This window comes from Schistocerca gregaria, chromosome 8, assembly GCF_023897955.1.
Source record: "Schistocerca gregaria isolate iqSchGreg1 chromosome 8, iqSchGreg1.2, whole genome shotgun sequence".
Lineage (NCBI taxonomy): Eukaryota > Metazoa > Arthropoda > Insecta > Orthoptera > Acrididae > Schistocerca > Schistocerca gregaria.
Genome location: NC_064927.1, coordinates 71,667,356 through 71,955,713, shown reverse-complemented (window position 1 = coordinate 71,955,713; position 288,358 = coordinate 71,667,356). Strand labels below are relative to the sequence as shown.

At 40.3% G+C, this 288,358-nt stretch overlaps 2 protein-coding genes across 2 annotated transcripts; one reads left to right on the top strand and one right to left on the bottom strand.

Moving 5' to 3' along the window:
* Window positions 1–60,264: 60,264 nt before the first annotated feature.
* On the bottom strand, window positions 60,265–263,401 carry LOC126284103 (ubiquitin carboxyl-terminal hydrolase 32). Its single transcript, XM_049982761.1, has 31 exons — window positions 262,642–263,401; window positions 262,420–262,547; window positions 253,671–253,776; window positions 247,040–247,161; window positions 235,181–235,340; window positions 232,653–232,892; window positions 232,213–232,353; window positions 229,070–229,197; window positions 215,223–215,390; window positions 206,404–206,594; window positions 199,723–199,855; window positions 193,275–193,418; window positions 192,850–192,994; window positions 180,586–180,755; window positions 177,824–177,980; window positions 176,861–177,002; window positions 168,516–168,621; window positions 168,249–168,422; window positions 167,998–168,172; window positions 163,210–163,361; window positions 162,934–163,129; window positions 141,038–141,159; window positions 132,514–132,714; window positions 123,802–123,992; window positions 99,038–99,245; window positions 90,844–91,035; window positions 86,953–87,119; window positions 86,496–86,865; window positions 75,430–75,522; window positions 65,282–65,448; window positions 60,265–63,954 (listed from the first exon to the last, which is right to left on the bottom strand). Exons 1-31 carry the CDS (start codon window positions 262,697–262,699, stop codon window positions 63,942–63,944), a joined length of 4,860 nt encoding a protein of 1,619 aa, XP_049838718.1. The 5' UTR covers window positions 262,700–263,401; the 3' UTR covers window positions 60,265–63,941.
* LOC126284104 (cytochrome b-c1 complex subunit 9) lies at window positions 263,402–263,922 on the top strand. The gene is made up of 2 exons (XM_049982762.1): window positions 263,402–263,692; window positions 263,774–263,922. The coding sequence occupies exons 1-2, from the start codon at window positions 263,417–263,419 to the stop codon at window positions 263,822–263,824; spliced, it is 327 nt and encodes a 108-aa protein (XP_049838719.1). The 5' UTR covers window positions 263,402–263,416; the 3' UTR covers window positions 263,825–263,922.
* The last annotated feature ends 24,436 nt before the right edge of the window (window positions 263,923–288,358 follow it).

Sequence of the window (288,358 nt, the reverse complement as noted above, 5' to 3'; positions counted from 1 at the left end):
ACATGCTCTGGATCACTTCACACTGTGACTAGATGTACAGATGGTTGTACACCAGGGTGTGCAAGAGTATGGATTGAATCAAAAATGAGTTTACAGAAACGTTCCAGTGTGACATGTCAGACCTGATTATTGAAAACGTCACAAGAAACTAGTTTGGTGGAGCCAGGCAAAATACACTCCTGGAAATTGAAATAAGAACACCGTGAATTCATTGTCCCAGGAAGGGGAAACTTTATTGACACATTCCTGGGGTCAGATACATCACATGATCACACTGACAGAACCACAGGCACATAGACACAGGCAACAGAGCATGCACAATGTCGGCACTAGTACAGTGTATATCCACCTTTCGCAGCAATGCAGGCTGCTATTCTCCCATGGAGACGATCGTAGAGATGCTGGATGTAGTCCTGTGGAACGGCTTGCCATGCCATTTCCACCTGGAGCCTCAGTTGTACCAGCGTTCGTGCTGGACGTGCAGACCGCGTGATACGACGCTTCATCCAGTCCCAAACATGCTCAATGGGGGACAGATCCGGAGATCTTGCTGGCCAGGGTAGTTGACTTACACCTTCTAGAGCACGTTGGGTGGCACGGGATACATGCGGACATGCATTGTCCTGTTGGAACAGCAAGTTCCCTGGCCGGTCTAGGAATGGTAGAACGATGGGTTCGATGACGGTTTGGATGTACCGTGCACTATTCAGTGTCCCCTCGACGATCACCAGAGGTGTACGGCCAGTGTAGGAGATCTCTCCCCACACCATGATGCCGGGTGTTGGCCCTGTGTGCCTCGGTCGTATGCAGTCCTAAATGTGGCGCTCACCTGCACGGCGCCAAACACGCATACGACCATCATTGGCACCAAGGCAGAAGCGACTCTCATCGCTGAAGACGACACGTCTCCATTCGTCCCTCCACTCACTCCTGTCGCGACACCACTGGAGGCGGGCTGTACGATGTTGGGGAGTGACCGGAAGACGGCCTAACGGTGTGCGGGACCGTAGCCCAGCTTCATGGAGACGGTTGCGAATGGTCCTCGCCGATACCCCAGGAGCAACAGTGTCCCTAATTTGCTGGGAAGTGGCGGTGCGGTCCCCTACGGCACTGCGTAGGATCCTACGGTCTTGGCGTGCATCCGTGCGTCGCTGCGGTCCGGTCGCAGGTCGACTGGCACGTGCACCTTCCGCCGACCACTGGCGACAACATCGATGTACTGTGGAGACCTCACGCCCCAGGTGTTGAGCAAATTTGGCGGTACGTCCACCCGGCCTCCCGCATGCCCACTATACGCCCTCGCTCAAAGTCCGTCAACTGCACATACGGTTCACGTCCACGCTGTCGCGGCATGCTACCAGTGTTAAAGACTGCGATGGAGCTCCGTATGCCACGGCAAACTGGCTGACACTGACGGCGGCGGTGCACAAATGCTGCGCAGCTAGCGCCATTCGACGGCCAACACCGCGGTTCCTGGTGTGTCCGCTGTGCCGTGCGTGTGATCATTGCTTGTACAGCCCTCTCGCAGTGTCCGGAGCAAGTATGGTGGGTCGGACACACCGGTGTCAATGTGTTCTTTTTTCCATTTCCAGGAGTGTATTTCTACATAAACCACTATATCGATGTAAATTGGTTTACATAAAATATGTACACGTTAGAATACAGTATTTTCATCTTCAAAGAATTCATCAGTGGTGTAAAACGGATTGTTCGCCAGTAGCTTGTATAATTTAGCTTTAAAGATATTTACAGGGTCAGCACTTAGTCTATTAAACATCCTTAGTCCAAGAACTAGGTAAGAGTTACGAGATTTTCGATAATCCATGATACGGTACGTCTACAGATGTTCTGTTTCGAGTATTATGGCAATGAATATCACTTCTCAATACAAAATTAGACACATTGTTACTAATGTACATTAAAACATTGTAGATGAATAAGTTTACTACTGTAAGACACTGCAATTTAATAAACAGAGGTTTACAATGTTCTGTTTTATCAGAATCCATTATTATTCTTATTACTTTCTTCTGTCAAAGTTAAATGTCATTTACATGACAGCTACTACCGCACAGCAAAATTCCATAAGAGATGATGCTTTGGAAGAAGGCAAAATATGCTGATCTCACGTAGTCATTGGGAACATGTCTTTTTAAATTTCTAATTAGATAAATAACTCTAGCCAATATATTTTTAATGTGTGGTTCCCACGTCAATTTATTGTCAATAGTAACACCTAAAATTTAACAGTTTCTAGTTCTTGGTAGTTAGGAATCTCTTTGAGGCTAAGGTAAAGCCGTCCGCGGTGGTCTCGCGGTTCTAGGCGCGCAGTCCGGAATCGTGCGACTGCTACGGTCGCAGGTTCGAATCCTGCCTCGGGCATGGATGTGTGTGATGTCCTTAGGTTAGTTAGGTTTAAGTAGTTCTAAGTTCTAGGGGACTAATGACCACAGCAGTTGAGTCCCATAGTGCTCAGAGCCATTTGAACCATTTGCTAAGGTAAAGTGTCTGGGTTTTGTTTTCATTTAGCAAGAAGCCATTAGCTTTGAACCATAATGACGACTGAGCAAGGGTATTTTCGGTCAGTGTGTTCAGTGTACCTAGATCAGAGCTTTTACGTACAAAAGTTGTCATCAGCATACAATACTATGAGAATTTATGAATAAGGGCAGGTCATTAATCATTACTATAAACAGTAAAGGTCCAAGCACCGACCCTTGAGGCACTCTGTACCTAACATTAACCAAATTTGATTTCTCCCTACCAATGCACACAACTTGCTGACGGTTCTCTAGAAAAGACGTGAACATATTTATACTGTTGTCATCAAAACCATAGTAAACTAGCTTATTCAGCACCGTGTCATGCTCTACACAGTCAAAGGCTCTGCTCAGGTCACAAAATGTAGCCTGGGCATAGTCCCTACCCTCGAACACATCTAGGACTAATTTTACGAGGGAGTCCATTGCATCTGTTGTGGATTTACCTTTCCTAAATCCAAACTGTTTATCACTAATTATATTTAGTTTACCCAAGTAGGCACTAACTTGCTCATACATAATTGTTTCTGAAATTTTTGAAAAAACCGTGGTTATGGATATAGGTCTGTAACTAGTGGGACAGTTCCTTTCCCCTTTCTTAAGCTGTATTTGTGGATGATGAAGATGGACCGTAGGCGTGCGGTTCGATTGTCGCCCGGGGACAAGAATTTACATTCTTATTTTAGATTCAAAGACCTAGCAGCTAGTAAGAAAAACCGATAAATAACATTTCATTTTACTTAACAATCCGATTATGTGTTGGGTTCGTACCTCCGTCACAGAACTTCACATCATGCGCTTCGTCTTAAAGTCGTACACACTTTGTTACTTCTGAATGGAGGTATACCAGACATCTTTTGTGGTTAGTCAACAGGGACGAAAGGGTCTTGATAGGAGTCCCAGTTTATTACAAAAACTGTCGTCTTTTATTTTCAAGCTTAGATTTCGTTACTGATATTGGCGAAAATTACAGTAATTCCTGACTCTTCATGACTAGTCAGCAATATGATATGATTAAATTAGATTAGATTTGATCAGATTCATACTTGTTCCACAGATCATGAATACAACATTTCGTAATGATGTCGAACATGTCAGTTTAATGAAAGGTTTCTTTACATACCATGATTCAGTTTCTTTACAACAATTTTTTACTCTCTCTCTCTCACTCTTTTATATATTTATCTCTCTCTCGCTCGCTCTCGCTCTCTCGCTCGCTCTCGCTCTCTCGCTCGCTCTCGCTCTCTCGCTCGCTCTCGCTCGCTCTCGCTCGCTCTCGCTCGCTCTCGCTCTCTCGCTCGCTCTCGCTCACTCTCACTCTCTCGCTCGCTCTCGCTCTCTCGCTCGCTCTCGCTCACTCTCACTCTCTCGCTCGCTCTCGCTCGCTCTCGCTCTCTCGCTCGCTCTCGCTCTCTCGCTCGCTCTGGCTCTCTCGCTCGCTCTGGCTCTCTCGCTCGCTCTGGCTCTCTCGCTCGCTCTCGCTCTCTCGCTCGCTCTCGCTCTCTCGCTCGCTCTCGCTCTCTCGCTCGCTCTCGCTCTCTCGCTCTCTCGCTCGCTCCCGCTCGCTCTCGCTCGCTCTCGCTCGCTCTCGCTCACTCCCGCTCGCTCTCGCTCGCTCTCGCTCTCTCTCGCTCGCTCTCGCTCTCTCTCGCTCGCTCTCGCTCTCTCGCTCGCTCTCGCTCTCTCGCTCGCTCCCGCTCGCTCTCGCTCGCTCTCGCTCGCTCTCGCTCTCTCGCTCGCTCCCGCTCGCTCTCGCTCGCTCTCGCTCTCTCGCTCGCTCTCGCTCGCTCTCGCTCTCTCGCTCGCTCTCGCTCTCTCGCTCGCTCCAGCTCGTTCTAGCTCGCTCTCGCTCGCTCTCGCTCGCGCTCGCTCGCTCTCGCTCGCTCTCGCTCTCTCGCTCGCTCTCGCTCTCTCGCTCGCTCTCGCTCTCTCGCTCGCTCCCGCTCGCTCTCGCTCGCTCTCGCTCTCTCGCTCGCTCTCGCTCTCTCGCTCGCTCTCGCTCTCTCGCTCGCTCTCGCTCTCTCGCTCGCTCTCGCTCTCTCGCTCGCTCTCGCTCGCTCTCGCTCTCTCGCTCGCTCCCGCTCGCTCTCGTACGCTCTCGCTCGCTCTCGCTCTCTCGCTCTCGCTCGCTCTTCTCACACACACACACACATTCTTTTTCATTTTTATTTGTTTGTTGTGCTCGACTATCGGCCAGGCACGACAACGTACGTGAATGAGTATCTTAATTTTGAGTACACTTGCGAGAGGAATATAAAAACAACTATGAGAGTTACTGATTTATGACGCTTATTTTGCAGTCAGTTCTGAGTATTATTAGTAACTACACTCCAGTCCCTAAATCTATTTGCAGAAATGCGAATCAGACGCATTACGTATTCCAGGCCGTGGCAGCTGCGTCTTTGAGATGCCAACTACGGTCACTTCCCAGCCGGCTGTAGGAACACATCGATTCGTCTTCTTCCTGCTGATAGTGTAACTAAGATTTGGCAAAAAGGCAAGGTATGTTTGTCAACTCTATGATCTACGAGTTACTTCCTGGTGTGCAGGGAATTATGCCTCAAATTTCACTTGATTTTTCCTGTCATTTCCATTGAATAATATGAGTTAATATTGCTTGAGGTGTAACAAAAGACTGTAAATTTACGGTTTTCAGTCCACGAAAGTCGTTGCACTCTGAAATCGCAACTAATCTCGTCCTTTAAATAGCGGTTTACGAGTTCTAGCTATTATTGGCCTCCTAAGAGGAAGCTAAGACAGGTAACTCTGTGCTAACATAGTGAGCTAGCCGGCACAGTAGTTCAGCGTGTTCGGCCAGAGGGTTAACTGCCCTCTGTAATAAATAAACTGAGTGAACAGCTAAACGAACAACCTGAACGGGTGTCAAGGGACGTCCGCCCCGAACATACACAACAAACAATATAGGACAACAGGAGGTAAAAAAAATAAAGAAAACAGTGAGGAACCATTTGTTATGGTTTGCGGTTCACACTGACTGTAACATTTTTATCCCTTCTGTGAAAGAGCTACAAGCAGTCAGATCAAACATCGATAAGGAAATCCTAAGAAAATATTTTCTGCTCATAGTGCAATGGTGAAAAACTTACAATGCTGCACAGCAGGTAACGCCTCTTTCCGCTGCTGACAAGCAAATTTTGGGTTTCTAGGATTACATAACTTTGTGTATGAAATGCCACAGTGCACAGTTTTCGTAAGGTTTCTTTTAGTGTTGTTGAGAACATAATCGCTAATGATATACGCGAATTCTCTGATGTTATCTATAACAGTCTGACAATACAGGTGCAGTTTGTTGATTACACGCATGTAGAAAACTTGTTCTGAGTTAAAGCTGTCAAACAAGGTTTGGAGAAGAATAAACTGCCACTACCACGTGACAGCTAATGGATGAAATAGTTTTCTGACGTATTTTGGCACAATGCGCTATCCCCATACGTAATACAAAAATTTCGAGATGCATCTGCAGCCTAGCCATCTATTAAACCGGATAAGAACAAAATGTCGCAGAAGTTAGCCCTTTATCCACATGCGGCTATTTTGGGTGGAGAAGTGAAGGAAATTGTTCAAATTTTCATTATATTGATAACTTCAGCAGACAGCAGGATTGCGTTTCAAAAAAATGAAGCAGTGAATGCACTCAAACTTACTATACCGAACCTATGGTGCACAGTGCTTACCGTTATGCTACTAGCTGACACATAGCTACAGCACCTCCAGAAGTCCACAACAATTCTTCCAGAACTTCCACATTCCACAGATAATGCATACCGCCAGATCTAGACTTCTGAGAGACAGGCAGTTACAGCTTTTCTTTTGCACTGCACGACGTTTTCAACAAACAGATAGCGCAATAGAGTAGTTAAAATGCAAAGGATCACTTCCTATTTATACATCTGCATCCTACAATATTGGCAGTTATGTGTAGATGGCGGTTACGTGATTATATTTCGGCGATTACAAGATAGTCGAATGTATGCAGTGGGTAGCCGAGGCAGCTAGTTCATGGCGATTCGGTCAGCCAAGTAAATGAATGTACTGAACATGCTACAAACCACTACAGGGAGCCTGTGTGTCAGAATCCTCATCGAGTGTGCCGCATTCGTGTTATGATAGAAAAATGAATCACAGAGAAGAGGATTTGGTGGTCTGTTGGATCGATGACAGGTTTATATACTGACGGTCTAGGTTCGATTCCAGCTGCTGCCGAAGCTTTTTGATAGGGAGAAACAGATTCTATTCGCTTCTGGCTACACCAAGTGAAGAAGGTATAATATCATTGTGATCTGAAATTCACATTAAACATGATATTCCTTCTCTACCAAGTAGTCGTTAGGTTGAAGCACAAGAAAGTCAGGAGTGGTGACATGTTGAAACTCCTTCACCAGTTACCTTTCTTATACTAGTTATTTATTCTAGTGACGACACAAACGCTATGTAGGGTCACAGGACACTTATTCCTTGTTTTATTTGAGCTTCAGTATGTCGATAAAATTGGTTCTGAACTTGGAATGCATCTCAGACCGCCCTTAAAGCAGAATTTGATCCCTTCATGACAATACATCTCGACTACAATTTGTTATTTGTTCAAAACTGTAGATTCCTCATCTCCACATATAGTGCGTGACTGGGTTAGAATTCTGGCCCGGCACTAAAGTATTCATTATGAATTATCAAGCTCTAAAATGAGAACACCTATCTGCTGGTGGACAATAATTTTGATTTTCAATGTATTTTCATTCGTTGTCAACACTAACGATATCTGACGTTTTTGACTCCCCAGTGAGAAATTGAACTGTTTACGAGATCACTGTAAGTTCAAGGATGTTATTCCAAGCTGGTGGTGGAGAAAAATTCGGTAGCTGACGTTTCTTTGTGTGCAGTCAACAACGATATGTGTGGGGTTCGATTCACAGTCAGCACTGAACTCTTCGTCATATTATTTCTAGTCCAAACATGCTCACATGTCGCTGCTGGTGTAACAAACCCATATTTAACGTTCGTTTTCTCTAGAATACAACAGCGATAGGTTTCCGGTTGGAGTCCTGGGAAGGAAAAAAATTAACCCTTAACTTCCCGAATTTTTCAAAATTGGATATTTAAATTTATTTTCAATTTTTTGACTTCTTGTGCATCTAAGTAGTGCATATAAGCTATTATTTGACTCTTCTGTTTTAGTTTGCCTGTAACATAACGTGTCCATATGGACACGCTGGGCACTCAGATGCATTTTGAAATATTTTCTGTGATATTGAAATACATTTGAAGATATGTTTTATTAATCAGATTTTTAATATACGTAAGGCAAAATTTGATCAAAATAATTCTTACAAACCAATTTATAACACCACACACAAAGTAATTCACAATCATTTGTTTTAGTGACTTTCATGGTACACTTCAAAGCATTCTAGACACAGTCCTACATCACATTTCCCACACATCCGAACAGCTGATGATTTCTTCTTCTCAGTTTTATTGATATAGTGCTTTATACCATCATATCTGATATCACTTGGAACACGCGATTTGTATCCAAACATAGGATTGATAGACTGCCTGCCTGCTCCTTTTGCGAGATTCATATATCTTTTTAGGTAAACTTGTACAATTTCTCTTCTGAATTCAAGTTGAGTAGTCCTAGCTCCCATTGCTTTCTTCAGCTGCCACGCATTATGTACATATCAGCCAATAAAGTAAAGCCCAGTATCACTTCTTGTTTCGAATGTCTATTCTGCAAATGGCAATGCTCTCATCCATCCTATCCACTCCTCCCACGTGTTGATTACAGGCTGTGATAATTTGAGGACATTGTACTTGAACTGTCTTCTTCTCCTTTGTGGAATACCTTTTTACAAATGATACAGGTTCAACTCCTTCACAGGTAGAAGCTACAGTAACCACTGAATTGCCCACCCATTTTGTGACTATAACACCATCATCCTCGCAAAGTGAGGATTCAAAATACCCCCTTTTCTTTTTAACTAGCGCTTTCTTTGAGGAAATAGTGCACGATTTGGGAACTCTGTTTTCTCTGATAGTGCCTGTTGCTCCAAGGCCCTTTTCTCTCAGGTATGACAGAACAGAAAATCCTGTAAATAGGTTGTCAAAGTAAAAGTGGAATGGGAGTAGCTTTACATGCAGTGTCAAATCACCTATCATCTAAACGAGTGGGGCAGTAGCATTACCAAACTGTGTTTCCTATGCTGTATTTGAATTGGGTGAGTTTCCTTGATAAAAGGAAAAATTTACCAGATATCCAGAAGTAGTGCATAAACACCATGCTTTATATCCTAATTGTATCGGTTTCCCCCTAATAAATTGCTTGCAAGAGTGTCTCCCAAAATATTTTATCATTGATTCATCGTAAGACAGATGTTGCTGAGGAAAAAAAAGTTTATTACATTTGTCTCTTACTATTTCAATAAAGGGTCTAATTTTCCACATCTTCTCCTTTCATCAAATTTGTTATTGTCATTACAGTGCAGAAAGCTAAGGATTTGTTCAAAACGATTTCTCATCATGGCATTCGATACAAAATCGTTTCGTGTGTCTAAATTGGGATCCCAGTATAACCTCTTATTAGGAGAGTGTTATAACTACTTAGAATGAGGATCCCCAAAAAACACCTCATTTCTTCACAAGTTATATAAGGATTTGGAAAGTTCTTGAAAAGTGAGTAGTTTTTTGACTCATCAGATCGTCATCAAAGAGTAATTCGAAAATTTCTACTGCAGACTTATCAACATACTTGTCAAAGCATGGATCAGGAAAATACTTCAAATTTGAAATTAGTGCACCAAGAACCCAGGTCTATATTTCTGAAATCTGTTTCTGTGTGTGTGTGTCTGTTAATCTTATTTCAACTTTAGCTTCGAGTTGTCTAGGATTGAGATTATCTGCTATTCCTCCTTCATTCTCATCACCCGAATCATCATCTGTGAGGACTGCTGGATCAGGGGGTGGAGAGGGGGGGGGGGTGTAAATTCCATCAGCCTGAGGAGCATATGAATCCTCAAACAGGATGTCTAAAACATCCTGCACAGTCAAACCAGGCTCTAAAGATTCTGCCAGACCTCTGTTATGATATGAAATGAGAAAAAGAAACGAAATCATTTTTGACCCTGCAACTGCCTAGCGTGTCCATATGGACACGGCTGAAATAATCGCTTCATAAACAGAAAGTGAATCGATGGATAACAAATTTTCTCAAATGAAAATCTCTAGGAACATATTTAGATATACTGCAAACAGTTTCACATGCCAGAATGAAGAAGTTCTTTACGAAACATTACTTACTTTACATCAACATGCTCCATTGCGGACGTCAAAGCACTCCCTGAAATACAGGCTGTCACAGTCACAGTGTAAATTGTAAGAATGAAGTGTTAACACAATGTACGTAAAATTCAAACCCTCCCTGAAAACAATATGTGACCGCCAACGCTAAAGATAATTGTAAGCCAACAATGAAGTAAAAACAAAACTAGTCAACAATTTTGTCCATATGGACACGCTGGGAAGTTATGGGTTAATGTTTCATATCGTCATTTCAGTTACATCTAGCTACTGCCGAGAAAATACAATATGTCACAGTTGATTGTGCTTCGATAACAATCCGAATATGTTCTGGGTTCGAATCCCTGTCCAACACAAAGCCTTACCTCACGGCATTTCAAGTAAGTCACCTGTGAAGAAGCAATATTTAACATCTATCGTAATTCGTTAACAGGGACAATTGATGCTGGGTAGGAATTCGCGTACGTTAAAAATGTATACGTTATCTAATTTAAAGTTGATATTTGGTAACTGATACTGCCTAAAATCGAGGTATATCACTCTCTGTGTGCCCAGTCAGGAATAACTGTTAGTTTCCGTCAGTCACGAAATCTTTGCTTAGTTTGCATGACCTGGCTTTGAATCCATACGCAGAACGAGACGGGTCGTGGTGTCATATGAAGATCATACTTAATCTCAATTATCTCCTCGTGAATAACTTATATTTTTAATGTCGTTTTGTGTTAAATAGTAAGTATTGTATGTTACTTTGAAGAGGAAATCATGAATACGACGAACTTAACTACGTGCATTACGTATCTGACGTAATAGTGAGAGTGGTAACATTTCAGGTATGTTATTTATTGTAGTAAATGTGAGCTTACAAGCCTTAAGGACAGCTTTAGCTGTGATAATGTGTTCCCTGATATTTGTAGTATCGTGGTATTACGTAACATCTTGAGCTATTGCGACACAGAGCAGTGTTTACTAGTGGTAAATTGTTGAAATCATTTTCAATAGTCCAACGACTGTACCTTGGAGCGATTAGAGGACCTGCAAGACAGCTGCGTTATGTGGGTTGCATGCGAATCAGGCGAAATGCAATTCAGGTCGTTTGGATACTTTTGAACACGACTGTACATGTCGTGTCAAGTGGACAGAATCTATGTGAACCGCCTTTGATAAGATCAAGGATGATTTACTGAATGCAACTACACTAACTCATCCATCTCCTCATGCAGATTTTACTATAACATCAGATGCTAGGAGCCATGCTGTCTATGCTGTATCACAGCAAGAGATAGCTGGTGTCCCTCAGCCTCTGTTGGTTTTCTGACATAAATTGTCAAACATGCAGCATAAATGGTGAACCGCCGAATGAGAACTAACTGTCTACTAATCTGTGTGTTATTTCCAAGATGATATAGAGGACAAACCTGTTACGATTTACACGGACCACCATCCTTTGGTCGACACGATATGCAACCCCCAGGTAGTTTTGACACTTTTACTTCCTCTCGCAGTTCATGTCTGGCATGCACAACATGAAGGGTGCAGATAATGTGGTCATGGACTATCTGTCACACATCGCCTCTTTTTGCCCAGCTTGATTACGACCACATCACCAAAATGCAAGATTCAGATCAAGACTTGCGAAACCTGCTTCATGACCTAGAACCAGGCCTTAAAGTGGAACATACACTCCTGGAAATGGAAAAAAGAACACATTGACACCGGTGTGTCAAACCCACTATACTTGCTCCGGACACTGCGAGAGGGCTGTACAAGCAATGATCACACGCACGGCACAGCGGACACACCAGGAACCGCGGTGTTGGCCGTCGAATGGCGCTAGCTGCGCAGCATTTGTGCACCGCCGCCGTCAGTGTCAGCCAGTTTGCCGTAGCATACGGAGCTCCATCGCAGTCTTTAACACTGGTAGCATACCGCGACAGCGTGGACGTGAACCGTATCTGCAGTTGACGGACTTTGAGCGAGGGCGTATAGTGGGCATGCGGGAGGCCGGGTGGACGTACCGCCGAATTGCTCAACACGTGGGGCGTGAGGTCTCCACAGTATATCGATGTTGTCGCCAGTGGTCGGCGGAAGGTGCACGTGCCCGTCGACCTGGGACCGGACAGCAGCGACGCACGGATGCACGCCAAGACCGTAGGATCCTACGCAGTGCCGTAGGGGACCGCACCGCCACTTCCCAGCAAGTTAGGGACACTGTTGCTCCTGGGGTATCGGCGAGGACCATTCGCAACCGTCTCCATGAAGCTGGGCTACGGTCCCGCACACCGTTAGGCCGTCTTCCGCTCACGCCCCAACATCGTGCAGCCCGCCTCCAGTGGTGTCGCGACAGGCGTGAATGGAGGGACGAATGGAGACGTGACGTCTTCAGCGATGAGAGTCGCTTCTGCCTTGGTGCCAATGATGGTCGTATGCGTGTTTGGCGCCGTGCAGGTGAACGCCACAATCAGGAGTGCATACGACCGAGGCACACAGGGCTAACACCCGGCATCATGGTGTGGGGAGATATCTCCTACACTGGCCGTACACCTCTGGTGATCGTCGAGGGTACACTGAATAGTGCACGGTACATCCAAAGCGTCATCGAACCCATCGTTCTACCATTCCTAGACCGGCAAGGGAACTTGCTGTTCCAACAGGACAATGCACGTCCGCATGTATCCCGTGCCACCCAACGTGCTCTAGAAGGTGTAAGTCAACTACCCTGGCCAGCAAGATCTCCGGATCTGTCCCCCATTGAGCATGTTTGGGACTGGATGAAGCGTCGTCTCACGCGGTCTGCACGTCCAGCACGAACGCTGGTCCTACTGAGGCGCCAGGTGGAAATGGCATGGCAAGCCGTTCCACAGGACTACATCCAGCATCTCTACGATCGTCTCCATGGGAGAATAGCAGCCTGCATTGCTGCGAAAGGTGGATATACACTGTACTAGTGCCGACATTGTGCATGCTCTGTTGCCTGTGTCTATGTGCCTGTGGTTCTGTCAGTGTGATCATGTGATGTATCTGACCCCAGGAATGTGTCAATAAAGTTTCCCCTTCCTGGGACAATGAATTCACGGTGTTCTTATTTCAATTTCCAGGAGTGTATTTTGCCTGGCTCCACCAAACTAGTTTCTTGTGACGTTTTCAATAATCAGGTCTGACATGTCACACTGGAACGTTTCTGTAAACTCATTTTTGATTCAATCCATACTCTTGCACACCCTGGTGTACAACCATCTGTACATCTAGTCACAGTGTGAAGTGATCCAGAGCATGTGTCCCCTCCCAGGCTGGCACCCACAGGCCCCCTTGGAGAATTCCTAAGGGGGCGCTCCAATACTGACATAACTGGAACCCATCCCAGCTCAGGGCAATGTCGTTACATTATCTCAACGATTGGTCGAGTCATGCTGTTGGCTGAGCCAACACCTACTATCAGCATCTCTGCCGAGACTGGCCAAAGTTCTGCATCGCTCACCTCTGATCAGGCCAGACTATTTCAATTCTCATTATTTAGTAATCTGAGCCGTTTTTGCGGCTGCCACCATTTCCACACCACCACATATTGAATGTGTGTGAAATCTCATGGGACTTTTAACTGCTAAGGTCATCAGTTCCTAAGCTTACACACTACTTAACCTAAATTATCGTAAGGACAAACACACACAAACTCATGCCCAAGGGAGGACTCGAACCTCTGCCGGCACCAGCCGCACCAGCGCCTTAGACCACTCGGCTAATCCCGCGTGGCACCACATATTGTCCACAGTCAAATTGACTAGTAGAAAGACGGCAAAAGCATTTCAGAATAATGGGCAGAGGTCCTTCCTTGGATCATGCTTGGCATATGAACTGCCTATGAGGAAAAACTCGGCACCTATTTAGTAGATATCCTCTACAAAGAGACACTGTCAATATTGTCACGCTGGTCACGCCTCCCGCTGATTGCAACCTGCCAGATCTTGTCATCTGCACTGGACGACACATACAAAACTTGCATATGCCCCTTCCATCCCACAATTCAATGCCTCACATCTTCGTACATATATAGACCTTTCCAGCTGCTCGCACATAATGCTGTGCATCGATGCAGTAAAACTCACATTACTTTTTCCATACACTGGCCCTCATAAAGTGGTAGCATGTGCCACAAACACATTTGTGTTATAATCACAAAGGACATATCAGTGACACTTGCTATGACAATCTTGTCGCCATGAAGGCACAATGCTCTGCCTGTTTTTAAAATCAGTTTTATAGGTGATGCCCAAGCGCTGTCCAATGGTTGAATGATACCCACTTTTAATAGTTTATCCACAATGGCCTTTGCCATTCTCTGTTTGTGTGTGTGTTTGGGGGGAGTTGGGGGGGGGGGGGGGGGAGGGGGTAGAAGCGTCAATTCCTGCATCGGATGGATGAGCCCAATGCAGTGGTGATGCGATAGACATATGTTGCCAATGATGCAAAGGTGTGTGGCCTGTCAGTGGGGAGTACATCAGGTGTTCAGAGCACAGCACATTGTAGACAGGAGTTACCATGTGGGATGATCAGTGCACTGCCAAAATCGTACACTACAGTCAGACATAGAACTTCGCAGACCTGCTCAGAGACCTTGTGGACAGGACCTGGTAGTGTGATGGTGTCCTGTGAGGTGGCGGATGAATGGTGTTGCAGGCATTGTAAGACTGCAAAATGTTGCTTGGCTGCATGTAGTGTGGCAACAGTGTTGACCATGCACTGCTTGAGTTCAACAATGTCTCATCTCATGATATCATTTTTGGTGAATAGTGCGGAGTAGACCGACATAAGAGAACGAAGTTCGTTGAAGAGTGCAGAACACTTATGGAGAAGATCTAGTGGTGTATCTCCCGGTGATGACATTGGGATGCCAACCTTCATGGCGTAGTAACAAAGCATGGGTGAGCTCACTAAGCAGCTGATAATGACATAGAAAGTCCACTCTCAGGGCCAGCTCATATTTGGTAAGCACAGGATTTCTGGAAAGCATTTGACATGGTGCCCCACTAAAAGCTGTTAACAAATGTACAAGCATATGGAATAAGTTCAGACATGTGAGTGGCTTGAAGACTTCTTAGGTAATAGAACCCAGTATGTTGTCATTGATGCAGTGTTCATCAGAGACAATGGTATCATCGGGAGTGCTCCACCTAAGTGATATGACTGCTGTTGTTCTCTGTACACATAAATGATCTGGTGGACAGGGCGGGCAGAAATCTGCAATTGTTTTCTGTTCTTGCTGTGATGTACAGTAAGGTATTGAAGATGGGTGACTATAGGAAGATACAAGATGACTTAGACAAAATTTCTAGTTGGTGTGATGAATCGCAGCTAGCTCTGAATCTGTAAAAATGTAAGTCAATGTGGATGAGTAGGACAAACAAACCAGTAATGCTCAGATACATCATTAGCAGTGTCCTGCTTGACACAGCCAAGTCATTTAAATGTCTGTGCATAACATTGCAAAAGGGTATGAAATGGAGCAAGCATGTGAGGATTGCAGTAGGGAAGGCAAATGATCAGCTTTGGTTTTTTTTTGGGCGAATTTTGTGAAAGTGTGGTTCATCTGTAAATCAGACAGCATATAGGATATTAGTGTGCCTATTTGTGAGTACTGCTCAAGTGCCTAGGAAGTGCACCAGGTTGGTTTGAAGGAGGACACTGAAGCAATTCAGAGGCCATCTGCTAGATTTGTTACCGGTAGACAAGTGTTAGTGAGATGCTTTGAGAACTCAAATGGGAATCCTTGTAGGGAAGGCAATGTTCTTTTTGAGAAATACAATTGAGAAAATTTAGAGAACTGGCATTTGAAGTTGACTGCCAAATGATTTTACTGCCACCAACATACATTGCAGGTAAGGACCATGAAGATAAGATATGAGAAATTAGGGCTCGTATAGATAGTCGTTTTCCCCTCGGTCCATTTACGAGGAAGGAAGTGACTAACAGTGGTACAGCATACCCTCTGCCACACACTGTACTGTGACTTGCAGAGTATCTATGTAGATGTAGATGTAGATGAGTTGGACTGTTCACACTGTTTTGTGTGCAAAAGTATAGAACAAGCATGTAATGTTGATGGAGACTATATGATTCCAGTTAGCATAGATAACTTCGGCAAATGTAAAGTTAATCTGTCAAAATAGTTATAGCCAATCTGGAAGTGTTAGAGGGAGAAAACATTGATAGGCTGAGTCACGACAGAAGCCATAAGCAAATCATCAACATGTCGGTGTTATGCAAGAAGCTGGACCACTTGAAGAGCAGTGATCACACAGTTGTGGGAAAAGTGTTATTGAAGTGTTGCAACTTGATTTTTACAGAAGGGGGATTACCAGGAACTGTGGTAACTCAGCACCTTATACCAACAGGGGATAGCACACTGATTTATAGAAAACTGATCATATAGTGAGACATTTACAGCCATTAACAGAGGAGTTCACTGCACCACAACTCATTGAACTTAGTGACAATCCCTGGAGCACAAACATCATAATTTTCTCTAACAAATCATTGGATGGAATGAAGGAATATAGGTTTTGAAGTGATTAGAGGTTTCTGAATTCATCTGAATTCATAGACTGTTCAGATGCTTATACAGTCCCTAATATCATGGAAACCTCTGATAATTTGGGACAGTGTAATTACTGTACTACAATGGACTCCGAAAGTAGTTATCAGTTAGAAGTTGTGGCACTTGTGGATAGGCCAAAGACAGCATTTCCGCACCATGCAGACATTATCACTATAAGCAGATGCCATTTGATTTCAAAAATGCTCCTACTGCTTTTCAGCTGTTATTAGGTGGAGGTTTGAAAGCATTGAAGCCTAAAACCTGTATGGTCTATTTATATTACATAACTGTCTGTTCAAAGGATATACCAGAACATGTGAGATGATTAGGGGATGTCCTTAATAGGGTACAGTGAGCACGTTTGATGCTATTTTTCGTGAACTTGATGTAACTATCAATAGTATGAAAAAGACAGTTGCTACTCACCATATAGCAAAGATATTGAGTCGCAGATAAGCACAGCAAAAAGACTGCCACAATGTTGTATTATGACAGTCTTTTTGTTATGCCTATCCATGACTCAACATCTCCACTATATGGTGAGTAGCAACTTTCCTTTTTATAATATTGTTACATTACATCTTGGATTTTTCATTGTTTGATGTAACTATCTGGGACACACAATTAGTGAGCATGGAGTGCAGACTGATCCTCATCTTACAGAGGCAATTTAAAATTTTCCTGCACTTTGGATGACCAAACAGATACAGTTGTACATTGGTTTGTGCAACTACCACTGTAAATTCATAAAGAACTTCGCAAAAATAATCAAATCTTCAAAAAATATTAAATCAACAGGTAGCCATGTTGAGTACAATGGCCAATAACGTTTTGGAATGGCAAAAAACACAACCAGAGGATAAAGATTATCAGACTTTTATGTTGCACCTGTACTTTATCAAACAAGAGGATCTGTTGTAGTGTCATGAAATGTGGACCGTGTGTCGTGGTCCCACCTGTTTTTCAAAAGAAAGTGTTGCAACAGGTTACTGACCATGTGTTGCCACGTATGTAGTGGAACAGTTTTGGTGAAGGAGTAGGAAGCAGACATGGAGCAGTATGTCTGAGACTGTGTACCATAGACACAGAGAGCTCATATTTTACATCAAAAAATCCTTTTGCAGAGGGTTCCAGAGGCATCAAAGCCATTTCAAATGCTTGGACTCAACATTTGTAAACCTATATCAGAACACCTGCAGGAAATATCTGTGACACATGACACTACAACAGATCCTCTTGTTTGATAAAGTTGGATACTGAAGTTTGCAGTGACTGATATCTTAGTCACAGGTCAGGCTACCATCTTCATTTCAGAACTTATGAAAGAGATATGTTATATGTTGTGGAAGTTACAAATAAGCCATTTCCACCCTCAAACCAACAGTAGGACAGAGTGTGTCCATAAGACCATTTCGAAAATGCTAAACTCCTATGTGAATGCCAGACACGATGACTGGGATACCTGTCTGCCATATGTGGTTTCAAAGGTACATAGTGGAACAGGCTTGATACAATTTGAGGTCATATGTGGACCAATATGCCATCTACCTTTGACATTTTAAGTCCTTAATTAGGACTGAAATGTCAATAAATGGAGAAGTTTGTGAGGAGCATGAGGGAGGTATGGAGAAAAATGGAAAAAGCAAACACAAAGACTCTAGAATGTCAGGAACAGCTGAAGAGGTGCATGGGCAGACTCTACAGTATCATATAGGGCTGTGGGTATTGGTCATTAATCACTATACAATGAAGGGAAAGATGAGCAAATTCTCCACCAAATATCATGGACCGTATCAGGGCATGGACATGACGTTGGGAAATGTTGTTGATGTGCTCACCATTTTTCATAGTTTCTGTTCATGTAGAACATTTTTAAGTGTCTTACAGAACATTACATTGAGAGGCATGCAGATCTGCTATGTTTCTAGTATGGGTGGTCGATGAGTATGCATGCATTTTCTCCTTCTTATTCAATTTATTCTTTAATTCAATAACATCCTTTCTGATCCTTAAGACAGTTGTAATTCAGTAGTAGTAAAGAGAATATAAAATGTAGACTGGCAATGGCAAGGAAAGTGTTTCTGAAGAAAACAAATTTGCTAATATTGAGTATAGATGTGTCAGGAAGTGTAGTTGAATTAAGTTGGGTGATGCTCAGGGAATTAGATTAGGAAATGAGTAGTAAAGGAGTTCTGCTATTTGAGGAGCAAAATAACTGATGATGGTTGAAGTAGAGACGATATAAAATGTAGACTGGCAATGGCAAGGAAAGCGTTTCTGAAGAAGAGAAATTTGCTAATATCGAGTATAGATTTAAGTGTCAGGAAGTCGTTTCTGAAAGTATTTGTATGGAGTGTAGCCACGTATGGAAGTGAAACATGGATGACAAATAGTTTGGACAAGAAGAGAATAGAAGCTTTCGAAATGTGGTGCTACAGAAGAATGCTGAAGATTAGATGGGTAGATCACATAACTAATGAGGTGGTATTAAATAGAATTGGGGAGAAGAGGAGTGTGTGGCACAACTTGACAAGAAGGAGGGACTGGTTGGTAGGACATGTTCTGAGGCATCAAGGGATCACAAATTTAGCATTGGAGGGCAATGTGGAGGGTAAAAATCGTAGAGGGAGACCAAGAGATGAATACACTAAGCAGATTCAGAAGGATGTAGGTTGCAGTAAGTACTGGGAGATGAAGAAGCTTGCACAGGATAGAGTAGCATGGAGAGTTGCATCAAACCAGTCTCAGGACTGAAGACCACAACAACAACAACAATTCAGCTTTGTCTCATAGCAAAGCTGACGATGTCAGGGCTGAGTGAGAAGGCAGGTTTCACACAGAGCAGCCACTGGTGGCAAGCCCTTGGCTTCCAGATAAGTCCCTTTACAATGGTTGGCAATGCAAGAGCACCACAAGGACAGTAGCACTCACTGCAACAGATACTACAGTTTTGCAGAGGGCCATCTCTGTGCACAGCTACATATAGTAATTAGTTTATGCCTCTGAACTATATAATAGGCTTCAGGCCCAGCAAAAACTCAGAACAAGCTTTCTAGTTGCCGTATTACTGCACTGAAGCATGGAAAGAGAATTCCTCACCCCACGCTACGAAGGCAGCTCTCTTCGAAGCCAGAATTTTGGCAGAGGGACAGTGGAAACACCCCCCCCCCCCCCTCGACCATAGCTGTTCAGTTATGCTTTTCTTAGAGAAATTCCAAACTGAGCATGAGAATGCTGTGAGTTTAACTATGTGTAGAAAGAGAAATGTTGATTGATTTAAGTGCCATGCTGTCAGAAAGGTGGTAAGAGACACTTCCCTGTCTATCATAAAAAGTAACAACACACAAACTTTGACAGATATTTTTTTCTTCATTTCACTTCATAACACACTTTTTATACTGTGCTCTGGCAAGGGACTGACAGAGGAGTGCAAGAAATGATAGTAAGAGGGGGAATGTGAAGCTTTGTTATTTCAAATGTGAAAATCTGGCATCACTTCTAGCTTCTGATTTAATGGGTCACCACAAGAACTGATTGATTTACGAGATTAATAGGCATCCCTATGTCTGGCTGCCCTGATAGCTGACTGGAGGTACTTCTGCTTGGTAATTAGCAAGTGCATACTGGCCATCTGCCTTAGCACACAGCCAGATAGTCAATTTCCTGTTTAATCTTCAAGACTCAGAAAAATTTTCATTTTCTTACTGATGATAGGAGAGCTTTGGCTCTAAGTGGGGTTTTATTCAGGAGCTTCACTCAGGATCATATGTTTTACCCTCCTGTTAGAACTTTTTCTTCCCTTTTTTGGTTTATGTGCAAGTCTAAAGATAGGTTTTGGTCTTGCCTTAGAGACGTACTATCAACCTCTTCAGTTTTAATTTGGGTAGGATTTTTTGGAAATTTCTTTCAGCAAAGTGCAGATTTAATTGTGATTCAACCACGTACAGGTGAGTCTGTAAACACAGACCCCATATGTAGAACGTACACTGACAACTGCTTGTTTTCATAGACACAGCACCACAGTACAAGTACTGGTCAGTCCTGATATGATGGGGAAGTCAGCTGGCAAGACTCAGGATAATTTCTTTCTGCTCAATTGTTTTTATTTTCTCTTTAATGCATGCACAATTTTTCATTAACATCTGCAGTGCATTTTCATTATGTTTCATTGTATTGTTTGGAAAGAACAATTTATCTGATGAACAAGCAGGAATCTGTTGGTTTTCTATTTCCCCTTTTTCCATATCCCTCCAGATGTCAAATAATTTAATTAAATTTGTTGTTGTTTTTCTGATCAAGCTTATGGTTCATATTTAATGAAATCCATAGTTATTGTGTTCAGTGATCCTAGTCCAATACCTACATGCTGCTCACACTCAAGTGAGCAAGCACTGATAGATCTTCCTCTTCCTGTACAGGTAACCATATCCACAGAAGATGTTTTCATAACTCTGTCACATGTCTGTCAAGTCGCTCTCCCAACACACCTGTAAGCTACAGCTTCCAATTGTATGACAGTAGTTAGAATGATTTATAGATGCTTATGAACAGCAACTAACTCATCCTATCCTCAAGAACAGAAATCACTGAGGTACTGGATTGTGGTGGGTGCAGTGGTGGTTGATGGAGATTTTCCTATGGTGTTCACTGGAAGGTAGACTAGAAGTTCTGTGCAATTAGCATAAAAAAGCTAAAAATGAATAACAAAATATTTGCTTTTATGACTCTTACCTGACAATGAATATTTGTATGAAAAGTCCATTCACTTTTCCTTAAGAGCAAAGGATCTGTCAATGATGCATTCATTGAAGTCAACAATGCTGTATATGAAGTCCATCTTCAATGTGGAGTGCTGCTGCTGCTGCTGCTGTTACACACTCTTGACTCATAATACTTCACCAAAAAGTGCTTATTCTCTTTAGGGTAAGGAAAGATAGCTCTCCCTCAGGTGTTGTCACTGGTATGATAGCAGCCATATTGAGGAGTTTCATTGTTTCATTAAAAGGTTCCTGCTAATATTTTTTGGGCAGGAAATGGAGAAGTGGAACAGCACCTGTGAGAGTTTAAAAACATTCCTCATGTATAGTATTCATAGCTCCATTCTCAGCTTATTGCATTCAAGGAAGAGATATATGTCACAACAGCTCTGCAGCAATGTTTACAGATACTGACTTGCATATGAAATAAACTTTACAGAATTTAATAAAATTCAGTGATGAGATGTCCTGTGAACTCATAACATTCCACAACCTTAGTGACAAATGGGGTACACTTCTTTTTCAGCAACAGTTTTTGGAATTCCATTTTCTTGTCTATGTTTCTTTTCAAGATGCAGCAGATCTGTGCAAATGCGAATCGTATCAATGATATTAGCTCAGATATGCCATTTGGCTCCTTTGAAATGTTTTATTCCTTGTACAGTCAACTTGTCAAATGCCTGTTTTCCTAATTAACTGCACAATATGTTAACCTCTGGCATAATATCACTGAACACAGGCAACTAAAACTGTAATGTTGGGTGCTCTTCTGTCAGGAAGAATCCTCTTGCTTAAGTAATTGTAATAGTTTACTGAAACATAAGCTCAGTTTGCTCCAGGAATTCTGAAAGTGGCTGCTTTCATACACAACTTGCACGGTTCTTGATTTCAAATTACATATCGTGCTGGAAACATGTGAGACTTTTCTATTCACTATGTCTATTAGAGTCATTGTTCGCTATAAAGAACTGTGATAAAAAATCTCACCTAATTCAGCAAAAAAAAAATTTCTAATGTCCATGTATTGCATTGTTGCATGGGCTGAAATCAGCTTCAGTTTATGAGCATAAGAATGAACATAATAGGTATGTTCAAATTGCTTTTTCAGAAGAGTCTGTACATCTGAATGCGATTATTCATGACAGCTGCACCATTGTAGCTCTGATAAATAGCTTTACTGAATGTTATAGAAAATTAAAATAAAAATTTCTTCAATCAATTCTGCTAATGTTTTCGCATCATGTTCATGAGGAATGAGAAAAGTCCAATCCTTCCTGCAGGCTTACAACTGGACAAAACATATCTGATAACCATGAAAGACTGTGAAACTGTTGAAATATCAATCGTCTCTCCATGATAACTGACACAAAATCAGTGGCAGCAATGTCCTTTCTTACTCTGTCATGATAAACCTCCAGCATGTAAGAAAGTAAATCATTTTTTATATATTCAGAAGCAGCTTTGAACACAGTACCCTCTGGAAGGTAATCACTGCAACATCACATTCAGCAGGGAAATTTATATGACTGCAGAAAATTCCTGGATTCCATGAATCACCGTGTTCATTATGGCTACAAAGTGTGAGCTCAAAAGCACCACAAAATGTAATACAATCCATAATTTTATAGAGCACTGGATGATTTTTGTGAATCTCATCATTGTGTCTTTTAATTGATTGCCTATAAGTACAGTCCAGTTGTTGTCTAATATCATGTTTCACTAAGAGAGTGTCATATGTACAGTCATATGTGATTTAGAACACTCATGTTCCCTCATACTGATAAATTTCTAAGGTTGTCAATGCCTGTTGGTGTCCAAGCCTTTCCTTTTCCAAACTGCAAACATAAAAAACAGTACAGTTTGTTTGAGATGTATCAACCACACACCCAGTCTACTTTCCCATACATGATGGGTCTGAAGATTCTTCCACATTTTTTACTTTAACTTTTAATTTACTTGACTAACTTGATTTCTGGCATTGGTCTCCCTAGGTCCTTGATAGGGAGCTTATCAAGCTCACAAGTTCATATTGAATCCTCCCATCTGAAACATACAGAATTGGTAACTTACCTGTAACTAATAAGAGTAAACTTCTGCCTGTCACAGCTTGTTACATCAGTTTTAGAAATACAATAGCTCACAGGGATAAATGAAACAACATAAATTATAAGTTACAGGATAGTGTATATATGAATTATATTCAAAATCTGCTATTTATATGTCATGTTGGCAGAATGACTGGGGAGGACACTTTGGTGAGGTCCAGCAGTAGCAGGGGAAGTAGAAGTTCTGAATGGTACACACTGCTCAGGATAGGAGACAGCCCATGCCCCTACTCCCTTTTCCACTCTACATTGATGAACTTTGTGGCTGGAATGCTGCCTTTGGGGATGCACAACTGGATTTTGCCTACAGGTCAAGCCAAGTATGTAATACCAGCCTGCCAGTTTCAAATTTCAGTGTAGATGTCACTGGGGAGGTGTCACAGAGGCAAATTTTTTTGTACTGTAAAACTCTCTCAGGCATAAACCTTTCTATGGCAGTTCAGTGTTCTGTTGTGCTGCAGAATGAGCTGCCACAGGATGGATGTAGTGATGATTCTCTTTCAATTCATAATTCTGTTATACTAAAACCACTACAAGCAACCCATTGAAAATGAAGGGATTAGCAATCATCACAGAAGTGTCTACTACAATAACAGAAAAACCACTACTCGTTCCCTAAAAGTACTTGCAATTTTTTTCCTTGAGGCTATGATCATTAGCAAACTCAAATAACAAACTTGCCAGTTTCAAATTTCAGTGTAGATGTCACTGGGGACGTGTCACAGAGGCAAATTTTTTTGTACTGTAAAACTCTCTCAGGCATAAACCTTTCTATGGCAGTTCAGTGTTCTGTTGTGCTGCAAAATGAGCTGCCACAGGATGGATGTAGTGCTGATTCTCTTTCAGTTCATAATTCTGTTATACTATAAGCACTACAAGCCACCCATTGAAAATGAAGGGATTAGCAATCATCACAGAAGTGTCTACTACAAAAACAGAAAAACCGCTACTCTTTCCCTAAAAGTACTTGCAATTTTTTTCCTTGAGGTTATGATCATTAGCAAACTCAAATAACAAACTTGAAAATAACACATATTCCAAATAAATAATATGAGTGATGAGGCACTCTGAGAAGTATTTGACAAAACACTGAAGGGCTGAGATAGAAATAAGACACCTAGTGTACACGACTTCGATTAATCATTATTCATATCCTTGGGTGAAACAACTGCCAAAACTGCTGCTTAAGAAATGCAGGATGTATCAGACATGCAAAATAGCCTCATACTTCTAGAAAAAATATAATAAGTCCAACACTAAGGATGACAGGTACTAAAAGGTGTGAGTTTAGTAAGCCATGGCCAAAAAATAAAACTAATGTTTTTTTAATAAGTCAGGGGCAAACAATCGCCAACCTCCCCACCCCCGCACCCTGCCCCCTATGAACCATGGGTGTTGCCATTGGTAGCGTGGCTTGTGTGTGCCTCAGCAATATGCATAGCTACATCATAAGTGCAGCCACAATGGAGGGATGAGGGATATCTATTGAGACGCCAGACAAACGTGCGGTTCCTGAAGAGGGACATGAACCTCTGAAGTAGTTACAGGAGCAACAGCCTGAATGACTGATCTGGCCTTGTAATATCAACCAAAACAGCCATTCTGTGCTGATATGGATGGCTGAAAGCAAGGAGAAACTAAAGCCATCATTTTCCTTGAGGGGTATCAAGCTCTACAGTATGGTTGAATAATGATGACATCCTCTTGGGTAAAATATTTCAGAGGTGAAATAGTCCCCCATTTGGATCTCCAGATGGGAACTACTCAGGAGGATGTCATCATCAGGAGAAACAAAACTGGCATTCTGTGTATTGGAGAGTGGAATATTACATCCCTCTGTAGGGGAGGTAGGTTAGAAAACTTAAAAATGGAAATGAACAAGTGGAAATTAGTGAAATTCTGTGGCAGGAGGAACTGGACATCTGTTCAGGTGAATACAGAGTTATGAATACAAAATCAAATAGGAGTAATGCAGGAGTAGGTTTAATAATGAATAAAAAAATTAGAATGCGGGAAGCTATTATGAACAGAATAGTGAATGCATCATCATACCCAAAACAGACATGAATCCCACACCCCTCAGAGTAGTACAAGTTTATATGCCAACTGGTTACACAGATGATGAAGAGATTGAAAAAATGTATGATGAGTAAGGGAGACAAAACTTTAATTGTGATGTTAGATTGGAATTCCATAGTAGAGAAAGGTAGAAAATAGAAAATAGTACATATGTACAGGCTGGGGGAAAGGAATGTAAGAGATAACTGCTGGGTATAATTTTGCACAGAGTGTAATTTAATCATTGCTAATGATTAAGAATCATGAAAGTAGGTTGTGTACAAGGAAGAGACCTGGTGACACCAGATGTTTCAGATTGACTATATAATGGTAAGACAGAGATTCTGGAACCAGATTTTAAATGGTAAGATATTTCCAGGGGCAGATGTCAACACTGACTACAATTTATTGGGTATGAAATGTAGCTTAAAACTAGAGAAATTGCAAAAAGATAGGAAATTAAGCAGATGGTATCTAGATAAGTTGAAAAAACCAGAGGTTTTGAGAGTTTGAGAGGGATTATTAGACAACAATTGACTAGAATAGGGCAAAGGAATAAAGCAGATGATGAACGGGTAGCTTTGGGTGATGAAACAGTGAAGGTGCCAGAAGAGCAGATAGGTGAAAAGGCAAGACCCAACAGAAATCCTTGGATAACAAAGCAGATATTGAATATAACGGAGGAAAGGAACAAATATAAAAAGGAAGCAGGCAAAAGGGAGTACAATTGTCTAAAAAATGAGTGACAGAAAGCACAAAATGGCTGAAAAAGGAATGGCTGGAGGACAACTGTAAGGATTTAAAGGCATATATCACTAGCAGGAACATAGACACCATCTACAGGAAAATTAAAGAGGACTTTGGAGAAAAAAGAAGTAGCTGTATGGGCATCAAGAGCTCAGAAGGAAAATCGGTGTTAAACAAAGAAGGGAAAGTTGAAGAGTGGAAGGAATATACAGTGGGGTCAGAGAGAGATGAACTTGAAGGCATTACTGTAGAACTGGCACAGGCCATAGATGAGCATGAGATGGGAGGTATGATACTGTGAGAGGAATTTCACAGAGCATTGGAAGAGTCAAAATAAGGGCCCGGGAGTATATGACATTCTATGTATAGCTTTGGGAGAGTCAGCCATGACAAAACTTTTTCATTTGATGAGCAAGATATATGAGACAGGCAAAATATCCTCAGACCTCAGGAAGGATATAACAAGTCCAATTCCAAAGAAGGCAGGTGCTGAAAGGTGTGTATATTACCGAACTATCTGTTTAATAAGTCCTGGTTGCAAAATACTAACAAGAATTCCATATAGAGGAATGGAAAAACTGATAGAAACTGACTTTTGGAAAAGTCAGTGTGGATTCTGGAGAAATTTGTCCCACGACCTGGCTCAAAGAAGGGATCAGTCCATAGCAGACATTCTCAGAAATCAATGGACCACCAATTTAGTATTGGAGGGAATTGTGTGGGGGAAGAGGGGGGGGGGTGATGAATGAGTCATGGGATTTCTCCCCTCCCCCCATCTAACAAAGGCCAACTGCTCTATGTACAACATGGCAGAAAATTTGAATTTTGGCAGGAAATTAAAAAAATAGCCCAATTGCACTAGTGTGTCCTCCCACACCTGTGGAAGTAGGAAAATTGTTCTAAGTGTAAATTGGTGGAAATTCAAAAAATGCAAGACGTCCACCAAGACATACTAGAACAAGTTCTATGATGTAGGACTCCAAGTTCTGGAATAGTGGCTCTGGCTCTATGACATCAGAGAGAGAGGATGTTTGTGCAGGTCCAGGACTGTCTGCTGGACGAAGGATGTCCTGCTTGATATGTTTCCCCAAGCTACCATTCATTGAGGGTCATACGGTCACTGTTTCTCTAAGTTTTGATCTCTCCACCATCATCTTCAGTTAAACAAACACTGGAGGGGAAAGGGCATTCCAGTTCTGCTATCCCCACTTATTTAATTATTTATTTATTTTTTCATCCTAAAAATCTTTCCAGATTGTGAGCCACAGAACAGACACAAAACAAAATAGTAACACAATACAGTAAAAATAAAGTATTATTTCAGCAGGTACATAAATTTCAGCTTTATCCACAAAAGAGCTTGCAGTTTCAGGTCTGTTTTAGCTCAAATATTCTAAAAATACTGCTGCTGAATAGAAGCAATGATCTAATAAGAATGCCCTTAGGGTTTAACAAAAGAGGGTGAATGATGAACCGGCCACGAAAACTGACAATGGCCAAGAGAGTGGTGTGCTGATCACGTGCCCCTCAGTATCCACATCCAGTGATGCCCCCACACTGCTGAGAGGATGGCACTGCAGCCGGTCAGTACCGTTGGACATTCTGAGGCCTGTTCGAATGGAGTTGTTTTTTTTTTTTTTTTTTTTTTTTTTTTTTTTTTAAAAAAAAGCGGATAGTGATATAATTTTTACCTTATGTGGAAGACTACTGTAAATTTGTATGTTGTTGTTGTGGTCTTCAGTCCTGAGACTTGTTTGATGCAGCTCTCCATGCTAATCTATCCTGTGCTTCTTCATCTCCCAGGACCTACTGCAACCTACATCCTTCTGAATCTGCTTAGTGTATTCATCTCTTAGTCTTTCTCTACGATTTTTACCCTTCACGGTCCCCTCCAATGCTAAATTTGTGATCCCTTGATGCCTCAGAACATGTCCTACCAGCCGGTCCCTTCTTCTTGTCATGTTGTGCCACAAACTTCTCTTCTCTCCAATCCTGAGTTAAAATGATGAGAAACATGAAAAATGCAGGAAGCACAAAAATAACCAGTAACCCAAATTGTACAAAATCAAGAGATACGTATCCACCCCCTGATGGTGGTTCTGATGTTGAAAAAAAGTATAGTGAGGCACTGTGCTTGCAGAATTATCTTGAAAATTGGTGTGTGGGATAGACTGTGGCCATTTCATCGACAGTAACACAGTCAACACCCCAGAGCCATCAAACTTATGACAGGAAAGGAAGAAATTTTTTATGAGAATTATGGTTGATTCCATAACTGTATACCATGCTTCAAGGCGAAAATTTGAACTATAGTCACCAGCAGAGTCCTGCACCATCTAATGAATGTGAGATGCAGTCAATAGCTTCCAGCAAGCTCTTCCAGTATGATACAGTTATATGAATCTCACATGGTTCAGCATGCAAGGGGTCAACAGCCGGTGGCTGCTGCTAACAGCATTTACCCCACAGCTACAGTAGGCTGCAATAGCATATTGTATGCCATTCCTTTGGGACACAACAGTGGCCCATCTAAACAATTCTAAAATCACTGAATATAGAATCAAAACTGAGGAAAATTTGTGTAAAGCTGCTCTCCAGAAGTCTTTTGCACTTTTAAAACAAAAGAAATATTCTGCTGACAGCACTGAATTTTGCATAGCAAATTGTGGATATAGTACCAAAATCAATGAAACTTGTACCCAATTAGGAATAAACTCACTCCTCAGGTGTGATTTTATGCTTGCTACAATGAATATTATACTGACAGGCACTAACTCACTATGTATTTTACAGTGCATATTCAACACCAGATACTACAGGATTTCTAAATGACAGCAGGTGTGGTATACTTGAAGCAAGTCATTGAATATTCATGTCATGTGGCAAAATCAACATATAAAGTACCAAAATTAATGAAATTTGCATCTAAATAAGTGCTAACCCCCTTTCTAGGTGTAGTCTTATCGTTTTAAACTGAATATTGTACCAACAACATTGAATTTTGCAGTGCTGGTCCACTTCTTTTTGCACTCGATGCAATGCCACAATTCTGTGTTACATGGATTGGAAAGCCACTTGATGGGGCTAAACGGGATGGAATACATATTGTTGTTATTCTGTATCCAGAAAGGGCAAAAGATGTTTTTAAAAACTGAACAGGCAGCTAACACTAGCAATATAGAACTTTGGCTGTGTGCATCTGCTCGATGATACTTTGCTGAGTACATTTTACATTTCTATGATTGTGAACTCACAGAACAGATGTAGTTCTAACATAGGGTCATAATATTCATTCAATTATCACATTAAGGTGCTCTTGTTTCTGCTGCAGGTCCGCTGCTCAACTTGCTGCAGCTTGCACCGTTGACCGTTACTGTTAACGCCACTAGCCCATCGCCTTGTCCGGATGCGGAAAGGGAGGCAAAGTCAAGGGCAAGTCAAAGTCCCACTCAAGCAGGGCTGGGCTCCAGTTCCCAGTCGGCAGAATCCACCACCTCCTGCGCAAGGCAAACTACGCCGAGCGCGTCGGCTCCGGGGCGCCCGTCTACCTCGCTGCCGTCATGGAGTACCTCGCGGCTGAGGTGCTCGAGCTGGCCGGAAACGCGGCCCGCGAAAACAAGAAGGCACGCATCATCCCGCGCCACCTGCACCTCACCATCCGCAATGATGAGGAGCTCAACAAGGTCTTGTCGGCGTCACCATCGCACAGGGTGGTGTCCTGCCCAACATCCAGGCTGTCCTGCTGCCAAAGAAGACAGAGAAGAAGGCCTAAAAGAGCGCAATCGGCACACACGCAACCGCTGCATGCTCCCTTGCATGCAGCACGCTTTGCTGGCTCGGCTCAAAACAACTAGGAAATAGAGTTCCACACACATTTTGATGAATAGTGGTGAGAGTGAATAACCACTAGTTAATGTTTCCAAGAAATCTGTCTTCCATCCACTTCTCCTGTACTTTACAAAGTCAAAGAATGACTCAACTCTAACCACTCTATGGATTGGAAAGTCTCGGTATTTGTTTCCTCATCAGTCAGACTTAGGATTTGTAAGTGTCACTTACCATTACTTAAGCCTCTTCAATGATAAAAACCAGTACATTTGTAAAAAGAAAGTTATTTATAAAAAGGAAAGCACAACCCAATTACAGAACCTGTAATCCATCTTCAGGTACAGCTGCAAAATTTACATCAATAATAGCACCTATCCATGCCATTACATCCCCCAGGGGAGCCTCTAAACCCTAGAGGGCACATCCTCAGATGGCGGATAGGGGAATGCCTTCCAGATATGGGTGGTAGGAGGGAGATCAAATACCTCTTGTGGACCAACAGGCTCAGCAGCATCTGATCCACAGTGGGCATCTGCTAACAGCATCTGTCTCCACATTAGGAGAAGCTGACATTCTAGGGAAGGCAACAGAATACCACCCCGACAGAATTCCTAGAGAACCACATGGATGGATACATTAATTTCTAAATGTTCCAGAGTTTTAAATACTTCCCCAGTCAGATCTCTGGGGGGAACAGTTCTGAATGGATCCGTGTTACAGATGAACACAAGGAAGAAAATTAATATTGGAACCTGGAATGTTCGAAGTATATATTGTATGAAGCAGGAAAATTAGCAAATGTTATCCAAGAAATGATACAACTAAGTATTGATATACTTGGTATAGCAGAAACTTGGTGGCCTGATGGTGGAATGTGTTCTACAGCTGGATGTGCACTGTTTTATTCTGGGAATCAGGACCGAAATCATAGAAGAGGAGTGGGCATTATTGTCACATAGTGCTATTCCTATAGCATTACAGATTTTTTGGCACTTTCCAATAGAGTTGCCTTGTTACAACTCAGTGCCAAACCAGTTAACTTCAATATTATTTAAGTATAAGCAACAACTGCAGATGCAGATGAAGTGGGCTCTTTCTATGACCAGGTCATGAAGTGTTTGCCCTTACAAAACATCATGGAATTAACTGGGAAATTGCAGGTATGAGGACCTCGTAGGTCTTTTTGGTTTAGGAACACAAAACAAGAGAGGTGATCATCTGCTATAATTCTGCCAAGAAGAAAACATGAAAGTCACTGATACATAGTTCAAATTACCACTAACATGACTTTATACATGGAAATCTTCAGCTGACAACAAAGACAACATAGTCCGCAACCAAATAGACTATATAATTAATAAGCATTTTGGAACTTCGGTTAAAAGAGCATCCACTTATCCTGTAGCAGATGTACTAGTAGCTTCTCCAAAAACAAAACTTGTAAAACACAAAAAATCCAACTCAACAAAGGAAGATAGCTTATGAAAAACTCAAACAGCCTGAACTAAGAAGTGAAGTTAGTAAGGACATCAACAATAAAGTAGTGACAATGAAACCGCTCATTGACTGAGAAAACAGTACCAGAGTATGAGAAGAGATGAAAAACATTATGCCAATCACTGCTCAAGAAAAAATAGGATATAAAACAAGAGATCGAAAACAGAAATGGATGACTGATGAAATTATTTCATTGATGGATGAACAGGAGAGGTATAAAGCTCAGTTAGATCAAACGAAGTACAATAGTATACAGAAACTCATAAGATCAAAGATTACAGCAGCAAAAAATGAATGGCTACAACATGAATGTGAAGAAATTGAAAGCTTGCAAGCTTCACATGATGATTTTAACTTACATAAAAAGTTAAAAGAAACTACTGCAATATATAGAAGAAAAAACATCTTATTGACCAACAAAAATAATGAAATAGTTCTAGGTACTATTGAGAAGAAAGATATATGGGAAGACTACATTAAGAACCTCTTTTCAGATGATAGACAAAATGTTGAGATTTTTAGGAACAACAATTTAACAGGACCTCCAATCATGAAAAAATAAATTGAGAAAACCATCAAAAACTCAAAAACCAATAACGCCACAGGGCCTAATGAAATTCCAATTGAAATTATTAAGCTCCATGACAAAGAATGTATCAAAGTCTTACACAAACTGTTTAATAAAATTTACAACACTGGTCATTACCGTGCCGAATGGCTATTATCAACTTTCATTCCCTAACCAAAGAAGAGGAATGTGAGAAGATGTGAAGATCACAGACTCATTAGTCTTAAAAGTCATTCTATGAAATTATATCTGAGGATCATCCATCAAAGGCTATATGAAAAATGTGAAATTCATTAGTGAGACACAGTTTGGATTTAGGAAAAGTTTAGGTGCAAGAGAAGCAATAGTCACATACAAGTTCTAGTACAAAATGGCTATTATCAGGGTAAAAATGCAGGCCTCTGTTCTATTGACTACGAAAAAGCATTCAATAGGGTACTCATGGAAATTCTCAAAAGAATTGATATAGATGAGAATGATATTAGCTGTACAGGGAATTTATATTTGAATGAAACAGTGCAGTGAGGCCACAGATTTGGTCAATATGTGTAGAGGAGTTCGACAAGGATGCATACTGTCACCCCTGTTATTTAACTTATACTCTGAGAGTATTTTTCAGGAGGCACTTGATGATGTAGAAAAAGGCATAAAGGTTAATGGAGTGTATATCAACAACATTCGTTATCCTGATGACACGGTATTGATAGCTGATAATTTAGATGACCTTCAACAACTTGTCAACATAGTAGGAGATTAGAGCAGTACTCTAGATCTGAATATTAACATCAAAAAGACTAATTTTATGATTGTCACACGACAGTCTGACTCATTTAAAGACGCAAATCTATGATTTCAAGGGTCTGTATTACAAAGTTTAAATACCTCAGAACCTGGGTTTGTGAAGACTAGTGAACAGAGTTGGAAGTAAAATGTCACATAGAGAATGCCTGAAACGCCTTCATAAAATTTTAATGATATTCTCACAAACACAGACCTAGGCCTAAAATGCTACATCTAGTCTATGCTTCTAAATCGCTCTGAAGGATGGACACAAAATATGACAACAAAAAAGTTAGAGGCCTTTGAAATGTGGATTTATCACAGAATGCTTAAAATACCATGGACTGCAAGAGTAACCAACATCAAAGTACTGGAATAAATGAACAACCAGTGAGAAATGTTGATAGTACTTAAAAGAAGAAAAACTGCATACCTAGGAGATGTAGTACGGCACACCAAATATATGCTTCTGCAGTTAATAATAGAAGAGAAGATTGAAGGAAAAAGAAGACAAGGATGAAGGTGAACATCCTGGTAGGACACTATAAAGCAGTGGACAGGACTACGAAGTGTAGACCAGCTATTACATACTGCAGTTCACAGAAGAAAGATGCAGTATGTGGTCACCAACATCCATTAATGGATAAGCAGCAGAAGAAGGTGCCATTACATAAGGAAAACTAAACAGAACCAATAGGAATTCATTAGAAAACAAAACCTATATGCACATATAAGTGTGAGTCCATAAAAGATACATAACTGAGGTTAAAATAGGATAAAATATATTAACATAGTGCATCCCTGGTACACAGCATGAAACAGCATATCCTCTATGATCCCAGACCTGCCACAAAGCCTCTCACAGAGGAAAACCTACATAAAAGGACAAAGGTCCCCAATTAAAAGAGCGGAAACTACAGCTGAGCCAAATATAAAATATTAATGGCTTGGCATACCGAATCCCCATTACAAAACTTACAACAGTCCATGATTAAGGTCGTGCCACTCATGTATCCACATGAAGAAAAATAGGGAGTCTTTCGAACACTGAAACACAGGAAAGGAGTTATGTAGACTGTGCATCTGCAGGCATGTGTGATAACACAATGTAACTGTTCTGATTGAAGTTTGTGACTCACCAGTGTTGCACACACACCCATCAGACCCATATAAAACGCAACCCAAAGTTGAAATGCTAGCAGAAGCAGCCAACTACCCATAATGTAAGTGAATGGACTGCTCACACTGTCTGATGGTCAAAACAGTAATGAATGTAACCACCAACAAAAGGTCTAAAAAACCACAAATTAGCATCTGCTGCAGTGACAGCTAACTTCTCTCATGTTCCAGTGAGGCACTAATTATAGATTACTCCATCTGCATGTGAATACATTGCAAACCAATCATTTATTTATTTACTTGATCAACATTTACAAGGCAAAATATTAAACTAGGACATTACAGCATTAAAATGATACATTCAGCATTACTTATTCACATAATACAAAATTTTATACAATATGCCTTATTTTTTAAGCCATTCAATGGCATTGTCAGTGAGGTTGTGTATATCCTCCAGTTCACCATTGAAACCATGCACAGTACACTCAATCAAGTGGGCCATTGATTGTTTGAGTCCACAATCACACTGAGGATCATTTGCGAGGACCCATGTTGTCATCATCTCCCTGCATCTTCCAACACCCATCCTCACAGGGTTCAGCATAATCCACACTCTTCTAGGAAGCTTAAAGCCCTCTATTGGTATGCTTTGGTCAGTAGCCAGTTTTCTGTTCTTTACTGTGCTTCTACTCCATAAACTTTTCCATTCATTTTCTGGGTCAAAGGGAAACGTATCTTCACCTGTTTGCCATAGAGGTGACCTTGATATCAGGCACTTTTTTGGTATTAGGTCCTAATGTGTGGGAAGGTCTGGGTTTGCCAGTGTCTGATTTCAGGTGGTGCTATGTTAGACAGTATGGGCAGCCAATCTATAGGTAAGGTCCAAGTGCTCCCAATATTATTCTCATTGTTTCTCTTAGCTGGATATCAATTTTTGATACATGCACACTTCTGGCCCATACAGGTGGACAATACTCGGCCACGTTGTATACCAGTGCGAAGGCTGAAGTTCTCAAGGTATTTGCATCACATCCCCAGGTGGTTCTGGTCCGAGTTTGGCAATAATGGCATTTCTAGATTTTTAGTTTTCATTTGTATCCTCTAGATGGACTCTGTACATTAGGGACCGGTTGAGCTTTACTCCAAGGTACTGAGGATTATCTTCATGTTCAATAGTCTGGTTATTCATGCAGATGTTCAGCTTTCTCTTGGATTCTCTGTTATTAAGATGCATGTTTACACTTGCTGTCTTGTCTGGATTCAGTTGCAGATGCCATTTGGTGTAGTATAGGTTCAACATATTTAGGTCTTCATTCTGTTTCTGCTCTATTTTTTCAAAAGATTTGTTTCGATGAGCTATTGCCATATCAGGATATTGTTTCTGGGATATCCATAGTGTACAAGTAAAACGATAAGGGGGCCAGTACCAAGCCCTGTGGCAGACCACTGTTGAGCACTATGCATCTGCTAGTTTTGCCACTAAGAGTTACTCTAATTTTTCTTCCAGTTAAAATGTTCTTCATAAATTTACAGGTCTGGCTGCTCTGAGTTTTTTCTATCAGTTTATAAAGTAGGCCAAACCTCCACATTGTATCATAAGCTGAGGTTAGATCCAACAGGACGATGCCAGTTTTCTTCTTATCCTGATAGCCCTTTTCAATAAAGGTTGTGAGGGCAAGGACTTGATCACAGAAATTTCTTTTAGGCCTAAACCCTGCTTGAACCATTGGTAGGGAGGGTTCTATACATGGGGAGAGTCTGGTCATCAGAATTCTCACAAATAATTTATACACAATTAATAAAAGAGAAATTGGCCTAAAATGTTTGGGGTTATCCCCATCTTTGCTGGTTTCAGTGCAGCAACTACCTTGGCTTCTTTCCATATAGTAGGTATTTTTTCTGCTTGATGCACTCAGAGAAGAGTTTTGCTAGCCAATTTTTTCCTGCTGGGCCTGGTTTTAATTCTGGTAGGATTTCATCTATTCCTGCTGCTTTGCTGATCTTCACTCGTGTCAGTGTATTATTAATTAATATCTTGAATCTCTACATCTTTTATCAGACCTGTGTTATCTTGTTTGTTCTTCATTACCTGTTTTATCATATGATCGAAGTCTTTCTTTTCAGATGTTCTTAGATGGATTTTCGAGGTTTGTTTTATGTGCAACACTATCTGGATGGATGCCATTCTCATCTGTGGCCTGTGTAGCAGACTCCAGCTCTTTCAGCTAGAATGGGTGAAATCCATGCTTGCTCTCCATCATTTCCACCCATCTACACCTGCGTTCTCTGTTCATTGTTTGAACCAATTGTTCTCTCATACTTTCTGTCACCTGGTATTCTTCTCTCATACAGCAATGAGTATATTCTTTCCTTGCACTATGTGGAATGCTTTTCAGTGCAGATTTATATATCAGAATAGTGCTCTGGTAGTCGAGACATAAGGTTCACTGTACTCTCTGTGCAAGTCCAAAATGTCTCCCAGTCAGGCTGTTTTAGATTCCATTGTGGGACTGGAGGGCTTTGTATAACAGGAATTGACAGTCCCACTTCGATGATCACAGGTCTGTGTTGGCTTCTAGAGAACTTTGGTAATACCGTTCTACCCGCTAGGAGCACATCTGCTGTTGCTCCCCTTGTAACGAAGGTCAAGTCAGTTGTTGCTCAAACAGTCCACAGGTGTACTGCTGGTCCATAGTGTCCAATAGGGACAATATTTTGGCAATCAGACATGTTTCCATCATCAGGTGCACTGACGAACTGAGTTCCTGAGGGCAGGTGTCCATCTTAAATCCTCTCCACCTGCGAGGCTTTCTCTACAGAGTCTATGCCCATGGCCATGCATCGGCAGTCACTGAGATGCTGGCATCAGCATCTGCGGTGGCATTGATGTAATTGGCTCATCCACCCTGGTCGCCTGTTCGTTTTCTTTGCTGAGAAGAGTTTTAATTAGACTCAATGCTGGTTCCCATGCCATGATATAGCCACAATCTTGGTTGAGGAGTCCATCCCTGGTACAAATTTTGATAGCCTCTCTAACAACGCTGTCTCAGTATTTAGATGTCTCTGTCAAGACCCTGGTATGTTGGTAGTCCATTTTGTAATTTTTGGACAACCGACTTTTTGGGGTACCTAAATCAAGTGTGCCTCTGATGCTGTTGGCAATGATTTACAGTGGTGTGCACTGTCTGTCCAATATAAGTCTTCCCACACTGACACAGGATCTGGTATATGCCAGCCTTATACAAACCAAGATCATCTCTCACACTCCCAATAATGCTCGTGTTTTATTGGGTGGGCAAAAGGCAGTTTCTACTCAGTGTTTCTTCAATATTCATCCTATTTTCCTCAATAGTCCACCAGTATACAGTATATAGCCAGTGACTATCTCTTCCTCCATGACTTCTTCCATCTCCACACGCTGTGCTGTAGAGGTGGAGTGGTGAGCTCATCTGATCTGCTATTCCGAGTACCCACTTTTCCGGAATACTGTTTTCAAGTGTTCCAGCTCATGGGGCAGACTCTCTGCACCAGAGATGGTGTGTGCCCTGTGCACCAGTGTTTTTAGCAACCAATTCATCTGCGAAGGGTGGTGGCAGCTATCTGCATGCAAATACAGGTTGGTGTGCATTTTCTTCCTGTGTACCCCATGGCCTAGGGTGCCATCCACTCTTCTTTTGACCATGACATCCGGGAATGGTAATCTTCCTTCTGCTTCAGTCTCCATAGTGAATTTGATTGCATAAGGCCAGCATATACCAGATCCTGTGTCAGTGTGGGAAGACTTATATCGGACAGACAGTGCGCACCATCAAAGATTGTTGCGAGAACATCAGAAGCACACTCAACTTAGGCACCACAACAAGTCAGTGGTAACAGAGCACTGTTTGTCCAAAAATCACGAAATGGACTACCAACATACAAGGGTCTTGGTACAGACATCTAAATACTGCAACAGCATCATTTGAGAGGCTATCAAAACTCGTACCAGGGACGGACTTATAAACTGAGATTGTGGCTATAACCTCAGCAGGGAATGGGAACCAGCACTGAGTCTTAATTAAAAAGATGATCAGCAAAGAAAATTAATGGTGGATGAGGCAATTACACCAACACCACCACAGACACCGACGCCAGCATCACAGCGACCGCCGATGTGTGACCACAGGTGGAGAGCACAGAGAGAACGCCTTGCAGGGGGAGAGGATTTAATATGGCTGCCCACCCTCAGGAGCTCAGTTCATCAGTGCACCTGACGATGGCGACATGTCTGATGGCCAAAATATTGTGCCCTTTGGACACTATGGACCAGCAGTACACCCATGGACTATTCAAGCAAGAAATACACTGGGAGAAACTGAAGAATCAAGTCAGGTGTTATTTGTGATTCCCATCCTCATGATGAAAAGGTCGCTCAGTCTTTTGGATCATACAGGAGGTGGAGATCTCTCCCCACATCACAGTTACTCAGTCTTTCACCTTCTTTTTTGCATTCTGAATAGCCGAATTTAGTATGATGTGAATTGAAATGGCCAGTGTACACAGCTGGGTGTTTGACTTTGGGCAGTATCTCCAGTGGCCAAAGTTCAGATGGAGGTTTGTACTCATTATAAAGAGTTAGTTCTTTCACTTTGATTCCTATGGCATGTTCCAGGTGTTCTAGGTCTGTATTCACATTTCCTGTAAGATTTTGTTGGACCAGGGTTGCTAGACCATGTTTGTCATGTCCCTTATATTCAACCAAAGTAAAATCCAGGATTTTATGTTACAAACTCGTTTCCTTTGTCAGATGGGTTTCTTGTAAAAACACTACATTTACTTCTTCCCTTACTAAGATTTTTTTCAGGATTTCTCCTTTCATCTTCAAATATCCTTCTATATTGAGATGGCAGATACACAATCTCTTAATGTCCCACTTTTTTCCATCAGAACAGGCTCTCCTACTTCTTGTTAACCTTTGCTTGGACCAGGGGCCACCAGTGCATTTGGTCACCATTTTTGTGTAGATTCTTCGCCGCTGAGTCATGATGCTGCACTGTGCAGGGTGCACTATTGGGGCGGTGATCTACACTTCGTACCCCAACCAATCATTAGTGTCCACTACATGTAAAGTGACATAATTTCTGAGCTGCCACTGAAGAATTCATATACATAGTTACAAACTGTCATTAATTTGTGCATACACACAGCTGTAGAGCAACTAACACAAATGGAAAGGAATCTATAACACATAGCCTACCAGCAATTATAACAGAAAAAATTGATTAGAGCAAAATTTAAGCCATTAAGAATAGCCAATTACAATAAAAAGCACAAGAAAAATCTTTGAGGAACACTGCTCACAGCAGTGCTGACCACATCAATAAAATCTAAATAAAACAAAAATAATAAAAATCAGTTAGTAAAAGCAATAAAAAATATAGTAACCGCCAATAAGGAAGTCTGTAAATGAGCTGCAGTCCAAAGGTTCTAATTTCAAAGCTGTATAACACAAGGTAACCATAAAGTTAGCATTAGACAAGAATAAACTCTTGTCGTCCCAGCATCGAGCCATAGCATAATGAATCCCAACACAAACTTAAGGGAAGAAAGAACTTGACATAAGAAAACAAAGGAATACAGAATGTAACTGTAAATGTAAGATATAAAGGCCTCCAATATTTGGAACATGCATATCAGTTTTTTCAGGCTGTAATACCCTGAAAGCAATGGATGTAGTTATTAAGTATGCCTCTATTCTTTGACTCTGCTTGTTCATTTGTTTTATGTTGGATTTTATTGATGTGGTCAGTGCTACTGTGAGCAGTGCTCCTTAAAAAATTTTCATTGTTCTTTTTATTATAATAGCTATTCTTAATGTGATCAGTTTTGCTCTGACTTAGCTGTTTCTATTATAAATTGCTATACTGTTGTATAGGTTTCTTTCCATTTTCATTATTTGCTCCACAGCTTTGTATATGCAAGAATAGTGGTAGTTTGTGATTACGGCCTCTAAGTGTGCAGTATGAATTCCTCAGTGGCATTACAAGAATTATGTCAATTGATTTGGTTGGATCCTACTGTATTCAAATGCAGACATAGCACTCTGTAATTAATGCCTCAGTGATATATGGGAGAAGATAGCTGTCACTGCAGCGAATGATAATTTGTGGTTTCTCAGACCTGCTTTTAATGGTTACATTCATTCTAATTTGACCATCAGGAAGCATGAGCACTCCATTCACTTACATTAAGGGTACATGGTTGTTTCTGTTGGAATTTCAGCTTTGGATTACGTTTGATACAAGTCTGCTAGGTGCATATGCAGCACTAATAAGTAACAAACCTCAGTAAGGGGTTTTTATTGTGATTCCATATGTGCCTGCAGTTTCACAGTATATATAAGCCCTTTCTTGGATGTTTCAGTGTTTGAAAGACCATCTATCTTTTCTTATTCAGATACATGAGTGGCACAACCTTAATCCCAGAGTTTTGTAATGGGAATTTGGGATAGTGGGCTGTTTATATATTATATTTGATTCAATGGCAGTTTCCACTCTTTTAATTGGGGACCTTCGTCCTTTTATGTATGTTCTCCACTGCGAAAGGCTTTGTGGCATGTCTAGGATTGAAGAGGATATTCTTTTGCATGCCATGTGCTGGGGATGCACTATTTTAACCTCAGTTATGCATTGTTTATGGACTCACATTTTAACGTCCGCCTGCTTAGCTGAGTGGTAATGTGTTTGCCTACCAAGCAGTGGATCCAGGTTCGATTCCCAGCTCGGTTGGGGATTTTAACCAGTCATGGACTGGGTGTTGTATTGTCCTCTTCATTCTTCATCATCGTCACTGTCACACAAGTCACCAAATGTGGTGTCAACTGAAATAAGACTTGCAACTTGGCAGCCAAACTTCCCCAAATGGGGCCTGCAGGCCAAAATTGCCACACAACCATTTCATTTTTTCACATTTTAATGTACCTATAGGGCTTTTTTCTAATGAATTCCTGTTTGTTCTGTTGAGCTTTCCTTATCTTAACAGAGTGTTGTTATCGATATAAATTATGCAGACCCACCCGAAGTTGGGTTACAGGTTCTGAACCCAGTTGTGCTTTCCTTTTTAGAAATAAATAATTTTTACAACTGTATCAGATTTTACCATTGGTTATGAATAACAGTTGTGGATATCCAACCATGAAAAATATGAGTGTAGAGGCAAACACTGTAGTTATATGGTTCAAATGCTCTGAGTACTATGGGACTTAACTTCTGAGGTTATCAGTGCCCCAGAGCTTAGAACTACTTAAACCTAACTAACCTAAGGACAACACACACATCCATGGTCAAGGCAGGATACTGTAGTTATAAATCATACCCAAATGCCATCGCCTTTTTTAGACAGGTACTTTATAAATCTGGTAAGTTGACTGTAGATTCAGATATATTGTTGGAGTCTGTGTAGTTAAGTTCCACCTAGTCTACATATAATTTAACCACTACAGCAAACAGACTGTTGATAAATGCAGTTATTCCACGAGTTTTGAAAACTCAGGAAACTGTTTCCCAGCCGCTCGGTGTCCAATGTGGTCTTCTTATAACCCACTGGATATGTCACAGAGCACTGTTACAAAGTCTGCGCCAAAGAGATGCAAATGACATAGGATTCATTACAAATACTGGTTCTCAGTGCGACAAGTGCCTAGCAGCGCTGTGGAGTTGCAAATAGCTGCTTAACAATTGGTTCTTTTACTCATGGAACTTTATGAAATCATCTATAAAGTGCCACCATCTAGTGTGAAGTCAGGTCACAACACAGATATAGAACTGGATACTGGTCCTCTAGTAATAGTAGTAATAGTAGTAGGAGCAGCAGAAGATACAATATATTCAAACAGTTGGTCTTGTGGTGAATTCAGACCTCAATAGCTTCCCAGCTAGCTGTAGCAATCCCAGCCAGCTGTACTGCTGCAATCCACACACCTTTTTGGTGGATGACAGTATCATTTTTTACCTAACCACAGTTTTCACTGTAGGTATGCCTCAAGTGGTGGAAATTTGATGCTGATGTAGATGAAATGTTCAACTCCAATTGTCCTTCCTATAAACAGAATGTGATCTATGTCCGAACTAGCACTTCAGTTTTAAGTGATCCCTCCCACAAATTGTAAATGTTTTACATTGCACACAGGACATCAAAAATTTCTATTGTAGGAAAGGAGCCTACTCACGCCATATAGAATTCATTTGCTTTCCATTGTGCGCCAGCCTAGTCTGCTGTAACTAGCTATGACATCACAGATGTTGTGCCATACCTTAAAAGTAAAGTAAATAACCTGAAAAGTCAGGAATGATGCTAAAATGATAATGTGTTAAGTTTCAGTTTAGTAACAGTTTTCGAAATTTGGATGTTTTACGTAAAAATCATCGGCACAACAAGAAGGAGCTAGAAACGTCAAAATTTGTATTCGGATTCCTTTTTCATTGTAATTTAACGGAAACAGTATGCTGGAACTCACAAAGTAATATTTTGGTTGAAATTCATGATTTTCTGTTTTTGTGTCTTAAAAAGTATGGAAGCAAGATAGATTAAGTAAATGATTAGATAAAGCTAGCATGTTTAGATTTAGGTAGAATGGAGATATGCTATAATAACAAAGATGTGAGAAGTTTCCAAAATGTAGCTATAGAACTATAGCTGTAGTGTCTCTCCAAAGGGCAAGTTCAGAGCTCATCTATTGCGTGCAGTGCATCCAAAATAATTCTCTCGCCAAAAGTATTTAACCTAGCCACATCATAATTTTATTATAGATACTTACCTGTGTGATGATAGCATAATTAAATTGTGAGCTTCATTGGCATTCAGTGAATGAAGTAATTAATTATTCAGTAACTTGAAGTGGTGCTTTACTAGCCCAGTGGTTACTCAGGAAAGCAAATGTTGTCGGCTGCGCCTTCAGCGGTCCACACTGCGACTATATAAATAAGAGCGTGTGAGCTAGATAAGGCCCCAGTTCTCTTCTAGATTCATATCAGTGCGCACTCTGTGTCGGAAGCCACGTTGCATCTGTGCACTTGTAAGGAAAAGCCTTGGATTCTGTATTAGGTAACTTTGTATGCATGTAACAATGAGTTCGCATTGCTTGATTGATTTATTGATCAATTTCTACTACAGCTGCACTATGTGCAAGAGTTATTTGGATTTTTTTGTTAATATTAACAGTTTTACATATAATATACCTGTGTATATAATAACACACATTAATATATCAATTAATGATGAATACTTAAATAAATGTTGTTATACTATGTACAGAGAGATAAAATACAAATGTTCTTCTGAATCAGACTACATTGGGTAAACACACAAAAATTTAGTTTTGTAGGTATTCATTTACTGTGTATAAGCAGTGATCAACCAATTACAACTTCAGTTTAGATTTGAAGTGACCAACGTTTTGTATGTGTTTAATGGTATCTGGTAAGGCATTGTATAGTTTGATACTAAGATGGATAAGGCTATTTTGAAATAACTTTGTGTTCGCGCTTTGAACATGTACATCCAATTTTTGTCTCGTATCATAGCTGTTTATTGTGTAATTTTGAGTGATGAGTGGTCTTTTTGTATGTAAGTTTTGCTTTAAATACATTATATTTTCAAGTATATATATGCAAGGAAGTGGCAGGAGCATCTTTTTTTGAAACAATGATCTACATGATTTGTGATTATTTTTTTATGGCATCTCCAGAATTTCCCCAGAACATAATCCCGTACCGGAGGTGAGAGTGTACAACTGCATAATATACACACTGAAGGGTGTTGTAACTGGTACAGTTTTTTAATGTACGCAGAACAAAACAAGAAGTACTTAATTTTTTGTTCATTAGCTCAATATGTGCTTTTCCATTTCAAGTTGTCTTGTAGATGAAGTCCAATAAATTTGGTACAGGCTGTTTTGGCAATTGTCTGTCTGTATAGCTCTAGATTGGGTGTTATCAGATTTTTTGTTTGTGCTGTGTGTATATCCATAACTACAGTTTTTTCAATGTTTATTATTAAGTCATTGTCATCAAAGTAACATGTTAGCCTGTCAGTGGTTTCTTTTATGTTTTTTACAAGAGTTTCTTCTGAGTTTCTTGTAATTAGAACACTTGTATCATCAGCAAATTGAAATATTTTATTGTTGTCATTGCTTATGTTTAGGTCATAGTAAGAGCAGACCAGGACCCATTACTGATCCTTGTGGCACTCCATATTTAACAGTCAGTAGCTTGGAATCATATTTCCTAATGACATTGTCCCTTTCTTGATCTATTTCCACATATTGTTCCCTGTTTTTAAGATAAGAGCTGAACCAGTTGTTAGCTGTTCCCCTAATGCCAAGATTTTCTAGTTTGTGTAGCAATTTGTCATGATTTATGGTGTCAAATGCCTTTGACAAATCTAAAAATATGCCCATGGTAAGTTTTTTGTTGTCTAAAGCTATCAGTGCTGGAATTTCTATGCCTGATATTTCAAAATCTTTCTCAGTGTTTAAGGATTCAGCATTGTCTAAGTTATTGAATTCGATATCTTTCTTTATGAATATGCAGTTCCCTCCACATGTAAACTTATTTCTACAAGTTTGTGCTGCTAACACATAATCCATTATTTTCACTGTCTTTAACTCATTTTCTTTCAGCCAGTGTTCAGTCAAGCACGGTATATGAACATATCGGAGTTCACTTGATAGCAAGATTTCGAGCTCTCTTACTTCTAAGTGACTGTATATTCTGATGAAGAAGAGTGACTTGGTGAGATTTTAGGTTTGTTCTGATTGTACTTGGTTGACCACTTACCTTTATTCCTGAATTTAAATTGTGTGAGAAATCTTCGTTCTCATCTAGAAGTGTGAGTTGGTTTTTTCCATTGGTTATAAGAAAATGTCCTGATGGTGAATAGGGTCAGTTCTCCATCTCCCTGATCATTTTAATTGTGTGGTTGATGCTGAGGTGGTTTCTGTTTTTGCTGCAAAGACTGCTACTGGAGGTGGTGTCGATAGGTGCACTAGTTATCCTAATTTGGTCTAGAGGCCTTTTGGGAATAAAAAATCTTGTGGATGACATGGTTGCCTTACATTTCTTCTCACATAACTTCCTCCTGTTGCTGGGGTGGTAGTAGTAAAGTGTTAATTACGAAACAACTCCAGTGATTTATTCTCAGTTTGCATATGTCGTATCTTCATGTGTCCACACAGGACAGACCCTCTATCATTTCTAGCGTGGTGTTTGATGAGTATTAACGTCAAATTTTGGCGAGCATTCACTTTGAACATTTACATTGATAATGGTTATTAAACAGTTTCATTACCTAGGGATAATAGGAACCACACAATTGACTCTGAACAGCTCTGATAGTACAATAGCTGATAGTAGCATTGGTTAAACATGTATTGGTTAAACATGTATTTCTTCTGAAGTAAGTGCATGCCAGACATTTCCAAAAAATCCATATACATATGGACACCAATTGCCATGCTCACACTTTGCTCTCTGGTGGCTCTCGCACACATCAAATTTCTGAATGTAGATTCCTGAAAGTGAATACACTGTGTACTATTTTCGTTGTTGTATATTTTCACTGTTCATGGATAGTCTCCCACACATACTGTATGATGATTTAGTAACACTACAAGCATTTAGGTGTCAAATGTAGCAGTTATTTGCAATTAATTCTGATATAATTGGTGCTATTGACACATCACTAAATCGTGGATTTTCCAAAATTACTGCTATGTTTAGCTCATGATCTAAGGAGACGCCTATAACTACGCTTTTACTGTCACTCGCGTACAATTTGTATATTGCAGCGAATGATACCACTTTCATAACTGCATTAAACCATGATAGTGGCTTGATGAGAGGTTCAAATGATGTGATGTATCAGAATGCAATGCTGGTTACTCAACAACTGGTGTACTAGGTGTACCAGTGTGAAACCGGAATTTGGTTGCAATAACTACACATCTGTTGTTTGAAACTGCAAACAATATTTTATCCAAAATAGTTTCAATTGCTATTTATACATTTCTTCCACTTCTCTGACAGGCTACAAATGCCACACCAAAGAAACAGTTCTTCTTTTGAAGCGAACCAGTCAGTGAGCCAGTTTCATACATTTTCATATGAACTGAAGCATTGTTCAGGAAGAGCATGTCTCAGTGATGCAAATAGATGATAATTGGATGGAGCCAAGTCTGAAGAATAAGCCACATACCCTCATATTTCCCAACTGAATGCCTTGATTGTTTCCCTGACCTGTTTTGCTGCATGTGACAGGGTGGTGTCACGGAGCAATATGACTTTTTGTGTTGCCTTTTTTCATATTTTTATCATTTTTCGTGTAATGCTCAATTTTAATCAATCTTTTGTTGGTAGCGATCAGTGTTAATGGTTTCACCAGGTTTTAGCAGCTCATAATAGATGACAACATTCTGATCCCGCCAGACACAGAGCATTGTCTTCTTTCCAAAGCGATTTGATATTTCAGTGGATGTCGATCATTTGCCTGGATTCACCAATGATTTATAATGCTTAGGATTCTCAAAATATCTCCATTTTTCATCACTTGTCACTATTCGATGGAGAAATGCTTATCTTTTGTATCTGGTGAGCAGCATTTCACAAGTGGTCTTTTGATTTGCCTGTTGTCTTTTATTCAGTTAATGTGGAACACATTTTCCCACTTCCTGCATCTTTCCCATAGATTTCAACCCAAGAGAAATGGCTTTATGTGTCACATTCAATTGTTCACTGAGTTCCTGTTGACTTTGAGTATCATCATCATCATCCAATAACAGCCTGTAAATTTATTGTCTTTGAACTTTTCTGGTGGCTTCCCATGCTCATCGTTTCTCACATCAAAAGCACCACTTTTTAATTTTTTGAACTACTCAAAACACTGTTTTCCCAAGAGTCTGTTTGCCAAAAGCTTCAACAAGCATTTGATGCAATTCTGCAGCAGTTTTCTTCAAATGATAACAGAAAACCAATGCTGTCCACAATCATAGTTCTTAGGCAGAAAACTTGTCATTTTTATGGGTTTCAAACAGATACCAATGTACGAAACTTGGGTTACTGTGTATTGACATTTGTCATCAGCCATTACAGGAAGCAGATGGTGCTGCAAATGGGCCCTACACTGACGGCTAGCACCATCTATAGGGAAATTCCAGTTTCATACTTATACACCTTGAATATGTTGGGTGCACTGGAAACTCTTAGTCTGAGAACATTTGTGTGTCCTGCTCCAATATATCAGGGACTGCATCATGGAGAAGGTCTGCATTTTGGCTTAGTGGTGCCGGTGATGGATATAGTTCTGCATGCTGACTTGATTATCACTCCAACATGTCAGGAGCTGCATCAGGGAATGTGTTTGCATGGTGGCTTTATATCTGCTGCTGCTGCTCAAATGTATCAACTACTGCACTGTCTACATAATGGAACTGTTGAACTGAGGGAGAAATAAAAGAACATTATGAAAAACACAGACAATGCATAATGAATAATAAACACTGAGAGAGAAAAATATTTTGCTACTGACAATAGAGTGTGTGAGGAAATTTCTTCTGCTGGAGTGGCACTTCATGATGACCATCAACCTTTCATTATGGAATACGGTGTGCAGGTGGAAGGTTCTCCTGGCGATTAGTAAATCTGAAAGCTGAAGATGAGAATGGTGGGAGTACATGACTGAATCCTACAGGAATTAGAACAACTAATTTGGACTGCACCCATATCACCAGATGAGCCATCCTGGATTCTGACATTGTGGATTCTAAACTCAAAACCATGCAGGTTAGTACCTGTAAAGCACTGTTGTAGAAATATTGTTACATTGCTCAGTGATTTATTGTGTTGGAATGTCATGTTTGAGTAACATGCTAGAAATTCATAGCAGAGACTTCTTCTTAGGAAGTGTTTTGATAAATATTAAATATTTCAGATGAAGTTTGGGCTCTGAGAAATTTATATGAAGTAGGAAACTGATCAGTGGAGAATACAAAACACTTCACCCCATACATGTTACTGCAAAAAATATTGTATCAAAATGTCTCCACCTGTGCCAAAATGTTCAAGGAAATACTCTACAACTGTAGCAAAATGCTTTCCAAACTACAGCTTTATCACCACCATGAACAATCTCAGAACTCTCATCACCATTTGAGCATTCTATCCTTTACAGTGCTAGTTGGCAGTCTGTACGTTCCATCAGTGAAATGGAATCTTATATCAGGGTGGTCAAGTTGGCCAATATATTCTTGATGACTAGTAAGCCTGGACACCACAGGTGAGCATGGATGGAAAAGTGGTGGTAATGTTTGATGGCCTATGTGCAACATAAAGCACTTACAGTTTTTTGAGAAGAATCTCTTAAAACTGCAGTACTAGCACTGACATTAGAACACATTCTGTTTATAGGAAGGATGGTTGGAGTTTAACGATTTGCCTACATCAATACAAATTTCCACAACAACAAAGGCATACCTACGGCAAGAATCGGTATTAGTTAAAAAATAATATTGTCAACCCTCAAAAACATGTGTTGATTGGAGCAGTACGGCTGGCTGGGAATGCTACAGCTACCTCTGAAGCTACTGCAATCTGAATTCACTAAGAGACCTACTGTTTCAATCTATTGGATCTTCTATTACTAGTACTCAATCTATGGTGGACATATCTTAAACTGGTCTTTGATTATGTTCACAGGTATGTGTTGGAACATAAACTTAGTGTTCCTGATGTCAGGTCTGTGTGACATACAGTGTGCACTGTGGTCTCACACTGGTACAATTTTTCATGCTGAAATATTTGGAACATGAAGAGTACTGACTGTTACTCTCATTAGATTTCACTGTTTCATTCGTGCACTGTAAATAGTGTTAGTCAGAGGTGCACTGCTGGAAATACCTACCACAACTATTACATCTTATTCCATCCAGCACAGAGTACCAGTATCCACTTCTATGTCTGTGTTGTCACCTGTCTTCATCCTAGCCAGTAGCAGGTCACAGATGACTTTATAAAGTACCATGACAAAAGGAACATTTTATTTGTCACACTAAGAACCAGTGTTTGTACTGATCCTAAGTTGTATGCTTCTTTGTGACACAGCCTATGTAACAGAGTTCTGTGACATGTCAACTGGGTCACAAGAAGACCACATTGTGCATCTAGAAGCTGAGAATCAGTTTGCTGAGTTTTTAAAAGTGGTGGAAAAGTGCATTAATGACAATTTGTTTCCTATACAGGTTAACATACATGCAGACTACATGCAACTCCATTACACAGATTATTTATGACCATGTAGTCAACTTAACAAATTTACAAAGTGCCTGATCGATAGGTAGATTTACTCATCTTACAATATACAATATACCTCCCCCCCATGACCATATACCTTGCCGCTGGTGGGGAGGCTTGCATGCCTCAGCAATACAGATAGCCGTACCGTAGGTGCAACCAAAATGGAGAGATATCTGTTGAGAGGCCAGACAAACGTGTGGTTCCTGAAGAGGGGCAGCAGTCTTTTCAGTAGTTGCAGGGGGAACAGTCTGGATGATTGACTCATCTGGCCTTGTAACATTAGCCAAAACGGCCTTGCTGTGCTGGTACTGCGAACGGCTGAAAGCAAGGGGAAACTATGGCCGTAATTTTTCCCGAGGGCATGCAGCTTTACAAGAAAGCTGCATCAAACCAGTCTCAGGACTGAAGACCACAACAACAACAACAACAACAACAACAACAACAACAACATTATACAAGTTCAAATCATTGTTGATCCAATGTATTGGAGACACATCAGGATTTTTACATCATTTTGTACATGTTTCTGAGATACTGCTACATAATTACATACTACACTTTCCAGTATACAAAATTAAATCTATAATTTCTTTGTACAAATTGAAAAACTGTCCTCAAAGAATTTTTCAGTAGCATAATAACACTTTTCCACCAGGTGGGTACAGAGTAATCTTTTCAGTAATTACCCTAACTCCATGTTAAACACACCGTGTATCAAAAAGAATCATCTGATTTGGCACATCTATATTTCTGAAACTAGTAAACATGTACTATGAATTTTGTTTTTTGATGAACGGGAAACTAAAAACAGTTTTTCATAGTTGTTCAATATGCTCCCATCAAGATGCACGGCATATGTTAAAGTGTTACTCAAATTGTTTCCACATAGTAGTGAAAATGTCTTGAGTTACATCTTCCACAATTGCTGTTATGTAACGTCTCAGTTCATTCATTATTGCTTGTAACAAATGCACATAAACAGAGTCTTTTATTAACCCTCACTAGAAATAATCACATACAGTCAGGTTTGATGACCTTGGAGGCCAGTTATGTAAGGTTGAATCATTTGGTCCAGTACAATTGATCCATCGTTCAGTAATCCTTTGATATAAAAATTCCCATACATCCAGATGCCAGTGTGGTGGTGTCCCATCCTGTTGGTAAATGAAGTTGTTTGAATCAGTCTCCAGCTGTAGTAAAAGAAAGTTCTGAAGCATATCAAGATATGTGCATCCTGTAACAGTGTTCTCAGTAATGAAAAATGGACCATACACATTTTCCCATGAAACTGCACAAAACACATTAAATTTTGGAGTCCCCCTTTCATGTAGTACAACTTCATGTGGTTGTTCTCTACCCCATATTCTCACATTTTGATGGTTCATCTTTCCATTTAAATGGAATGTTGTCTCATAACTAAATACTAAGCATGGAAGAAAACTGTCATCCTCCATCTTGCCAAGAATGAAATTACAGAACTTCACACATTGTTGTTTGTCATATTCATGAAGAGCTTACGGTAGCTGAATTTTGTATGGTTTCATGAGTAAACACGGAGGCATGTTGAGGCATGTTGAGCTGTCAACCTGCAAGGCAAATGGATTTCTGCAGACTCCTTGTGAAACTATGGCAGATGTGTTTGTAATCTGTGTCAGACACTTGATGACGGCTTTGCAATTTGTCTTTACACAAACAACCTGTTTCTTGGAATTGTTCATGCCATTGTCTAATGATCTGCACTGTAGGAGGATCAACACCTTACCTAGTATGAAAGTCATACTGAACAGTTGTTACTGACCCACACTGCACAAGACACAGAACACAGAATGCTTTTGTGTTGTCTTGACATCTTTTTTACTAGAACTGAAGTGGGTACACACTGCTGCTACCTAGTGGGAACCATGTAAAACTTCAGAGTTTTTCTTTTCAACAGTATGTTGTTCACACACATGCCTCAAATAACATAATAGTTATGAGTTTTTAAATCAGATGATTATCATAAAATTTTAACTCCATACACTCTGGTGTGTGGGGAGAGAGTTTTAAATGCCGTGTGGGAAGTTTAAGATTCTCCCTGTGGCATGTGTTATCATTGTGGTCTTAACAGAAACAGTTAAGTGTATGTTGATTTTTTATATGAGAACAATAATACCTCATATATGAAAGGGAAGCAAAAGCTAGTATTTTTAGATTTTTTAGCAATGATCAATATGATGCCCATTGTTTGGCAACACACATTCCCATTTTTGTTTTGTTTTTTAGTACTAGGAGTCCCATGGCTTTTACTGAATTTCCTCAGAAGATTATGCCATAATGAATAACTGACTCAAAGCAAGAGTGATACACTAATTTTGTGATGTCAATGCTCTTGCCACCTTACAAAATATACATTGCAAAAGCTAAGCTGTTAAGTTTGTTTGCAAAGCAGTTGTACCTTCCAGGTTAAATTTGTGTCAAGATTTAGGCCTAAGAACTTCACATGGTTTGCTTCTGTGATATCCTGATCATTGCAAATTACCTTTATTTCACTTCATTCTAACGATTTAGCTGCAAACTCCATCATTTTGATTTTTGTTGCATTTAGTTTCAGTCCATTTTGATAGAACCAAGATTCAAGTTTCTGTAAAGTATTTATGTCACTTTCAAGAAATCTTTCAGGCAACTCATTTCCAATTAGAACTGATGTACTGTCAGCAAATAAAACTGAATGAGCATCAGTAGCAAGTGGTAAGACATTTATGTAGAAAATGAACAAGTAAGGACTCAATATCTAACACTGCAATGCTCCTCGGCCAATTGTTTTCTAGTTTGAGGAGTAATTTCTTGAATTTGAAGTTGTAATAACTCTTTATTTCCTATCTGTTAAGTAAGAGGTGAAACACTGGAAAGTGGTATCTTTGATTATGTACCGTATATAAGTAATCTTCATACAAGTAAGGAATGGTTCACTGAATCGAAAGCTTTTGTCAGATCACAGTATACTCCTGCGACGTTCCTATCCGTCCTCTGTATAAGCTCATTGATCTCATTTAGAAATCTTCGAATTTGTTTTGCTGCAGTCTTTTCAAACACTTTAGAAAGTACCAGCAGATGAGAGATAGTGTAGTAATTCCCCATATCTTCTGTAGAACCCTTTATGAACAGTGGTTTTATTCCAGCATATTTTAATATATTTGGAAAACATACCAGCTCAAAATATTGGTTTATGATAACTGATGGTGGTTGTTAAGTGATATTATAATATTTCTTGCTTACCGATGTGGGTAGTTCACCCCACCCACATGAAATTTTGTTTTTTAAACAAAAAATTTCATTTTTCACATCCCTTTAGGTGATGCTTTCAAATTGTTTGAAAGATGTGTTTGCATTGATTTCCAAGCTTATGAAATTTACAATTGTCTCAGTAGCCTACTATATTTACATCCAACGTAATTACAGTTAAGAAAAATCCATTGAAACAATTTGAAATCTGAACCTAACAATACAGACTAAATGGCCTTTAACTGCATGTGTCTGTATAAGAAGTTGGTTTACTCAAGCTGATCAATCATAAAATGGCTGACTATCAGACAACCATTATCTAACTTTCATTTGATCAGTGACTGAACTCATTACATCTCTCACAGTGTTGTGCCAGAACAGGACACTTGCTCATTGGTGTGTGGGAACAAATTAGCACAGAGGTGCATCACTTTACCATGATCTGCTGCCTACAAGATGCTTCTGCTGGTGCAGATCTGGAACTGGTTCATCTCTGCCAATGGAGTGCTGCCAAACCCTGTGAGAGATGGTTCATTGCACTGGACTCTCTCTCACCACAAACTTGTGTGCCTACTTTCAAATAAGAATTCACAATCGTACCCCAGCACTCTGTATTCCTATTTTGTGTGTGCACAGTATGGCACACCACCTCTGGCTTTCACTCCCACTGTCAATTATACATAGGCCTACAATGTACATATTTGTGGTATTCCCACACAAATCAAACCACTGGTAACAAAATAAAATTGCCTTCTAAAGTCATGCACGGAAGCATTTGTGTGAAACGTGCCACCTCCAGTACTCACAACCACAACTCTGGCACACACAGGCTTTACAGCTGCTGCTCCTTACATTGACCTCCTGACTACTGCTGTCCTAAAAGTCTCTGTCTTCTCTTGTTTTGATATTTTTGTATCATCTTGGTTCATGATTCAATAGTTGGATCAGCCATTTGCTCTAACCAATGAGGAGATTTCCTACCAAAAAGGGTGCGTTTTTCTCCAAATCCAAATGTATCAAATATCACCTCCCACTAACAAAATTAAGGCCACCACCCAGGCCTGACTTACAGAGGTCAATGTACTGGGCCTAGGACTATGTGGCCATTTGCCGCCACCTATGTGCTTTTTTTCCCCAAGTGAGTTTAGCTGCTCAGCTTCCTAACACCACCCCTCTTGCATTACTTCACCCTGGTGCTGTGAAGTCACCTACCTCCACACACAGCAGATCAGAACAGTGCATTGCATTTCAGGACACAGGATCGTCTGGCTCCTCTTTGACACAGCTCTATGGTACCTGCTTCAGACTCTTCACAAAGTGGCTGCCAGCAAGATTTCTGTTTTCTTCCACAGCAAGCATCATCAGCCTAGCCTCCATCTATTCAACTCACATGCGAGGAAATTCAGACTTCTGCCACTACCAGTTAGTATAAGAAACATGTAATTGCCGATTCAATACACTCACCACTACAATTGCAGACAAATGATGAATGAATTAATAAAAATGCTACATGAGCAATATAATAAAACAATATTACATAAATATGAAAGTTGGTTGGCAAAAAGCCTGATGTCTTTCAACATTACCAAGCTATTATTATCACCAGTACCACTATTCATAAAATCTGTGAGCAACAGTTTAGTTCCCTAGTTGTAGTGGTTTTGGATGTATAGTAGAAATCAGATCACCTAAATGTGATAATTCAATGGATAGTACTACCATAGGTCAGAACTACATGCATTCTCTGAGTTCAAAATTATAATAGAGATGTCAAATGTATTGAGCAAAGTACCATTGAGCAGATGCACACAACCAAAGTTCTATATCGCAGGTGCTAGTTGGCTGTTGAGTTTTTAAAAACAACTTTTGCCCTTTCTGGAGACAGAACAACAACAACACGTATTCCATCCTGTTCAGCCTATCCAGAGCTTGTCCAATCCATATAACACTGAATCATGACATTGCATAAAGTGCAAAAAGAGGTGGACCAACAAGGCAAAATTCAGTGTTGTTGGTACAATACTCATTTTAAAAGCATAAGACTACACCTGGAAGGACCGTTAACACTTATTTAGGTGGAGATTTAATTGATTTTGAAGTGTTATTCATTAATTTCACCATAAAATTTAATTGAAAATTCAATGACTTGCTGTTGTATGCCATGTGGTGCCATTTAGAAATCCTATGGGGAAGTCTTATGTTAAGTGTGAGTTACTGACTGTCAGTACAAGATTCCCTGTAGGAAGCATAACATCACTCTTGAACAGTACGTTTACACTTCTTTAGGTATAAATCTCATAAATTTTGGTACTACATTCTCTATTTCCAATGCAAAATTCAGTGTTGTCAGCACAATATTTGTTTAAAAAGAACAATACCACATCTGAAAAGGAGGCTTTACACAAAATTTCATTGAGCTCAGTACAATGCTCAGCACGTCAAAATTGTTTGGATGGGGAGCTGTTGTGTACTGTAAAGGGAATAGCATAGATATTGCTACTGCAGCCTACTGCGGCTAGTGGGGGTGGGTAATGTCAGCAGCAGCCACCAGCTGCCGATTGCCTGTGGGCCGAACTGTATGTAATTCATATAACTATAGATATCAATGATATGTGCGAATACCACTCACGATGAAATAGCTGGGGCATGCATATGAATAATTGGGGTCATAGGAATAGAAAGGAAATGGGACGGGACGGGACGGGATGGGAAAGGAATAGGAAGGAAATAACGACTTCCAGCCCCAGAGATCATTGTGGCAATGCACCAGTGAGAGTTGAAAATTTGTGCTGAATTGAACTTGATCCCAAATGCTCTGCTTCAGCAGAATGTTTACCTTAAGTGCCTCAGCTATCCAGACAAGCTTTCCTTCAGATTCGGATTTCCAATTTCCGGCACAAAGCACCACAATGATCCCCTCCCATTAACCCCAGATACCTCTGACAAAACAGACACCACTCATATCTATAGTTGTATGGACGCAATGGCTGTTTGATGACGAAGTTTCAGTGCAGATGCACAACCAATGCCTGATCTCCTATGGGAATTGGAAATCAGCGAGTAGGAGGTTAATGTGTGGGGGTCATTGTGGTGCAGTGAGCAGGAATATGAATCTGATAGAAAGTGTGTCAGAATAGCTGAAGCAGTTAAGGCAGCCGTTCTAGAGAAATGATGCATCTGGACTCTAGTCCCAGCCTGGCACAAATGTTCAGCTCTCACCATTCCAAGGCTCTGGGTGGATAGAAGTCATTATTTACTTCCCATCTCTTTCCCATCCCAACCGTTTCACCCCAATTATTCATTCATATAACTGTACTGAACTTGTGGTAATGTGAAACTCTAACTCAAACTGAGAGAGTGTGCTTGAGCCTGCTGACTATGTCTTAGATCCACTAGATGGCACTGGTGATTGTAATTCAGATTTTCATCTTGAAATGTGGTGTACAATTTTGGTATTGGGCACTAGTTTATTAGCAGCTGTAATACTTCCCCACTGTACGTATTTGCCACATTTTGGTTACTAGAATTAGACTTGTAAATAAGTATAAGCATCTTTAATTCTCAAATGCTGTTGCTACATGCCTGTTACATACAAGTTTACATGTTTAACAGGTCTGTGATGTTGGTTAAGTCACTGATGATGAAATAGCCACCGTCTATTCCACACACAAATTTTGTGGTGAATTGTACCAGCATAGCACCTCATCCTATATTTTTTGGGTTCAGTGCCACCATCAGGATGACATGTGCATATCTTGATTTTTTCCAGTTTGGGTTATAGGTTATTTTCACACTTTCTGCATTTTTCGTGTTTTATACAGGTCATGTAGACTGTGGTTGCAGTATTGCTATACTCCTTTTTGCATTAGTTTATAAAATTGTAAGTATGCATCAGGTGTCTCTCTGCATAGAGATGAGCTGAGCATCGGCTCCTGGAGCCTCTACATCTTACAAAACACCTTCTGCAAGAGGTGGGGGTGGGGGTGTTGTGCAGTGACTCAACCACTGATGGGGAGCTCTCCCTGAAAAGGTATTTCTTCAAATAAAGATGCAAGTATTCCTAATACACACCATAAAACAGTTTAGACTTTAACTTAGGAGAACATGTTGGGGCAGTGTCATAGGAGAACATCAGGAATGCCCTTTGCCTCCCAGTGTTTGTTTAAATAAAGTTGCTAGTGGGTAGCCCCAACTAAGTTGGAAGAAGCAGTGACCATACAGCCCTGAGTGAATAGCAGCTCAGGGAAAAATGCCATGTAGGGCATCCTTTGTCCAGCAGACAAGCCAGGACCTGCACAAACAACCTCTGTCTCTGATGCCATAGAGCCAGGGCAGTATTCCTGAATTTGAGTTCTGACATCATAGAGCAAGTGCTAGTATTCCAGTTCTTTGATTCTGATGTCATAAAGCCAGGGCCTATATTCCAGATCAAACATCTCATGAAGCCATCTTTGAGTGACTGTAGGAAGATGAAGGACGACATGGACATAATTTCTATTTGGTGAAATGAATGGTAGCTTGCTCTAATTGCTAAACCATGTAAATTAATGCATACGAAAAGAATTCTATATTGTTTATATGCATTATTAGTACTGTGCTGCATGACGAAGTCACATCAAATGAATACCCAGGTGTAACGTTGCAAAGTGGCACAAAACAGAACGAACACATAAGTGTAGAGAAGGAGACTGCTCAAGTTTGGATTATTGGGAGAATTTTGGAAAAAATTAGCTCATCTCTAAAGAAGGCCACATACAGAACTCTTTTGCAACCCATTCTAGAGTAATGCTAGAGTGTTTTGGATCTCACGAGATTGGATTAGAGGGAGGATATCAAACCAGTTGAGGGTTTGCTGCTAAGTAGGTTCGATCAACATGCAAATAACCATTTCAAAGTTTCTGAAGCCAGTGCATATTCTTCATCAACAATGCATATTTATTTTTAGTTTAAATTTTATTTTCTTTGCTTTTGCGATAAATCAGATTTGTTTATGAAATTATTTGGAATAATGCACTAGACAGTGCACAGACCTCATCACATGATTCAGTAAAGGTGATACTTGAATGTGTTTAGTGGCTTGCACTGATGTGCACAGCAAACATGTTGAGTGTACTCTTTCCAGTTCCTAGTAGCACCACCTTCTGCAGCCAAGCAATAAGGATTACCACCACCACCACCACCACCACCACCACCACCAGTGCAGAGAAAACCAGATTCATCACTAACATAAAAATGCAGACATTGATCAAATAGAAAGCATCTGTAAGTTCATGTACCTAGGAGAGAAAATACAAGGAGACCGTTAAGAAAAATATGTCATGAATGAAAGATAATACAAAATGTAAAGGGCATATCAAATAACAAAAAAAATTACAGCTAGCTGAGGAAACAGGCACTGCATGGGTGTTTGTTTATTAAAATCTTCTGTTAATCCATGTTCTCCTCCCTCCTCTGTCTGTCCATCTAGTTCTCCCCTTCTGTCAACCCATGACCACTCTCCCTAACCACTTCTCCTCCCTCCTCCCTCCATCCCCCCCTTTCCCTGTATCTCCTCCCTCCCCCCCCCTCTCTTTGTCACTCCTTGTTCATCTCCTCCACTTTATTTTCTGTGTCCATCTTCTCCTCTTCGCTATCTCTCTCTGTCCATTTCTCTTTCCCTATCTCTGTCCAACTCTTCCTCTCATCTGTCTCTGTCCATTTCCCCGCCCCTATCTCTGTCCAACTCCTCGTCCTCCCTTCTCTCCATGTTTTCCCACTCATCCCAATAGGAGGCTGGTGATTCTTACCCTTACAGTATTTCTTTAGAGATGCCCTAATATGTGAACCAAATTTGACTGGAATCATTGCAGGGGTTTAGGTTTAACTTTTTAACAGTGTCTGCTCACATAGACACATGCCAATACTTTCACACATATTTAACATTTTTCACGTTATTTTTGTACACAAACATCACCTGCATGGCTACTGAATTTCACACTGCAGTTTCGTTTCCACACAGCTTAATGTTTATTTTGATGTATTTCCTGAACAATGTGCTGTACAATGATATAATTTTGCAGGTATGTTCAGTGGCACATATTCTTACTGTCTGAAGAGTGTTGTGAATAGAATTAGTAGCAAAGATGTAATAAATTAAAACATGCATGATGTGGTAGTTTGTCACACGTCTCAGTATTTGACATATTATTTCCTGAACTGCGTGTCATACAATGACGTAATTTTTCTGGTACATTCAGTGGTATATGTGAATACTGTTAGCAAAATGTCATGAATACAGTAAGTAGAAAAGGAATAATAAATTAAAATGTCATGATTCATGTGGCAGTTCTACTGTATGAACAGCAACATAGTAATCAACACATATTTTCTTTTCATTTTTTATGGGATCGTCAGCGAGAAAAAGTTTTGTATAGGTTCAAAATTATGTAAGTTTGTTGCAAATCTCTAAGTGCTCTCATTCTCCAGTACTTGTTTGTGTGCCTTTTGACAATGCAGCACTTCTGCCTTTCAGTGAGTCATCTCCTTTATTCCTCAACTTTGTTAATAGCAGTCCACACGTGAATGGGGAACGCTCCAAATGCATATGCTTTTGCTACTAGGATTAATAACGGAATGTAAGGGGTTCAACTGCGAGAAGACGACCTCAGCTGTTTCTTCAAGCAGGAAAGACATCTCTCCGTTTTGGGTGCTGCATGCACATGCATTTAACAAACGTGCATGCAATGTACTAGTTCCTGGGAAATGAATAGAATCTTTGTACGTGCCAGTCTTTACGTATAGATATAAGTAAGCGAAGATGGCTTAATCCTGCCACGTAGATTGCTTTCCACAAGACACACTTGCCAGTCTCATGGGCCGGTGGCCCGACATGCAGTTTGTCCTGTTGCATGGCTTACTTTCAGAGACTCGCAAGTTTATCGTAGTGCATGGTTGTCGCGAAAGTGAAAAGTTGGTATTTGTTATGTGAATCAACTTCAGTCTTGTACTGCTTCATAGTAAAATAAGTGGCTGTTGTATGTATGTTATTGTATAGCTTATTGGATGATTTAATAAAGAGCTTAGCCTCAAAACGTGTCATCAAGTAATAAAGGAAATTAGTATTGCAACTTTTGACAGTTCACTGCAATTTACTGCATAATTTGATAAACCCAGAATAGTTCATAATGCCTTCCAGAATGATGGAAGTTAGTGAATAATAATAATAATAATAATAATAATAATAATAATAATAGACAAGACAAAATCAGACGAAGCAGTAGTAAAACATTTTGACAAGGAATGTGTTAAATTTAGAAGGACTTGAAGGCAAAGGCATCAAGTAAGCAGGTTTCACATAATCTGAAGATCCATATAAAAAGAATATCGGAAGAAATGAAAATATCAAATGAGAACCTCATAGTTCCTCAGTAAGTAAGTAGATAGATATATGAAAAATAGTCTATTATTCCCTTCATAAATTATGTAAAATGTAGTGCCACTTGTAAGTTCTGATAAGGTACTGAAAAAAATATATATGGCACACACAGTTATGAGGGAGCTGCTACTCACCATGCAGCAGAGAGCAGAGATGCTGAGTTGCAAATTGGCAAAACAAAAAGACTGTCAAACAAACAAACAAGTAAAATGTCGGTCAGAAAAGCCAAGTAAAATGTCGGTCAGAAAATCCTCACACACACACACACACACACACACACACACACACACACACACACACACACACACACACACACGAGATAGCCAAGCTAGGAGGATGGCATTTCAGAAATTAGTCCAGATTCAATTTTATTTCATCTTTTATTAACTGAATATTTTCAGGAATACTGTAATGAAAGGGAGGTGCATAGCTACTCCTCCCTGACAATGGCACAAATCATTTCCTGTTTACTATGCATTCTATTCAATCAACAGGTATACATAAATCTGATAACAAGTAACACAGGAAGTAATATAGTATATACAGGTATGACCATTTCCATTTCTGGATTATCATTCTTTGACTGCAGTAGATTTAACAATTTCAAAATGATATAATCTTTCTACAAAAGCCATAAAATCATTGAATAATATATCATGCCTGTAATCCAATAGATGAATATATTCCCTATTTTGACAAGTTCCAGAAAATATTATAGCATAAGACTAGGAGACGCTAAACACGAATTAAGGTTTCTAGTCGATATCACAATATATATTAGTTTTAAGTTTGAAACAATTCCGTCCCTGCACATTTAAAAACATTTCTTGATACAAAATATTAAGGATATATCCAAGCACAGTCACAGATTTGAAAGTAATATCTTAATGAATGATAACTCAAACTGTATAAAATACACTTTAAAATACTTACATGTGCATATGGAATGCAACATACATTTTCTACAGTTCATTTCTAATTGTCAATACTTAGGGTTTTTTTACAAACAAATTTGAATTATAAAGGGAATGTATCTCGCTAGAATGCTGCACTACTGTACAATAATTAAGCATTGTACAAAATGTAATTGTCAGTCAGAAGAAAATGTAACGAGCTTTTCCAGTGTCATATTCATTTTCTGAAGATGGCATATACTTTATTAAAGAGTATAGCATACAGGATAACATCTGTAAATACATTGATGGGGATGGTGAACTATGTATTTTCGTATACAGATAGAAATAAAAACATTGCCAGTAGTTATTTGAATAGGAATTTATTCCTCTGTGCAACTGCTACTATCAACTTTTCTGAGTATTTGAAAAAGGAAGACACAGGTGCCCAAAAGCTGCAATATGACTACTTTTTTCCTAGTGACTATTTTTTATAACATCAGGATAATCATCATACAGTCGGGATAATTTAGTCTAATCAGCTAACTGTAATGAGTGCAGATGATTGGCTACCCACACTAGGCCAGCAAGCCTACCTATGACAGTTAAATTGAACTGTTACTGTTCTTCAAAAGAACAACACGCTGTTGCCCACTTAGTTGTTTGCTCCTTACTCTCTTCAAAAGCTGAGTTGTCAGCTATTTGCCATAGTTATCCAGTATGACTTTACTGCACCAACCAGATGATGATGATGATGATGATGATGATGATGATGATGATGATGATACCAAAACTATTCATACTGCAGCTTCCCAGAGGCCAGACCTTCCTTTTTCAATCCATCTGCACAAAACATGCAGGTTTTACTGCACAAAATCAGTGTTTCATGAGAATGGACTGTAGAGCCAGAATAACCATTAGATATTTAATCTGAAAAGTATTAGACAATTAAGTCCTGGAAATCAATAATTTTTCTTGATGCAGAATGTCTAACATCTTACCCATATCAAATATAGAAAGCAATATTAAAAAAAAGGGAAACAAAGTTTTGTTTAATGCAGACACATCATAAACTACACAGATACTTTCAGAACAAATTCAGTGTGTGGAACTCTGTGTGATAACATTAAAAGATCATTTTTCAAGTCTGTAAAATTTCAGCCATGAGAAAGACAGGATGACATTTCAACTATTAACACGAGTGGCAGATATTAACAAATGTATAATTGTGTGAGCCACAATGATTTAAGTTTACCAAAAAAAAAGGTTGTGCATTATTTTCACACTAATTCAGCGCATAATGTAAACTCTATCCATAGGCCCTCGCAGACCCATCGGTACTGAACGACCGCCACATCATCCTCTGCCAGTGGCATAATTGGATGTGGTACGGGGAGTGTGGGATCAGCACAAAACTCTCCCGGCCATGGTTAGTTTTTGTGAGCAGAAGCTGCTGCTGCTGCTGCTCAGTCACTTAGTTCATGGATGCATTACGAGGCTGCGATCCCATTCCAGTCCTCCCACTGAAGAAACATCCCTGGCAGTACCGGAAATTGATCCTGGGTCCTCTACATGGCATTCGGTAAAGCTGACCACTCTGCTATGGAGGTGGTCCATTTACACACATAAAAGTGGAGGCAAATATTTTGCAGCGACTGGCTCTTCTCTCATCTTAAATTTTTATTATCCAGCCTAATTGTTACATGAGTTACTTACCATCTGTAGTGGTTCAACTCAGAAGGGGCACTTTAAAAACTACAGAATATACAACATCATAATCATTATTACATGTATTCTAAGAGGAGATAACAATGCTCACTGAAAATAGCCATACTAAAGAATGAATTTCTATTCAGAAAGTGGCTATACATATTTTTATTTCTATCTCAACAGATAAAATAATGTCTGATTCATCTTCTTTCAAAAACACCATTAAAGCTTAAAAACTATCAAACATACATTTAAATTATATAGTTTTCATTCAATTTATTCAATTAATAATACTTGTAATAGTTTACTACGAAAATACACCTTTTTCACGAAAATGAATATGGGAGACATACTCACTCACTCACACTCACTCGTCATCTGCTAATTTACATTTTCACAGCTGGCATAATACTGCCACACCTACACACTAAACAATAAGGCAACACTTTATTTTCTATTAAAGCTCACACACTGATATATGATAAAACAATAATATCTCTGTATATTTACAAATTATGTATAAAGATGCAATAAACGTATTCTTTACATTAACAAAAAATTTTCTTTAAATTCTCACCAATAGTGTAATCTCTGGAATTCATATATATTTCGCAAAAATCAACAATTAGGCTGAATTGCTCCCTGGTATTTTTATCCGCACATATTATCTTCATTTTATCTTCTGTATTAATAATCTCTCATCAATATCTAACACAGGTGTGCAATATCAAGGCAGAACATTAGCAGTACTACTATAACTATTATTATTATTATTATTTTTATCATCATCATTTACATAACAGTGAAATGTGTAACAATTTTATATACAACACACATTTATAAACTTGTATGAGACATCTAAATGACTTGCACATGTCAATTGTTAAATTAATATTTTTCCATACATAATTAAAAGAATAACACACAACTTATTTCTTCAGACTTCTGAAAGGGCTCACAAGGTACAGAAATAATGTAGTTTTTGTGAATTAATATGTTCATAATAACATTTACTGACTAGTGTTGCTTTAACTACATGGTTAATGGAAAATACAGCTACATTCTGCTGGGAATAATGCTATTGACTAAAGATCATAATGAGTTGTTTGTCTTACAGAAGAAACAGCAAGAAACTGAGGACTAAATTTTATGTGGAAAGGTAAATAATGATCATATAAAAATTTCTTCCAGACATTTTCCTATAAAAAAGAAACAATATGAAATGTGTATGGAAATGGCACTAAAAACAATACTACAGGCATAATAAAATATATTAAAAGTGCACCAGAAAACACACAATGCAGCACAGGGTAGTAACATATTCATTGTTATGAACTTTAACTGTATTGATGGTCCTGTGAAAGGGGTTACTAATAGATGATGATCCACCAATGACAAAATTTGCATTCCCGGAGAATGACTTGCTGACCCAACTTCATTCTGAAAAACTGTAATATTTAAATTACAAAAATAATATTAACACAAGAAAATGCAGGGTATGCTGATAAAACGTATGTATGGAAACACAACATACAAAAATTAAATATCTGTGTCCCATTTAAACAAGGGCAATCACATACTTTGTACAGAATTTACTGCAATCATGGTGATTATATAATAAACTAAAAACATGAAAGAAAATATAAAATATAATCTCCTCTTTGGTTTCTTAATGGCTCTTCCACATCACATGCAAATAAACTGACTGAATACTTTAATGAAGAACGCCCTTTGACAAAAAACTGCAGTGCAGGTAATGATATTAAAATAATGTTTTGTTCAAAATATACACTATACACATTACTAATAACATTATGCTTGCATACTTCACAGAATATTTTGGGCATGATAGACCCCTTAAAGAAATTTAAGATTTTTCTCATCTTTCTTCTTTAGATTCTACTGCAAAGTGCACAAAATTGAAGAACTGATGTCAATAAAATAAAGACATTATAGACAGGCAAATGGATTTCAAGGAATAATGTTATGAATTCCACTGATCTAATAGTATTAGCAATATAAACTTGTAGAATCGGGGATGTCAGTACATGTACCCTCCCACAAGGAACATATATCTAATAAAAATGAACTGGGCTATCAGTCTTATGCCACATATACTGTTTCTTGTACAACACCACATAAAACAAAAGGTGTATGGTACAAAAGGCAAAACAAGTCTGTGTACTAAAAAACTAATCATATTGCTGAAGATGACATCTGTTATGAAGACAGCTGGTAAACAAAATTAATTTTTCCTATAAACTAAATACATAGCTTAAACTGTGAGAACCTGAGATGATTGAGTACTATGAACAGATATGGCATAATGGTATTGGGTATATTAGTGTACAAAAATACATATAAACATTCTTTAAAGCAGATAGATTGACATTGATTACAAAGCACAAAAGTGTCATCAGGTATGAATTTTCTTTGTATGATACATCTGTCTTCTCTGCATTAACTTCTTTTGATTTTAAAGGGGGCAAAATATTGCCTTATATTAAGACTACAAAAGTCTATAAATACTTTGAATGAAACAGAAGAGCAACTTATTCACACTGATCAACAATTTACAATAAAAGCAATCTTCGCATGGCACTCACTTTTAACACATTTTGCATGCATTCGAGTGACATTTCACCATACATTTACACAACACACAAAAAATAACAAATAATTTACAATACTTTAGCTTTTACCACAGTTATGAGAACATAAATATTCACACGAGACCAATGAGATATGTCACAGGGCAAAACCTCACTGACTCACATTAGGCAGCAGAGTTTCTTAAGATCCGAATCAAACTCATCATCGAGATCACGTGTGTCGGGTGCCTTGCCGACAACACTGGGCATGTACTGCTGCTGGTCCAACCCCTCTCGCTCGTAGAACAACATATAGGCTGAGCTGGTGTCCATTTGAGACTCACTCACCTCCTAAATGAAACATAAAAGATACATTAGAAAATGCTAAGAATTTATCAGACCTTCATGGATGTGCTGTATTGCAAGGAAGAAACAGGTAGGGTACACGTGAATAGAAAGGGTAAGATTGTATTTGTGGTCCAACTACTAAATGTTTTGATCTGCAACTGGTGAATTATCGAATTTAAAGTACTTTGCTGTGCAACTGATGTAACCTCTGAAATGTTACAGGTTGAACGGTAATTGTCAAATGTCACACTAATTTTTATGAACAAACAGCAAATTTTAGTCTCACGTACCGTAATCCATGAACAGAATCAGTTATTACCATTGAATGTCACACCATTTACAGACACTAGCTGCACTTGTCAGCTTCGTCCACACAGAGTTTATGTTTAATAATAAACAAATGCTATTTTTGTTATTACTTACTTACTTATATTTGTTATTATGAAACCAATCATTTATTTATGGCACAGCCATCCACATGTCTTGTCAATATTTGGATGATGATCCTGGAATGTTGGCTGTATTCTTTCATAGGAGCATAACGGAATGTTGCAAGTTTTAAATCACAATTCCCGTACACTTCCACTAGTCAATATTTGTGAAGAGCGTTCATTCTTTCTCTGTTTCTTCCCTTCCATAATAGCTGCTGTTTACTAGATACTTTGTTTTCATGTGAGCACACTAATTCTTGCTTCTTCTCCGATATTTTCATATTGTTATTCACTTCAAATTTCCCTTATGCATTGCATTCATTGAATTATAGTAAGTAGTCTCTCTCTTTCATTTTCTGTTTTGTTTCTTTCTGTTGCCTAATTTCTGTGATTTTGCTTGAGACTGTCTGCCATTTTACTGATAACTGATCCATTTTTATATGCTGCTAAAATAATATTGACACACACATCAAACTTTGGTTTATAATACCTTTACAGAAGGAAATATGTAAAAGAAAGCACCCACAATTTCCAATACCAGAACATTCCTAGAAATTCATGGAAATTTCTAGAACACTGTAACGCAAGATTCTTTCTGAGGCTATACAATGCCAAGAACGCTTTTAAAATTGCTGCACAGGCCAATTCCCATCACAAAGAGAGCAAAATAAAATTAATCTGACAATTCCAACCACAGATTTGAGTTGCCTACAAAATTCCAAACTCATTCATAATCATCTGAGACCAGGTAAATCTTTAATTAACAACTCAAAACTAAATTAGTTATTTTATGCAATTAGGATAATTTTCGCCAGCTAACGGGTATCATTGAAAGACTGTTACATGAAGGACCATAAAATGGAGGGGTGGTCAAAGAAATATTCACATTCTCTACCTGGTTAATGTAGAAAATGCCCAAAAATGAGAATTTCCTTTGGCTGTGTATTAAGGCCAACTGTATACATCAGCACGATTTGTATTCACAAGCTTGCAATAGTCCCACTGGCTGCTACATGCCAAGAACATAAATGTACAGTGAGCACACAATATTGTGACATCACAAAACATAATGAAGTAAGCTTTGTCATTCAACCTCTGCTCCTACTTTCACAATATGTTCAACATTCCTTGCTCTCTCATGGCTGAATGTAATCTCATTGTACTTCAGTGTGTTTTGACATTTTCTCGTTTTAATTCCTAAACAAAATCAAATTTGAAGTTTTCTGAGCGTTTCTAGATCTTTATATCTACACAGGTCTTTTTGACAGAAGGAATAGCTGTTATAGAATCTTCTCCTGTCGTGTGGGTGGCCTCAATTTTATTTCCGACCAACAGAAATTTTTAAACAACCGTGCATGTTCTACAAGCATTTTCACGGAGCATAATATATGTACTAACGGAAAAAAATTATAAGAACAGACTTTCCACGAATATCATGTGGCAGTGTACTGCAAGTACAGAAAATATGACATTTTCATTACTAGTAACTAAATTCCGTCACTTCCAACAGCACCACAACCACAGCATTCTAGCTGCACAGTTTCCATAGAACAATGTTCCTGTAACACCTCCACCCGAAGACAAGCCTGCAGTCGCTTGAAATTAGTCACTGGTACATGAAATAAATCTTATCATAAACTCAGAAAGTGACTGGATGTGCAATTTTTTAAATAAAAAAAAAAAAAAAAAAAAATGATAGCACTCGAGACGTAATATTCAATTTGAGTCTCTTCCCCCTCCCCCTTCAGTTCAAATACTAACACAAAATATGTGCTAATTAACGCATATCTATGTGTCAATCACTATGAGAAACACCTGTCTCCTCATGTCTAATTACATACTGTACACAAAATTTCAATTTTCATTGCAAATAGAAATTCTTAATTACCAATCATTTATAAAAGATCATTAACAAAGGTTGTTTAAATTCTTTTAAAATTACATTTTTTTCATCTTAAAATACTTTAAAAATATGCACTATCTGGGAATCAAAGCCAAGCTGCCCCTGTAGTAGGTGAACACAATACCAAAGAGCCACACTGCCTGTCAAAAATTCAGCCTACATCTAGTGAGTTAAACGTAACCGGAAATTTCAAAGTCGATTTTCTCATGTATTTTTGACAATTTCTTGAGCTGTTTACGAAGAGCAATATTTGAGTTCTGAATTTCATGTCAGTAGATATAAAAAAATTACAAAAGTCCAATTTCTATGTGGTACCCTTGTCAGTTTTCTTTCCTAGTTGCTCATGTAGACACTGGATAGACTATAGCTGTATTTCTCACCTTCCTTTTCATGTTATTCAGCTCTCTTACAACTGCAGTTCAGTTTCTGAACAGGTTATAAATAACCTTTCTCAACTGGGATGGGAAAAATCACCTAGAAACATTAGATTCGAACAAAGAGTGCATCACAACACAAGAAAATTGTAAGAATGGGTACGGACAAGACTATACTGGACAATTGGCTGGTGGAAAAAAAAAGACAAAACTACTCCTTCCTCATCTTTCAGTGTGTAGAAACTGATCAACCTGAGGAATGGGTAGCGAAAAATAATTTAGCCAGAGCTTCAACTGAAATTTCTTTTTGAAAATAAAACAGAGTAACAAAAACTGGCAATTTATCACCAAAACATTAAAGACCTCTGCACTATGATCAATTAATTTATAACTGATGTCTACAATGTAGGAAAATAGGAAAGGACAGCAATGTAGGAAAAGACAGGTAGCTACTTACCATAAAGATGACACATCAAGTTGCAGACAGGCACAATTAAAAGACATTCACATATAGCTTTCTGCCACAGCTTTTGTCCGTAAACACACACACACACACACACACACACACACAAAAGGGCGGGTGGCAAGCAACCACACCTCATGCACACACCTCCAGCATTGCAACATCATGTGGGATGCAAGCACAATCTGGAGGGAAAGGGGAAGAGGAAGCAGGAGCAGAAGCAGAAGCAGGAGCAGAAGCAGAAGCGGCATGGATAGTAGTGTACAGGTGGGGAGGGAGATGAACATTGTCTGGTGGAGTGTACAGTCACTAGACTGCCAACAAGTGCGGTGTCAGGAAGTTGTGGGGCAGGGAGAAGGGGAAAAAATAAGCAAAAAGTAGAGGAGTGGTGAAAGATGGACAGGGGCATTGGCAGAAGGCTGCAAATAAACAGGGTGGGAGATGAGAATGGGGAGGAGATGATAGGACAGAGTGGGTAGAAGCTGTTGGGTGGAGGGTGTGAGGGCAGTATGTTACCATAGGTTGAGTCCAGGATAATTGTGGGAGCGGAGAATTTGTTGTAAGGATAACTCCTGTCTGCACAGTTCAGGTGGTTTGTGTAGTGATACAGCCACTGAAATGAAGTGTGTTTTTTACAGTTGCATGCTGTTCCATAGGGTGGTCTACTTTGCTCTTTGTCACAGTTTTGCAGTGGCCATTCCTGGTGGACAACTGATAGGTAGTAATTCCAATATAGAAAGGTGTCCAATGACTACAGCAGAGCTGGTAAATGATGTGGCTGCTTTCACAGGTGGTCGAGCCCCTGACAGTGTTGGATAAACCTGTGACAGGGCTGGAATAGGAAGTGCTGGGTGGGTGGATTGGGCAGGCTTTGCACCTAGGTCTTCCACATAGATATGATCCTTGTGGCAAGGGGTCAGGATTGGGACTGGCATAGGGATGTTGTGGAGGTTGGGTGACAGAACACCAATTTAGAAGAGGGAAGTATCTTGTGTAGGGTATCTGTGAGCTGTCAAATATAGATTGTTCCCATGTTCTGCGCTTTAGTGGGCTCCATGTTAATTCTGGTATATAAAAAAATTGTCATGAATAATTATTACTTAGCAACATCTTTGTGTAGAGAATATAAAAAAAGAGATGGTGTTGGCATCTATGTTAATAATAATGTCACATGGAGAGCAACTGATATGCAAAAATACTGTTTAGAACAACATTTGGAAGTATGGGCCATAGAACTGTCTTTCAATAATCTTCATACATCAGTAGTGACAGTATACAGAGCATCTTCATGGAATTTTAGTCCCTTTTTAGAAGAGTTAGATGTTCTCTTAACATACATATTCAAACACAGAAGAGATATGGTAGTGCTTGGAAGCATCAATGTAAATTTTCTAACTAATTGCAGAGACAAACCAGACTGAGAAAATTTGATTATTAATATTATTATTATTATTATTATTTATTTATTTATTTTGGTTTATGGGGTGCTCAACAGCACGGTTATCAGTGCCTGTAAAATTCCCAATCTTTTCACTATCCAGTCTCGCCATTTTCCTGCATGATGATGGAATGACGAGGACAACACAAAGATGCAGTCCCCGTTCAGAGAAAACCACCTAGCTGGCTGGGAATCGAACCCAGGACCCTGTGATCCAGAGGCAGTAACACTAACCAATAGACCATGAGCTGCAGGAGGTTCGAGATCCGTGTACAATTTAGATAATGCCAATTCCAAGTACCATCTTTTTATTACTGAATTGACACTGATATTTGCAAATACCTTCCCAAAAAGAATACACAAACTCCAAACCAAAAAACTCATCAAGAAGCCCTGGATAACCACTGGTATTAAGATTTCATGCAAAAGGAAATAAGAAGTATACATCAACTCAAAAAATTTAGACATCTCCAACCAGTTAAATCACGATAAGTAGTACTGTAAAATTCTAAGTAAAATTTTTCAGAAGTCAAAAAGTTCACATCTTTGCTCCAAAATTAATAAATCTAGTAACAAAATCATAACTGTATGGGAAGAGAGAATGAGTGAAACTGGTGCAAAACATTGTTCTTAACAATGAAGGTAAACATGCACATACTCAAGAGATCATGGCAAAAAAATTGTATGGACTCTTTATGTGTTGATGAGAGAACGGGACACAATGGCTGCTTAGAAAGGGTCATATAAATACTGAAAGATAATTTCCCGATTGGAGTAGATATGTATAGCCCCTATAACAGTATAGGAAGTAAGGAAAGCCATAATATCTTTAAGGAGTGAAAATTCAACTGGCGTTGACAATATTTCCAGCACACCGCTAAAAGCCTGCTGTAATCAGTTTTTTTTTTTTTTTTTTTTTTTTTTTAATTCCTTGCTCATATCTTCAATGTTCCTCTCAAACTAGGTTCTTCCCTGACAAGATGACGTATGCTATTCTAAAGTCCTCATAAAATTAATATATGCCTGGATAGTTAATCACCCAAAAGACTTTGCAATAATTAGTGAAAACCAATCTGGATTCAGACAGGTACCTCCACTACTGAAGCTGTATTTTCATTTACCAATAACATTTTAGAAAGCCTTTAAAAGAAGATATTGCCTGTTGGCATATTTTGCGACCTGTCTAAGGCCTCTGACTATGTCAATCATAGAATACTTATACAGAAAGTATGTTACTTTGGAATCGAAGGACAAATGGGCACCTAGTTCAACTACTATCTAAAGAACAGAGAACAGAAAATAGTGCTAGATTGTAATAACATGTAGGTTGGAGGGGTAGAGTCTGACTGGGAAACAGTTCATTACGGAGTTCCACAAGGTTCTGTCTTTGGTCCACTGCTATTTCTGATGTAGTGGTGTGATCGAAAAGTAATTGGAATTTTTTACCTTCATGGACTTTATACAAATGAATTTCCATGTTTTTAAATATCTTGTTGGTACACATGTTCCAATGTAATTTTGCATTTTCAGCTATTTTGAATATTTAGTTTCCTGTTGATAGTTAAAAAGGTTATACATGTGAATCTTTACTTCCGAAAAAGTTGGATCAAAGAATTTCCCCTAAATTTTGGTTGGAAAATAGAATAAAGTGCAGCACCGCATTCAAAATGTTGGCTGTCACTTTTGGCAAATCTATGATTAAGACAAGAGTTTACAAGTGGTATGAATGTTTCAAAGAGGGTCAAGAAAATGTTGAAGACGACAACTGCCCTGGGCTCCCTAGCACGTCAGTTACTGACTACAATGTGGAAGATGCAATGGTTCTGGTTTATTACCATCAGAGAGGTTCCTGATGATGTCAGCATACCCTCTGCCTCAGCCAAGCAATTTTTTTGGACGTTGTTTGCGTGAAACATGTAGCAGCGAAGTTTGTTCTGCAATTATTGAATTTTGATCAAGAATGACATCACTTACAAATTGCTAAATGATGTTGACAATGATCCAGAACATCTAAAGGAGGTCATCACAGGTGAAGAAACACGGGTATTTGGGCACAATGTCGAAACCAAGGCCCAATCGCCACAATGGAAACTGCCTGAAGAGCCAAGAACGAAAAAACATTGACAAGGTTCTTCTCACTGTTTCCTTTGATTAAAACGGGATGGTGAATTAGTAATTCCCATTTCATGGTTGGATGCTCAAAAAGGAATGCTACCTGGAAGTTGGGAGCTATTTGCATGAAGCCATCCACAACAAATACCAGAACTGTGGCAAAGCCACTCATAGGAATCCCATCACAGTAATGCTCCTGCTCTCACCTCAATAATCGTATGAGATTTTTTCACAAAAAAACAAGACCATCATATTGCCTCAGCTATCGCATTCACAGTGCATGGACCCCTATGACTTCTTTCTATTCATGAGGCAGGAGAGAACCATAAAAGGACATCGTTTTGTCACCACTGATGAGAGAAAAACAAAATTGCTGAATGAGCTGAACACCATAATGAAAAGAGTTCAAGAGGTGCTTCCGAGATTGGAAAAATCACTGACACGAGTGTGTTATATCCAAGGGTGATTACTTTTAAGGGGAGAAAGTTGTTGTTGATGAATAAATAGAGATTCTTTGAGAAAAACAAAAATTTCCATTATTATCTGATCACAGCCACGCGTGCGCGCGCATACGCCTCGAGTACAGGCGCCACTTTATAGTTGGTGTGTGAAGTTTGTGCTCAATTTGGCCACTGGAGACCACACGTCATGCTAATCCAACAGCAGCGTTGTGAGAAACCTGCCAGCTGTCCCCCATGGGAACTAATTACTGTACAGGCCAGAACATAAGGCACCACCAGGCGATTGTATAGTGTTAATTGTATTGTACAGGGTCACACATGGGAGACGGACAGTGTTTAATGAAATAATACTCAGCCAACTTTAAAATTAATGCATGTTTATTTACACAAAATCAAAGATCATTAGTTCCCATTTTAGTTAAAGTTATTTGTGAAAAATAATGTCAAGGTGATGTCCATCATTTCAAATGCAGGACTCAAGTCTCTTCTCAAAATCCTCCATAACATGGATTAAAATCTCTGCAGGGATGGCAGCAATTTCTTGAATGATTGCATTCTTCAACTCGTTCAAATTTCGTGGTTTGTGGTTATAGACACAATTCTTAAGGTACCCCAATAGAACAAAGTCATATACTGACAAGTTGGGGGGCCAAGGAACATTGCCAAAACGTGAGATAATTGGGCCAGGAAACATGTGCCTAAGAACTGTCATTGAAGTGTTCGCGGTATGCGATGTTGCCCCATCCAGCTGGAACCAAACACATTTTAAAGGGATTTGTTGTCTTCTTAGTTCTGGTTTCAAGAATGTTTCAAGCATACAAATGTGATGAACCAAATTAACAGTAACTGTGGCCCCATACTCTCCAAAAAGTAAGGTCCAAAAATGCCAATAGAGCCAAGAGCACACCAGACTTACTTTTTCTGAGTGTAGAGTGTAGAGGTTTCGCTTATTCACAGTCCCGTTTAAATGAAAATGAGCTTCATCGTGCATCAATAAAATTTCATTTTCATTCTATCCCAAAATCACTTGCATTCTGTAAGCAAAGTCTTCTCGTACAGCAAAATCAGTTTCCTTAAGTTGTTGGACAATAAGCATTTTGTAGGGATGGAATTTTGATTATTTATGCAAAATTCATCTAACCGGTTCACGACTGATTCGTAACTCACTAGCATGACATCTAGATGACCGTCCTGGGCTTCTGACTGCCGCTTGCCTTACCCTTGCAACATTTTCTGGTGTTGTTACTCTGTGACTCGGACCAGGATGCTTCTTATCCAGTATGTTTGCAGTTGATCTGAAGCTTTCCACCCATCTGAGGATTGTGTTACAGCTTGGAACAGCTCCATGTCGACTGACATTAAACCGCACACGAAACAATCACTGCATACCAATAATAGACTCCCAACTTTTCACGAAACTGTCATAGACGAACACTCGACGTTGCAAGTCCAACTGCTTCATAGTGACTGAGTAAATGAAATGGCGTCTTATGTGGATCTGAACTATCCCCACCATGACCAACTTCCACCACCGCACCCTCAGTACTACATAGTTCAAAACCACAGTCTCCCGTGTGTCACCCTGTACTTACCGTTCATGAGTGGGTACTGTTCGAGCAGTTAATTATCGTGTCCTTGGGTTATAACGCACTTCATATATTAACAACCGACCACTGTCCTCAAAGAAAGCAAGCACTGATGAAAAGTATTGCAATAGACAATAAAACATCTCTTAGGCGCTCTACGAATGTAGTGATGTGGACATGTTGGGAATGTGGGTCTCATGGGGAGCATGCAAAGGATAAGTCCCTGCAGTCGTGCTATCCTCTGTGCCCTCGGTGGCTCAGATGGATAGAGCGTCTGCCATCCCGGGTTCGAGTCCCGGCCGGGGCACACATTTTCAACATGTCCCTAACGAAGTACGTCAACGCGTTTGCAGCGAGGGTGTCCATTTAATTCTCATTTCAATAAAATATCCAACAACCTAGGGTCAACCTCAGCAAGACCAATTATATTGAATTCTATTCTGATAAAAGAAGCCCACTGAAGATAAACACTGTACACGAGGGCCAACAGATACATAGGGTGCATTGTTCCAAATTCTTAGGTGTCCAAACAGCTAACAGGCTTCACTGGGAATTCAACACCCACCAAATATCCAGCAACATTTGCCATTTGGATAATTGCCAAAACCAGAGATATTAATGTCTCAAAATCTGACTACTTCTATTTGCTTATGTGTTATGGAATAATCTTCTGGGAAAATTCATTGATGTCTGAAAAAGTCTTCGCAAGTCAGAAAAACTTTGTCCAAAATTGTGTGTGGAGCAACTAAGAAACCCATGTTGTAATCATTTTAAGCAAATATGAATACTAATTGCACCCTCACAATATTGCTTTTAAATCATGACATTCAATGCTTCAAAATCCTCCTTAATTTGAAATGAATGAGTCATACCATCATCATAACACAACAAGGAACTGTGAAATACACTGTGACCTGAAAAATTTTACCCTGATTCAGAAAGGTGTAAAATACATTAGCACAAAAATCTTCAACTCACTTCCAAGTAATGTTGTGTGTCAATGAGGTGGTAATACCTATTTAAAAGCAGTCTAGAAGAGTTCTTGCTTGAAAAAAGTATTTTTATACGCTATGTGAATTCTTTAGCAGAGATAAATAAGATTATTTCCCATATATTTCTGTATATTCCTGCTTTAATTATATTAATTTGAGTTCTATAAGTCAAGAATGTGATCTTTCTTACTGCACCAATTAAGTAGTATATATTAGTGACTTACCTTACAACTGCTGTCATTGTAGCAGTACCACCGTCCATTTGGATTGCATGCATATGACACATAATGGCCACCTCCTAGGATGCCTGAATGTGACTAGAAGAAGAAAAGATTATTTTTACTGTCAAATGTATTGAAATTTAAAAAATGCATATACAACATAAATCTTGTTACAGCACTGTTGAAAAGAACTAACTTCACAACATTTTGTATATTTGCTGTCTGACCTGCAGTCAATAACTTCAGTCCTTGGGTACTTCTTTATGGCTTAATTGGCAATATTACACAGTCACAAACAGTGGCACAAGATAAAAGACAGTCATTAATATTATTAAAACTTGGAATATGAAACAAACAGAACTTGCAAAAAACTCACAGCATGTGGGCTTCGTTGCTCAACCAAACCATGCATGTGCATACTAATTCCCATCATGGGCCATGGCCAACTGTGTAGTTTGAACCTCCTAATGCAAACCGTTCAGAAGTTATGACCATTTTATTTCAATAATTGTCACCCTGTAGAAAACTACCACAAATAAAGCAGCCAAAAGGAAATGCAGATATATAAAAAGTGAGAGTGACAGAAAATGCAAAATGGCAAAACAGGAATGGCACAAAACAGCAAAACAGAAACTGCCTGAAGAGAAATTAAAGCTGTAGAATCGTGAACAACTAGGGGAAACACAGACACCATCTACAGAAAATTGACAACATCTGGAGGGAAAACATGCTCCTGTACGAATACTAAGAATCAGTTGGCAACCAGCACTAGGCAAAGAAGGGAAGCTGAAACACGGAAGGAATACATAAGAAGGTAAGAAGGCGCAGGATGGAACAACAAAAATAGATTACTACCCATAGCTAAATATATAGAAGGCACTGAATTGCAGAAAAAACATCTGGAGAAGGTAGTGGCCTTCTCTCTCTCTCTCTCTCTCTCTCTCTCTCTCTCTCTCTCTGTCTGTCTGTCTGTCTGTCTGTCTGTCTGTCTGTCTGTCTGTCTGCATGTGTGTTACTTCTGATGAAGGATGATCCCAAAAGCTGAACATTTCTAGCTGCCTCCTCCCCCCCCCCCCCCCCCTCTCCTCCACCACTTCAGTGTGCTTGTCTGCGACACACCTCAGTGGGCAGCAATGTATCCTTTCCATATTGTTGATTAAATAGAAGGGCTACTTGAAGAAAGCCAACTTCAAGATAACATTGTGGGAAAGAAAGGGATAGTTGGTTGGTTTGGAGGGGGGGGGGGGGGGGGGGGGGGGGGGGTTGGAGGACCCAACAGTGATGTCATCAGTTCCATCAGATTACCTAAGGACAGGAAAGGAAGTTGGCTGTGCCCTTTCAAAGAGACTATTGCGGCATTTGCCTGAAGCAATTTAAGGAATCACAGAAAACCTAAATCATGGTGGCTGGACACAGGTTTGAACCATCCTCCCTAATGCAAGTCCAGTATGCTAACCACTGCACCACCTCACTCAGTACAAGGGAAGTGGAATTAGACTGTGATATACAAGATACAATACCATGGAAGAACTGAAAGAGAACTGGAAGACCAAAATCGAAATAAAGCCCCTGATGTTGAAACATTCACTCAGAAATATTGAGCTTTTAGGAGAACATATCAGGAGAGAACTATTGTATCTCGTATGTAAGATATATGAGATAAAGTACCCTCAGGCTGCAAGAAGAAGGCAAAAATTCCAATTCCAAAAAAGGCAAGGGCTAACAAGTGTCAATATTACAAAACCACTAGCTTAATAGTTCCTATTTGTAAAAGACTGACAAAAAATATGTGCATGAGGATGAAAAAACTGTTTGAAGCTGACCTTCAAAGAGAACAGTTTGGGTTTCAGAGAACTGTGCAAGGCAATACTGACTCTACAACTAAACTTAAAGATAGTTTAAAGAAAGAAAACCCTAAGCTTATAGAATTTGTAGAATTAGAGAAAGCTTTTAACAATGTTGATGTAATATATTACGAAAATTTGAAGGCAGTAAGGATAAAATACAGTGAGCAAAAGAGTATCCATACCAACCATACCACTGTTACAAAAACTGAAGGATGTGAAAGCGAAGCTGTGGTTTAAGAAGGGAGTGAGACAAGATAGTAATACATCACCAATGTTATTCAGCCTGTAACACCGAGCAAGCGGTGAACGAAACCGAGGACAAATTTGGAAAGGGAATTAAATTTCAACAAGAAGAAATGAAAACTTTGAAGTTTGCCAATAACACTAATTCTTCAGAGATGAAAAAGGAGTTGGAAGATCAGTTTGACTGCAGATAGGATAATGAAAAGAGGTTACAACACGGCTATTAACAAAAGTGAAGCAAGGATAATGGATTTTAATTGAATCAGAGCGGACTTCAATGTGAGATGCTTTTAATGGCTACCACAACGAAACTATCTCAAAACCTGACTAAACAGTTTTCTGAAACTTCTTCACCAAAGAAGACAAAGTACATATTCCAGAATTCAAATCAAGAACAGCTGTAAACATGAGTAACTTAGAAGTAGATATCCTCATTTTAGCAAAGCAGCTTCAATCACTTAAAATCTAATTTGTCATTGGGGATGGGAACACGATTGTAGGGGAGGACGTACAAAGAAATTGTTACAGGGGAACATGGGTTAGGCAATACGAATGAGAGAGGGGAAAGGCTGAGTTCCGCCATAAATATCAGTTATTAAAAGCAAATATTTAGTTCAAGAATCACAAGGGGAGGAGGTAGACTTGGAAAAGGTTGGGACATCTGGGAAGATTCCAGTTAGATTACATCATGGTCAGGTAGAGATTCTGAAATCAGATATTGGATTGCAAGGCATACCCACAAGCAGATATATACTCAGATCACAATTTAGTAATGACAAGGAGTAGGCTGTAGTTTAGGAGACTAGTCAATAAGAATCCATGTATAAAGATGATACATGATCTGCCTGAATTTCTCTAAGGCTACAGATACTGTAATAATGAATAGCTTAGAAACCAATTAAGTTGAAGAGGAATGGATGTCTCTTAAAAAGAGCAATCACAGAAGTTTGTAATGAAAAATGTAGGTACAAGAAAAATAAATGCGAAGGAACTGTTGATGACCCAAGAAATACTTCAGTTGACCAACAAAAAAAGGGAGTACGAAAATGAGCAGAAAAATTCATGAATATGAAGATACAAGTCACCTGGGAAATAAATAAATAGGAAGTGTAAGGAAGCTAAGGTAAAATAAATGTATGAAAAATGTGAAAAAAAAATCAAAGAAGAACGATTGTTGGACTGACTGACTTGGCATACAGAAAAGACAAAACAGCCTTCAGTGAAATTAAAAGCAGGCGTGGTAGTATCAAGAATGCGACGGGAATTCCATTGTTACATATAGAGGAGAGAGAGCAGATAGGTGAAAAGAGTGCACTGAAGGCCTCTATGAGGGAGAGGACTTGTCTGATGAAGTGATGGATCTCTCTCTCTCTCTCTCTCTCTCTCTCTCCCCCCCCCCCCCTTTTTTTTGTAGGGTTTTAGGGAGCTCAACTACTGAGGTCATTAGTGCCCAGTCACAAATGTAAGTGCACATACAATCCGGTAAAACTCAATTGGGGGGGGGGGGGGGGCAAAGTTCTTACAAAGACGCAGATAAAATAATTAAAAGAGTTAGATGTCTTTGGACAAGTCCATCAAAGTAATAAAACTAGGAACACGAGCAGCTGCTCAAGCATCATCAGCTAAAATTTCCTGTAGAGTAGAGGCAGGGACAGTACAACACGAGATTAATTAAAATGGGGACACGACAATAAAACATGGTGCACTGTCAGTGCATTACCACAAGCGGACTGGGGGTGGCGTCACTGGATAGCAGGTAGCAGTGGCTAAACCAGCAATGGCCAATCCGCAACCTGGCCAAAATGACCTCCTCTTGCCGAGATGGTCGGGAGGACGTTGTCCAAGCTGTTGGGAACAGTTTTATGGCCCAGAGCTTATTTTCTTGAAGTGAAGACCAAGTATCCCACCATGATGACACAAACCTCTTACAAACAACCCCACTAATGTCAGACGATGGGACACAAAGGGAGGCTGGCTGAGGGTGGAGGACTGCAGCCTTCACCGCAGCATCAGCAGCCTCATTCCCAGGCACTCCTACATGGCCTGGAACCCACATAGAGCCAACAGGAGAGCCATCATCAGCAAAAGAATGGAGGGATTGCTGGATCCATTGAACCAAGGGATGGCAGTGGCGGCGGATATACTGAATGGCCTGAGAGAGAGCAAAAAGCTCGGCCGTAAAGCTGGAACACTGGTAGAGGAGCTGGTATTTAAAGGTGACTTCCCCTACGACAAAGGCACCCAACACTATTGTCAGTTTTGGAGCCATCAGTGTAAATAAAGGTGTTATTGGCGAGTCGCGCAAAGTTTGACAAACCGTGAGCAATACACTGCATTCGGAGTAGCCTCCTTCGGGAGCGAGCGGAGGTCAAGATGAATGTGAACCGGAGCCTGTAGCCAAGGTGGTGTCAGGCTCTCACCCTCTCTGACGGTGACAGGGAGGGCAAAATCCAATTGTTGATGCAGGCGACGAAAGTGGACTCCAGGGGGCAGCAGAGCAGACACATACAATCCATACCGACGGTCGAGAGAATCGTCTAAGGAGGACTGATTAGAGGGGTGGTCAGGCATTGACTACAGCCGGCAGGCATACCGACAAAGAAGTACGTCACGCTGGTAGGTCAATGGTAATTTGGCAGCTTCAGCATAAAGACTCTCGACGGCACTGGTATAGAATGATCCGGTTGCAAGAAGTAAGCCCTGATGATAGATGGTGTTGAGACGGCATAAGAGAGAGAGCTGAGCAAACGAGTAGACAAGGCTCCCACAATCCGGCTTTGATCCGACTATGGACCGATATAAGCGAAGCAGGACAGTGCGATCCGCTCCACAAGATGAAGCACTCAGAACACGGAGGACATTAAGAAAACGTGTACAATGGGCAGCCAAATAAGAGACATGCGGAGACCAACAAAGTTTCCTGTCCAGTGTGAGCCCTAAAAACTTCGTTGACTGCACGAAGGGGAGAACAACAGGGCAGAGATGTAAGGATGGTGGAAAGAATGCTTTATATCGCCAAAAGTTGATGCAAACCATCTTCTCTTCAGAGAACCGGAAGCCATTAGCCACACTCCATGAGTATAGGCTGTCAAGACAATGCTGAAGACAGCGCTCCAGGAGGCATGTTCCCTGGGCACTGCAGTAGAACGCAAAGTCATCGACGAAAAGAGAGCCGGAGACATTAGGTGGAATGCAATCCAAAATGGGATTGATCACTATGGCAAAAAGGGCTATGCTCAAAACGGAGCCCTGAGGCACTCCGTTGTCCTGGTGGAAGACGTTGGACAATACAGAACCCACATGTACCCTAAACATTCAATTTGTTAAAAATTAATCAATAGAAAGTGGCAGGCGACCACGTAGGCCCCACCTGTGCATAGTACACAGAATAACTCCTTTCCAAAAGGTATCGTAAGCCTGCTCCAAATCGAAAAACACAGCTACTGTTTGGCACTTTCGCAAAAAGTTGTTCATGATGAATGTCGACAAGGTCACAAGGTGGTCAACAGCGGAGCGGCGTCGATGAAAGCCGCATTGAACATTAATAAGTAGCCGTCGAGATTCAAGAATCCAAACCAACCAAGCGTTAACCATGCGCTCCATCACCTTGCAGACACAGCTTGTAAGAGAAATTGGGGGTGCTAACTAGAAGGAAGGTGTCTATCCTTCCCGGATTTGGGTATGGGAACGACGATGGCCTCACACCAACGCACGGGAACCTGACCTTCGGTCCAGAAGCAGTTATAGGTACGAAGAAGAAAGCATTTGCCTGCCGGATAAAGGAGTGTCAGCATCTGAACTTGAATGGCATCTGGCCCCGGAGCAGAGGACCGGGACAGTGCAAGTGCACGTTCGAGTTCTCCCATGGTAAAGAGGGCATTATAATTTTCCAGAATCAGCGAATGGAAGGAAGGTCGCCGAGCCTCTTCTGCCTCTTCTGCCTCTTTTCTGGGAAGGAAGGCAGGGTGGTAATGGGCAGAGCTTGGAACCTCCGCGAAAAAGCGGCCGAAGGCGTTGGAGACATCCACAGGGTCCACATGTACCTCATTACCGGAAGTCAGGCCAGGTATCAAGGAGTGGGCCTTAACGCCTGACAGCTGGTGCAGGCCACCCCAGACGCCAGAAGAGGGAGTAAAACTGTTAAAGGAGCTTGTGAAAGAGGCCCAACAAGCTTTTTTGCTGTCTTTGATGACGCGACGACATTGCACTCTGAGCCGTTTGTAATTAATACAATTCGCCAGTGTAGGATGGTGGCGAAATGTGTGTAAAGCACGTCGTAGAGCAGGGATAATGTCTCTGCAAGCCTCATTTCACCAGGGGACTGAAACGCGACGTGAAGAAGAGGTAGTACGAGGAATGGAACGTTTGGCAGCATTGATGATAACAGCCGTGAGGTATTCAACCTGACTGTCACAGCTGAGAAAATCTTGGTCCGGAAAGGTCACCAGGGAGGAGTGAAGTCCCCAGTCAGCTTTCGGTATGTTCCAGCTCGAGGGACGTGGGGATGTGGTGTGGTGCAGGAGACGAATGACACAGGGGAAATGGTCGCTCGAATAGGTGTCAAAAAGGACATACCACTCGAACCGACAGGCAAGATTGGCAGAACAGATCGAGAGGTCCAAGTGGGAGTAGGTATGAGTAGAGTCCAAGAGGAAAGTCGGGGCACCAGTATTGAGGCAGACAAGATTGAGATGGTTGAAGACATCCGCCAAGAGGGAGCCTCTCTGACAGGATGCAGGAGAGACCCAAAGGGGATAATGGGCATTGAAGTTGCCAAACAATAAAAACGGCGGAGGAAGCTGAGCAAACAGGTGCATCATGTCAGCCTGACTAACTGCGTATGACGATGGAGTGTAGACAGTACGAACAGAAAAAGTATAGGCAGAAAGAGTAATACGGACAGCTATTGCTTGGAGTGGGGCGGTCAATGGGATGGGATGGTAATAGACATCGTCCCAAACGAGCAACATCACCCCACCACGAGCTGGAATACCGTCCACAGGGGTTAGGTCAGATCGCTCGGAGATATAGTGGGTAAAAGCAATACGGTCAGTTGGGCATAACTTCGTTTCCTGGAGACCAATGACGAGCTGACAGTGCAGGTGGAGGAGCAGTTGTAATTCCTCCTGATTAGATCGAATACCTCTTATGTTCTAATGTAACAGAGCCATCTCGATTCAGAGAAAGGGGGAACAAAACGGGGGAAGAGCTGGTCACCTCGAAGGCCACGGAGGGCCAGGTTTCGAGGGAACATCGCTACAACCGTCGGGAGGCGGATCCTGTTCCATCGAGTCGTCGCCAGCTGTGGCCACATACCTGGGTTGTGCAGGAGGGGCAGCATTGTCCACTGGCGACAGGCCTGCTGAGTGCCTGGCAGCAGAGCATCCTGGCGAAACTAAGGATGGCTGGGAGCAGCGACTGTCGGATGGAGCATCAGACGAAACATGCTGGGTTGGAGAGGGGGATAAAGACTACTTCTTTGAAGCCTTCTTGGAAGACCGATGAGTCACAGGGATGGTGGGCTGGACACGAAGAAAGTCCTCACGCTCGGGGTCCTTGTATGAACGCCGGACCTCGGTAGCCAAGGTCCGTATCATTTCCCCGATGGACACCTGAGAAGAGGATCGCTTCTCAGGTGGAGGAGGAGGAGGAGGAGGAGGAGGAGGAGGAGGAGAAAGGGTGGCCCCTGGGGCAGAGGGGCAGGGGCCGCGAGGGAGGAGGATTTGGAAGGGAGAAATTTGGGAAGCGGAGGCATAGACCCAGGATGGGGTGCGGAGGTGGTAGGGGGACAGAATAGGGGTGAGGATACTGCAGAAGGAGTGGACATGACTGAAGCAAACAACGACATCAACATCGTGGGATGGAGGTGGTCATATTTCTTCCAGACCTCAGAATAAGACAGACGGTCCAAGGATTTCAATTTTTTTATCTTCTTCTCCTTCTGATAGGCGGGGAAGTCGAAAGATCTAGGCGAGTGGAGGCAAGGACAACTGATGCAACAAGGTGGCGGGGTGCATGTATGTCCCTCACGAAGAGGACGTCCACAATTGCCACAAACGGGCTCAGCTTTACATCGTGATGACATGTGCCCGAAGCGCAAACATCGAAAGCATCACATAGGAGGCGGGACGTAAGGTCGCACATCGCACCGGTAGCACATCACCTTCATCTTCTCCAGGAGAACATCCCCCTCGAAGGTGAGGATAAAGGCCCCAGATTCGCAAAAAGTTAGGTACAGATTTATTGATGACATCTTCATGATCTGGACTCACAGTGAACAACAACTCCAGAATTTCCTCTCCAACCTCAACTCCTTTGGTTCCATCAGATTCACCTGGTCCTACTCCAAATCCCATGCCACTTTCCTTGACATTGACCTCCATCTGTCCAATGGCCAGCTTCACAAGTCCGTCCACATCAAACCCACCAACAAGCAACAGTACCTCCATTATGACAGCTGCCACCCATTCTATATCAAACTGTCCCTTCCCTACAGCCTAGGCCTTCGTGGCAAACGAATCTGCTCCAGTCCGGAATCCCTGAACCATTACACCAACAACCTGAAAACAGCTTTCGCATCCCGCAACTACCCTCCCGATCTGGTACAGAATCAAATTACCAGAGCCACTTCCTCATCCCCACAAACCCAGAGCCTCTCACAGAAGAACCCCAAGAGTGCCCCACTTCTGACAGGATACTTCCCGGGACTGGATTAGAATCTAAATGTGGCTCTCCAGCAAAGATACGACTTCCTAAAATCCTGCCCCGAACTGAGATCCATCCTTCATGAAATCCTCCCCACTCCAAGAGGGTCTTTCTGCCGTCCACCTAATCTTCGTAACCTCTTGGTTCATCCCTATGAAATCCCCAAACCACCTTCCCTACCCTCTGGTTCCTACCCTCGGACCGCCCCCCGGTGTAAAATCTGTCCCATGCACCCTCCCACCTCCACCTACTCTAGTCCTGCAACCCGGAAGGTGTACATGATCAAAGGCAGAGCCACGTGTGAAAGCACCCACGTGATTTACCAACTGACCTGCCTACACTGTGAAGCTTTCTATGTGGGAATGGCCAGCAATGAACTGCCTATTCACATTAATGGACGCAGGCAGACAGTGTTTGTTGGTAATGAGGATCACCCTGTGGCTAAACATGCCTTGGTGCACAGCCAGCACATCTTGGCACAGTGTTACACCATCCGGGTTATCTTTCGCTCCCAGGATTGGAATGCCTCCTTACCCTCTCCCTTAAAACCCACATCCTTTCATCTTTCCCTCTCCTTCCCTCTTTCCTGATGAAGCAACCATTGGTTGCAAAATCTTGAATTTTGTGTGTATGTTTGTGTGTCTATCACATCCCAGCACTTTCGTTTGGTAAGTCATCATCATCTTTGGTTTAGTTATATTTTTCCCACGTGGAATATATACACAATACGTAAACAGATGAAGGGAACAAAGAATATCGACACCTTACAAGTTACAATGGCAATAAAAGGCAATTATGAAGGCAACAAATATATAAAAGATTAGTTTTATAGAGCCAAATAATGCTATGTCATGTTTTCTCCTTTAAAATGCATTTAGCAATTACATAAAGATTATTTCTTCTAAGGTTAAAAATTTAATACTAATTGCAGTGCAAAAACTGTAAGGTGCTCACTCATGGAAGTTCAAATAGTACACCCACCAATGGGTTAAACCAATTTGTCAATATTTGCTCCACCTTGAAATCTTAAGATCTGCTTGGATATATGTGCAGTATCTTTTAAGGTAGTACTTCATTACAGAATAACAGTATCAACTGTGTAAAGTGGATTGTTCACATATGCAAAATAATGGTGGCATATCAGTGGGTCCTATTATATTCCTAGAAAGCCTCCACCATACATACATGAGCCTTACTGGTAAAAATGATGTAGCAAGCATAATGAGCTTTGGCAATGTCCCATTTAGTATTAAAATGCCTGAGGATACACTTATATTAAATCATGACTTACACACACTTAATGATTATGCTCTCTCTCTTTGGTCTGAATAATTTTAAAGTTTACACATCCATCCAACACAATAATATTAGAATGATAACATCCTCACCTAACACCTCTTCTAGTGGCAAACTTTCACACCCAAACACACAAATATGACATCAATATTTACAACCCTGAAACAAGACAGATTGCTACACACCACACAGAGGTGCAGCATCAGGGGCTGTGCTGCCACATACAGTTGCAGCAGGGAGGAGCTGGGAGAATAGCAGGAATGTGAGACTGGAGTGGGAGTAAAGAAATGGAAGCAGCATACAAGGACAGGCACTAGCAAAGCCTGATGCCAGGGAGGTTATGGGAATCCAGGATAGCAGGCTGGTCCAATGTTTCCATCTATGCCTTGTCAATCTCACAAGCAGGCACAGACAGTGTAAGCTACCCGTGATATGACCCAATTGCACACATTCTGGCAACGCCTGAACTAAAACAAAAACTAATGCTAAGTGTTCAATGTGCACCCTGAAGCGCACACTACAGGCAGACCCCGACAGAATGACATTATTGGTTGGAGTGTCTCATGGTACACAGCTTGCTGTCACTGCTTATTGCTTCCTTGAGTACCACCATTGTAGTCCCTGTCTCCAACTCCATCACACATCAATATTTTATGTACAGTATATGTAATAAAGAATTATGCAACTTTCTGCAACCTCGGCAGCAGACAGGTGAACTACATATCACTACTCTTTTGGTCATCTAAATTGCTGGAGCTGCAGAACAAGTCTTTCTGTAATGCCACACAAACAATGAACATTTATCTTCAGCTATTACTGTGCAGCTCTCCCCCAAATTCACAGCAATTTTCATAACAGCCACATTATCTCTTGTATATCTCTACTTCATATATAACGTTCACTTTCATTTGTCTGTCTGCCATATTTAACTCTAAGCAAATGCATATATAAACTTCGTTTATGAAAGAGATCACTTACCACTACAGCATACAAATTGTACTTTAAATCAAATGGGTCGCTGCCATCAGTAAGCCGATGTTGGTGGAAATCTTGTAGGGCACAATCTACCACAGGAGTTTTGACGAGTGATGTCGACACCAGTCTTTCACGTGAATTCAATGGTAGCGTCAGATCACCATTGGGAATATGTCCATTTCCTTTGGCACTGTTATGAGTATTTAGTTCAGCCTCTAATTTTGGTTTTGATATATTTAAATTGTTGTCAACTATCTCCCTATGGTTCTGAATTAAATGTGATAGTATATCACCATGATTTTGCACTTCAGACTCATCAGTCAGTGACATGATGTTGGATTCGATGTTACTGTCATCCTTTTCGGAGTTTTGCCTGAAAATAGAAAGACATTACTCCAAGTGAAAGAAATGACCAATCACAGAAAGAAATTGATGCAGTTTTCTCTTGTGAAGAACTTACTCCTTTTCAGCATATTCCCCCTTTAGTTCTTTGTGTCTGATGACCGTCTGTTTAGGTACCGAAGCAAGGTAGGCTGTTGGATCAAAATTCCTGAATGGAAAATTCACAACCTTCTGGGACTTTACCCACTTCCCATTAACAAACTGGAACCTTTTCAGATGAACAATCTAAAGAATTAAGAAGGAAAAATGCATTGAAAATGAAATTTTTCTTTAATATAATGAAAACAATTATTCCATCAAGACATTGCACTACTAAAAGTTTGACATTCATGAGATGGTAGATTCATGAGGAGGCAGTGACACCATTAAAAGATAAACAATATCCACAATGGAAGTTGTCATTTATGTGTTATTAACATACGAGGCTAACAGCACGACAGACCTCTGCATGTTCAGTATCATGCATTAGAAATGGTTCCTCATCTAAGGCTACAATCTCTTACATTTTTAAAATGAAACAAAATGTGAGAAATGCTATTGGCCAGTGATGCACACAATGAGCAGTGATGCACACAATGGGCAGTGATGCACAATCCATAAAAGTAAACAAACATCGCTTTCAACACAAAGTTACACTTATTTAACTGGCACAGAAATGAAAACTGCATTTACAACACAAAAAAGAGCTCTTAGAATAATCTATAGCTTAAAAAATATAATCCTGTAAATTTCACGTGATTGAGCATGGCATTCTAAATGTTCCACGCTTATTCATTTATGAAACTATCTTATTCACAGGGAACTATATCTTGAAAACAGGCAAATTACTGCAGACTAAGACTGTACTCAACTACTATACCAGGGGGAAATAAAAAATACACCAAACACATCTTAAAATAAAATTGTATCTGAGGAGCATAATTCTGATTAGTGTCACACTACACAATAAGGCACCAGAGCAAATAAAAATTGCTATGTAACCAATATTAAAAATGAAAATAATGGCATTTCCAATGAAGTAATGTCTCTCTTCTGTAAAACTAAATGTTATTCAAACAATTATTTTGTACGAAAATACACCTACTTATTTTGCTGATTCTATATATTACTTTTTCCTTACTTTGATCTGTCTAATATCAGTCGCAAAATTTTTGTTGTATGACAATGGACCAATAAAAATAGGCAATGCCAATTATATTAATGTTAAATATCTTATTGGGATTTTATCTCTAGTAAAATCTCTTTATGTATAATATTTTCCATCCTTACAAAATATATTACATCCTAGTTAACTATTAATCTTCTCCTGATGGATATGAGTTTCCAATTACCACACACAACAGAAGACTTCAGCAAAGTCAGCTTTTTAGAGGTAGTTATTTTATCCCATTAAGAAACACATTTCCCATATTCATCATCAGAATAAGTGTGGTCCTTTTTGTCATAGGCTCAATGTTTGGAGACCAATCTGGAAGGGCTTCCATCTGTATTTTGTTAATTGCACACTGAGAAAAACTCCCCTCCGCTGTCTTTTTAAGATACGGTGTCCATATTATGTTATCAATTTTTGGATAATATAATCCAATCTTCATATGTCCCCAGAGTTTCCATCATTAACTGAAAGCTGCATATGTCATTCGCAAAATTTAAGAAATGGCATAACATTTCTACTAGAAAGAATCTACTACTACTGCATCTACATTCATACTCCGCAAGCCACACAACGGTGTGTGGCCGAGGGCACTTTATGTGCCACTGTCATTACCTCCCTTTTCTGTTCCAGTCGCGTATGGTTCGCGGGAAGAACGATTGTCTGAAAGCCTCCGTGCGTGCTCGAATCTCTCTAATTTTACATTCGTGATCTCCACGGGAGGTGTAAGTAGGGGGAAGCAGTATATTCGATACCTCATCCAGAAACGCACCCTCTCGAAACCTGGCGAGCAAGCTACACCGCGACGTAGAGCGCCTCTCTTGCATAGTCTGCCACTTGAGTTTGCTAAAAATCTCCATAACGCTATCACGGTTACCAAATAACCCTGTGACAAAACGCGCCGCTCTTCTTTGGATCTTCTCTATCTCCTCCGTCAACCTGATCTGGTACAGATCCCACACTGATGAGCAATACTCAAGTATAGGTCGAATGAGTGTTTTGTAAGCCACCTCCTTTGTTGATGGACTACATTTTCTAAGGACTCTCCCAATGAATCTCAACCTGGTACCCGCCTTACCAACAATTAATTTTATATGATCATTCCATTTCAAATCGTTCCGCACGCATACTCCCAGATGTTTAACAGAAGTAACTGCTACCAGTGTTTGTTCCGCTATCATATAATCATACAATAAAGGATCCTTCTTTCTATGTATTTGCAATACATTACATTTGTCTATGTTAGGGGTCAGTTTGCCACTACCTACACCAAGTGCCTATCAGCTGCAGATCTTCCTGCATTTCGCTAAATTTTCTAATGCTGCAACTTCTCTGTATACTACACCATCAACCACGAAAAGCAGCATGAAACTGCCGACACCATCTACTAGATCATTTACATATATTGTGAATAGCAATGGTCCCATAACACTGCCCTGTGGCACACCAGAGGTCACTTAACGTCTGTAGAGGTCTCTCCATTGATAACAACTCGCTTTGTTCTGTTTGCTAAAAACTCTTCAATCCAGCCACACAGCTGGTCTGATATTCCGTAGGCTCTTACTTTGTTTATCAGGCGACAGTGCGGAACTGTATCGAATGCCTTCCGGAAGTCTAGGAAAATAGCATCTACCTGGGAGCCTGTATCTAATAATTTCTGGGTCTCATGAACAAATAAAGCGAGTTGGGTCTCACACGATTGCTGTTTCCAGAATCCATGTTGATTCCTACAGAGTAGATTCTGGGTTTCCAAAAACAACATGATACTCTAGCAAAAAACATGTTCTAAAATTCTACAACAGATCGACATCAGAGATATAGGTCTATAGTTTTGTGCATCTGCTCGACGACCCTTTTTGAAGACTGGAACTACCTGTGCTCTTTTCCAATCATTTGGAACCTTCCGTTCCTCTAGAGACTTGCGCTACATGGCTGTTAGAAGGGGGGCAAGTTCTTTTGCGTTCTGTGTAGAATCGAATTGGTATTCCGTCAGGTCCAGTGGACTTTCCTCTGTTGAGTGATTTCAGTTGTTTTTCTATTCCTTGGACACTTATTTCGATGTCAGCCGTTTTTTCGTTTGTGCGAGGATTTAGAGAAGGAACTGCAGTGCGGTCTTCCTCTGTGAAACAGCTTTGGAAAAAGGTGTTTAGTATTTCAGCTTTACGCGTGTCACCCTCTGTTTCAAAGCCATCATCATCCCGGAGTGTCTGGATATGCTGTTTCAAGCCACTTACTGATTTAACGTAAGACCAGAACTTCCTAGGATTTTCTATCAAGTCAGTACATAGAATTTTACTTTCGAATTCACTGAACGCTTCACGCATAGCCCTCCTTACGCTAACTTTGACATCGTTTAGGAATTCTGCACTAATCTCTCTAACTCTTATATCCTCATATCAGATATCGAATGAATTGAACAGATTTTGTGACATCATCAGAAGCAAAGCAGAGAGCCAATATTTACTGCACTACTCTCCCTCATATTCACAACATTTGTTATTCAGATAGTGGGGGGAATTACCAAATTTTTGTAATACGTCAATACAACTACCATTTTTGAGAAAGTTGTTGAAAAATGCAATTTCAATGTAATTGATCACATTGTATTTAAAATTAACTTTCATGTCCCAAACAACCTTATTTTTAATTATGCACCCCACAAATTCATCTTGGCCTTTACTCACTTATTCTTCAAATGTTTGAGTATCTATGATGCAATCAACATTGAAGTTAACTCATAGTTGAAATATACATACATACTATACATTACTAACAAATGTACAATGTGATTATACAAACCAGTATTGGAGGTAGCCTCCATATCTGAAGCTTTTTGCTTGCCAACTGATGTTGGCCACATTTTGAGCAATAATACTTTTCATCTTCCCCAAGATGCTCTTCTTTTGTGAAGGCCTCCAAGCAAAAATCCAGATCAATTGGCTCTGACTGCTGTTGCCGTGTCAATGGAACACTTTCGTGTTCCACAAAAACCTGAAGAATTTTGAGCAATGGATCATTTCAGAATTTCCTTTGACAATATGATGAAAATTTATCATGCACCAATAGATTCTATTTTGTTGCAAAACTAATTTTGAAGGATTTATTTTCATTAAGCTAATTAAACAGGCAGTGATTAATGTGATGCTACAATACTATAACAATCAATTTGTCATACATGCAGTAATTTCTCTCTTGTAATTTCAAATCTAAAAAATAAGTTAAGTTTTGTTTCTAATACAATGAGAAAACAAGGATTTATCACTTTCGCACTAGGTAGAAGAATGTCACAGAGTGATAGGTATGTTCACAGAATAGGTGCAAAGTTGCCTTGATTTAGAACACACACACACACACACACACACACACACACACACACACACACACACAATTTTCCAGTGCTGTCACCTGACTGTAGTTATCTTGTCTGGGGTGGGCTGTAAGAAACCTAAAGGTGTGTGGAGTGGAGGAGAGAGAGGCAAGAAATGGGAGGTGGTCTCAAAAAGGTAAATGCCAATAGGAGAAGAAACTAAGTTAAATTTGTTGCAAGGCTTAAGCTAACTCTTAACTGTTCACAATTTGCCCTCCTCCTCCTCCTCCTCCTCCTCCTGAAGTGCTACTGAGCTAGCTATCGAATCTACAAAATATCTTTATCCAATCTTACACCTCTCAAACTCATACCCTTTCCTTCCTGTCTCCCCCAATCTGTCACCTCTCTGTGGAAGTCCCAGATATAGGAATAGTCCTGCAGAGTCCTCTACCATCTCCTACTGTGGCAAAGTCACTTGCAGTGAGGGGAGAAAATTTGTAAAAAGCATCCACAACTTTAATACAGCTACTGGGCAGTGGTCCATGGGGGTATTGGCATGAATAAGCTACAGACTTTCATGAATGGACATTGCCAAGATGGGGTCAAAAGCCATCTAAACCACAAAAGCATTTAAGTATATGGCACAATATAATGTATGTTAGTACAACATCTGCTTCACAATATATGCCAGTTGAAATCCTCCCCGATTTTTTATTTCATCTTTGGGTCTTTATCAAGGTTGTTTGCTACAGGACAAATGTGAGTGTGATTCAGTTTTCTACCAGAAAACATCTGGTAGCTATGCACCTGGCAATAAGCAACATGCTGTGCATATGTACTATTGTCAATAGATTCTTTTTGAAAGACATATTATCTGTGTGGGTACATACTGAAGATGATCTGATACTGTTAGGCAGGTGGTTATGTTTATTTCATTTATGTCACAATGTCAATATGCAAGTAACCAATTGCAAGTGTATTGCTTTATAACACCCATTATTTCAGCAACACACCACACCATTTCCATCTCTTCCATTTGCCACACAAAAATTCAGATTGTTTTAAAAAAAATATTACAGTACTATAGAATTCTCACAGGTTTACACAATTCACTTCTACTCAATAAGTTCAGGGATCTTGAAAGACTAAATGACGATGTAGACACTAAATCATGACAGATGGTCAAACCGATACGAGATTCCTTAAGACACACCTGATTAGGGTTATATGCAGCTGGAACATTAATGACAACCACTCACTGCATTATGTCAAATTTGTGTAGAAGATACAAGGGGGATGAAATATTAAACAGCAGTATAAGGGTGGTGAAGCAATTGTTACAATGCAGTGCTCAGCTCATAATTGGCCCTAAGTATCCAAAGGTGTACAGCCTGCACAGCACCTGTACCAGTCTCCAGTTCACACACTTCCCTTCAAACTATATCTCTTTCCCTACTGTACCTCTCTGTTCTGTATTCATCCTATTTTGACACTGACATTTTGCATGCAGTCAGTGGAAACATACCATACATGGGAAGCTCCACCACAGTCCATAGCTAGTTTTCCAGTATACTGTGCCATACCCTGCTGTGTGTGTTAACACTATATCACTTTCAAAATGCTGCCACAGCCCATGCACAATCACAGTGCCTCATTTTGTTTCTTGGTTCTCCAAGCTGCCTTAAGAAATGAGCATAGATGTATTTATACTTACATGTTTCCCACAAAACTGAGCAAATTTACGAGTAGTGTAACGTGTTTTAACATAAAAATTTTACAGTTATCTTCATAGATCATCAGTTACTATTCCTTATGGGAATTTATTTACAAATTGTTTTTGTAATCTGAGGTGGGGGAAGTGTGAATATACGTAACTCAGCAAACAGGTTTTGGCTACAATATAGCTTTAAAACTGCACTGGAATGTGTGCTGCACAGAACTGGTTTTCTAGACAACAGTTCAAAAATATATTGTTCACTGCTTAAGACATTACACTGAACTGAAACTCTCATTCATATTCTCTCTGCATGAAGGAGGGCTTTTGCAAATGTCAGACATAACAATATGACAAAAATTACATGTACAGAATATGTTACATACTACAATAGTTGCATCTTACATCTATTTTATGCATTTATTACTTTGCAGATGATATGCTACTGTTTTATATCACAAGCAGTGTCTTAGGGTTAATTGAGTGAATATAAAAATTTTTCTATTCCAAAGGTTTTTATGTATTGTTGCAATCAATCACCTTATATGATCTTAAATAACTTGACAGACTGTTGACCCAAATAAAACCATTAATTTAGGATGCCTAACTGTTAGTTTTCATTAGGTTCTTTTCCTAAAATAGTTTAAATTTTGCTCAAATGTTGTGATCATGTACATTACTGCACCTGATAACTTTGTATGGTTGACTCATAAAAAACTAAAGTAATTTAAATACATATAAATAATACATTGTTACGTATTTGTAATGCACAAATACTTCATGACATGATTCTCTATGGCCTATCACAGGCATAATTCTTATTACTCATTTTTGTAACAGCAATTTTCTTTTTAAACTGACTCAGCTGCACAACCTCGTAATTCAATCCTATAGTTGTTTCATAGTTGTTACATAGTAAACTATTTTCAACATCTGGCTAGGAACTGTCTTTGTCAGCTGACTAAGGAGATAGACACCAGTACTGACTTTTGCACAAACAAAATTAATGTGGTGGCTTACCAAGCACAGATTGTCGTCAAGATACACACCCAGAAATTTTGCTGCTGCTCATTTCTGATGCCAAGACATTTCATACATTATTTACATTGATGTGTTTTAAAAGCCGGTAATTGAGATTTGAAGACATTCAGCTTGAGCCCTGATCACTGAAATGTTTTTTTAATTCTTTTACACTAATAGTAGCAAAATATTCTAGTTCCTTATACTCTACCACTGAATAAGACTGATGTGTCATCTGCATACCTGATAATATGGAAGTTAATAGAGATTCCAAGACTTACCAAGTGGGAAAGCGCCGGCAGACAGGCACAATGAACAAAACACACAAACACAGAATTACTAGCTTTCGCAAACGATGGTTGCTTCTTCAGGAAGGAGAGAGTAAGACGAAAGGAAGTGGGTTTTAAGGGAGAGGGTAAGGAGTCAAGGAGTCATTCCCATCCCGGGAGCAGAAAGACTTCCCTTTGGGGGAAAAAAAAGGACAGGTGTACACTCGCGCACACACACACACAAATCCATCCGCACATACACAGACACAAGCAGACATATTTAAAGGCAAAGAGTAAGGGCAGAGATGTCAGTCGAGGCGGAAGTACAGAGGCAAAGAGGTGGTTGAAAGACAGGTGAGGTATGAGCGGCGGCAACTTGAAATTAGCGGAGGTTGAGGCCTGGCGGATATCGAGAAGAGAGGATATACTGAAGGGCGAGTTCTCATCTCCGGAGTTCGGATAGGTTGGTGTTGGTGGGAAGTATCCAGATAACTTAGACAGTGTAACACTGTGCCAAGATGTGCTGGCCGTGCACCAAGGCATGTTTAGCCACAGGGTGATCCTCATTACCAACAAACACTGTCTGCCTGTGTCCATTCATGCGAATGGACAGTTCGTTGCTGGTCATTCCCACATAGAAAGCGTCACAGTGTAGGCAGGTCAGTTGGTAAATCACGTGGGTGATTTCACACGTGGCTCTCCCTTTGATCGTGTACACCTTCCGGGTTACAGGACTGGAGTAGGTGGTGGTGGGAGGGTGCATAGGACAGGTTTTACACCGGGGGCGGTTGCAAGGGTAGGAACCAGAGGGTAGGGAAGGTGGTTTGAGAATTTCATAGGGATGAACCAAGAGGTTACGAAGGTTAGGTGGACGGCGGAAAGACACTCTTGGTGGAGTGGGGAGGATTTCATGAAGGATGGATCTCATTTCAGGGCAGGATTTTAGGAAGTCGTATCCCTGCTGGAGAGCCACATTCAAGGTCTGATCCAGTCCCGGGAAGTATTCTGTCACAAGTGGGGCACTTTTGGGGTTCTGGGTTTGAGGGGATGAGGAAGTGGCTCTGGTTATCTGCTTCTGTACCAGGTCGGGAGGGTAGTTGCGGGATGCGAAAGCTGTTTTCAGGTTGTTGGTGTAATGGTCGAGGGATTCAGGACTGGAGCAGATTTGTTTGCCACGAAGGCCTAGGCTGTAGGGAAGGGACCGTTTGATATGGAATGGGTGGCAGCTGTCATAATGGAGGTACTGTTGCTTGTTGGTGGGTTTGATGTGGACGGATGTGTGAAGCTGGCCATTGGACAGATGGAGGTCAACGTCTAGGAAAGTGGCATGGGATTTGGAGTAGGACCAGGTGAATCTGATGGAACCAAAGGAGTTGAGGTTGGAGAGGAAATTCTGGAGTACTTGTTCACTGTGAGTCTAGATCATGAAGATGTCATCAAAAAATCTGTACCAAACTTTGGGTTGGCAGGCTTGGGTAACCAAGAAGGCTTCCTCTAAGCGACCCATAAATAGGTTGGCATACGAGGTGGCCATCCTGGTACCCATGGCTGTTCCCTTTAATTGTTGGTATGTCTGGCCTTCAAAAGTGAAGAAGTTTCGGGTCAGGATGAAGCTGGCTAAGGTGACGAGGAAAGAGGTTGTAGGTAGGGTGGCAGGTGATCAGCGTGAAAGGAAGTGCTCCATTGCAGCGTGGCCCTGGACGTGTGGGATATTCGTGTATAGGGAAGTGGCATCAATGGTTGCAAGAATGGTTTCCGGGAGTAACAGACTGGGTACGGATTCCAGGCGTTCGAGAAAGTGGTTGGTGTCTTTGATGAAGGATGGGAGACTGCATGTAATGGGTTGAAGGTGTTGATCTACGTAGGCAGAGATACGTTCTGTGGGGGCTTGGGAACCAGCTACAATGGGGCGGCCAGGATGTTTGGGTTTGTGAATTTTAGGAAGTAGGTAGAAGGTAGGAGTGCGAGGTGTCGGTGGGGTCAGGAGTTTGATGGAGTCACCTCGCACTCCTACCTTCTACCTACTTCCTAAAATTCACAAACCCAAACATCCTGGCCGCCCCATTGTAGCTGGTTCCCAAGCCCTCACAGAACGTATCTCTGCCTACGTAGACCAACACCTTCAACCCATTACATGCAGTCTCCCATCCTTCATCAAAGACACCAACCACTTTCTCGAACGCCTGGAATCCATACCCAGTCTGTTACTCCCGGAAACCATCCTTGTAACCATTGATGCCACTTCCCTATACACGAATATACCACACGTCCAGGGCCTCGCTGCAATGGAGCACTTCCTTTCACGCCGACCACCTGCCACCCTACCTAAAATCTCTTTCCTCGTCACCTTAGCCAGCTTCATCCTGACCCACAACTACTTCACTTTTGAAGGCCAGACATACCAACAATTAAAGGGAACAGCCATGGGTACCAGGATGGCCACCTCGTATGCCAACCTATTTATGGGTCGCTTAGAGGAAGCCTTCTTGGTTACCCAAGCGTGCCAACCCAAAAGTTTGGTACAGATTTATTGATGACATCTTCATGATCTGGACTCACAGTGAACAACAACTCCAGAATTTCCTCTCCAACCTCAACTCCTTTGGTTCCATCAGATTCACCTGGTCCTACTCCAAATACCATGCCACTTTCCTAGATGTTGACCATCTGTCCAATGGCCAGCTTCACACATCCGTCCACATCAAACCCACTAACAAGCAACAGTACCTCCATTATGACAGCTGCCACCCATTCCATATCAAACGGTCCCTTCCCTACAGCCTAGGCCTTCATGGCTAACGAATCTGCTCCAGTCCTGAATCCCTCGACCATTACACCAACAACCTGAAAACAGCTTTCACATCCCGCAACTACCCTCCCGACCTGGCACAGAAGCAGATAGCCAGAGCCACTTCCTCATCCCCTCAAACCCAGAACCTCTCACAGAAGAACCCCAAAAGTGCCCCACTTGTGACAGAATACTTTCTGGGACTGGATCAGACCTTGAATGTGGCTCTCCAGCAGGGATACGACTTCCTAAAATCCTGCCCTGAAATGAGATCCATCCTTCATGAAATCCTCCCCACTCCACCAAGAGTGTCTTTCCGCCGTCCACCTAACCTTCGTAACCTCTTGGTTCATCCCTATGAAATCCCCAAACCACCTTCCCTACCCTCTGGTTCCTACCCTTGCAACCGCCCCCGGTGTAAAACCTGTCCTATGCACCCTCCCACCACCACCTACTCCAGTCCTGTAACCCGGAAGGTGTACACGATCAAAGGGAGAGCCACGTGTGAAAGCACCCACGTGATTTACCAACTGACCTGCCTACACTGTGACGCTTTCTATGTGGGAATGACCAGCAACGAACTGTCCATTCGCATGAATGGACACAGGCAGACAGTGTTTGTTGGTAATGAGGATCACCCTGTGGCTAAACTTGCCTCGATGCACGGCCAGCACATCTTGGCACAGTGTTACACTGTCCGAGTTATCTGGATACTTCCCACCAACACCAACCTATCTGAACTCCGGAGATTGGATCTCGCCCTTCAGTATATCCTCTCTTCTCGATATCCGCCAGGCCTCAACCTCCTCTAATTTCAAGTTGCCGCCGCTCATACCTCACCTGTCTTTCAACAACCTCTTTGCCTCTGTACTTCCGCCTCGACTGACATCTCTGCCCTTACTCTTTGCCTTTAAATATGTCTGCTTGTGTGTGTGTGTGTGTGTGTGTGTGTGTGTGTGTGTGTGTGTGTGTGTGTGTGTGTGTGTGTGTGTGTGTGTGTGTGTACACCTGTCCTTTTTTCCCCCAAAGGGAAGTCTTTCCGCTCCCGGGATTGGAATGACTCCTTGAGTCCTTACCCTCTCCCTTAAAACCCACTTCCTCTCGTATTTCCCTCTCCTTCCTGAAGAAGCAACCATCGGTTGCGAAAGCTAGTAATTCTGTGTTTGTGTGTTTTGTTCATTGTGCCTGTTTGCCGGCGCTTTCCCGCTTGGTAAGTCTTGGAATCTTTGTTTTTAATATATTTTTCCCATGTGGAAGTTTCTTTCTATTTTATATATATATATAATGGACTGACAGTTTACAATTTTTTCATCTAATTTGTATGTCAGTTTAGTGCACTGCTTATGATTCAACAGCTATGAAGACATATCATGTGTATGGATGTATCTCATATACAATATGACTTCAGCTATTTTAGACATAACCTATTGTTTACCGTGTAAAATGCTTTTGAGAGGTCTAAAAATATACTTCTAGTCTGCTTCTTCTGGCCCCACAGGCACTACACTTCATGGAAGAACTGTCTAAATGTTTTGGCTGTGCTTTGCCCTTTTCTAAAAGCATGCTGATAATCTGTAAGACACCTGTGATTTCTGAGAAGGCACTACACTGGGACAGCACAATATTTTCAAATACCTACTAAAGTTGGGAATTAGTGATATTGGTCTACAGTTAGAGACATCTTCCTTACTTCCTTTTATACATTGCTTTCACAACACTCATTTTACAACAGTTGGATACATGTGTTCTCTAATATTGTAGTTAATCTCTTAGGTAAGAGTTTAAGCCCATCTTAGCAACTGCACTGAATATACCCACTCATCCGGATGAAAATTTTTCTTTAGCATGAATATTTTGGAGAAATGATCTAGTTTGGAGCCTGAAAATGCACATACCCTTTCCTGGGATGTCTGATAACGCAGGTGTAGAGCTGTTGGATCCCAATCAATGGCAAGGTGTGTACATCTGAAGTTGAATTCAGCTTCAGAGCATGGTATGCGACAGCCGCGGCAAAATCTGTACCACGGGCACAGAGCACACTGCATACCATCTCGCTGAACTGCTTTCAATACAAATGGGAATTCATAACCTAGGCTGTCGTCACTGAAAAAGAACATGTCATAACTAATATTCATTACACTGAAGCGACCTGAAATGTAGGTGTAATTTAGGTTTATGAACAGGAGCTGAGTATGTCATATGTTACACAAAAAAATGATCAAAAATGAAAGAACTATTTAATTGCACATGGTATCTTCAATGCAGTAAGATGTCTAACTCTCACATTTTTGATGGGCTGCTTCATTTACTTCCTTCCTTTCATGTTGCCTTGTTTCCAACAATTTAACCATGGTTAACACTTCAGGATCTCAGAATGCCAAGTGTCACTCTTTGCTTCCATTTCTCCCCTGCGAGTAATTTTGTGTGTGTGTGTGGGGGGGGGGGGGGGGGGGGGGGGGGGGGGGGGGGGCGGCGGCACGCGTATGCCCACAATTCCTGCATAATTAATTACTTGTGACTAGGGACTTTTCCTGTCAGGATCTTATATCTTAATTAGCAATTACTTGTGGCCAGGGATGGTTGGTTGGTTTAAAAGAGGAGGGAAGGGACCAAACTATGAGGTAATCAGTCTCTCATTCCTAATAAGACAATGCCACAAGTGTGAGAATAAGACAGACGAGACATATAACGCAAAATGGAAAGAAAGCAAACCTACAAGAATGAAGGAAAGACAATGAGCACTTAAAAAAACAGAGACACACTAGAAACAGAAGACAGTAAAACAAGAAGGAAGATTACAGTGGCTGGCCGACCACAAGAATAACAAGGAAAAGCCAGCCACTCTGCAACACATTAAAACCTCCACCCTAAAAACACTAAGGTGGAGGACACAGAGGGACAAAGGACATGTGCTAAAACTTACAATCAAACCATAAAACCCACCATCACAAATAAAACATAAAACTAAATCAGCCAATGAAGCGTTGTCAGATAAAATGAGCAGAAACAAATCTGGTAGCGCAAGATTTCTTTGCTTGGCAGTCAAGGTAGGACAGTGCACCAGTATATGGGCCACTGTCAACCGGGCACCGCACCAACACTCAGGCGGTCTTCATGGCGCAAGAGGTAACCATGGGTCATCAAGTGTGGCCAATGCGGAGCCGGCAGAGGACAACTGATTCCCTACAAGAGGCCTGCATGGAAGGCTTCCACACATTCGTAGTCTCCTTAATGATACGCAGTTTGCTGCGTGTACTGTTATCCCATTCCATCTCCCAAAGCCAAAAACACTGCGGCATAAGTCAGAGCATAGGTCAGGTTCAAGCCCATCTCCATAATCGGTTTCCGTGTAGCCTGTTTGGCCAGCCTGTCTGCAAGTTCATTGCCTGGGATGCTGACATGTCCTGGGGTCCACACAAACACCACTGAATAACAGGACCGGTCCAGGGCATAGATGGACTCCTGGATGAATGTTACCAAGGATGGCGACGGTAGCACTGGTTGATACGTTGTGTGCTGCTCAAGGAGTCAATACACAGAAGAAACGATTCTCCGGGACATGAACGGATATACTGAAGTCCACAAGATATGGCCACCAGCTCTGCAGTGAATACACGGCAGCCATCGGGCAAGGAATGCTGTTCAATATGGCATCTGTGGACAAAGGCAAAGCCAACACTACCATCAGCCATCGAGCCGTCAGTGTAAACCACTTCAGAGCCTCAGAACACTTCAAGAATCGAGAGGAAGTGACAGCGGTGAGCCACGGAGGGTTAACGGAGTGCTTAAGGCCACGCGAAAGGTCCAGTCAAAGCTTCACTCTACAGCTACACCATGGAGGTGTACATGAATGGACCTATAGGAGAGGTGTTGAAGGGAAGAACTCCAGTTCTGATAGAAGCAATGGCCACAAGAACCACAATCGTTAGCCCTGACCTGGGCCACCTATGTAGGAGGTGAAGTGCTGTGGTTGGTAAAAGAAGGTAGTAATTAGGATGTTCAGGAGAGCTATTGTAGGGAAGCAGCCTACTCACACCTTATAAAATTCACATCAGTCTTTCCATTGTGTGCCAGCCAGTCCGCTGTAACTAGCTCTGAAGTCATAAATGTTGCGCAATACTTTAAAAATCAAGTAAATAATTCAAAACCTTTCTAGCATGCCAGGAGTAATACTAAATCAATATGTGTTGAATATCAGTTCAATAACTTTAACCATTTTCGAAATTTGAACTTTTTCTGTAAAAATTATTGGCGCAACAGAAAATAGCTAGAAACTTAAAAATTTATATTTAGATTCCATTTGCATAATAATTTAGTAGAAACAATATTCTGGATCTCACAAATTAAAATTTTAATTGAAATTCATGATTTTCTGGTTTTTATCTTAAAAATTAAGGAAGCAAGATAGATTAAGTAGGCAAATAAATAAAGCTAGGATGTTTAAATTTAAGTAGAAGGGAGATCTGCTATAATCATAAAGATGTGAGAAGTTGCAACTGAATAACTATAAAAATATAGCAATAGTGTGTCTCCAAAGGGCAAGTTCAGAGCTCGTCTACTGCGTGTAGTGTAATTAAATTAATTATCTCACCCAAAATATTTGACTTAGCCACGTCAGACTTTTATTATGATTACTTACTTGTGTGCTGATTGCACAATTAAATTGAAAGCTTCATCGGTCATCAGCAAAGGAAGCAATAATTTATTTGATAACTTAAAGTGGTGCATTACTAGCCCAGCAGCTAGTCGGGAGAACAGATTTGATCAGGCGTTCCCTTAGCCGTCCGCACCGCGGCTTTGTGTGTAAGAACGCTGTGCAAGAGAAGGCAGGCCCCAGTTCTCTCCAGACGCTGATTAGCGCACAACCTGTGCCGGGAGTCGCGTCGCGTCAGTATCGTTGATATAAACAGCCTCGGATGCAGTAATAAGTTACTCGGGATACGCGTAACCATGAAATCTTTTTCGAGTGAAGTGTTAATTTAATTTGCGTATGTCGCATTTTCACGTGCCGCTGCAGAACAGACATTCTACCATTATTAGCGTGGCGTTTGATGAACATTATCATAAAATTTTGGTGAGCATTCACTTAAACATTTAATTTGAACAGTTATAAGAGCATCAGCGCATTAGACTATGAACTGCTCTGGTAGTTGGATTGTGTGGATTATTTTTGGTCTGTGACTTTCAGAATATAGTCAACATTTTAGAGAGAATGGTTTTTGATTATGAATCCCAGACAATCTCTTAATTCCTCAGAGCTATAAGCTGTAGCTATAAATGTATTTTTCAGATGAAGTGGGCACTAGAAATTCTAATTACAGGCTTCACGTTTTGCTAATCACTTTCTGGTTGCCAATATTGCAGTTAGAGAGCCAGTGTTGAGAATGGCAAACAACAGCATAAATACAAAACATTTATTCTATTATTCGTCCCGCTGCCCCACACTATGACTGTGTGCAACGTAACTGACGAGCAGTTGCACACATCTGATATTCAATGGAGGGACTCCAGCCTCCAACAATACACTTGTCACCAGACTCATCCTAAAAGCTCCTGCTACTAGTCGAACTCCGCAATGGTACAATGGGTTGAGCAAACGCAATTCTGAGGGCACTGTCGAACCATAAATCTCACTCCCATAGTCAAGGCGCGAGTGAAAAAGGGCTCTGTAGAGCCACAGCAGCGTGGAGCGATCTACACCCCAGTTGGTGTTGTTCAGGCAGTGGAGAGCATTGAGCTGCTGCCAACACTTCTACTTAAGCTGATGAAAATGAGGAATCCAAGTCAAACGAGCATCGAAAACCACACCTAAGAATCAATATTTCTCCACTACAATGAGTGGATCAGCATTAAGGTAATGTTCTGGTTACGAGTGAGTGGTACTACACCGACAGAAATGCGTGACACATGTCTTCATGGCAGAAAACTAGAAGCCATGGGCTAGAGCCCATGACTGCACCTTGTGGATGGCTCACTGTAGACGAAGCTCAGCAACACCAGTACTGGAGCAGCAGTACAAAATGCAGAAGTCGTCTGCATAAAGAGAAGGTGAGACGGAGGGCCCAACAGCTGCTGCTAGACCATTAGTGGCCACTAAAAATAGAGGGACACTCAATACAAAGCGCTGTGGGACTCCATTCTCCTGGATATGGCTGGAACTATGGGAGGCACCAACTTGGACATGGAAAGTACAGAGCGACAGGAAGTTTTGGGTAAAAATCAGGAGCGGGCCCCGGTGACTCCACTCTCACAATGTGGCAAGGATAAGATGTCACCAGGTAATGTCGTATGCTTTACGTAAGTCAAAAAGATGGCCATCAGGTGTTGCCATCTGGAAAAGCCTGTTCGGATGGCAGACTCAAGGGACACAAGATTATCAGTGGTAGAGTGACCCTGGTGGAAGCCGCCCTGACATGGAGCCAGTAAGCCACGTGACACCAGGACCCAACCCAACCGCCGAGAAACCATATGTTCCAACAGTTTACAAAGAATGTTGACAGCTATCCACATCAAGTAGGTTTTTACCGAGTTTGAGCATCGGAATGATGGTGCTCTCCCACCACGGCAACGGAAAGATGCCAGTGCACCAGATCCGGTTGAAGATGATGAGGATATGTCGCTTGTAGTCAGATGAGAGATGTTTACTAATCTGGCTGTTGATCCAATCAGGCCCAGGAGCTGTGTCGGAGCAATGTGCAAGGGCACTGAGGAGCTCCCATTCTGTAAATGGGGCTGTTATAGGATTCACTGTGGCATGTAGTGAATGAGAGGACTTTTCCCTCCAGACACCGTTTGAGACTGCAAAAGGCTGGGGGGTGATTCTCTGAAGCAGAGGCTCGAGCAAAGCTCTCAGCTAAGTGCTCGGCAATCGTGTTTGCGTTGGTAGATAACACGCCCATTATGTTAACACCTTTTGGGGTCTGTTACCCAAAAAGATGTTTGATCTTTGCCCAGACTTGGGAAGGTGATGTACGGCACCCAATGGTGGAGACGTATCTCTTCCAACACTCCTGCTTCCATTGTTTGATAAGTTGGCAAAAGCGGGCACAGAGCTGTTTAAAGGCTATGAGGGGCTTGAGGGAGGAGTGCTGCTTATGCAACTGTAGAGCTCGCCGATGCTCCTCAATTGCCTCAGCGACTTCCGGCGACCACCAAGGGACTGCCTTACGCTGGGGGCACCCTCAAGAGCGAAGGATTGCATTTTCTGCTGCAGAAATAATTGTTGTAGTCACCTGCTCAACCATCACATCGATGTTACCGTGTGGGGGAGATTCAATGGTGACAGCAGAGGTTAAAGTTTCCCGGTCTGCCTTGTTTAAAGCATCTGGGCATGCGTCTGTGGGCCTGATGATGGGGCAGTGACAGGAAGATGGGGAAGTGGGTCACTACAAAACAGGTCTTCATGTGCTCTCCGGTGGCTAGATGGGAGAAGTCCTAGGCTGCAAATTGATAAATCAATGACCGAGTAACTACCATGAGACACACTGAGATGTGTGGCAGCCCCAGTATTTAAGAGGCAGAGGTTGAACTGAGACAGCAAAGTTTCGACATCTCTGCCTCGGCCGGTAAGCATATTGCCACCGCACAAGGGGTTTTGGGCATTAAAATCTCCCAAAAGTAGGAAAGGCTTAGAGCTGATAAATCAGTGCAGCTAATACGTTCACGGGTACTGCCCCATCTGGAGGAAGATATACATTGCAGACAGTTGTTTCCTGCGTCAACCTTATTCTGACAGCCACAGCATCAAGAGGGGTTTGAAGGGGCACAGTGTCACAACAGGTGTCTGCATTGCTTGGAAACAGGTTTCCAGGAGAGCAATGCAGAAGGCAGATGTAAAGCTTAACAGTTGTCGTAGCTCAGCCAGGCAGTCAAAAAACCATCTCAATTTCATCGGAGGATGACGTCATCAGGAGTCTGGTAAGGTATGGAACATTCAATGAGGCAGTTTACACCTCAGTCACCTGCTGCCACTGACTTTTTGCCTGAGAAGTATATATCCGTTGTGTCCGAGGGTCTGGCAAAATCTAGGTCCTCAGTGGACACCAGAATCTCCACCCCCATCCTCAGACACAGAGCTTGTAGGTAGCAGAGGTGTGGGTGCCACCACAATTTCCTTGGTTTTAGGGGTTTTCTTTTTGGATTCCTCTCACTGCTCCTTGGGTTTCCCTGACTGGGAGGACTTCACTGGCGGGTGTCATATTTCCCACTAGCAGAATCTTGGGAAGGGAGTGACCCAAGGGACCCCTTACTAGCAAGAGAAGCCAAAAAAGACTTTTGCTTCTCCAGTACAGAAGTGGGGACTGATATCACTGATGGTTGGGGGGGGGGGGGGGGGGGAGGGGGGTTGCTCCCGAAGTAGGTGGTGCAGGAATAACAAGAAGGGAAAATCCCCCCCCACCCCATCGCCATCAAGGGGGCATGTGTAGCCTTTCAGCCCTGAGAGGTGACTGAGTTTGGTGGAGCTGATGGGGCTAGAACTGTTGTAGTGGTGGAGTAAGATGATGTCATACATACAGAATGTAGGCATTCATATTCTCTCTTAGCCTCAGTGTAGGTGAGTCGGTCCAGGATCTTGTACTCCATGATTTTCCTTTCTTTCTGCAGAATCCTGCAGTCTGGTGAGCAAGGCGAATGGTGCTCTCCACAGCTGACACAGATGAGAGGCAGGGAACATGGAGTATTGGAAAGTGATGGGCATCCACAATCTCGACATGTGACGCTGGAAGTACAGTGGGTAGACATACGGGCCGAACTTCCAGCACTTAACGCACCGCATCGGGTGAGGGATATAGCGATTTACACCACACCAGTAGACTATCACATTGACCTACTCTGACAATGTATTACCCCTCAAAAGTCCAAGATGAGGGCACCAATGTCAACATGATTATCCCTCGGAGCCGGTGGACACGCCGGATGAAATGTACACCTCACCACTCTAAACTGGCATGGAGCTCATCGACAGACTGCAAAAGAAGATCCCTTTGTAATACAATACCCTGGACCATATTTAAGCTCTTATGAGATATGATAGTTACAGACACATCCCCCAGCTTGTCACATTGAGTAACAACCATGACTGGGCAGACAATGCTGTTTTCATCAAGACTGACCCAGATCTCATTTTGGACAATCCCTCTACCTCTCCAAACTTGTCTTCTAAATGCTCAACAAAAACTAAGGCTTCACTGTTATGAAAGATTCCCCATCAGCTCTCAAACATACAAGGTACCAGGTCGAAAAAGATCCACTGCCATCCTTAGCTTGACATTCCTCCCATGATGTGGCCAGGGAGGGGAACATCTTGGGGTCGTACTTCTATACGCTGCATTGAGCTCATGAATGCTTAGAGACTGCCGGTGTTTCACCACCAGCAACAGATGATGGACTATGCTTCATTGCTTGTCATCCGCCCTCATGCCACCCACTCGGACCAGGGGCCCTCCCGATGGGCGACGCCTAGCCACAGCAAAGGCCACCTGGCAGGATGGCCATTTGTGGGAGTCCCGATGCTCCCAGGAGATGGGCATCTACCCCTTGGCATACATGGGGAGTTGACGGCATAGGAATCAGCAGAGTGATCCCTGTGTGGTCAGGGGGCTACAACCAACAGGGTACATGGTGGCCCCACCACAACGGACTGGCTACCGTACTTGATATCAGGTGCAAAGAAATCCATGGTCATCGCCGACAAAGAAAGCGACACTGCATAGTGCATAGTGGAAAACATACCCAGGAAGGTGTCCCGACCCAAGATATGGAGAATGAGCGGGAGTGAAACGCGACGACGAGAATGTGGGCTAAAGATCTCAATGCATGTTGGAGACGATGCATCATGTAAGGCGCCCTTCCCCAATTGGCTTGCTCTTCGGGAAAATTTTGAACAATGGAGGTCAAGCCCTACAGGGGACCATCACATAAAGGCTGAAATGTGCAAAACTCCTCTTACGACAAGCAGTAATACCTCGGGCCGATTCTTACCCCCCGGACCCACAAGGAGGTGTCGCCAGGGTCTTTTCCTGTCGGCATCTTATATCTTCATTACAGCACAGATAATTCTTAAGAGAAAAGTGTGAAATTTATGAGTTGAAGAAGGTGCTTAAAGGTAGTGAATAGCAGGACAGTAATTTGTTCTGGTAATCCACATGCCCATATTTAAAAACTTAATGCTGTTGAATTGTACATTGTGTCACTTACCGTATTTACTCGAATCTAAGCCACACTTTTTTTCTGGTTTTTGTAATCCAAAAAACCGCGTGTGGCTTAGAATTGAATGCAAAGTATGCAGAAGTTCTGAAAAATGTTGGTAGTTGCCGCCACAACTAACTTCTGCCGTCTAGTATATGTAGCTTGTAGCACTACACAGGCATGCTTTGCAGGCACAAAGATAAATACTGGCGCAAAAACCTATCAGTCAGTAAATAAATTAAAAGGAAAGGTAGAAGAAGGTAAACATTATGCCGCGTATTCTTTCATGTTTGCTGCTATCTCATTTAAATCCTGTCTGCGTAATAAACTACGAAACTAGAGTGAGACAACAGCAAACGTGGAAGAATATACATATTATGTCATGTTTATATTCGTATTATTCTTATGCTGAATAGTCATAAATGAAGCAAGAATCTAAGATGACTGACATCTGTGCAGAATGTAATGTACTAAAGAGGCGTCTGCAAAGATTTTCAAGCGGAGAAAAATCTTCGCTAAAGTCTTGTTCGGAACAAATTCTATCATACGCCATCTATTATTTGGTTCTTGTTGATCATTATCAAAGAAAGCAGCAGTGTAAGTAACAACAAATAGCAATCTCTTGCCGTTGTTTCAGTTAGAGACAATGCCTCCCTTTTATTTTATTGTAAGTGGCGGTAGCGCACACATAAGCAAGCCATGCCACGAGCGGCGACAGGCCGTAAACACACACTATCAGAATGTGACAAACAATGCACGACACAGTACAGTAATGCAGTTTCAGCTTAAAATGACGCAAACACCTATAACAAAGAGAAACTTATCAGGTCAAAGCAAAATAAGCAATCGGTTCAAACCAGACGAAGCACGTGAAAAAGGAAGGGTACCTGTATAAATATAGACGGTGCACCTGACGTATAGTAATGGCTACCTGGTAAAGCTTAAATGCTAAGCTTACGACTCAAACCAAACTACTGTAGCTGTATCATCATTCATTCAACCTAAATTGTGTCTCGTATTACAATGGACCAACTTTGTTTCCATTTGGAGTTACGGCCTAAAACTTCTCTCTCCCATCGAATTTCGAGTCTCAAATTTCACGTGCGGCTTAGATTCGGGAAATTTTTTTCCCTTTATTTCATTCTCATTTTTCAGGTGCGGCTTAGATTCGAGAGCGGCTTAGATTCGAGTAAATATGGTAGTTATACAGTCACATGTAATAATCAATATGTGGATTGGCAGCCCACATTTCTTTAGAAAGTTTGGGGTGGGGGTAAGGAAGTGGTGATTGGGGGTGGGGGAGGGGGGTTGAACTATTAGTAAGTGTAACATGGTGTGTGTCGTTCACATTAACGAACTGTTCCTATCTGCATTCTAACCTTTTGTTTTGTGCTGATTGCTTTGCTTCAATATATTGTCCTGACAGAAATGTGTAGTCACAGTGTTTCGATCGGTCTGCTTTTTGTTGTCAAGTTCACATATATTGCCAGCACTGAAAGTTATTTTTAAATTATTTGGTAACAGTATATAATCTACAAAACTACATACTTTGGAAGTACTAGGTTTCCCAACAACTGTTGCATACAACTATTTTGAGGTTAAACTTCATATCCTGATTATATTTACAATAATGAAAAGAATGGATTGTAACTCACCATAAAGATGACACACTGAGTTGCACACAGACCCAACAAAAAAACTGATATACACTTAGCTTTTGGCTAAAGCCTTCATCCGGAAAGAAAGGAAAATAACACACGCATTCACACAAGAAGGCAAACGTCAGGCACACACAACTTATCTCCCAGTGCTTCAGCCATTCCCGTTAGCAGTCCAGCTAAAGCGGCTGGAGACGACAGGCGTGCGCGCCTTTGTGTGTGTGTGTGTGTGTGTGTGTGTGTGTGTGTGTGTGTGTGTGTGTTGCAGAGGGGGGGGGGGGGGGGGGGTACCTTCCTTTTTTCACTGAAAGCCAAGTACTGTGTGCAACTGTTTTGTTGTGCCTGGCTGCACCTCAATGTGTCATTTTTACAGTATGTAGCAATATATCTCTTTAATAATTTTTGCTATTCCAACCTGGACTTTCCACTGTTTAAGTTGCCTCATTGTATTTGCTTATTCTGCAGCAAATTACATAAGGATGACATCCAGAATGCTTTGCTACAACAGTATGGATGTGTATGTTAACTAAATTATGTGGGTTGTTGGGAACATCTACACAGTTGCGAACTTTTTAAATTACTTCTTTCACAACTAGAGAAATGAGTAACTTACTGAGAGCACAGCCCAGGAGCAAAAGAAGTAACTAGGTTTTTCAAATTTGGTTCTATTCCTTCTTTCGACATTCTGTTCTACGAACAAAATGTGTACATAAATGTGAAACAACAGTGTCTAAGCCAAATTTTCATACTCTGAGCTGAACTATGTGCTCTGGGGGAGATGATTAATGTTACACAGCGCTCTGGGGGAGATGATTAATGTTACACAAATTTCTTCCTGAATAAATTTTGCTTTTTCTTTCTTTTCCTCCCTTATTTCTTCTTTCATGACATTCACCGCAAGTTTCAGTATTTCTATACTATACCTTGTAACACTGGTACCTTGGCACCAGAAGGCAGGAAAATGACAGTCATTTAAATAATCATTTCTTCCTATCTATTCAATCCAGTGCATAATGTGGGTTTTTTACTATTAGTCAGACCTCAAGCAGGGTGTATATTCTGTTTGTATTACACCGAAAACAATAAACATGTTCATCTTAATAAAAGACTGCTCACTAACCATTCATAGAAAGAAAGAAAGAAAGAAAAGATAAATAGATGGCCGAATTACGGGGTTTTAAGGGACCAAAACACTATGATCTTCAGTCCCTCCACACCGAGTGCAGGAGAAAAATATTTTCATTTAAAAAATCTGTGTAAGCAGCCATATCAGGTGTTAACAATAGGTTATTAAAGAGAGTCAGAAAACTAACCGAACAGGCCATGAAGGCCCAACAGTACTGACCAGCCACCAAGCCTTACTCAGCCCACAGGCGTCACTGGATACGGATATGGAGAATCACAGGGTCAGCACACCACACTCCCAGCTGTATGTCAGTTTACGAGACAGGAGCCACTACTTCTCTATCAAGTAGCTCTTCAGTTTGCCTCACAAGAATCGAATGGACCCTGCTTACCAACAGCACTCGGCACACCAAATGGTCACCCATTCAAATGTTAGCTCGTCCCGGCAGCGCTTAACTTCAGCGATCTGATGAGAACCAGTGTTATCATTGAGGCAAAGCCATCAGGAGACAAAAGATAATAAGGTAAGGTGAGAGCAAATGTCTGCAAAGCCATAGTAAGGTGCATGACAGAGGGCACCGTGCAACACTACTTGTCATTTCCTTTACTGTCCCACACATCTGTCTATGTCTCTGTTTGAGATCTAATTTCTCGTATCTTACATTTGTGGTCCATACACAAAATGTAGGTTGGCTGCAGTTAGCTTCAGATTGAGGGTTCTCAAAATTTTCTCAATAGTATTCCTCAAGAAGACAGTCGTCTTCCCTTCAGGGATTCCCATTTGAGTTCCTGAAGCACCTATGTAACCTTGCATGTTGTTCGAACTTACCAGTAACAATTCTAGCAGCCCATCTCTGAACTGCTTCAACGTCTTCTGTTAATGTAACCTGGTGCAGATCCCGAACACTTGAGAAGTACTCAAGAACAGGTTGCACTGACATCCTATATGTGGTGTCCTTTTACAAATGAACCACAGTCTCCCAAAATTCTCCCAATAAACTGAAGCCTACCATCTGCCTTCTCTACCACAAACCTCACATGCTCATTCTGCTTCATTTCACTCTGCAGCTTTACAGCCAGATTTTTAAACAATGTGACTGTGTCATGCAGGACACTACTAATACTGTATTCGAAAGTTGCGGTTCTCCCCTCTCCCTCCACAACTCATTTACATCAGCTCACATTTTTCTGCATTTAGAGCTAACTGCCATTCATCACACCAGCTAGAAATTTCGTCTAAGTCATCTTGTGACCTCCTGCAGTAAATCACTCAACAATGACACCTTCCTGGACACCAAAGCATCATCAGAAAACAACCACAGTTTGCTGCCCACCCTGTCTGCCAGATCATTTATGTATTTAGAGAACAATAGTGGTCCTGTCACACTTTCCTGGGGCACTTATTACGACACACTTATCTATGATGAACACTCACTGTTGAGGACATTGTAATGGGTTCTGTAACTTGAGATGTCTTCGAGCCACCCACACATCTGGGAACCTATCCCATATGTTTGTGTCTTCATGAACAGACTGCAGTAGGGCACTGCGTCAAAAGCTTTTTGGAAATCTAGAAAGACGGAATCTATCTGTTGCCTTTCATCCATAGTTTGCAGTGCATCATGTGAGGAAAGATCAAGTCGAGTTTTGCGCAATGGTAAGACTGTGGCAATTCATGAACAGAAACTTTTCAACCACCCACAGAAAGCAACATGCCAACAGCTGTCAAGTCAGCTGCATAACAGGAGCAGCACTAAGATAATCTAAAAAAGAAATTACAATTCTGGCAACATTACAGTGAAAGTAATGCGACATATCATTTGGGTGGAGTGATTCATTACACAACATTTACCGCACCAGCAAATGATGACCACCACTGTGAAAGCTTTATTCAACTACCAAGTTAATATAGTAGTATGTTTGGTCATTTGCACCCTTTCTGTGCATGTAATATGAATCTCCAAGCACAAAGCATGTTTGCAAGCTGAGGTGACACTAGATATTTTACTACGCTTTGGGGAGCCTGCTGTTTGCGCAGTTTATTCTGTGTAATGTCACACTCTGCCTCAGACATACAGCGCGCTCCATGTAACAAAGACATTAATGAAAATAGTGATGATGCCACCGATATCTGGAGTGTCTTAAAAGGCATTCCTTAGCTGCTATTCGGGAGAGAACTGACATCAATAACACCAAATGAAATGATATTGATACATACCACTTGTCAGAAAGTAATGTACAATGTGTTTGGCTATTGTAGCAATTTGGTCAACATACTGATATTAGCAAAGAAGGCCTCTAAATGTATGAATGCACTGTCTCACAGTGATATGAATAAAAAAATCTTCTTGGGCTTTCAGAATGTCAGATGGTTGAAATCCCACGAGCTTTCGACCACACTCTCCTTGGCTATCGTCTAGTGGTAAATGACTTCTGTGTCACCATAACCTTGACATTATATACCTGTGTTGGCTGGTGGCCAGGCTGTGCTGAGCGGCAAACTGCCAACCTTATTGATTGTGTTTTCACATATTTTTATTTCCGTAGCTGCATTTATAATGCTATCCCAAAATCCCTTTGTCTTCATAATGACATATGTTTCACTGAACAGAATTCTGTGTTTATTTTCTAAATCAGTTTCTGCCACAGCTGATTTGTCAAGATAGCATACGTGTAACAACCTCTCGTGTTCCATCCAACATAGCTCCACAGTGTATACTGATGCAGTGGCAGCTGCACAAACATGTTACACTGTACATTCCAGGCGTTCTAAGTGCTAAATTGTCCTTCACATGCCTTTTAAACTGCCTGAACACAGATGAAATGTCTCTTCAGGAGATGACGAAACTTTCCCGCACTGCGGCACAGAAAGGCAGACATGTATGTTTCTTGCTCTCTCCTTCAATAGGGTTTTTTCTTGCTATCTTACCATAGAAAGCCCACGATAACTGGCGGTATTTGTAGCCATTTTTCCGAAAGGCTTTTCGGAGGTGGCTTAGTTCTAGTGTCAGATTTTCAGCATCCAAGACAACTTCAGCAAGAAGGATAAGGGCATTCAGAATGACATGTTTTTGGGCAGGGCGGTTGTGGCTGAAATTGTGGGAACATCAACCCGTTTATATAGGTTTCTGTAGACACTGTGGCTGAGGTGGCCACTGGTTTTCCAATGAAAGAAGACGTCACATAAGGGCAATGCACCATCTATCCCTAGCTCTGTCGCATGCGGTTGTAAATGTCTTTCAGGTGTTCTAAGAATTCTCCCAGTTTTTCATGTCCACAGAGGCAGATTACGGAAGTGATGTCGATGTAATGATAAAAGCAGCATGGCTTAGCTGGAACTGTGTTCAGAGCAATATCTCCACATTTCTCCATAAAATAGGTTGACTACAGATAGTGTTAGTGCTTAAACAATTCCACAATTATACTATCATTTTTTGAAATATTATGATTTGTGACAAACCTTTTCAATCTTCCAGCAAAGAAGAAGTTGCAGAAGGAGATAAAGTCTACACCAATGAACTGGTTCACAGTTATTATGATTTTGCAATTCAAACAAAGCAAGTCAGTATTACTAACTAATGGTGAATGGAAATTTATTCAAGAGCATAGTACACCACATAACACATGAAACAGCTCACTAAATAGTTATGCCAGTGCCTGAACCAGCTGCTGGAATCAAATTGGGATAAAGATGTGGCAGGAGGCTACCCTCCACCGCTGTCCAGCAGCCAGTAGGACCATAAAAATTTAGGTAAAAGTATACAATACACCCTGAAGCATAAAATTTACAATCTGATTTGCCACCTTACATTATCAACTAATATTTCAGTAATGACTTGGCCAGCAGCGAAGAGGCTCTCCCACGTAATACAAGAGACTGTCACGGGAGCATTGCAACTGCAATGGGGTGCCATAGTTTACTTGTCTTCAACTTCCTATATAAAAAGTAATTGATTGAGAAGGATTAATTGTCCCTGTGAAAGATCAGGAATTAACACACACATATCCCCCCCCCCCCCTCTCTCTCTCTCTCTCTCTCTCTCTCTCTCACACACACACACTCTCATACCTCCCACCCCTCCCTCTATCTGTCCAAAAGGTCAGTTTTTATCTCAATTCTTAGCTAATGAGAGAAACATATTGGAGTTATATCCTTCTGTATCAAATTAAGTTGGCCACACTGATGTGACTGCTGGGCCAGTACGGCCACCGCCATAGTGTAGCTCGATTCTCTTCATCAGAAGTAGTCCACCATGGTAGCATCCACTCATCTGAGGGCTCTCATGACTGCAGTTCCGCCAAAGCGATAACTACTCAATGTGACGGATGTTGCCCAACTAAAATTGTATTGAGCCCAATCAATCATTGGCCGATTGATACAGTGACTGGTTTTCATGGTTATATTGAAAAATAAAACACTCACAGTTGCAAAGTTATTTTATTTAAAAATAACATGTTCCACCATGGTTACAACGACTAAAGAGAACTGTGAGAACCTTTGAACTGTTGTAGCAACAAGTACACCACGGTGCCCAGCCGTTCATACACTGCATTGGCCTGGATGCCAAACAGTAGGTGGTCTAACTGGCTGGCAGCAGCATTAGAATTACAAAACAGCAGATAATTGCATGTAGCCACACCAATAAAATAAAAGCACAACAGATGGCCCTAGCATCTTAATTTATGGGGAAGGCTCATATGGAACTGATTCAGCTATACTTCATACGAAGGATTAAGTTAGATTAAATTAAAATTAATGAAAAAGAGTACAGCCCACTGCATTACTGAAATACCGTTAAACCCAGCATGCATAGAAAAAAAATTGTGTAATGTGAATTACACTGCTGTTCGTAACAGTAATAAGCCAGTGACAGTTGACAATCTATACAGAAAACAAACTTCACAAAATGCGTACAACATCCCACTCATTTCATTTTATGAGAATCTCCTTTGTAGAACATCTTTTGTACAAGGTAGCTAAACATTTTTGAGAAACAGGGTTTAGGTGTTATTTCTGCTTTGGTCAACAACCTAAGAACTGTTATATCTGCAATGAACAGTTGTATATAGATAAAATTGCTGGCTCAGGTGTGTACAAGATCAATTGCAGTGAATGTGATGCTTCATATATAGGACAAACAAGTAGGATGTTTAAGACTAGATTTCGTAAGCATTTACTGAATATCAAAGTGCAGGTTAAACACCATTCACTGTTTTCAGAGCACCTAAAAGCTAGTGGCCATCAGCCACCAACAGTACGCAATTAAAAAGGACCCCATTCAGCTAAAAATGAAAAAAAGCTGAATTTGTTAGAAGAAATGGAAATTGTTATACATTCATGCGAACATAGTGTGCTAATCTTAATGATCAGCTGGTTAGCAAGAATCAGACATTTTAATTATAACTGTCATAAGGCCCCCCCCCCCCCCCCCATTGACTTAGCACTATTATTCCCAGAACTTTTTTGATCATCATATTGTCAGATTCTAACATATGACCTACTCAGTGTGTACCATTGGCTCTGGACCTTTTATTCACAGTCTTTTTATATGGTGTATTATGTATGTTATCCCATGCCCATCACATAGGCACTCAAATGTTGAGATTTTTAGTGCACTTTATGAACATTCACTATAATTCAGCAGTTTCTGAACACACACATAATAGTGCAGTCTCTCAACATTCTGCGTCTCACACATGCATATGTAATTTTTTAATGTTCTTAAGGTTTGTAAAAGTTTTATTGCAGTTTTACAGTTGTATTATTTATTTATTTGTTCATGGATGCTGCTTTTGCACAGTTTATCCATGTCATACCTGTTGAGTAACTTATAATATTACTGTGGTTTACCACAATACTGTTTAGCTACTATGTACAGTAAGCACTATAGTGTTGCACATGACTTGAATGACCCATATTATCTGTTCAATAATTTTAATTTTCATTAAATTTTAATTTTAATCTAATTTATTCCTTGTGATCATGTAAAGGGTGATCAGTTCAATATTATCCTTGTCTGTAAATACGATACAAGCACCATCTGTTGTGGTTTCACCATACTGGTATGGCTATATGCAGCCATCTGCCATTTAGTAACTCTAGTACCACTGCTGGTTAGATTGCCCAGCTGTTTGGCGTCAAGACCAATACGATGTACGCACGGCTCTGTGCTGTGCTCTAATTGCTGATGTAACACTGCAAAGAGTCCCACAGTTCCTTTTAACAATAATATGAAAAGGGAAGTTGCTACTCACCATATAGCAGAGATGTTGAATCGCTGATAGGCACAACAAACAGACTGTCACAAACCACACTGTGAGGAGCAGCACCAGTGCATGATGGGAGTGGTGACTAGGTGGGGGGTAAGGAGGAGGCTGGGGCAAGGAGGGGGAGGGATAGTATGGAGGGAGCGGCGGACAGTGAAATGCCTTAGGTTAGAAAGAGGGAAGGGGAGAGGTGAGGGGGAGGGGGTAAAGTAGCGGAAAAAGCTACTCTGCAGTGCTAGAATGGGAACGGGGAAAGGGGCTGGATGGGTGAGGACAGTGACTATGAAGGTTAAGGCCAGGACAGTTACAGGAATGTAGGATGTATTGCAGGGAAAGTTCCCACCTGTGCAATTCAGGAAAGCTGGTGTTGGTGGGAAAAATCCATATGGCACGAGCTGTGAAGCAGTCACTGAAATGAGGGATGTCATGTTTGGCAGCCTGTACAGCAACAGGGTGGTCCACTTGTTTCGTGGCCACAGTTTGTTGGTGGCTATTTATGTGGACAGACAGCTCGTTGGTTGTCATGCCCACATAGAAGGCAGCACAGTGGTTGCAGCTTAGCTTGTAGATCATGAGTCATTTCACAGGTAGCCCTACCTTTGATGAGATAGGTGATGTTCATGACTGGAATGAACCATGTGGTGATGGGAGGACATATGGGACAAGTCTTGCATTTAGATCTATTACAAGGATACGAGCCATGATGTAAGGGGTTGGGAGCAGGGGTTGTGTAAGGATGGACGAGTATATTGGGTAGGCTTGGTGGATGGTGGAATACCACGGTAGGAGGGGTGGGAAGGATAGTAGGCAGGGCATTTCTCATTTCAGGGCATGACGAGAGGTAGCTGAAAACCTGCTGAGAATGTAATTCAGTTGCTCCAGTCCTGGGTGATACTGAGTTACGAGAGGAATGCTCCTCTGTAGCCAGACAGTGGGACTTTGGGAGGTGGTCAGAGACTGGAAAGATCCTCTGAAGGGACAAGTTATTTTTGGCTTTACTTTGACTACTTCGGCAGTTCTATCTGCAGCATTGTCAAGTATGTATCATACGACCCATGAAGGGGCTCTGAAACATGCTAAATGAGGCTTACATGCTACGGATTCGAACTCAGTGCTCTACATATATCATAACTATGAAACTACATGTGGAAAGAAAGATGATCTCAAGAGACACCTTAAAGAAGCACTGTTCTCTGGTGAGAATATGCTGCTGCTTCTCAACAGGAACAATATTTTACTGAAAGCGTAAGTAGAGCCTACAGAAGAAAACAAGCAAACAGTATTCTGGAGAAAAAGAATCTGCTGAAATTTTTGCAAAATTAAGAATTCCACTGAAAAAAGCTCTTATTATGTAATATAAAAATTATCAGCAGAAAAATCTCCTATTGTAGCACAAAAAATTTGAATGTGTTCTCGTTTATTTAAGAGTGACTGAAAGCAGCATACCAGCTGCCTCAGTATACATTCCTCAGTACATTTAAAAAATTTCCAAAGAATTTTGGCACACAAACAAATTTGCACTTTTTTTAACATGCAAGTCACCTCAAACTCCTACAAGCTGCTCTAACTGAAACTCACTGACACCCACTAGTCCTTTGCTGTTAAGTTGCTCACATCCACCCATTACCTCTTGTCCTCTCTCACTCGTTCAGTCCAACTCAGTGTCATTGTATATTCGTATCTTTCTGTCACTGTCTCCTGTCTCACAGCCACAGTCTCCTTTGTTCTGTCATCATCACGGTCTTCCTCCTGCTCTCTTGTTGCTACTTCCTCATCCTTCCCTCCAACTGCTGTTGTCTCTCCTCACTGTCATTACCTCTCTCTTTCCCACTGCCATTGTCATATACTCTGTCTCTCATTATCATTGGCTCTCACCCACTCCCATTTCCTCTTTCTCATGTTCCACTGTCACTCTTTCTTTCTCTCACACCGCCACTGTCTCCTTCACTCTTTCTGCAACACAACCACTACCTACTATCTTCCAGTATTTACTCTTCCAGGGCATACAAAAATTTCCACTGCCAGTCACAAAATTTTTCCACATGCTATAAAGAAACAGTCATGGAGTTTGACAGCATCCACTACGAATAAAATTAATTTACTTTTACGCCTTTGCCAATGTCAATGTTGTCTTCTCTCTCAGCATAAAAAAGTGCTTATATGTTCATATACCAAAGTCTTTGGGAGAATTTTTAAAGATGCTGAGGAAGGTATTATGAGGCACCAAGTGATCCACTTTTCATGAGTCTTTTAAATAAACAGGAACACATCTACATTGTTTGTGCACTGATAGGAGCATTTTCCCCACCAGTTCCCTTCTTTTCCCTGCTGCAACAGGTCATGTAACTCATGTGAAAACAAATGTATTGGTCAGCAACATTTAGATGGTTTACTTATGTGAAACTGAAATAACGCAAAACTAATTTTACACCTCACACCAGATTTTAAGTAGCAAAAGAATTTTGCATGTGCTTCAGTACTAAAACATGGGGTTCCCTGATGATAACAGACGTACTTCACAGCATACTCCTCCATGCTATGTCACTTTGTAACCAACATTTTCACCTTACACTAGATTTTACCAGAGTATTTTAAGTGTATAAGAAGGGTAAATTTGAACCTCTATATCTCAAATGGTAGAGGAATATGAGAGGGGGAATCAATTTCAGCCATTTGCTGGGCAAAACACGCATGGAATCCTCTGTTTTGGTCTTCCACGTGGGAAAAATATATCTAAAAACAAAGATGATGTGACTTACAAACGAAAGCGCTGGCATGTTCATACACACACAAACAAACACAAACATACATACAAAATTCAAGCTTTCGCAACCAGCGGTTGCTTCCTCAGAAAAGAGGAAAGGAGAGGGAAAGACGAAAGGATGTGGGTTTTAAGGGAGAGGGTAAGGAGTCATTCCAATCTCGGGAGCGGAAAGACTTACCTTGGGGGGGGGAGTGAGGTATACACTTGGGAACGTGCGCACACACACACACACACACACACACACACACACACACACACACACACTTGTAAAGGCAAAGAATTTGGGCAGAAATGTCAGTCGAGGTGGAAGTACAGAGGTAAAGATGTTGTTGAATGACAGGTGAGGTATTAGCGGCGGCAACTTGAAATTAGTGGAGGTTGAGACCTAATGGGTAACGAGAAGAGAGGATATACTGAAGGGCAAGTTCCCATCTCCAGAGTTAGTGGGAAGTATCCAGATAACCCGGACGTGCTAAGATGTGCTGGCCGTGCATCAAGGCGTGTTTAGCCACAGGGTGATCCTCATTCCCAATAAACACTGTCTGCCTGTGTCCATTCATGCAAATGAACAGTTTGTTGCTGGTCATTCCCACATAGAATGGGTCACAGTGTAGGCAGGTCAGATGGTAAATCATGTGGGTGCTTTCACATGTGGCTCTGCCTTTCATCGTGTACACCTTCCAGGTTACAGGACTGGAGTAGGTGGTGGTGGGAGGATGCATGAGACAGGTTTTACACTGGGGGCAGTTGCAAGGGTAGGAGCCAGAGGGTAGGGAACATGGTTTGGGGATTTCATAGGGATGCCCTGTAACCCTCACAACACCCCCACAATGACCCCATTAAGTTTTATTTACATTCACTCTGCAAACATGCCTTTGCCCTAGCCAGATTACGCTCCCATATTTTATTAACTCAAGCTTGTCTGACAGTTGGCATTACCCCCAAAGGCCTCACACTTAAAGTTTCCCTCTCTGGCTGTAGCCCTTCTTTCCATCAGTCCCTATACCAGTTCCAAACTGAACAATCCATAGCCCTCGCCCGCCCAACCCTTCACCTACACTTCAACTAAGCCAATGAACACACCTGTCAACACCTATCCTTAATGAAAGTCCCAATCTTTCCTCTCCCACATCCACACCTTCTACAGGTCAACCACAAATTAGAACAGTATGCCACCCACCACCTCAAAAAACTATCCAGTCTCCTGGTTTCCCACCTCCGGAAAGGCAACTCACTCACCCTCCACAACCTTTCCAGCAAACCTCAACCTCCTCTCATTGCATACAGACCCAATCTCTCCCATCTACTCAATCTCCCACTTCCAGCTCCACTCCCCCCAAAACCTCAAAATTCCAATCAACACAACCTGGAACCACAACACCCTAATTCAGTAGTTAACCTTTCCTCCAAACATCTCCCCCAATCCAAAACCTCTGTCCTATCCAAAGGCCTCACCTTCAGCCCTATTCCCAGATTCAACAAAACAGCCCTCGTCAAAGATTTCCTGTCCTAAACTTGTACTCTCTACTGGAAATATCACTTTGCCATGAAGAAAAATGATCCTAATCCTACTCCTAATGTTCCAACTCCCCAAACCACTATCCAAATTGAACTATCCTGGAACAGTTCCGTCCTCCGTCACAGAGGAACCCAAGTCCTCTTCCTCAAAATCACCCTCTCCAAACCTTCCAGGAATTTCTCACTTCCAGCCTTGCCTCTCAATCCTCCTTAAAAAACCTTAATCCTACTCTTAACATCACCACTGCTGAAGCGAAGGCTATCCGTGATCTGAAGGCTGACCGATCCATCGTCATTCTTCCGGCGGACAAGGGTTCCACGACCGTGGTACTTAATCTTCGGGAGTATGTGGCTGAGGGACTGCGTCAGCTTTCAGACAACACCACAGACAAAGTTTGCCAAGTTAATACCATTCCTGATGTCCAGGCGGAGCTCCAAGGAATCCTCAGAACCTTGGGCACCCTACAAAACCTTTCACCTCACTCCATCAACCTCCTGACCCCACCGACACCCAGCACCCCTACCTTCTGCCTTCTCCCTAAAATTCACAAACCCAATCATCCCGCCCGTCCCATTGCAGCTGGTTACCAAGCCCCATAGAACGTATCTCTGCCTACGTAGATCAACACCTTCAACCCATTACATGCAGTCTCCCATCCTTCATCAAAGACACCAACCACTTTCTCAAACGCCTGGAATCCGTACCCAGTCTGTCACTCCCGGAAACCATCCTTGTAACCATTGATGCCACTTCCCTATACACGAATATCCCGCACGTCCAGGGCCACGCTGCAATGGAGCACTTCCTTTCACGATGATCACCTGCCACCGTACCTAAATCCTCTTTCCTCATTACCTTAGCTAGCTTCATCCTGACCCACAACTTCTTCACTTTTGAAGGCCAGACATACCAACAATTAAAGGGAACAGCCATGGGCACCAGAATGCCCCCTCGTATGCCAACCTATTTATGGGTCGCTTAGAGTAAGCCTTTTTAGTTACACAGGCCTGCCAACCCAAAGTTTGGTACAGATTTTTTGATGACATCTTCATGATCTAGACTCACAGTGAAGAAGAACTCCAGAATTTCCTCTACAACCTCAACTCTTTTGGTTCCATCAGATTCACCTGGTCCTACTCCAAATCCCATGCCACTTTCCTAGATGTTGACCTCCATCTGTCCAATGGCCAGCTTCACACATCCGTCCACATCAAACCACTAACAAGCAACAGTACCTCCATTATGACAGCTGCCACCCATTCCATATCAAACGGTCCCTTCCCTACAGCCTAGGCCTTCATGGCTAACGAATCTGCTCCAGTCCTGAATCCCTCGACCATTACACCAACAACCTGAAAACAGCTTTCACATCCCGCAACTACCCTCCCGACCTGGTACAGAAGCAGATATCCAGAGCCACTTCCTCATCCCCTCAAACCCAGAAACTCTCACAGAAGAACCCCAAAAGTGCCCCACTTGTGACTGAATACTTTCTGGGACTGGATCAGACCTTGAATGTGGCTCTCCAGCAGGGATACGACTTCCTAAAATCCTGCCCTGAAATGAGATCCATCCTTCATGAAATCCTCCCCACTCCACCAAGAGGGTCTTTCTGCCGTCCACCTAACCTTCGTAACCTCTTGGTTCATCCCTATGAAATCCCCAAACCACCTTCCCTACCCTCAGACTGACCCCGGTGTAAAACCTGTCCCATGCATCCTCCCACCACCACGTATCCAGTCCTGTAACCCGGAAGGTGTACACGATCAAAGGGAGAGCCACGTGTGAAAGCACCCACGTGATTTACCAACTGACCTGCCTACACTGTGACCCATTCTATGTGGGAATGACCAGCAACAAACTGTCCATTCGCATGAATGGACACAGGCAGACAGTGTTTATTGGGAATGAGGATCACCCTGTGGCTAAACATGCCTTGATGCACGGCCAGCACATCTTAGCACGTCCAGGTTATCTGGAAACTTCCCACTAACACCAACCTCTCAGAACTCTGGAGATGGGAACATGCCCTTCAGTATATCCTCTCTTCTTGTTACCCATTAGGTCTCAACCTCCACTAATTTCAAGTTGCCGCCGCTAATACCTCACCTGTCATTCAACAACATCTTTGCCTCTGCACTTCCGCCAGACATCTCTGCCCAAACTCTTGCCTTTAAGTATGTCTGCTCGTGTGCGTGCGTGCGCACGCTCCCGAGTGTATACCAGTCCTTTTTCCCCCCCACAGTAAGTCTTTCCGCTCCTGGGATTGGAATGACTCCTTACCCCCTCCCTTAAAATCCACATCCTTTCGTCTTTCCCTCTCCTTCCCTCTTTCCTGAAGAAACAACCGTTGGTTGCGAAAGCTTGAATTTTGGGTGTCTATCGAGCTGCCAGCGCTTTTGTTTGGCAAGTCACATCATCTTTGTTTTTAGATATATTTTTCCCACGTGGAATGTTTCCCTCTTCTATATATTTGATTTTCCGAGGAACTGCGCATGAACTAATGGTGACTCCATAAGTCTCATCAAGTGCACAGTAGACCACCTCATATCCAAAAAAAATGAACTGATTTACTCAATTTACCTAAGCAGGACTAAGTGTGTAATGTTCACACTTTGACACTGTACTGTAAGACAGTGGCGCTAAAACCATCTTTCTGTTAGATATACATATGGTCCCTAGCCCAAAAACACTTGACCCTACTTTTTATCACCAATATAACCAAGGTATGAGCACTGGACAACCCCATGCATAAACACAGAAAATTCAATTTTTATGCACGCATTGTGAAACATATTGGTAAACATATTGGTAAGCATATAGTTGCACACACATCAATTTATTCCCTTTATTATTATTATTCTCCAATCACATTTTTTTGTCATCATCATCTTTGAGCATGTAGTGTGGCAATCTTTTAAAATAATATGTCTAATTATTTATAAATAGGGTGCTTATTTCAACAAAAATAAATGCTAATTGTTGCAAAAATAGATGCTTGATTTCCCAGCCCCTAGTCATCTAACAGTATCTTTCTACTTCTGGGAGCATATCTCTCTTCAACTACACACAATAATATGACAAAAGACACACAAGTCAGAAGATAAGCAAACTGGATATGATGTGAAGGGTACGAACCAGTCTTGAGCATGGTTTGGTGCTGCTGTCTCAGATGGTGGTAGCGGTGAAACAAGCCGTGCAACCTGCACCAAAACTGCGTGGTAGAGATCTTGGTGAGTTGTTGTTTCTGAACACGGTACAATTATTGGTAACCCAAAGAGGCTGGGTTTTGTCTTTTGTGATGACAGGAAATATACATCTTGTCGAATCTAAAAACAACAAAGACAGTTTATCATTACAAGTCTTACAATTAATCAGTCATTAAACAAATTCATTAGTAATATAATGCAAACACAGAAAAATCAAGAGAATACAATATGTTTAATGTATAATCATTTGATACATTATGCACTGAAGAACTAAATTTGTACCCGGTTGTCACAGTACAATCATGTGCAAAGTCACTTTTATCCACTGTGCGACAGAAACCCTTAACTTTTTTTTAAAGTTTAGTTTACAGGTTATCCATCACGTGGCACTGTAATGCTGTATGCCATGGTGGGCACTGTTCTCTGGGGTTTATTTGAGATTGGGCACTGGCTTGTGGAACACAATGTTGCAGTAGTAGAGGAGTTCATAAAGACAAAGTCTATCACAGCTGCATGACAAAACGTTTGATGCAGGTCCGGTGGATGTGATGCTCCTAGTCAAAATTCTGTGTTTCTATGGTTATAAAAATAAAATCAAGATGGACAATAAACACGCAGAACTTCCTCATTTGGTATGTACACCAAAAAAATGTGAATTATGAAGGGGACACCTCTAGCACAGTTCTCAATGGTCAGCTCTGGGGCAAACTATTGCAATTGGGTTGCTGCATACCAGCGTTTGCTGTATCCTACACAAAGATCTTCACTACTGTCTGTTGTCTATAAGCCTACTGAAAGGGACAAATTTGTAGTGACTTCTGAAATTTTTCAGGCATATTTGTTCTTCTAATAATTTCCGGGTATGCAGCCGGATCCCGTCGACATTCTGTCACGATATTTCGGCCCAGAGACATCCGGCCAGCATCATTAGGTGAGTACACAACTACTGAAGAGCCCAGGTGCAGTCGCGGTATTTATGCCGAATCTCACGCATGCGAAACGTACTGGCATCCTACAGCGCATGCGTCAGGTGTTGGCATGTGCGGAGTTGTACGTGCTGCCCTCGGTGGTGAAAATAAAAGATCATTTAGTCATTGAGTATCGAATGACGATTCCACTGTGATTGTATAATTTTAATAACAGCATTCCAATTTTTATCCAGCTGAAAGCCGTTGTCACTATTTATAAGATTATCGGCAAGACGTATTTCCACTGATTCCTTGATTATGGAATCCCAAAATCCGGAAACCGGAGCTAAAATTTTTGTTCCATTGTATTCCATTGAATGTCCCAATAAATACAGTGCTCTGCTACTGCTGATTTTGATGTCTACAAAATTCCCTGTGAATGTGGCTCTGCATATATTGGCCAGACGACAAGAACGATGTACAGAACATGAAAGATACACCCATCTGTGGCAACCGTCAAAATCAGCAGTAGCAGAGCACTGTATTTCATTGGGACATTCACTGGAACAAAAATTTTAGCTCCAATTTCCGGATTTTGGGATTCCGTAATCAAGGAATCAGTGGAAATACGTCTTGCCGATAATCTTATAAATCGTGACAACGGCTTTCAACTGGATAAAAATTGGAATCCTGTTATTAAAATTATACAATCACAGCAGAATAGACAGCATCATTCAATACTCAATGACTAGATGATATTTTACTTTCACCACCGAGGGCAGCACGTACATCTCGGCTATGCCGCGCATGTTAACACGTGATGCATGCGCTGTATGATGCCAGTACATTTCGCGTGCATGAGATTCGGCATAAATACCGCGTCTGCACCTGGGCTCTTCAGTAGTTATGTACTCACCTGAAGATGGCCAGACGTCTCTGGGCCAAAATATCTGGGCAGAATGTCGACGGGATCCGGCTGCATACCCGGAAATTATTAGAAGGACAAATTTGTAATTTATTTGTGTGAAACGTGTAATTACATGTATAGCAATTGGTAGTATAATACAACAGTATACAATCTAATTTTACTTTATAATAGGAACTTAAGAATGTAGTCCAAATTATTTGACATAATAATACTTTAATTTTAGTTTCTAGAGTAGGCTATAGAAGCACTCCTCAATGAGCCGTGATTTTAGATGTTTTTTGAATGTCTCTCCAATTATTGCTTTCAGTTCATTTGGCAGTGCATTGAAGTATTTTACTCCATTAATATATGGACTGTTAGAAGTTTTTTTTCAGTTTTCTGTGTATCGTATGGTAATTTTGTTCTAGTCTAGTATTGTGATCATTAATTTCTGCATTACGACAGGTATATTTCTTATCTTCAACAGTTAATGCTATTGTTTCAAACATATACATTGAATAGATAGTCAGAATTTTTAATTCTATAAACAATTCCTTACATGATGTTCGAGCATCGTTTTTGCCTAATATTCTCAAAGCTCTTTTCTGGAGTTTAAATACTTGGTCTACATGAGTTTTGGAAGCCTTGCCCGACAGTGCAAGACCATATGCTAGAAATGAAGGTATCAAACCAAAATACATCATCCTCATTGTTTGGTTATTGACATATGGAGCTATTCTTTTTAAAATATACAGGCTAGATGATAGCCTTGCACATAAATTGTCAATTTTTTGTGTCCGATTGTCATTTTCAAATTTTTCTTTTGCAATATCTATATTTTTTTTATCTCTATGCCAAGGTTAAGAATATCATTTCCCCAACAAAGGCCTGAAGTGTCATCTGCATACATTGTAATGAAAGTATCATTTTTACTATCTTTGGGAAGTCATTGATGTAACACATAAAAAGGAAGGGACCAATTATCAATTCCTGAGGGACACCAAATTTAATACTCCTGACCCTTGATGTATAACTTTTTAATGTTTCTCCACTATTGTGTGGGATTGAGGTACACTGTCTTCTGTTTTTTAAATATGACGTGATGAGGTGCAATAATTTTCCACTTATGCCGTCTCTGGCCAGTTTTGACAGAAGTACCTTATGATCAACCCTATCAGAAGCCTTTGATAGGTCTAGGAAAACTCCAGCTATTTCCATCCCTTCGTCAATATCGTCAAGAGCTTTCAGCATAAATTGAAGTGTTGCAGTCATGGCGCTACGAACACTTCTGAAACCATGCTGAAAATCTCTCAGGATGTTGTGCTTATTATAATGCTCTAACATGTATTTCAGAATTATTTTTCAATTAACTGGCTAAAAATGGAAGTTAATGCGAGTAGTCTGTAATTTTCTACTAGTTGTTTATCACCTTTTTTGTAGAGGGGTTTAACAATGACTAATTTTAGTATGTCAGGGAACACTCCTCCTTTTAAGACACTATTTATTAGATTCTCCAAGGGATACACTAGATTGTTTTCGCACTGTTTAAGTAAAAATGGAGAAATTTCATCCCATCCAGCAGATTTTTTTGTTTTTACATTCTCTGATGAGTTGCAAAATATCCTTGATTTCAAGTTCATGGACTTTATTAGCTTCAGAATTGTCCTCAGCAAGACTTCCAACAGGTACTTTATCTGTGGTACAAAAGTCAAATTCTATTATACGTATGAAATAGTCATTAAAAATGTTACTGATCTCTTGAGGATTGGTGACATCAATATTGTTATTAGATATCTGTATGTTGATATTACCTTTTAGTTTTCTTTTACTGTCTTATTTCATTTACTACTGACCAGCAGGTCTTGTAGATACAATCTGAATTTTGTATTTTCGAGTTAATCTTTTCAGCCTTCAATCTTTTGATTTGCTTGCAAAACTGGTACTTGTATTGTTTATATTTATCCCTGTGCTCATTGCTTTTGATCTCTCTTTGTATCATATACATTTCTTCCATTTTTTTCTTTCAGTTCTTTGGTAGTATTATCAAATTTCACAGGCCTTGACTGTCTTACCTTATTTTTATTAATATTTAACTTTCTGATGGGAATAGTATTATTTAGATGATAAGATAATGTATCTAGAAAGGCATCCTATTTATTATTCACTCCTTCGGCTTGAAATACTAGATGCCAAGATCCATGACCAAGGCTCTCTCAGTTTGGCAATGTTGATAACAGAAAGATTCCTTATACAAGTATCTCCCTTTAGCACTAATAGCTGGCCTAGATCGCCAGATGTGTGACCATTTACAACAGCACCTGTGGCAATATTTTCAAATTAGTAATAACATGGTCTATAGAGCTTATACTAGTTGGAGCGATTCTAGTGGGTATGTCTCCCAACAGATCTTTTGCGCCATAAGAATAGAGACAGTCTTTGAAGCATTTGCTTCCTTGGGAATCTTTTAACGTGTTGACATTAATATCCCCTAATAATGTAACATTTATGTGCTCTTGCTTGGACATTAATTTACATAATACTGTATCAAGGGAATTAAGAAGTAATTCAAAATTTCCATTTGGTGATCTATACAATGTTACGAAAAAGTATACAACAGACAAGAATTTTAACTTAATTGCTACAATTTCACAGTGCAAATCAGTGGAATACTCTTTTACCTAAGAGATATTTTCATAAGATTCTACTAGGTTATTTGTTCTCAGGTAGATAGCCATTCCTCCACCTTTATGGTTAGAACGACAGTAAAAATCAGTTAATGAATAATTTTGGATTTTAAACAGGTGTATGTTATCTGCAGATTTTTGGTGTTCACTGACAACTAGTATGTGGGGTGTAATATCTGAAAGATAGTGGTCAAAAACATCGATCTTATTGCCTAATCCCTCTACATTATAATGAAGGAAAGAAATACTGCTTTCTTCAGGCACATTTTGTGCATGATCATCCCCTCTTCTGATTTTTAATTTCCCTTAATATTTATAATGTTGCAAATATCAGTAATCATTTTAGTGAAGACCTTTGAGTCTAACCTGTTTAAGTGAGGACCATCTTTCCCCAGACATTTGTTGTTTAAAAACTTATTTGGATCGATAAATATTACCCCTAGATTATTACAGATCTCCCGTATATTACAATTTATCCTCTCTATATAAGTATCACTCACAGACCTGTAGATTATTCCACTGACTACAAACCTTGAAGACTTCTATAAATTTCTAGATGATCAGATTAAGTTTCTATTTTCACTGACAATTTCTTCCTTGGTGGTGCTGCATAGTGAATTTGTTCCTACATGAATGTAAGCACCTTTGTAGATTCTTGTGGCTTCACCTGAAGATCTCTGATTTGAATTTTGAATATTGATTAAGTGATTAATTGATGGATCCCGATACCAATGCGAACGTCGAGTCTCGATTTTGGCACATCAACATTTCTTAGTAGTGAGTCACTTATAATGAGAAAGTCGTCTTGATTTTCCTTTTCAATACTGTGACAACTAATTGGTTTTTTTCTGTATGTGTTGTTGATCCAGTGATATTTGTTTCTCGAATATGTGTTTTCACTTTGCACTTCTTCAGGCACAGTGGATATTAAAGGTTCAGAAAAATAAGTATCGTCACTTCTCGAGTTTTCACTGTTAAGATTGCTTACAACACCTTTCCTGCTTTTGATAGAAGATTTTACAGTTTCAGTATGGCCATCAAAAACTGCAGCACTTCATGATTCAGTATACTAGATATCATCACTTTGCAAGTTTTCACCATTAAGTTTGCTTACCATACTGTTTCTGCATTGGGAGGTGGTTTCATCTTCTACACATATAGCACAGCTAGAAGATTCCGTCAACTGGGTGTAGTCTATTTGCGAGTTTTCTCTGTAACATTTGTTTACAGATCTGTTACCGCTTTTGAGATGGTGTTTTTCATATTCGCATTTTTCACAATTACTTTTTTCATGTCTCACTATTTACTTGTTTCAGTAGTGCTATTTCTGATTTTAGATTGTCAATTTCAGTTTGAAGAGATTTAATAACTCGTTCTTTGACGTTAACTGATGTCGCTAACGTTATGTTTTCCGTACGGAAACACTCAAAACATGACCACTGAAAATCGTTGCCGATTACTTTTAAACACACTTTTCATGTAACCAGTAGTTGCACATCACACACCTGATTTCTTTTATAAAAACGTTTTTGACATTTTTTACCTGCTGAAGTATTTCACTTATTACTTTTAATGAGCACTGTGTCACTGCACTTGTCTACTGCCGCCATCTTGTTCACAAGAGGTGAGACTTCAATTTTGCAATGAGTTCTTGGAGCTTCAGCGAGTTGTTGAAGACATAGGACATTGTCAACAGGTTACTAATGTCAGATGAGCACCATTTCCACTTGTCTGTGAATGTAAACAAACAACTGTCAGTTCTTAGCTGCACACATCCTGTGTGAATTGTTTGAGTGTCCTAGGCACAATGTCAAAGTGACCTTATGGTGCATAATTTCTTCTGAATGCATTATCAGCCTGTATTTATCTGAAAATATGGACCAAACTATAATAGTGAATTCTCAGCACTAATCAGTCATGTAGAAAATATTTTTTGCATCATGAAGCCAATCTCATCATCACCTGCAGTTCCAGCAAGATGGAGCATCAGCCCATACTGCACTTCCTTCCATTGGCATACTGAATAAAATGTTTCCAGGCAGTTAGTTTCTTGCTTTGTGGACATCAACTGGCTTGCTCTTTCACCCAGCCTAACAGCACCCAGTAATTTTTAGTGGAGCTATCTTGAACAGGAAGTTCATGAGCAATGTCCCACCACAAATGAACTAAAAGATCAAATTCGTGAGTGCACTCGAGGGTTTCCAAATGACACGTTGCAGGAAGTTACGTTATCTCTTCCAGACAGACTATATGATTGTATTATTCATCACATTGGACACTTACCAAATGTTATTTTCAAGAAATAGTCACATACAAATAGTGCATAAAAAAGTAAGTGTATCTTCACAAAGATTTTACACCATACCCTGAGTTATTCTTTTATTTTCAATCCCACTGGGTGTTTCTGGTGCACTTTGTACATGACTACTATTATTCAAAAAAGCACTGTGGTGGTCAGATCAACCTTCTTGTTGCTTATAGCTTCATCTTTCGTACCGTTTTTTATTGCTACACAGGAAAAATGTCAGAATTAGACAGATTTAAACATGTATTAAGTAAATAAAAACTGCTGATGCAAACTGTCAGCATGTAGGATTTTTTTAACTTACTAGTTTTGTAAATCAGTTTACACATTTTCATCATTGTGAGACACTGTGGGTGTTATTGACTGACAGTCTACATAACTGACCAAGCAACAGAACTGAACACCCTGAAGTTCACAGTAAACTAACACGATTGTCGATGCCATATTTGTCCAGTAGTTTCTCTCATACCCTCATTATTCTACCCAAAGCCTGAACAGAAAAGATGACAACTCATTCCCTTATCAAACTCCTGACTCAGATTTAAAATTGTTAAAGATTTTACCCAGAAACTTGAGTTCAAATGTAGTACCAGTCAGTGTCCATTCACACCAAAGTTTTTCAAAATACCAGAGATACTATACCTGCCAACTGAGAGAAAAGGGTTAAGGAAAATATTAGCAGTTCTTTAACCAAAAACAGTAACTGTGCTCACTGAAAAGTTATGTTTGAAATATTAAGGATTTTAGCAATGCTACCTAAGCACATTTATGAATCAGAGATGCAGGCAGGAAAAAAAAAAGTAATTACTGCAAAAACCGATGTATACTGAAATGTGAAACAAGATCCATACCCATACTGAATTCACATTTATAAATAAATCTAAAAAACCTTAAAACAGTACTTCCTACCAGAGTAAAATTTACAGTAAACTAGATCTGGAGATAAAACAGATTACAAAGGCAGATAAAAAGTACCCATTAAAAACAAATTTTATAAAGTTAAAGATTACTTACAGGTGTTTTTTTGTTATTTATTTACGTTACTTTTTTTTTTACGAAATACCTACTCTGTATTATTTGTCATTTCACAACTCTCTTGTGCCTTACAGCATAGTTTTGCCATGGATGATACTAACTTCCTCAGAGAGCAACATATCACAAACAAGACACTGTGGTACACAAAATGAAAACCAACTATTGTCATGATCCTGGTGCTAGCTGTTAGTATTTGTACAGTGTGCACAGTGAAAAATGTGTGGATTATGTAGCACTAGCCTTTTACATTGTTAAATAACGGCACTGTACACTAGGTATGAACTGAAAGACGTTAAAATACTGTTTACACGCTGGCCTTCCATTCTGAACAATGGAAACGTTACTCCACATTATGTCATCCTAACTTAGATTTCGCTATTTTACCTCAAGAAAAAGTTAGTATGGTTCAAACTATAGAGCCACAGGTGACCTGTCCCATACTTTCAAATTACTACTACTACTACTACATTTAAATAGTTCTGTTTAATCAGCATCTGCTTCAAAATTTCTCCAGCACAAATCTTAATACTTTTAGAGTCTTTTGTCACTTAGTTCTACGAATTATGGGGAAAAACTTTGGACTTTATATTTTCAGTATTTTTTTATAACTAGCCAGTATTATACATTTAATAAAATGAAGAATAAGGTAAATAACCACTAAACTACCTCTACTAAAATTTAAATGTTTTATTATTAATTTAAATGAGACAACACTTCAAGAACTGCAGCAATATGCCGACTTCCTTAAAGAGTTGCACATAGAAATTCACGGCATATCTGTTACAACCCAAATCCGACTTGCCATTTTTCGATGGAGTGCGACGATAAAGCCCTGCGGGCTGCACACGTCTGTGTCACTGAGGCCAGCCAGGCTGCCGGAGCTGGCACTGCTGTGCCCACTCGACTGGCGCGCAGCTATCGCCGCTATCTCCTCCGGTGGCAGGCTGCCATTGCTCCCACTGCTTCCACTCAGCCGATGGGATGACGAGCCAGTCTGGAGTTGCTGCAGCAGAGTAAATGTCAAAATGTAATTTTACCTTTCACCATATCTACTGAGATAGTATGTATATAATACTTGCTAAAACAGTTGTAAGTGGATTGCTTAATGTGTAACAATTTTTATACACTGAGCAACATTGCACCGAATTTTTCTGTCAATTCTGCGAAAATCTTTCATTACACTACAAAATACAATAAAAACCATGATACATGCTAAAGTCTCATGACCTCATTTTTCTTTTTGTTTTCCCTCAGATGATAAAAATTCTGTAGCAATAAAAAATATTGCTTATGACTTTTCTTTTATAAACAATGCTTCCACATTTTTTCTGAACTATTACCCATACACAAAAAAATCAGATTACTGGTCGTCAGTACTTCCTTTCTTATTGGGCAGTGTGTATACTATTACCATTTGCAGTAACTGCAGTGTTACTTCAGTTGTGCTGTTATATTGACCTGTGTATATGTGCTTTATCTCGTTTAAAGATAATGTCAATCTGTCTCTCTCATTTCTCAAAAGCACATATACTTCCACAAAATTAACTGCCAAATATCTGCTGCCCACATAGCAATTCACTTCATTACAAATATATTAAGAAAGTACTTCCATGCGATCGCAAATGCTCATTGTGTACTAGTTTATGCGCTTCTCATTCGGCACAACATTGAACTTGGTGACTACTTCTGGGATTTGAGTATACAGCTCCTGTACAGCTAGGATTTGATCAATTCAGATACAAAAGATTTCTTGAAGATGGAAGATCATAAAGATGTCTGACAAGAACTACAACAGAAAAATTATGATTTCTGTTTGGATAGTGATTTGAGAGGAAGTCAGCTGCACATATCAGAACATTCAGCATACTCATCATGTTGCGTTATTATCCGTTCAAGTATCTCAACAAGCAACATCAAGCTAGTTAATCAGTTGATAGATACAAGGGCAGTTTGAAAAGCTTGTAGAATCATCATCAGATGTCAGGACTAGCTCTACGCGGTTCCCGTGTAATAGTAGCTTGTCCTTTATGAGTAAACCTGTGATGGTTCACTGCTCTGGGTAGAGACCTGTGTTGCAGACATTTTTGTGTTGTCATTTGCATGTAGTGGTTCCTAAAGATGGGGAAAAACATCGCGATTTAAAGCAGTGATGTAAGTAAGTCATAAAGAAAAGTATGAAATCAAAGGAAATTTGTGCTCATTTTCTGAACGCAGGGGAGGACTGTTAATTCACGTTCAACTTTACCAATTGTGCAAATGAGTTTAAATTTGGTCGGAACAGCTTATATTATGGTGATGATGAGCAAAGTGGTCAAGCAAGATGATCCACTTCCCCAGAAATTATTGCAAAAGTGCATAAAATGGTCACACAGGATTTTTAAAGTGGGAGAAACTGCTGAAGATGTAGGGATGTGGAAATGGATATGAGAAAATTATCTGCTATATGGGTGCTAACACAGGTCAGAATGGAAATGCTCGAACAATGTTTGAACCATTTTCAGAGCAACCAGCAAGGTTGTGGCAGTGGTTTGTGACCACAGATTAAGCTGGGATACACTACTACACCACAGCGATTAAACAACAGTCAAAACAGTGGAAACATATTGATTCGTACGCTCCGAAGAAAGCAAAGGCAATATGGTTGGCAAGAAAGGTCGTGGTGTCAGTTTTTTGGAATGGGAAACAAGTAACATCTGTGAAATTCTGATCTGACCACTCAGAACGAGTAGCTACACATCTTAAAGACTGGGGAAGACAATGAACACACAGCATCTGAGTTTAACTGTTTTATAGCATACAGACTTACCAGATAATTTAATTCTGGTGTCAGCTTTCTACACTATGACAATAGGTGCATTGTTTTTGGTTATAATGCCTTTCCACAGTATGGAGTGTCCACTGTGATATTCAGTAATTAGTGTATCACTAATAAATGTCTAGCTTATTTCTCTTCTAGAAGTGTTGACATAGGGAAATATGCAATTTTCTTTACCTGTTTGATCTGTGAATAAGACTGGATCTGGCCTCAGAAACATTACAGTGCAAATATCCTTGGACAAGACAATTAAAATTTAACTATTGGTTGTCTACATTATTTTGGTACTATCCGATATGGAGTAAGTTTTCAGAGTATTATTTTGGAGCATCAAGATACTTCAAACTGAGTGCAAAACAGGTAAGTGGAGTGTCGCAACCTCATGCACAATTTGGCAATGTTTGCTGACACAGAAGCACAGATACGACCATCAACATGCTGTACATTGAACTGAGACTCTTCTGAAAAGGTAGTGTGCTGCCACTTCCACATACAGAGTAGTTACAGGGTGAGACACTGTCGATGGAACACTCTGCTGCCATGTTGAAATGAGATGTGATTTCTGCTACGTCAGTAGTTGGGTGCTCAAGATTATGTCACACTGTGTGTACAGATGCTCGCCGCACTGCAAATCATCCATCTCCTGACTTGGTTTGTGCTACATCACCTCATGATTCTGCATGCCCAACTGAATGGTGTGTCCATCCTTCAGGGTGTTTGGTGCACACAGCCATCGAGATCCCGAACGGAATGGCGCTCCAAAACCAGTCAGTTTTATATTTTTACAGCAGTCATGAGAACCCGACAAATGTGAGTGGCAATATTTCAGAATGATGAACATGAGTCTCGACAGGCCACAGTATTATCACCGTCAAATTCCAACACGTACACGTTTTTCCTCCTTATGTGACGTGTGACACTATCTTCTCACAGACACACAGAATTCGAATGTGTGTCTCAGTGAGAAACTAGGTGAGTAGCATTTTCTTATATAGATAATATAGACAGTGTTAGTCCTGCCTGCTTTGTGCTGTTGCACTGGGAAGCTAACCATTTGCACATTCAAGACATACTACACTTCACACCAGTTCGATTCCTACCGCATGCCTCCATCACGGTGTTGTAATTTTTAATGGCCAGCAGAGTACTTCTCATCAACATTTTCACAAAATCTCAACCATTTACAATATCCTGGATCATGCACTACAGCTAAGTGTCTAAATTACCAGGAAATTGACTTACCTCTTGTGATTATATTAAACAACAGGATTAAAGCCGTTATCAACAAGATGTGAGTGGCATAAAAGTAAAATACATCTACAATGCTAATTTATACTTCTTTGCAGTGTTTGCTAAATGGAAGAGCAAACTTGCAGCAACAAGGTTTCTGGAACTAATTATGTACAGTTCTTCTGGATTAAAATGGTTAATGGAACTGATATCAATTATCTACATTTAAGTATGAAAGCCCAAATCTACAGCAACATTATTTACAGCAATCAACTGTTTATTCAAGCATTGTTTTAGTGAAAATATGTGACAAAACCGTTATTTGTAAAAGCTCGAAAAAGTGCAAATACCATTATCAAAAAGACTGCGAAACATGTACAAGGGTATGCTGAAAAGTAATTCCTTTGGATTTTTTATATGAAAGCTCTTCAGTATTTTTACATAAAACGAACATTTATTTCTCAACAGTCACCTTTCACAACGAGAGGCCAATTTGTTGACTCTGTCACTGTAGAATCTGTGACTGTCAATGTAGCCACAGCCTCACTTCCACTTTTACTGCTTCATCACTATCAAAGTGAGTCCTCCAAAGTATTCTTCAAGTTTGGGAAACAGATGAAAATCAAATGGGCCAACTGGGAGCTGTACGGAGGATGATCGATGACAGTCAACCTGGGGCATCAGATTGTGGCAAGTGTCAAAGCACTTGCGCATTGCCCAGCAATTTCATGCTGAAGGAGAGGGTGCTCCAGGTGTGGGCGAAGGCTTCGAATTGGTGATTTCCAGTTTTCTGAGAGTTTTGCAGAGTTTATTGTGGTGCCATTGGGCATGAATTTCAAATTCACCACTCCTTGAACATCCCGAACACTTTGAGCATGACTTTTCCTACTGATGCGCTCTTTCTTTCGGGGTCAAAATGATGAACCCAGTTTTTATCAACTGTCACATTTTGTTAATGCCCAAAACAAAAAAGAAATTGTGGAAAAATGTCCAATTTCCTCTGTTTCATGTTAGGAGTGAGCATCCAAAGCACCTGCTGCGCACACATTTTTCTGTACTCCACACTCTCTTGATATGCCACACTTACCTCAGAGATGTCTGTCTATCCAACGATTTTGTCTGGCGAGGTCATCGACCTGATTCCAAGGAGTCTAATCGATTGCTATATGTGGCCATCCATTGCGGGATCTGTTACATGTGTTGATATTAGCACCATAGTTTCCTTCCTTAAGAGCATGAACAACCCAATGCTGCACATTACTGATATCATCACTGTACACAGCTTTGATCCTTTTATGGTTTTCAGTTGGAGGTATGTTTTCTGTTGTTATATACCTGAGACACCACAATGTTCCATACTACAATTTGGAGCCCCCTAGTGGCATAGGGTAGCAACTTGGTAAGCGGAGTGGTGAAGTCGATCGAGTAATATGCGTGACATGTAACACCTCAACTGCTATTGAGTACAGAATACAAAATTTGGAGGTATTACTTTTCAGCACACCCTCTTAGTTGAAATGAATTAACATGTAATTAGTGAACTGCAATAAACTTACCACAATCAACTCTAAATTCATATATTTACTTGCAAACAAAGATTTTAAACAGAATGAGATTTTCACTCTGCACCGCAGTGTGTGCTGATATGAAACTTCCTGGCAGATTACAAGTGTGTGCTGGACCGAGACTCAAACTCGGGACCTTTGCCTTTTGCGAGCAAGTGCTCTACCAACTGAGCTACTCAAGCACGATTCACGCCCCGTCTTCACAGCTTCACTTCTGCCAGTACCGAGTTCGAGTCTCAATCCGACACACAGTTTTAATCTGCCAGGAAGTTTCAAAGATTTTAAACTTTTCTCCATTATGGATATGTAACATAGTGACTGAAATGAATAAAGATTTTCTGAAATAACTGCAACAAATTGTCTTTTGTTATAGTTCAGTTTTTAATTATATCATGACTGATTTTGAGTCACCTACTGACATCAAGAGATGCTGCTGCTGCTGCTGATGATGATGGTGAATTGAAAACTGACCATGCAATAATAAAAATGGAACCATTACAAAAGGCAACTGGTTGTAGTTATTTCCGAAAACCTTTACTAGAAAAATGCGTGTGGCATTTTACTGCAATAAATTAACATTAATGTGAGCAAAGATGGCCACATGTACAAACATGAAGTAAAATCTTAATATCAATTAGCAAAAATAATAGTATATTGACTGCGCACATTTTAGCCATCCGTTAAACTCGATAAACAAACAGAGACCTGCTTCAATGGAAAGTGCTATCATAACAACAGTTCAGTCTGTGTCATATGATCACAATAATCTCACTTTTAATATTAAACAGCCACACAATGTCCAACAGTCTTTTCTTCCTCTATAACATTTTTCCCTTTCAGTTACATGTATATTTTGTCATTTTCCTTTCTCACTGTTACTCAAGTATGTATCTGTGAATGTCTCTCACTTCTGCCTCTCCTTCACCTGGACATCCTTCTACAGTCTTCCACTTTTCAACTCGCAACCCACATTCCTCAACATCTGCTTTCTTACTCCAAACTTGCATAACATTTACTAATCATAATATTTTCTACATCCCTTTCAACATACAGGTTGATCCACAATTTTGATCATAAAGCTTCGCAAGGCTGGTATATCATACCACATAGAATCAATCATTCTTAAAAACCGACCCAATTACACTACTCTGTTATATTTCTTTATTTTTTTCTAGTGTGCGTGTGCGTGTGTGTGTGTGTGTGTGAGAGAGAGAGAGAGAGAGAGAGAGAGAGAGAGAGAGAGAGAGAGAGAGAAGTGGAAAAGGGGGGGGGGGGGGGGGGGGAAGCACATGAAACATATCTCCCTATCAGTAAACAGTAATTTAAAATTTAAATCAATATATTCATTTTTTTAAGACTGAAAACTTTGTTTTTGAGCCATGCGTGGCTCACGTTCCCGCCATCATGTATTTTACACCCTGTTTTCAACGTACTTCCACCTCACTATGTTAATTTTAATTACTACCATCACTGAGTCGCTGCTTTGCCTGACTGCAACCGGTACTAGCAGCGCATGTCAATATATGCCATCTTGTGTAATATCTTTGCCCGACTGCTATTACTTCCCGATCGTTGTCTGTTTTAAGGCAGTTTGGGTCGCGAGTTCGGGCTGTCAGCGAGTTGGAACGCATTTGGAGTGCAGTCCGGACCTGCCAGTTGTGAGTTGCAATGCGTCAGTAGTGCAGTCAGGTTGGAGCAGTAAGGTCTGTGTTGACATGGCTCGCCCGACCATTGCTGACAGACATCACTTGAGCTGGGCCACAATCTTGGTGGATCGTCAGTTGGTCGTCCGACCAGGCGACGCGTTTTGGCTCACCGGTCGTTCATAAGTCGGCTGTGTGTGTGTGTGTGTGTGTGTGTGTGTGTGTGTGTGTGTGTGTGTGTGTGTGTGCACCAACTCCCAATTTGTCTTCGTGTGTGCTTAGTTACTGCTGCATATCATTCAGGTCTTTGTCCAAGTGTTTGTCAGGTTGTGTGTAGTTGACATTATTTCCTCTGACGACCATTTTAGATGTTGTCTGGATTCTGAGGGAGTCGGTCAGTTGCTGTGGACCAGGGAAGCTATCTCCGCACGGTGTAGTCGGCTGGTGGTCCTTTGCGTAGTGTCAGAGCGTGTGTGGAGCTGTCCAATCACTACGAGCTTCGTGGTTCACAGACCCAGGATGTCAAAGTTGAGTAGTGGTTTCAACAATCCAAGCCACGTCACGTCCAATCATGTTGTGTGGTTTGTTTCGGTGGTCCGCTGTTGGAGAGATTTTCCTGTGAGCAACACTCTCTGTTTCTATTGCTGAAATTTAGCTGCCATGCAGTGCAATTAACTTACTACGATTTGAGTATACCAGTGGAATTTTCTGCCTTTTGGCCATTAGTGTTCCAGTTACCTGCCCTGGCCACTAACATAATTTCAGGCAGCATCCTTTCCTCATATGTTGTTGCTGTCCAACATGGTGTGTACTTTTGACAGCTAATACATATTTCATTGTGGATAATCACGTTCATAACCTTTTGTCTTTGAGTTCTCATGTACTGATTGGTGGCAAGCAACTCATCGTGTCCGTCGGTCTGTGGCCGTCTCCTGGTTGGGTTCCGACGGATCAAGTGTAGTTGGGATCACCCACTGTCTCACCTAAGTGAACAAGGGCAGACCGACCTCCCTGGAGGCTTCCGAGTGCCATTTTCTTTATTGTCCATCTCACCCGTGTTTAATTCTCTGTTAAAAATCTACCACAGCCAATTATTTAAAAATTCTTGTTTTACTGGACTTTATGTATTATGAATTTTGAGAAATCAGTTGTGGGCCTTAAGCCACACTACCCTATCCTGTGCAAGCTTCTTCAAATTTACGAATTAAGAGTTATTTAATTACATATAGTCTGAATGAGTGTATTGCAACTATGAATATCTGAAAACTGAACCCTCTATTGCAACAGTCATTAATTAATCTCTCTCTCTCTCTCTCTCTCTCTCTCTCTCTCTCTCTCTCTCTCTCTCTCTCTCCCCCCTCCCCCTCCCTCTTTCTTCCTCCGTGTGTGTGTGTGTGTGTGTGTGTGTGTGTGTGTGTTTTTCTGAAACTTATCCCTTCAAATACTGCAATATTGCCCCATTTTAAAAACACAAAGTAAAAAACTGTACAACACGAAAATGTTTACTTGTCTAACCAACATTATTCCATCACCTGGAAGTCAATCAAAATGTGAATTTTGTAAATTTATTGTAATGTCATACACATGGCATGTCTTCAAAGTCCTGAAATCCCACTCAAATGCTTTGCAAGCAGTAATTTCAGATATAGTGGTGTACAAGATATTAAGACTTATATGACTGTGTCAGTTTTCATTTAAGCTCACAATTTATTGAGGGTATAGCTGATAAAAGTCCACACAATAAAATTTAATACATGCAAATACTTCATCATCCTCATCGATTCTTGGCAGGAAACTACAGTTTACATTGTCCAAAGCACTACAAACTGTGTGCAAATACAGGTATATCTTATCTGCCTTATTAATATAAGCTAATACTTTAATAAAACTGAGAGATGGGAACCTCATAGCAACAATGTGTTCTGTTCAGTGCTACAGAAACAATAATTGAAAAAAAAAATACCATCACTTACTCCACCACCAAAAGGTAAGGCATAAAACAGCAGGCTTGTATTACCATACCTTGAAGCACAAGAATGTGGCAGGCATGCAGAAACTGGAGTGCCACCTTACCTCCGCGTTTGGATTCGGATTGCTTGAACTGCCGTCGTCTACAACTGGTCTATTATTACATGTAAGAGAGTGCGGATCACATTCCACACTGGCCCGAAGCACTGGGCTGCTTGTAACACCACCTGCAGCCACAATCAAAACAACACGGCTATTATGTCTGCATATATGCTAGTAAAAAGATGTCTGCTAATATTGTGCAAGTTTTAAAATAAACAATTACCCTGACAAAGCTGCAACAAAAGCAGTATGAGAAGTGGAACTAAATATTATTCTAATCAATAAGTTACAACATTTTAGTAATGGAAGGAATGAGGCTGCCACAATATGAAGCCAAATAAAATTATGTTAAAAAACTAAATAAATAAAATTTTTATGTTGTTCACAAATTGCAACATCATAAGATTTTCACACTAATTATGGTCATATAAGCTGGTCTTTTCTGAATGTACTTCCGACCAAAAAGCGATTTTGGTAGCTAGAGTCAAAGTTTTTGTTAATCATGCCTTTTGTGTTCTTTTGGAGTTTCCATAGCATCTTTCATCCCTAACAAATATTTCTTTATATATAATCAAAAAGTGAAATACCAATTTTCATAAATTTAACTTTACATATTTTTTAATTTAACAGAATAATTTCTTAAAAATTTTCATCCCCTATTGTACTCCCTCAGAAGTCGAATTTCCAGAAACAATGAAACAGGGATTCTTTTTCTCACTGAGAAGAGAAATACTAATTGTCATGGATGTAGCCTTAGAAGTCCTTTTGTAGTACTTTAGCAACCGTTTACTTTGAAAAAAGAAAAAAAAAAAAACACCTTTCACCCACTGTTTTACTCTCTTAGTGGTTGTATTTCCAAAAATACTGAAACAGGATTTTTTTTTCCTGACTGGGAACCCAAATACTAGTTTTACAATTCCAGCTTCAAAATTTCCTTAATGCAGACCTACTTTCAAAAAGCCTTTCATCCCCTATTTCACACCCTAAAGAGTGGAATTTTGGACAACAGTTTCTTAAACATTGCCTACAGTATAAGATCAACACCCTCTCCAAACTTCATGTTTCTATCCACAGCAGTTTGGGCTGGGCAATGATGAGTCAGTGAATCAGTCTATTCCTATTTCACTCCCTTAGGCGTTGAATTTCCAAAAACAGCGGCATGTATGTTTTATTTCTAATGCAGAAACCAGATACAAAATTTTCACAAAAAAATGCTTGCACAATGAAATATTTCCATAAAAACTTTCATCCCTCATTTCACCCCCAAAGGGGTTGAATTTTCAAAAACACTGAAAGATGTATTTTTTGTTTCTATCTGAGAATACAAATTTAAATTTTCATAGATTTAGTTTCAAAAATGCTTTCAAACTACAATATTTCCACAAAAAATTTCGTTCTCTAGTTGACTTCCTTATGGGTTCGATTTCCAAAAACAAATATATATTTTTTTCTATTTGTAACTGAAAAGTCAAATGCCAATGTTATAGCTTTAAAAATACTTTAGTTGTTCTTTAATAATGATATATTTTCAAAAAAAAACTTTCACCTATTATTTCACATCCATAGGGATCTAGCGTGCCTCAGTGATACTGAACCACAATAGAGGAGTATCTGTTGAGAGGCCAGCCAAACGTGGTTTCTGAAGAGGGGCAGCAGCCTTTTCAGTTGTTGTGAGGGCAACAGTCTGGATGATTGACTGATCTGGTCTTTTAACACTAACCAAAACAGCCTTGCTGTGCTGGTACTGTGAATGGCTGAAAGCAAGGGGAAACTAAAGCCGTAATTTTTCCCGGGGGCATGCAGCTTTATGGCAAAGAAAGTGTTTCTGAAAAAGGGAAATTTGTTAACATCAAGTGTAGCTTAAACTGTCAGGAAGTCATTTCTGAAGTATTTGTATAGAGTGTAGCCAGGTATGGAAGTGAAACGTGGACGATAAATAGTATGGACAGTAAGAGAACAGAAGCTTTCAAAATGTGGTGCTACAGAAGAATGCTGAAGATTAGTTATGTGATGTACCCATCTAATGATGAGGTATTGAACAGAATTGGGGAGAAGGGAAATTAGTGGCCCAACTTGACTAGAAGAACGGACCGTCAGGTGGCTTGCGGAGTATGGATGTAGATGTAGATGTAGATGGGTAGGTAGGATATGTTCTGAGGCATCAAGGGATCACCAATTTAGTATTTGAGGGCAGCATGGAGGGTAAAAATCTTAAAGGGAGACCAAGAGATGGATAAACTAGGCAGATTCAGAAGGATCTAGGTTGCAGTAGGTACTGGAAGATGATGACGCTTGCACAGGACAGAGTAGCATGGAGAGCTGCATCAAACCAGTCTCCGGACTGAAGACAACAATAACAACAACAGGGTTAAATTTCCAAAAATGCTGAAACATGTATTTCTTTGTGACTGAGTGACAAACCAATTACCAATTTCCATAGGTCTAGCTTCAAAGTTGCCTTAATAGCAACAATTTAAGGTTGGAAGTTCATAAAATGCGTTCTGAAAAAATGCCTACAGTGTAAGATCCACACCTTCACCAAATTTCAAATTTTTATCCTCAGCGGATTGAACTGGGCAAAGATGAGTCAGTCAGTCATTCACAACGTTGAAGTCTGAGGACATTTCCTGACTAATTACTTAATATGATGGCTGTGCCATGTCACATTATCCTCAACATATCATTGTGCTGCTACAGGAAATACTTCTTATTCTTTGTTTTTCCTCTAATATCAATGCATATTCAACAAAATATCACATAAGACTAATTAATGTCAGGTTATCACCAAACTGACATATAAAAATTCTCACAAATATGAGGACTGTCGAGCAATACCATCTCATAACTTTATAGCAGAGCTACACAGCAAGAATGCTCCACAAGCATATTATGAGCAGCGCAGGCCTGCGAGCTGCAAGTATTGTACCACCTTCATTGTCACAGAGAACACAAGGGGGACCTGCGAAGAAAGTCGTGTAAACAAGGAAATTGTTCCTGAGGGCATTGTTCTGAGAAATCTAGAATGTCTTTGTAAGTCACTGTTGTGTTGCACTGCAAATCAACCACTCTGAGCTGCAGATTAGTGTGAATTGGCCACTGGAAGCTTTTTCAATTCCCATTCAGTTGCACACTGAATCCTTATTTATTTCCCAATATGACTGGCATTATATATGTAGCCAGATAAAATAATAAATTCCTTGACACACCTACATTTCCTTCAATGTTCCTAATAACGTCACGAGGCTCAGCAATGAGCACAGCAACTTATGATGATTCTTGTATGTATTAACACATACAGTGCCTTTGTGAACTGAACATCCTGCAAGTGTTCAGTGTCTCATGGCACACTATATACATTTTGCAAATCTATTTCACTGTGTGAAAGGACAAAATTCCTCACACTGTAGATTTAAACACGAAGTAACACAATTCCAACTCACTACTGTCACTGTTGGATGGCACTTCTGTTAAAACAACCCTCCCTTAATGCACAGTTGACACTTTCCCCATGTTGTCACGATCACACGGTGCATGCGCATTAGCATCACTCCCACTGTGTCACAACTGCTTTGCTCATACATGAGAGCCCGCTCACACTGAAAACTAGCAAGTTGTTAAGCCCTGCTTTACAGTTTTTCCAAGACAATTTGATACAATTATGTAACTTAATATTAGTTCAACTGATAATAAAAATGGTAGCTCAGATTATTGAGTCTTGAGTTTCAACAACTTCTGTGTCTTTCAGAAAAACAATGTGGCCTTCACAGATTGAGAGCTAGCACAGTAACAAAAATGAGCACAATAATAGCAGATATTGACAACAGAAACATACTCAGTTGTTTACAATTAAGAGAGAGATAGTGCAAAATACATAATGACAACAGAAAGTAAAAAGTGCAAGTCAAAGACACATTTTCACAAAATGTGTCTGCTGAATATTCTTGCTGTGTTTTGGAACAATATATAACGAACAGCTACCAGCCACGAGGCTGACATTACTTTCATTTCATATGTTTTTCCTGTGGCATACATTAATATTCTACAAAATTTTAATTTACAGTGTTGTTAATAAATAATTCTTTTATACTTTTACATGATAAATAACTACAAACCAATAAATATTAAATAAATCTATTATTGTAAAGGCACACTAAATGTTTTGAAAGTATAGCAAACACTTACACAAAAATGCAGGAAAATCTTCAGTCCAGTCATGAATCTGGTCACTATCAATATCAATGTGGGATCCTATTTCTGGGCTCCTCATGTTGACACATCTTAATGTGTGGAACTGGACTGTTTGTTGGTGGTCCACAGACGGTGGCCGAGGAATGAGAGGGAGGGGGATTTACTGGCTGCATCCATGCATCACAGTCCAGTGCCACACGTGCCTTTCCTGCTCTGTTGATCGTCAAACACGATCATCCCATTACTATCAATGTTCACATTATTTTGAATATCCCGTGTATTTCGAGAGGGAATGCCCGTTACTACAGATGTGGTGGCCACAGGTGGATAGACTGTATGAGAGGAAGAGACTTCTGGGTGACGAATGGGTAGCAGCAGTCAAAGTGGAGGTATTGCTGGTGGTTTGTGGGTTTTATATGGTCGGAGGCACTGATGAAGCCATGTTTTGAGGTGGAGGTCAACAATGAGAAAGGTGGCTTGTTGGGTTGAGGACCATCAGATGAAGCGAATCGGTGAGAAGGTATTGAAGTTCTGGTGGAATGTGGGCACGGTAGCCTCACCCTAGATTCAGATCACGGAGATTTCCTCAATGAATTTGAACCAGGTGAGGGGTTTGGGATTTAGGGTTCCTCCAGATGATCCCATTAATAGGATGATGCCATATGGGTGCCCTTTGCCGTACCCAAGACCCGTTTGTAGGTGATGCCTTCACAGAAGAAGTAATTGTGGGTGAGGATATAGCTGGTCACGATAACTAGGAAGGAAGTTCTAGGTCTGGAATCCATCGGGTATTGGGAAAAGTAGTATTCAATAGTGGCAAGACCATGGACACGAGGGATGTTAGTGTAAACGGAGGCACTGTGGGGTAATGGAACAGGAACTGTGAGGGTCTATGCTATCTCCTAGATAGGAGGGTAGGTTCAGTTACAAGCTGACTGTGTTCATCTACGAGTGCACAGATTCTCTCAGTGGAGGCACAACAAACAGTGACAATCTGATGTCCTGGGTAATTGGGTTTATGGACATAAGGAAGCATTTAGGCATGTGGAAGGTAGTGGTAGGAGTGGCAGGGAGTGGTAGGATTGAGGGGGGAGGGAGGAGAGAAAAAGGGGGGGGGGAGAGAGAGAGAGAGAGAGAGGGAGGGAGGGGGGGGGGGCCTTCTGGCATGGGTCTAAGGATTTGAGGAGACTTACCTTGGCAGGTTTTGTAGGTGGACATACCTGACTGCTAATGAAATAATTCTTGCAGCTCCCGGGATTGGAATGACTCCTTACCCTCTCCCTTAACACCCACATCCTTTTGTCTTTCCCTCTTTCTGGAAGAAGCAACCTTCGGTTGCGAAAACAGAAATTTTGTGTGTGTGTGTTATTTTATTGTGCCTGTCTACCGGCACTTTCCCGCTTGGAATCTTTGTTTTTAATATATTTTTCCCATGTGGAAGTTTGGTACGTTGACAGAAACAATAACAAACAGAAACACACACAAATTTCAAGCCTTCACAACCCACAGTTGCTTCATCAGGAAAGAGGGAAGGAGAGGGAAAACGAAAGTATGTGGGTTTTAAGGGAGAGAGTAAGGGAGTCATTCCAATCCCGGGAGCGGAAAGAAAGACACACACACACACACACACACACACACACACACACACACATATATATATATATATATATATATATATATATATATATATATATATATAAGCAGACACATGTAAAGGCAAAAAGTATGGACAGAGATGTCAGTCGAGGCAGAAGTACGAAGGCAAAGATGTTGTTGAATGACAGGTGAGGTATGAGCGGCGGCAACTCGAAATTAGCGGAGGTTGAGGTCTGGTGGGTAACGAGAAGAAAGGATACATTGAAGGGCAAGTTCCCATCACTGGAGTTCTGATAGGTTGGTGTTGGTGGGAAGTATCCAGATAACTCGGACGGTGTAACACTGTGCTAAGATGTACTGGCCGTGCACCAAGGCATGTTTAGCCAAAGGGTGATCCTCATTACCAACAAACACTGCCTGCCTGTGTCCATTCATGCGAATGGACAGTTTGTTGCTGGTCATTCCCACATAGAAACTTCACAGTGTAGGAAGGGCAGTTGGTAAATCACGTGGGTGCTTTCACACGTGGCTCTGTCTTTGAGTCTTTCCGCTCCCGCGGTTGGAATGACTCCTTACCCACTCCCTCAAAACCCACATCCTTTCGTCTTTCCCTCTCCTTCCCTTTTTCCTGATGAAGCAACTGTGGGTTGCGAAAGCTTGAATTTTGTGTGTGTGTGTTAGTGTGTCAACATACCAACACTTTCGTTTGTTAAGTTTTTAGATATATTTTACCCACGTGGAATGTTTCCCTCTATTATATTCATGTCATCAATTTGAACCCAACAATTACGTTTGTTATTGTCACTGTTGCATTTCGAAATCTTTTCTGTCATCTTACTTTCTCTTTTTGTTTATGCAAATAGTTTCACTTTGTATTCACCTTCTCCTTTTTACCGTAATCTACCATACAATTTTATTCTGTCTTATACACACTCAACAATACGTAACCCACTTGGAAACCATAACCAAAGCCAAAAAAATTTTTCCGCTTTCAACACTACCGCTGCTATGAAATCCACCATTCCCAGTTCACAAACAGTTCCTTTCACCTATTAAACAACCATTTCAGCTAGTTCTAACAACTTTCGCTTTATTTCCATTTCCATTTTTCCCACATCACTGATCATTTTTAGTCGCTTTCCACAGGTTTTACCGTCATTATTTCTTCATCAGACAATTGTTGCCCAAATTTTCATAATCTGCCACCACAAAACCACTCCTTTTAATATATTACGTCGCAGTTTTTTCGAAATTTTCCCGAATTTCTCCACCCTTTAATGTGTTTTGGAGGCAAAATAACCACCAACCTTTGTGCACATCGTTGTTTACAAACCCTAGATCACCACAGGAACAACATAGCTCAGCTTTAACACTTACAGCACAGTGCCCGTGCGCCATACGGGCGCGGCCGCCCTGACGTTGGCGACAGCACCCGTATACCGTACGGGCGAGCCTTTATTTGGCTGTGATCACTGGAAAGACAAAGTTACTTGCCGTTCATTCACAGGTGTTTTCGATTGTGAAAATATCGCGCAGCGAGTTAACAGAGGCAGAGATCTTAGATATTCTTTATGGAGATGCAGGATTTGAAATTGACGATTCTGACAAAGAGGATTCGTACTGTCCAGGCGAGAGTACAAGTGATGATTCAGGTATGTATATGTCTCAATTGTTCAGAAAGTGAAGAGTTCATTACCGCATTTTGTATTGTGAGTAATGTTCATTACTTCACTTGCATTTAGTACCTTTTAGTACCAACCTTAGCATTATTTTTTTTCCATGCAGACAATGGTACAGACCATCAGTCACCATCTGTGGTACCTGGTCGTGTGTGAGCTCACTGAGCACAAAGAGCAAGACTGGTCGGAACCAGACGACCAGCCAGCACTGCCGGATTTCCAGGAGGTGGTTGGCAGAGCATCGCATTTTTCAGATGCCAATGAGGAGCTTCAATATTTTAGTTATTTCTTTGATGATGACCTTATTCAGATCATCAAAGGTAAAATGAATCTGTACGCTGGTAATGTTATTATGACAATGAAATGCAAAGGTAGCCTGAGTTGGCGTAAGTGGTTGGCACTAAATTGCAAGAGATTTACTGGTCTCCAAGTATTATTTTGCATATGTGCATCATCAAATTGCCGAAAATCAGTGATTATTGGTCAACAAACCTGTTTCCGCAGACTGGATTTGCAAGTAAATTGTTGAGTCGCGATCGATTTTGCGCTACATTGTCAATGTTACACTCGAATGACAATGCCACGTTCATTAGCAGAGGCGAAGAAAAGGGACGAGCCAATTAGAGTCAGGCCTTTGTTTGATTTCTTTGTGAATAAATCAAAATTAGTTTTCATCCAGTCATGAATCTGACAATAGATGACGCAATGTGTCCCTTTCGTGGTAGAACAAGCTTCAGGGTACACATGAAAACAAACCCAATACATATGGAATAAAATTGTATACTCTCTGCGATTCATGTACTGGTTATATGCTTAACTGTGATGTATATACAAGTTGCATTCACAATAGTTTGGCAAAGGACATTACATTTATATGGATAGGTACTACACCAGTCCATCTCTTTTGGACATGTTGTGGGAAAATAAACCTCTGGGAGTGGAACTGTAATGAAAAACAGGAAAGGTTTGCGACAAATATTCAGAATATTAAAATTTAAAAAAAATGGTTTTTCAAAGGAAATCCATCTCTTAGCAGTGACGTGAAAGTGAGAACGAGGCGTTTTTTGTCTTTCCACAAAACGTAAGTCTAAAGCACTAGTATTCAAGTGGCTTTTCTAGTTCACCTTTATCTCTTCCCATATATTTTTACTTTTATTTTCATTTCAGCTTCATGTTACACTTTCCATCTTCTAATACCACGTCACCCTCGCAACATCCCCACAACGACCCCATTAAGGTTTATTTACATTCCCTCCGCAAACATTCCTTTGCCCTAGCCAGATTACGCTCCCATATTTTATTAACTCAAGCTTGTCTGACAGTTGGCATTACCCCCAAAGGCCTCACACTTAAAGTTTCCCTCTCTGGCTGTAGCCCTTCTTTCCATCAGTCCCTATACCAGTTCCAAACTGAACAATCCATAGCCCTCGCCCGCCCAACCCTTCACCTACACTTCAACTAAGCCAATGAACACACCTGTCAACACCTATCCTTAATGAAAGTCCCAATCTTTCCTCTCCCACAGCCACACCTTCTACAGGTCAACCACAAATTAGAACAGTATGCCACCCACCACCTCAAAAAACTATCCAGTCTCCTGGTTTCCCACCTCCGGAAAGGCAACTCACTCACCCTCCACAACCTTTCCAGCAAACCTCAACCTCCTCTCATTGCATACAGACCCAATCTCTCCCATCTACTCAATCTCCCACTTCCAGCTCCACTCCCCCCAAAACCTCAAAATTCCAATCAACACAACCTGGAACCACAACACCCTAATTCAGTAGTTAACCTTTCCTCCAAACATCTCCCCCAATCCAAAACCTCTGTCCTACCCAAAGGCCTCACCTTCAGCCCTATTCCCAGATTCAACATAACAGCCCTCGTCAAAGATTTCCTGTCCTACACTTGTACTCTCTACTGGAAATATCACTTTGCCATGAAGAAAAATAATCCTAATCCTATTCCTAATGATCCAACTCCCCAAGACACTATCCAAATTGAATCCTGCCTGGAACAGTTCCATCTTCCGTCACATCGGGACCCACGTCCTCTTCCTCAAAATCACCCTCTCCAAACCTTCCAGGAATTTCTCACTTCCAGCCTTGCCTCTCAATCCTTCTTGAAAACCTTAATCTTATTCCCAACATCACCACAGCTGAAGCCCAGGCTATCCGTGATCTGAAGGCTGACCAATCCATTGTCACTCTTCCGGCGGACAACGGTTCCATGACTGAGGCACTTAATCTTCGGTAGTATGTGGCTGAGGGACTGCGTCAGCTTTCAGACAACACTACATACAAAGTTTGCCAAGGTAATCCCATTCCTGATGTCCAGGCGGAGCTTCAAGGAATACTCAGAACCTTGGGCCCCCTACAAAACCTTTCACCTCACTCCATCAACCTCCTGACCCCACCGACACCCCGCACCCCTACCTTCTACCTACTTCCTAAAATTCACAAACCCAATCATCCTGGCCACAAGGACATCAACACCATATCCAGTAGAACTTACGATCTGTTTGAAATACGAGACTTTAGAAATAGTAAACACAGTCACTTATTTAGGCTACAAAACTATCCTTTCTGGAAGAAGCAAACCTAGCTGAAAAAGCCACCAGGCACACAAACAATGGGAGTCAGAATAATGTAATGAAACCTTTCTTAGTCCAGAAACACATCATAACATGCCTCTCTTATCGAGACCTGTACCTATGGCACTGAAGCCTGGAGAATAAAGGTGAAAGATGCGAAAGACTAACAGCCTGTGAAATGAAATTCTTGAGACAAACAACTGGTTACACCAAATGAGAACAGAAAGGAAATGAAGATGCATTGAAGGAACCTCAAAAAGAACCCATCACACATTATATTCAGAGCTACTGTAAACCTATAGAAAATGTCCACAACAGAAGAGCTCAAAGAAGATCCCAAAACCTATGATACACTAACACCTCCACAGTGTAAGATCGCCAGGCACTCAATGAAAAGATGGCAGGAGAACTTCTCGATAAGACTGTAACAGGTCAAGAGGCCTAGTACTTTGAAGAAAGATGATGATGGGTGATGGTGGTGATATAACTTTCATCCTGTTAATTTACATTAAACTATGTAATTTCATTGCATGCAGTTTCAACAGTGTTTGTATTTTTTATAAAACTGCTTGTCCGTGCCGGTAGCTGAGTGGTCAGCATGACAGAATGTCAAGCCTTAAGGCCTGGGTTCGATTGCCGGCTGGGTCAGAGATTTTTCTCCGCTCAGGGACTGGGTGTTGTGTTGCCTTAGTCACACAACATTTACATTAAATGACTTGACCTGAGCGCTTGCTTCTTAGATGGCAATGCAATTCTCGACAGTCACGTTTTGACTTTTGCATTCAGTTCAGTACATCACACATAATGAGCAGTTACTTATCATATAGGTATCAAACAGCATACAGATGGGCCAAAGAAAAGAAAATGATGAATGTCACCACTTTGCTTCTCCCTCCTTAGACAAGTACTAATTGGGTTCGGCTTTGCTAGTTAATGACGTCTTGGACCACACATGCAGTGGTGCAGAGGTAATCTACAACTTATGATGATGATGAAAAGCTTTTTGGTTTACAGATACATTGAAACATTCTGACGAATGTCATAGTCATCGTCCATTAGGAAGGCACTTCATCAATCTATCATTAGTGTGCCACTTGTTCAAATCTATTGGTATATTATTACTGCCCGCTGCTGGCATACCCAATAGTGTTACATTACCAGTATAGTTGGGGAAGTCTACATTCATGCAACTTATCACGATATTTACCTATAATTCAAAAATCCTGTTGAAAGGTGCCATTCATGCACATGTCCTCCTCCCCCCCCCCCCCCCCCCAAAAAAAATCTCTCTCTCTCAAACACACACACACACACACACACACACACACACCAGTGAATAAAATGTATGTCAGCACTGACATATGCCCAGTCAATATGCTGCATTGTGAAGAGCACTCACTGTTAGCCAGTCTTATTCACAGCAAGGTACCTCTAAGAACATTTAACCCCATTCAAAGCAGATGGTCAGCTAAGGTGAATGCAAGTACTATTTAAAAACCATGAAAAGGTAGTTTGTGTCACAGGAGGTACCAGTTAACAACGATACAAACTATCTGATGCCTCTTCACCACCACCACCACCACCACCACCACCACCACCACCACCGTCCTTCCTCTTCACATATAAGATGGTCTTCACTGTCATCAAGAGCATTACTTACACTGCACTTTTTGAAAGGTTTAACAATAATGCCTTCTCTCACTCTAGACCACAGGTGTTTTATTCACTCATGCGAGAGTTTGATTGTAGGTAATTTTAAAGCTCCCATCAGCATGAATTCATGTTGCATTTCACCTATCATCCATTCCTTCCATTCCTCTCTCATATACCCTTTAAATGGTTTATTTATCGAGACATCAAGAGGCTCTGTATCTCCCTGTCTTAATTTCTCTTTCACAGAATTTTTCAAATCACCACTAAACTGATCTAGCACAAGAAGAGAATCTGTCTTCAATAAAGCACCTTTCCTTCGCCCCCACAATCTGTTAATCCACAATTTCACACCAGCCTCGTCCATCCAACACTAGTCATGTATGTGAACAACAATGCCTGGCAGTACTTCAGGTTTTGGCACTGCTTTTGCGCTTGAAAATAATGACTTGATTAAGTTTAGTACTGTCAGCACAACCTGTAGGCCAACAGTGTGGTGCAATTTTTCCACGTCCACTTGTTTTTATATTTACAGTTTTAGCACCTTCATGGCAAACGTTCCGTTTCTCGGCCCATCAAATGTCAGGAGTGTTGTTGTCCATATTCACTATTTGGCTTAGGTCCACACAGTTTTTTTATGTTGTATAATAAAGATTATAGATAATATTTTCTCTTCATACTTTTACGAGATTTTCTGAGATATTCTGGTTTTGGTTCACACATTATGTCCATGATGCTTCATAAACCTGTAACACTAAGCAACTCCGTCCTTAAAGTCTGTTAAGTTTCACCATAGCACTAGCTTACAAGCATGCACTTTAATCATTTTTATATTAATTCAAATGCCATTTTGATGGTGTCCTCAAATTAACTTCAGTACACCATCTTCTAGTTTTGGTCATTTTGCATTCAGTTCTCTATTTGCCCATTTAGTCTTCATTTATTTCAGTTCTTCTTTGCCTATCTGCCAATCACTGATGGTTTTTTCTGTTGGTGGAGAGCCAAAATGCTACTCTGTTTCCGTGTGGTTCTGCATATGCTATTACTTTCAATTTATAGCCCACATCATATGAATACTTTTTTTCCATTACGGAATCAGCTACTAACAAAAATATTGTACTGTTAACGATAACATAAATCACTTTCAATTCAAGTTCACTGGCACCGTAGACTGTAATGACTCATCACAGGCTAGACAGTGTTCTGGGTTTGTGTTGGAAGGGCAGGAGAGAGACAGTATCAGCAAGCTTGTCAATCTTCGCAACTCATGTTCGTCGAATTGGTGCGCTGTTACCGCCAGTTGAATCCAATGTTGCCAGATAGAGAGAGGTTTCCCGTGGCATCAAATGTGTGGCCGTTTTTAACACTGGTGAGAATTTTAAATCAAACACTGGAGACTTTTACATTCAATTTCAAGCATATAAAAAACCGGAATTTTAGAGGCAATTTTTCGAAAAAAAGAAAAGAAAAAGCACATATTATAGTTCGTAAAATATGATAGTTGCCATAATCTGAACAATTCCCTTCCAATGAACTTTATAAACTAATAATTAACCCACCATCTCATTGCGCACTTTCCAGTGTTCTGATTTTTCAAATCAGTAAAGATAACATCTAAAACAAAAATCACATATTGATGAGCAAAATACCTATATGAAAACACAAAATGTTAAGTTAATGTTGGACATGAATAGGGAATTTAACAGCACAAAAATGTAGATATAGTGAGGACTTGTCATTAGTAACATATCTATATAACTAAATGACTAATGCATTGCATGGTGCATAGTTACAGTTGCAAGTGTCTCAGTAACAGTTTCAAGGGGCGCAAAAATTTTTATTTTCAATGACCAAGATGAACAATTTAAAATGCTGTCCTAATCTACTCATTAAGAATTGTAATCTTCTATTAAAAGTGTAATGGGATAAGATAGTTATTACAGTTAGAAACTGAGTAATTTGTGAGCTTTGAGTTGAAAAACAGACTGTATTTATTCAGAATTCGACGATGGGAATGTTCCCTTGTAAGTGCTCTCAAGTGTCAATGAACACTGTTGATGAAACATGGGGAGTGTGCAGAGGGGAAAAATAATGCAAGACTTTTTTGTCGTTAATTTCACTTTTAAGGAGAAAAACATCCCCAAAAGATAATTTGGCATAATAGGTTTAGAGAAAATAGCTTTTAAACCATAAAATACAACAAATGTGTTTCATACAATAATTGAAATGAAATTAACATTCTTGGAAACTGTACAATCAACTTCTGAAAAAAAATTCGAAAATTTTCAAATTACCTCACTAACATTAATGAATTTTGCAAAATGGAAACTTTTGTTACAACTTATAGTAGTTTTCACGCCTTCCCTGTGTAATAAATCTGATTTCTACAATACCATTTTCGGTAAATAAGTTTTACACAATGTGCTGCCGGAGCATGTGCAACACATCTAATTAAAATATCTTACATTAACTATTATTCAAGTTATCTATTTTATATATTTTTGTTTTATTATGTAAATCATATTACACTTTCAATAAAATTTGTTTTTATTTTATTTTTTATTGTTTACCTTTTCATGTATGTGTATTCTGTTAAATGAAAATAATAAGTAACTCATTATCATCATACAAAATCTGTATAAAAATAATTAAAATGTTATGTTTTTGTTACCATTCACAGAAAGTGAACTAAATTTTTTCACATAATACACACGATGGATAAGATAAGAAAAAACAAAACTAAGCAAGTGTTGCAAAGTGTGGAAGGCGATCCTCTAAATATACTGCTTTGTACCAGGCATACTTCAAACGGACATGATTTCTGGTATTCCCCAAGGTAGTGTTATAGGCCCTTTGCTGTTCCTTACCTATATAAATGATTTAGAAGACAATCTGAGCAGCTGTCTTACACTGTTTGCAGATTATTCTGTCATATATAGACTAGTCAAGTCATCAGAGGATCAAAGCAAATTGAAAAACAATTTAGAAAAGATATCTATATGATGGAAAAATTGGCAATTGACCCTAAATAATAAAAAGTGTGAGGACATCCACATGAGTGCTAAAAGAAATCAGTTAAACTTCGATTACACAATAAATCAGCCAAATCTAAAGATCATAAATTCAACTAAATACCTGGGAATTTCAATTACTGAACACTTCAATTGGAAGTAACACAAACAAAATGTTCTGGGAAGGCTAACCAAAGACTGCGTTCTATTGGCAGGACACTTAGAAAATTTAACAGATGTACTAAAGAGACTGCCTACACTATGCTTGTCCATCCTCTTTTATAATGCTGCTGCACGGCGTGGGAACCTTACCAGATAGGATTGATGGAGTACATTGAGAAAGCTCGAAGAAGGGCAGCACGTTTTGTATTAATGCGAAATAGGGAGAGACTGTCACTGAAATGATACAGGATTTGGGGTGGACAGCATTAAGACAAATGCTGTTTTTCCACTATGGTGGAATGTTCTCACAAAATTTCAATTACCATCTTTCTTCACCGAATGTGAAAACATTTTGTTGATGTTGACCTACATAGGGAGAAATGATGATCATAATAAAGTACGGGAAATCAGAGCTTGCATGGGAAGACATAGGTGTTCATTTGTATGAGATTGGAGTAAAATAATAATTGTTAAGGTGATTCGATTAACCCTCTGCCAGGCTCTTAAATGTGATTTGCAGAGTATGCATACAGATGCAGGAGTTGAATACCTTCACCTCACCATGTTTCAAGCCACCATGAAGAATATACTTTTTCCTGTGAGATAGCTGTTAACTAACATAACTTAGCTATATTTATCATGCATGGATGGAAGCGAGCCGGCCGGTGTGGCTGTGCAGTTCTAGGTGCTACAGTCTGGAACTGCGTGACCACTACAGTCGCAGGTTCGAATCCTGCATCGGGCAAGGATGTGTGTGATGTCCTTAGGTTAGTTAGGTTAAGTAGTTCCAAGTTCTAGGGGACTGATGACCACAGATGTTAAGTCCCATAGTGCTCAGAGCCATTTTTGATGAAAGCGGACTCTTCCCCTTCTTTCTGTTTTCCAAAATTTAACTGCAGATTTCTTATATTCAAAATTTGCTTTTGTTTTCTGAAGAAAGGATGTTACCTGGGATGAAGGACTCTTCACATGTTTCACAGTCAGATACACAATCATTGTCAATCATTGCTATATCATGGAGCTCCAATCAAAAAACTGTAGCCCATTACCTTTTGCCATAACTGTCGAACATCCATCCATCACAAATCAATGCTGAAATGGTGTCTTTCAGGTCCACTTCCTGTGAACTGATAGAACTATCAAGGAATTCATACTGCTGAAATTATCACTTAGTATTCAGCAAATATTAATTGGGTTTATGGTTGGCATCTTCCCTACCTGTACACACAATAAAAAGTCTCACATGAATAATACACACATTTGTTCTACATTAAACATTCAGTGACTGCTAAAAAATTCAGGCAGCCACATCTAGAAATCCACACAAAGTGAAGTAATCCACACAGCGTTCCATGAGAGAGGGTTCCTGAAGAGTACAGTGAGGTCCAGAAGTCTTGTGGTGATGTACAGTTCTGCAATAGTAGTGAGCGGCAGATGAGACAGCTGTAGAGCTGTCAGTTCCAGCTTATGTAACAGGAAGCACGAATGAGAATACTCCAGGACCTGCAGCTCTCAGCAACACCGCAGACCAAATTGTGAGTCTGCCAACTAGTGGTACAGCCTTGTACCTCACAAGCTGCTAGTTGGCAAACCACATTAGACTGCAAAGCACAAACTGCAGCATCTCTTGGCTGCAGCTACTGAAGAGAGGTATCAGAAAGAGCTGGGGGTGGTAACAGCTTGTGTTAGCACATGTTGCAATATTTATGTAATCTTCAAATATCAGTCTTCAGAAAAATGACAATATTATGAAAAGACAGATTGTTACCGACCATATTGCAAAGATCTTGAGCTGCAGAAATGCATAACAAAAAGGTTACTAACCATGTAAGCTTTGGGCCCCAAGATGGTCTTCTGAAAATATGTGTGTACACACACACACACACACACACACACACACACACACACAGATTTGGACAAATGCAATTCGCACAAACATGACCACTGTCACTGGCTGCTGATTCTAAAATGTGAGCAACTGCACATGGTGGGAGAAGCAATCTGGGTGGCGGGGGGAAGAAGGAGACTCGGGCACAAAGGGGGAGGAAGACTAGGGTACAGATGAGGTAAGGGGTTGAGAGCAGGGGCTGTGTGGGCATGGATGAGGATACTGTGTAGGTTTCTGGGAGCACACAGGGGCAAGGTGGGGTGAGGGTAGCGCAACTAAGTGCATTCAGGAGACTGGGCAGAGAGTGGGGGTGGGAGTTGAAGTGGAGGTGTGGGTGGGGGTGGAAAAGAAGATACGTAAAAAGACAGAGAGCACTTGTGGAATAGAAGGCTGTGGAGTGGGAACAGGGAAGGAATAGTTGGGTAAAGGACAATGAGTAATGTAGGTTCAGGTCAGGAGGGTTATGTGAACAGAGGATAAATTGCAGTGAAGAGTTCCCACCTGCACAGTTCAGAAAAGCTGGTGTTGATAGGAAGGATCCAGATGGCTGAGGCTGTGAAACAGTCATTAAAATGAAGACCATTATGATGGCAGCACGCTCAGCAACTGGGTGGTCCAGCTTCTTGGCCTCAGTTTGTCGGTAGTCATTAATGCAGACAGACAGCTTCTTGCTCGACATGTCCATGCAGAATGCAGCACAGTGGTTGCAGCTTAGCTTGTAGATCATGACTGGTTTCACAGGTAGCTCTGCCTTTGATGGGATAGCCGATGCTTGTGACCGGACTGGAGAAGGCGGTGGTGGGAGGATGTGTGCAATAGGTCTTCCATCTAGGTTTATTACAGGGATATGAGCCATGAGGTAAGGGGTTGAGAGCAGGGGCTGTGTGGGCATGGATGAGGATATTGTGTAGGTTTGGTGGGCAGCAGAATACCACTGTGGGACTGGTGGGAAGGATAGTGGGTAGGACATTCCTCATTTCAGGGCATGATTAGACATAGCTAAAACCCTGGAAGAGAAGGTATTTAGTTTCTCCAGTCCTGGTTGGTACTGAGTCACAAGGGGACTGCTCCTCTGTTGTCGGACGATGGGATTTTGGCAGATGGGGTACAACTGGAGAGGTAAGGCATGGAAAAACTGTTTCTATACAAGATTAGGAGGGTAATTATGGTATGTGAAGGCTTCTGTGAGCTCCTTGGCATATTTATATAGGGACTGCTTGTCACAACAGAAGCAAAGGCCATGGGTGCCTAGACTGTATGGAATCATTCTTGATATGGAATGGGTGGCTACTGATGTAACCATCTTGAGGTGGAGGTCAACATCAAGGAAGGGGTTTGTTGGTTCAGCAGGACCAGGTGAAGTGAATAGGGGAGAAGTTGTAGAAGTTCTGGATGAATGTGGACACACCATCCTCACCCTCAATCCAGATCATGAAGCTGTCATCAACGAATCTGAGCCAGAGGTTTGGGAATCTGGTTGTTAGGAACCATTTCTCTAGATGGCTCACAAATAGGATTGTGTTATGCAGGTGCTCATTGTCATACATTGGATTTTTTTTGTATCGGTTGCCTTCAAACGAGAAGTAATTGTAGGTGAAGATGTAGTTGGTCATGGTGACTACAAAGGAGGTTGTAGGTTTGGAATCCTGTCCTGCCCTCTCTCCACCTCGTCCCTGTACACTCCCACAAACTGCATTTACTGTCCCCAACCAGTACTGAGCTCTCCCTGTCCTTCCCACCCCGGCCTCCTCCTTACTGCCACCAACCACATCACTTCTCCCATCATGTGCAGTTGCTCACAATCTGGCATCTGCAGCCAGGGGTGGTGGTGGTGGTGATTTTTCACTGTTTCATTTGGTCTTCAGAAACAGATATTAATGTACAAAACAGTTCTTGGCATCACCGTTGTTGTGTCATGAAGAACTGCGAGTGTTTTTGGTGGATAGTATGCCATACCTTGTTTGACTGTTTGTGAGGTCTTCTTTTTGAGAGTCTATGGAGATGCATCACAAAGTGAAGTTCACTTACACAATTCAGCCATCAGTCTGTGAAACTGATAAATTGCGAACCACCCCCCCCCCCCCTTTTCAATATTTTGAAAGAAATTAATGGAGAGTTTGAACTGAGAATTTGAGGAACTTTTTATGAATCCCCAAATATTTTCACAGCATCAAAATCTGGTAAATTAACGTCTGAACAAGTCAAAAGAAATTTGATATATGTTTACTTTCTCAGTGTGGGTGTAAAAAAAAAAGTTGTATTTACTATTTTCAACTAACAAAATAGATGTATGTGACATGGTACACTAAAAAGATAAAAGAACAATAATTTCCAACATAATGTAACAGTTTAAAACATAAACCAAAACACAAACCAAAATAATGCAAATCGTAAGAACTGTTTAGATATTTTAAATAGGTTTGTTTCACGTACTCTGACAGCACACTGTGTACACCTTATTTGCCAAATATTGTAATACAGAAACTAGCTTTATTACACATGGACGTATGTATGTGTGTGGCATGAGAGCTGCTTTAATTTAGGCTGTAACAAAAGTTTCCATTTCACAAATAGCATTAATGATGGTGGGGTTAATTTACAAATTTTTAATTTTCTTCAAAAGTTGATTACGTATTTTTCAAGAATGTTTTACACTTCAACTTTTACATAAAACACTTTTTTTATATGTATATTTCACGGTTTCGAAGCTACTCCCTCTAAACCTAAATTGCCAAATTACCTTTCGGGGTGTGTTATATCCCTTAAAAGTGAAATAGACACAAATAAAAAATAGGTATTGCATGGTTCTTCCCCCCTGACACACCCACCAAGTTACATGAAGACAGTTTTTTTGACACTCGGAAATCTTCCCTTGTTAGTGAATTCCAGAAAAGCTTACATATAAATTTTTACGAGGCAGACAGGGAAAATAGTGCAGGTTAAGATGAGTAATAGTAAGAGGATTAAAAAGACAAAGTTGATTCTTCTGCTACGAAGGAACCATGAGAGGGGGATATCTGAATTAGTACATAACTTCTTGGGTAACAGATAAAAGGTAACTAGTACTTTTAAGTCAACAGCATGGGCCATAATCTCAAAATGCAACTGCAGATGACATCACACTCCTTGTTGGAAATACTCCTCACACAAATGTGACTATCGTATCACACATGAGTGATGTGACAAGCCATGAATCAAGTATTCTGTCAAACGTGTAAATGCAGAGCTTCACGAGTTGTTCAGTCACACCATGCACAGTCGTTTAATGAACAAAGAAAGAGCATACGGACTATCAGATCAATTGTGTGATTGGATTGAGGAGTTCCTAGATAACAGAATGCAGCATGTTATTCTCAATTAAGAAAAGTCTTCCGAAGTAAGAGTGATTTCAGGTGTGCCGCAGGGGAGTGTCATAGAACCGTTGCTATTCACAATATACATAAATGACCTGCTGGATGACATCGGAAGTTCACTGAGGCTTTTTGCAGATGATGCTGTGGTGTATCGAGAGGTTGCAACACTGGAAAATTGTACTGAAATGCAGGAGGACCTGCAGCGAATTGACGCATGGTGCACGGAATGGCAATTGAATCTCGATGTAGACAAGTGTAATGTGATGCGAATACATAGAAAGATAGATCCCTTAACATTTAGCTACAAAATAGCAGGTCAGCAACTGGAAGCAGTTAATTCCATAAATTATCTGAGAGTATGCATTAGGAGTGATTTAAAATGGAATGATCATATAAAGTTGATCGTCAGTAAAGCAGATGCCAGACAGATTCATTGGAAGAATCCTAAGGAAATTCAATCCGACAACAAAGGAAGTAGGTTACAGTACGCTTGTTCACCCACTGCTTGAATACTGCTCAGCAGTGTGGGATCCGCACCAGATAGGGTTGATAGAAGAGATAGAGAAGATCCAACGGAGAGCAGCGCGCTTCGTTAAAGGATCATTTAGTAATCGTGAAAGCGTTACGGAGATGATAGATCTTCCAGTGGAAGACTCTGCAGGAGAGATGCTCAGTAGCTCGGTACGGGCTTTTGTTAAAGCTCCGAGAACATACCTTCACCGAAGAGTCAAGCAGTATATTGCTCCCTCCTACGTATATCTCGCGAAGAGACCATGAGGATAAAATCAGAGAGATTAGAGCCCACACAGAAGCATACCAACAATCCTTCTTTCCTCCTACAATACGAGACTGGAATAGAAGGGAGAACCGATAGAGGTACTCAGGGTACCCTCCGCCACACACCGTCAGGTGGCTTGCGGAGTATGGATGTAGAAGTTCTACACCTGAATGTTTCCAGTGTGAGGTTACTTGCATGACTAATTGCCAGAGCTGTTCAGTGTAACCAAAACAGTATCTATGCAAAGCCAGTAATTTGCAATACTTTCACGGGGCTTTTTTTAGGGTAAATGTTTCCGAAAGTGAGAGCTTCCAAATAACTATAGAGATAATTACAATGCTAAATGGAGAAACAAAACATTTGCACCAAATAGATCCTGATTTTGCTTGTTTATAGACATCTAATAGTGGTCTGTGTATAGTTAAAATAATTTATTTGAAGTATTAGATAATACCACGAGCTGAGTAGTACGTAATGAGAAGTTTTTGAAGTAGCTGGTTTCTCTTAAAACACATACATCAAATAATCTAGGAGTAATTACTGTAATTATCAGTTTGAGTACATTAGCACTGGTCACAATTTGTTTTTAGTACACTTTACAGAAATAACCAGCAGTGGTTGTTTCTACCTATCAAGGTATAACTTGACTCATTCCACTTCCCTGAAAGTACTCCTTCAATATTTTCATGTTGAAATCTAGCAAGCATTTATGAGAATAAATGCAGAATGAAGAAAACAGTTGCAAAATTAATCCCAAAGGCATTAGAATTTTCCATAAAATTAATTTCTTTAAACAGGTGGTAATTTTGAATGGTTTAATTGTGGATAGGACTACAGTTACAAAGAACAACGTCCTGTCTTTTTAAGTCTTGTAGTTGTAGTAGTGTGTAAAATAATGGACTGTGTCCCTTCGCTATCTACAACAATCACACCTGTTAATTATTTTAATGATAATGCAAGGAAATATTCTGATGCCAGCATACATAATAATTTGCACTGACCTGAACCCAGTGGTGGTGGGCGTGGTTGTACAGACCGCTGGATTGCAACAAATGTTTGTCCATCTCTGTTAGAGCGTTGTGAGCAAATCGAAAGTCTTTCTTCCTCTCCAAATAATGAACCAATCTCAGGAAGCTCATAAGCATAAAGGCAACCACCGACCAAAGTTTTTATCTTTTGATCGTCTGGTGGTACAGTCTGTTCCATCAAACATATTTAAGTTATGTCATTTAAAACACTTGAATAAATTACACTGTGAGGAATAATTTGTCGTTTACCTTTATTTGCGCAGCAGTTACTTCTGCCAGTCTTAATAAGTGAGCTGGTATGCCACACAATGGTGACAATGCTGCCTTTATGCTGCTGTATTTCTCATCCATGTTCAATCTTAGGCCATATTTTACAGGAACGGATCCATCCAATCGCATTACTGCAATAATAAAAAAAATGTTACAGCATCAAAATTGTACAAAAGTAAACAACAGTCTAAACAAAACAAATAGAAAATGTGGAATGTGCCGGAATATGTGCAGTTTTTCCACTACATAATAATCAGCAAAGAGTACATTATCTTCCTGTTTCTGATTGGAAGGTTTTATTTTTCAATACTTGAATTAACTGTGGCACTTACAAAAATGTGTTTCTACAACAACAATAACTGTTGGGTAAGCTCGGTGACCCCCTTGGCGATATTTGAGAGGCATAGGCCATGAGCAGGCACTGGCTTTCATCTTCTCGCTTCCATTGTCATTGTCATCGACATTCAGCACCAGCATAACACTACACTACACATGCATCCATTACACTCACCTACACTCTACAAATAAACACACAACAGAGCTCGCACTTATCCACAAGGGACGGGGCAAATGCGTGCAGAGAAAGAACGCTGTATCAACAGGTGGCTGAATGTGCCCCATGTGATACTGCTGCCAACAATGTTATCCAACATTTACATTTATACATTTCATAACATGTAACATTGGAAACATTACATATAAGTACGTATTTGCAAAACAGTCTTGGCAGAATTATCAGGTCATTATACAAACATCAAGATATTTGGAACCATTAACAATGAAGCCTGAATGGCGCCTGTATAGAAATATCGATATACATCAATATAATATGTAAGCACAATTTGCTGACAGGCAACTAATAAAACTGGACATCTCTCCTTAGTATACTTTCATCTTTAGACAAAAATCCTGGCAAACAGTTTGTGTGTGTGTGTGTGTGTGTGTGTGTGTGTGTGTGTGTGTGTGTGTGTGTGTGTGTGTCTCCATTATGTCATAACGTAAAATACTCAATTCGGTGCGAACAGCTGCTCAATGCCCCTACTTCCCTAGCTACCATTTCTGCTGAAGACCACATGTGGCAGCCAAAGATGGTAGTCTTAAGACAAAAGTTTATATGTTACAGGAAACTGTACTATATTGTTTATTACCAAATTATGCTCTAAGATTTTAAATATACAAATAGCATCTGTACACGATGCATGACATGCTACATGTTACAATACTTACAACTGTAAAATAAATTTCTTTAATTACCTAACATTTGGACTCATGAGTCCACTTCATCATCATTACTCAATTTCTCATAGTTGGAAGGACTGTTGTACAGCAATCAAAGACAGTAATTTTGTTTGCATCCTCAGTGCCATGAAGTAAGGCTGGCTGTTGAGGTGACTGGGAATATACTCAAGGAACTGAAAATATGCGGTCTTCCCCTAATGTACTGTGTGAAGGACCTGAAGTGTTGAGATAAAGTTGTCTGTTTTGTATTTGTTTTCTCTTACGTACATGCTAAAGGCCGAGATAATGACATTACACTGCTTGAAGGCCTACATAGTCTGTACAATACAAAGGCATGCTGGAAAATAATGCCTCCAAATTTTTTATGTGGCAACTCATAGCTTTTTAAATAAAACAAACATTTTACATTCTACATCTTTATTCTTCATGTCTACATATTGGCAGCCCTCTGCCCCTAGAGGCCTCTGAACTTTAGCGCATAACCTACAGTGCGAAATGTTGAGGTGTAACATGTCATTCATAAAATGATATGTTCCACATCCTTGATCTCTATTGGCCAACGAAAGATGTTTGTATGATAAGGTACTTAGTAAGTAGAAAGCACCCCAAATTCGGGAGGTTTTCGATGGTTTGTGCAGATCAGAGTTACAATCAGAGTTGCGATCGTGTGCTCTCAGCAATGAGGGCCACAGACTGCTGCTTCTATCTACTGACTGGAGTCTTTCACTCTGCGGCACTAGGAGTGAAGAGGATGGAGCACATGACCTATGTAATGTAAAAGAAATCATTGCTGAAAAGGCAACTGATATTCAGATTTTATTGCAAACAAAATTTTCCGAGTCTCTTGGGACACACACTTGTGCAAACATTTAGCTGGAATTTCATGCCTATGTAGTCAGTCAATCAGAAGTAGTTAGAATCATACATTACAGAAAATACTTTGAGTTCAACTTCTCTAGAGGTACTATACCACTAAGTAGAAGAAAAAAGTCTGTTTCAGCATCGATGGCACTGTGGATTGAAGTCTACAGGAGAGAAGCTGGTTCGCAGTTCCCAAGGGCACTGCATAGCAGTACCCAGGCAGCATTGACATTGTATAGCAACTGACAGAAAATGTATGAAAACTGCAAAATCCAGTAAAATACGAGAGCTTCAGATCAACTGCTGGACTGTGTCAATGGTTTATTTCTATCATATAGAGTACGAATATAAGTAACAAAACAAACCAACGTAATTATTTTGGAGAGTGATAACTGAGTTTCGAATTCAAAGACTTCATTCACACATGGGGCACCCTCTCCTTCAGCACAACTATGACCGACCACACATGAGTGCAGGAATTTCTGCAACAATGCTATACCCTGCATTCACTGTCATCAATCATCCTCCATACAGTCCCGAAATGGCCCCATCCAATTTTCATCTGTTTCCATAACTTAAAGAATACTTTCGAGGACTTCACTTTGATAGTGATGATGTAGTGCAAGTGGAGACGATGTTGTGGCTCCATCAACATTCGAGGGACAGTATCATACCTAGCAACTTTAAAAAATTGGGAGATTCAATTTTAAAAATCAATAGGTATTCAGCTTCTTTTCAGTATAGTCTCAAGGCAAGTGATCTCTCTGTCTATGACATCACAGAGCCATATAATGGCTACAAAAATGCCAATGAACACACTAGAAGTACCCCACCCACCCACCCACCCAACTGATTTGTAAAATAAGAGAAAAGCAACCACGTAACTATAGCAGAGCAGTGCATGGTGCACAGAAACCCACAATAAAAGGCAGTTATCCTGCCATTTATATCGCTTATGATACTTTGACCATAAGTTTAAATATTATTATTTTCAAGTTTTAAAATTTGTGTTTTCTATTATTTGTTTCTGTGAGCCATGCATCTGATTGCTTTAGGTCTCATTTTACACATTTTTCCATCCAGGCATTTCCATTATTGTTATACCCCTTAGCTACAGCACAACCCAGGCAATTGGTACTAGGTTGGGATTTATTTATCTTTTTATTTTATTTTATATATTTATTTTTTGCATTTAAGTAAAATCATACAACTGCCTGAAGAAAGTTCACCACATACAAAAGTCCAAACAGGACAGCATTGAGGAATATGAGTATACGATCTACAAAATGTGCAGTAATGAGGAAAAATGGAAATGCAAGCTGGAATGTCAACAATGTAAGAAAGACATTGTTACTCATCATAAAAAAGGCATGTTAAGTTGCAGAGAGGCACAATTAAAAGACATTTACGTAAAACTTTCAGCCACAGCCTTCATCCACAAAGGAGAAACAGGCACCACTCATACACATAAGCAAACACCCTCATGCACACATGACTGCCAACTCCAGCATCTTGGGCCAGGGTGCTTGCTTGTGTGTATGAATGGTGTGTGTTTCTCTTTCACTGATGAAGGCTGTGGCTGAAAGCTTTATGTCAAGTGTCTTAATTGTGCCTGACTGCAACTGAATATGTCTTCTTTACAAGAAGCAGCAATCTGTCTTTTCCTACACCGTTGAAAAATAGCAATCAATATACAGGACAGGCATGACATCCTGATTTCTATAAACTTCAATAGATATATTTACTAAAATTGACTAATGAGTGAAGGACTTGTGACCACAGGCAAAGAAAAAAAAAAGAGGTGGGTTTTCAAAACAAATGACTTGAGTCTGAACATAATTAGCTAAAGATCAGGAGAAATAATGGAATAACTGAAGATGAGAGAAAAATGTGGAAACTCTGGAGTTTCCTGTCTAAATTGGTAGTGCTGGCAGCTATAAGGTATCAACGAACTGGTCTTTCACTAGGAGAAATGTGTTTGTCGCTAGGATGACAATGCTGAGAAACACATATGTAGGAATAGAGTATAAAGCTGTAGAATGTTAGTAACTTTCATTTTACTTAAAAAGCTTTTAAGAGTTTTCACACAGAGGCAGTACTTCTCAGCATGCCCTTTTGTATTATTTATGGTATGCTCCACATTTTATCTTACATATGGCTGACTTAGAGAAAGGTTCACATTTATTTAAATTCTGAAGAATCAACTTCTTTAGGATGTTGTCATTTTGGAAACTGATGCCTTCTTCAGTGTGTTTTAAAGATGCATGAGGTTTAGTCACACTACACCTAGGTAAGGTAATAGGGCCTAGCTATTCTTTTAATATTTTTTTTGCAACTTCTTTTTGAAGTATAACTTTATTTTTAGCTATTACATTCTCTGAATTATTCTTTACTCCGTATATTTTTGATTTATGATGCGGCACTGTTGGTGAGTACTTACATGTTGGTTCAAGTACTATACGTAATATTTACAACGATACATGTTATGACATGTTTAATAATTGTGGTTATACTGAAGAACCATTTGCTAATGGCCTCAGTATAGCAAAAACTTGACAATCAACAAAAGAAATATGATGCTGTCTTATGTCTGTGGATGAAAGCACCAGACAACATTAATGGATAAGAATTAGGAAATAATATGTACAAGACTAAAGCCATACTCACCAATAACCTGCACATGGATGTAGCTCTCCATAGGCAGTGGTAATGAGAGGTAGTTAAATGGATCAAACCTCACACTCTCATGGCCACACACTTTACATGTCACTTTAGACTTGAGTTGGCCATGAAACAGGTCCACTATAATCGACTTGTTCCGAAGAATATGGTTTTCCCAGGCCTTGAACAATAATTAATATTTAATTGTTATGTATCAGTGCAGATGAAGTTAACAGTAACACAGTTTGCTACTATACCTCTTGTGCCACTATGACATCAGGTCTTCCATCACTGTCTTTGAGCTCTACATAAGGTCTATCATGCACCCTATTAAGATCTTCATGTAACCCATCGAGAAGAAAGGCCAACAGCTCTTGTGAATCATGCTGCTGAAAACCATTGAAACGTGGTGCATACTTTCCTATTGTCCACTGCAACCGACAAAATTCCAAATAAGATATCTCTGCTTACAAAATCTTTTGTAGTAATCCTCAAATATGATGTACTCAGAATTATCAACAAACCCTGAGCTTCAGAGGTGCTATCGTTTTTGCAGTTCCACTCCAAATGTCATGGATCAAATCCCCATATCTCTTAGCAATATGACCCTTCATCCCTAGAGGATTTGCTCTGGAACAGGCAAAGGAATTGTAATATCTCTTTACTTTCTGCCTTTGACATGGTTACAAACCAAATCAGTAATATTGAAATAAATAAATTTATTAGCAACAAGTAAATACTACTAAAACTATGTCGGCCACAGACGACGACCATAATAATAATAATAATAATAATAATAATAATAATAATAATAATAATAATAATATTAATATTAATAATAATAATAGAAAATCATGGAAGAAGCAATGCGTAAAATACAGGAAAGGCACTCACCTATAGCGGATCGATGCATGGAGCACAGAAACACCTAACAGGAATTCACACTAGCTTTTGAGCAATTGCTATTTTTCCTTGCAAAAGTACACACATTCACACACAACCACCCAGGCGCACAGGCATCCAAACAGATTCTCTCATGGCTACAATAAGACTAATTATTGATACTCTGTTACTGAAAGCAGTTTATTGAGCTGACAGGAGTCAAGAGGGGGTAGGAGAGGACGCAAGGAGGGGTAGCAGGAAAGAGGCAGTTCTTTGAGCAGATGACTGTGTGGCTACACATCAAAGCTAAATGAGTGAAGAGGACACAGCACACAGAGAGGCAGGAACATGAAGAACGGGAGAGGGGATTGGGGGAGAGGGGGGGGGGGGTGACCGATGTGGTGGGGTGGGGAACTGGGGGGGGGGAGTGAAGGCCCCCCTGAACTAAGCCCCAACTAAGCTGTTCTCAATGTCTCAAATGATTTTTTCCACTTCTCTCTTCTGTCCACACTCCTCCTCCATCCAGTTCATATATTATCTCTCACTCTCACTCACACTCTCTCTCTCTCACACACACACACACACACACACACACACACACACACACACACACACACACACACACACACACACACACACACACACACCCTTTGTATGCACATCTCTCCCTTCTCAGTTTCCCCCTCTCCCTCTTCCTACACCTCTGCTCGCTGTAACCTCTGTACTCAACTTGTCTTGGCAGCCGTGCAGTCATCTGTGCAAAGACCTCCCTCATTACCGGTATCCTCTCCTCGTGGCCTTCCCTACCCCATCCGCACTTCCATCCACTCGGGCAACTCCTTTCGATGATAGAGTATCGATAATTTCTATTTCGATGGCCACAGGAGCATGGTTTTGGATGTGTGTGGTTATTTGTATGAAAGTGTGTACTTTTGCTAGAAACAGAACTGATGTTCAAATGCCAATGTAAGTGCTGTTTTCTGTTACGTGCTTTTGTGCTCCCTGCATCGATCTGCTAGAGCCAAGTGGTTGCCTTTCCTTTATTTTATGTGCTGCCCTATCCAGGAATTTCCATTATTGTTATTCAAGCAGATGTGATGTATTTGCCTAATCATCTGCAATTAGCAGTAATTTAATGAATGGAAACTATAACAGGCCTCTGCGTACAAGCTTGTGGATACAGCAGCATGTTGAAATATTAATATTTAGAAGAAATCATTAATAACAAATTGCATATATGTAAGGACAGATAAATAATAAGAAAAGATAACCATTAAATCTGTTTCGCATTATCTGTACGTTATTAATCAGTAGTCACCTTCTGTATTGATTCAAGGACAGTAAAATGGCACTCCACCAAAATATCATGGCAGCAAGTTACTGACACCGTAAAGTCACTGTCTATGAAACATCTACCAGTTTTTCTAATGAAAAATCAGCACGAAAAGGGTGTGACATATGGGCACAGTAATGCCATCTGTTACTACAGTCTCCATATCATGATATAACAGATAATATCTTTTTGAACACAACTGTTAATCAATCTTCCTACTAAATCCATAATTAGAACATGTCAAGAATGTCTTTATGTAACTTCAAGAGGTTTAGAAATTTATTACACCTCCTACATAAATACTATACAGCAAAGTGCGCGTGCGCGTGGGCGTGCGCGTGTGCGCACGCGCGCGTAAACTTTGTTCGAAAAAAATTTTTTTCCCCTTCTTTTGTTCGAAATTTTCTTGAATTTCCCCACCCTTTAACGTGATCTGGAGACAACATAACTACCTAACCTTTGCACCCATTGTTGTTCACCAACCTAAGTTCAGCACAGGATCAACATAGCTCATCTCAAACCAACACTTTTTCGACTTTTTTCACACCTTTATCTCTCCCTGCATAAGAAAGTGTCTGTGTATGTGGGGATGGATATGTGCCAATCCATCGCCTCGGGTAGTTGACTTCAAGTAGTTACAGACAGATAAGTGCCAATGTGGACTCTCCATACAGTTGATTGTGGAATTTGCAGCTCTCTGCTAGCTCTGCGAGTCGATTTTCCTGGGCTGCGAACAAATGCTTGCTGGATGCATGCTACATTTTCATCACTCGTTCTCGGCAGTCCAGAACTTTTCCCTTTGCACTAACACCCATTCTCTGTAAACTTTCTACCAACGTTTAATACACCACCTATCATAAGGTTTAACACCATACTTCGTTCGAAATGCACGCTGAACAATAGTCGTCGATTCACTTCTGTCATACTCAATAACACAAAAAGCTTTCAGTTGAACGGTCGCCATCTTAGCATCAACTGACGCTGACGCCTAGTCAACAGCACCTCAAGCAAACAAATGTACAACTAAATGAAACTTTATAGCTCCCTTCATTCGCTGACAGATAGTGCTTAGCTCTGACTTTTGTCGTCGCAGAGTTTTAAATTCCTAAAGTTGTGGTATTCTTTTTGAATCACCCTGTATATCTATGGACAGGGACAGGGAAGCGGAAGGGATAGAAAGGCACTAGAGACGTAGTGGTAGAAGGCTAGGAGCAGGGAGTTGGCGACTGTGGAAAGGAATGGAAGGCAAAAAAGGAGAGAAGTGGAGAAGGAGAAAGATGAGCAGATGCATTGGCAGAGGGCAGCACACAAAGTGGATGAGATGTTAGGACGGAAGGGATGGAAACTGATAGCTGGAGGGTGTGGGGGCAGTTGGTTAAGAGATTGGGGTTGGGATAATTTCAGGAGTGAAGAGTGTACTGTCAGGACAACTCCCATATGGATAGTTCCAAAAAGTTGGTAGCTGAGGGGAGTATTCAGATGGCCCACATTGTCAAGCAGCCATTGAAATGTTCAACTCTACATTGTGGTGGTGGCTGTTCATCCTGGTGGACAGCTGGTGGTAGTCATACCAATATAAGAAGTTGGGCAGTGATTGCAGCAGAGCTGGTACAGGACATGTCTGCTTTCACTGGTGACCAAGTCTCTGTTGGAGTAAGATAAGCCTGAAACAAGACTAAAAGGGGAAGTGCTGGGTGTGTGGATTGGACAGGTCTAGAACCTGTGTCTTCCATAGGGATATGATACCTGTGGCAAGGGGTTGGGATTGGGGATAGCATGGTGGTGGACTAGAACACTGTGGTGCTCTGGGAGGGGGGGGGGGGGGGCACAATGGACCACCACTTTAGGGGATGTGGAAAGGATTTTGAGTAAGATGTCCTTCACTTCAAGGTTTGATGACCTGTAATCAAAGCCCTGATGAAGGGTGTAGTTCACTTGTTCCAATCTAGGTTGGTACTGGGTGACAAAGGCAGAACTACTTAGTAGCTGGTTCTAGATGGTTGTTGTAGGATTGAGGGTGTGTGGGGAAATTGCATGGGAAATCTGTTTGCAAACTAGATCTGGGGAATAGTGCCTGTGTGCAAAAGCCCTGGTGAGATCCTCAGCAAAGTGGGCAAGGCAGTTCTTGTCACTGTAGGTATGCCGCCCCACCAGTGGCCAAGCTGAGGTGTTTTGTTGTGAAAGGGATGATAGCTGTCAAAATGCAGGTACTGTTGGTGGTTGGTGGGTGGTGGGTTTAGGATTGACAGAGGTGTGGATGGAGCCATCAGAGAGGAGGAAGCCAATGTCAAGGATGGTGGCATACTGGCTTGAAGATGACCAGGTGATGCAAATGGGAGAGAAGGTGCTGAGGTCTTAAAGGAATGACTACAGGGTGTCTTGGCTCCGAGCCTCAAATCCTCCCACCCCTTCCAAGAAAACCAGCTACAAAAGAGTGTCCCCTTTATCAGCCAATATCACCCTGGACTGGAACAACTGAACCACACCATTCTTCAGGGCTTTGATTACCTTTTGTCATGCCCTGACACGAGGAACAACCGTACCAACACATTTCCCATCCCTCCTAAATTGGTATTATGTTGCACACCCAAGCTCCACTAAATCCTAGTTCATCACTATGCTATTCCCAATCCCAAACCCTTGCCATAGGGATCATATCCCTGTTGCAAAGCCAGGTGCAATACGTACCCATTCCATCTACCCAGCACATCCTATTCCAGTTCTGTCATGGGTTTATCCTAGCCCAACAGAGGCCAGTCCACCTATGAAAGAAGCCACATCATCTACCAGCTCTGCTGCAATCACTGCATGCGTTTTTATACTGGTATGACTACCAACCAGCTGTCCACCAGGATAAACATCCACTGCCAAACTGTGACCAAGAGCAAAGTAGCCCACACTGTGCCAAAACATGCAGCTGAACATAACATGCTTGATTTCAAATGCTGCTTCACAACTGGGCTGTCTGGACCCTCTCCTCCACCAGCAGGTTTTCTGAACTGCACTGATGGGAGTTATCCTTACAACACATTCTCCACTCCTGATATTAGACCGGCCTCAACCTACATTAACCTACTGTCTCCACAACCTCCAATTAACAGTTTCTGAACCCTCTTCCCTGCCCCTTCTGTCAGACAGCACTTTTCTCTCTCCTTACCCATACCCTGCTATCCCTTCCCTTTCCCCACCACCGCCAGAGATGGTGGTCATGTGTGTGTGAAGTGCACTTGCTTGTGTGAAGAAATGTGTAACTGTGTTGTTGTGCCTATCTGCAACTTCACGTGTCATCTTTTGGGTCAATAGCAATCAATCTTCTCCTTATGTTACTAATAATAGATAAAGAAACAACCTGCTAAAGGTAGAGGAGGATGTTACTGTTGAAATTTCAACAGTAATAATGATCAGTATCAGAGAGAGGCAATAGGTGACATAGAAAGGATGAGGCCAGAAATTGCAAAGAAATATGAGTGAAATGAACACGCCAATGCAGACAAACTACTTTAGGAGTTCTGATGATGTCCAATTGAAAACTGATTTAGAACAATGTCCAGTTAATGTTAATTATTTGGGACATGAGGAGAGGGATGCTGTTAAGGAAGATTTAATATTTGAAGAGGACAATAAGGTCACTGAAAGATACGGTACAGAAGTATTAGCTATTCTAGGTTCACAGAGCGACATTTGTGTAATAAATGTAGAGCTACACTTAAAGTTGAAAGAGGGAAATGATACTCCAGAACTGCTAGTGCAAGTGGTGAGAACTGTTGGAGCCACTGATGTTAAAAGTAAGTTAATAAAGAACCAAGCAATGTTGCTGATTGAAATTAAAGATAAAATGTTTAATGTGAATGTAATGACCATTCCTTAATTTTACATCAAATTAATTTTGGGGTTAACAGAGATCTGTGTTGTGGTGGATTTTGCAACAGGAGCTGTTAAAAAAAGTATAGGTAGAGAGGAAGACAAGTTGTTATTTACAGGATGTGTGAGCCCATAGCATAAACAGAGTGAGGTTCATGTTTAAAGTACTAAAAGGCAAAGTTAACGATTACCCTGAGGAAATTGAAAATGGAATAATAGAACTCGTAGGTGGCACAAATGGAGAATCTGAAGAGAGAATACTTGTACCGTATGTAGTCAGGAAAAGATGTTACAAAATAATGTAGATGAGAATAGTGGACATCATATTTGTAGGTGGCTGCAAGAGCAACAAACAAAATTATTATTATAAAAATGGATAAACCAAAAATATTAGAGGAGCTGGTTCAAAAGTTTTAAGAATATTCAGGTTATATCTAGTATTGATCTTGCAGTCAACTTCTGGCGGGTACCATTAGCTGAAGAATGAAGAAAATATACAGCTTTCGTTTACATGGGTTAATATCATTATTTTCATGTGATACACTTGCAGTAAGAGAGGAATTACCAGCAAAGGTGACATTATGTGGATGAAGTGCTGATTCCAGCAAATAGAGAGAACACAATGAAATGAAAGGACACAATTTCAGAGTTTTTATGGTCTTATACAGATATGATTTTATGTATATAGACTGAAGCGGTGAGTGAATATTTGTACCAAGGCCAGGAATCAAATCCCCCCCCCCCATTTACATTCGATGCTGAGGTACTGATCCAGAACATTGAGAGCCTCGGCAATTCTGTTCGCATGTAAGTAGGAATTTGAAGCAGACTGAGGTGACAGTGAGAATTTCTATCCAGGAGGGAAGCATGTCAGGGTAATATGAGCAGTTATGTGAACCGCTGTACCAAGGTGGTTTAGTGGCTAATGCACCTGCCTATTAAGCAGGGCACACGGGTTCGATTCCCGGCACTGGTACCAAGTTTCACTTGCCTCTTCAGACTATTTACATAAAAAAATTATTTTACTTCTACTTACAGTCAGTCACTCAAGAACATTTAGTAGCAACAAAGTAGGGAAAGAGAACCACGCACTAAGCTGTGCGGCAGATGGTTTCTCAGGGTGGGAATCTGCCTACTAGTATTGACTTATCGTGCTGGAGAACCACATAGAAATCCAGGAATCACATATTAAATGTGGTGCAAAGCAGCATACAGCAGTTAGTTAATATTTATTATTTGAACACTGCTATGCTCCTCCAGCCATACCATCAACATTAGTTATAGTAATAGAAGTGTAATAATAATTTCGTAAGTCATTAACAGAAGTCAAAACAAAAAAAGAGAAGAACATTTAACTAACCCATTACCAGTGGAAGACAATGAATCTATCAGAAGTGTGCAATGAATAAGCAGGCACCAAACTGTTAATGTAACCCACTATGGTATGAATGATGCAACACGCTTTGCGACAGCCACAGAGTACAATGCCAGTAATTATCTGTCACAATTAACAAGGCCACAGAAAACATTGATATGAAACTTCATGTGAATTGTTACATACAAGTTACAAACAAATGCGACACGTGCTTTGGACAGTATAGTGTAACAAGTTACCAAAAACCATTTGTCGTATTGCACAGTAGCTTGGTGAACAATCATGTAATGTTTTGACCATCTTGTAATACCATTAGATAAAAACAATGGAAACTCCAGTTTGGAATATCAACAATGTATGGAAAAGATAGTTCACTACTTACCACAAAGATGACAAGATAATTTACAGACAGGGACAATTAAAAGACCCTTATAGATTAGCTTCCAGCTACAGCCTTTGTAAAAGAAAAAAAAAAAAAGAAAGAAAGAAAGAAAGAAAGAAAGAAAGAAAGAAAAAAACACACATTCATTCATTCATTCACACATGTAAGCATACCTCATGCGCACATGGCTGTCATCTTTGGCAGCTCAGACCAGAATTAGATTGTGTCTTGTTGTTGTGCTCTGAACTTAGTTAGTTTTCACGGAATTTGATTTCATGAACGAGAATAATCTGGCTCTTACTTGCATTTCTTAGTTACCACTCAACATTAACGAACAAAATTCAAATGGCAGCCTGTATTTTGATAACTATTTTGTAGCACTGGATTTTGTCCCACACTGTCACTCCAGTACAGCACAGTTTATTGTTTGTATCTCAAAACCTGTGCCTATGTGGAGAAGATGCCAATCAGGGCGAGATCTACAGGACTACTTTAAAAGACACAAGGTAGAGGTTAGTAAACTGAAGTCAGTAGCACTAGGAAGGTGAAAAGCCATACCCTTATAAACAGTAGTATTGATAAAAACTGGCAGTTTTGCAAGGTGGGTAGGGTATTTTACTAAATACACCACCTAATGGATAGGTAGCCGACAACATTAACAACAACAACAACAACAACAACAACAACAACAACCCTTTACAATGTTTCAATTGGCAGTAATAAGAATTTTGTCTCTCGCAGGTAAGTTATGACCATTTATTCCAACCCCTTCTAAGCAAATATCATATGATAACATTGCATTTCCTACCACTAAACACTGATCTTTAATTCCAGTTACTGCCTGTCAATCTTGTAGTCCGAAACTACCATAGTGCACCAATTTTAAATCCTTACAGACAACGGATAATATATATTACTCTTAGACAATATAACAACTCCGTACTCACTGATAAATACAGTATCTATGTTCTCGTATTACAACTCAAACATCTGAAGTGTAAGAAAATTGACAAAATACAGATACACCTTAACTCACCTGTTAAGTTCATAAAGGTGCATGTTACTTGTGAAATACTGAGTCAGAGCCCTTGTGTTGCTCACACACTGCAATGCAGCATTCATGAAGCATGTATTACCCAAGTTGTTGAGACCAGTCGCTCCTCTTTCAGCTGGGACAGCTGTAAAGTGAATTATTTATAAATATTACAATAAAGCTTTAAATAACTACTACATAACACAACATACATAGTACGGACCAGGCAGATAAATACTAGTTGCTAATGGGTCACCCTGAGCTGGCACACCAACAGCATTTACATTCCCTCGACTGTGTACTATTCCTGCTTACCAAGCTGATAAAGAAAATGTCGAATAAGTTAAAATTTTTAAGATCCATGGTACTAGTCTAGTAACTGCATTTCACTAAATGTAAGCTCTGATCTGCTCACTTTTATTTTTTATAGGTTTACTTTTCTTCTTCTTTTACTTGCTCTCTGCAATAGCATTAAGATTCAACTTTTTAATATGTTGCATTACTACTGTTCCTATCTGCAGCTTAGGAGTTCAAATTTCATTACAGCCAAGAATGTTTCAGTGTCTCAAGCACAACTGAGTTGCGGCTTGAGCAAGTAGTGGTGGACCCATTTTGAGAAAGGAGACATTAATGACTACGAGACGGGGGAGACAGGTGTGTTAACTCCCTCCCACAAACTGCATTCAGAGTAACTTACCCTTCTTGTTACAGCAAACTCCATATTCTTATTTTGGTTTTTGTCCAAAATGGAGAGATCTAAGGTTCCATAAATGAGAAATTCAATAACAGTCTCTTGTACATCATGTACAATCCCATTAATACATTCTCTGCTGAACAGCCATAGTCGTCTGTCTTTTTCTACTACAGTCAAGTCTACAGTAAAATTCTACACAAGAAATACACGCGCGATGAGAGTTAGACAATTTTTATGTCGTACCAAATTAAGCTTCAGCTGCAAGCACTCACATGGTTTACGCTTGTCCTGTAAATGATTTGCCAGTGATCCCATTTCTTCAGGCCAAGTAAGGTCTTTGTTCCTGACTTCAATCAAAAGCTGGTCTTCGTCCATTATACCCAAATCCTCCAAAGTAGGTTCTTCATCCTCAATAAGAAGCATGTTGTTCTGCAACAGAGAACAATACAGTTGCATACACTTTCTTCCTTTCCCTTCTATTATTCTGTATCCTGCAAATGCCAGGTTGGGACTGATATCATGTATCATACTTTTACATATGCTATTATTAAGATGGGGTCATCACTCCCAAAGGCATTTTAAACTTACTGTCCTTCTTCCTCCTCCTCCTCCTCCCCCCCCCCCCCCCCCCCCCACCCTGTTGGGAAGGAATCCGCACACCGCTTCTGACTGCATGTAATGTTGATCGCATGGTCAAATGTGACAATGTTTCTTGAAATGTTTGTGCAATGTGTAACCAAGGCGTGACAGGGAAACCAGTCAGGCATTTACCTCATCTAAAAACCACATACAGACTGGCCGATATCAACCCCCGTCCCATATTTAATTTGCAATATGGATTTGATTTGAGGCTGGTGCACCAATCTGTGTTCCGGAACCAGACACTTTAAAGTGCTCAGCTATCCGGTAGTAATAGCTGCATACACCATGTCACAGAAAATATTTCAAGACACATTCTAACTATCCCAGTTCAAAAGCAGAAGTTAAATTACTATAAATAATTATGTGAGAAAGATTAGACTGCAGACCCTCCATAACTTCAGCCGGTTTGATCAATTAATTACTACATGGTCAAACCAACCTTGGATTCGAGGAACTATTACTGCCAGACTTTATTTTCCTTTCTCTGTTAAAACTATACATGTTTCTTAAGAAACCTACCAGATTAAAGTGAAGATGGACACAGGAATATAAAAAGAAATTCCATGGAAAAAAAAAAAAAAAAAATTGCTGTACGAGTATCGGAGGAACACAATTTGATTTTAGCGATTTTACAGGACAGATGAGAGATGATATTTTTAAAATTTAAATTGCTTGTTTCAGTGACACAACACAAATTATATAGAAAAATCTCTACACAACTAAAGAACACACATTGAAAAGCTGTCAGATTATGATGTATCTTTAAATATAGTTCTTACAGGTTCACCTTTGTTTTTTGTTTAATATATTGCTACGAAGATAAGTCATTATGATTCTAAGTGAATCAACCTAAATAGTGGTATCACACTTTGGAGATATGCACTCAACTGAGAAAATATACCAGAAAAAGTTAATTTCCATAGTACAAATGGGTAAATTGCAGATAAAATAAATGAATATTAGTCCATTTTTGCACCGATGTCACCCATGACTGTTCACTTTCTCACTTACTTTCATCACAACCAACATCCCTGTTGTCTGAATCTTTAACTTTCTCATCTCAAAGAGTTCTGTAAAATGCGTATATCTTTCCCTGATAATGCTGGTGTGGTAAAGATCAGTAAGGTCTTCTTTTCTCTTCCTGGAGTTTTAGTGCTCCATGTATTTCAGTTTCAACTGAAAGACTGTCAAAATCTTCTCTAAACTGGCAATCTTCTGAACTGTTGACCATGGGAATGTTTGAAAAATTTTTGATTAAAATAACTTCTGCATTACTGAAGCTGTATCACCTTAAGTCACTGTACTTTATTTCGTTCATTGTTAATTTTCATATTTTTCAACGGTTCTCTATGCATAGCACCAAAATCCTGTTATTCTTTTTAGTCAATTTCAAGGACTTCATACCGCCTTTGTTTTGATGTAGCCTGAACAACAGTAAACTACCCTGAAGAGTCACAGCTGTAAATTTTTGTACGCCTCTATATACTGGCATGGGTTGAACTGCACTCCATTAAAGAGTGTCGAGGCTCAGACAAGCATTGCTGTATCGTAGGAATGTTTAGAGTTTGCACACATGAAGAAATGTGGTGCAACACACACACTTCGATTTTGTCCTCCGCTAGTGTTTGAGAACAAACCAACTGGACTGCTCTCTGCAATCTTCTGGTGTTCTTGAAAAGTATACGATTCTAATTCATTAGATTCACATTTAACCACATCTTCATTCCAATGTTATTTCTAGCAATCCTGATGTCACTACTGTATATTGTGATCCACTCATCTTTGGCAGAAAATGGCCTTAGCTGCCATGTCTGGACAGTACCTTACATCAGGTAGATCAAAATGCCAAAATTGAGATCCACTTCAAGACAAAAGAACATATGTACCAATATGTCTATCAGTCTCTAAAATTAATCCACAACTTGGAGATACACAGCAGCTTATTCTCACCTGGAGGAGAGAGAGAGAGAGAGAGAGAGAGATGTCATTTTGAAACAATAGCTGATAGTCAGGTATTTGGGGACACATTCCTATGATTCTCACATGACAAAATGAAGAGATACTAGGAAGAAAAGAAGAGAAAAAAATAGCTATTTAAGTGACACACACACTCCTTAGTAGGCCACAATAAATTTAAAAAACCGCAAGACTATTGTTGTTTTGGCAGAGGAGAATGTAACCTGTACTCAGTGGTTAGCCATGTGCAATAACTCATTTTGACGCAATAAAATTCACTGAAGTTGTAAATATACATATAGTTTTCTAATGTGTGCATGTTGTATCTATGACAAGTACGCAAGTTCAGGTAGTTGATTACTGTAGGTTACGATTAGCTACAAAAGTGTCATGGTATGTACTTCAAATTAAGATATATCCATGTCATCTAACTTACCTCGTCCCTATAATGCCATAACCTCATGTCCTCTGGTCTTATCCTGAGACGAGCACACAAGAAGTCGTAGACTTGCTTAATCGTAGCCATGCGGCTGAACGCTGCCACATATGCTAATTGTCGCTTAGGTGGTGTGGGGAAATTGGAAACGTAGGCATAACCTGTGGAACCTGCAATGTTAAAAATAATCATATTAATTTCTTTTATAAAATCTAATACCATAATTTTCATAGTGAGAAGAAAAAGCACTTTTTCACAAAAATATTATTTAATTATGGTAACTAAAACATTATAATTACCAAATATAATGGACCTGATAAACAAAAAATCTACTCACCAAGTGGCTGCAGGAGAACACAGATGTAAAAGGTATTAAGTATTACGTATGTAATTAAAACATGAAACTGATGGCAGTGAGCTTTTTAGCAAAAATTTGTGCGTACAATGAAATGATAGGCAAATGGGAAATGGAAGTGGCGTATTTGTCGCAGTAGACAAGAAACTCAACTCCACCGAGACAGAAATTGAAGCTGCATGTGAGACTGTTTGGGCAAGACTCCGTATCACAGGTGGGCATAAAGTGATAATTGGATCCTTCTATCGCCCACCAGACTCATCTCCTGATGTAACCAAAAGCATTAGAGAATATCTCAGTTTACTTGTAGGTAGGTTCCCCAAAAACACCATAATGATTGGTGGCATCTTTACTTACCTGCATAATAGGTGTAAAAAAAAAAAAAAAAAGCATTGGGCTACAGATAGATAGATGCTAAACAAATTACGTCTGGTTGTCGAGAGAGCTGTGTGTGATGCCTTCACTGACTATCACAGCAGAATATTGTCAAATGACATTTCACAAAACCCAAAGAAATTCTCGGCGTATGTAAAGGCTGTTAGTGGCACCAAAGTTAGTGATCAGTCCCTAACGAATGAGACAGGAACTGAAATTGAGGGTAGCAAAGCAAAAGCTGATATGCTTAACTCTGTTTTTCAAATATTCCTTTACAAAGAAAAATCCAGGAGAATTGCCCCAATTTAATCCTAATACGACTGAAATGATGAATGAAATTGGTATTAGTGTCACTGCTGTTGAAAAAGAGCTGAAATCATTAAAACTGATCAAAGTTTCAGTCTCTGATGGAATCCCTATTAGATTCTGTATTGAATTTGCGGCACCCAACTCATTTTTATCACTTGACATATTGAAAGCTTTGGATCAAGGCAACAAGGTAGATGCAGTGTCTCTTGATTTCCAAAAAGCATTTGACTTAGTACCACATCTACACTTATTGTCAAATATACGATCATATGGGGTATGTAGTGAAATTTCTGAATGGACTGAGGACTTCTTGGTAGGGAGGAAGCAGCATGTTATTTTGGATGGAGAGTCGTCATCAGTTGTAGAAGTAACATCAGGTGTGCCTCAAGGAAGAGTGTTGGGATCCTTGCAGTTTATGTTATATATTAGTGACCTTGCAGACAATATTAACAATAGGATCAGGCTTTTTGCAGATGGAGCCATTATCTATAATGGAGTACTATCTGAGAGAAGCTTCTTAAATATTCAGTCAGCTCTTTATAAGATTAAAATGTGGTGCAAAGATTTGCAACATGTTTCCAATGTTCAAAAATGTAAAATTATGTACTTCACAAAATGAAAAAAAGTAGTATCCTATGATTGTAAAATCAATGAGTTACTGTTGTCAGCCAAATACCTGGGGATAATACTTTGTAGGGATATGAAATGGAATGATCACACAGGCTCAGTAGTGGGTGAAGCAGATTGTATACTCCAGTTTACTGGTAGAATACTGGGGAAGTGTAATCAGTCTACAAAGGAGATTGCTTACAAATCACTCATGCAACAGAGATACTGAAGGAACTGAACTGGCAAATTGTTGAAGCTAGACTTAAACTATCCCAAGAAAGTCTGTTAACGAACTTTCAAGAGCCAGCTTTAAACGATGACTCTAGGAATATACTAAAACATCCCACGTATCACTCACATGAGGATGGGTGAGGGTAAAACTAGAATAACTATTGCATGCATGGAGGCATTCAGACGATCATTCTTCCCACACTCCATATGGGAAAGCAACAGGCAGAAACCCTAACAACTGATATCATACGATGTACCCTCTGCCATGCACCTCACAGTTGTTTGCAGAGTATGAATGTTGATGTAGATATGTTCTCCTGCTGCCACTTTGAGAGTAGGTATTTTTCTATCAAATTACATTATATTTTCAAAAACTGATAATTTTCATTTTTGTAATTACTAAATATTTCATCTGTTTCATCATACAATTACATAACTTGCACGTACAAGCAATAACTAGTAACTGAAAAACATGGCATGAAATGCTAAATATTCAGTGAGATATATGAAGATCCATATGACCATGAAACAATATAGCTTGGCATGATAAGTAGGTTAGTGGAGAATTAATCGAGGTAACAAAAATTAATAGGGTTTCACTAAATCAGATTTAAACTAAACAGGAGTATTAAAATAAACACAGAAGGGCAATGAATTACAAAATTTTGGGCTTGGATTGCTACATATATCTACACAGTTACACAATAATGTGGAAAATTAGCACACCATACACTATCAGAAGGCACTGAAGTACAAACTGGAACATAATACTGAGTAAGACTTCCTTTTGGAAGTGGCTAGCAGACTGCTACAAATTAAGTGACACTATTCTTACTGGAATGTTATATCTGACACAAGCATTAATGTTTGTGAAAACTGCAAACATCCAGGGGAAAAAAACCGAAAGAATCAAAACTTTTAAGAATGCACAGGTATGTGTACTAGCAATATACACGACCATAACACCCCTTTGTGAGACTTGAAATGGCCGTTTAATCCATGAAACAAATTGTGAAAGCAAGCACCAGTATAACTAGTGCACACAAAGGAGAATAATTTCAGCGTGTTAAAAGAGTTAAAATGAGGTAGAATCATTGAAACCGTTCCACAACATTTTGGCTCCTGTGAGACACACACACACACACACACACACACACACACACACACACACACACACACACACCAAGTTTTACAAAGTGACTAATATGTGAGATGACTACCATCTTGCCTGCATGGCCATAGTTGGCTGCACTGGTTTATCCACAGAGCTGACTCAATATGAGAACACTACAAGTGAGGAACTGGTCCCTGTATAAACACACTAGTTTTTGTGGGACAAGAGACAGTGGAGATCCAACCCAGAAGGATTGTGGGAAAGGATTTGTTCTAAAGACAATTCACATCAACATAATTCAGAGAAGTTTGTACCAGGAAGTGGCAGGGAGACCATATAACATGCGAAGTAGTACTTTTGCCATTTGGTGCCTCACCTCCTCCTTGGCTGCAATTAGGTGGTGGCTATTCATTTTGATGAATATCTCTGCATAAAAGGCAAGTTCAGCATAACTGGTATATACATCTGCTTTCACAAGTGGCCCTACCTACCATTACCTGTTATGGGGCAAACAGGATGTGCTACGTGAGCACATAGGATGTAGGGATACAAATCGCATGTCAAGTGATGGAAGCTCACACAAGTCAAGTTCGAGTGCCTGCAGATTTTATTACTTAATTTAATAAAGCAATGAAGCACTTATTGCTAAGACGCATTCTGTGATTTCAAACACCTTCAGGTTGGCACAAATAATTTAGGGGTGAAGGAAGACAAATAGTAGAAGCATTTATAACTTAGAAGTGTTAAGTGTCCATGTACTTAGGTGTTGTTGAGATCCAAGTTTAATTAGAATAGTAAATAGACGATTAAATTATTGTTCTAGAACCTAGAAGATGAAACAAAGCATTTCTATGTGGTCTGAGCACCTCCTAACTTTATGTTAATTATCATTATGAACTATATGTAAAGCATAAAAAAATAAGGAAGCCATTAGGTCTTAGGGAGGCCAAGCTTTTGCCCTTGTTTCTGTTTGTTGAACACCTTTTTTAAATGGGAAAATGTGAAGAAGGCAGACCAGGCAGACAACAGTGAGATATGGTAACAGGTGGCCTCTCACTTTCCATTGTGGGGAACAAATTTTATGTAGGAAAACAGTTTACTGCAGATACTCTGCACAGTCAAGAGTAGCCAGTCTGTCATAACAATGACAGCCTGTGTTTCAATGCACTCTGTAAGAAATTACTACTGTGTGCTAACATTGGCACATATTATTGTAAGACTATGCTCCTGCATTAACAAGTTGTCTCTGGTAGTTATTAGCCATGGTTGCAAGAATTACCACATTAAATTATGATGTTACAACATTTGTACAACTTGTTGTCAAGTGAGCTTAATTAGTGCAGTTATTACATTGCCACTGTAATACCAATTTAACAACAGATGCAAAGAATTTGCAGAAGTGTTTTTGGTATCATATCCTCAACTGCACTACTGCTCACAAAGCAAAGCAAGTTGTAACATTATTCAAACATAAAATAAATAACAGTTACAAGTTGAATGAAAACTGATAACTTTATTAAAATATAACAGAAAAAGTGCAACACTCAGAAGGAGTTGGGCAACATAAACAAAAGTTGGTAGGCCTGTTTCTACATCTGGAAGATGATGTCTATTCAAATTTTGCACCAGTTGCATCAGAGTCGCCATAGTAGCTTATCTATGAGGATACACGTCATGTTTGCTTTAAAGACATGCTGTAATGGCCGTGAGAATTAGCTACCTTTAAGATTGGACGTGGTGAGTTGATGTTAATCAAGAATGCCTTTAAGGCAGCAAAGATACCGTTATCAAAACCTCACCGAGATTGAACGGGGTTGTGTAATAGGGCTACGAGAAGCTGGATGGTCCTTCTGCGATATTGCAGAAAAACTTGGCAGGAATGTAGTCACTGAACAAGAATGTACAATCCCAAGAAGATTGGACTCCAGACAGTCGTGTGGCACTTCCGAGAGGGAAGACCATTACATTTGACACATGGCCCTGGTGCACAGTATTGCACTTGCAACAGCAATTTGAGTGGCAGTTGCACCACAGTAACCCAGCAAACTGTTACAAATCTGTCACTTTAAGGACAGCTTTGAACTAGAAGTGAGAGCACATTGGAGGGCAGGGTGGAGGTCTGTTGTGCTTTTTGATGAAAACTGGTTTTGCAAATTATGACTTTGTGATTGTTAGGAGAAGGCCAGCTGAAGTCCTGCAACCAACCTGTCTGCTTGCTAGACACACTGTACGTACATCCCTGGAGTTACGGTCTGTGGTGCGATTGCGTATGGCAGCAGGAGAACTCTTGGCTATTCCACGCACCCTCACTGCAAAATTGTACGACAAACTGGCAATTTAATAATTTGTAATGCAATTCATGATCAGCATTCCAGGGGGTGTTTTCCAGCAGAACAACACTCGCCCACATACCGCTATGGTAACCCAACATGTTCTACAGGGTGTCAAAATGTTACCTAGGCCCGCACAATCACCAGATCTTTCTCCAATCAAGCACATATGGGCCATCAACAGATGACAACTCCAGCATCATCCACAAACAGCATTAACCATACCTGTATCGACCAACCAAATGAAACAGGCCTGGAATTTCATTCCACAAACTTACATTTGGCAGCTGTACAACACAATGCACAAATGTCTGCATGCTCAAATTTAATATTCTGGTAGTTACACCTGTTGTTAATGTACCAGCATTTCACACTTGCAATGGCTTACCTCGTGCGTACATAAACATGTGGTCTTACAATGTTAATCACTTAAATATGTTAGCAAGACAAATGTATTCTCGAAGCTTCAATACTATACTACTATTACCCTCCCTCCCCCCCCCCCCCCCCCCCCCAATTATATAGGATCCCCGTCCCCCAAATCACATTTTCATAGTTTCAGTATGGTACATATACATGACAAACACCAAAATACTCATTGGGGACTTGTTTATTACCTAATAAAGGTTATCTGAATTTTGTACTGTTTATCTGCAACTTAACTGGACCTGGGAGATAGAAACATTTGACTTAATGTCTTTAATCGTAACTGTTGTTTTAGGAAAACCTGCAACTGTGTGATGTTCATCATTTAAATAATAAAACAATGCATCAGTTAAATATTTTTTCCTTGCTTAGCATTATGCATTTTGAGAATTTATTCTTGTCATCAAGTATAAATATTTACATTAAGTATCTTGTGTGATGTTTGGACGTGTTTCGTTCTGCATCTCTTCCACTGCAGTCATCTTTTTGAGGTTATAAGGTATTGTGCATCCTCCATTGTGCAGAAACTCTTATATATGCAAACCGTCACTTACATTGTTTATTTGTGAAACATCACAAGAAATATTTACATAAATATTTGCACTTGACAATGAGAACAAATTCTCAAAACACATTGTGCTAAGCTTGAAAAACTACACAACTGGTGCAGTGTGCACACAAGCAGTAAAGGCAGTTTAAAACTGGTTGTGACTGGTCATGATACTCTTACCTGAATGAACATTGGCTACTTGAAGGCCAACAACAAGCCTGCATCATTTTATGACAGCGACATCAGTTTTTTTCCGTGAACATAGTTTCAAAAAGCGTAAAGTATGTGAAAATTTTAATTATGTTAATGTGAAAACAGGTGCAAACTAATATTGTAAACAGGGGAAATTTGATGGAAGCAATTACCCCTTTGAGTACTGCAGACATGACATACTGCGGCAGTCCACCTTGCCGCAGGGCCTGCGGACGTTTGCCGCTGAGGTGGGTTTTCCCGTGGGCCCTGCAGACAGTATTCACCGCGCGGCCTGGCCAGTACTTGAGTCCTAATGACGTCTCATAATGCAGTCGCTTCCACTGCCTGTGGGACTGCATACGTCAATTGCCGCTCATGGCTACATGCTGGTTCATCGCAAGTTCTTTTGTCCCATGCAATCCCTGGGTTGAATGTACCCTATTTATTGTTCTGTGCTGCTGTCCCTGCTATCTCAGAAACACACTGCTACAGATTTCGCAGTTGCTGTTCGATATTCGGGCTAGCTGGTTTGTGTGATCTTCTGCATTCTGCTCGAGTTGTGTCATTTAGCTATCTGCTGTTTCATCAGGATTTTTAGAATTCTGACATCTTTGAGTTCTACAGACAAATGGCATATCGGCGTCATTGCTATGATAAAGAGATACTGGAGATACTGACAAGGAGTGACAGTGAGTGAGGCATCTTCAATGAATATAGTGACAATGAAGATTCATCGGAAGAATCTCTTAGTAATACACCTCCACGTACTTCACCTAGTAGAGCTCACCAGGACCGCTCTTCTTCAGATCCTGAAAGTGAAGACGAATCGATCCGTGAAAGGCCACACCATAGTGAGAATGAGAAATACGATTGGCAAAAACGTAATTTCAGTCCAGCACTTCATGCATTTGATGACTCATCTTCAGGACACAATTTCCAACTAACGCCCAATTCAAGCGTTCTGTCCTTGTGATGCTATTTCCATCAGAAGATCTGTTGAAATTTATAGCACTTTAAACAGACCGATTTTTCACATTCACCATGGCAAATATATCAGAATCAGTTTGTTCTCTACTATCCACCTGGAAAAATACAGGTTTTGAGGAAATGTATAGCTTCATTGGTATTTGGCTTCTCATGGCTCATGTTACAAAGTTGAGAATAAAGGAATTTTAGTCCAGAGATGTACTTCCGAGTACTCCAATTTTTGGAGAAGTTGTGTCCCATGACTGTTTTATGTTACTTTTGAGAATGTTGCATTTTAGTGACAACTTGGCCAATCATGGAGATGACTGTTTGTTTAAAATTAGGAAAATAATGGACACAGTTCATGTGGACTGGCATTCTGCAGTGCATGACAGAACCCCAGGTCAGGGGAGACTTACCGCATGTGATGAGAAGGAAAGACTGATTGATGGGGACTGCACCGGACAAGATATGACAACCTGAGAGTTTCAACATGGAAGATTAGGTAATATGCAATACAGAGGTTACTACTAAAACATTTTGTCCGAGTTAATAAGAGTGAAAAGCTAAGTGCATTGTGTGTAGCAGAGGTTGGAGGTGACGGCAAAAAAATAGCTAGGTCAGAAACTGAAAGATTTAGAAAGCTACAGGAAGTGAAGAAAGGAGTAGTTACTGTGAAGAAATATTGAGACGAAAGAAATTAATGCTAATTAAGGCCAGGTGGGAGGCAAGAACCAAGGACATGTACCACTAGTTCCCACTTGCAGAGTCTTGAGAAACTAGATCTGGGGGAAGAATCCAGATGACGTGTGTGGTGAAACAGGCACCAATGTCACAAGTGTCATGTTGTAGAGCATGCTCTGCAATAGGATATTGCGTGTTGACAGTATAGGCCATCTGCCTATGTCCATTCATCGTAACTGGTAACATAACTGGTATGGAGGGTGGGTAGGGCAAGACTTGAAGTGGGGACAGTCACAGTGGTAGGAGCCATAGGGTAGGGAGATGGATGCAGTAGTAGTTTAGAGCCTGACGGGAAGTTATCCTAGGTGTGGTGGGCAAAATCTCAGACAGATTGGCTCTCATTTCAGAGCACGATTTTAGGATGTCATGGCCTTGTTGAAATAGCTGATTAATACATTCGAGACCAGGATAATAGTGAGTGACAAATGTTGTGCTGTGAAGTGGTTTTTTGGAGTGATCAGCAATGCCAAATTGGATGTGATGGTCCAGAAAATCTGGATGTAATTACCTCACCAGCTTAGTTCAAAAGCAAATTTCCCGGGCCACTACATCCTAAAATCATGCCTGCATACGAGATCCATTCTGTCTGAGATTTTGTCTGCCACACCTCGAATAGCTTTTCATCGTCATCCCAACCTCTGAAATGTCCTTGTCAGACACTACACTACTCCTGCACCCATCTCCATACTGTATGGCTACCACCCTTGTGACCGTCACTACTGGTAGACTTGCCTATACACCCACCCTACCACCACATATACCAGCCCTGCCAATGGCGAAAAATATACTACTAAACAGAGCCACCTGTGAAATCACACATGTCATACACTGGGTGTTACGTAAACACTGTTCGGCCTTTTACTGTCACCAAGTTACCAATTAGGATGAATGGGCATAGGCAGAGGGTCTGTACTGTCAACACACAATATCATGTTGCAGAGCATGCACTACAACATGACAGTCATGACCTCGGTGCCCATTTCGCCACGAGTGCCATCTGGATTCTTCCCCCAGCTATAGTTTCTTAAAACTGCACAGGTGCTTGAGCTACATGTCCTCAGTTCTTGCAAACCACCTGGCCATAATTTGTATTAATTTCTTCCATCTCAGCATTTGTTTGCTGTGATTACTCCTTTACTCACTCCATTTTAGTTTTCTACATCTTTCATTTTCTGACCTGTCAATTTTTCACCATCCCCCTCCGACCCATGTTACATACAATTCACTTGACTTTTCATTCTTATTAACTCATGCACGATGTTTTAGCAGTAATCTCTGTCTTAATATTACCCAGTCTTCCACCATGAAGCTCTCAGGTTTTCACATCTCTTCTAGAATAGTCCAACTATCAGCCTTTCCTTCTCATTCTGTCTGGTAAGTCTCCCCGACCCAGGTTTCTGGACGACTTTTCCTAACACCACCCCTTTTCCTGAACGTGTCGATTTCCTTTCCCTTCACTACTCTTCCTTTCCCTTCAACCCTTCTCCCGAAGGAAGAGCCACTGGCTTCGAAAGTTTGCTTCAGTAAAACTTTTTTTATGTGGGATGTTCTCCTAGTGCCACTCAGTGAGTAGAATTTGTGCAATAAAACAAATACAAAAAGTGTTTGGCTGTTGTGTTTCTTGAAGATGGTAATTCCAGTCTACATGACAGCAGTGTTGATGTCAGGCGACTAGTCTCACATTTGAGTGTCCTCAACCGGTGCATGGAGTGTCCAGATTTTAATCAGACAGATCGTGTTTGAGGTGCTCTTGGGAGGTATGCTGGTGACCAAACACTCATCCACACTAGACTCTTACCTCATTTTGAGCAACTACGGCAGAAGCATTCACTACTACGTGGTTACAACAAAATAGTTAAAAGCATCACACATCATTCTATGTGCTGTATTGCTACACTATATATTAGCACACTTTACCTACATTACCTGTACTACAGAAAAAAACAACACGATATATAGACATTTCAACCTGTTCTAAACATGAATAATAATTCTTTGTATGGAGCGTTGGTTGCACATATTGTTCATTTAATTTCTTGTACTGTTTACATTGTTTAATGTTTCAGCACGTTCAATAAACAATTGAGTTGTTATTCTCGAACAATGGAAACTACAGGTAAGAATAGCAACAATGCATGAAAAGATAGATTGCTACTTACCATGAAGATGGCACATTGAGTTGCAGACATGCACAATCAAAAGACATTTACACAGAAGTTTTCAGATACTGTCTTCATTCACACAGGCATGCATCCCTTACAAATGACCACCAACTCTGGCAGCTCAGACCAGAATGCATCTACTATGTGGCATGGAACGAGCAATCTGGAGGGGGTGGGGGTGGGGGGAAGGGGAAGGGACTGTAGTGTACAGGTTGGGGAGGTGGGAGGAGTGAGAGATTTGGGGGGGGGGGGGGGGGGGGAGGCCTGTATGGCAGAGAGTGCAGGGACTAGAATGGCAACAAGAATAGTGTCAGGAGTTTGTGGGGCAGGGAAGTGGAGAAAGCAAAGCGAAAAAGGAGAGGAGTGGAGAAAGGTGGGTGGGTGCACTGACAGAGGCCAGCAAACAAAGAGGGTGGGAGATGAGAATGGGGAAGAGATGATATGACAGAGGGGTGGAAATTGTTCGGTGGAGGGTGTGGGGACAGAATGTTATCATAGGTTCAGGCCAGAATAATTACGAGAGCATAGAATGTCTTGAGGGTAACTCCCATCTGCACAGTTCATAAAAGTTGGCAGTGGAGGGGAGGATCCAGATGGTTCGAGTAGTGAAGCAGCCATTGAAATCAAGCATGTTATGTTCACCTTCATATTGTGTCACAGGGTGGTCTACTTTGCTCTCGGCCACAGTTTGGTGGTGGCTCTTCATCCTGGGGGACAGCTAGTTAATAGTCATACCAATATAAAAACTTGTGCAATTATTGTAGCAGAGCTGGGACAGGACATGGCTATTTTCATAGGTGACCCAGTCCCTGATGGTACAGGACTGGGACAGGAAGTGCTGAGTGGATCAATTGGACAAGTCTCCCACCAGCATCTTCCACACAGGTATGGTGTGCTTGTGGCAAGTGGATGGGATTGAGAGTGGCATAGGGATAAACCAGCATGTTGTGGAGGTTGGGTGAGTGATGAAACACCACTTTAGGAGAGGTGGGAGGGATCTCTGGCAGGATGTCCCTTATTTCAGGGCATCACAATAGGTAATCGAAGCCCTAACAAAGAATGTTGTTTAGTCGTTCCAGTGCAGGGTGGTACTGGGTGACACTGCTTTGTGAGGTTCCCTGAGATGGTAGGACGATTGTAGTAATGAGGGGAAATGGAATGGGAGATATGTTTGCGGACTAGACCTGGGGAATAGTGCCCGTCTGTCCAGGCCTTGGTGAGACCTGCAGCATACTGGACAAGGGACTTTTGTCACTGCAGGTATGCTGCCCTGGATGGACAGGCCGTAAGGGAAGGATTTTTTGGTGTGAAAGGACAACAGCTTTCAAACACAGGTAATGTTGGTGGTTGGTGATTGGTAGATTTAATGTGCACAGAGGTGCAGGAAGAGCCATCAGAGACAAGGTGGTCAACATCTACCACAATGGCACACTTAGTTAAGGAGGACCACGTGAAATAAATGGGAGAGAAGGCGTTGGGGTTGTGAAGGAATGAAGATTAGGATGTCTTGGCCCTGAGTCCAGATTATGAAGATATCCTAATGAACCTGAACCACACTAGGTGTCTGGCATTTTGGGAGGCTACGAAGGCTTCCTCTAAGTGGCAAATACACAGGTTGTCACAGGAGAGTGCCCACAGCTGTGCCGCAGAGGATATAAAAACAAATACCTAGTGTCAGTTGTAAATATGGGTAAGTATTTCTTTCTGTCAACATGTTATATTGTTAACACTATTTATGACGTCGCAGTAGTCTCAGAAACGTAACATGTATGAATCAATATTTCACAGAAATAACAAACATCGAGCAGATGATTAAACATAGTAGCTTGTAAGATGGTAGAAAAATTATCAACTGGACACCAATAAATTAGAGTTATTGTTATATCAAAGCATATACTCACTGAGGGCAGCAGCACCATAGCCCCCAACCATGCCAGACCAGGAAGCCTGTGGGGCTCTTGCAGGTGGCGACTGGTGCCGTAACAGCCTAAGGTTTAGTGGAAACAGCTCCAGTTCCTCTTTCTCACCATTCTTTGGAAGAATCACCTATTAAGTCCACCATGTATTTAGAACAGCAATTGTCTCCATGGTGAACGAATTTCTTAGTAGAAACACAATGCTCTGTATACACTACTCTTACAATTCATAATTAACTTATACAAATAAAACATCATTGTTTAAGCATGCAAAATTAAGTGGAAAATCTTAATATTTTTCATGTAAGTGAACAACTACCAGGAAACACCAAATGTAACAATTTAATAACTAATTTGTCTGATGCTCCCTATCCCCCTTCCCAACTGAGAACACAGACATTATATCTCACCTGTCTTGGAAGTGGTGGTGAGCCTCCATACCATTGTGAAAGGGCCTTCCACAAAGAGTCTGGAACAAGTTCAAAATCACGCGGGTGCACAAGTTCGGGACTCCTTTTTAGCTTTCCACCCTCTCCAGTCAGCGGTGTGGCCACCTATTGTATAATCGAACATCATTTAGATCCAGAAACAAATGTACAAACATTTAACAATACTTAGACAGAAACTGAAAATTTTTACACAGTGGGAAACATATTGCACCAATCACTCCTCACTTACATTACTTTTTCAATTTTTTTAAAATGATACTAAAAAGGAATTGTCAGGACATATAAAAAATAATTGTGATTACTATTTCATTCATGCAAAAAATTAAGAGGCGAAATGTTATGATTGTATATGAGAAGATGCCATATCCTGACACACTGAGTTTGTGGGAGCTTTGTTATCCCTTTTAGCGTTGTTTGCATCTGTGGTGAGTAGCACACTATTTACAGAAAATCTCTGACTAACTATATCGGAATGTGGGTGGACTGTGTTTAAAATTCAATGGGCACATATACAGGATGAATAATGATAGAATAACTAAACCAGTCTTTGACTTACTAAACAATCAGGAATCTAAAATAAGATGTGAGAGTTACGGAAAACACAGGAATCGACATGAACACAATAAGGAACAGAACACTTTCTACAGAAGCAGTAGAAAAGACAAGCTTTCAGGCCAGGAAAAACTTAAGACTTGAAAGTTTACACAAGGAGAGAGGGAACAAGATTCTCAAAGAGTGGAAGTAGTGTGGGCCCAAAGGGAAGCTGCAGTTGAAAACAAAGAAGCAGAAACAATGTCTATTTAACCTACCCTCTAAAAGGGGTTATTCAAAATAGAAAATAAATTTTAAAAAATAACAAATAATTATTTTTATTTGCAGACATATACTAACTTGATCCACAAATAAAAAGAATTGAATTATCTATTTATGTGAATAATTATCTAGTTAGTTGATATGATACTCATGTTTGATTAATGTGATGTCTACTGGGGATGACTAATTTTTCGTCCAGTATACTTACAATTAAGCAGCTGCTCGAGTTTTAACATTTATCAGTGCCTGTTCCTGTATAAAAACATTAACACACTTTAAATTCCTAAAATTACTGATAACAATATAAGGAAAACACAGATTGCCATTCACCATAAAGGTGACATGTCGAGTTGCAGCAGGCACAATACTTACTCATTAGCTTTCAGCCAAAACCTTCTTCAGACAACAAACACACACACACACACACACACACACACACACACACACACACACACACACACACCACATTCATTTACACAAGTGAGCACATCTCAAGCACATATGACCACCGTCTCCAGCAGCTTGTACCGGAATGCGACAGTCAAGAGGAACCATCATTCTGGAGGGGTGGGGTGGGGGGGGGGGGGGTGAGAAAGGGTGATGGTTCCATTTTACATGACTCTTGCATTCCAGTCCAAATTGCCAGAGTTGGTGGTCATACGTCTTTCAGGTGTGCTCACTTGTGTGAATGAATGAATAAATGACTGTGTGTGTGTGTGTGTGTGTGTGTGTGTGTGTGTGTGTGTGTGTGTGTGTGTGTGTGTTTTCTGAAGAAGGCTTTGGCTGAAAGGTAATGTGAAAGTGTCTTTTTCACTGTGCCTGTCTGCAATTCAACATGTCATCTTTACAGTGAGTAGCAATCTAGCTTTTCCTCATACTACTGAAATCCCTACCAGAAGTTTCTACTGTTTAAAATTATTGATATATATCACTACCATCCCTCTGTTGCAAGACCCTAGCAAATATTGTAATCTCAGAGTTTTGACATTTCTATCAACGATTCAACACATTTCAAGATACACCCATATCTCCCTCCTCACTTACACAGTGTCTTTCAACTGCATCTATTATTTGCAAGAGTAGATGCCAAGTTTCAGTATTTAAAAAAGCAGTTTTACTCCGTACATCACTGTCTATCAATAATCAATATCAAATTTCATGGAGTACTTTCTCAAATATGTGACTGACTCAAATAATATTTTGACTGTAGAACCCACTGTGTTAGGCCAGATAGCAAATTTTCAAAATGCAAGATGGAAATGGAAGAACGCGTACACACACACACACACACACACACACACACACACACACACACACACACACACACACGGTTACGCATGCAATTGCACACATGAATATTCAATTACAAAATCAGTGGTAAACTACTGGAGCCCAGAAAATTATTTATATACCAAAACTAAATGCTGCAAAGCATTATTAAATGGTACTAACACATTAAATTGATGGCGGAGGAGTTGTACCTAAAGGGATCCACAAACAGGATGCTACTATGACCTATTTTAGAGTACTGCTCCACTATTCAACTATCAAATAAGACTGACTGCAATGATGATGAATTTCAGAGACATGCTACTAAGATCTTAATAAATCATTGTTGTGTGCACAAAAATGTAACCGACCCTCTCATAACTGAAAAAACACACTTCAGTTGCATCAAGAGAAAAATTCACTACAGGAAATTGTAAAATTACAAGGATACAGAATGGCCTTGAGTACTTATGTCCCGGGGGCATAACTCAAAGAACTGCTCATGGACACATTTAAAAGTGGCAAAAAAGGCACCCCTGACAAATCCCCTTTCATCTGTGTTTTCCCTTGTCCTCACAACAGGTGAATCCCTCTCAACCTTTTATTCAAGTGACCTGATCCAAGGAAGCATTCCAAAAGCCGAATACAGTTTCTTCAACCTTCGAAAGTGTCTATCATCAGTACTTGAAACACGGAACATGGGTAATATCGCCCAGTAAATCTTGAGAAATGGTAATTGAGGTCACCTCTGTGACAATTCTACTACATGCATTAGGTGTCTCAAATAGGGATTGTGACAAATCAAGGGAGATTACAAAGTGTGCTGAGACAGATAGATGGTAATTTCTTCTCTGCACCATAAGTGAGGTGTCTTTTCAGATAAATGCACAACACACTTGACTTTTATGGACATTTTCACTGCACTATAGAAAAACTGCAAAGGCCACAGAAGCACACCCTGACTTGAACCTTTTGTTGCTCTACATCCGTACTGCTTGGCCTCATTCAGTGAAAAACATTCGGAATTCTTGGGTGTGCCAATATTTCCCTCATGCGCATAGCCTCTTCCTGCAGCATGCTGTGATTTTATTGCAAGATGACTATGGACAATCGCATATGCTTATTCCTAAAGTGCTGCAAAAAGATGTGTTGTGATTGCTGCACCAATTGCACTGGGGAATTGTACACACAAAATAGTTAAGCATTTTGGCACTGTACTTCGCTGGCCATGGATGCCCACATTGAACACATGATGTCACAGTGTCCCATTTTATCTACATTTACATCTACATCCATACTCCGCAAGCCACCCGACGGCGTGTGGCGGAGGGTACCCTGAGTACCTCTATTGGTTCTCCCTTCTATTCCAGTCTCGTATTGTTCGTGAAAAGAAGGATTGTCGGTATGCTTCTGTGTGGGCTCTAATCTCCGATTTTATCCTCATAGTCTCTTCACGAGATATACATAGGAGGGAGCAATATACTGCTCGACTCTTCGGTGAAGGTATGTTCTCGAAACAAAAGCCCGTACCGAGCTACTGAGCATCTCTCCTGCAGAGTCTTCCACTGGAAGATCTATCATCTCCGTAACGCTTTCACGATTACTAAATGATCCTGTAATGAAGCGCGCTGCTCTCCGTTGGATCTTCTCTCTCTCTCTCTCTCTCTCCTATTAACCCTATCTGGTACGGATCCCACACTGTTGAGCAGTATTCAAGCAGTGGGCGAACAAGCGTACTGTAACCTACTTCCTTTGTTTTCGGATTGCATTTCCTTAGGATTCTTCCAATGAATCTCAGACTGGCATCTGCTTTACCAACGATCAACTTTATATGATCATTCCATTTTAAATCACTCCTAATGTGTACTCACAGTAATTTATGGAATTAACTGCTTCCAGTTGCTGACCTGCTATTTTGTAGCTAAATAATAAGGGAACTATCTTTCTATGTATTCGCAGCTCATTACACTTGTCTACATTGAGATTCAACTGCCATTCCCTGCACCATGCGTCAATTTGCTGCAGATCTTCCTGCATTTCCATACAATTTTCCATTTTTACAACCTCTCGATACACCACAGCATCATCTGCAAAAAGCCTCAGTGAACTTCCAATGTCATCCACAAGGTCATTTATGTATATTGTGAATAGCAACGGTCCTACGACACTCCCCTGCGGCACACCTGAAATCACTCTTACTTCGGAAGACTTCTCTCCATTGAGAATGACATGCTGCATTCTGTTATCTAGGAACTCTTCAATCCAATCATACAATTGTTCTGATAGTCCATATGCTCTTTGTTCATTAAACGACTGTGGGGAACTGTATCAAACGCCTTGCGGAAGTCAAGAAACACGGCATCTACCTTTGAACCCGTGTCTATGGCCCTCTGAGTCTCGTGGACGAATAGCGCGAGCTGGGTTTCACACGACCGTCTTTTTCGAAACCCATGCTGATTCCTATAGAGTAGATTTCTAGTCTCCAGAAAAGTCATTATAGTCCAACATAATGTGTGTTCCAAAATGCTAGAACTGCTTTTGGCCCCACCGCAAACATTTCCATTTGGCCAAAGTCTCGATTGCTGTGACATACTGTCTTTGCTGGTCCCTTTCAGAACATTCGTTGGCTTATTATTGTGTACAATATTACCAAATATTCATTTGTAGTGCCCATGAACTCTACTATGCCCTGTAGTAGCATTCAGGCTTTCTCACCTGTTTTTTGCCTGAAAGGTTTGTCTGAAGTGTTCATCACAGACAACGGACCACAGTTTATGGCAAAGACTTTCAACAGTTCTGTATAGTCAATGCCATCACTCACCTTACCAGTGCTCTATTTCATACCCAGTCGAACAGACAAGCTGAACGATTCCTGAGTACAATCATGCAACAAATGTATGATCTATGTACCTCCCACACCAGAGCCAGCATTGCTGCTCTTCCTCACAATGTACTGCTTCCAGGCCTATGACAATCCGAACACTGTTCCTGTTATTGCACACACCACAGTGCATGGAATCTCCCATGCTCCACAAGTATTGCTTTCTGCCTAATGATTCTATTCTTTTTAGAGTTTTTTAGATGCGCCAGGTGTTGGGAGAGTGGAACAATTCTTCATAATTTAGGCACTTGAATGTATTTAATTCAAAGTAGTGCTGGGTTCATGCACTCCCATCAGAACCAGATTCATGCTGCTCACTTGCGATATTCTTCTGCACATTTTCTATCCTCAGATTCACATCCTACCGTGATCATGCTGCTGGTGCAGCCACACTTTAATGCCTCTTCAGCAATGCTTGCAAAACCGATGTAGCTAGACCCATTGCCTTCACTGCCGAAGCAGCTCAACTTTCTGCCAGCCACCACGGACCAGGTGCTATGTCACTGTTGTCGCTGTCCTCTCCATTTTTAATCAGACAGGCTCAGGAAGAGGATAGACACCCTGTCGAGCGTTTTCTGACCGACGTTCCCCTAAGAGCACAGGACAAATGTCAGGGAAGGGCATGGCCAGAGACTCAGTGTCGGTCCCAGTTGCAGCTCCCGGCACCTCGTGCCACCCATTTTCCTGCCCACCCAGCCCTACCCATTGTCATAAGATGGCTCCCTATCGGACAATGGCGTGGTGTTTTCAGGGGGAAGAACATTCAGTCCAAACACATCAACTGCACGCTGACCAGCACAGCGCTGTGAAATGGCATCAAAAAGGCGTTGAGCCGTGCGCCAATTGAAAGAGCAGGCAGTCCACATCTCTAGGAAAACAGAATTCAGTGTCCTTGCCAATGCTGATTTAACCAGCTGCCCATTGCTGGTCAGTCCAGTTTAGTCACAGACGTTGAGAGCATCAGTACTGATTAAGAAGACGACTTGACTTAGCCTGTATTCTGCGAGTAGTAATACATAGTAAAGTAATTGCATGTAGGAGGCAAAGGAAGCACATGAATAAATAAGTTAAGTTCCTTTTCCTTTTAGAAATAAAGTTTTCTATTAACTGGAAAGTGTTTTGTACTTATAATTTTGGATTTCTCCCACTGACCATTGTAACTTTTCTCCTTTCTTCTTTTTTTGTGCTGACTACCACAGTAACCAACACAACATTTACTTCTTCCGATCATATGAGCACCTCATCATAATGTGAGTAAAGCTTACACACATTTCCTCGCTAAATATGGTTTATGACCATTTCCTTATTCCGTAACTGCTAAAATTTAAAACACAGTTTCATTGGATTGTTCTCTGTGCCTTAAGGTATTGGATAAACTCAGTTCTGATTAAGACTGTATCTTTAAACCAACTAGATGAAAACATTTAAAAAGAAGAACAGACTGACCTTGTAGGCCGGAGTTGACACAAGGTTTGTGTTGTCAATCGGCCCCGGTGGAGATGGAGAACCGCTGAAGGAGCTTGTCGCCTTTCGTGGCTGACGAGGTGACTGACTCGGGCTTGATGCGACACTTGATGACCTGTATCGGACAGAAACATGCACAATAGAAAGCACTGCATGTGAGAGCATAAACTCCACTCCATACAACATCTATTACTGTCACTCGTGTACTTCACTATACACAAATCTCAACATTGCAGTTAATTATTGTAATGATTACGTGAATAATATCTAGTTTAGAAATAGCTTCACACGAAATGCTTAAAAATGGGTCAAGGTAAAAGCTCTGCTCCCCTTCCTTCTCCCTCACCCAGCTGCTGGTAAAATAGCATTTTGCTTAAAATTTAGTACATAAATCCCAGTGAAGATACATAGCACACATTATTTGACCCCAAGATGACAGGATAAGAGCGACCAACCTGTGCCAATAGGCTGTACTGAACATTCAGCCTTCTGAAGTAAGTACTGGCCAGCAATTCTGTCTGACACTTATTAGTTTTCTCGACACCTTTTTCCTTCAATGCTGTTAACATAACAGCATACAAGACACTTACCATAGATTATGTTACCCAAGTCAGCATTTCATAATCATGTATAAGAAATGTTTTCAATAGCTGTAATACTGTGATGTAATGGAATGTAATTGAATTAAGTCAGGTGATGCAGAGGGAATCAGATTAGGAAATGAGACACTTAACGTAGTAAATGAGTTTTGCTATTTGGGGAGCAAAATAACAAATGATGGTCAAAGTAGAGAGGATATAAAATGTAGACTGGCAATGGTAAGGAAAGCGTTTCTGAAGAAGAAAAATTTGTTAACATCGAGTATAGATTTAAGTGTCAGGAAGTCGTTTCTGAAAGTATTTGTACAGAGTGTAGCCATGTACGGAAGCGAAACATGGATGATAAATAGTTTGGACAAGAAGAGAATAGAAGCTTTTGAAATGTGGTGCTACAGAAGAATGCTGAAGGGAAGATGGGTAGATCACATAACTAATGAGGAGGTATTGAACATAATTAGGGGGAGGGGACCAGTTGCTAGGACATGTTCTGAGGCATCAAGGGATCACAAATTTAGCATTGGAGGGCAGCATGGAGGGAAAAAATCGTAGAGGAAGACCAAGAGATGAATACACTAAGCAGATTCAGAAGGACGTAGGTTGCAGTAAGTACTGGGAGATGATGAAGCTTGCACAGGATGGAGTAGCACGGAGAGCTGCATCTAACCAATCTCAGGACTGAAGACCACAACAACAAATACTGTGATAATGTAATTACAATTTGTGAAAAGTTTCCTACACTGCAAAACAAATTATTTCATATGTACATAATGGCATAATAAAACTATAACTCTGGTCATTTGGTCCACATATATTTTTTTTCTTTTTATTCTTCTGTCTTGCATCATGTTTAGGTTTGAGAGTCGTCTTATTTTCTTTTCTTTGGTTCTACTTCCTATTTCAAATATGTTCAGTTCTATCTGCACACTCAGTTTTAAACAAATACAGTCACATTAAGCCTGTCACAGATCTCGGGAATTTCATTTCGATGTCTGTATCTTACTAAGGTGTTTTGAATTTGTCACCATGTCTGAGCTATGCAGCAAAATTACCACAAGCACTACTTCATAAAATCTCATTCTTATCTGTTTCCTTACTTTCATAGGGAATACGAGAAGAAATGTGACACAGTTATGGCAAAACCCAGTTGGGAGAATGTAGAGGAATTGTATTCGAACATGGTCAAGCAACCGTTCTGTTAACTACTGTCTCATATCGTATCTAGGGATTAGTGGACACACAGAGGCAACAATCACATGATTTCGTTTATTTTTCCCTCTCTCTACACACAAATGTAATAGGAAGGGAAACATAATATTGGTATGAGGTGCCCTTGCTGTGCACTGTATAGTGGCTTGTGAAGTATTAACATAGATAAGGATTAATTGTACCTGAATACACATCACGAAATGACCAGCACTACAAAAATAGGAACTATCTCACATCGAGGGTTACCAACAGTAATTATATGTGATCACCGATTAAGAATACAACAGGATATATGGGAAGTTGTACAGGAAGGATAGAGCTTAGCAACCCATAGACAGCAAGGAGAAAATGGCTGCACCTTTTTCAAACTGTCCAGCCATTTGCCTTGAGTGATTTACGGAAATCGTGGAAAAATCTAAGTCTGGATGGACAGAAGGGGAACTGAACAGTCATCCTCCTGAATGGGAGAAAGTAATAGAAGTAACACAGATACCTTATTCTAGTACACTGAACGGCACCTTGCAGAGTACAGATCCAGATGTAGAAAAAATCTACTTCACCTCGTCTTCCTCTACCTCAACCTCGTTCAACATCGACCCCACACCTCTATCCACATTAAACTCACCAACCACCAAAGTACGTGCATTTCGAGAGCTGTCATCCTTTCCACACCGAAAATCCATACCATACAGCCGAGCCACCCATGGACAATGTATCTGTGATGACAAGAATTCCCTTGTCCATGCTGGAGGCCTCACAAAAGGCTTCAAAGAGAGGCAATATCCTCCACACCTAGTCCACAAAAAGGTTTCCCGAGCTACACTGCCGCACACTGACAATCCTATCACCAGCAAGAATCAGCCACATAGGAGTGCACCCCTCTTCACCCAATATCATCCTCAACTAAACAACTATAAACCATATCCTTCGCGAAAACTCTAATTCTCTCTCATCCTCCCTTAAAAGAGAGGCATTGTACCCAAAACCCTTTCCACCCCTGCTAAAGTGGTGGTCCAGTGCCCACCCAATCTATGCCCGTGCTACTACTACTCCCAACACATTCCGACAGGGATCATATACCTGTGGAAGACCCAGGTGCAACACCTGCCTAGTCCACCGACCCAGCACCACCTGCTCTAGTCCTGTCACAGGCTCACCCTACCCCAGCAGCAGCCAGGTCATCTGTCAAAGCAGCCTTGTCATATACCAGCTTTGCTGCAAACACGGCACAGCTTTTTATGTCAGTATGATTACCAACCAGCTGCCCACCAGGATGAATGGTCACCACCAATTACCACCCAATGGTTCAACATGCAGGTGAGCACAACTTGCTCAATTTCAACAGCTACTTCAATAGTTGCCATCTGTATCCTCCTCTCCATCACCAGCTTCTCCAAACTATGCAGATGGGAGTTATCCTTACAACACATCCCCCCATTATCATAACTGTCCCATTTCAGTCTCTCTGTCCCCGCATCGCCCACTTGAAAGGGGTTAGGGGTTAGAAGGGATGTGGACTCTAGGGAAAGGTTGTTGGCTGGGTCTCAGCATTTGAGGAGAAACTGGAAATCCTGCTGGATTTATGGAATGGGGTCATTGTGTCAGGGTTTTTAGGTGAATGAAACTGACAGCTGGTGGAGTTGTTCTGCCAGGTAATCTTTGTGGTTCAAAAGAATGGTGGTGGAACCTTGTCAGCAGGTAGGATTATACAGTCAGGATCAGTTTTTAGTTGGTGGATTGGACGTCTTTCTGTTGATGTAAGGTTAGTTTGCATGTCGAGGGATTTGAGAAATGATTGTGAGGCAAGTTTCAGGCTTAAGAAATTCTTGAAACTTAACAGGGTGTGATTTAGGGGCAGTAGGTGTGGATCAGTTGGATGGAACAGTTACCTGAGTCAGGCAGGGTTCAACTTTGGTCTTTGGTTGAGTCTCATTGGTAAGGCGGTTGGTGACAAATGTTTCCACTGTAGGGACCAGGAGAAGGAGTAAAGGTCTTTAACACATCCTTGCATGATGGAATTTGGGAGTGGGGCAAAAGGTGAGGCCTTTGGAAAGGACCAATACTTCTGTGGGGCTAAGGCTCTTGGAAGAAAGATTCATGACTGTGTTTCTGGTCTGTTTAGCTTCTGGATTCTGTATGGTGATGGAAGTGAGTTTCCGATGGTAGGTAGGTGTGCGAGGCGGGGTTTGTTAGCTATGAGGGGATATGGGGGAGATTTAAAGGTTACTGCAGAGGTGGTGTATAGTGGATGATGGTAGTGCATGACAGAAGTAGGAAGAGAACAGGAGGGAGAGCTTTATAAGGTGGTGGTGTGCATGCTTTAGTTCCTGGTGCATAAAAGTTTTGATGTATGACATGGGATCCAAAAATTTGTAATTACATAGCAATCCACCACCTAAAAACTGATCCCAACCACATAATTCTACCTGCTTACATATGCACCATCACTGTTGTTTTGAACCACAAAGGTTACCTGACAGAAGGACTCTGCCAACTATCAGATTCATCCACCTACAAAACCCTGCCACAGTAACCCCATTCCAGAAATCCAGCAGGATCTCCAGTCTCTCCTCAAATCCTCAGGCTCATCCCAGAACCTCTCCCCGGAGGCCATCACACTTCTCACCCCTACCATTTCTCACACCCCTGCCTTCCACAATCTTCCTAAAATCTATGAACGCAACCACCAAGGAAGCGCCTTTGTGGCTGGTTACTGTGTTTCAACTGACCGAATCTCTGCTCTCTTAGACCAACACCTTCAACCTATTACCCACAACCTACCCTTTCATATGAACAATACCAACCATGTCCTCCACTGACTCTCCCCAGTTCCTGTTCCTTTACCAAGTCATGCTCTACTCATCACTATTGATGCCAACTCCCTTTACACTGGCAGCCCTGATGTCCAGGGCCTTACCCCTACCTTTCTCTATGCCCAATGGATTCCAAACCTACAACCTCCTTCGTAGTCACCAAGACCAATTATATTCTTATCCACAATTACTTCTCCTTTGAAGGCATCACCTACAAACAAATCCAGGGCATGGCTCCATCCTGTGCCTACCTATTCATGTGCCATCTAGAGGAATACTTTCTAAAGACACAGAATCGCAAACTCATCATCTAGTTCAGATTCAATGACATCTTTGTGATATTGATCGAGGGTGAGGACACCCTATCCACATTCCTCCAGTACCTCAACACGTTCTCACCCATTCGTTTCAGCCGGTCCTACTCAACCCAAGAGGCCACCTTCCTCAATGTGGACATCCACCTCCTCAAAGATGGCTACATCAGTACCTCCATCAATATCAAATGAACATTCCACCAGCAATACCTTCACTTTGCCAGCTGCTACCCATTCCATACCGTCCCAGACTTGTACAAAAACAAATCTCCCATGCCTTTTTTCTCCAGTCACCCACCACTTCACAAAGCCTCCTGTCCAACCACAGGGGAGCATTCCCCTTGTGACTCAGTACCACCCAGAACGGGAGCAACTGAATCACTTTCTCTGCTAGGGTTTCAACTACAAGTCATCATGCCTTGAAATGATGACTATCTTAGACACTACTTTTCCCAACCCTCCCACAGTGATATTCCACTGCCCATCAAACCTACACAAATCCTTGTCCACCCCTGCAGAGCTCCTGCTCCCAACCCCTTGGCTGCATGCTCAAATTCCTGTAATAGACCTAGATGCAAGACCTGTCCCACATACTCTCTCTCCACCACCTATTCCAGACTGGTCACGAGCATCACCTATCCCATCAAAAGCAGGGCTACCTGTGAAACCAGACACATGATATCCAAGCTATGCTGCAACCACTGTGCTGCATTCTACATGGGCATGACAACCAACAAGCTGTCTGCATGAATGGTCCATGACAAACTGTAGCCAATAAATAGATGGACCACCCCTTCACTGAACAAGCAGCACAACATGACTTTCTTTGTTTTAATGACTGCTTCACAGTCTGTGCCATTTGGATCCTTCCCACCAACACTAGCTTTCCCAACTGCACAGGTGGGAACTCTCTCAGCAATGTATCATACATTCCCGTAAGTGTCCTCGCCTCAACTTTTGTTAGTCATTGTCCTCTGTCATCTAGTCCCTTCCCTGTTCCCATTCCAGCTCTACACAGCTCTCTGTTCCACCTGTGCACCCATAGTCTTCTCACTTCTCTCCTTTCCTGATACCTCCCCCCCCCCCCCCCCCCAATCTCCCGACTGCATCTCACTGCCCTATCACCTCTCCACCTCGTCCCTGTTTGTTCCCACAAGCAGCACTTTACTGTCCCCCAGTCCTACCCTGTTATCCCTCCCCCTTTCTACACCAACCTCTTTCTTACCCCCACCACCCGGCTGCTTCTCCCATCACGTGCTGCTGCTCACAGTCTGTCTTCACCAGCCAGAGACTGTGGTCATGTGTGTACCTATCTGTGGCTCATCATTTCTGCCACAGGGTGAGTAGCAACTATCCTTTTAATAATATTGTTACTTTTCACCTTGATTTTCCATTGTTTGATATTCTGAATACAAGATTTAAATAATAAGGAAAGTGTCTGAGTATAGGATACACTAAAAGTGGACACACACTCAAAATGTGCTAATCACTCTATTAATGTTTTTGCAGAAAGTAGAAGGCTGTTTTCAATAAATATGAGAATGGTAATACAGCTGAAAATGAGTGTTTTGTTGAAAAAAGTTACATATTTTCCCACAACTGTCTTATTTTGCAATAATAATGTTGCCAACATCACAGTAAAAATAAACACCATGTCCTTGTACTACAAATAAGCAAGAGCTGTAAGATACAGAGGAAACCAAAAGACAAGTACACATAGTTCACATGTACCTGGATGTTTCTTGGGCTGCTAGGGAAGTTGTGGACAGCCTTGTAGAATTAAGAGAATCTGTTGCTTCAGTGGTGGCATCGACAGCATCTTCAATCAACTGCTGGTTTGGTCGTCGTCCTGATAAACGGCCTGTACTGACACCTCTCCTCAAACTTCCTGAATTGCTGCTGTTTGGACTCTCACCACTTGGCTGTGGACAAACATGAAAAATAGTTTCCAGTATCCCACAGATTTCTCCTGCAAAACAGCAAGAATCATTTATGTATCTGAAACATTGACAAACTCCACAAACATAACCTGCTCAAAAGACTCAAAATACATTTAAAAATCATACATGAAAAAACATTCTCAAATAGTTTTTATACACATCATAAACCGTGGACTTTGCAGTGGTAAGATGACTTATAAGCCTCTGTGAAACAGACAGCTATACCATAGGTGCAACCACAATGTAATGCTATCTGTGGAGAGACCAGACTAACCTGTGGTTATTGAAGAGGGACATCAGCCTTTCCTGTAGCTGTAGACCAACAGTCTGGGTGACTGACTGATCTGGCCTTGTGCAGTTCCAGGAAGAAGAGGACTTCTGCTCAAGCGAGTGCACGGATACAAATAAAGATAATGGAAAAGTAAGTCTAGTGGTTAATATGAATATAGGAATGTGGGTAAGCCATTATAATCAGCATTATCATGGCCAAGACAGATATGAAGCAAACACCCACCAGGTAGTACAAGTTCACAGTCCTATTATCTCCAAAGATCATGAAAAGATAGAAAAAATTTATGACAAGATGAAACATAGAATTACATTTTCATCTCCCTTAAGTAATTGAATAATGACGGGGGACATAAATTTACATCAAAAAAAGAAAGAAGAAAAAAAAATAGTAGGCAATCAGGGAATAGGGGAAAAAGAATGAAAGGGAAACCTGCCTGTTGTATTATGCATGGATCATAATTTAATCACTGCTCACACTTGATTTAATATTAACAATATAGGACCCTTACAAGGTAGGACTGAGTGAAGAGAGCGAGAAGATCTAACAAAGCCTGTCGTGTTTCATCACTGGATCATTTGGTCTGCATGAGAGCATTACAGGGTTGCTCAAGAAGCTCCAGTGGCAGAGACCGTTACAAGAGAGCCTGGTTGTCTGATTTGGGGGAGGGGAGCAACTGCGAGGTCATCAGTCCCATGGGATTAGGGAAGCATGGGGAACGAAATCGGCTATGCCCTTTCACAGGAATCATCCCAGCACTTGCCTAAAGCAATTTAGGAAAATCACGGAAACCCTAAGTCAGAATGTCTGGGCGTTGGTCTCAACTGTTGTACTCCTGAATGTAAATCCAGTGTGCTAACTACTGTGCCACCTTGTTTGGCACAAGAAAGGCATTGTGCATCATAAAGAAGTTTAAACTGGAAATTAAGAGAGTACTTTCCAGAAAAAGTCTCTCAACATATTTCTTCATCCCATATACAGCTCATGAAATGACCACAATGAGGAAATTCGAGAAATTAAGAGCCAATACAGAGGCTTACCAGCAATCATTCTTCCCATGTATGATTTGCAAGTGGAACAGGAAAGGGAGGAACAGCTAGTGGTACCAAAAGTATGCTCTCGACCACACACAGTCAGGTGGATGGTAGAGTATGATGTGGCTGTAGATACAATGATAAGACAGACATTTCGTAATCAGATTTTTAACTGCAAAATATTTCCAAGGGCAGATGTAGACTCCCACCATAATTTATTGTCTATGAATCACAGATTAAAATAGAAGAAAAGTAGAGAATTAAAGAGATGAAAGCTGTATAAATTGAAAGAACCAGAGGTTGTTGAGACTTTCAAAGATGGTGTTAAGCTACTACTGAGTAAAATAGGTAAATGAAATACAGTAGAAGATGAATGGTACCTCTGAGAAATGAAACAGTGAAGGCAGCAGAGAAACAGGCAAAATGTCAAGCCTGAGTAAAACACACAAGATATTGAATTTAATTCATGAAAGCAAAAAAATATAAAAATGCAACAAATGAAGCAGGCAAAATAGAATACAGATTCCTTAAAAATGAGATTGACAGGAACTACAAAATTGTAGTAAGTATGGCTAGAGCACGAATGCAAGGCTGTAGAAGCATGAATGACTAGAAGGAAACTTATGTCATCTACGAGCAATAAGCAAAAATGAGAAAGCTGAAAGGTGGGAAACATAAATAGAATGGCTGTAAAAATGGAAAAAAATGTTGAAAATATTATAGGTAGGGAAGTGAAGGTAAATAAATATGAGGTGGAACATATGATACTGTGAATATAATTTGACAAAGTGGTGAAAGACCTATATCAAAGCAAAGTTCTTGAGTAGATCACATTCCCTCAGAATCATTGAGATCATTGGGAGACCCAAACATGACAACTAATCCACATGGTGAGGAAGATATAATACATGACAATTAAATTGCTCTCGGGTTTCAAGAAAAACAAAATAATTCCATGATCAAAGCACACAAAATGAATTAAAATTTGTGCTGCGGCTGGGACTCAAACCTGGATGCTGAAAGGAAGGATACCAAGCATGAAGATACATAATTACTGGCTATCCAGCAGTAGCCTTTCAGGCTATGAATAAAATACTGGAACAGTTAATCCAAATATATTAGAAAAATCTTAAAACTTGACCTTTGTATTACTTCTCTCCACAATCATTATTGAGATTTAAGCATTTAACTTATCTCACAGCAAGCTGCCAATTTTCTTCTGCACAAATTTCTGCTGTCAAATTCCGACACAACAGATGAGTAATTTAACCTTTTGCCGAAAATGTTGTTACAACATTATGAACCCAGTTTTCTTTCATATTTGGAACATGTGAAATGGAAGTTGAGAAAAAGCACCCAACATCTGAAATAAAATCTTATTACAGGAAGACAGAGCTTTATTTAATGTAAAGGACTACATCCAATAAAGACTTAAAATGCACTATTTCCAAAATTCATCAATTAATCGATAAAAACTGTAACTGCATACAATTGATAAAAAATTTGAATTCCGAGAATTAGGCAAGGTCCATCTGGAGCATTATTACACACTAAGTGAATCAACTCATCAAAGCAAGTGATATTGAACTCCCAAACGCCAGTACCAGCGAGACAGATGATACGAAATTAAAATCAACAGCCTAAATTATTCTTAACAGTAGCTGAAAACGGGGGCAAAAAAATCATCCATCGAAAGCAGCTTCGATAAATTTACTTAGGCATATAACATACATTCCACCAGGCACAAATTTTGCTGACTAACCTGTTAGAGAGGCCATAAAAATTATTATGACATTAAAAGATAGATACTCTTCTTGTTATGGTGATATCTAAGCCAAAGTACTGAAATCATGTGTGAACTTTCTAGTTCTATTCTCAAGTTACCTTCGTAATCAGTCAATGCGTCAGAGTATTTTCTAAAAGACTGAAGCACGCAGTCGTAACATCAAGGTAAGAAACTGATGTTTTAATTATTGACTGATCCCACTTCTTCCTCTCTTCCGAGAGATTTTTATGCCACACATAGATCATGTGGAAAAATTACTGTTGTGCTATCCCTTTCCCACCCCCTCCAGAGTGAAGATTCCAGTTTATGTGACTTGCATTCTAGTCCAAGCTGCCAGAAATGGTGAGCATACGTGTTTCAGATGTGGTCACTTGTGTGAATGGATGTGTGTGTGTTTTGTTTCCTGAAGACAGCTTTGGCTGAAAGCTAATGTGTAAGTGTCTTTTCATTGTGCCTATCTACAACTCAACATTTCATTTTTACAGTACATAGCAATCTATCTTTTCCTTATACTGTTGATATACTAATGAAATAACAATATTATGAAATGGGTAGATTGTTACGATGTACAGGAGGCACCGAGTTGCAGACAGTCATAACAAAGAGACTGCTAGACATTTGTTGTTATTCCAACCAGTATTTTCCATTGTTTGATATTAAAGGATTACAATTTTAAGAATAAATGGACAATATTTATTTCACAAGTAGTGTCAATCCACTGTTCTGACAGCTCTTTTTCCAAAATCCAAAACCAAACTGCCAAATGGACTTTCACAATACAGAAATCTGCGAATGCACCATTCAAGATGGCTTCACCGACCATAAGCTGTTACCAAATATTGTACAGTGCATGTAATTTTATTCCAAATGTATACGATTGGTGAAAAGTCAGGAGCTGCTATGATTTGCAAGCTGTCATTTAAAATTTACAAATTAATGAAATGTTTGAGTTCAGCATCTAGCCAACATCAAGCTCATTAAAGATTGTGAACCAACTCAGATGGATAACATAGAAATGATCACATAGGTAAACCACGTGGCACACTTTTGTTCTTTGGCAGGCTACAAAGAAAACTGCTAACAAACCACTTCTGTGTCCAATCCTAGAATGTTGCTGAAGTGTGTAGGATCCATCCATACTAACATTACATATGTGGAAGTAACTCTCTCAGCTACATTTTCATGACTAAAGCCATGAACTGGTTTTGGTGAAATTTGGTATAGAGATAGCATCAACCATGAGGGAGAACACTGACTACTTTAGAAAGTTGCATTATTTTTCCGAGTATTATTAATATTTTTAAACGTGAGTGGGATGCAACTGATGATTGCGTGGAGTCAGCAACTGAATGTTTATAGATAATTCAACGACAGTGTGAAACCGATAATTACTCATGTGCATGGTTTCTTAAATTTTAGAAGCACTTATTACTCCACCTGGTGAAGCTGGACAATTTTTTATGGTGAAATTGTGTGGAGATACATTAATAAAATCCAATGGTAAGCTCAAGAACCATATTTGAAAGTATTACGTTGGGAGAGCCTTGATTGACTGACAGATTAACTGAGGGGTGGGTTATGGGACAAAACAGTGAGGTCATCAGCCCGCAATAGCAAAGTTGCTTGTGGAAGAGAGAGGGTGCCCTTAAAGTGGACATATTCAGTCATAGGAGTCAATCTATAAAATGATGAATTCAAAACACACACAGCAGAAGGCATAAATTGGCAGCCCAAATGTAGAAACTGGAAAAATGGAGGAGTAAAAGAGTGGTCTTCCCATGGGGGAATGGTCATGGGCCCCCAACCGAGAAAATGTGAAGAGAGATCCCAAGCACAACCACCAGGCCCCTGAAAATAAACACCACTTTCATGGAGGAAACTGAGGACCAGTTCAACCACCCATGAATTGTCTGCTTATAGTAAAATTAAGGAATCTGGAGGACTATACTTTGTATGAAAGGCCAAAATAAAGGGATATTCCACCAATGTATGGGACACAGTCAGACTGGCTCCACAACCACATTGATTGTGTGAAGTTTATTACTGAGGGCAGTAGTGCACCAGATGTCATTCCACTTTTCGGCAAAAGGAGATTTGACGTAGATTCACAAACCTGCAGCTGGACTCGTGAAAGGTATTGGAGGTAACTATCTGCTTCTCTAGTCAAATGGTCAGCCAGTTTATTCCCTGGGATGCCCACACAACTTGGGACCCAGAGTAATTAATACAAATGAGTAGACAGCATGGCCAAGGACAGAGAGAAACTCAAGGATAGCAGAGACCAAAGGGTGAAAAGAGTAGCACTGATCGATAGCCTGCAGGCTACTCAATGAGTTGGTACATATTAAAACACTGTGGAAGGAAGCCTGTTTATGGCTAGCAGCTCTGCTGTGAACACAGTACATGATCCAAGCAATAAATTGTGTTCTAAGCCAGTAGGAGATGTGAAAAGTATCCCACCTTACCTACCGTCTTAGAGCAATCCGTGTAGAAGATGGTAGCACCCTGGAACTCTGGAAGGATGGAATGTACAAGATGCAACAAGACCATAATGGGGACAGATACTGTAAGTCTCTGGAATAGGTCCTTCCTAATCCATGGGCTAGGCATCATCCAGGGGTGGCAGGGGAGGGGGGGGGGGGGGGGTGAGGGGGGCCATTCCATTGAATGGAGGTTGGTTGGTTGGTTTGTGGCGGGTTTAAGGGACCAGCACTGAGTGGAAGTGGAGATCCTGAGAGACAGAAGTGAGACCCATTTCAATCAGAAATCCCTCCTGTGGGCAGTTATCAAGAGGGAGACATCACTCATTTGGAAAGAGGACTGGGTGCACAAGATGATCAGAGAATTGGCGAACGGTGATTGTGTAAGAAACTAGGAGTTGGTTCCATCATAGTTGTACAGGGGGAATCCACACTTCTGCAAGGAGATTGTCAGTGTAACTAGTGTGAAAGACACTATGGTGAACAGGGTCAAGTTTTTTCAGAGTGGAAGGAGTCACTGAGCCATAAACCTATCATAACCTAATCTGGACAAGACCAGAGCATGGTGAAGATGGATAAGACTAGCATAGTTGCATCCCAAGATGTGTAGGCCAGGAGGCAGAGAGCATTAAGCTTCTGCATGCATGTCATCTTCCGATGACAAATATGAGGCAGCGACGTCAGCTTTTTATCAAAAATAAGGCCCAAGAAATGGGACTGTGCTACAACATCTAGCTGCTCATCACATAAATAAAGTTCTGGATTGTGTTGTACTGTGGTTCGATGACCAAAATGCATAACCCGTGTTTTGGAGGGAGAAAACAAAGTCATGGGAGACAGCCCACACAGAGGCCTGTGTGATGGTGCCCTGGAGCTGGCACTCAGCAGAGGTTACTGAGTGGGGGCTGCACCAGATAAAAAACTCGTCGGCATACAACACCAGGGTAACCAGAGGTGCAACAGAGGTTACAAGCCCACTGATGGCTATGAGGAAGAGTGTGAACATTTAAAACAGAACCCTGTAGGATACCATTCTCTTGAAACTGAGGGGTGCTGAGAGAAGTGCCAACTTGAACTCGGACGAGCCAATGGCATAAAAACTTGGGATAAAAATCTGAAGTGAGCTGTGAAAGCCCCAGTCATGGAGGGTAACTAACATGTGACAGTGCCAAGCTGTGTTGTATGCCTTATGTAGGTCAAAGAAGACTGTGACAAGGAGCCAGCAGTTAGTAAAAGTCTGTCTGATTGCTGTTTCCAATCTGAGCGAATAGTCAGTTGGAGATCGTCCCTCCTGGTAGCCACACTGATAGAGACAAAAGGCCCTGAGATTTGAGTACCCAACATAATTGGAAGCTAACCACCCTCTCAAGCAGTTTGCACACTACATTTATCATGCTAATCGGGGGGGGGGGGGGGGGGGGGAGGGGGGGGGCGTAGCTGTCTAGAGACATAGTGCTCTTCCCAGGTTTTAGAGGACTGTCTCGCCACTGTGAGGGGAAGGCACCTCTGAGCCAAGTACAGTTGAAGACCCTGGGTAGAAATTGCCTCAGTGTTGGATCATCTGGTTGTGGATGGAATCCAGGCTGGGGCCATGTCATGTGAAAAGGTAAGTGCCTGCAAGAATTCCCATTCAGTGAAGGGTTCATTATATATTTCAGCTTGGTGGGGTTGAAAGAAATGGGGCTCTGTTCAACTCAGCATTCTGCCGGTGATGGCAACGCCTTCAGAAACATATTATTAATATTCTTTATTTTACAAAATGCCTCACAAATTTAAGTCTGACTTAGTGCATAGTTCTAAGAGTGCTCAAGCTGGAAAAGTTACTCAAATCCAACAAATCTCAGATAATCTCAGCTCCACTGGAGCTCAGATGCAGAATGTCAAGCGGCCTTTATATTAGAGCTAGGGAGACAATACAACAGTCAACAAGCCCCTCACATTTTAGACACCAAGCTTCACACATTTACTATAGCTTTCGTGATGGTTGATGACTCACAATGATTGCATCATTTAAATGCTTATGAGAAACAGAGATGTCACACCTTTACATGTAGAACATGAAAGGGTTCTAGTGAGGATGCATTTGACTATGACCTATATCTACACCACTGCATACACATATAGATTACTAGCTTATATACTCATCATAACAAAATTACTAATATGTGAGTACAGCTGCAGATCACACATAGCTAAAGATAAAAATGTTGTTTATGATTCAGCAATTGTCAAGTGGCATTTCAATTTGTTAATTAGTATATAATTTAGTTATAAAGTATGAGAAAGTAGTTAATGAGATTAGAACAAGTCATTTTAAAATCACAACACTGATACACTACTCATTCTGTTGGTAGCTACTAACCTCCAAATCCTGTAAATATGAAGAGAATCAAAATTGACAGAGCAGTCCACGAGATCTCTTTGTTAGAATTTAATAAAGTTACGAGAAAATCATTAAATGTAAAAGCATAGGAGCACGTTCATGACACACTGAATGTGAATTTCTTTCCCTGTCACTATTGTTGGTATAATTTGAGAACAAAATGAAAATCACAGTTTGGAATATATATTAAATATAATATACAAAATATTACATTCCATGTGTCAAAACGTACTTGTCTTTTTAAAAATGAAATAACTGAAGAGGCATACAACATAATTTCATAGTCTGGAAGTGGTGTTATTCTCAGTTAATGAGTAGTTGTCAATAACAAGTCAACCTTGCTATCTCATCATTTCACTACACATTTTATGTCATTTATCCTGTTTTTCATTGTTTTCCTTTTTCTTGACCTGCTACAGATACTGCTGAAAACATGAGCACTAAAACACTAAGTTATTATAGCCAATTTCACACAACACATTATAACCCATGTGGCGCGGTAACAAACATGACCACTCTTGTATCAGTTCTAATGTGCACAATCACCTTTTAGGTACAGATTTTTAGTATACAGAGCCTAACTTCGCAAACTTGGCCCTGCATATTCAGAATACATCTCTTGAGCAGCTTTCACTTACCTTATAGGAGACGTAATTTTCCCAGGAACGCCACCAGTCACTTGCAATGAGATACCAGAACTGTCCCACCCTATAACCACGCCTCTTCTCTCTTTCCAGCCAGCCTTTCACAATTTCTCCCTCTTCTTCACGTGATACTGGGCGTAGCCCCAAAACAATGTGACATACCTGAAATACATCAAATTATAGTAAACTTCTACACAGTTTCAAGAAACCCAGCATGAGTAGGTGGTCAAATTTAGTGGTGGTGGTTAGTGTTTAACGTCCCATCGACAACAAGGTCCTTAGAGACTGAGCGCAAGCTAGGATTAGGGAAGGATTGGGAAGGAAAGCAGCCGTGCCCTTTCAAAGGAACCATTCCGGCATTTGCCTGAAACGATGTAGGGAAATCACGGAAAACCTAAATCAGGATGGCCGGAGACGGGATTGAACCGTCGTCCTCCTGAATGCGAGTCCAGTGTGCTAACCACTGCGCCACCTCGCTCGATGTCAAATTTAGTGATTTCACAACAGAATCCTCTATGACAGACAAGTACTTATGAATGCTTTACACACACACACACACACACACACACACAGTAATATGTATTCTAAATTCCACATTACTGCTGAAAAAGTGAATGCAAGAGTCAGTTTACTGTACGGATCAATGTAAATGCATGTTCTTGTATACATTGACAAGTAGTGTGGCCTGCAAGTGACTGACTATTTTACAATTTCTTGCTCTAAATGGAATCAAGTAGTGATCTAGAAATTTAAACACACCAGATATCATAAAAACCATGACGTCCACAGGGTCTAATAAAAAATAAGTGTGAGGATGGGTCATCCACAAATACACAACACCATTACAAATTTAGTCAGACTCATTGGGTTCAGAAAAATCAATACAGCAGACCTCATGGATGACTGGATGGAACAAAGATATGTTGAAAGTGGGCATACACAGGAACTCAAGAAAAGTAAAGATAATATCCTGAACAAGGTGTGGTATTTACTTACATAAGAGACACATTAAGGTTTCAACAGGGAAAGAGATGAGGGTGGGCGAGCGAGCGAGGGAGGGAAATCAGCAGTAGATGGACATTTGTGCAAGTTGATCTTAAAGTTGTCATGTCATTAAGGCTCGATGGTAGTTTACCTGACTGCCAAATTCAAAAGTAAAAGAAGCTAGAGCCTACATGACATTCCCATATGTTACCAGAAGAATACTGGTCAAGGTATCATGGATTCCTATGGAATAGGTTGCTGAAAGACAAAACTGTGCTGGATTAGCAGTACAGCTCACCATAAAATGTGCAGTCATCATAACTGCCTACATAGCAAACCATTGATTACTTCATTTTTCCCTCAGTTGAATCACAATAAAATTTAATGAACAATAAAAAAAAGTTGAAATAACTTTTGGGAAAGCAGTCGGCAACTGCCGATATTTCAACCTGAGCACACGCTGCCATTTTCAAGGCAAAATGGCAGCAAGAACGTGCAGTGCAAGTGAATTTAAAACCTTGGTTTTCAGAGAAGTTCTGTAAAGGGAAAAGCGTGTGCGCGTGCCCACACACACACACACACACACACACACACACACACACACACACACACACACACACACACACACACACACACACACAGAGAGAGAGAGAGAGAGAGAGAGAGAGAGAGAGAGAGAGAGAGAGAGAGTTTGCCTTGAAAATGGCAGGGTGTGCTCCTATCAAAATATCAGCTATAGTCAATGATGTCACTTTGCTGCATTCTCTTAAGTTACTTGAACACAGATTAAAAATGACGGAATACAGCAATTTCAAAATAAAAACAGCAACTTGGCAATTTAATGCGTATCATCGTGAGTGTTCAGAACTTGTGAAATATTCTAATTATATTACTCCTCTGTATTCATATGTGCCCAAGGTGAAGGTGAAGCATATGGCGGGGGGAGGGGGGGGGGGAGGGAGGGATTTCAGTAAAGGCTCTGGGAAGTCAAACTGGATTTCTGGGATGGGGCCCCAGCAGTGGGCAGGCTTTGTGAGTGGATGCATTAACTAGCATGTAAACACACTCTCCGGTTTATAATTATGATAGTGGAGTGACTATCATCTTGTTGGGATCAGTTCAGAGGTGATTCTATTTTTCCTGCAGCCACAAAGTTGGTCTGATTGTAAAGGACTGAGAATAGGAATATGACACAGATAAGAAATTCTTCAAAAGTTGTCAAAGGATACACATGTGGAAAGGAGAAGTATTACTGTTAGCCACGGTTACAAAGTAGACTAGGCAGAAATCAATGTTGGTTTTGAGACGTTCTGGTCTGCCAGGCAGCTGGTGATGAAATGTTTCTACTGTAGAGACCAGGTAAAGGAAAGGAGGTCTTTGATAAGACCAGCACGATTGAAATTCGGTGTAGGACTAAGGACATGGCCTTTGAAGAGGACAAACGTCTGCAGGACAGTCTTAGAGAGCAGGCTGATGATCTCGTCAGGATCTTCTTGAGTTTTGGATTCTGTCAAGAAAGGAAATTCTGTAATGTCAATTTTAGTATGTCTGCATGGCATGGTTTGGTGGCTATTATAGGGCAACAGACTAGTTTACTGGAGATGGTTTGGGTCTATGTGGATTAACATACTTCAAGGTAAGAGAATACGAGGTTCATAGTTTAGTTTATTCAAGGTGCTAGTGTGCATGTTTGTCTGGTTTTTCAAGGACATGGATTTGGTCTGGAAGATGAAGTCCTGGAATCTCTTGACTGTATGACAGGAGTAAAGGAGCAGAGGTAGTAAACGAAGACTTGTGCCATAGGGATGCAGTTTACTACAACCAAGTTGGTGAAGATTAGGGACTGATAAAATGTGAATAGGTGGTGGTCTTTGCAAAAATATGGATTGCAGCTAGAAATGGTAATTTGAATGGTCACACCGTTGGGAATGACTCCTTGGATTAGACAGCAATTTTGGAATAACGTGCAAAACTAGGTTTTACAAATGATGTGGGAACACACTCATATTGATACAGGTTAAACGCTCATGGTAGACAAGTAGGATACAGACAACTAAATAGCTAGGTATTACAACAACAAAGAACTTAAATTGGAAGGAACACACAGAAAATGTTGTGGGGAAGGCTAACCAAAGACTGTTTTATTGGCAGGACACACAAAATGTAATAGACCTACTAAGGAGACTGCCTACACTACACTTGTCAGCCCTTTTTTTAGAATACTGCTGCGTGGTGTGGGATCCTTACCAGATAGGACTGACGGAGTACATAAAAAATGTTGAAAGAAAGGCAGCACGTTTTGTATTATCACGAAATATGGGAGAGAGTGTCACAGAAATGATACAGGATTTGGGCTGGACATCATTAAAAGAAAGATGTTTTTCATTGTGATGGAATCTTCTCACGAAATTCCTATCACCAACTTTCTCCTCCGAATGCGAAAATATTTTGTTGACACCAAACTACATAGAGAGGAACAATCACCAAGATAAAATAAGGGAAATCAGAGCTCGTACGGAAAGATACAGGTGTTCATTCTTTCTGCATGCTATACGAGATTGGAATAATAGAGAATTGTGAAGGTGGTTCGATAAACCCTCTGCCAGGCATTTAAATGTGATTTGCAGAGTATCCATATATATGTAGATGAAAATGGAATACAAATAAAGGTAAAGAAAAAAAAGCAGAGAATATTAAGAATCTAAAAATACAAAATTTTTTGAGGGTTTCGTGGCTACTTGTTAATGTAATATCTGACGACTTCTGTATCAGAATTTTCAGCCAGTATAAAACAACAGAAAATCAATGATGGAATGACGACAATATTATGAAAAGTTAACTGCATCATTGTATAGATCTTCCAACTCTTAAATCACCAATATAAGATTGAAAATATTCACAGTATAAAATAGAACAGTCCAGCCTCAGTGGCCAGAGGTAGTGGCCATCTATGCCTGAATTGTGCTTGTTTGAATGTGTGGCTGTCTTCTTCTTTAGAAGAAGGCTTTCTGGCTGAAAGCTCAAAAGCAGTCTGTCATGCCTGTCGGCAACTCAACATTTCCTATATATGGAAAATAGTAATCTATCCTTTTGATAATATTGTCATTAATCTTCAGCCAGTGTTCGTTTAGGCATTTTGCTGATGTTTTGTCAGCAGGAGTGGCTGGCATTGTCAAAGGTTCGCCCTCCATTGCTGATGGACGAATGGAGTTGAGCTCGAGGCAGTGGTGATTATAAGTATGCCAAGCCAACGTCTGAAGGATTTCCCCCAGTCATTACCATTGCAGTTCTTATTTTGTTGCTTGCAGTGATTATTCACTGCACCTTGACAATTCAGAGGTCAGTAAACCTTGAGGGGGGAGGGGGGAGAATTCTACACCATTGAGGAGTTGTGCAACATAAATGAAAGCTGGTAGATGTGTTTTTACATCAAAGAGATGATGTGTATTCAACTTTTGCACTAGTCACATAACAGTGGTCTACTAGCTTCCACTACGAGTGTTCAAGTCAGGTTTGCTTTAAATACACACTCTAATGGTTGTGAGCATTAGTTACCTTTGAGATTGGACATGGTAAGCTGCTGTTAGTCAAGAATGCCTTTAAGGTGACAAAGATGTCATTATCAACATCTCACTGTGTTTGAACGAGGCCGTATAATAGGACTACAAGGAACTGGATGTTCCTTCTGCAATACTGCAGGCAGACATGGCACAAATGTAACCACTGTACTTGATTGCAGCAGCGCTGCTCACGAGAATGTACAGCCGCAAGAAAATTGGGCTTCAGACAGCCACGTGTTGCTACCGAAAGGAAAGATCATCACATTCAGCGTGCGACTCTGACACATCGTACTGCATCTGCAGCAGCAATCTGAGCAGCAGTGAGCACCAGACTAACATAGCGAACTGTTACAAATTGGTTACTTCAAGGACAGCTCCAAGCCAGGTGTCATGTACCAAGCATTCCGCTGAACCCAACCACCACCATTTGCGACTTCAGTAGTGTCAAGTGAGAGCTCAATGGAAGACTGGGTTGAGGTCTGTTTTTTTTTTTTCTGATAAAAGCTGGTTCTACCTCTGTGCCAGTGAAATCCATGTGTTTATTAGGGGGAGGCCAGCTGAAAGCATGCAACCAACTTGTCTGCGTGGTAGATACACTGAAACTACACCTGGTGTTATGGTCTGGGGTGCGATTTTGTATGACAGCAGGAGCATTCTCAAGGTTATCCTGTGCATCCTCACTGCCTTGTTGAACGTCAATCTCGTGATTCGACCTGTTGTATTGCCATTCACAAACATATCCCAGGGAGTGTTTTCCAATGGGATAATACTTGCCCACATACTGCTGTTGTATCCCAACATGCTCTACAGAGTGTCGACAAGCCTTAGCCTGCTTGATCACCAGATTCATCTCCAGTCAAGCACATATGGGACATTATCGGACAATAACTCCAGCATCATCCACAACTAGCATTAACTGTCCCTGTATTGGCCGACCAAGTGCAATATGTATGGAGCCCCATCCCACAAACTTACATCCTGCACATGCACAACTCAATTTGTGCATGTCTGCATGCTTGCATTTAACATTCTGGCAGTTACACCTGTTATTAATGTATAAGCATTTCACCCTTGCAATGGCTTACCTGATTCTTACATTAAGCTGTGATCTTGCATTGTCAATCACTTAAATATGTTACCTAAGGAAATGTATTCCCGAAATTTCATTAAACTTCATTAATTGCGTTACACTGTTGTGATTTTACCCCATCAGTGTACATTTATAAACAACCACTGAGAAGTAAATAAAATAGAAAGAAACTTCCACATGGGAAAAATATATTAAAAACAAAGATTCCAAGACTTACCAAGCGGGAAAGCGCCGGCAGACAGGCACATGAACAAAACACACAAACACACACACAGAATTACTAGCTTTCGCAACCGATGGTTGCTTCTTCAGGAAGGAGAGGGAAAGACGAAAGGATGTGGGTTTTAAGGGAGAGGGTAAGGAGTCATTCCAATCCCGGGAGCGGAAAGACTTCCCTTAGGGGAAAAAATGGACAGGTGTACACTCGCGCACACACGCACACACATACATATCCATCCGCACATACACAGACACAAGCAGCAATTCTGAACTGATACCAACACTCTTTAGCTGCTAGACATACTATTTTTACTGACACTACCTTACATTGCAATCACAAAAAAATATTTAAGCATATGAAATGCAGCCCCACTTTGAATCTGTTCTCAAATACATGATGAGTTACTGACATCCAAGCTCAAAATCACTCTGTCTACTGTTAAAAGGTTGGCAGCTGCTGGGAATCAGTGTGTTGGGAGAGCTCCTGAGAGACATGTATCTGTGATACCAGTACCTCAAGTATTATCATTTCCTGTGGATCCTGTCTCCTCTCCAGAAAGTACAGTATCTATCACCACTCATCCAACTGACTGAGTGCAGTGTCACTGGTAGATCTAGCCATCCCATATAAGGTGGACAGGGACCAGGGAAGACTCAGGGTTCTGTACTGATCCCCCAACCAACAAATTTGATACGTTGTCTTTCACTGACACTGAAATAGTGGGACTCACTTCACCTGTTTTGCAAAAACCTATTTTGTACAGAGTCAAGAGGAGGCAAACACGAAAGGGTAGTGGTCTATCAATAGTCACCAGTTCAAAAGCACTGCAAATGATGGTTCCCCTTATGGAAATGGCAGCAAGAGACAGTAAAGGACACCGTCCACTCAGTGTGTATGCCTGGGACTTTGGTCATTCCAGCGACTGATAATTTGCAACACCGTCCCCGTAACTGATTGTGGCACTTTGGTTCAGAGCTGAGTAGAAGGACTGAAGCAGAGACTATGAAGGTTCTGTGACAAGCTAGGCTGCGACTTCCTTGACTTGTACCACAGGGTTGGCAACTGCAGCTCCCCGCCCCCTCCCCTCCCCTCCTTCCCAAAATGGGTCGTGTGTGCACTACACATTAGAGGCTGCTACTCAGAAAGCCGACTTCGTGCAGGGTGCACACAAGAGATTTTTAGTTTACGCGACTTGCCAATTAATCCAGATAACAATAGCTCAATAGCTGTAGGAAACCCAGAAGTAACAGTATGGCATCAAAGGAAATGCCTCCCATGGGTGAGTGTATTAAAATCCTACTGATTAACTGACAAACCATTTGCAATCAAGTGCTAGAATTTGGCGCGCTTCTGAAAAACAGCAAAGCTCACATAACACTAGGTACAGAAAGCTGGTGAAACCTGAAATCGTTAGCTATGAGATTTTTCAAGATAATTAAAGTGTGTATCAAAAGATTAGGCAAATGGGAAATGGAGATGGTGTATTTGTTGCCATGGACAAGAAACTGAACTCCATCGAGATACAAAGTGAAGCTGTATGCGAGACGATTTGGGCAAAACTCAGTATCAGAGGCACCATAAAATGATAATCTGATCCTTCTATCAATCACCAGACTCATCTCCTGATGAAATTCTCAGTTTACTTGTATGGAAGTTCCCCAATCATATTGAAATCATTGGTGGAGATTTTAATCAACCCACAATTAATTGGGAAGACAACACTTCTGTTAGTCATGGGAATATAAGACATCCTGTGAAATATTTCTGAACACATTCTCTGAAAACTACCTTGAACAGATGGTCAGGAACCCCACTCATGATGAAAATACACTGGCATAATGGCAACAAGTAGATCTATTTGAAAATGTCTGCACAAAACTCAAACCAGTGACCACGAGGCAGTTGTGGCAACAATGACTACCGAAGTACAAATGACACCCAAAACAAGCAGGTAGGTACATACACTCATGTACATGGGGGAGGGTGGGAACAGAACACATCGAAGATTAGAGGTAGGACACACATTTTCAGTACATGTTCTTTAGTATGTTCTGCAGAAATAATTTACATTTGAACCATGTCGGCCTGGGGGTTCAAGGTCAATATTAATATTCTGGTGCAATACCATCTACTGGTAAAATTTGCATGCATATATCAATGTCGGTCATGGATCAGTGTTACTTAAGCAGAAGTGCAGGATGCCTCAGACACACATGTGCGAGCCATACTGTCACTTCGGCAAGTTTGAAAGAGGACACACTATTGGCACGAGAGAATGTAATGAGTTCATCTGGGAAATTGCTGCTTACATGGAATGACGTGTTTTGGCAGTGCATTGGGTAGGCGCAGAATGGTTCAGGGAATGCCTTAGAACACGAGGGGATGGGTAAGGACAAACCAACCAGACCAGACCCCTAGAAGACCGACACCTCATCCCAATGGAATTGCAGGACAGACCTGTGTCCTCCTCGGCTCTGGCACAACAGTGCAACAGTGTAACACATCGTACACTATCAGGAATGACAGTCCTTTGCCATTTATTATGGCATGGGTTAGATGTACATCATCCACTTGTCTGCCTACCTTTTACGAATGCACAGAAACATGCTAGATGGCAATGGTGTATGGAACGATGTCATTTGTGACAGGAATGGCATCATATAGTGTTTTCAGAAGAATTCAGGTTCCGTTTGTTTGAAAACAATGGTCAAATTTTTGTTTGCTGCCAACAGGGGAAGTGGTATTGCAGTGACTTCATTTGCATAAGACATACAGTGCCAACTCAAGGCCATACACAATAAGTCACAGTTGGTGCTCGTCCTGGGCACTGTGACAAGTGTCGCTCACATGATTGGCATCCTGTGAACCATAGCCATACCCTTTCTGCACAACAGCCTAAACGAAATTTTTTAGCAAGAAAATTCATGACCACATGTCGCTGCATGAACACTTGCCTTCTTGGTGTCGCAGGCTGTCAGCCTTTTGCCCTGGCCCACCAGGTCACCAGACTTGTCACGGAACGAAAATGTGTAGGATATGGTGAAACAAAAGGTGTAACCCAGTGCCAACCCACAGAAGAAATTTGGAACCAGGTGAAAGAAGCATGGACAGTTATACCACAGGACACCATTCAGCCTTGTATGTGTAAATGCCATCACACAAGCAACAAGTTACCAGGGCCCATAGTGCCTACAAGGCAACAGGGCACATGTTGACCAAAGGTGACTGAAATGTTTATAATTTCTGCAGAACATACTAATGTCCATGTCCTGTGAATATGAACTTTCAGCACAGAGCAAGAGCAAGTAGAAGAACTATGGCTCAAGTTTAAATGAATAGCTGACCATACACTGGATAGATATGTACCCAGTGAACAGTTTGTAATGGGAGGGAACCTCAATGGTATACAGTCACTCTAAATAAATTCCTAAAGAAAGAGTGATTACTGTGTAATAAGTGTAAAACAAAGAGTAGGACTATAGACAGAGTGATGCTGAATGAAACCGATTGTATGTCAAGAAAGCAATGCATATACCTTCAATGCTGTTTCGCAAAATCTAAAGAAATTCTGGTCATATGTAAAGGCTGTCAATGGCACCAATGTTAGTGTCCAGTCCCTAGCAAATGAGACAGGAACTGAAATTTAGGATAGCAAAGCAAAAGCTGAAATGCTTCACTGTTTCCAGATGTTCGTTTACAAAGAAAAGCCAAGGAGAATCACCTCAAATTAATCCTTGTACCACTGAAAATATGAACAAAACAAGTATTAGTGTCAGTGGTGTTGAGAAACAGCTGAAAGCATTAAAACTGAACAAAGTTCAAGGGCTCAATGGAATCCCTATCAGATTCTATACTGAATTTGCAGCTCATTTAGCCCTCTTCTTACTATAATCTATCATAGATCCATTGAGCAAAACACTGTGCCCAGTTCTTGGAGGAAAAAAAAGAAAGTACAGGTCGCACCTGTCTACAAGAAGGGTCATAGATGTGATCCACAAAACTACCATCTAAACATAATGATATCTTGAACAGAATGACTTTCTCACTTCAACAGGCATGGATTTTGAAAACAACAATAATGTTAAACACAACTCACACTTTTCTCACATGACGTACTGAAAGCATTTGATCATGGCAACCAGGTAGACGCATGTTTCTTGACTCCTGAAAAGCAGTTGACTCAAGACCACACCTATAATTACTGCCAAAAGTATGATCATCAACTGAAATTTGTGAATGGACTGAGGACTTTATGCTATGGAGGGCACAGCATGTTATCTTGGATGGACAGCCATCATCACCTGTAGAAGTAACTTCGCATATGCTCAGGGATTGGTTGCTGTTCATATTGTATATTAATGACCTTGCAGAAAATATTAATAGTAAAGTCAGACTTTTTGCAGATGATCCAGTTATCTACAATGAAGTGCTGTGTGAAAGAAGCTGTACAAATATGTGGTGCAAAGATGGCAACTTACTTTAAATGTTCAGAAATGTAAAACTGTGCACTTCACAAAATAAAAAACCATAGTCTCCTATGCCTATAACATTAACAAGCACTGTCGGAACTGGTAGACTTTAACAAATTCTTCTTCTTCCGTATCCGGATGCACCAATTATATCTTCCCTTCCCAGTAATTAGCAATATAGTTTGCTTTGTCATCGACTTTCAAAATAACATCTTTAGTGCATGTTATAGACATATCTGGGCAAATCAGTAGGTGGTCCAAGTAATGTATTGCTCCGCATTCACACCTATCGCTATCACTGTAACCCCATTTAAACAGGTTTGATTTGCACCCAGTTACTCTAGTACGCAGCCAGTTTAATGACCTCCAAGTTGTAAAAGGTAGTTGAAATCCTGCAGATCCCTCCTCAAGTAGTTCCATTGTGGAGTGTGGCACCATTTCTTCCCAAAGAGATAGCCGCCTTGCGACGGGCTTGGTGGCAAGCTCTTCAGTAGTTTCAATGAAACTCCTGCGGGATTTCAGCCGGACACGTTGTTTTCAGTGCATATGCATCGAGTGTCTAGGATCATTCATTTGTTTTGATCTTTCGATCTCGGCAGCTACTTGTCTGCGGATAGTGGGTGGTGCTATGCCTATGATGGGATAAATTATGTCTGTGGGAGTTGGTTTGATGCATCCTGTGGCATTACGTACAGTTTCATTTACGGCGACGTCAACTTGCTTAGTGTGAGCAAAGTTCCTCCAAACTGGCACCGCAAATTCCACTGCTGAGATACTCAGTACCAGACCCGTGGTGCGCAAAACATGTGGTTGAGCTCCCCACGATGAACCTGTTAGCTTCAGCAGTATGTTGTTCCTGGCACAGACCTCTTTTTTACTGTTGTGACAGTGCTGCTTAAAAGTAAGTGCTCTGTCCAATGTTACTCCCAGGTATTTTGGGCTGTTTGTATGTTTCAGCTCTTCCCCTTGCCACATGACTCGGAGTTGTTTTCGTTTGGCTTGTTTGTTCCTAAGATGGAAGGCAGATACTTGAGATTTACTAGGGTTTGGTTTGAGATTATTGCCGTTGTAATAGGTAGCAAGTTCTGTTAAGGCTCCTGTGAGATTCTCCACTTGTTCAAAGGTTTTATCCTGTGTAGCCACTGCTGCATCATCAGCATATATGAACATTCATGTCTGGTGGCTGATGGGAAGATCATTGATATGGATGTTAAATAATATTGGAACCAAGACACTACCCTGTGCAAGTCCAATTTTCTGTGTCCTCCATCAGCTGTTTTTAGATTGTAAGGTTACATAGTAGCATCTGTTCTGTAGCATGCATTTCACGAACATAGAAAGGGTGTAGTCCTTAGTGACATTATACACTTTCTGGTCCTTAGTGACATTATACACTTTCTGGGTAAACAACTTATGGATAACTGTGTCATATGCAGCACCGAGATCCAGGAATTTGACCCCAGTTACTTCTCCTCTCTGATAGCCATTTTCAATGTACTGTGTGAGATTAAGGATTTGGCCAAAGTAGGATTTTCCTGGTCGAAATCCAGATTGTTCATTAATGAGGGCTTTGTCCACATAATCAGCTATACGTTTGAGGATCATTTGCTCCAGCACTTTAAATAAATGACAAAGCAGTGAGACAGGCCAAAAATTTTTAACTTCAGCTGGGTCTTTCCCTGGTTTTAGTAACGCAATAACCCAAGCTTTCCTCCACAGTTTAGGAATTTGCATTATTGTAATACAGTTATTCATTAGCTCTAGGATCCATGCTTGTACTCCCGGTCCAAAATGTTTAATTTGCTCAGATCTCAGATCATCGAGGCCAGCGGCCTTATTGTTTTTCAAATTGTTGATGGCATCTTGTAGCTCCTGAATGAAGACGGGCGAGCTAGGAAGCTGATCTCCTCGTTCAGTTTTCTTTTAATTTTGCCATTCCTGATCTTCCTTTTAGTTTTTCCGTTCATGAGTAGTTGGTGAGCTATCTGATCAGGTGTAACTTCACTGTAATTTGGTTGTGGTTCTGTTGGGTCGTTGTTGAGACTTTTGACCAGTTTCCATGCCTTCCTACTGCTGCGCTTCATGTCCGTCTCTTGTAGGAGGTTACACCACTTTTCTTTTCTCGCTTCGGAGATACCAGACATCAGTACCTCACCTGCCTGGATAGTTTCCTCTGAGAAGGGGTCCTTATTGTACAGTTCTTCATACTTTTTCAGAGCTTCCTTGCTGCTACCATTGAGTTAAGCAATATACCGGGTGCGGCACCCTCAAGGTCTATAAAAGTTTCATATGATTGTATCTCTGGTTTAATTTCAAAGATCTCCTTACCAAGGTCCTCTGTGAAAAGTTCCCAATGAGCTTTTTTGAAATTGAAGCGTCTCTTGAAGGGCATTACATCTGATTTGATTATTGCAATAATGCAGGAAGTTATTGCTCTGTGTTGCGATCTTGGAATTGGGTCCTCGATTTGCTTTACAGTTTGCAGGGATACCTTTTCGGAGGCAAAGATGTTATCTGGGATTATATCCTCGTTTCCATCTTCCGCTGTTAAATGATGCGGGCAACTTTGGGTCATGTATCAATTTCAGTTTAGCCTGGTCTGCCTAGATCTCCAGCATTTCGCCATCGTCATTTGTCTCTCTATAAACCCATGCGAGGCCATGACAGTTAAATCTCCTAGTACAACTTTAATGTTTTTTGAATGGAAATTTCCAGGCTCCGTAAATTTGAACCTCACACTGGGTGGTTTGTACATGGATGTTGCAGTACATGAATGTAGCTCAATAGTAAAAATTACTATATTTTCTTCGCAGGTCAGAGCACAGGAGCATATGTCTAAGTTCGGTTTTTTGGGTGTAACACTTTGTAGGGATATGAAATGGAATGATCACATAGGCTCAGCCGCAGGTGGAGCACGTGGTAGACTTTGGTTTATTGGTAGAATAATGTAGAATTGCAATCTGTCTAGAAAGGAGAATGTTTACAAATCACTCACGCAAGTGGTTCTACAATATTATTGATCAACTGTATGGGACCCGTACCAGATAAGACTAGCAGCGAATATATGACATATACAGAGAAGGGCAGCATGAATGGTCGCAAGTTTGTTTGATTCACGGGAGAGTGTCAGAGGTACTGAAGGAATTGAACTGGAAGACTATTTAAGAAAGACGTAAACTACCCCGAGAATGTTTGTAAACAAAGTTTCAAAAACAGGCTTTAAATGATTACTATGTACTGCTCCTATAGGCATACTGAGGATAAGATTAGAATAATTACTGCACACTCAGAGGCATTCAAACAATCTTTCCTCTCACACTCCATACAGTCGTGGAGTAGGAAGAAACCTTAATAACTGGTACAATTGGATGTACCCTCTGCTGTGGACTTCACAATAGTTTTCAAAGTTCTTACAATTAGTCGGTTTCTAAATACACACATCTGAACAAACAACATGTGAAAAATTTGTTTCCGTATAACAAATTAATCCAGAATAGGTACCAACTACAAACCCTTACCTGAAACAACAAATTTAAGAAATCCATTGGAAGTGGGTTCTCCACAGTCCACATTAAATATTCTTCCGTTGTCAACCCTTTCTCACTTGTTGCGTGTCTCCTGATATCTTTCATGACCATTTCCACATCTAACATTAAAGGAGAAATAAATTATTGAGTTGTATTTTTGGTTATACATCTTAAAAGCTTATCTTCAGCAAGTCAGAAACATGACTTCACATCTAAAGCAAATAATTTATTACTGCATGCTGCAGAGAGAAGTAACGAATAGTATATTTAATTCTATATTTCTTTCACATGTTTATGGTGTCATCTGTTAGGATGGACTGAAACATGTAGGATCAAGTTAGAATTACGGAGGAAAAGAGAGCAATTGTATGCCACGACGACTATCAGTCAATAAGACTAGTATGTCTAACACGATATAAAATTATACAAAGGCAAGTAAGACATTTAACACTAGGAAAAACAGAGGGGTGAAAAGGGGGAAAAATAACTCATAAGGAATTACAACATCATCAGTGCACAAGACGTGATCATCAACTAGAAAACAATCACTGAGGATGTATGTGGGCTTAATATCAGTCACTCTAGTGTACTAGTAAATGGAAATATACAATTTGAAAAACTTGAGTTTACTTTTTGAAACTGTGGATGCAACATATTGTGGTTTCATAAGATGCACCTTTACGAGGACACCGTGTTAAACACAAAAACAGTAACGAAAAATGTAACTCATTCTTAGAGTGCAGAGGCACAGCAAATATTTTAATGTAACCTTTGAAATGTATGTCACTCACTGTATGAAGTGTTCGTGCAGTGTAGTTATTGCAAAGGCTAACAACAATATTACAGAAAGGACAGACTGTTACCATCCACCACGAGATGGCAGTCGATTGCAGACAGGCACAATGACAAAGACAGGTATAATATTTTAAGCGTTATATAAAGTACGGAAAGCATGCCTGTGACAGGGCTGGGCTTTTTAAAGGTGGTATTGGGAGTCTGTATGGGACAGGTCTTGCACATAGGTCTATTGTTGTGACATTATCCATGAGGCAAGGGATGGACAAGGATAATTTATAAGTTCAGTGGGCAGCGGAATACCACTGTAGGAGGGGCAGAACAGATACTGTGTAGGATATTCCTCATTTCAGGGCACAGGAAGCGTAGTCAAAATCCTGGTGGAGAATGTGATTCAGTTGCTCCAGTCCTGGGTGGTACTGAGTGATATGGACAGTCCTCCGTGGCTGGACAGTGAGAATGTGGGAAGTGGCTGAAGAGACAAAGCACGCAAGTTAGTTTTCTGGAAAAGTTGGGAGGGTATTTTTGGTCTGTGAAGGCCTCATTGACACCCTTACATATTTGGAGAGGACTTCTTATCACTGCAGATGTGGTTAAGTTGGGTTGCTAGGCTGTATGGAAAGGGCTTCTTGTTGTGGAACAGGTAGCATCTGTTGAAGTGGAATTATTATTAGTGACTGGTAGATCTGATATGGATGAAGGTTACACTGTAGCTATGCTTGAGGTGGAGGTCACCATCAAGGAAAGTGGCTTGTCAGGTTCATGTGGACCAGCTGAAGTGAATGGGGGAGAAGATGTTGAGCTTCTAGAGGAATGTGGATAGTGTGTCCTCATACATGGTCATGAAGATGTCATCAATGAATCTGAACCAGGTAAGAGGGTTTCAAATTATGGGTGGTTAGGAAGGGTTCCCCTAAGACAAACCATGAGTAGCTTAGCACAGTTTGGTCCCATGCAGGTGCCCATTTCTGTAATGTCCACTTGTTCGTAGGTGATGTCTCCTAAGGAGAAGTAACTGGAAAAGGATACAGTTGACCATGGTGACTGGAAAGGAGGTTTAAGTTTGGGGTAAGTCTGGCATTGGGAAAGGGAGTGTCCCAAGAGCAGCAAGGCCGTGAGTATTGGGGGATGCTAGCATAAAGTGAGGTGGCTTTGACAGTGACAATCAGGCCACTGGATGGTAAAGGAACAGGAAAAGTGGAAGTCAGTGGAATTCGTTGGTGTCTTTTATATAGAAGGGTAGGTTTCAGGAAATACCTCCATCAACATCAAACTTACCAGCCACCAACATTATCTCCACTCAGACAGCTGCCTCCCATGAAGCATTGCATGTACCGCTATCTGCAACGCATTTATGGTCCTTTTTTTCTCTCAATTTTTATTTTATTGATAACTTACTATTAACTGCAATTTGCTGTTGTGTGTTCAATCCAAGTTTTGGTACTTTAATTTCAACTAGCTTTTTGCTACTAATATTAGCTATTTATTCCTTGTAAGAGAATTTCTGGCTATTTTATAATGTTAACTCTGCAATTGTGACTGCCCCTCCCCCTCCCCCCTCCACACACACACACACACACACACACACACACACACACACACACACACACACACACACGAACAAATTGCAGTACAGCATTAATAGTAAATAAAGGAGCACTGTCAGAAAACTAGTAATCAAAATGACTCAAAAGTAAAACATTTAACCAAGAAGAATCTATATTCCACCTCAACAATTTTCAGTGAATTAACAGATACATGAATTATTTTTATTGCTGGAGTCTCACAACCAGATGAGAACTTTTAGGAAAATATCTGAGATGACTACAGATACTAACGAATATCATAAAAAAATTCTTGACCTTATGGTGGCAAAAAACTAAAGTAAAACATGAGTACCACATCAACAAGATGTTACACCGCTTCACTGTGCCTCTTACAACTTCTTCCACAAAATTTCAATCCCTGCCTACCTACTTGGAAAGGCAGGAGCAACAGAGTGCCACGCTGCATCCCTTAACTTGACAGCCAGTAGTCACTGGCTAGATTTTAGGCGAAATAAAAGTTTCACACTATTAAAGCACTAGACACTGCAATGCTGGGAAAAGAAAGTGAGTAAGCAGGCCATGTCAGTCTAGATATCAACATGGAAAAAAGTGACTGTGCAATAAATTTTGGGTCACGTCAGCAGCTAAAGCAGGGGTAGTTTTTGCCTTGGGTGCATTATTCCATTTCAAGAACTAACTTTCTAATCATAGTATCTCTGTTAGTTACAAAATCAACTTGTAGTAAATGTATAGCCATATTTCTGACTTTCTATGTACATGCAAATAACATACCAACTTCACCATACGGATCTAGAGAGAGTTCTTTAGACGATTTATTTTCACGGCGTACAAACAGTAGTACATCAATCATGTGCTGTAACTCTTCTTCTGTGAGGACACCGTCTCTATCACCATCAAAAACTTTAAAACAAACTGAAACAAAATTTATGAAATTCCAAGATTACCCATCATCATTATTATTATTATTAAAAAGTTATGTTAAGAAGTTATCTACTGACAGTTCAAGTATTTATCCTTGTAGCTTTACTACAATGTTACACTTTTCAATAAAAATAAGTTATTAACATAAATGCAGATCTAGATAAATTTCTTTTAATGTAGATATTCAAAAAATTATCTGACATGTAAGGAAAACTAAATTTCAAGTAACACTTGCCATTACCAAATGAGCACAGAACTGCATTAGCTATAGAAGTCCATTATATACTAACACTTTTGCCTCTCAGTGAGAGGGCCCCTGCACGCGGCAGATACACCACACGCCATTTCCTTGAAGTCGATGTGGCTGTCCCTGTTCTCATCGAACGCAGCGAAGACCCCGGCGCAGACGGACAAGGGCACTGGGGGGCTGACCAGAGGCACCAGCGTGTCCAGGTCAAGCTTCCCCGTGCGTGACTGGCCCTTCAAGAGCCAGTAGCGCTTCTCCAACTCTATGATGTCACTCTCTTCCACTGAAACGCAAATCATTTTTGAACCATGCTGGAAGAACACTATTCTAAAAGTACTGTGGCTAATAAACTAACAAATGTTGCACAGATGCGTACCCTTCTCTCGAAATCCCTTTTTCATTCGGTCACTTGCTCATGTTATGTGGGCTCTTCAAAAAATAAGTGGCACGTTATAATGGCAGCCCAAATTAACTTTTATCGAATACTGCTCTCCACTTCAAACTGACAAAGAAAAGTGACTATTTTTCCACAGTCACTAAGCCTTAGCAACTAACACAAGAAATGTTCTACTGATAATTCAATTCTTTGACGACAGAAATATAGTCCTTGTCAGGGAGCAATTTGAGAACTGCCATGTGGACATCCTTATACCCGGAAAACCAATTTCAAATTCCCAAAAAGATAGAAATTGTGAGGTACAGGACCTGGACTGTACGACAGATGCTTCCAAATTTCCCATCAAAAACTATAAAGCAAAGTTCATATTTGCACACAGAGTATAGTGTCATACACAGAGAGGGGTGTCGTACTGTCACACAGGACAATAATGTCTTCAGCAATTTTTCACACTTCTTGTTCTCTATGTCACTGTGTGGTGATGTCAGTGTTGCATAGTGTAAAAATGGAAGTAATGGTTGTGTTCTTTGCCATAAACTCTTGTCAAAAGAACTCCTTCACAGCTGAAGGAATCACTGGTCGTGACCATCCCTGCCGATGCCACAACTTTGCATTTCTTTGACGGAGTCGAAGAGGGTCTCCATTCTACAGATGCTCTTGTTCCTGCAGGTGTGAAGCTATAGGCCCATGGCCCACCACCAGTAACAATGCAGCTTACAAAATCGTTGCCTTCTGCTGACTAATTATAGAAGAAATCTAGGGATAGTGTGAACTTCACATCTTTGTGTGCAGGCAATACTGACTGCAAAAACCAGCTTGAGCATAATATTCGATACTGCAGACAATCTCTGACAATGGAATGAGCACTGGCTATTGAGATGTGCATCTGCCAAGCAATGTTCTCTATAGTACGTTTACAGTTGCTAAGAACTTATTCCTCTATTACCTGGACAGTGTTGTCAGTGGTCAAGGTCAATGGCCTTCCTTCCTGATTGGTAACACCCACGTCCATCAAATTTTTGGCACCCTTCCAATACAGTTGAATATGCCACTTTGTCCATGTATCACCAGAATTCAACACTTAATCTGTGAGCAATTTAGGCTTTCGCCCAGAAGGACCTTACTGCCTCACGTACTTCAACTTTGGAGCACATTTCCAGTTACTGTGCCATTTCAATTGCACATACTCGTGCACCCGTTATCCATACTGCAGCAGAACTGTGTCTGCAGGAAATCCGGATAATGTATTCATGTATTCTCTTTTGACACTGCATTAGTCTCTCTCTCTCTCTCTCTCTCTCTCTCTCTCTCTCTCTCTCTCTCTCTCTCTCTCTCTGTGTGTGTGTGTGTGTGTGTGTGTGTGTGTGTGTGTGTGTGTGTGTGTGTGTGTGTGTGATGATCTTAGCATGGGCAGACCTGTGTAACTTACTTTCCCAATCACTATGTATATACAAACAGAAATCCCCACTTATGATCCACACCGCCATCAGCTCAGATAACAACACATTATCCAGTTATATAAGCAACCTTCAACATTAGTGCAACTATAATTCTGTCTCACCTGCATTCTCCCATTCCACAGCTACAATCATGTGCTAAATACTCTTCACGCCACCTCAAACAGGTGCACGAGCTGCTCCTCTAAGATTTACATCAAATATTTCTGGCAATATAATTGAAATACAGCTGTCCAATAGCTTATGCATAAACTGTCACACAACAGTGAGAGGCCCCTGGTTCCTATGTGAGACTTCACACAAACATAAAACCAAAATCTTTATCATTAATCTCATCCGAGATGCTTTTCCCACAAAACTGACATGTGCATCGTTCATTTACTACCAGGTGACAAACTAAGCAGACGTAATGTACAGAAACAGCAATATAGTCCTCCAATATGAAGTAGTAGCTCAAAATGTGTTGGGATTGAAGAAAATATTGAGAGTGAAGATTATATGTTACTAGTAACAATAACCCCAACTTACAAGATAAAGTCACAGATAGTCAATTACGAAATGCCTGTTAATAATGTATATTTAGACACATGCACATAAAAAAAAAGCACATAAAGTGAAAGTCACACAGAACAAGACAACCAAATGAAATAAAAGACAATCTCTCACATAACTCATCAACAATAACATGCCTGATTTTCATTTAATATGAAGACTTACAATGAGTAACACCAGCAAGTGTTTGGTAGAAGGTTGGTGTTTCCAGTTCATTGCTTAGAGTAACAGTACATGGCTCCGACAGCAACCAACGACTCAATGAGGTCGCATCACGACATGACAAAAGCCAGTCCCGAAATTCTTCGTATGACACACGATCTTTCTGGAGGGGGGAAAAAAATACAATTTTATGGAAATCAAAAATATAAGGAGGATACCAGAATTTTCTGTTTAGTACACCAATTACTTCAAGGTAGCCACAAATTCTGACTCATTTACATACAGTCAATTTCACAATATATAGAAAAAGGAACATTCCTTGTAAGTAGAAATTACAGTTGTTCTAATCTGTAGCATAATTTTCATATACACACAGAAACAATTAAACTACCACTCTAAAAAGATTACAAGATGCACTAACACTCATCCTCAAATGTCAAATGGACAATGGGTTCATAGGAAGTGGAGGTAATGGCTTGCACTTTTGAACTATTGTTATGGAGTTGGGCAAGGAGAAGAGAGAGGAGGAGCAGCAGCATAAAAAATTGACATGACAAGAGGTGCTAAGGAATGAAATAAAGAGGCATAAAGAAGATAAAATACAAAAAAATAAATAATGAGTTAAAGACATGAAAATTAACAAATCTGAAGCTAATATGAAGGATAAGAGAGAGGGAAACAAAGAATGAAAAGGAAAACAAAAGAAAGAAAAAAGCAAACTAGGGTCAGAAAACATGAAATGGGGAGGTGCATAACAATGCCAAGAGCAACTGGAGGCTCAACTCTCAGGACTGTAATCAGTCATTAGAAGTCAGTTCTTATGATTACAGCACCTCAGAGGAGTTCTGTTCTTGTTAATATACCTCCTGACGCTCACCTCAATGCAAATTACACAGGAGAACAAACACAGAATACATGCAAGAGAAATGGGAAGACAAGGTATGTGAGAAGAGGGGAGACAATGAAATACATGGACAGAGAACAACAACAACAGACATGAGGAGTGTATGTTGGAAACTGATGATATTTGGATAAGGATAGAATGCTACTCACCACACAGCAGATATATTGAGTCACTGACAGGCACAACAAAAAGACTGCTAAGCAAGTGAGCTTTCTTCCAAAAATACTTCCAAACACACACACACACACACACACACACACACACACACAAAGCACAAGTCACACACATGACCAATGCTTCTAGCCTCTGAGGCCGGACTGTGAGCAATTGTGCATGATGAGAGAAGCAAAATGGGTGTTGGACTTTATGATGAGGGTGGGCTGGCGGGGGGGGGGGGGGGGGGGGGACAGGGCAGGTCCACTAGGTGCAGTCGTGGGGGTTAGATGGGGGCATTGGGAGAGACGGAGGGGGAGAGGGATCAGGAAGGAGAAGAACAGGAAAGGGAAAATATTTGTTGGTGCATTGGTAGAGAGGTGGCCCAATAAGGTTGAGGTGAGATGAATTAGGAGGAGATGATAGGACAGAGAGAACAGAAACTATTAGGTGCAGGGAGTGGTAACAAAAAGTTACCATAGTTTGAAACCAGAACGATTTGAGTACAGAAGAATGTGTTGTAAGGATAACTTCAATACGCATGGTGGCCATTCATCCTGGAGGACAGCTGAATGGTTGGGTTGGGTTGTTTTGGGGAAGGAGACCAGACAGCGAGGTCATCGGTCTAATCAGATTAGGGAAGGATGGGGGAGGAAGTCGGCCGTGCCCTTTGAAAGAAACCATTCACGGCATTTGCCAGGAGCAATTTAGGAAAATCACGGAAAACCTAAATCAGGATGGCTGGACACGGGATTGAACCGTGGCCTCCCAAATGCGAGTCCAGTGTCTAACCATTGCACTACCTCGCTCGGTGCAGCTGAATGGTAGTCATACCAATATAAAAAGCTGTTCAATGATTGCAGCTGACCTTATATATGACATGGCTGCTTTCGTAGGTGGCCCAGCTTGTGGTGGGATAGGATAAGCTTGTGACAGGAGAGGAGTAGGAAGTGCTGGGCATGTAGACAAGGCAGGTCTTACACATGGACCTTCCACAGAGATATGATACCTGTGGCAAAGTGTTGGGATTGGGTGTGGCATAGGAATGGACTAGAATGTTGTGCAGGTTGTATGGGACCACTGCTTTAGGAGGTTGGGGGAGGATCTTGGGTAGAATGTCTCTCATTTCAGGCCTTGATGTCGTTGTTGTTGTTGTGGTCTTCAGTCCAGAGGTTGGTTTGATGCCGCTCTCCATGCTACTCTATCCTGTGCAAGCTTCTTCATCTCTTAGTACCTACTGCAACCTACATCTTTCTGAATCTGTCTAGTGTATTCATCTCTTGGTCTCCCTCTACGATTTTTACCCTCCACACTGCCCTCCAATACTAAAATGGTGAACCCTGATGCCTCAGAATATGTCCTACCAAGTGATCCCTTCTTCTAGTCAAGTTGTGCCACAAATTTCTCTTCTCCCCAATTCTATTCACTACCACCTCATTAGTTATGTTATCTACCCATATAATCTTCAGCATTCTTCTTTAGCACCACATTTCAAAAGCTTATATTCTCTTCTTGTCTAAACTATTTATTGTCCATGTTTCACTTTCATCCCTTGATGATAGATATAATTAAAGCCCCAACGAACGATGTGGTTCCGCGATTCCAATGGCACATTCGGTACTTAAGCTGCAACTGAACTTAGGTCATAAAAAGACACCTATTTGTAACATCAGTAAAATAGCAACCATGCTAAAGCAATGTAAGCTGCTGGTTTGGGATAGATGTACAATGTTCCCAAAAGAGCAATTACAGTGCTTAATTGGCCAGTGCAAGATATTAAAAGCAACCGAAGTATCACAGGAGAGAGATGGTATTATTGGCTGGCAATTATAGACACACTGCCTGTAACAACTAAAGGCACACTGGCAGATTAAGTAAATGCATGAATAAAGATGGCAACCTTATGGCAGAAAGTTAAAAACTATATTTTAATAACTCATGTGTTTACAACAGCACATAACACAGAATCAGGACAGTATGCAACTGGTGCTTACGACATGATTATAAGTAGGTTGGAACTTAAATAGTGGAACACTGCTGTGGAGACACTATGCAATGGAATCTACTATTGTAACTGATAGCACAAGTTGCTGACATACCTACCTTACCCCCTAGCAAATGGACTCGCCCATCCCATGTCACCAGCATGCGCACAATCGAGGAAAACACAGTCACTTGTGAGAGAGTGATCTAATGTAATAGTGTCACTATGTTTTCGAAACAGGAACAATGGAGTTGGGTCAAGATTGAATGTGCCAGAGGTCATACAGCATGACAGTGTCATCAAGGTCTTCAAGAGGCATGGGAATTGGCATTGCCATACAGAACAGTGGCACGTTGGGTAAAAGCCTCCAATGAAGGTCGGAAAACTGTGGCAGACATGCATCGGGCAGGTCATCCTAGCGTCTCTGAAGAAGAAGTCATGCTATTGCCGCGTTAGTGTACAATGATCAATGACATATGATTTGTGAGCTCACACACGAAACCGAATTAGTGCATACGACTATGCTTCACATCCTGAAGGAGTGCTTCGGCATGAAAAAAAATTGCATCATGATGGGTTCCGCATGACTAGACGGAAATGCAGAAATGGATGCATTATGATGCTGCTCAGACACACTTGGAGCACAATAAGCGCGAAGGAGAGGCTTTCTTATGCCGTATCCTAACACTGGATGGGAGACATGAGCCACATTATACAAGCCAAAACTGAAATACCAATCCAACAAATGGCGTCATTATGGGTCACCGCGAAAGTTGAAAGTGCGTCAGAGCCCCAGTATGGTGAAAGTTACGGCGATTCTCGTGTACGACTGTCATGGTGTTATCCTAACACATTACATTCATCAATGGCAGACCATCAATGCACAGTATTACTATTTGTTTTTGGAGCATCACCTATGACCAGCTTTGCGAAAGAAGCGACGACACTTTCTGTGCAACCCACCCATTATTTTGCACGACAATGCACGAGCACATACAGCGCAAGGTGTTGCTGCTCTGTTTGGTCGATGGGACTAGGAAGTACTGTACACTCCACCATACTCCCAGACTTAAGTCCCTGTGACTTTGATTTGATTCTGAAGATGAAGGAACCACTTCGTGGCATTTGCTCCAGAGTCTTTCCAGAGATTGAACAGGCAGTAGACCGCTCCATTTGCACCATCTACAGAACAGTATACTACGCCTTCCACATCGCAGCAACTGGTGACAACTTTGACGGACAGTAACAGGTGCAAACATGTAACTCTTTTGTATCGGTTGTGAATAAATAGTTGCCACTATTTAAGTTCCAACCCTCATATTACAGGATTATTCACAGTACAGAAATGTTGGCAAAAAAGTTTTATCATGAAATGCAAGAGAACACAGGAAATGAAGAATGATTGCGTGAAAAGGCAATTTTGGTACTGACTACTGAATTTGTAGGACAGAGAAATGAAAAAAAAAAAAAAATTATGTCACAAGTAGAAAGAGAAATTACGGAGTATCTCTTTATCAATAATACAAGGGGCGTTCAAAAAGAAATGAGCTGGAGGCATAATTACAGAAACCAGTACCTTTATTTTAGAAATAAGATCCTGGCTGTTCAGACATTTGTCCCACTGTGACACAAGGCGGTGAATGGCTGTCTCATAAAATTCCCGGGGCTGTAATGTTAACCAGTTCCGCATGTACAGCTGGACATCACTGTCCACACGAGTGCACAAAACGTTATGCTGACCTTGTCCTTTGACGAAGATGGCCCCCCTTCTGATTCACTTCCTACAGCACGGACAACAGTGAATGCTCAGTGTTACTCACAAACCTTGACCACCCTTCGCCAAGCAATCAAATCAAAACAACCAAGCAAATCTCACATGTGGGGTCATTCTGCTCCACGATAATACAAAGCCTAATACGGCCAACACAGCCACAGCACTTCTGCAGAAATTCAAATGGGAGGTTCCTGGCCACCCTCCATACAGTCCAGACCTCTCTTCCTGTGAATACACCATTTTTGGTCCCCTTAAAAGGGCTCTGAGGAGAAAACGATTCACCTCTTGACGACGTCGTCCAGATGTACGTGCGCAACTGGTTAACATTGCAGCCTCGGGAATTTTATGAGAGCCATTTACCACCTTGTTTCACAGTAGGACAAGTGTCTCAACAGCCAGGGTCAACACTTCTAACATACGGGTTCTGGTTTATGTAATTATGCCTCTGACTCATTTCTTTTTGAACACCCCTTATATTAAGGCAATTTAAGAAGCCACATCATACACTGTAGAGTTTTGTGACTCCCTAGAATTGTCAGAAGTATCTTCTCACCAACTTTGATTAAAAGTTGGTGTTTGGTCCTCTCAATGTCAAATCTTGATGTGAGCCAATTGGGTAACAGTACAAGCTCACAAATTACACGTAAGTGCCAAAATGTTGTTACGGCTATTATAATTGACAGCACAGCTATAGGAAAAAGTCTTTCAATTCCACAAACCTCAATTATACTGACAGATTTGTCTTCTTAATTAAAAGAGTAACTGCCACTAAAAATTGCTTTTGGAATGAGCACATAGCCCACGGGCAGTTGCCTTTGTTCATTTAGAAAAACCTTGTGACAACTATGTAACAGGTGCCTATGTATCCAACTCAAAAACTTTCATGTCCTTGCAAAGGAAAGCAAGACCAAAGACGTTACTTATAGAACTATGTTAAGATCATGCAATGAATAACTGATAAGAAATAATTTCTTTAAATAATTTTATCTAATGTTCAGCATGTTGTTGTTGTGGTCTTCAGTCCTGAGACTGGTTTGATGCAGCTCTCCATGCTACTCTGTCCTGTGCAAGCTTCTTCATCTCCCAGTACCTACTGAAACCTACATCCTTCTGAATCTGTTTAGTGTATTCATCTCTTTGTCTCCCTCTACGATTTTTACCCTCCACACTGCCCTCCAATGCTAAATTTGTGATCCCTTGATGCCTCAAAACATGTCCTACCAACCGATCCCTTCTTCTAGTCAAGTTGTGCCACAAACTTCTCTTCTCCCCAATCCTATTCAATACCTTCTCATTAGTTACGTGATCTATCCACCTTATCTTCAGCATTCTTATGTAGCACCACATTTCGAAAGCTTCTATTCTCTTCTTGTCCAAACTAGTTATCGACCATGTTTCACTTCCATACATGGCTACACTCCATACAAATACTATCAAAAATGACTTCCTGACACTTAAATCTATACTCGATGTTAACAAATTTCTCTTCTTCAGAAACGCTTTCCTTGCCATTGCCACTCTACATTTTATATCTTCTCTGCTTCGACCATCATCAGTTATTTTGCTCCCCAAATAGCAAAACTCCTTTACTACTTTAAGTGTCTCATTTCCTAATCTAATTCCCTCAGCATCACCCGACTTAATACGACTACATTCCATTTACCTCGTTTTGCTTTTGTTGATGTTCATCTTATATCCTCCTTTCTAGACACTGTCCATTCCATTCAACTGCTCTTCCAGGGTCTTTGCTGTCTCTGACAGAATTACAATGTCATCGCCGAACCTCAAAGTTTTTACTTTTTCTTCATGAATTTTAATACGTACTCCGAATTTTTCCTTTTGTTTCCTTTACTGCTAGCTCAATATACAGATTGAATAACACCGAGGAGAGGCTACAACCCTGTCTCACTCCTTTCCCAACCACTGCTTCCCTTTCATGCCCCTCAACTCTTATGACTGCCGTCTGGTTTCTGTACAAATTGTAAATAGCCTTTCGATCTCTGTATTTTACCCCTGCCACCTTCAGAATTTGAAAGGGAGTATTCCAATCAACATTGTCAAAAGCTTTCTGTAAGTCTACAAATGCTAGAAACGAATGTTTGCCTTTTCTTAATCTTTCTTCTAGGATAAGTCGTAGGGTCAGTATTGCCTCACGTGTTCCAACATTTCTACGGAATCCAAACTGATCCTCCCCGAGGTCCGCATCTACCAGTTTTTCCATTCGTCTGTAAAGTATTCGCATTAGTATTTTGCAGCTGTGATTTATTAAAGTGATAGTTCGGTAATTTTCACACCTGTCAGCACCTGCTTTCTTTGGGACTGGAATTATTATATTCTTCTTGAAGTCTGAGGGTATTTCGCCTGTCTCATACATCTTGCTCACCAGCTGGTAGAGTTTTGTCATGACTGGCTCACCCAAGGCCGTCAGTAGTTCCAATAGAATGTTGTCTACTCCGGGGGCCTTGTTTCGACTCAGGTCTTTCAGTGCTCTGTCAAACTCACGTTCAGAATATGGCAAAATAATAAAAATACTTTCATTATGTACTCTGTAGTGGCACTACATACATTTATAAGTATGTGCATACGTATCCACACCACTATGTACCCAGATATTTATAGGTTTCTAACTTATTTACTTGATGAAGTGAAAATAACTTTTCTTCACCCATGTAGACCAGCTAAGTCATTCTCTTATCTTGCGCATGCAGATGTTCTGTGGGTGTCAGTTGTGGATGTTCTCACAAAAGTGAATCCATTTACTCCGACAGGGAGAACATACATTCTTAATGAAAGTGATGTAAACCAAAACCAGTCAGCTTCGTTATTTTGTATCAGGTTAGTGTTAATGTATATTTTATAGAAAGTTGTTTCAAAATTATTGTTAGTACCTATTGTGTTAAATTTAGCTATGAACAGATACCTGTTACTCAAAAACGAGCATTGCGCATATGATTTGTTTAATAGTTCCATTTCAAACATCATGGACCAGAACTATTATGTAAAAATTATACTTATTCATACTTTATTTCGGTTTGAAGTTAAATGCTCAGTTTCTTGTTTTTGTTATATTGGTTAATATACTGTTAGTGAAGTTGTATGAAATTAAAATAAGCAATCAACTTAATTATAAAAATGCTGATTAGTTGTGTGTTTAATAAGGTGATGTTTTGATATTTCTAATACTTTTTTTACTTACCTTTCAGTATATTTTAAAGAAATTACTGTTTGTTAAAGGTCAATTTGGTCAAACTAGGGCGGTTAGTGAAAAACAAAAGTCCGGAATAATTTTTTTTAACAATGAACCCATCATCATCCTACATTTATATTTTGCCATATGACGTACAACAGCAATAAGTAGTTATGGAAATATTTTGAAAATTTTCAATTATGTAATTTTTGTAAAAAAATTAAATCAAAATATTAATTAGTATTTTGAAAAAGGTTATTAATTAGAAGCTATGATTTGTTGTATATCCCTGGAAAGAGCATGCAAAATGACACCTTTCCCAGTTCTCTAGCTCAATTAGGGCAGCTCCTACGACAATTTAAAAAAAGTCCGTTCACACATTTTTGACTGGTTTTTGAAAAGTTTACATAGCCATATTTCAGGAATGGTTTGAGATAAAAAATTGAAATTTGGTGTTTATTTTAGCTCATTGCCTACTATAAGTATACCAACTTTCAGCACAATCTAAGAGGTTGAGGTAAAATAGGTGCGTTGCTTTGACGTGGAATGACTCACCAGGAGAGAAAGAAACTGTTCTGAAACAATAACAGGTTGGCTTGATCGAAGAATAATTGAACCAAATTCATCCAAATATGCGAGCTGAGTATTTGTTGTAAAAAAATAAAAATGAGAAGTAGTGCATCTGTATGCACTATAGAAAATGAAACAAAATTACAATGAAAGATTACCCAATGTCCTTAACGCAAGTTCTTTTGCTTAAAACATGAGATGCCCTAGTGTGTTGAACACAAGACCTCAACAGAATGCATTCTTTTATACTGATGTTTAAGAGAAGTCAGTATTGCACATTTAATTAGTTTCACACTTAGGGTGGTCATAGTTCAAGAAAGTCTAATTGGGTTATCAAATTTTCCTTTAATTCTGGCACTGTGTTTTGGGCATTGACTCTAGAGATGATCGTATTTGTTTATATGGACAATATTATAATGTTAGTGAAGAGTGGGAATGAGGCACTTAAACAGCTCAGTTTAGTGCTTAAAATTGTGACAGAATATGGCTTGGGCATTAATTTTCAAAATGCCAGATCCTGAAGAGATCTGTCATGTCTCACGGGTACTTTATGCTGTGTGGACAAACTCAACAGTTTTCTGAGAAGATAAAAACATTCAAAAACTTTCCAAAACAAATCTCTTGCAGCAATAAAAATGTCCTAGAACTAACGTATTTTAGAAAGTTAATGTCAATTTACTCTACAATTATCACACCTCTAGTGATTTACTGAGGAATAATAAGGAATACAAGTTTGAAGACAAGCCAAGAAGTGCATTCAACATGCCCAATGATATCCTTTCATTGTATTCAAATAATGGAAACTCCAGGTATCAATATGAGCAATGTAGGAAAAGACAGACCGCTACTTACCATAAAGAAGATACAGTAAGCTGCAGACAGGCACAATTAAAAGACACTGATACAGAGCTCTCAGCCACAGCATTCATCAGCTAAAGAGAAACATACACAATTCTTACACACAAGCAAGCACAACTCGAGCACACATGACCGCCACCTACAGCATCTCTGGCTGGAATGCAACTACCACGTGGGATGCAAGCAGCAGTCTGAAGGGGGTGGGTAGGGGAAGAGAGAGTAGTGTACAGATGGGGAGAGAGACGAGAGAAACAACAGCGTTCATCTCTCTCCCCACCTGTACACTACTGTCCCTTCAGCTTCCCTGCCTCCTTCAGACTGCTGCCTGCATCCCACATGGTAGTTGCATTCCAGCCAGAGATGCTGGAGGTGGAGGTCAAGTGTGCATAAGGTATGGTTCTTTTGTGTAAGAATGGTGTGTGTGTCTCTCTTTTGTTGATGAAGGCTGTGGTCATAAGTTCTGTGTAAAAGTGTGTCTGCAGCTTTGTGTGTCTTCTTTACGGTATGGTTTCATTGCATGCAATTTTAAGAATCTGCAACCTAAGATATGAAACTGAACAATACACAAATGTGATCAAAGTAGGTTTTGAGGTTGGATTATTACAAAAATCTCCAGACGATGCAGAGCCTCTTGCAAAGTACAAGAAAACACCACCATAAAAAGAAAAATACAGCAGTTACAAGATCAAAGTCTCGGTCACTGTTAAAGCATTAAATAAACTATGGATGTATTTACCAGAAATGTGGTTTAATATTGTATTGTTCTGTGTTAAATTCCATGATCATGAATAAAGACCTGCCATGAAGAGTAACAACATGGGTTTTAATCTTGGAAGAATATTCCACTACCAATCTGGTTCTAGATTCAAAACTGAATATCTTCACACTGTGTGTAAATGCGTTTAATATTGCAGATGGTCTAATAGGTAGAATCAGAAAAGCTCAAGAGAAGGGTGATGTTCTGGCAATTCACTATTCAATGTGAAATCATCAAGCTTGTTCATGAGGAAAAATTTAACACTGTGAAGAGAACTGAGCTATGAAAGTTAAAACAAATGATACACATGATGTTTGCCATGAAGCCGATGATCATGAGGGTTCCAGGATTTATGCAACCCTGGCCAAGTTATTTCTTTTATTAGAGTCAGACAACTGATAGAATGACCAAATGTAAGATTCAGTTGGTGTATTCAAAGGGTGTCCTGCACCAACAAGACAAGTTACACACAAGAGAAACCAAATAATGCTGAGAAGTTTTTGTATGAATGGTAAAGACAAAAGTTGGGTTGTCCTGTTCTTTTATCTCGTTTAGCACAACAAGTTTGTAGCTCTGCTAATAACAAACAGTTTGTGTAAACGTCTGAACCATGTGACCTAATAACAACAACACTTTTTGTTAGACATTTCATGATGGAGAAATCTTTTTTATTAGAAAAACTATGCACTGTAAAAAATGAGCATTTTTATAACTTTTAAATGAATTGAGTATGATATAAACAAGTTTGAGCTTACTTGAGCTGTGATACTATCTTAGCCCCAGCATTTTTTTTTTTTTTGAAAAATATTGTAAACATTGCAACACTAAAGTCCTAAAACTAATAATATTACAGTGAAATCTATAACTCAATAATCTGTTTAAGCAGATATGCCTTATGGCAGAATCTGTTAATACAAAACAAGAACCTCCTGGCACTAAATTTTTGAAAATGTCCAACTTGTTTTATCAGTGAGGGACCATGTTTTGTGCAGTGATGAAGTATAAAACTGTCTTGACATCAAATAGCATTGTACAATTGGGACTAACTGAGTGAGGCAGTGCAACTGTTAAGACAATGGTCTCCTATTCGAAAGGATGGCGTTTGCTCAGTCCACCGACCCCGACCTAGTTTTTCCATGATTTTCCTAAGTCACTTCAGGCAGCAGACACGATGGTTCCTTCATCAAGGTGACCAACTGACCTATCTTCTTAAAGAATTCTTATGTATATTCTTGATCTATTTATTTTCATTGTATCATGATGGCATATTCTATATCTCTGTAACAGGATCCCTGGATGAATGATGAGTAAATAAATAAACAAAAAGATAAATAAAATGTTGATCACACATAAAGCCTTTCATGCGAAGCAATGTATTATCCTGTAAGAGAAAAATAAAATCATGGTCCCTGTAGTTCTCTGTAGTGATAAAATCTGTTACAATGAGAGGAATACAATTTGTATTGACTATTTTATTACCATCTATCCTTCTTGGTACACACAGGAAAGAAAAAAAATTCAATTAATTCTGTGAAATATTTCATCCTGTCCACTTATTTGTGGACATCTCAGAAATATTATACCTCTGATTTTGACAGGCAATTAACAGCTTAAATATCTTACATTTTTACCACACTAAATCACACTAATTGATGGATATGACAGAATGACTTGCCTCTGAGAACAGACCAGTGACTGCTTCAGGAATGAAACTGCTCTCTGTCGCTTGAAGCAATCTCAAGAAGTCATCTCGAGAAATGTGACTCCCTGATTCATTCGAGTACAATCCAAATAAAACTGTAATAGCAAAAAGTACATTAGATAGCATCCTTGACTTAAACTAGCTGTTGTACTGCACAAAAATAATTTATAAAATCAATTGTATGCCACTTTTCGCTCAATACAGTAAAACAGTAAATACCAAATAACATGGGGATTTGCATCTCAAATGCACCAAACAAAAGCTCACTTAGAAATAACCGGCCTCATTGGACTGGGGCACAATAAAAATTTAAAAAAATATTTACAATATTACAGGATCTTTCAGGGAATCCCATATAGTTTTTAGCACATAACAACACATCACTTAGTGGTCTACCAACATCCATTTATTGAATTACTCCAGTAGCAAAATGTATAACACAAAAGAAAATCTAGTACACAAACAGGGGACATAAATGGGAATCACTATGATACAGCCTATGCTCCTTCCATAAAGCACTGTTTAGCAAATTAAGGGAACTGACATTTGTGGAGGAGTATACAGTAATTCTAATTGCTCTTAGTTTATATTGAATAACACACATTGAAAGATAAGAGATATTATGGTGCAGATGAAGCAGCTAATACGAGGGTGAATCACACATAAACCCAAATTTTGTTTTATTTGCCTATCTGTAAATGAAAACCAGTGCCATCTCCTCATTGTTGCTTCCGTTTTCAGTGTGTGTTTTCCACAGGTATAACGTTGTTGTTCTGTTTCTTTAGTCAGAATCGCACTATCAGAACAAGAGATTCTATTATATACTGCACAGCATAGTGTAATGAAGTTTCTCACAACAGAGGGTGTAAAACCTGCCAAAATTCTGAAAAGACTTTGCGCACAGTTTAGGGTCATCACCCCGAAAAAGACCCAAGTGTACGCACAGCACAAGCAGTTTTTACGAGAACGAGAAACAGTTGACAATGCAGTTCACCAATGTCTCCCAACAATCAGCATGATGGATTTTTTGTTGTAAAGGAGTTCTTTTCACTGATTTTCACCACAAACATCACACTATGAACACTGCATACTACTGCCAACTTTTGGATGAAACATAACGCGCACATCATTAAAAAAGGGCACACCTTCCCAATTTGGGATATGATAGTGCTTCATGACAACACTTGAGCACACACAACTGCCTGAACTTGATGAAAAATTCTGGAACTGTTCTGGATCACGCTAGAATGCCCTCCCTACAGTCCAGACTTATCACCCTGCAATTTTCTTTTGTTTGTATCACTTAACGACACCGTTAGAGGATTACAGTTTTGATGGCAATGGCACAGTCTAAGTGTTTGTGAGCGACTGCCTGCCGTGACAGCCACATGCATTTTATGTCTGATGGGAAAAATGTATTTCTCGTTCAGGAGACTACAGAAATATAACTTCTGTATGTATGAATTTTTCTGAAGCTTAAATGTTTGTATAAACTTATTTTAATAATAATAACAACAATAGTTTATATTTGATTCACCCTCATACTAATATGAAGTACTCTGTGTAATGCACTTTACAATATTATGTAAAGCTAATACACAAAAAATTAGAATTATGCTTGTTATAAACAGTTTTCATACTGTCCATCCAACACAGCAACTGTTTCTTGATGAAGGTAATCACTGGAGAGAATTAATCATTGGTTAATAACAGTACATTCCTGAAATCTTTGATAAAACTCAATTTTGTGTAAAAAATGATGGATTTCTTTAAACATTGGTAAGATAGAGACAACGTACACAGGCAGGAGTTAAGTGAATAGCAGTACATGTAAATAAAGCTAATTTGAGAACATGTAAAAAATTGGAAGTGTGTCGTCATGCTTCAGGAAGGAAAGCGAGATTGGTTGCAGAAGGATAAGCAGAGGGGGGAGAGAGAGAGAGAGAGAGAGAGAGAGAGAGAGAGAGAGAGAGAGAGCTAACCTTCCTACTGCAAGTATATGGGAACTCACAAAATTTTCTACTTTAAGTGTTCCTATGTTCATTATTAGGAATTTTATGACATGAAAGTAAATATAGCCCACCCATTCTGTTCTCTCAATTCAATTTTTAGTTTTTATATAAAGGCTTTAGATGATTCAAACTGTGAAAAAAATGAAAAAAATGACTTTAGATAAGTGCTGTCTATGATGGTATGCAACTGAGCACTTATCAACGAAACACTGCTATTTATTACTTACAAGACCTATTTCAATTGATTATTTTTGTCATGGTTTACTAGCCACAAATTACAGCACTGTTTCCAGCAGAAGGAAAGACTAAAAGCATTCATCAGAAAGTATGGTTTGCTGCTTTGGTTAACAGAAGTTGACATTTTGAATGCAAATTACACTCCATCTGTCAACACAATGCTGAGGAAAATTCACATATATATCAATTCCATGAATTCAGAGTTGGGTTGCATTAACGATTTTCTAACCGATTAAGATGAAAGGAAAATGAAAGCCCAAGTACTTATAAAAAATAACAGGAAACAAATATTAACAATGAACTGAAACCTCATATGTTTTTGTGTATCATTTTTCGTAAGTGTATGCCTAGAACACTGAACTATCGAAATAGTAATCTAATAATACACTGCAATTACTGCCCACAAGTAAGAATCATACGTAGTCTATTCAAATTTTCATGTTTGCATCTTGTGAATAATTTTAAGCAAAAAAGACAACTTGGTCTTTAAAGTACTTCATTACTATAACAGTATCCGAGTGCTGTGTATTCAGCTATACTGCCCATCTGAAAAACTTACAATAGTCAAAGAAGTGTGCAAATTTTGGAAGTCCATAAAGTAGAAATTGCATAAATATGGCTCAAATCAAACAATGGAAAATCTGGGAGGGAATAAGAATGGGAATCAAAACAGACAGCCTTAGGATCACATAGCTGGCTTTTGCTGATGACCCGATCTTACTGCCAAACGACATTCTTGAGGATTCTATGTAACTCCAAGCACTGTGTTTAATAGGTCTCTTTGTCGCCATTAAAAAGACCAAATTAATCATCAGTATCAAAGACAACCCAAAAGTGATTAGAGTCAGTGCTACGAAGAATATCAAGAGAGCTAAAAGTTTAAGGAGACTTAGGGATTGGATCTCTCGAACAAAGGAAAATCAAACTAGACAGGGCATATCATGCTTGTAGAAAAATGAACACCTCCAGAAACCTATTGATGAATATGCAGCACAGTACCTATTGCTAACCAAGAAGGCCCCAATTAGAGTCATCTAGTGATGAGATAGGAAATTCCAGTGAAACATAGTGGGACCACAGATCCTACCATATGGTACCAGTCTAATTCTGAACTCTACCAATATCAAGAAATTCTCATTGATGTCATCAGGATGACTAGCTTGACATGGCCAGCTGTATGTAATGGACTCCCATAGGTTGTCCTATAATATAATGTTGACTTGTATACTCTCTTTCAAATTCTGAAGGTGGCAGAGATCAAATACAGGGAGCGAAAGGCTATTTACAATTTGTACAGAAACCAGATGCAGTTTTAAGAGTCGAGGGGCATGAAAGGGAAGCAGTGGTTGGGAAGGGAGTGAAACAATTGTAGCCTATCCCCAATGTTATTCAATCTGTATATTGAGCAAGCAGTAAAGGAAAAAAAGAAAAATTTGGAGGAGGAGTCAAAATCCATGGAGAAGAAATAAAAACTCCGAGGTCTGCCAATTGGAAGAGCATTGAACAGAATGGACAGTGTCTTGGCAGGGAGATGTAAGATGAACATCAACAAAAGCAAAACAAGGATAATGGAATGTAGTCGAATTAAATCAGGTGATGCTGAGGGAATTAGGTTAGAAAATGACACACTTAAAGTAGCAGGTGAGTTTTGCTATTTGGGGGGGGGGGGGGGGGGGGGCAAATAACTGATGATGGTCGAAGTAGAGAGGATATAAAATGTAGGCTAGCAATGGCAAGGAAAGCATTTTTGAAGAAAAGAAATTTGTTAACATTGTGTATAGATTTAAGTGTCAAGGAGTCTTTTCTGAAAGTATTTGTATGGAGTGTAGCCATGTATGGAAGCGAAACACGGACCATAAATAGTTTAGACAAGAAGAGAATAGAAGCTTTCGAAATGTGGTGCTACAGAAGAATGCTGAAGATTAGATGAGTAGATCACATAAGTAATGAGGAGATACTGAATAGAATTGGGGAGAAGAGGAGTTTGTGGCACAACTTGACTAGAAGAAGGGATCGGCTGGTAGGACATGTTCTGAGGCATCAAGGGATCACCAATTTAGTACTGAAGGGCAGGGTGGAGGGTAAAAGTCATAGAGGGAGACCAAGAGATGAATACACTAAACAGATTCAGAAGGATGTAGGTTGCAATAGTTACTTGGAAATGAAGAAGCTTGCAAAGGATAGTGTAGCATCGAGAGCTGCATCAAACCAGTCAACAGACTGAAGAACTCAACAACAACAACAACAACAACAACAACAACAGCAGCAGCAGCAGCAGCAAGAACAACAACATGCAATTACAGTTTCTGAGGATGGATAAATACTAAATAATATTGATGTAAAAAATTATTTCTGCTAAACTATCACCCTATTTTCATGGCACTTAATCTTAAAAACTACCAGCAATGATGTATATACTCTGTCATAAAAGATTCCAGGGCCAGTCACGCACGCCAAACTCAGAGTAGGCTGGATGTCTGGCCCGCATACAGGCCACAGCTCAGCCTTTCTTGGCTTTCCTAATTCCTTCCATGAAGTACTCGGTACAGTGCAACATTTCATTTAGTAGAACAGCGTGGCATATTTCAGTCGGCACAACTCTCTTCAGCCTGGCAGAATCATGGTTCAGTGCTGTTTACCCTTTGCAGTTTGTTCATGTTATGAAGGATATTAACAGACACAAAATGGTTCAAATGGCTCTGAGCAGTATGCGACTTAACTTCTGAGTTCATCAGTCCCCTAGTACATAGAATTACTTCAACCTAACTAACCTAAGGACATCACACACACACATGCCCGAGACAGGATTCTAACCTGTGACAGTAGCGATCGCGCGGTTCCAGACTGTAGCGGCTACAACCGCTCTGCCACACTGGCCGGCTTCACAGATACAGATGCTGTTTCCACAAAAAGTGGAAATCTCCGAAATCTAGCGTCATACACCTTTAAAAATTAATGTTAATGATGGAAGAGAGGGATGAGAATTCTTAATGTATATTATGCAGTCATATTAATGACGGGTACTGCAAATTTGCTATGAAACAATATTAAAATACCACACAAAAGAGTTTAAAGATTTAATTAACAATGAGTGATCAAAAGATTACAAGGATAAGCAAATGGGATTCGTTGTTCTGTACATCAAGAAGTATTGTGTTAAATTTACAGGTATGCAGGATGCGGAGAAATTGGCGATACAGATAATAAAATTTCTGAAGTCACATACATCATTCCACTTTTGGCTGCAACAGTTTTGCACAGAACTGAATGAAGAGTATGGAGACTTCATGTATTACTGCAAAGTAATTGGTTAAGTCAAGCATGATGCCTTGAAGAGTTTTTGATTTAAAAGCTCACAAATGTTGATTTCATGAAGGAAAAAGGAGCGCAGAACAAAAATTAGAACATCTGAATTGGACTGTAGATCGCACACTATGGGTGGACTTGACTGCAAACTGCCCACAGTAAGACAATGCAAGTTGAGGAAACCGTTCTGACAAAAACATTCCAGTTCCTTTAGGTCACTGCCATTAAGGATTACACGAGGTTTGAGGAATTTATTGTGGCCTTGAGAAAATTATATGGTTAGTTTTCTAAACGTTTTGAGGACACTGCCAATGTTACTTCTGGTTTTCGAGAGTGTTTGTTGTTTTGGCTGAAAATGCACCTGCACATGTGCATATGCAACTGACTTACCTGGAAGATAATTCCACCTCTAATGATAAATCCTTTTATGTTAAAACTGCTCAGGACATCTACATTGCTTTCCTCAAGTAGTTTCCATGTCTCCATAATGAGGTTGCAAAAGTATTTTGATCGACATATTTATGTCAAAGACCTTTATCTGATTATGAAACAAAATAAGTCACAACTATGTGGCAACCCAAGTGCAAAAATCTGTGGGATTGTCTGCATCTGTCAGTATGCTAACAGTTTGTACCAGATAAAAATTATATTGTATCTTCAGTGCACCAAATATAAATAATACTGAAAATTTGTTTCGTTTGTGACTTATGTGCTGAGAAATATGAAATATAAAAGCAAGTTGTATGCAGTGTGACAGCATGCCATTTAAATGAAGCACATTCACAGTTTCCCCATCTCCCCCTCCTCTGGCTCAGACAGCTTGGCATGGCGGCAAGAAAGTACGCAGCGAGACCAAGTGCTATCACTCATCAGGGCACGAGCCAAAATCTTGGCAGCCCCTGCTATATTCCTATTAAAATTTGTTCATAACTATGGGTAGCCTAAAATGAATGTAGCTCTACTTCATGCAAAAGATCTTTCCATCTGAACTGTCTCAACCATTCTTCGTCTTGCCTATTAATTGAATGGAGAAAATGAGGAATACTTACACTTCAATTTCTCATCATCTTTTCCTCTAGTTAAAAGTACAAGACCACAAAGCAGGTCCTTAAAAACGATTCCTTTCTGTGTTCCGCCACATGCAGAAAATATGTACTGTGAACAAACACAAACAAAATAGCTCAAATGGTGTCTCAGCAACAAATTTCTGATACATTCTACGTTTATTTATTTATTTATATTAAAAACAAAGATTCCAAGACTTACAAAGTGGGAAAGCGCTGGTAGACAGGCACAATAAATAAAACACACAAACACACACACAGAATTTCTAGCTTTCGCAACAGACGGTTGCTTCTTCAAGAAAGAGGGAAGAAGAAGGAAAGACTAAAGGATGTGGGTTTTAAGGGAGAGGGTAAGGAGTCATTCCAATCCCGGGAGCGGAAAGACTTACCTTATGGGGAAAAAAAGGACAGGTGTACACTTGCACACGCACGCACACACACATTTGTAAAGGCAAAGAGTTTGACTTTCAATAATTTTACAATCGATGATTTGAATCACTCAATTTCAAGTTTTTTCCTGGTCCCTTGAAAAATACTCTATAAACCGAAAAAAAAATCAACACATGAAAGTCCGTCCTCCTTGTTGACATGGAACAGTGGCTGCCAATATAATTCACATAAATGGAGCAATGCAGCCATATTTTCAAAGTATTTATTGTTCAGACAACTGGTTTCAATGTTACATTTTTCTCTCTTCAGGTCTTGTTTATCAAAAAACAAATTATATAATTACAATGTCTTTGAGTAATAACACTGTTTTTGTTCCTTTTTATGGTGTTAAAGCAGTTATGGCTTTTTTTATCAATTAAGTTATTAGATACACACAATGTCACTATGTAAGTTGTATTTTGATAATCAGGTCAGATATAGCATTGAACCAAATCATATGAATAATAAACACTTTGAAAATTCAGCTGGGGTGTTCCATTTCCATTGCAAAAAAAAACTATGTGTTTTGGACATTCAAAGATGTAGTTGCGAGGCATCCCACCGACACTTCATATTTTGAAGTCAGGGCTCCCAAACTCTCTACAATTTGAAGTATCCTACTTCTGTGATTCCCACCGAAGTTTTTCCCCCCTCCACACCCTCACCAACCACTGGTCGTTTCTTTCTCCAAAATACATGCCATTCAGTCTGCATCTGCTTTCATACTGTGTTGTAGCCAGTGTGTCTTGAAACTGTGAAACGACATAAATGACAGAAGGAACAAGTATCTTTCAGATAAAAAAATAAAAATAAAAAATAAAAAATAATTTCCATCTACAATGTCAATGATTTAAAAAAGAAAACAAAGAGGATCAGGCACAGGAAAGAGGAGGTCACAGCAAGATGGATTCCCCTACCTTAAGGAATGCTTTACCAAGTGGATAAACGAGTGTAGAGGGCAAAACATGCCTGTGGATGGTTCCACGTTGAACAAAAAAGGCAGTCTCTTAGATTGTAAGGGTTTGTGGTAAGTGAGGGGTGACCCTCAAATTAAGAAAAAAAAGCTATGCCATCACATTTAAAAAAACACCGTGTGTCCTATGGTGAACAATTCCCTTTGCATTGAATGGGCTGATGAAAAATACACCAGTGTGCGTGCACACACACACAAATCTGCAAAACAAAACCAATTTCAACAGAATAAAATAGTTTTCAACAAATTATAATTCAAACAAAAAACCACGGATGATGAAAGAATTGCTTAGCGAAGGGCTGACCTCTGTTAGTAATGAAAAGGAAGAAACACACAATTTTACATTTCAGACAACTGCACCATTCATAACAATCCACCATCATTGGATCACATAAAATTGATTTTTCACACCCACATGACATCAAGATTGCAATCATTGGACCAGAATACAGAATTTTAAGACACTCTACTGCAGATAAATTTTTTTCCACTTGGGCTGGAGGGCACTGAAAAAGGTGAGAAGGTGTCATAATAGTTTTGACTGCTATGAGCAAGATAGAGTTTAGAAAATGTCAGCTTCTCCATTCTATATAACTATTTCAGTTTTTGTAATGCAAAGAAAAAATGCAGAACAGCCATCAGAGCCACAAGAATTAACTAATTCAATCCTGTCAGACTCAGTGTGGGAACTGCTAGCTAGCTGTGCCTCTGAGGATTTTGATAATGACCTCAGTGTTCATGGTGTTCTAACTGATGTTGAACTGTTCGCTCGTCTTCTTCTTCTTCTTCTTCTTCTTCTTCTTCTTCTTCTTCAGTCCTTAGACTGGTTTGAAGCAGCTCTCCATGCTACCCTACCCTGTGCAAGTTTCTTCATCTCCCAGTACCTACTGCAACCTACATCCTTCTGAATCTGCTTAGTGTGTTCATCTCTTAGTCTCCCTCTACGGTTTCTACCCTCCACACTTCCCTCCAATGCTAAATTTGTGATCCCTTGATGCCTCAGAACATGTCCTACCAACCGGTCCCTTCTTCTAGTCATGTTGTGCCACAAACTCCTCTTCACCTCAATTCTATTCAATACCTCCTCATTAGTTATGCGATCTACCCATCAAATCTTCAGCACTCTTCTGTAGCACCACATTTCGAAAGCTTCCCTTCTTGTCCAAACTATTTAGCGTCCGTGTTTCACTTCCATACATGGCAACACTCCATGCAAATACTTTCAGAAATGACTTCCTGACACTTAAATCAATACTCGATGTTACCAAATTTCTCTTCTTCACAAACGCTTTCCTTGCCTTTGCCACTCTACATTTTATATCTTCTCTGCTTCGACCATCATCAGTTATTTTGCTCCCCAAATAGCAAAACTCCTTTACTACTTTAAGTGTCTCATTTCCTAATCTAATTCCCTCAGCATCACCCGACTTAATCCGACTACATTCCATTTACCTCGTTTTGCTTTTGTTGATGTTCATCTTATATCCTCCTTTCAAGACACTATCCATTCCATTCAACTGCTCTTCCAAGTCCTTTGCTGTCTCTGACAGAATTACAATGTCATCGGCGAACCTCAAACTTTTTATTTCTTCTCCATGGATTTTAATACCTACTCCGAATTTTTGTTTTTGTTTTCTTTACTGCATGCTCAATATTCAAATTGAATAACATTGGGGAGAGGCTACAACCCTGTCTCACTCCCTTCCCAACCGCTGCTTCCTTTTCATACCCCTCGACTCTTATAACTGCCATCTGGTTTCCGTACAAATTGTAACTAGCCTTTCGCTCCCTATATTTTACCCCTGCAACCTTTACAATTTGAAAGAGAGTATTCCAGTCAACATTGTCAAAAACTTTCTCTAAGTCTACAAATGCTAGAAACGTAGGTTTGCCTTTCCTTAATCTTTCTTCTAAGATAAGTCGTAGGGTCAGTATTGCCTCACGTGTTCCAAAATTTCTACGGAATCAAAACCGATCTTCCCCGAGGTCGGCTTCTACCAGTTATTCCATTCGCCTGTAAAGAATTCGTGTTATATTTTACAGCTGTGAATTATTAAACTGATAGTTCTGTAATTTTCACATCTGTCAATGCCTGCTTTCTTTGGGATTGGAATTATTATATTCGTCTTGAAGTCTGAGGGTATTTCACCTGTCTCATACATCTTGCTCACCAGATGGTAGAGTTTTGTCAGGACTGGCTCTCACGAGGCCATCAGTAGTTCCAATGGAATGTTGTCGACTCCGGGGGCCTTGTTTCGACTCAGGTCTTTCAGTGCTCTGTCAAACTCTTCCCGCAGTATTGTATCTCCCATTTCATCTTCATCTACATCCTCTTCCATTTCCATAATATTGTCCTGAAGTGCATCGCCCTTGTTTAGACCCTCTATATACTCCTTCCACCTTTCTGCCTTCCCTTCTTTGCTTAGAACTGGGCTGCCATCTGAGCTCTTGATATTCATACACGTGGTTCTCTTCTCTCCAAAGGTCTCTTTAATTTTCCTGTAGGCAGTATCTATCTTACCGCTAGTGAGATAAGCCTCTAAATCCTTACATTTGTTCTCTAGCCATCCCTGCTTAGCCATTTTGCACTTCCGGTCGATCTCATTTTTGAGACGTTTGTATTCCTTTTTGCCTGCTTCATTTACTGCATTTTTATATTTTCTCCTTTCATCAATTAAATTCAATTTTTCTTCTGTTACCCAAGGTGTTCTACTAGCCCTTGTGTTTTTACCTACTTGATCCTCTGCTGCCTTCACTACTTCATCCCTCAGAGCTACCCATTCTTCTTCTACTGTACTACTTTCCCCCCATTGCTGTCAAATGTTCCCTTATGCTCTCTCTGAAACTCTGTACAACTTCTGGAAGATAATTAAGTATAATTGCCAACTCCAGTCACACTGAACGATGCAAGGTCATCCTGTACATATCATACGCTCCTTTGCCATCAGAACATAAACACGCAGTGATTTCTCCTCAGCTGTCATCACTATCGAGCAGGACTATGCTAGATGGAAGTCTGTCTCTCATAAGGAAATCACAAACTATTTTTCAAAATGACTTACCAGTTTCATTGGTATGTTTTTCATATACTGTATATACTGCATGTATCGTAGGTACATATTACTTTGCACATCACATCATTAAGATACATATGAACGTACACGTGTATGTACAACAATTTACTGTAAATCAAACTCTTGTTGTTGTTGTTGTTGTTGTTGTGGTCTTCAGTCCTGAGACTGGTTTGATGAAGCTCTCCATGCTACTCTATCCTGTGCAAGCTTCTTCATTTCCCAGTACCTACTGCAACATACATCATCAAACTCTTGTTTGAAACTTGTGCTAGTTGTGCAAGGTTCGCAGGAGAGCTTCAGTAAAGTTTGGAAGGTAGGAGACGAGATACTGGCAGAAGTAAAGCTGTGAGTACCGGGCACGAGTCGTGCTTCGGTAGCTCAGATGGTAGAGCACTTGCCCGCAAAAGGCAAAGGTCCCGAGTTCGAGTCTCGGTCGGGCACACAGTTTTAATCTGCCTGAAGTTTCATATCAGTGCACACTCCGCTGCAGAGTGAAAATCTCATTCTGGAAACTCTTGTTTATTTGAAATTTTTCCTCTGTCCCTTTCAATAATGTGAATTCCTATTATTCTGAACTGTTGGTAATTTGAAGTTTTCCCTCAGTTCCTCGAGATTCAAATTATCAAATGTCAACTGTACTACACAAGAAACACTAATTAATTAAATCATAACAAATTTGTAACTTTCACAGCATTATTCCAGAACACGAAGGGGTCTTGCATAGTTCAGAGTTTTGGAATCAGCCAGAAATGTGAACGAATTATGAAAGTTTGTCGGACTGGAAAAAATCGAGAAACTGAAAGCAATATTAATGCCACAGCTGAGAAATAATTTAAGCAGAAGAAAATATATTTGGCTCAAGCCAATACTTGCATTGTAGTAGATGAGGGGTAAAGGTGGAGATGTGGAGAGACTAGTGAAGATCAAGGCCACCGTGCAAGACTTGAGGAAGTGTTGTACGGAAAAAATTCCTTTCTATGTAGTTCGGAGTTGCTGGTGTGACACATGTTACACTCAGGTATTTTTATCAGTTGAACCATTCTACCAGAAAATACTGATATTGTAGTCATAGGATATCACTTTTTTTCCATTTTGTAAAGTGCACAATTGTATACATTCTTGAACATTAAAAGTTGGAGCACTTCAAAATCTTATCAAGACCTGGCTGAGTATTTTTGCAGATTCTTTTAGACTGTGCTTCATTATAGATTACTGAATTATCCACAAAAGTTCGAGGTTACTATTGTCTGCAAGGTCATAGATATACAACGCAAACAGCAAGAGTCACAACACACTTCTCTGGTGCATACCTTAAGTTACTTTCCTTCTAGTTGTGTTGATGCCTGACTTCTCCATCCGAGATAAAGTGCTGTGTCCTTCTCCCAAAAAATTTGGAATCCATTACCAGTTTCCACATCATATCCCATTTGATCATACTTTCGACATTAAGCTTAAGTGTGGTACAAGTCAAATGCTTTTTCCAAGTCAAGAAGTACTGCACATCTATCCGATTGCCTTCATCCATGGCTTTCAGGATGCCATGTGATGAAAAACAATTTGGTTTTTGCATGACCATCACTTCAGAATACATGCTGATTAACACGGAGGTCATGCCACTTGAGATACCTCATTACATTTTATCTCCTAATTCATTGTAGGATTCTACTAGAACCGATACAGACAATCCCTGGATGTGAAGAAGCTAGTGAAGGAGACATAGGTGAGTGAATGGCAGCAGATGGGGCATGTGTGGAGAACCTTACTGACTCTGATTTAGTTGCTGCTGTGACTCAAGACCAGGAAGAAGTGCACTGCTGTGATGGAAGCAGTGCTTTATTTCTATAAAAAAAAAAAAATAAATAAATAAATAAAAAAAAAATGTTTGAGGGCACTCCAACATTGGATATAATGCAGCAAAAATTACTTATAACTGAAGCATGGGATACCACCCGCCTGCTTTTAGCCATGATGTCATCAACATCATCATGTAGCGGGACCATAGAGATATCCATCAGTATCTCTGTGTTTGAGTGTACGCATATACGTTTAGAACTACCATCGGCCACTATTAGCGGGCGAGGGCCATACATGCTTGTTGAACAGGCTGCCAGAGATTCAGTTGTCGAGAATGGTTGCTGCAACTTCAAAATGCTTTTCCCACCAAAAACTGCACTGGTATCATTCGTATTGCAATTACCAACATGAAAATACTAAATAAAAATTTACATCCATGAAAAAAATAAAATAAAAAATAAAAATAAATCTTTAGCACTACTACGTTCTCAACATCGTAAAAAAAATTATTTTGTCAACGAAAAAGTTTAAGGGTACGCGCCCCCCCAGAACTGGACGGAAGTGACAATGAGCATGAAGGTGACAAAGGAGACCTGATGCCACACAGTGATGCAGCAGAAGCTCTCGACTTCGCACTACATTATTTGGAGCATTATTTGGAGCCCATTGCTACACTTGCTGATTTGATGCTTATGAGACTACAGCACACCTATGCATCTTAACAGGTCTTGATTACACACACACACACCACCACCACCACCACCACCACCACCACCACCACCACAGCCAATGACTGAGTTTGTGTCATCTAAAAAGTAGGAATAAAATGTCTGCTGTATTTTAGTAAGTTTGATAGCTTTTCTTTCATTGTTATGCATTGTTTAAACCTAATATTTTCTTGCCATTTTTTCTAATATTTGTTTACTGTATTGTTTAAATTAAAATAGTGCGTATGTACAGCAGTTTATCGCACAGCTTTCCATACTTAGACTAACATTTTTCATGTTCGGATTAGCGGGACTCTGCTGTACTGTGGGTGTACTATCTCTGTACACACGAGTCAAATCAGATGTCTGGTTTCAATAGATTCAATCCACACAGATTTTCTACTATGTTGCTTCAATGACAGTTAAGAAAATAGATCTGTTAAATGGGCCACAACTACTCCACAAGGTTCAAATGGTTCTGAGCACTATGGGACTCAACATCTTAGGTCATAAGTCCCCTAGAACTTAGAACTACTTAAACCTAACCAACCTAAGGACATCACACACACCCATGCCTGAGGCAGGATTCGAACCTGCGACCGTAGCAGCCCCGCGGTTCCGGACTGCAGCGCCAGAACCGCACGGCCACCGCGGCCGGCACTCCACAAGGTAAGGAAAGCTGTGGGTGTACAGTGAAGTCAGAAGGACGTCTTATGCACTTTACCAGAAATGATAGAAAATAAATAATTTCAGTTTATCCTCCACATGCAATGTCGAAATGACATAATAAACAGTAACTAATAACACATGTGACTTGTCAAATAAAACATACGGCACTGGAAGTATTAAAACATTATTTCTTAACCCCCGATAGCTAGTAACATGACTCATGTTTTGTCAAGCAAACATGACAACTCGGAGCTTTACATCATGTTACAAGCTTACCCACATAAATAAAGAATGTCGAAGAAAGAAAATGTCAGATGTAAAGAAACATGCTGATTTAAATGGCATGTAGAAAACAGTGCCAGAAAGGTTACCAAAATCTGAAGAGCTGCCAAAGTTTATTAAAAATATACATAGTATTCAAATTCATTTAACATTCCTTTTCTTATACCTCATTACAAAATTCCCTTTTTCAAACTTCTTTTATAATTCTAATGGTGTTAAAAGCTGTAGGGTCCATTGCTTATGTTACCCCAGAACATAACCTCACAATTCAGTAAACTGTGTGTTTCTATATTGTAGACTTTCTTGAGCATGTTTTACATGTAACAATATTTACTTAGTTCTCTGTTTAATATTTCTTCATGCTTTTGCTTCTGTTACAAATCTCTTGACACAAACATAAAACTACCACGGTTCCTACGTAATATTTCACCGTTTCTAAGGGTCTAATTTGTTGAATGGAATTCAAGTACCTCTTCTGGAACTGTGTAGCCTTCCTAAATAATAGGTTATTCAAAATGTCATGCAAACAACATGGTATTTAGAATATTTCAAAAAGCAACCAGAAGACTGCGTCTTGCACAGCACAATCTAAAGTCATTTTCTGGCAACAACCTAGAGAGACTACCTCCAAACAAATGTAAATGTCTTAAGATAAGGTAGAACAGTTGAATCAATGAACACACAACTTTGCAGTAAGTAATAAACACTGGGCAAATGGAAGGTATTCTACTTAATAACAAAACTATAAACAATTTATGGAACTTCAACGAGTAACACTAACTGTTTATGACTGTTCATCCACATACCTCTGCTATCTGAGTCGGTACTCCATCGCCCAAAACATCTTTTACGAAAGACTGCTTCGTTATGCATCCATGTACTGTAGAAACACGTTTAAATGCCTCCTTCAGTCTTTTCAGCTCTGCTTCTGTCACTGTAATCAAAAATATACGTCAAACGTCAAACTTGTCCAATGTTTACGTTTTAGCGCATCTTTAGTTTGATGATAACAGTACGTAAACACATACCACGCTTAGCTGCTTCTTCGTATGTTATACACAGGGGTTTTGAATCTTTTGCCCCCATTTTTACTAGAAATAACTATTTTCCTTGTTCTACAAATCGCAAATACCTCCTAAGTCTTCGATATTTATGTACGTCGCACACCACTTGTCATCCATTAGGGATAAGCCGGAGTAATAATTACATCGCAAATAGAAATTATTACGTAACATATTTTTTTGTTCGTTGTCTGCAGCTGAAATAATTTCAACACAGCTAACAATTTACAGTAACTACCACTTCCCTTAGCAAAACGTCACGACGATTATATTCCCACCATAGATGAAACAAACAACATTAAATGTACTCTCTGGAAGGCACCTGTTTTGATGAACTGTCAATTGGGAAACGATTGGTGCTGAAGTATGCTATACAAGTCATGATTTTGACAAACAATTTTCCCCGTCATGAAGATAATATGATAAACTATAAGTCCCATATTCCACTGTTTCTTACAGTTCGTAGAAATACTTCCGTCGCAACATACCCAGTGGTTTATGTGAAAGCGATAATTTAATTTACGTCGAAAAAAAGAAAACGGGGACTGAAAGAACTTAAATCATCTTACTACTAATATGAAGTGCTTATTTTCTATGAGTACAGAAAATGTTTACGTAAATTATAAGCTCGCATCATTTTAGATTAAGAGTGTATTTGTCCGTTTTTTCCAGTTTCTCTTGACTAAATTAAAACAGTATCCCTTCGATTTGCGGTGCATCAAAACACCAGTGATAAATTTTTATGTCCTCACTTCAATGCATTGAAGAAGATCAAGGTGAAAAAGTATCTTTGGTTTCTGCAGTGTGCGCGGTGTGGGCTGAGGAGTCTGCTTTGGGTGGATTATTGAGAAAGACTAAAATCCCACCTTTTGCCATGCCTGGAATTACAACTAAACTGTACCAGTCGGTGTTTCGGCGAACGTCGACGTTTGCATTAACCATCATGTTGAGTGCATTTGTGTTTGAAAGGACATTTGAACTTGGATCAGCCTGGACGTTCGATTACATCAACAGAGGCGTAAGGAATTTTACCTTATAACTAATGTCTCAGTTTATTTTAAGAAATAATATTTACAGTAGATAACTTCTTTTGTTACAGAAACTGTGGGATCATATAAAAGACAAATATGCAGCTCCAGAAGATGAATAAGCCTTTATTAATTGCTTTGCGGTATCCGCTCGGTGTAGATAATACTTGTAAAGTACGATTACGATATAAATAAATAAATGCGTTGTAACAGAGACAAATGTGTGTTCATCAATTATTTTCTTTGTTATCCCCGTAAAGTGTTAATGGAATGTGAGTAAATTTACCAATTTAATTTTGAAAACCCATAGCCAGCAGAAAAATAAAGGTTAACTCAAATTCTGTACTGGAAGAACATGTACAACCATCTTTTAAGACATGAAACTCATCAAGGAAGGCATAAAGCGGAACAATAAATTAGTTCTTGAAATATAAGGTGTGTTCCAATTCAGAGACAAGCTGTAATGGGGAAACAAAGTAATCATCATGGAGGTATTACAGTACTTGAGCACTAAGAGTTGTGGGGACGTTCTGCTTAGTAATTTGAATAGATTTAATGAAAATTATATTTAAAGTGAAAGTCATATTACATATAAACACATTATGAACAGTACTGGTTTTGTATAATTTTGGGATAAATACCCTTAAATTTTTTGGGTGAAGACACATTCTATGTTATGCTGTCTTGTAATTATTGTGCATAATGCATTGATTTGTTCGTGATGCCTCATTTTTCACTATTTCTATGTTCCTTAATCATTGCATAATAATTTTCTTATTCACATGAAATCTATTTTTGCTCTTATAAACACCATTACACCTTTTAATTATCTTACATCAGAATTAGCATATGCATCTTTTTGAGTACAGCTGGTTGAAAGAAGTATTAGTCATTGGTGTAAGAATTGAAGTATCTTGAAATTCTTCATAGCTGTTCTCAATACAGTAACAATTGCATCAGAAAGTTAAGAATTTTAACCACGTTACTGTTTATTTAGGAAGTAATTTTTTGCATCTACACTAGATCTTGAAATCTACAGCTATCGTGGTGGTTGTGGTGAACACATGAGCCATGAATACTTTTTTAAAAGTCTTATTTTGGTGCAGTTATGTTTTGATGTATCATGATGATCTTCAGATGGCTAACTTTTCTAATTAGAGTAATGTAATTATGAGCAGCATATTGTCCGCATGAGCTCGGCACGAATGTTTTTGTGTATTTAGTGCCACTGTATAAGCTGTGTGAATAGCAAATGTATATAATGTGAGGTAAGTTATGGAATGCAAAGATGTCTACATTTGTATATCTAATCAAATGCAGGAACATAAGCATGTTTTTGCTATTTCATTCTTATTGCAGAGAAACTAGTCATATATAGAGTGGTGGAAACAGTTCACACATCAGTCAGGCAAGGGGTTATCAGTTAAAATAGGGCAGTGGCCAGTAAAATACCTTGTTTGGCTCGACCACTAGGGCAATATTGTGAGGTTAGTGGGGATCAGTGGGTAAGTGCCCCCAAATCCAGTAGTGAAGAGTACATTGTCCAGTCAGTAACAGAATTTTTGTGAAACAATAGTTTGTTGATGTGAGAAATGCATAATTAACACCAGTCAGGAGTCAGAGTTAAACTGTAGGTATTCATACAATTGGATGGGTTATCAGTTAAGAGGTCAGAGGAACGCAAGGTCATACCACATCCTGATTGGATTATACCTCGCAAATATGCATTCTCCACACCAACATTCCAGTTATTTTAACACATTGCCTGTCAGGCTGTGGCATCAGACGTGGCTCTGCTGTGGCCACCAGCGGGCAGATGGCATCAGGTATAAAGGTCTGCTGTGTTGTCGGGCAGTCAGTGTGTTAAGTGTTATTTATTTAAAAGTGTGAATACAATATTTGTTTTGGGATCATCCCATGTCAATTCCACCAATTTGAGAAACTGTTCCAGCTGATAGTCTCAGATTTGGCTGAAATTTAGCACGACGATGCTACCAAGTGTGGAACACTCATGTACAAAATTTTAAGTTCCCCTGCCAATTAGTTCCAGAATTATGGCTTGTGAAAGAAGCTGGCATGACCCGTAAATTGCAACCCGCATCTGGCAATCTATCTTCAGACCCAAATTCAGGTCTTAATAACTTTGGAACTATACCACACAGTCCAGTGAAATTTTTACAGCCCAGTAACATCCATTTAGAGAACACACTCTATGAATCAAAACACCAACATATTTCTGAGGGAAAATAAAAAATTCCAAAATGTGATTTAAAAAATGTAATACATTTAAAGGTACATATTGTTGGTGCCCTGTATGCCAAATATAATTCACTCAAAAAGGGTATAACTTTTTTTTGTGGTAAGCTTAATGTGGCCTAAACACGTACACAACTCATCTTGCCCATATCAGTCACACAAAGAGTGTTACATGCCTATGAAAATACAAAAATTTGAAAAATTACCTGAAATACATGGATTTTCTAAAGTGTTGTAGCACAAAAGGGACAAGTGATATCTAAGCCAAATTTCAAACACTGCATTAGTAGACCGTAATATAATATGTGGCAAAATTTCAACTTGTTATTGCAAGGCATTTGTGTACAATAAGAGTTGACAGAGATGTATTTGGTTATGTTTCTTTTAATGTGATTTAGCAAGTAATAGTGATGATGCAGACAGCTTGTTTCAGATAAAACTGCAGCAATTGTTGGGAACCATTAGGCAACAGATAGTTAAACAATGGTAGTTTTCAAGAACAGAATGAGTTATTGTTAGGCAGGAACAACAAAGGAAACAAGCTACAATTACAGGATACTCATGTTTTTAAGATTCTAGTTCTGACTGGTCAGTACTGTTGTGGAAAGTCAGTATGGAGGCAGAAGAGTGCACTAGTGGTGCTTTTGTTCAAACAAGTTGCAGTATTGGTAGAACACAAGCATCTGAATGTCATAAAACAACATATGGAACAAAATGTGGCATTCACTTTGTACTGTATGATCTGTATGAATCGGACCAAGATTTGTTGCTATGGAGATCCGGAATACGCATTGTGGGCACAAGAAGTACAGTTCCGGGAAACTTTAGTGTTTGTTATCATCATATGAAAGTGTTTCTGGATAAGTATTCTTTCCTACAAAGAAGTTGTTTTGATCCATTTTGAATTCATAAGAAGACAGTGAAGTGTAACCTCAGAGAAATTGATATAAAATCAATATTGAAAATGAGTCAGTGCATGGTGCTTAACATGAAACCAGGGCAAAGGTTATGTTCCAGGTGTGTTACACTGCTAAAAATTGAAGAATATTCTGACAATTTACATGACAGTAACGAAGAGTATTAGCCACCTACAACCACAGTGGATAAGCAATTAAATACTTCAGTGACTCCTCTTGGTTTGTCTCCCATGAAGACACACAAAGTTTGGAAAAGAGACAGGCCTAGCTATGGTAGAAGAAAACTACAAGAAGCTCAAATGGAATTAAAACACCAAATAAGTGACACACTAATGGTGGAAGAGGAAGAACTACCTGCTCCAAAGGAACAGATATCATGCCAGAAATGCTCTGATTTGGACAGTATTGTGCATGATTTGAAAGAAAAATGTGCCATATCCACACGCCAGAAAAAAGTAGCTACTCTTACCCTTGCAACTTCCAGCTGGTCTATTGGCTGCACTGCAAAGGAATTCAATGTTTCTACATATATGGTAAAGCAAGCTAGGAAAATAAAAGCAACCCCAAGGAGTGCTTCCACAACTTCAGCAGGCTCAGGGTAAGCAACTGAGTTCAGAAATAAAGGTGCTAGTGTCGGAGTTTTATGAAAATAATGACTGCAGCCGAGTAATGCCTGGAAAAAAAGGTGACGTAATGGTGCAGATTAGATTAGATTAGTTTTTCGTTCTATAGATCCGTGTTGAGGAGATCCTCGTGGATGTGGAACAAGTCACATATTTTTTTTTTTTTTTTTTTTTTTTTTTTTTTTTAAGCTGAAATAACAATACTAATAGTATAAATATATACAAGACATCATTTGTTTCTATTAAAAAATTCGTCAATGGAGTAGAAGGAGTTGGCCACTAGTAAGTCTTTCAGGCTCCTTTTAAACTGATCTCTATTTGTAACAAATTTTTTTATGTTTGCTGGCAAATTATTGAAGATGAGTGTTCCTGAGTAGTGGACCCCTTTTTGAACTAAAGTAAGTGCTTTTAAGTCCTTGTGCAGATCATTTTTGTTCCTGGTGTTGTATGTTTGAACTGAGCTGTTTGTTGGAAAAAGAGATATATTATTTAGGAAAAATTTCATTAAGGAGTAAATATACTGAGAGGCAGTAGTCAGTATACCCAGTTCTTTGAAGAGGTTTCTACAGGACGTCCGTGAGTTTACTCCACAAATAATACGTATTACACGCTTTTGGACTCTGAAAACTTTTGTTTGACTTTAACAGTTACCCCAAAATATTATACCATATGACATTATGGAATGAAAGTATGCAAGCTTTTTCACTTTTATGTCGCCTATGTCTGCTAACACTCGAATTGCAAATACAGATTTGTTAAGGCATTTCTGCAGTTCTGTGGTGTGCTCCTCCCAAACTGAATTTATTATCAAGTTGTAATCCCAGGAATTTAAGACTGTCAACCTCTTCTATCTGCTCTTCTTCGTACTTTATGCATATGCTGGGTGGAAACCTTTAACAGGTTCTGAATTGCTTATAGTGAGTCTTTTCGAAGTTTAATGTCAGTGAGTTGGCTTTAAACCATTTATTAATATCCATGAAAATATCATTAGCAGATCTTTCTAGAACTACACTCGGCATACTATTTATTGCAATACTTGTGTCATCTGCAAACAAAACGAACTCTGCTTCTGGCAGTGTAACTGATGAGAGATCATTAATGTACACAAGAAAAAGCAATGGCCCTAAGATGGATCCTTGTGGGACACCACATGTAATTTCTTCCCATTCTGATGATGACTGATGACTTAATTCACTAGTCCTTTGCACTGACACCCTTTGTTTCCTGTTAGCGAGGTATGACTTGAACCATTTTGCAGCACTGCCTGTGACACCATAGAATTCTAATTTATTTAAAAGCATGTTGTGGTTTACACAATCGAATGCCTTTGACAAATCACAGAAAATACGTGATGCTTGTAACTTGTTATTTAATGAATTAAGTACATTTTCACTGTAGGTGTAAATAGCCTTTTCGATATCAGAACCCTTCAGAAATCCAAACTGTGTTCTTGATAATATGTTATTTGTGGTCAGATGGTTGAGAAGCTGCCTGTAGATTACTTTTTCTAAAATTTTTGAGAATGCTGGCAAAAGTGAAATCGGTCTGTAGTTTGATGGCATCTCTTTATCCCCTTTCTTGAATAGAGGCTTAACGTCTGGATATTTCAGCCAGTCAGGAAATGTCCCAGTTATAATTGACTGGTTACACAAGTAACTTAGAATTGTACTAAACTCACAAGAACATGCCTTAATTAACTTTGTTGATATTTCATCATAACCACTAGAATGCTTTGTTTTTAAAGATTTTATTGTGGAAGTTATTTCTTTTGGTGAAGTGAGTGACATATTCATGTACCTGAAGCTATTTGTAAAGGCTATTTTCAGATATTCAAGGGCATTATTTACTGATCCTGACAATCCCATTCTATCAGTAACGGATATAAAGTACTTGTTAAATAGATTTGCTCCTGTTCCTTTCTGGTTCTACCAGTCTCCTCTTTCACTATATCCCATATTGTTTTTATTGTGTCCCTGACATTGCTATCTTCTTCTCATAGTGTATTTGTTTAGATGTCCGAATTACTTTTTTTGATATTTTACAGTATTCCTTGTATTTAGCTAAATCATCAGCATTGGAGCTATTCTTGGTCGACAGATACATTTTCCTTTTTGTCTTACAGGAAATCTTTATTCCTTGTGTGATCCATGGTTTTATTATAGATTTACTGTTTAATTTGGGTAACTTTTAGAGGAAAACAGTTTTCAAACATGGTACTGGCATTGTTCATGAATGTGTTATATTTTTCATTCATGTCATGAGCACTATAAACATCTTTCCAGTTCATATCTTTGAGCAGTTTTCTAAAACACTCAATTTTTGGTTGATTGAATACTCTCCTGTACTCAGATTTAGCAGTCTTGATAATCTGCTTAGAATTTACATCTAAAACAAGGAGCTGCATGTCATGATCTGATAGTCCATTTATTACAGATTTTATGATATGATTTTGTTCCTTTATTTGTCTATAAAATGTTATCAATGGCTGTCCTTGAGGTTTTAGTGATCCTAGTTGGAAAGTTTACAGTGTGAGTTAGATTGAAAGATAACATTACTAACTGCAGTAAATTTTTACTGGAAGATTGAATTAGAAAATCTGTATTAAAGTCACCAGCAATCAAAATTTCTTTGTTTCTTGCTGTTAAATAACCCAAAAGAGCTTCTTGATGATTTATGAATAGATTATAATTTCCTGCAGGTGCTTGGTAAATAGCTACTATTATATAGGATCTGTTATGGAACTCTACTTCTGTTGCACATGCTTCTAGATGCTGCTCTAAACAGAATTTATTAATGTCAACGTTCTTCAGTTTATGGCAGTTTTTAATAAATGTGGCAACTCCTCCTCCATCCATATCTACTCTGCAGAAGTAGGAAGCTAGCTTAAATCCTGAAATGTCTAACATATCTATACCAGTGGTCACTTGATGTTCAGAGAGGCAGATTATGTCAATTTCATTAGATGAATTCATTTCATCGATACAAATGAGTAGTTCATCAACTTTATTTCTGAGTCCTGGAATGTTCTGGTGTAATAAAGATAACTGATACTGCATACTAATGGGATTATAACTGCTTTGGTGAAGATGAACTGGCAGTTTCTGATTACTTTCTGTTAAACATTGTTTAAATGGAGGCTGTATGCTAAAATCTGACTCCTGTTCATCTATTTTCTCAAACTGAGTGTGTCTACCAATCTCTCTTAAAACTCGTTTTCTATCCCCCTTCCCTATCTTAAAAACGGCATTCCTCTGACTCCTGTGACCACTGGTATTTTACCACTTGTGACAGTGTCCCCCCTTAAGTTTTCTGCAATCAAGCCGGACAGTTTTCCCTTCCCTTTCCTATTGAGGTGAAGGCCATGCCTAGTGTAGTCCCTCCTATCAATAGCATCCACAGGAATCAAACCAATATGGGACGCTATACCCGTCCTAGGCAGCCACTCCAACTCCAAGTTCACCCTCCCTACAGAAGAGTTCAAATGAGGCCGATCATGGCGTCTGGCGTCTCAACGCAGACACAAATGCCACACTCGTATGCTTCGTTGCTGATACTATCTTCACCAGGTCACTCTCTATGGAATATTCAGAGTCTCTGTCAACTCTGTTTCCCGGACCACCCACTATAACCACGGCATCCACCTTTGTGAAATCGTTGCATAGAGAACCTATATCCTCTGGGAAATGTACGTGTTCAGTTGCAAAAAAAGACTGTTGCTATGCAACATGTCAGAAGTATATGTAGATTTCAAGGAAAAGCATCCCAATACCAAAGTAGGTTTATCATCATTTTTCAGTCTTCGGCCAAAATGGGTTGTGCCTGTAAGTGCAAGGGGCACGCACAATGTTTGTGTGTGTGAGACCCAACAAAATACTAAGCTGATGTTTACTGCTATAAAGGATTCTGGTCTGGATTACAAAGGTACAATGAAGCTGCTAGTGTGTGACATCAGTTCCTACCAGTGCATGATACACAGGTGTGAAAAGTGTCCTGGTAAAGCAAATCTTGCAGAACACATGAATAACAAACTGTATGGTGAACTCCTTATGGATGACGAACTTGTTCCTTATAAACAATGGAGCTCACAAGTGTTGAAACGAAGCAAAGTACAGTGGAAGATTTCGTTGAAATGTGTTGTCAAGAAATGGACAAACTAACCACACACAGCAACAGCACAATTGGCTTATCTCCAGTTTTGAAAGGATAATTTGAAACAAGATGAAATTATAGTAATACTAGACTTTTCTGAAAATTATGCATTTATAGTTCAAGAAGCCATCCAAGGATATCATTGGGACAACAGTCAAGCAACTCTCCAGTCATTTGCGATTTACTATAGAGGTGAATTAGGTGATATGTCTGTCATGAACCTGTGCGTTTTTAGTGACTGTTTAATTCACGATGCCACTGCAGTTCATGCCCACATTCGCACTGTCATGGCATATGTGAAAAACAAGCTGCCTCACATACATTTTGCGAAATACTTCAGTGATGGGGGAGCTAGTCAGTACAAAAACTGCAAAAATCTCAAAAATTTATGCATGCATTACTGTGATTTTCAGATTCATGCAGAATGGAATTTTTTCACAACAAGTCTTGGTAAAAATATATGTGATGGTATTGGTGCTACCATTAAGCGCATGGCATCACGAGCTAGTCTGCAGCACCCTACAGAAAGTCACATTCTAACACCTCTTCTATTATTTACCTGGGTACAGAAAAATATCTTTGGCATACATTCGTTCTATGTTTTGAAATATGAGGTGAAATCAGTCGAAGAGTTGCTAAAAAGCAGACTAGAACACATTAAAACTGTTGCAGGCACAAGGAGCCATCATCACTTCTCTCCAGTGGACTCTGACAATGTGCATATGAGCAAACTGTTCGGTTATAACTATAGGTTCATGTACAACATGTGTCTTCACTGTGTGTCTGGCTCAGGATTCAGAAGCAAAGACAGCAACATACAACCAGGTTGCTATGTTATTTCTGTTTATGATGACAAATGGTACTTAGGATGTATTGCAGAGTGCTGTGAAGCAGGTGGTGATGTATTTGTGAACTTCATGGGACCATCAAAATCATTTCATTGGCCATGTTTGGCAGACAGGTGTTGGATTCCTTTTGAACATATTCTTATGACAGTTCCAGTTCCTACCACAGTGTCAGAAAGACAGTACAATTTGCCACTCAATGTACAGAGTACAGTAGCTAAAGTGTGGGAGAACTTCTGTTCGGAGCACAATTGACTGGTTTTTAGCAGTTAAGGTGCTGTAAACATTAATGATAGGTTGTTTAATCTGTCTATATGTTGTTGTGTAGTGATTAAACAGTTGTAAGAAATGGCAGAACAGTTTACAATATGTTTTTACAAAGTTGTATTGTGGAACAATGGCCACATCACCAAATCCGTCTGTCAACTTTCATTGTACACAAATGTCTTGCAATAACATGCTGAAATTTTGAGATATATATCATTATGGTCTACTTATGGAGTGTGTGAAATTTGGCTTGGATACCACTAGTCCCTTTTTTGCTACCAGACTCGAAAATACATTTTTTTTTTCAGGTAATTGTTAAAATTTTTGTATTTTCATGTGCATGTAACTCAGTATTTGTGACTGATATGCGCATGATGAGTTCTGTGTGTGTTTAGGCCACATTAAGCTTACCACAAAAAAATTATACCGTTTTTGAGTGAATTATATTTGGCATAGAGGGCACCTACAATATGTACCTTTTAATATATTACATTTTTAATCACATTTTGGAATTTTTTATTTTCCCTCAGAAATATGTTGTTGCTGTTTTGATTCATGGAGTGTGTTCTCTAAATGGATGTTACTGTGTTGTAAAAATTTCACTGGACTGTGTGGGATAGTTCCAAAGTTATTAAGACCTGAATTTGGGTCTGAAGATAGATTTCCAGATGCGGGATGCAATTTCCTGGTCACGCCACCTTCTTTCACAAGTCATAATTCTGGATCTAATTGGCATGGTAAAGTAATACTTTGTACACGAGTGTTCTACACATGGTAGAATTAGTGTACTGAATTTCAGTCAAATATGAGACTATGAGCTGGAGCTCCTGGTTGAACTGACATGGAATGACCCTTTGCTAAAAAATAAGTTCTGTCATACAACATCTCGAAATGTGTGGTTCAGATTTTTTATTCGCCACAGTTACTGTCATACCAAATCCCAAAGTGTGTGGTTCGGGATTTTTTGTCACATGTATTAGAACACAATTTCAGTGCATACAGTCACAAATTAAGCACTTGTTAATGTTATGCAAAAATCCTAGCTCAATCCTACACTGTGGAGTAGGATATAGATCGGCCAGTATGCAAAAAGTGGAACATTATACCTCTGCAATCATTATACATGCTTTCTGCCCAACAGCATTAAACTTTAATTCCAACATTTTCTTTAAATGTGCGTATAAGTGTAGCTGCTTTACAATATGTTATTGTTATACCTCCTTTACAAGAAAGTCATTAACACGGTTAATAATTTCACATTAACATCATTGTCTCCACAGTTTTAGAAAGGGCAATTTACAGAAGAATGGCTCAATTCCAGTCATGTGGGAAGAATGAATGGTTTTGTGTGTGCTTTAAGTAATTTGATCTTGTCTTTGCAGTCCCTACAAGACTGATAGATTGCTACAGTATGCCCCTAGATTCCTCACTGAAAACCAGTTCTTGAAACTCTTTATGTAGGCTTTTGTGGTATAGTTGACATCTTATTTTCAAATATCAGCCAGTCGATGTTCTTTCATACCTTCATGACATTCCCCACTTGAATCTCGCACACCTGTGACGATATACTCAATATCTCCAGTTCATTATATGTGGTGTGGGTCCCTCACAGAACATGTTGTTGCCATCTTCAGTCTGAAAAGTCATTTCGTGAAGCTCTCCAACCCATGCACCAGAGTTGTATGCTCTCAGGGAAAAATAACAATTCTCTTATTCCCTTACTATCAGTTGTGTAAGTACGAACATATCATGGCAATTTTGCCAAACAGTATGTCGGAACACTCTCACATCCAGTGACTTCAGGAACCACAAGTTTGTCTGACTTCTCAACAGAAACCTATGGTATGTATATCTGTGTCATTGAGGCATGGATCCCATCTCCCTCAACAAGGTCCCTCATCAAGAAAGACACATATACATAGTTCTGGGATGGGGGTCACATGAGCATTTTGTAAGAAATATGCTTCATAGACTGCACTTTTACAGCATCCTGCCAATGAACTGAAGTCCAACACCTGCTTTAGCTAAAATTGAACCTATATAATTGTTCCATTTTGTATCCCCACAAATGGTTAAGTAGCTCTCACAGACCAAACATAACTTAACCAGTGAATATCTAGAGGCATCTCTCAATCTCAACAATTGAGTTGTAATTTTGCAATTTTGTCATAAGGGACACCACTGATTATACCTTAAACTTACAAAATTTGCATGCTGAAACAAATGCAACTACCCCAGGCTCCAAATGCATATTCAGTTTTCCTGATCATCAGATTCTGGGGGATGCAGAGAAATGGAACTTTTTATCTCTTTGCCTCAATAAAATGAACTTTTTAGCCACTATTAATCTTAACACCTTCTGAAAACTGACAAACTTAATAGCTGACTGATACTCATGACAAATTCATAATTCACATTGTAGCAATTCAGGAAAACATGTTTACAAGATGTAAACCGTTTCAACTCAGAAAACTTCAGAATATTTAAAGGAAAATCAAACACAAGTTATCAATCTTGGGACTGCCTTTCCAGTAAGAAAATTGATTTTATATTCAGTTATCAACTTTATATCCCCACCTGAAAGAAACTCAGTTATTAAAGTTAAATGAAGCAACAAAGCATATGCCTTAAATGCTCATACCACCACTTACAGTGATAACAAGAAACATCCCCAGAAAGTAGGAGACTTTTGGGAAACATTAGAGGAAACTACAAGCAAGATCCCCAAACACTGTGTGAAAATCATATTAGGCAATTTCAGTGGACAGTCTGACATGGAGAAGAAATACAGATCAAGAGTAAGCTTTCATACAGCACTTCAGTGGATAAATAAGAATGGAGAACATCTAATAAGCTTCTTTTCATCATTTGCACTGAGCCATATATCCACAAAGTTTAGGAGACCTCTACACAAAAAGAGAACTTGGGGTCACATAACCCAGTACTAAGTGATTTCTAGATTGATCATATTTCAGTTTCTGCAAAGAGTACACTTGAGATTCAAAATGTTATAGTGCAGAAGGGAGTTGTTAATAATGATCACTACATACAACAAATTAAAATTAGGTTACAACAAACATATCCAGACCCAACAGGACTCAGCAACATACAAGAATGAGATTCCAAAGAGTGGCCAGACCTCTGCGACACATTACAAACATCAGGCATGAAGTCAGGACAGCTACCCAGGGAACGTAAACACAGATGGTGGAAAACAACCTGCAATGAGGCCATCGGTAAGCAGATCAGAATGTGGAATCACTGGAATGGGCATTAAACAGTTGAAAGATGAGAGTCCTTCCTGAAGATACTAAAATAAGCCTAAAAAACAATTTACCATGAAGAAAGTGCGCAAGACAAAAGCAGGATTTCCAGAAAAACACTATCCAAAATTTCTATGAGACATTCTGTGAGAGCCACCATATTACATTTTTTCTAAAAGTAATGGAAAACCAGAGACAATAAAGGAAACTGCATGATACTGATTACTTCCAAGATTTACTGAACTGTGGCCGCCCACAGTAAAGATTGTGTCTTGAATAATCTGTGTAAAACCCAGACTCTCAACCCTCAACCATTCAATAAACAAAAGAGGTATTCATTCATTCAAAAATAACAAAGCACCAGGAGAGAACTGCATAACTGCAGGAGTGCTAAAAATAGGAGGAGGTGACCTCATAAGAAGAGTTCATGAACTTTTACCAGAAATATTCAAAACTGAAACAATTCCAAAGTACTGGAAGAAGGTTATTATCTTGTACATCTGTTGCATTCATGCAGGACAAACTTGAAATTTGAGCTGGGTACAATGTGTTACACATTCCAAGAAATATCCTTGTAGTGTTATTATTTATTTTAGTGCTATTATTTTATTAATGTAAAAATCATTGTTAACTGTATTATAAATTTTTGACATATCTCCTGTATGCAAATCAACTAGATTGCAAATGTATGTCATGAGATAAATAAAACACAATTCAGCAATTCATAAAAAAGATGCTAGAGCAAATCCCCAACAACTACAGAGGCCTCTTTCTCCTGTCAGTTATATACAAGTCTCTAGCCAAAGCTTTCTTAAACAAAGCTGAACCACAAACAGACCATTTGACTGATAAATATCAAGCATGCCTTAGGAAATCGAGATTGGATGCTGACCAGATTTGGTGTTCAAATGCAATATTAAGGATAGTCAAAGTACTGACACATATATCATATTTGTTGATTTCAAGAAGGCATATGATTGTTGACAGACAAACCACTTTGGGCACTTTACAATAGCTCAGGTTTGACAGGAAGATTAAAGAACTAATCTGCCTTACTCTGACAGGCACATCATCTTAAGTGTGTAGGTGAAACTTGTGATCCTTTTGAAGTTTGAAAAGGGGATGGCCTCTTCCTGGTTCTGTTTAACATTATATTACATTATCAGACAATGGGGAGGGAGAAGGGGGGGGGGGGGGGAGAAATTGAGAGTATAAACATCAGGACCTTGGGGCAGTAAATCAAAGTGAAGTGCCTAGCTTTTGCTGACAATCTAGCTATGTTCACTAAGACTGGCGAGAAAACCAATTACACATAGAGAAGTTACATGAGGCAGCATCAAATACAGGCCTTCTGATATCACATGAGAACTCATTTGATGGAAAATTTGCATAAAAATACCAGAAGATCTTCACAACAAAAGAAATATGGGACAATTACATATGTCTGTTCCTTTAAATATCATGGAGAAATGATAGTACCCTCTTGAACAGACAGTAAAGCTAATTTAAAAAGAGCCACCAAACTGCAGGAAACACACAGAATAACATGGAATCAATACCATAAATGAGTGATACCATGTAATGCAAAACTTCAGTATTACAAGACAGTTGTGTTGGCTGAACCACTAGCCCCACTAATATGAATGGTATTTGAATTAAAAGAAAAACTATGGACATATACACAGCACTAGACAATTTCACTGATGCAATATGTAGAAGATGCTTGAAGTTCTATGCTCCCCTTCTACAGAATGCACAATATTAGAGTAACAAAAAAAATCACAATAAATTTAAAAAAGTTAAATTACCAGACTAGGAGAAGTTAAGGTAGACTTACAAGAAATGAATGCCATTAGAGAAAGCAACGTCTTTAGAATTCTAGTTGCAAATCGTGCAATTGCAGATGGAAAGAAAGAAAACTGGAAACAGTGGACAGAGGAACGCAAAAAAGCAACAAAGCAAATTTGTGAAGAGATTTTGGAAGTGAAGAATAGGAAAATGAGGCTGTCAGACCAAACTAATAAAATGTGCTTTTTAACAGGGAGTAACAAAGAAAAAAAAGGATAGTCCAGAATACGATAAACATGCACACTAGAATATGAAAAACATACAGCCAAGCTTTGATTAAGTGAGCTGTGTTCATTTGTTACTAAGCAAAGGAAGAGGAAGTGTTACAGACATAACAAAACATTCGGTTTTCATGGAATTACCTGTAACTGGTTCTCAGCAAATGGACTGTTACTGAATTTAAATGAAACACAATACTAGTAATTCAGAACTGCAAAAGGCCTGAGCACACTATTAGAAATAACATAAGAGTGAAAGTCAATAAATGGAACAGAATATTCTAAATCTATAGTGCTTGTACTGATAAGAACATGAAATGGAAGTGACATCTTACTGAAATTAAATATGTAAGCTCTGCAACTTTTACATTACAGAAAATATCAAATTTTGGAGATGAAAAAATTGAAATGATGATTGACTTTTCCTATTTCCATTCATGACTTATAGCATCATATTCTGGAATAACTGAGGGAAAAAATGTTCATTGCACAGAGGCTTGTAATAAGCATAATACACGGTTTCCACCCTCGATCCATTTGTAGAAAGCACTTTCAACAATTGTGCGCACTGATGACAGTCCCACAACACACTTAATACAATATGAAATTTGTTTTCAATAATTAATCACACTGTGAAAAGAACATCATCATTCGTAAATAGAATACTAAGAGGAGACATAGAGTCACCGACAGGCACAATGATAAAGACTGCTCAAATACAAATATTAAAGCTTTCATACCAAGTCCTCCTACTACATAAGCACAGCTAGCACACACGTGATCACTGACTAGAGATGCTAGAGCCTGTCTGTGTCCGACAGAGCAGCGATCAGAGATGGGAGGAGGCATGAAGTGGGGAGGGAGGGTGGTGGCTGCAGGGTACAGGTGGGGGTGAGATGCCAGTGCTGTCTGGCATAGCAAGCAGAGACTGGAGGGGGACAAGATAAGGCTGTTAAGCACAGTGCCAACAGTGTTGGAAATCTGCACTGTGGTGGCGAGGGGGGGGGGGGGGGGGGGAGTGGAGAAGGGGGAAGGATTTGTAGGTGCATTAACATGAATACCCTCCCCTCCCACAATAGTATTCCATGGTCAACCAAATGTATGCAACATCCTTGTCCATCCTGGGTCCGAACCCCTTACCTGATAGCTAATATTCCTGCAATTGACCTAGATACAAGACCTGTCCCACACATCCTCCAACTACCACCACCTATTCCAGCCTGGTTACAGGCATCTCCTGTTCCATCAGAGGCAGGGCTACCTGTGAAAGTAGTCATGTGATCTACACACTAAGTTTCTGTTCCTCTGCTGCTTTCTGCATGGAGATGACAACTAATAAGCTGTATTTCAGCATGAATGGCCACTGACAAATGGCGGCCAATTGGTACCTGTACCATCCAGTTGCTGAAAATGCTGGCCAACACAAAGTGCTTCGCTTCAGTGACTGCATCACAGCCTGTGGCATCAGGATCCTTCCCAGCATCACCAACTTTTCTGTACTGCTCAAGTGGGAACACTCATGCAATATAGTCTACGTTCCCGTAATTCTCCTGACCTCGACTTCTTCTAGTTCCAGTCCTTCACCTCCCACTCCAGTACTATGCAGCCTTGTATTCCATCAACACACCCAGTAGTCTGTTTCCCCTTCTTTACTTCTCTCCTGTTGTGCTCCACCCCCCCCCCCCCCCTCCCCACCAAACTGCCCAACTGTACCTGGTACTCCTACCCTGCCTCAGATTGTTTATGAAACACTTGTGGGACTCATCTTAGAATACTGCTCAAGCATGTTGGACCCATACCAAATAGGACTAATAAGCCATGCTGAACAGTTACAAAAAAGGGCAGCATAAATTGTCATAGGTTTGTTTGATTCATGGGAGAGAGTTACAAAGATGGTGAAAGAACTGAACTGGCAGGCACTTGACTGACATGAACCGTCCTGTAAAAACCTACTTAGAAAGTCTCCAGAACCAACTTTAAATGATGAATCTAGGAATATACTGCAACCCATTATGCGGTAGACCCGTAGGGATCACAAAGACAAGATAGGACTAATTACAGCACACACACAGAGGTGTTTAAACAATCATTTTTCCCATGTTCCACATGTGAATGCAATGGTAAAAAGCCGTAATAACTGGTACGATGCAGATTTTACACGTAAATACTGAGAGCTCCACATATTTCACCTCCTGAAGGTAAAATATGCCCAGAACTTCTATCCGATAATTTATTAGTCTTATCAATTGAGTTTTCTTTCTGTAAGAGTATTATAATATGTGTAAAATATACGTCTCTATCGAACGGGTATATCATTCCAGGGTACATGCCGTAGACTAGATTTTGCCATCATAATACTTTATGGATGGCTTATAAATGGTGCATTAGCAACTCACAAGACCTGCTCCTATAGAGTAATGGACTGTGCATTAGCTTACTAGACACGGAGGTGAGCCTGAGCTGGACCAAATCCGCACTGTATGTTAACGACTATGGGCAGCTGCATAAGATAGCCTGAGTGTGGTTTTTAGGTGGTTTCCCAAGCTCATTTAGTCAAATGCTAGACAGATCCCCATTTCCCACCTCAGTGTATACAATACACAAACAGCTAAGATACAGTATCACACAAGACAATATTATGAAAAGGATAGTTGCTATTCACCATATAGCGGAGATGCTGAGTCACAGATAGGCACAACAAAAAGACTGTCAGAAAGTCAGCTTTTGGCCAACAAGGGTTTTGTCAAAAATAGACCAAAAAACAACACAAACAGAACTCACACACACATGACCTCAGTCTCTGGCAGCTGAAGCCAGACTGCAAGCAGTAGCACATGATGGGTGAGGCAACTGGGTGGTGAGGATAATCAGGAGACTGGAGTAGGTCAGGTTAGGGCTAGAACGCTACAGGTGGGGGACAGACAAGTGCTGCCTGTGGGAGCATATGGGGATGAGGTGGAGAGAGGGTAGGGCAGCAAGGTGCAGTTGGGAGGTTAGACAGAGGGCAGTGGGGGGAGGGGGGGGGGGATAGCAGAAAGGGAGTGAAGTAAAAATACTGAGGGTGTCTGTTTGTGGAATAGAGGGCTGTGTACAGCTGGAATGGGTAAAGGTAAGGGGTTACAGGAACGTAGGGTATGTTGCAGGGAGAGGTCCCATCTGCGCAGTTCAGAAAAGCTAGTGTTAATGGGAAGATCCAGATGTCCTGTAATGCAGTCATTGAAATGAACATTTTGTTAGGTGGTGTACTCAGCAACAGGGCGATCCCACTATCTGTTGACCACAGTTTGTCAGTGGCCATTCATGTGGGCAGACAGCTTGTGGATGGGTGACATTTGTGACCAGACTGGTGTAGGGGGTGATGGGAGGATGTATGCATCTAGTTCTATTACAGGGATATGAGACATGAGGCAAGGGGCTGGGAACAGGGGCTGTATAGGCATGGATGAGGATACTGTGTAGGTCCAGTGGGTGGTGAAATACCACTGTGGGGGGGGGGGGGGGGCAGAAAGAATAGTGGGTAGGACATTTCTCATTTCAGGTTACAATGAAAGGTAGTTGAAACTGTGGTGGAGGATGTAATGCAGTTGCTCCAGTCCTAGGTGGTACTGAATCACGAGGGGAGTGATCTTCGGTGGCTGGAGGGTGGGAATTTGGGAGGTGGTGGGTGACTAGAAAAGTAAGGCACTGGTGCTCTGCTTTTGTACAAAGTTGGGAGGGTAATTATGGTCAGTGAAAGGCCTTAGTGAGATGCTCAATATATTTCGAGAGGGACTGATCGTCACTACAGATGTGACAACCACTGGTGGCTAGACTGTATGCAAGGGACTCCGTGGTATGCGTTGGGTGGCAGCTGTCGAAGTGGAGGTATTGCTGATGGGTGGTAGGTTTTATATGGACAGAGGTACTGATGTAGCCATCTTTGAGGTAGAGGTCAACATTGAGAAAGATGGCTTGTTGGTTTTAAGAGGACCAGGTAAGCGAATGGGAAGAAGGTGTTGAGGTTTTGGAGAAATGTGGATCCTCACCCTCAATTCAGATCACAAAGATATCGTCAGTGAATCCGGACCTAGTTAGGGGTTTGGGATTTTGGGTAATTAGGAAGGATTCCTCTAGATGGCCCATGAATAGGTTGGCATAGGATGGTGCCATGCAGGTGCCCATAGTCATATCCCAGATTTGGTTGTAGGTAATGCCTTCAAAGAAGAAGTAGTTGAGGGTGAGGATACAATTGGTCATGGAGACTAGGAAGGGGGTTGTTGATTTGGGATATGTAGCGCATTTGGAAAGATAGTGTTCAATAGCATTAATGCCATGGGCATTAGGCATGTTAGTGTAAAGGGAGGTGTCATCAGTAATGCTGAGAAGGATACTCTGTACTAAAGGAACAGGAACTGTGGAGAGTTGGTGGAGGAAATGGTTGGTATGGTTTATATAGGAGGGTAGGTTGTGAGTAATAGGCTGAAGGTGTTAGTCTACGAGAGCAGAGATTCTCTCAGTGGGGCCACAGTGGAGTGTCCTGGTTGGTTGGGTTTATGGACTTCAAGAAGGTTGAAGACAGAGAGTGGAGATTGTGCTGGATTTCTATAATGGGGTTACTGGTTGGGTTTATAGATGGATGAATCTGACAGCTGGCAGGGTCCTTCTCCCAGGTAATTCTTGTTGAGCCTTTGTCTGCAGGTAGGATTATAAGGTGGGGATCAGTTTTTAAGTGGTCAATTGGAGGTCTCCAGATGTAAGGTTAGTTTGCATGTTGAGTGATTTGCCAAATGTTTGTGAGGATAGGTTCAAGGTTAAGAAATTCTAGAAAGTTAACAGGGTGTGATTTAGGGGCAGTGAGGGTGGATCACACTTGGATGGAGGAGTGAACGGAGTCAGGCAGGTTCAATTGGTCTGTGGTTGAGTCTCATTGGTAAGGTTGGTGGTGAAAAAGTGTTTCCACTGTAGAGAATGGGAAAAAGAGAGGTCTTCAAAAAGTCCTGTGTGATTTAATGTGGGAGTGGGGCAAAAGGTGAAGCCTTTGATACTTCGGTGGGGCAAAGGCTTTTGGAGGAAAGGTTCATGACTGTGTTTCTGGTCTGTTTATGTTCTGGATTCAATGTGGTGGTGGGACGGTGTTTTAAGGGTGGAGTAAATATAGTAGATTTGTGAGACAGGGTTTGTCAGCTGTGATGGGGCATGGGGGAGGTTTGAAGGTGGTTGTAGAGGTGGTGGATAGTGGTAGTCCAAGACAGGAATAGGAAGTGAACAGCGTGAAGAGTTTTTGAGGTGGCATTGTGCTTGCTGCTCTAGATCCTGGAGGGCAAGAGTTTCAATGTGCATAATAGGATCCAGGAAGTATACAGCAGGAAAATTTTTCAAATGGAGAGAAGATATTGTAAAACAAAGTTTAGACGGATGGAGTACATGAATTTCCTCTCATAGGTTACCTTGACAACAGGAAGGGCATTTTGCCACAAATTTAAATAAAAAATAAATAAAATTTGCCAAATCGTACAAAAGTGGACCTCATACTACATGGGATAAATGCTAGGGAAAAGAAGGAGGAAGAGGAAAAGGATTATCAACTCACAGATTGCAAGTATTTATTTTCAGCCTTGAATATGTCCTGTACCTTCTACTGGGGATATGGCTGGAAGACCACACAGTAGCAGTGACCTCAACTGTGTGACTCCTGGGACTGATCTACCAGTCATGGTTGATGCTAAATGCCCACATCAGACATCTTACATTGGAGAACAAGTGATTTATTTATTTAGCGTATGGCATCATACACGGAAACATTTTTTTCTGCTACTATACATATACATGTCTCTGACACACAGAAAAAAATCATAATTATAAGTTCATTAAACTTACAGTATTTATAAAGCATAGAAGGTCACAGACAAATATCCGCCTACTGAACATATGCATTGTATATCGAGTCAGGACATTGTAGAATATGTGAAATTTGAACTTCATAAGTTAAAGGGGGATAAAGATTGTGAGACCTGGGTAAAGATGACAATCAATGAGTGAAAGGGGAGCAGCTGTTCAACTTCATCTACATTTGAGCTTATAGCATTAAATGATTTTGACTTGTTACCTGAAGTAAGAGTGGAAGAGCCTTATCCACCTGGAGGTCATAGTAGGGTGCAGCAGCAAAGAAACTCAGTCTTAGTTGGTACCAGAAGAGACTAGGAAGAAAAGAATCTTACTGCTAGTTAACAGCTATGGGATGGGTGTATGCTGGATGGTACAGAACAAATTACGAACAACATACCATATCCCCTCCCTCCACACACACACACACACCACACACAGACACACACACACACACACACACACACACACACAGTTTTCTGAAGGTGCTGCAGTGCCATGATCAGCCCTGAGTTAACATTGCTGTGAGACCTGTGAACATTGAGTTGATCAGGCTACTGCTGACAGGAATGAATGAAGTCTCATGTGTGTGCAGTGCATGTTGCTACACTCCGGCAGTTTACTCATACAGAATTACTATGGATAAAGCAGGAGTTGTTACATATGTTAAGACAAAACTCAGATTAAAAAACATTGAGAGAATTGGCCTAAACTTGAATAGCAGAAGGAAGGATAGGTTGGCTGAGCTTCTTGCAGATAATGTATGGGTGGCCATCATCACACAAAGCAAGATCTCTGCAGTTATTGGTGTCAACAAGGTATCTCTTTTAGTTTAGAATCAGAAATCAGACACCCTGTTTTGAAGAAGTCAAAATAACAGAAGAGCCCCACAAAATGCTAAAGAATGCACAGAAATGTATGGTTAGCGTATTTCATCAAAATATTGGAAGATAGAGTAATAAAGTAGAAGAGCTTCTTGTAGAGTAGTAAAGTAGAAGAGCTTCTTGTGTGTTTGGAAAATTTCATGCTCTAAAAAGATTGACATCATGTGCCTATCTGAGCACTTTGTAGCCACAGGATAAAATAAGTTAATATAAAAGATTACAATCCAGTAGCTTTCTCCTACAGAACTAATGTGGATAAAGCAGGAGTTGTTACAGATTTTAAGACAAAACACAAGTTTAGGAACATTGAGAGAAGTGGATTTTGTATTCATCATCACATATAAGTGTATGCTTGTGAATTAATACTGAAAAATGGTTCACTTCTAAGTGTAACTGTATCTCCACTGGGAAGTTTTGAACTGTTTATGAGGAATCTGGATTCCATACTATGCTATCTGTCAGACAGCAGCAAGCATTTAATAATCTGTAGGACTTCAAAGTAGATTTTCAAAAGGGTTATGACAGGAAAAATGATGAGGAAACATTATATGGAGCCTACAATTTGATCTCAGTGACCAACTTTCCAACACAGTCTATATCCAACTGTGTGTGTGTGTGTGTGTGTGTGTGTGTGTGTGTGTACAACTGTCCTTTTTTTCCCCCTAAGGGAAGTCTTTCCGCTCCCGGGATTGGAATGACTCCTTACCCTCTCCCTTAAAAACCCACATCCTTTCGTCTTTCCCTCTCCTTCCTGATGAAGCAACCATCGGTTGCGAAAGCTAGTAATTCTGTGTGTGTGTTTGTGTGTTTTGTTCATTGTGCCTGTCTGCCGGCGCTTTCCCGCTTGGTAAGTCTTGGAATCTTTGTTTTTAATATATTTTTCCCATGTGGAAGTTTCTTTCTATTTTATTGAAATCAGAAAGGGTATGATTAGCCTGTGTACTGTGTGTTGTTTGAAAATACTGTTCACAGAGTATGTGACACATGTACGATGAAAATTAATGCGACAGTGATTAAAATATTTTTACAACAATAATACTGCCCATGGTGTGAAAGGAATTAACATAGTTACAAACAGAGATAATGTGGAGTCCAATACAGGTATGGCAAGGAAGTATTTGTATTAAACTTTTGAATTTTAATGAGTGCAATTAGAAAATTTTACACCTTTTTAAGTAATTAAATGTATATTAAGTTCATGATCATAGTATGTTTCAGGACAGTCCCATGAAAACAAATTTAATTAAAAAGGAGGACTAGTCTAAAATTGAAAAGGAAGGGAAAAGGCAGAGACAATGAGTGAATGACCTACATGTAAATCACGGAATATAAGCACTTATGCTACTGTCACCATAGTTGATTATAGGCTATGCCAATAATTGTAGAAGTATTTTAATGATCAAACTTCATGCTATTCACCACTATTTTCATGTCTTCTAAAGGTGACCATCGCTATTAATGAGTTCCTCAGTCAACAAATTTCATCATATACATTAATGGTAATGGATCTTGCCTTTCTGTAATAAAATTTTCTGGGTATGTATCCCAAGGCATGTTTGTACATAATTTAAATAAAGTCTTATTTAAAGGCCCAAGAGCCTCCATTCTTAATATATTGTAAACTTGTGTTGAGGCCCCAGAGATGTAAATTGGACTTAATTTCATAAATATGTTTATAATTACAAGATTTTGCAAGGTAATAGTCCATAAAATATTTTATAAATGTGGTAGACTGTTATTATGCCAATTAGAAAAAGTAACTTTAATGTTTTGGATGTCAAAATAAATATTCTTTACTCCATTTTAAAGTTTTTGAGGCAACTGAACCATAATCACTATTATTGCATCACACTGAAAAATACAGATGAGAGGAGAACAGACATAAGCTCAGGGGACTGGACCCTCCCGGATTGGTAAACTTTAATATATAGGTATAGTGGAGCATGCATTTTAGACTGGATTGTAAACATGTTAGTATAGTGGAAAAATGAGTTTGACCCCCTCCCCCACCCCAGAGTTTTTGAGCTGCTGATGTATGGTGGAGACAGTCACAGTGGGAAGCAAAGACAAAAGGAGACAGTGCAAATGAGAGAGGAGACAGTGTCAGCAGGATAGACTGTAAATCAGTGAGAGATAAAGGTACAGTGGGAGTGATGTGTTTGTAAACAGTGAGAGTGAGAAGGAGATGCTGAATATGAAAGCTTAACTATAAAACAAGACAGGTAAAAAAAAATTAAGAATATAAAAAACCTAGACTGCTACTCACTAGAAAGCGGAGATGTTGAGTCACAGACAGGCACAACAAAAAGACCAGTAAACACATAAGCTTTCAGCCAGAAGGCCTTTTTCTGAAATAGACAACATACATACACACATTCATGCAAACACAGCTCACACACACCTGACCATCTCTGGGTGCTGAGGCCAGACAGCGAGAAACTGCGCTTGATGGGAGAAGCCATCTGGATGATGGGGGTAATGAGGAGGCTGGGGTGGTGAGGAGGTGGGAGAGCACGGTAATGATGGGGGATGGTAAATTGCTGTTTGTGGCAGAGGAGCGTACATGGAGGAGGTAGAGAGGGTGTGCAGCTAGGTGCAGTTGGGTGGCTAGACAGAGTGGGGAACCAAAAAGAAGAGAAGTAAAACGATTGTAAGTGCTCTTGTGGATAAGAGGCTGTGGAATGGGAACAGGGGAGGGGATAGATAGGCAAAGAACAGTAAGGAGAGGCTGAAGAAAGGACAGTTACAGGAACATAGGATACACTGAAGTGAAAGTTCCCACCTGCAAAATTCAGAAAAGATAGTGTTGGTAGGAAGGATCCAGATGGCCCAAGCTGTGAAGAAGTCAATCATATGAAGAATGCTGTGTTGGGCAGCGTGCTCAGCAACTGGGTGGCCCAGCTGTTTCTTGGCCACAGTTACTCGGTGACTTTTCATGCAGACAGACAGCTTGTTGGTTGTCATACCCACATAGAATGTAGCACAGTGGTTGCAGCATAGCTTGTATATCACATGACTGGTTTCACAGGTAGCCCTGCCTTTGATGGGACAGGTAATGCTTATGGCCAGAATGGAGTAGGTGATAGTGGGAGGATGTTTAGGACAGGCCTTGCGTCTAGGTCTATTACAGGGATATGACACATGAGGCAAGTGGTTGGTAGCAAGTGTCATGTAGGGATGGACAAGGATATTGTGCAGGTTTGATGGGCAGCAGAATACCACTGCGGGATGGGTGGGAGGTTAGTGGACAGGAGATTCCTCATTTCAGGGCACAGTGAGAGGTAGTAGAAATCCTGATGGTGAATGTAATTTAGTTGCACCAGTCCTGGGTGGTACTGGGCCACAAGGAGAATGCTTCTCTGTGGCTAGATGGTGGGACTTCGGGATGTGGTGTGTGACTGGTGAGATAAGGTACAAGGGATCTGTTTCAATACTAGGTTGGGAGGGTAATTATGGTCTGTGAACATCTCAGTGAGAGATCCTTGGTGTATTTGGAGAGGGACTACTCATTACTACAGATGCAA

What these genes read in the sequence shown, in the direction of transcription:
- LOC126284103 (XM_049982761.1), bottom strand. Translation starts at nt 262,699, where the DNA reads ATGGGGGCAAAAGATTCAAAACCCCTGTGTATAACATACGAAGAAGCA. An exon ending in TCTTAAATTTGTTGTTTCAG is followed by an intron (nt 215,391 to 229,069) that starts GTAAGGGTTTGT and finishes GATGTATTTCAG; the next exon opens with GTATGTCACATTGTTTTGGG. An exon ending in ACAGGACAAGCGTAAACCAT is followed by an intron (nt 177,003 to 177,823) that starts GTGAGTGCTTGC and finishes TTCACTTTACAG; the next exon opens with CTGTCCCAGCTGAAAGAGGA.
- LOC126284104 (XM_049982762.1), top strand. Translation starts at nt 263,417, where the DNA reads ATGTCCTCACTTCAATGCATTGAAGAAGATCAAGGTGAAAAAGTATCT. An exon ending in TCGATTACATCAACAGAGGC is followed by an intron (nt 263,693 to 263,773) that starts GTAAGGAATTTT and finishes CTTTTGTTACAG; the next exon opens with AAACTGTGGGATCATATAAA.